Genomic DNA, 288358 nt, shown 5'->3' on the forward strand with positions numbered 1-288358 from the left:
TTACAAAAGATAATCTTATTGAACTCATTTTTGCTTAATGCACAATAAGATGGCATATCGCTAAAGTATTGCATTGTATTAATCTATGATCATTTTCATCCCATTCACCTTTTAATTTAGGAATTTTATTCCCTTCAATAACTTTGGTTGGGATATGACCACTATTTTCAACAACTTTCCATAAATCAATATCAATACTTTTTAAGAAGGCCCTCATTCTAATTTTCTAATAAATATAATCATTTCCATCAAAACAAGGAGGTTTATCAATGGGATAACCTTCTAAGTGTGTGATACTACTATTATTGGCCATGATCGTACTCTATTAACGGTTAAGTCCTTTAATAGAGTTTAGGCTCTGATACCAATTGTTACCCAAGAATTGACTCTTGAGGGGGGGGGGGTGAATAGAGTCAATGGCTAATTTTCACAAATTATAGAAATACAATTTCTAATCAACAGTATAACCAATTATGCAATAAATAAGATATGAAAGTAATCAATTTAGCACAATTATAAAAGAGATAAGGGAAAAGAGATTGCAAACAATAACACAACGATTTTTGCGAGGTTCGGAAACTCCTACTCCTCGGCTCAAGATCCCTCTTGAGACTTCCCAAATTCCTTAGAGCTTCTCCTTAATGGTGGAGAGCAAACCTTTAATTAAAGCAAGACCTTGCTTCTCTTTCTTGGTAGGAGAACACCTTTCTCCTAGGCTTCCTTTTGGGTCACGCCAACCCTTTACAGTATCCTTGCTAAGAGACCACCTCTCTTAGTTTTACATAGGCCACACTAGCCCTTACAATTTCTTTGCTAAGAGAAACTCTTCCTTTTAGGCTTACAGCAGATTTGTAGATAGAATTTGTAGTTCAAGAAATCCTCTCAAGAACTGATACAAATCAAACCTCACAATAGAGTATATATGAAATCAAGTGAAGCTCAAACTCTGAGTATGAAATGTATGAGAGATGATGAGGAAAATGCAGAACAAAAGGTTTGATGAAATACTAGAATAAAAGTTCGGCAAAGGCTCACGAAATGCTCTCTGAAGTTCACTCTGATTCAACTATGGAAGCTTGTATATGAGATAAAGATCGATGTTTGAACAGAGGCTCTATGAGTGAGTATAACCAGAACAAAAACTCTGTATAATGGTAGAGCCAAAAGCTCTCTTTGATGCAATATAATGTCTCTAAAAAATGGTCAACTAATTCAGCAGACAACCCCTCTGTATTTATAAAATTTCATAGCTCAATATAGCTGTTAGAAGTGGTTAGAGGAAATAAATGCAGAAAAAATTGCCGTTGTAATTCAAAACCCTCAAAGGAGCCGGCTCTTTGCAAAAGTGGAGGTGGCTCAATTTCAAATGGAGGCGGCTCCATTAAAAAAGGGGAGCAGGCTCTTTTTCTAAAATGGAGACGGCTCAATAGAAAAATGGAGCCTTCTCTAGTTTTGTAGAGCCTTCTCCACTTTCTTGAACCTTCTCTAAAAAAGTGGAGCAGGCTCTTTTTCTAAAATGGAGACGGCTCAATAGAAAAATGGAGCCTTCTCTAGTTTTGTAGAGCCTTCTCTACTTTCCTGAGCCTTCTCTAATTTTGTAGAGCCTTCTCTAGTTTTTCATCTAGTGATCAACTTCATTCAGTCCAACATTTTTATTCAATTTGGTACACCCCGGGCAATCATTAGTGACGGTGGAACTCATTTCTGAAATTGTTATCTTAAATCTGTCCTCTCCAAGTACTCCGTCCTTCACAAGGTTGCCACACCTTACCATCCTCAAATGAGTGGTCAAGTGGAAGTACCCAATCGGGAGATTAAGTACATCTTGGAAAAACGGTTCGACCGGACCGCAAAGATTGGTCATTAAGACTAAACGATGCGCTTTGGGCTTACCGAACGGCTTACAAGACACCCATTGGCATGTCGCCATATAGGCTTGTCTTTGGAAAAGCTTGTCATCTCCTAGTTGAACTAGAGCACCGTGCTTATTGGGCCATAAAAAGGCTCAACTATGATCTCAAATAAGTCGGCTCTATTCGTAAATTGCAACTCAATGAACTTGAGGAACTTCAAAATGATGCGTATCAAAGCGTCAAAATCTATAAGGCAAAGACTAAAGCTTTTCATGACAAGCACATTGTCAAAAAGTCTTTTGCCCCTGGACAAAAAGTTTGGCTTTTCAATTCTAGATTGAGACTCTTTCTCGGTAAACTCCGTTCACGGTGGATGGTCCATATGTCATCACAGCCGTCTTTCCTCATAGTGCAGTCGAACTCCAAGATCCTACCAATGGATCTCTCGTCAAAGTTAATGGCTAATGGCTTAAGCCTTACATTGATGGCATAATCCCTGTTCAAAAAGTTGAGAAAGTCCTATTGACGGACCCAATCTACGAGGATTAGTGCGCCATACAATGCCTGGTTCGTCTAGCTATCGACAATAAATTTAGCATTCATGGGAAGCAATTCTTCCAATTTCCAAGCTTCCCTCCTTCAAGTTGCCTTGGCTAAGAATTTTTCAGAAATTCGCTCAGTATAGCCAAAATGTGACCTCTCACAAAATTGCCTCGAATTGTATTCCAATAGTCACGTGCGGTTTTCTTAGTCATTTTAGGGTCTTGGTGCCATTTTCAGAATTTTTCAAGGTCATTCCGGCAATTCTCTCGACAAATCCAAAAATTACGGGAAGTTCGGACCTTAAACATATCGCTTTTGCTAAATGAGCTCCGATTCTCGTTCTAAAGGTTCTATAAGGTGTCTAGGGTCTATTGGAGTTTAACTTTCAAATTCAGTTGCTTTTGACCCCGGCCTGGCCTTGCAAGGCCATTTAAAGCTGCATAAGGCAGCTGTAGAGAGGTCCTGCGGGCGCCCGCAGCGCCACAGCGGGCGGCCCCCAAATGAGGCAGTACGCAAATCAGGCCCCGCGGCCGCACGCCGCGCTCCCGCGAGCCCCTGCCAAGCCCCCGCGGGCACCCGCCGCCTTCGCAGATAGGGTTTTAAAATGGGCTTTCAAGCCCATTTTTCCCTCTTTTATTCTCTCTTTAACCCTTTTCCCTCTCTTTTCTCACCTCCATCCCTCTCAAACCCTCAAACCATCCTCCAATCTTTCTCTAACCTCCTCCCTCAATCACCTAACCCACCATCTTCTAATCTTCATTATCTTGCATCATCATCAAGCATAAGCAACTTTGTTCTTCCACATCGGGTATGTCTCTCTTCTTGTTTTGTTTCTTTACTTTTATGATCAAGGGAGGATGGGATTGATGTGGTGAAGGTTGTAGAATTTGTTGGGGTTGTGCATGGTTGATTCTAGATACAAATTTTTGGAATTTTCACCTTTCTAACCTCATTTTGCTCTCTTCTAATTTCTGCTGCATACCAGGTGTTTGACAAAAGTCCTGAACCAATTTTCTTTATTCCAATGGCTCCTAGGGTTATTTCCAAGCATGCTAGGTCATCCGAGGGCCCTTCTAATGCTCCTCCGACCCCAAATTAGGCTGAATGGCCAATTGAAACCGAAGCTCGTTTTGACATTACACCTACTTTCAAGACCGATATGGAGACTGCATGGTCCGTCCACGAATTGAGGGCTTATGGCTTTGCCTCTCTTTTCAAACTGTGCGCTCATTCTTACTTCTCACATGTGGTTCATCTGTTCTATGCCAACTTGGTCCACTCATGTGAGGAACCGGACAAAATCAAAACCACCATTGATGGCTATGATTATGAATTCGACCTCGATGACCTTGCTATGGCTATGGATTGCCCCTTGGTTTTGCCAGTGGATGAGGCGGGCCTCCCCTTTTATGTTGAAGGTCCCGATCAGCCTACCTTAGCGGACATTGTGGGAGAAATTTGTCATGGCCAATTCATCAGAAACAGAACCACAAGCACCAATAAATCTTTCTTACCATGCCGGCTATGGTTTCTCGATTCGGTCCTGGCCAAGAATGTCCTACCCGTGCCAGGCCATTCCAAGTGAAAGGGGGAATTTCTGAAAACCCTCTACTATGCTGAAAAGGAATGTTGGTTTTGTGTCCCACAACTTGTCTGGGACCAATTGCTAAAAATCTATAAGGAATTAATCTTGGTTCGGTCGCGCACCACCACAACCTGGGCATTCCCATTTCCATACCTTATTACGCTGCTTAAAATATGGGGTTCTGAGCTCCCCGTGGTGAACAGAAAGAGAAAGATGTGTTGAACTTCAACCTTGGGGTCTAGAAGTCCAGCATAGCTCAGCTTCAGACGTCCCGTCAGGCCCACATTGGTGACGAGTTAGATTGGGGTGCTCCGGCCCCCCCTGTGGCTCCTACTCCTCCTTCTCCTGATGCCCCCGCTTCTCCAGCTGCCCCTTTTGTCCCACCGCCAGATGTCATGACTCGCGCCGACTATCTCGCCTTGGATGCTAGTCTTGATGCTTTTTCCTTGTGCTTTGATGCTATAGAGGGTGCCATCCAGAAAACTCAGGAGAATCAAGAGATTTTGCAGGCTATATTCCAATCCTTGATTGATCGTGCACCTGGCCCACCTGGTGCCTCCTTCTCTACTCCAATGGTGGAGTGATTTCATTCTTCTTATTTCCCATTTCAGTAGTACTTTTTAGACTTATTTTGGGTCGCGTTTGGTATTTGCTTTTCAGTTTTTCTTTGGTATTTATAACTACATCACTTTTGCCATTTTGCATGGCTTATCGTTTTTAGTCAAATAAATTGCAGTTATTTTCATTGAATTTGGATCATATGATTTTTTCCTTATATAGATATCTTTTGACAGGTTTTTGAAACCGAGTTTGGGGGCATGCTCCGGGAATTTGTGAGCTGGCCTGTATTTGCACCGCCACTCCAATCCTATCAACTTGGTACTATTGTTCCTTTCCCCCTTTTGTTCATTCTCTTTGCTTGTCAGTTGTCTTCTCACATTGGGGACAATGTGACATTCAAGTTTGGGGGTGCATGTGCATGCTATTACATTTTTGGTGCATGAGCATGTTATTGCAATTTTGACCATTTTTGATGCTTATAAGTTAATAAAATCATTTTGTTTAAAGGAAACTTTTTGAAGGATGAAGCATATGCTTAATACTTTGAGTATAGAAGCCAAGAAATTTTTTTTTTGAAAATAAAGAAAATTTTGAATTAAACATGTTGATTCATAGTCGGTTTGTATAAAAACTTCAATTAAATTTTCGTTGGATTTCATACTCTGTTATGCTTCACATTGCACATTTGCACACCAGAAACCTAATTGTGAGGTATGCAACCCAAATTGACCCTGATTAGGACTCAATGATCTGAATTAATGACCCTAATAAATGGTTATCCTTGGCAAAAAAAAAATAAATAAATAAAAAAGAAAATTTCAAACGATGACCAGTCGAAGTTCGTAGCCTTTGCAACTCAAGTTATTAATCCCTAGGAATGTTTCTACATTTAGCACCCTAAAGCCATCTGGCTTGGGAGTTGTTAGCCCAACACTTGTTACATGGGTTGGTTAGAAAGCTTAAAGAACTTAGACATTGCACGGTTGTTTAAAAATTAATAAAGATGGTTTGTCGAAATTCGTAACCTTTTTTATTCGAGTTATTAAGCCCTAGGAGTGTCTTTACACTTAGCGCCCTAAAGCCATCTGGCTTGGGAGTTGTTGGCCCAACACTTGCTACATGGGTTGGTTAGAAAGCTTAAGGGACTTCGGCATTGCACGACCATAATATATATTTAAAAAAAATAAGCAACAAAAGTTGTTCAGCTAATAAAGTTGTGCCTTGGAGACCTCATTTAGAAGGAGATTTAAGGATGTGAAAATGTGTTCTTGAGATTGGAAAAAGAGGGTAAAAGCCACATATTAGGAGGCTTACTTTCACTGAAGCTAGAGTTCATGTTATTCAAGAGATGACAATTGAAGTGTTTATATTGACCTTGATGATTGATGCATTTAAGTTGAACTAGTTTTGCCATTTTGTGTTAAGGCTTCATATATGCAAGGTAGTCTGTCTAATATCTATCTTCAAAATTTTCTGCGCTCCAAATCATAGTTGAGCTTCATCGATATTTTTGTCTCATGATTGAAGCATGTGTTAGCATTTCATTGGTCGTCATTTGCATTAAGCTCTTTGTCTTGTTTTGCTAATGGACTAGCAAAATGTAAGTTTGAGGTGTGATAAGCGCCGAATATTACATATTCAAGCGCCCTTTCTTGCATTAGTTAAGTCCATTATTAGAGGATAATGTACAATTTTAATTCAGTTGTGTATTTCTTTCTGATTTCAGGTTTTTTTTCCCAAGAATGATCAAAGAAGCGGTTTTGACAACTTTTCGTTGATTTACGTGTGCCGTGTTGGAGAGTCTAATTTGTTTCCCAAGTTAACCACATACTAGCATGTTAATAGGGTAGGTCGTGGATTCACTTTCCTAGTCCTCTTTACATTTATTTTTATCTCTTTAGTTTCCTTTAAATTATTGTTTTTTGCACTTTTCAATTCATAATCTTAGTGACAATCCAAAAAATCATCTATAACCTCCTTTATCATTCTAAAAATGACTCTAGACACTTAAATTGCCATAAACTAGCAGTCCCATTCGACTTGCCCGACTAATAGCCCTATTTTAAAAATGATTTGTGCTATTGCAAAATGGGTTGATTTATAATTGTAATCGATCCGTCGATCACTAATACCTACATAGGTAACTTTAAGTTTATCCTAAATTTCTTTAGCCATTTCACAATTCGAAACTTTATTGAATTCATCTTTGCTTAAAGCACAATAGAGATTGGTGATAGCCTTGACATTGCATTGTACAAGCCTACGGTTATTGAGGGTCCATTTAATATCAGTTGTTAGAACTTTTTCACCATCAACAATTTTGGTTGGAACATGGTCCCCTTATTCGGTGGCTTTCCAAACATCTATATCTAGGCTTCTTAGGAATGCTCTTATTTTGATTCTCCAATAGTTATAGTTATTTCCGTTAAACCAAGGAGGTCCATTGTTAGATTGACCTTCTTGATGAAAATTTGTTGTAATGACCCTATCATTTTCCTTCTTTTCTTTTTTCCTATTTTTATGGATAATTTTTTTTTTTTCGTTGATGTTTTCCTTTCTTAGTCCGAGATTTGACCCTTCGGATCATCATGAGTGCTCAAGAACAGTTCTCGACACTTATTCTTTTGGGAGATTGGTATCTTCCTTGTGAAGACCATGCCGTCTCCTTTTTCTTTTTTGGACATTTTCATTTTTCGTCTTTTTCCCCATTTGTCACTTCTTTCGCGTAACCTTACTTTTTGTGCTCGGATTTGATTTCTGACTTCACGTACCTTCATTCCATTTGGTTTCCGTGAAATACGTATCTTTACTTTTGTAGAAAAGTACACTGGTTGTTCACTGTGTCCGTTGGGGCATGGATGCAAAGTTTCTTCGGAAACATTCTTCTTTCTAGGGGTGTTTTTCATAAATATCTTTTGAAGATATTTTATTTTGGGGGTTTTTAAGAAAGTATCATTTGAAAAATATTTTCATTTTGGGTCATTCGTGTAGTTATCCTTTTATGGAGGGGCCATTGTGCAATTAACGAAAGTTATTGCAAAATGCCTCATTTTGGGCCTAGATCCTCGTATGGGATTCATTTTCACTTTTCATCGAATCGCATGCTCTTAGAATTGTCTCCCGGTCATTTTCCATAGTTTTAGGGTTTTTGACCCCAATTGCCGCTGATCTTGTTCGGGGCATATCTTTTTGCTCTAGACTCGGTTTTCAATGCCATTTCTTCCATTATTCATTTTTTTTCATTTTGGTTCTTTTTCATTCATGGTGTTTTTCCGTTTGAGCACATTTGGATATATTTCACTTTTCGGGGCCGCGCGGGACCCATTCAGGGCACTTTTAGGGTTTTCTATAAATAGGAGGGAGGAGAGAGGAAAAGTCAGATTTTTCCTCTTTCAATCCCATGGCTGCCTGCCATTTCTAGCCCTTGGGGGGTGCCTCCCTCTTTTCTCCTTTAAACCTCCTTCCACCTTGATTATTCCCTCGACGATGAAGGCTTTATCATCAGCCTTTACGAGGCCTTCATTTCCCTTCTTTTAGAATCCAGTTTCGACCATTTTTAAGTTCGGGTTTGAATTTTGGTGTTACCGCAAGAGAAATTCTTGCTCCCCTTGTTGTCCCTGTCATAACCCCGAAGTATCATTGGATTTAAAGAGGTTTCATTTTGGTGTCATTTGAGATTTTCATCTCAAATTGAGGTAGGAGATGTTATAGGTTTACAATTTTGGTGTCTTAAGTGTTTTTTAAGGTTTATACAATTGTATGCATGTCTTTGTATATAATCTAGAATTTAATTTAATTATTTTCTTTGTATGAAATTTAATTCACATAGTTGTATCTAGTGTGGAATTAACTTAAGACATGATATTAAATTAGGCCTTGACTTGTTCTTTGATGACAAGGTTGCTTGCATATGACAAAATATGAGTGTGGTTTAAGAAAACCTTTTTGGTCAAATTTAAATTTATAGAAACCACTACTACTAACGTAGCAAGAGTGAGTAGGGATCGTCCCAAGGGATTTGCAAGGTACTACAGAATTAATATTGGATTAGTAGGTCGAATGATCAAAGAGAGGTTTGGTTGGTTGGATTAAGCTAATGTTTCAATTAAAAACATGAAAATTAAGAACAATATAGAGATTAAGGTATAGAGAATGAGAGAGAAGTCTTGGGGTATAGAGTTCACCACTAAGCTTCACTTCACTGAACATTTAGCATTTGTCAATTTAGGGGGATTCCATATTGTAAAACAAGTGTGTGTGCCATTAATTGAAATGCTATGCATGGATAACAAATTAAGGATAAATTGTCTAATTAATCTAGTGAGTAGGACAACCTATCAAACTAAGCCATTAACCATTCAATAAACTCACAATTAATACACACACAAAATTCTAGAGAAATGTACTACTTGCCCTCATAAGAATGGATCATCAAACAACAAGAATGGATTGTTTACCTATCTAGGAATTTAAAGCAACTACAGTACAACTAGACTAATGACAAGGAAATAAACTAATTAAGCTAAGCAGGTAGCACAATCCATCAAGAAATAAGCATAATCCATCAAATAAACCACAAGAGTAATCAATTAAGTACCATGTCTTGACCATCACTAGATTTATAATTCCAACACATATAGACATGCATTAAACTCATAAAATCTAGTGTAAGCACAAGACCATTTGTTCTAACATATGTAGACATATGAATAGAAATAAAAGATCAATTGGAAGAATTAATCCATACAAATCAGGTAGAAACTCAAGATCTATATATATTCATGGTCAAAACATTATTTACAACATAAATCCTCGAAAACTACAAAATACTAAGTTTGGAAGTAAGCCTCAGGGCTATCTCTAGCCCCAAGAGAAGGATTTAGCCACTCATGGTTGTTGTCATCAAACCCTTAAGAGCTATCGTCAATGTAGGCATTATCTTCTTCCTCTTTGCTTTGCTCCCAAAAACTCTAATTCTAGAGAGAGAAAATATCTAATAGCTATATCTAATCTTGTAACTACCAATGGAACATTATACATATTGGTTCATTTCATTTGAATACAAGCCTCTTTGAGTAGGCAACAAGTTCGAAAATAGGACTTTGATTGGTGCAAACTTACAGCTACAAAAGTTGGTGGAGTTCGGGAGCGCTCGGGAATTAAAACAGCTCACCGCCAGCACGGTCTTCGATCAATCCAAGTTGGCTTTGATCGATTGAAGCTTACTTCGATAGATCGAAGATGACGTGGCAAAGATATTTTTGACAATTGGCAACCTTATCCACTGAGCTGGCACCCCCTTAATTTCGTTTGATTGTAGCTATCTTCGATCGATCGAATGTTGACCAGTGCAATTTTTCTGACTTTTTCTGAATTTTCTTCTTGACTCCAAAAAGGAGCTAAAAGGCTCTTTTTAGCCTGTTTGAATCTTATTAACCTGAAATAGATAAAAACACAAATTAGAACTAAAATAGGAACGTAAGATAGATGAATGGACTAAAATACCCTAGCTTAGGTGCTAAAATGCATCACATTTGAGCACTTATCACACCCCCAAACTTAGATAGTGCTAGTCCCTAGTAATGAATTACAAAGAAAAAAAAGAAATAACCAACTATACTACTATAAACTAGAAAACAATAAAAGGATAATGCCACTTTTGTAGGGAACACGATTGCATTTAACATATGTAACAAGACTTTTAAACCCCTAGGTTATCCCTAGTGGACGAGTGAAGTCTCGTGAGAGTTTCCAGAAATGATACCCAAAAACATTAAGCTCTTTCTCACTAAAGAGGCACCAACATACAAAACAACCATTGGGAGAAAACTAACTCAAGTATGCAATTTTTCAACCATTTCCAAGCAACTCTCCAAAATTTCAACAACAAACAAGCAAGGATGGTCCTCCACACATCAAGAGAATGATCATGCAAATCAAAACAACTCTAGAATCCTTTTTAAGTGAACTGGCATCAAATATATTGATATCTTAGCCAACTAATGAGATGGTCACAACTGGCCTTAAACTAGCATACAAATCTAGTACCGATCATCAAGACAAGGAGTGAAACTTTTATTAAAGTTTTATTCAAATAGGTGCACTTATTCTTTTAACTCATTTTTTTTTTTATTTTTTATTTTTATTTTTTTTAAGGATCAAAGATGGAAGCATGGTGCAATGTAGTGATCTCTTAAGCTTTCTAGAAGATTCATGAGACGAGCGTTAGGTCAATGACTCCCAAACCAGAGGGCTTTAGGGCATTAGGTATAGAGACACCCCCAAGGACTTACAAGCTTAAATTAACTAGGCTACAAATCAAAACAACCTCCATCTAATCATTTTATACTCCTCACATTTGGTAAAAGTCCTCACTTTATTTGCTTTTGCAAATTTTTATTTATTTATTTATTTTAAACCTAGAGTTTGGGTCCTCCACCTTTCGGCATGAGAAATTCAATGCTTGATGAGGCTAAAATCCCGGCTACTTAGTGAAAAGGGTTTGTTATCCACCTTTGTCAAGAATAAAAGCTTTCAAAGCACTACTAGCTTAATTGGGATATAACCAAATCAATAATCAACAAAGCATGTACCCCACAAATGAATGCTAGTGTGCACCTGTGCTAGTGTAGAATCTTAGAGTGAATCTCAAAATAATCACAAGATCAAGATAATGTGGACCATAAATGTAAGCAAGATGTCAATCTTTCAAAAAATTTACTCCTAAATGGCATCCACAAGGCATACAAGGAGTATTAAACTCTCAAGTCAAGTAATTTTTAAATTCTAAGTATCATGGTCCTCAAAAGATCAAAATCATAGCTACGCTCTCAAATCATACCACATGCATAGAAATTAAGTGCGACATGTAAAATATATTAACACAGCCCCAAACTTAATTTGTGTATTGTCCTCAATGTACAAAGAAACAATAGATAATGGAAAGAGTATACCAAATGGGTGTAGTAAATAGGACCTGGCAACGGAAGTTTAGCATTGGAAGACGTACCCTCAAACTTAGATTCTGAAAACCTGTTTGAAAATGGTCACACTAGAAACTGTCAAAGCATATACATCAATGATATAAATGAGAGATGGAATGGAGAACTGGGTAAAAATCCATGGCATATGGCAATATAAAGCTTAGAATATCCAAAACCAAAATCAATAATGTCAAAAATCCAAAAATCTATGTATATTAAGTAAATCCAAAACCAATATCCAAAAACCATGTACATCAAGTGTAGTGCAAAATAATATCCAGAAATATCAATGTAAATATCTTAAAACAGTGCAAAATATCCCAGATATAGCAGTATATCAAAATGTAGCAGGGCAAGGAGTGAGTAATAGAGATAGATAGAATGGTGGAATCATGGTGCAGCATTTGGTGCAAGCATGTCAGCAATGATCTAGAGCATATCTGACATCTCTCGGCTATGTCGAGTGACAGACGTCTGAATGTCTGTTCTCAAATCTAAAATGTCTCTCCTTGCATCCGCTACAGCTCTAGTCAGATCGCCTGGCTAAGTCGTCATATCGCCCCACCAAATTGTCGTGTCGCCTCATTATGTCATCATGTCACTTCGTCAAGTCAGCTCTGAAAGAAGTAAAATCTGAATGAAGTCGAGTCAGGACAACTTTATGGCTAGAATCTGAATTGGCATGATGGGAGCGAGTGTTGGCCTGGGGCATCGGCTCTGTAGGAGGGACATGTGAAGGGCTGGCCTGCTGAGATGGATGAGGAGGTAAAGGTGGACCTGGGTGTGACGTGGATGTGGAAGTAGTACTACACTGCCTCTGTCTAGGTTTAAAGGAAGATGGTGATCCTTGAGATCCCTCGGCTGCCTCCTTCTTTGCTCTCTGCTGAGCTCGCTGCCTTTTCTGCTCTTTATTATTTATGTTCTTTATGTAAGCATTGAAAGTCTTGGTGCACTGCTTCTTGTCATACACCCTTGTGTCTCTACTCTGTAGGCTCTGTAATCTCAGCTAGGTCGAATGAATAGCCCTGGTCAATCAATAGCTATATGATCAGATGATCGAATGGTAAAGGTCAAGCATCAACTTTAGAATTCTGCTTGAAGATCATATTTTCCCAGTACTTGTGGATAATCTCCCAAATGAGAGTAGGAATAGAAATCCAGCAGCCCTCGCTCAAATAGTATAGAGCCTGTAGAACCCCCTCTCGCCTCTGTGTACCATGGCCTAAAGAAAAGGCATTGAGATGCTGCACAGAATCTAAGAACCAGTAACGGGGATTAATATCAACTTGGTCTACAAAAATATTGCCTTCGAAGGTAGCATGTGGAGAAAATGTAGCAACCATAGTCATCTCAGTAGGGTAAGTTGGAATGATGGGATAAAGTGGATCCTCAGAGTCAGCGACCAATGGTGAGAGATGGGGGCATCGGCAGGTAGCAACAATGGCAGGGATAGAAATATTAATGTCTTGACCATTTATAGTCGTATGCATCAACTGACGGTCATCCTCATCCATCCAGAGGTGCTGAAAAAACAAAGCAACCAACCGGGGATATATAGTAGTGTCTGCCGGAGTCATAATAACATCGATGCCCCTACGGGTAAGCTCTGCAAATGACCACTGTGTCTGCTCTAACCCGGCAAATAGCTCTCGGTCAAATCTGAATTCTGGCTCCAATTTCCTGCCAGAGAAAGAGAGAATAGGCACTAACTTGACAATGGGACCCTGACCCTCTATGAAAGATGGCTCTGAAGATGCAGATACAGATGCAGTACCTCAGACGATGAAAATGACTCAACCGCTGGAGATGGAGGAGGTTGTGTAGCTCTGGCTACTCTCTTTCGGGCAAGAGTCTTCTGCCCACGCTGCATCTGCAAAAGTAATAAATATAGAAATCAGTGCACAGGTATAAAATTAGGTAAGCATCTAATAAGAAAACACAAAGCATGTCTAAATCAAGTAGAAACAGAAAATACACATATAGGATCATGCTTGTGCAAGAATTGATCAAGAAAGCTTCAAGAATATCATTCAACATGCTTCAATAAGACAAGAATAGATCATGGCACAATAAGCAGTCTCAGATACGTAAAATAGTGCAATGATGGCATAGAGGGCAGAAAAGTCACTTTTGGAAACATTTGAGCAAAGAATGAGATCAAAAGGACAAGTATAGGACGTGATGTGCATAAAGTATGCAACGTGCATTCACAAAGCTAAAACTCAAGAAGATTCTGCAATTTTATGGCAAGTAGACCCTAAGATGATATCGTATCAATTCCAAAGCAAGAATGTCTACAAATTCAACATTTAAGACCAATGGAGTAAGCAGGATAACATGGAGAATATAATCATGGCAACTGTCTACCTAGAACTCAAGAAGCATGTATATTATGAAATAAAGACTAAGTGAATTGCACGGTTACAAAACACTTCAATCCTACGCATGTTATGACACACAAGTTCAAAAATGAATCCTAGACATGGTATGTAACTATATGGCATGTATCTGAATGATGCACAAATAACAAAGTCAAACTCCAGTCACAGAAATATCCAGTACTCCATTTGAACAAAATTAAAATCCTATGATCACTCATGGCTTGTGACCCCCCCTAAGCAATATATAATTAGAAAATTGATCGTTTATGGCTCGTGACCCCCATTAAAGCTTAAATGAAGGAAAGAATAGTCAAAGACTGAAAATAGCAAGAAACTTAACCCTTTTCTGAATCAAAATCATGACCGGCAAAGAACCTCAGTCTTAAGCCCTTACTAACTTTTCAGAAATGGATCACAAGTATATAGCATCAAGCAAATGGCATTTTGCAAACAACTTTTCAAGTGAAAGTAAACATACCCCCAAAGTTATCTCAAAAGGCAATTTAAAATTCAAATGAAGCTCACAAGTGATTATTAAGGCTAAAGAACAACAATGACATCCCAAACATGCATTTTGAACTCTAAACATTTTTTTTCCCCCAAACTTAGTCAAATATCAATGCCAAAAAGATTTATTCCAAAGATGCACAAAAACTTTAAAAACCATCAATGTGATAAAAGTGTGTGCAAAATCCGTATATACAATCAACAGTTGGAATTTATTCCAAAATGCACATAATTATTCAAAGAAGATCACATTGGATAAGTTTCAAGTTTATAAAGCAACATTTGAACATTTGATTTCAAATTTTTTTGATTAAAAGGGCAATTTCAACACATTTTTCAAGAAAGTTCAAAATGACGACAATTTGGGGTCAAAAGATATCAAACTTATACCCTAGCATGGCAAGAATCAAGAATTAAGAATTGAGAACAAACAAGTTCAATAGCACGTAGCACATGCATTTGGATGGAAAGAAAACAAATGGAACAAGTTTCAACTTATTTAAGGGCATTTTGGTCAACTTTGGAAAATTTCAACACTTTTGGGTCAAATTTGGAATTTTTGAAAACTTTGAGGTCTAAACATTCACATGCATTGTAGATGAGCATCATAACAAGAATCATGCATTGAATATTCAACAAAGGAAGGAATTAAGCAACTCGACTTCTCATTTTCAAAACAAAGTTCAAAAATTCATTTTTACATTTTGGAAACTAACAAGTGTGATTACAAAGACATTTTAAGCATTCAAGAATCAATTTTCCAAACAATGCACCTTAACCATGAGCAAGAGTCAATTGAAGATCAAAAATTTTCAACAGGTTCCATTTGAAATCACATTTATGCATTTTATCATGACTTTGCATTTTCAAGTTTCAACCCAAGTCATGCTGTCACGCAGTTGAAACAACTTAGAAATAAACAACATCCATGCATTTCATACTCAATACAAATAAATTAAACAAGTTGGGAATCATGCTCACAAGTATTCAAATTCAATGCCATTTTGCAACTTCAAGATTTTTAAGGAATTTTCAAGTTCAAAAAGTTTCCATTTTCAATTCAATTCTTTCAAAATCAAAATCATTTTGATAATTAAGCTTCTATTTCAAAGGACTAACCAATTGGGTCACATGGATAACTTAGATAGGAGCTTAAATGGGTAGGATTATGACCCATGTGCATTGGTTTTGTCACGCCCTGAATTTTCTAAATAAATTCCTTGTTTTATTCAAATCAAAATACATCAGTATTACACTCAGGATCTCAAAAAGAAAAATTATTTTATTGATACAGAATCAATTTCCTCAAATAAATACACTGCATCTCTAAAATAAATTAAATAATTCCTTAACACTAACTCTTCCACCTAAGCCCGCAACTAGCAATCCAAGATCATCTTTGGTACCTGAAACTGGAAGGGGGTGAGACGGGGGAAGTCCCAGTAGGAAAAACCATAACAAGAATCTCAAAGAAGTTTCATAAAAATTAGTTCACAAAATATAAATATACTTTTGAACAAAAATATGTATATGCAATTTAACAAAAGAGCAGTCACAAAATATTTGAGATAAAATCATCTACGTAATTCAAGGTATAAAGAACCTTACACCGTAAAAAGAAATATCATCACTGGATCAGAAACATCACCAAACTTTTGGCCCTCACTGAAATCTCGAACCTCACTGTCTTTCCTCTAATTTCTATCTCTGTTCTCAAATTCATCTCTTCTGTAATTTATCGCTTAGTGCCACACAACACTTAATATATAGGCAATATCACCGACACATAATATCAATACATCTCACGCCTTCACATTCAGATGAATCATTTCATTGCTTTTCATTTTCTATCATCACTTTAACAAACACAATATCAACCATGCATAACTAGCTAAGCCAAAGACTTTTTGGCAAAAAAAATCATTATAGGCCCACCAAAATATCACCATTTTCCAATTCTCTCATCAATTCGGCAGATAAGATACACACACATATATATATATATATATATATATATATATATATCATATACATACTAAAGTAATAAAAACCAAATCAACCATTTCAACTTTAATGGGCCCCACGAAAAAAAATATCACTATTTCCATTTACTACCTTTCTTTCTTCATCACTTCGGCACTTGCTTTCCTTCTTTCTCATTTCTCCATCACAACAACATTATATATATATATATATATATATATATATATATATATTGTTTACCCACTAATGAGATATTTAGATGGGATTTGGGTTGTTGGTTGCATTGTATATGATGGGATTTGGGTTGTTGGTTGCATTGTATATAATATATATATATATATATATATATATATATATACAATTACATAATAACCAAATCGATTAAACTCTCTCCAATTGAAACAAATCAATCTTTACTTGATTAGCCTTTAATCATAATTAAATTATGACAACTAAAAATATAATGAAATAGATTAAATCTTAAAAATTCGGGTTGTCACATTCTCCACCACTTAAAAAGAATTTTGTCCCGAAATTCAGATCCAACAATTTTCGTATACTAGAAAACATCCAAGAAATGGCAAAACATGAAAGAAATCCTTACCCCAGGCTATGCGAGATACTGTGACATGTAAAAACGTTATGGTAGCTGATAGTGCTAGTCACCCGCCCACACACTCTACAACCGTTGTGGTAGCTAGACGATGCCGTCACCCGCCCATAAAATAAAACAGATAGCGATTTAGGAACACCTGCCCCTAATCACTGATAGTAATCATCCTAGTAGCTGCCAGTGAACGACATCCCCCACACCCACACCTACACCCGGTTTAGAGTGGTAGCTAGTCAGTACTAAACACTCGCCCACTCACACCCGTCAATAACATCATCACTACACTCACACTTCCGGTTGGGTACAGGCTATGATACCACCTGTGACGGCCCTGGTTTTTCAAGTCAGTGCGTCCTGTGATGACCCGTAAGATAACCCAAAACAGATCCAGAATATGGAAGAGAAATAGAAACAAGGTCTCTAGGAATATATGACATCCCCAAGACACCAAGGTGACCTTCCATGAAGTCACGGAACTCAAAAGAATCAAATGCGGAAGCTAAGATTATAAAATGGGAAGGGTACTTGACCAAGGGTAAAATGGTCTTTTTAGACAAAACTGGATGCAACAGAGCATACTGTTAGATAGACAAGGAAAAATTAATAAATCTAGACTTAAGAATCACTTGATTCGGAGTCTGGATGAAGAAGATATGAAATGTCAAAGTTGCAAAAAAATCAACTTTTGGGTTTAAAATCAGTGTAGCAAGGATACTTGACAAGTGGGTAAAATGGTTTTTTTAGATAAAACTAGATACAATTAAGCATATCACTAGATAGACAAGGAAAAATTAATAAATCTAGACTCAAGAATCACTTGATTCGGAGTCCGGATAAAGAAGATATGACGTCAAAGTTTCAAAAAAACCAACTTTTGGGTTTCAAATCAGTGCGGCAAGGGTACTTGATAAGGGGTAAAATGGTCTTTTTAGATAGAATTGGATGCAACCATGCACTCCGTTGGATAGACAAGCAAAAATTAATAAACTTAGACTAAAAAATCACTTGATTTGGAGTCGGGACAAAGAAGATATGAAACGTCAAAGTTTCAAAAAAATAAATTTTCTGGGCTTTAAATCTGTGTAGGACCTGCACAGATTTTTGGATTTCAAATATGGTTTTGAGGGCTTAAACGACATTTTTTGGCAAAACGTTGTGAAAAAACCCCACCAAAATCATGTTTTCTACATGACCATGTTAAGAGAAGTTTTTATTTTTCAAGTGAAATACCCGAAATGCCCCTTAGATCAGAACTTTTTTCAGAAAAACCTGAAATGCACCAGATTTTCCAGATCTGTGAGTTGTTTTCGGCATCAAAACGACTTTTTTTTTTTTTTTTTTGTTGTAAAAACACAAAGAAGAAATCCCCCCTAAAATCATATTTTCTACTCGGTATCGTGGAAGAAAACGAAAAAAATACACTATGAAATACCCAGAATGCCCCTAGATCAGAAAAGGGTAAGAGGGTAAAAAAGCTGCTACAACAAAAAACTGAACTTTGCACGGGATTTTTGGCACCAAGACAACATTTTCTGGAAAAACACGAAGAAGAAACCCCCCCCCCCCCCCCCCCCCCCCGCGCGTAAAATAACATTTTCTAAGTGACTATGTCAAGGCCGGAGTTTATTTGCCGAAGGAAAACCCTAAAATGCCCTAAAACCGGATTATGTAAAAAAAATGTAAAATGAGTCCATAGGAGGCTCAAATCACAAAGAAAATGTTTTTTTTTTTCTTCTTGAAAATGATCGTGCACGCAGACGTAACTTACTTATTAGGATGCGCTACAATGATCCACGGCTTAAAAATACTGCCGATGCAAAATATGATCCCCCGACGGCCAAAAATGGCTAAAATGAACTAGAAATGGAACATTTGAAAACCAAAATTAACAAAAGATCTCAAATTACCGTTTGGCCCTTGGCCACACTTCATACATGATTAATGAGACCCTATGAAAGAATAAAAATGGAATTCCCACACCCGATGCAAACATGGTGAAGCAATGACTTGTCATTTTTCTATTTTTTCATAATATTTCATGAAGTCAAAAGTTACATAGGATACAAAATAATTGTCATTGACCTTCGACCTCATCTCATACACGTCGACCTCATTTCATACATGTCAAATACATTCCAAAAGGTGTGCTTATGGACACGTTACATGTTTAAAATCAAATATACAAGTTTTGACATATAAGCTATAAAAAACATTTCATGCTAACATTTGCATGAATCATGAATAAGAATATATTTAAAAGAACTTTAATCCAACGAAACGACCTAGGGATATTGTGCATCCCGAAAGAAGGTTTCCGTACTTGAAAATAACCCGATAATTTTGGAGTGAGTAAACAAGTTACTCGTAGGAGATGAGCATGCATAGACCTAACATTTTACTGTTCATTAAATTGATATAAATCAATATATAAGGTCCATGCCACCTATCGTCTATGTCCAAAGTAAGACTCAAGGAGCATCCTAAGCTACCTTAAAACATTTCTAGCATAAACTACATCATTCATGCAGTTTAGGCAACATAGAAGCATGTGGTACACGCAACAAGATATTCAATATACAAGTAAACGTACACAAGTATACAATCAATATTGAAATGCACTTAAGACAAGTATACAAGACACAAGTATACTAGGTTATCTAGAAAGTAAATCATCAATATACAAGTGTACATACCAAGTGCGCTAAGCAATACTGAAATAGAACACAACATATATATTCAAGTATACATTTCTAAATGTACTAAGCATTGTTGACATACATGGCATACAAATATACAAATCCAAGTATACAAAGCATTTTTGATATATACAAGGCGTACAAGTATACAAACACAAGTATACTAAGCAAGAAATGAAGTACCATGCGTCTAAACACAAGTTAAAAGTAATCCACAATTACAACTAGGAATTGAATGCAAAATCAACCAATGACGGAAATACTAAGGATATATGGTCTCAATGACCAAACAAGTGATCTCGGGTTACTAGCCCACAAAGAACTACCTAGTAGGCACTATATGTTATAGAGGGAACTCTCATCCCCCGTACTAGAGACACTCTAGCCTTAACATATTACAATGTCCATACAAGTTTTCAAAAAATCATCAAGTTGTGCAACAAGTATATCACATATACACAATGCACATTCTCAATTACCATGCACAACCAAGCCATGAAATACACACAAAATATGCTCTAGGCCTTCAAGCTACAATGGCATATTAAATGTTATATAAGTATAATGTGTATACAACAAGTTAAATCATAACTTCTACTCATGGAATACCATCTTGTAATCATACACCAAGTTGCAAATTATAAATTAAGCAAGAATATAACATCAATACTTAATTACCTCAATGAAAGCATAAAAATGGAACTTAATTAAATTAAATAATTAAATTCTTAAGATTTCAAAGGAACTCAAAAAATTATAAATATAATATATGTCAAAGGTCATAGCAAGGCCTAATTTAATTTCAAGTTACAAGCCAATTCTACCTTAGTTACAACAAGATAAATTAAGATCAATGCCAAGAAAATAATTAAATAAATTTCTCAAATCTCATTCAAATATTCTCTATTTAATATATGTTAAAGAACATGTCAAGACATTATTTAAAATCAAGTTACAAGTTAATTCTACACTAGGTATAACTAGGTGAATTAAATTTCATTGAAGAAAATAATTAAATAAAATTTTCTAAACTCATTCAAATATTCTCAATTTAATATATGTTAAAGAACATACCATACTCATTACATATATAAAGTCAAATGTCAATTTAAATGAATGTAACACTTGAATAGAAATTAATTAAACTAACTAATTAATTTCTCTAGAATTTAAATCAATTTCAAATGACTCCAAATAATTATATGCCAATGGTACTATCATGGTAATCACATATATTAACTCAAAAACTTAATTAAGTAAGTGGAACAATTAAATAGAAATTAATTAACTTTAAATAATTAAATCTCTAGATTCTAAAACAACTCTAAACGACTTTATACTAATACAAGTTATACATCAAGTCATGGCCTTCAAGAATATCATGTCCTAGCTTAATTTCATGCAAGGTACTACAACCTATTAATTTAAAAATTAACTATAAGACATGTAACCAATTTATTGTAAGTTATAAAAACAATTAAAACACTTTTAAAAACCTAAATCACCTCCTACCTCACAAGAGGATTGTTCCTCTTGAATCCAAAGCAAGCAAATGAATTTTACAATTTCTTTCAAGGGTTGTATAAAGGAAGGTGAGGCAAGTGTTTTGTGTTCCAAGCTTTTAGGTCTGAGGTGAGTGGAATGAGATTAAAACCAAGGTTTTAAGCCTAAGTTAATGGTTACCTTCAATGGTGGCTAGGGTTCTAAGTTAGGAAGAAGAAGTTTAATGTGTAAAATGAAATAATTAAAACACTTTAGTGTATTCCTCCACTCACTTGGTCAATGGAAGTCAAACACACCTAGTCTTGCACCATCCCCTCACACACACAAAAGCTAGACTTTAATTAGAAGCCTACACTTGTCATTAATCCAATGGTTCATTCTAGGCTTAATCTAAAGCCTACACTTGTCAACAATCCAAGCCAACAAGTGCACAAATGCTAGGCCAACAAGTGGGTGAATCTCCACCCTCTACATGTCATCATCCAAGACTTCCAAGTTTGAACCAATGAGATGCTTACAAATGGACTAATGAGAATGCGACACTTGTCACACTTTTTTGGTAATTATAAAGAGGTCATTTTTGAAAATATCTACCAAAATAAATTACAAAAAGGTCCCTAAGAAATAAAATAATTACTTTATATAATTACGAAAAAACCCCAAAAACAAATAATGTTTCCGAAGAAACTATGTATCCAGGCCCTTTTACATAAAAGTAAACAACTAGCATACTTTTCTAGAAAAGTAAAAATACATAAAACATGTAATTTAAATATCATGGATGCATGCAAAATCGGAACCAAATCCGAGCACAAAAAGTGAGGTTACGAGAAGAAAATCATTCTCGGGAAAAAGACAAAAAGTGAATAGTGTCAAAAAAATAAAAATGTAGAAATGACTCGGTCCTAAAGGAAGTTGTCAATCCAAAGGAAATAATCTCAAAAATCATTTTCGAGCACTTAAGACGACACTAAGTGATGAGTAATCGAACTCAGAAAAGAAAATTCAACGAAAAAAATTTATCCGTAAAATTTCAGGAAAAGTTAAGGAAGGAAAATGATCTGGTCATTGCAACCTACCCTCCTTAAGGAAATTTTGTCCCCAAAATTAGGAACATCTCGAAGAAAACCAAATAAGGACCGAACACAAGGTCACATTGAGGAAAGGATCTTAAAGAACTAAAGAACAATTCTAGAAGCCTCAAGATCCAATTGAAGGAACACGAAACCATAAACCGAAAACAACTTCTCAAACGAATCGGCATGTCAACTCAATGTCAACCACCGAGAGAATCCTAAGACAATGAAATGTCAAAACAAGACAAAAGAAAAGAGCGACATAGTAGTACGAACAATGACTAGAACCCGCCCACGATGTACTCAAATGTGTGGTAGCAATGACAGTGACTAGTGCCCGCTCACACTTACTCGTCAGTAAGGTAGCATCGATGGCAACTAGCACTCGCCCACAACACAAAACTTTATACGGTAGTATGACAGTAGAAGGCACTAGTTCATAACCTGCCCCAACCAAGTCAACCTGAAAAAATTTATCGATACGAATGACATCAATGTTGGAAAAGATCATTACCAAAAGTGCTACAGGAACCAGGTATCTTGTGAGAGTTGGGGTAGTTAATCCCAAAACTCTGACAACAATATCATAGGCATCGTTACGCTTAAGGCCTTAAATCCTCAGTACAAATAGAGTCAGTAACTCCTACAATGCAAAACACCCTTATCAACAACCTCCAGTCACGAATCCAAAGCCTGACAAGTTTATGCCCTCAAACCAATGGATCGGACTCCACAAAACCGAAAGACACCATCCCAAGCAGACTTATCCTAAGGTCACAAACGGAAACAAAATACTGGATCAAAATCCCTATCATCGACAACTAAGTCCTCAAAACAGAAGTCTAGCACGTAGCTCACTTATGACAATCCCGACAACCAAGGTCACAAAACCCCAACATAAGTGCAGGAAAATGAAACAGTACGACTAACTACTCACATAGCACATACTCGCAAAATTAAATTGCATAAATTAAATAATACCTTAGTACTAAGCACTGGTGTGGTGTCGCGGGTACAACCAAATTTGTGTAAAATAGTGTGGCCAAGTTTTAAATTTATAAAAGCCACTACTACCTCTAACTAAAAATATAGCTAGGGTGAGTAGGGATCGTCCCAAGGGATTTTAAGGCGTGCTTGTAATGGAAACAATGTATAGGGTTAGTAGGTTAAGTGATCAAAAGATGGTTTGTTTGGTTGATTACACTACAATACAATTGAAATTAGAGTAAACAAAGCACAATGATTTATAAGGTAGAGAAAAAGATATATAGAGGAGAGGACTTGGGGTACTAGAGCTCATCATTAAGCTTGACTTCACTAGACACTAGCAATTGTATATCAATGGGGAAATTGAATTGTAACTTATGTGTGTTTGTCATTAATTGAAACTAGGCATGGAAGGCAAATAAGTATAGATTGTCTAGCCAATTAATATGGAAAGTACAACCTAGACCAAAATCCATTCAATGAAACCACAATTTATGCACACACAACTATCTAGAAACATACACCTTTGCATTCATAAGTATAGAACATCAAGAAATAAGAATAGATTGTCCACCTATCTATGAATCTAGAGCAATTACACTACAACTAAGTTAAGGGCATGAAAATTAAACTAAAGAAACTAAGGGTGTGGCACAATCCATCAAGAAACAAGAGTGAACCATTAGATAAATTACAAATATGTTCAATCAAGCACTATGTTTTGACCATTTCTAAATTAACTTCATCCATACACATAGACATGCATAAACTCCACTAAATTTAGAGAAAAGCACATGAATCATCCATTCTAGCATACATAGACATATGGTTAGAAGTAAATAATCAATTGAAAGCATTAATCCATACACATCAAGTAGAAACCACAAGATATATATATAAATCCAAGATCAAAACATTTGTTACAAATGAATCCCTAAAAATATATAAAGCACTAAGTCTAAGAAGCAAACTTAGGGGCTACTTTAGCCCCAATTAGATGTTTAGCCACTCATTGAAGTAGTCATCCAACCCTCAAGGGCTATCTCCATGGTAAGAATGACCTCCTTCTTGATAGAAACCCTAGAAGAATGGAAGAACTCCTAAAGGTGTGTGAAAAGCTCTCTAGTCTCTAGCCTCCTCTCCAAGATATGAGATATAATGAATGATCTATTATATTTTTTTTATGAATAATTGGCTCCAAATCCTTATATAGGTAGGTCAAGTGTCACACCCAATGATCTAGGCTTGTACACCAAGGTCCCTCCAATGATTGCACTATGAGCCAACTTTTAATGAGCTGGAATCTATTTTTTTTCGGGACTTGAGGAGGTTCGATCGATCGAACTGTAGTGAGATCGATTGAACTATGCTGAGATCCATCGAATACTACAGAGATTGATCGTCTTTGGCGGCACCTTTTTGAATAAAGACAAATCTCTGAGATATTTTGGGAAAGAGACAAAAGTGGTAGGTGGGGTGTTAGGTGTGGATAAGATTAAATATTTTCGATCGATTGAATAGAAGTTGGATCGATCGAACTTGGTGGATTCTTTTGGATAAGAACAAGGGCTTGTATTCATCTTGATGTGTCCAAATCGATGGTTCTTCGATCGATCGAAGTGATGTTGAGATCGATCGAACTTGTTGAATTCCACACTTTGCTTCATTCTGCTTCAACTTTGCTCATTTCTTCCATCCAGCTTGAGTTAGCTTCTTTAATACTCTTATTTGGCTGAATTAACTTATTTTAGGGATAAGTGCCTGAAAAGGGCAATAACATGAAATTAGTCTAAAACAGGAAAGTAAGATAGATAAAGGTTCTAGAATACCTAAACTTAAGGGGTTTAATTGCGCACATTTCAACGCTCATCACACCGCCAAACTTAAATATTGCTAGTCCCTAGCAATAAACTACAAAGTAAATGAATGAAATGAACAACTATATAAGTATGAACTAAAAAGTGATAAATAGATAACGCCACTTTCGTAGGGAACACGATTGCATTTAGCATATGCAACAAGCCTTTTAAATTCCTAGGTTACCCCTAGTGGACGAGTGAAGTCTCGTAAGGGTTTCCAGAAATGATACCCACAAACATTAAGCTCATTATCTCTAAAGAGACACCAATATTGCAAACAAGCATTGGGAGAAAACTACCTCAAGTATGCAATTTTTCAAACATTTCCAAGCAATCTCCCAAAATCTCAACATCAAGCAAGCAAGTACGGTCCTCCACATATATAGAAAATGATCATGCAAATTAAAACAATTCTAGAATTCTTTTACGTGGACCGGCATCAAATATGTTATTATCTTAGCCAATTAAAGAAATGATCACATCCTTACGTCAAACTAGCACACATATCTAGTACTGATCATCAAGATAAAGAGTGGACCTTTTATTAAAGCTTTATTGTTATAGGTGCGCTTATTCATTTCACTCGATTTTTTTTTTTTCCTAATCCTAAGGATCAAAGATGGAAGCATGGTGCAATGTGTTGATCTATTAAGCTTTCTAGCGATCCATGAGGTCGAGCGTTAGGTTCATGACTCCCAAACCAGATGGCTTTAGGGCACTAGGTGTTCATATACCCCCAAGGACTTACAAGGTCAAATCAACTAGGCTACAAATCAAAACAACTTCCATCTAATCATTTCCCACTTCTCACCTTTTGGGAGAAGTCCTCACTTTTTTTTTTTTTATTGCTTTTCAACTTTTTTTTTTTTTTTTTGGTTAGTTCAATTATTAACCTAGAGTTTGGGTCCTCTACCTTTCGGCGCGAGAAATTCAGTGCTTGATGAGGCTAGAATCTCGGCTACTTAATGAAAATGGTTTGTTATCCACCTTAATCAAGAATGAAAGTTTTCAATGCACTGCTAGCTCAATTAGGGTATAACCAAATTAATAATCAACAAAGCATGTACCCCACAAATGAATGCTAGTGTGCGCCTGTGCTAGTATAGAATCATAGTGTGAATCTCAAAACAATCACAAAATCAAGATGATGTGGACCACAAGTGCAAGCAAGATATCAATCTGTCGAAAAATTTACTCCTAAATGGCATCCATAAGGCATACAAGGAGTATTGGACTCTCAAGTCAAGCAATTTTTAAATTCTAAGCAATATAGTCCTTAAAAGATCAAAATCATAGCTAGTTATGGGCCAATCATAGAAAATCCCTCAAATACACAAGTCATGCTCAAAATTTTAAATTGAAAGCAAATACTGTAAACAATACCCATTACCCCCAAACTTAAACCGCATATTGTCTTCAAAGTGCAAAGAGAACAAATGAAAGAATATACGAGTGCAGCTAAGACAAAGAATGGCCGGGACGCAAATATCCAAAGTGGGTGGTATAACCCCCCCCAAACTTGGGATTAACTGTGTCCTGAAAAGATGGCACTGGGATAAAAGTTGATTAGATAACAAAGGGGATAATAACAGTGCACAGTAGACATGCAAGTGTAAATAGGACAATAAATGAAATAAGGAGAGAGGAAAAGGGTGGTCCTGAAAAATTTGGGCAACACTCTCTCACTGAAGTCACTGGGATGCACCTGATAATGGAGTCAATAGCAAATAGATGGATCAATATAACAATCTAACATCTAAAATATCATGCATAAAATAAGAAAACAAAGCAGTATATAGTACATTACAGTAGCAGGGCCGATAGACTGGCAGTAAAAATATAAGATCAGTATCAAAATAGCAGTAATGTATCACAGATATATAAAATAATGAAAGAGAGGAATAAAGATCAGGCAGATGATGTAGGGCGAGTGGGGCGTGATCCCCGGATATCTCTAGATATGCCTTGCAGCGCAGCTAAGACAACGGAGCAGAGAGTAGTCATGTCCGTGCTGAGAGATGCTACATCTGACTGAAGAGAGACAACGACATCCTCCAAGGTCTGTATACGCTCTCCAAGGCTGGGTGTCTGTGCTATAGCGTCAGGGATGACTGGATCATGAAACTGAGGTATGTCCTAAGCCTGCTCCTGAAAATGAAGTGGCGACCCTGTCGGAGAGTGATGTGGTATCTCTTCTGCTAGAGGCTCTCGCTCTAAGTCTATGTCCATATGTGCTGCAGCCGCCGGTGCGACTGCTAGATCGTCTGCTGCTGCTGTTGCTATTGCTGCCATCTCCTCCTCCTCAGCCTCCTTAGCTGCTAGAATGGCATCCTGCTCGAGGCTCTTTATAAGAGCATTATAGCTTTTATTCCAATCCTTCTTACCATAGTGGTAAGCCCTTGTCTCTGGACGCTCATCAGGATGGAAAGGATAGCGCTAATTTCTGAGGATCTGAGTAATAAGATGGCCAAATGGGAGAAAAATGGCCCACCTAGGATTGGCCTTGCTAAAATAGGTCGCATATAATCTCATTATGACACTCCAATAGAGTGCCGGCATAGATACCTAGTGGCCTATATAGAATTCGTATAGAGCAGCTAAAAAGTCTGAGCACCTCTGGATCTTATGGCCAGCGATAAATACGTTTTGGAATAATACCGAATCAATAAACCAAAGATCATTGGGCAGATAAGTCCTGGTGGCAAAAGTCTCACCATCTGCGTAATGGCCACTAAGGGTAACGGCTATGTCTGCGGTAGAAGGCCTCCTCTCCAAGATAGGATAATGAACATCGGGAGGGTAGACATGAGGGCATCGAGAAGATCTGGCTAATATATCAACTGTGATCCAAATGGGGTGGCCATTAATAGTAGTGTGCAGCTCTGATAGGTTACTCGGGGCCGGCCGAAGGTTCTGGTAGAACAACCGAACAAGCCGCGGGTAAACTGGATAAGTGACTGGGGCTAAAATAGCTGAAATGCCCCTCTGGTCAATATCATCACAAGCTGGTTAGGTTAGAAGATACCGGGAGAAGAAAGTAATATCAAACACTGACTCATGCACCACCTAAAGGCGTGAGTATCTCCTGATAGGTCTGTCGCGGACCTGGCTTGGCTGTGCTGGTGGTGGAGAAGGAGAAGATATATACTCAGTCTCAGCTAAAGAAGATGATGCAGAAGTTGAAAACTGTAGTCTAGAGTCGGCTGATGGGGACTGAGCTGGATTTGCCTCTGGATACTCCTCTAACTACTCAGCCTCATTAACCTGCTCTGGAGCTGGCTCTGGAACTAGGTCCTGAATATGAGAAGGTCCTACTTGTTTCGCTAATCTCTGCCTCACTCGGCGTGTATAATGCTTACGGGAAACAGTCTTTACCCTAGCCATGGCCTGCAAAACAGACGGAAAACACTTACAGAATAAGTTAGTACCACATAAAGAATTGAAGCACAGTATATATAGAAACATGCATGTCAAATAAGATAGACAACTCAGAATAATAATCATGAATCTATGCAAGTGATGTCGCAACCAAAGAAACAGTGACTAAGTGAAACATGCTAAACATGATAAGTATGGAATGCATCCAATGTGAAAAACACAGGCATTGGGCATAAATAAGATAACATGAAACACAAAAGATAGTGTGTGAAGTGTAAATGCAAATCTGTGATGTTCGATCGATCAGGAAAATATGAAATCGATCCAAGTTAGATCGACTTGGACTTGAGTGAGATTGATGTTTCTCAGATCGATCTGAGAAAAACTGAGATCGATTGAACTCTACAAATAATGTGTACAGTCACAGATCTGTGACGTGGATGGCATGGGGGGCACCCAAACAAGTTTGTGGGTCCCACAACTCCTCAACAACACAAGAATGGTTACTTGGCTTGGCACGTGACCCCCAAAATCGAATTCGGAATGAAATATATACAAAGATATATATATATACATATATAGACACATGCTCAAAGCTTCAAAAATGGAAAGAATTTAAACATGGAAACTCAGATCTATCATGGGAAGTTCAAGTACATAAAGATTGAAACTCAAAAATGGGAAATCAAAACCAAAACTTACCTAATCTAAGGAGAGAAGTGGAAAACGAAGGAGAGATGAGATCTTAGATGAGAGATGATGATTCGAAGCTTTGGAAGCTCGCCGGTGGTTCGCCGGAGGTTGGGAAGATGGTATTCAGTGACGGGAGAGAGATGGGGGTCTAAGATTGATGTGTAAATCGATCAAAATGACCTTAGGGTTTTATTTTAAAAACTGGACCCGATGAGTTCGATCGATCTGGAAAAATCTCAGATCGATCGAATATAAATCGATCTTGAAGGAACATAGATCGATCTATGCTTCAAAATGACAAAGTATTTTTGAAATTTTTGGATTTTTGAAAAGTAAAAATATTATATAAAATAAAATGGAATTAAAAAGAAAATATTTTTGGATTTTTGGATAATAACATAAAAGAAAAAATTAGTAAAAATCTTTTGGAATTTTTGAAAGTATATTTAAAAAAAAAAATACAAAAAAAAAACACAATAAAAATATTTTTATTTTTTTATTTGAAATTTTTTTTTGAGAATAAAATAAAAATAAAAATAAAAATTCAAAATATTTTTGGATTTTTGCTAATTTAAAATTAAAACTCAAAAGAGTAGTCAAATCAAAGTCAACAAAGGGGTACAGATTGATCAATCCAAGATTGATCTGGAAGATAATTCGATCGATCGAATATGTGAAAACCTGCAGACAAGTTCGAATGATGCACAGAGAGGCCTTTTTCATGGATTTCAAAATTTTTTCTAAGTGTGGAGTGAAGATCGATCCAAGAAAAAGTTGGATCGATCTAGGAACTTTCAGATCGATCCAAGGAAATTTTCGATCAATACACAGAGAGCTGATTTATGTAGGAAAATCTCGCATGATGGAACAGAGAGATGATTGGATGTAGAGATTGGTGTTCGATCGATTGAACCTCTTTTTAAGATCGATCGAATAGGAACAAAATGCCTATTTTCAGAATGAAAGTGCATGCATTCTTAATCATAGTTCCTATCAATATGTATAAACCCCAAAATATATCTAGATGACGCAAGAAATGAAAGGCAAAATAGAAATGAGGGAGGAATAAGGTTGTAAACCCTACGAAACATTTACTAGTCTTTAACGTCTCTAGCAAGATGCTGGGCTCTTTTAGTCCAGATCAAATATCTTGTTATGCATCCTTTCCTTGATGAGGTGAATGGGTTTTTGAATCCCACCCAACAAATGTTTCCCTAAAGAACTCATTGGATTTGATTCAAATGACATTGATGGTCCTTCGTCTAAACAACTCTTGGGCTTCCAAGCCCTTGGAACACTTGGTTTCAATGTAACTTTCTTTGAATTCTCTTTGGTAGACAAACTCTTAGAACTTCCACTTTCAAGCAAAGACTCAAATCTATCAATGGGGAAGAAGAACTTATCAATCCTAATCAAAACATCCTTAATGATACCCCGAGGCTTTTTGATGGATGGGTCGGCAAGTTGCAAAACTACCGACGTCGGTTTTAAGTCTCCTAAGCCCAATTTGACATACACTGAATAGGGAAGAAGGTTGACACCTGCTCCTAAGTCTAGAAAAGCCCGATTAATGACATGGTCACCAATGATGCAGGAAGTAGTAGGTGAACCAGGGTCTTTAAACTTTGGGAGAGTGTTATGTTGTAAAATGGAGCTCACTTGCTCGGTCAAGACCACTTTTCTTGGTGCTTGGCTTTTGTTCATCCTCTTTTGGGTGCAAAGATCTTTCAAAAATTTGGCATAAGCTGAAATTTACTTAATTGTATCCAAAAGTGGGAGATTAATCTTCACTTGCCTAAACACATCAATGATTTCATTAGTCTTGGTCTTTTGTTTGTCAAGAGAAATAGATCATTTCAAGGCATCCGAAAATGGAGCTTTAGGCTCAAAAACTTTTTCAAAATCTTTCTTTGAAGAATTTTCAACACAAGAATTTTTCAAACTATCACAAGAATTTTTCAAATCATCTTTCAAAACTTCGTTCAAATCATTTTCCATTACTTTTTCAACAAAGGGGTTATGCATATGCAATGAAGGAGGAATATGATGTGAAACGGGAAGGGTGTCAACTTTTGGTTGCACCGGTTCACTCTCTTCATTGGACATACTCACTTGGTTGTCCATAATTCTCCCTCTTCTCAAGGTTGTTACCGTATTGACATGTTCGATTGTGTGACCTTCTGATGAGGAATGAGTCTCCACAACACATTATTGCTTTGGTGGTGCATTCAAAGACATCTTCCTTTTTTCTCTCGCATTCAAAGTACTAGCTATTTGCCCTATTTGGGTTTCTAGCTTAGTGTAATACCCCTATATTTTAAAGAATTATTTAATTAAATTAATTGCCTTTAAATCAATTTAATGAATTTATTTGTTTTAAATTAATTATTTGTTTACTTATTTATTTGATTTATTGGTATGATGATGTGCTTGATTGTTGATTGATTTATTTGCGTGTTAATTTTTATTTGTATGGTATGACTTGGTTGTTAATTCTTATTAGATTATGTGCTACATGTATTTAGTTGTTTTAATATTAAGTATTTATTTATTTGTTTAAATTTAATAGATTGGGCATTGATTATTTGGACCAAATGATTTAGGTATTGGGTTGGAGAAGGAAGCCTTAAAGGATTTGGAATGATTTAAAGGCCTATAGATTTATGCATGAGTATATATATATATAATTATATAGAGAATTATATATTTATAGTAAGTATATATGTATAGGACTTTATGCATATATATGGTAAATATAGTTAAAAATGATTTATAAATATATATATATATATATATGTCATGTATATATATGTCATGTATATTAATATAACTAGAGTCCTACATAGAGGAGGATTTGATTTGACAATATATATTATTTATTTTTATTGTGTGAGGAATATATATATAATATAATATATGTGTATATATATTTTATTTAAAAGTATTATTAGTTTTTTGGGTAATCATACTAGGAATAGGATTAGGGTATTAATGTGTATAAATATACACATAAGGTTATATTGTTAAATGGTTTTTCACGTTAGAAAAAAAAAAAGAGAAACAGAGAAAAAGAAGAAGAGAAGACTGACAAAGAAAAGGCCGGATCAGAGAAAGAGAATGTCGGATTTGGAAGAGACAAACAAGGTTGAAGCATCGGTTTCGTTTCGAAACCTTCAGGCAAGTTCTTTTCCAACTCTCTTCTTAGAACTCATAAGTTTATCAGCTTGGGTATCAAAATCTATAGATTAAATTGGCATGTTAATCACCTAGACATAGGATAAATGCATGTGAATAAATTGATTAGTAGAAAAGGAAGAATCCTTCTTCAACCAGGAAACTTTCTCCAATTCCCATTTTATTATTCTGTCTGTATCTCTTTGGTCGACTACCAAAAAGTCTTAAATCTCACTAAGTTGAATGGAAATTCGATTATCTACAATTTTGTATTTCACAAAAATTTCGTGAAACGGATGTTTACCTTGTCAAAACTAGGTTAGAAGATAGTACAAATTTTGTGTATACATATATATCTTATCCCATAATTGTTTTAACCAATTTGGATAATTTGTATGGTTGGGTGTTGACTAATTAATTCTTAATATTTATATTTAACGTGTAACATGTTATTTGGACATTGCTAAATTGTGTAACCTACGTATATATACGCCTACGTGTTATACTGCCACATATAAATAAATAAATATAGCCTAATCAATTAATAAGTTGTTCATAGATATTTATCATGTTTATATATGTGATGGTGATGTTGATGAAATCATAATAGGTTGTTTATTTAAATTAATTATATACTTATAACTTGCATGGAGTGCCTATGTGTGATTTATTTCATAATTAATCGTAAAGTTTGGTATATGGTTAAATTGGAAGCATGGATAAGTTGGTAAAGGCATAAATAAATTGTCTTATTAATTATATGAATAAAATACATACATGGGAAGCATGGATGAATTGCTAATTAATAGTATGGATAAAAACATACGTTTGGAGGCATGGATGAGTTGCCAAGACATAAACATATTATCATTTAATAGGCATGGTTGATTTGCCAAAGTATAAATATATTACTCGTAGAGGCATGGTTGAGTTGCTATCGTATAAATAAATATACTTCTAAAGGCATGGTTGATTTGTCAAAACATAAATAAATATTTGTGGAGGCATGGATGATTTGCCAAATTATATAAAATAGCAAAGTAAGTTAGATGATTAAATATACATATATGGATATTGTGTTTATAAGTTGGAGGTGATAAATATTTTTATTAGAATAAACTAATGTTTAAAGGATAATATATTATTTTATAGTATTAATAAAATAATACTAGTGTAGGCATGGATGAGTTGCTAAAGTATAGATATTTGCTATGTGATCTTTATAAATAAAATCATACATTGGTGGAAATTGGGATTTGGATTGAAGGAAAGTATTTCTTGGATTATTATTTATTATGTAAATGGTTAAGTAACTGTTTAAATATGGAATTTAGGTTTAAAGGAGTTTTTTCTTAAAAGTGGAATGTACTTGATGGTTAATTTAAATATGGAGGTAGTCTTATCATTGTTTATGGTCTTAGATTTCAAGGAATATATTAATGAACATATTCTTTATATACTTATATATATAATATATATATATCATCTTATATTAAAGGTTAAAACTTTAATTAGGATGATTTTGGTTAGAGATGTTTTATTTATTGGTTTTCAGAGGCTTGGTAGATGGAATTTGCTCGTGGGTCTAACCCACGATTTATTTTTCAAGTTATTAGAAGTTCCAGTCTCGAGGTTGAGGATCCGCAGTTGGGAGACTGTCATTCATCTACTCATCTGGTTTATTTTTTAGTATTGTTATTTATTGTTAGATGTCTGGTAAATTAATAGTTTATGGTTTAGGAGTCCTTGACTTATAGGATTTTCGAGTTGTATTTTAGAATTTTAAATTCATGGAATTTATTTTTGTCAAGGAGGTTTTATTTTATTAATAGAATTTCGTTCAGCGATTTATTCATTCTTTTTATTCCTATTGTATTCTATGTTCGTTTAAATACTAAATTGTTTTGATATTCCCGTGTTTTCGGGTGTGGGCCTGGCCAACCTACACGTGAAAATTCGGGGGTATCACAGTTGGTATCAGAGCACTCCAGGTTCAAGTTTCCTTAGGGTGTATTTCGTTATGTGAATTCCGCATTGCATCTCTTGATACTTAGAGCCCATAATAGGATTCGTTGTATTCTATATACGGTCTGTTAGAACGAGTTGATGTCAATTAAATTCTATAATTATAGAATGGTTGACACTAGGAAAAAGAAGATGTTTGAGGAAGTAAGTGAATATGTATTCGATTCATATTCGAGTTGTATTCGATTTCTCTATTAAGGAAGAATTTAGAATTTCAAATTAGAGATCAAAGATTCTAATAAAGGAGATTGCGTAGTATGCAAAAAAAAAAAAAAAAAAAAAAAAAAAAAAAAAAAAAAAAAAAAAAAAAAAATTACCGAGTCTCAAAGATGAGTGCTCATGTGAAAGAGATATTATTTGCTAGAAGAATAACAAATGATATTAAAAGGATGAGAGCTTTTTGACTTACATATAGTTAGCTTTATGTATATCTCAAAAAGAGATGTGTGTGGAGCATTCTTCGAGAGTTTGGGGATTTGATGAAGTTCTTATTAGAATAAATCATTAGATTAGATATATATTTTTCGTACCCATGAGAGCATTGGTATCATAGCGTGATTGGCTTTATAAAGTTATGTAGGATATTTTACCATAAGGGTAGAAGAACGATAAAGGTCAAGCTCTTGGTATTCGGGTAAGCAGACATAAGTTGCCTTTATTTATGTTTAAGGGTTATGATTCAAGATTGGATAATTTCTTGCTAATCTAAGAAAGAAAATATGAATCAATTTTATAAGATTGATTTTAGAGGAATTTTTTTTTAAGTGAATGCTACCTTAGAATCGGGTAGACTTGAGAGTATCAAGGTGGTGTTGGAAGTTTATTTCCATTTGGGGTCATCACTGGTAAATTGACAAAGTGGTTTACTCGTTATAACATTTACATGCGGTAAAAAGGAGTTCTAAATAATATGGACAATTGAGAATAGTAGTTAATATTTACAGAGTTTATCTATACCAATAATAGGAAACAATTTAAGGATTTGTATGGTGATTGTGTAATTAGAGGGATAATATTTATTGTTGGGTCCTACATATATTAAAGGATACAATCAAAGGGATTACTTTTGTTCGAGATTTTATGTGTATTATCGGAGTAGGCAGAATAATTGTATTAATAGTAAACTCGCATATTAGAGTTTGGAAGTTTAAAAGTAAGTCTTTACCCAAATTGTCTCCCATAGAGGGAGTAATGTTGATTGGAAAGGAAATGAGGTTATCACCTCACTATGTAAATATTTATGTTTTATTTCTAGGCAATAGGCTATAGTTGGCAAGGATATAAATATGTATTTTGCGCCATGTGTAAAAAAAAAAAAAAAAAGTTTTCATATATTTTGCTACAAGAAAATACATCAATGGGGATAATTACCAACGCACATAAATTGGTGAGATTAGGTTCCAAAGAAATGCAACAAGTATGGATTAGCTTAACATATTCTTAATAAATTGTGAGATATATCTGCTAATTATGGGTAAGTGTGGATGGGTTATTTTCCACACGGAAAAAAGGAAAAATGGAAAGTGGAATAAATAATCAAAGTTTTCATTTTATGAATTCGTGAATTCCGAGGACGGAATTCCTTTTGTTAGGGGGGAATAATGTAATACCCCTATATTTTAAAGAATTATTTAATTAAATTAATTACCTTTAAATGAATTTAATGAATTTATTTATTTTAAATTAATTATTTGTTTACTTATTTATTTGATTTATTGGTATGATGATGTGCTTGATTGTTGATTGATTTGTTTGCGTGTTAATTTTTATTTGTATGGTATGACTTGGTTGTTAATTCTTATTAGATTATGTGCTACATGTATTTAGTTGTTTTAATATTAAGTATTTATTTATTTGTTTAAATTTAATGGATTGGGCTTCGATTATTTGGACCAAAGGATTTAGGTCTTGGGTTGGAGAAAGAAGCCTTAAAGGATTTGGGATGATTTAAAGGCCCATGGATTTATGCATGAGTATATATATATATATATATAATTATATAGAGAATTATATATTTATAGTAAGTATGTATGTATAGGACTTTATGCATATATATGGTAAATGTAGTTAAAAATGATTTTTATATATATATATATATATATATATATATATATATGTCATGTATATTAATATAACTAGAGTCCTACATAGAGGAGGATTTGATTTGACAATATATATTATTTATTTTTATTGTGTGAGGAATATATATATAATATAATATATGTGTATATATATTTTATTTAAAAGTATTATTAATTTTTTGGGTAATCATACTAGGAATAGGATTAGGGTATTAATGTGTATAAATATACACATAAGGTTATATTGTTAAATGGTTTTTCACGTTAGAAAAAAAAACAGAGAAACAAAGAAAAAGAAGAAGAGAAGACTGACAAAGAAAAGGCCGGATCAGAGAAAGAGAACGTCGGATTTGGAAGAGACAACCAAGGTTGAAGCGTCGGTTTCGTTTCGAAACCTTCAGGCAAGTTCTTTTCTAACTCTCCTCTTAGAACTCATAAGTTTATCACCTTCGGTATCAAAATCTATAGATTAAATTGGCATGTTAATCACCTAGACATAGGATAAATGCATGTGAAGAAATTGATTAGTAGAAAAGGAAGAATCCTTCTTCAACCAGGAAACTTTCTCCAATTCCCGTTTTATTATTCTGTCTGTATCTCTTTGGTCGACTGCCAAAATGGCTTAGTCTCGCGTGGTTGAATGGAAATTCGATTATCTAAAATTTTGTATTTCACGAAAATTTCGTGAAACGGATGTTTACCTTGTCAAAGCTGGGTTAGAAGACAGTACGAATTTTGTATATATATATATATCTTATTCCATAATTGTTTTAACCAATTTGGATAATTTGTATGGTTGGGTGTTGACTAATTAATTCTTAATATTTATATTTAACGTGTAACATGTTATTTGGACATTGCTAAATTGTGTAACCTACGTGTATATACGCCTACGTGTTATACTGCCACATATAAATAAATAAATATAGCCTAATCAATTAATAAGTTGTTCATTGATATTTATCATGTTTATATATGTGATGGTGGTGTTGATGAAATCATAATAGATTGTTTATTTAAATTAATTATATGTTTATAACATGCATGGAGTGCCTATGTGTGATTTATTTCATAATTAATTGTAAAGTTTGGTACATGGTTAAATTGGAGGCATGGATAAGTTGCTAAAGGCATAAATAAATTGTCTTATTAATTATATGAATAAAATACATACATGGGAAGTATGGATAAATTGCTAATTAATAGTATGGATAAAAACATACGTTTGGAGGTATGGATGAGTTGCCAAGATATAAACAGATTGTTATTTAATAGGCATGGTTGATTTGCCAAAGTATAAATGTATTACTGGTAGAGGCATGATTGAGTTGCTATCGTATAAATAAACATACTTCTAAAGGCATGGTTGATTTACCAAAATATAAATAAATATTTGTGGAAGCATGGATGATTTGCCAAATTATAAAAAATAGCAAAGTAAGTTAGATGATTAAATATACATCTATGGATATTGTGTTTATAAGTTGGAGGTGATAAATATTTTTATTAGAATAAACTAATGTTTAAAGGATAATATATTATTTTATAGTATTAATAAAATAATACTAGTGTAGGCATGGATGAGTTGCTAAAGTATAGATATTTGCTATGTGATCTTTATAAATAAAATCATACATTGGTGGAAATTGGGATTTGGATTGAAGGAAAATATTTCTTGGATTATTATTTATTATGTAAATGGTTAAGTAACTGTTTAAATATGGAATTTAGGTTTAAAGGAGTTTTTTCTTAAAAGTGGAATGTACTTGATGGTTAATTTAAATATGGAGGTAGTCTTATCATTGTTTATGGTCTTAGATTTCAAGGAATATATTATTGAACATATTCTTTATATATTTATATATATAATATATATGTATCATCTTATATTAAAGGTTAAAACTTTAATTAGGATGATTTTGGTTAGAGATGTTTTATTTATTGGTTTTCAGAGGCTTGGTAGAGGGAACTTGCTCGTGGGTCTAACCCACGATTTATTTTTTAAGTTATTAAAAGTTCCAGTCTCGAGGTTGAGGATCCGCAGTTGAGAGACTGTCATTCATCTACTCATCTTGTTTACTTTTTAGTATTGTTATTTATTGTTAGATGTCTGATAAATTAATAGTTTATGGTTTAGGAGTCCTTGACTTATAGGATTTTCGAGTTGTATTTTAGAATTTTAAATGCATGGAATTTATTTTTGTAAAGGTGGTTTTATTTTATTAATAGAATTTCGTTCAGCGATTTATTCATTCTTTTTATTCTTATTGGATTCTATGTTTTTTTAGATACTAAATTGTTTTGATATTTCCGTGTTTTCGGGTGTGGGCGTGGCCAACCTACACTTGAAAATTCGGGGGTATCACACTTAACAATGGATTGGGAATAGAAATGAAGCGATTGATTGTTCGCCTCTTGAGTACCTAGAGCGGTTAACATTTTTTCCTTAAAAGCGAGACTCCTAGAATTTCCTTGAGAATATGACGATTGGTTAGAAAAATGAGAATTAGAGAATGGATTACCATACGATTGAAATGATGATGATCTAAAACCTTGGGAGCTTGGCCTTGCATTGGAGGTGGAACATACTTGTTTTGAAAACCACTTTGGGGAGGGTTTGAGCCTTTCTTTTGGCTTTTCCAAGAGAAGTTTGGATGGTTCCTCCAACTTGAATTGTAATGAGTGTCATAGGGACTATTTCCTTGGTTGACAAATGTTGCATTGACTTGCTCATGGTTTTCACTTGGCACATGTCTATGGGTACAATTAGAAGTAGAATATAAAACACTTGAACAAGTTATACATGATTCATTGTATGCATGATGATGAACATGATTAGGGGAGGAAGATACTTGATTCGCCGAAGTTTGGTTAATAAAAAATTGATCAAACCTTTGAGATATGGATTTCATCTCAGCAGCTATGTCATTGGAGGTGTCAACTTGATATAAGCCAACATTCTTCCTTCCACCTAGATTTCTACCATTTTTAGAAGATAAGGATCTATGCATTGAATTTTCACTCATGCTTTCATACAATTACCACATATCATCCTCATGCTTATCAGGATAAGAACCACCCATAGATGCATCAACCATACCCTTGTGATTATCCGGCAAACTTTCAAAGAAATATTAAACTAATTGCCACTTAGGTATGTCATGATGTGGGCATTTCCTAAGCAAATCATGAAACATTTCCCATGCCTCATGAAACATTTCCCCATCCCCTTGAGAAAATTCTCTAATGGAAGTCCTCATGGCATTGGTCTTAGAAACCGGATAGTACTTCTTCAAGAACTCTTGTTGCATTTCTGCCCAAGAAGTTATTGAAAAAGGCCTAAGATTGTTGAACCAATATTTTGCCTTGTCTTAATGAGTGAAAGGAAAAAGTTTAAGTCTTAAAACCTCTTCCGGCATGTCCATGTATTTCACGGTGGAACACACTTCAAGAAACTCATCCAAATGCTTGTAAGGTTCTTCACTTGGAAGTCCATGATAATTGGGAAGCATTTGAATGGTTTGCGGTTTAATCTCATAGTGATGTGCTCTAAATGGGGGAAATTGAATGCAAGTGGGTGCATTATATTCATTAGGCATATAATGGTCTCTTAAAGCAATGGGAGGATTCACAACCGGCGGTGCTAAACGAACACCTTGATTAGCTTGAACCATGGGAGGTTGTGGAGACAAAATTGGCCGAGGCATTCCCAATGGAACTTGGCCTTGTTGTTGTGGGTGAATGAAGGGTCTAGGCATGCCCAACGGTACTTAAATGTTTTCATGATGTATATTAGGGTGGAGGATGCCTTGTTGGTCTATGTGACCAAGGTCCTCCATATGGTCGTCATTCAATTCATCCATTGGTAAATTGGAGTGATGAGAACTACCTCTTCCCTAGGATTATGAACGAATGATTCAAGATGCAAATTAGGAGGGATAAGAGTAGGATTTAATGACCATGCATACACTAGCTAAACAAATAACAAGCAAATAACAATCACCTTGCCCCCACAACAAATCAATCAACAAACATTCTCCACATACATTGATCCTATACTCCCATGCTTGAACAACATGCAAAGAAAAGTAAATTGCCTCCACGCGGGCTCACGATTTATCTAAGAATTTAAAAACTTGACACCGTGAGGGCCGATGATTTAACTAGAGATTGAGTTAGAAAGATCTTACAAAGGGTCCTTAAGCAACTTCAATATATTTTTAAGTTTCAAGCCTTGCTATGCTTTACAAATTTTTAGATTTTAGCTCCTTTTTGTTTTTTGCTTAGCTTCACTTGGCTTCTTTGCTTTCAATTCTCCTTTGCTCAACTTCCTTTGCTCAATTCACCTAGCCAAATATGAATAAACACAATAAGTAACAAAGGTAAAATAAAGTAAAGACACGATCAAAAGAGTACTAATTCCTATTTGTTTCCAAAACACGGCGTTGCCAATTTGAATCCCTGGCAACGGCGCCAAAAACTTGGTGTGGTGTCGTGGGTACAATCAAATTTATGTAAAATAGTGTGGCCAAGTTTCAAATTTATAAAAGCCACTACTACCTCTAACTAAAAATATAGCTAGGGTGAGTAGGGATCGTCCTAAGGGATTTTAAGGTGTGCTTGTAATGGAAACAATGTATAGGGTTAGTAGGTCAAGTGATCAAAAGATGGTTTGTTTGGTTGATTACACTACAATGCAATTGAAATTAGAGTAAACAAAACACAATGACTTATAAGGTAGAGAAAAAGATATATAGAGCAGATGACTTGGGGTACTAGAGCTCACCACTAAGCTTGACTTCACTAGACACTAGCAATTGTATATCAATGGGGAAATTGAATTGTAACTTGTGTGTGTGTGTTATTAATTGAAACTAGGTATGGAAGGCAAATAAGTATAGATTGTCTAGCCAATTAATATAGAAAGCACAACCTATCAAATGAGACCAAAATTCATTTAATGAAACCACAATTTATGCATACACAACTATCTAGAAACATATACCCTTTGCATTCATAAGTATGGAACACCAAGAAACAAGAATAGATTGTCCACCTATCTATGAATCTAGAGCAACTACACTACAACTAAGTTAAGGGCATGAAAATTAAACTAAAGAAACTAAGGGTGTGGCACAATCCATCTAGAAACAAGAGTGAACCATCAAATAAATTACAAATATGTTCAATCAAGCACTATGTTTTGACCATCTCTAAATTAACTTCATCCATACACAGACATGCATAAACTCCACTAAATCTAGAGAAAAGTACACGAATCATCCATTCTAGCATACTTGTCTATGGTTAAAAGTAGATAATCAGTTGAAAGCATTAATCCATACACATCAAGTAGAAACCACAAGAGATATATATAAATCCAAGATCAAAACATTTGTTACAAATGAATCTCTAAATATATACAAAGCACTAAGTCTAGGAAGCAAACTTAAGGGCTACTCTAGCCCCAAGTAGATGTCTAGCCACTCATTGAAGTAGTCATCCAACCCTCAAGGGCTATCTCCATGGTAGGAATGACCTCCTTCTTGATAGAAACCCTAGAAGAATGGAAGAACTCCTAAAGGTGTGTGGAAAGCTCTCTAGTCTTTAGCCTCCTCTCTAAGATATGAGATACGATGAATGATCTATTATATTTTTTTATGAATAATTGGCTCCAAATCCTTATATAGGTAGGTCAAGTGTCACACTCAATGGTCTGGGCTCGTACGCCAAGGTCCCTTCAATGATTGCACCATGAGCCAACTTTTAATGAGTTGGAATCTATTTTTTTTCGGACTTGAGGTGGTTCGATTGATCGAACTGTGCTGAGATCCATCGAATACTGCAGAGATTGATTATCCTTGGTGGCGCCTTTTTGAATAAAGACAAATCTCTGAGATATTTTGGGATAATTTGGGATATTTTGGGAAAGAGACAAAAGTGGTAGGTGGGGTGGTAGGTGGACAAGATTGAATATTTTTGATCGATCGAATAGAAGTTGGATCGATCGAACTTGGTGGATTCTTTTCGATAAGAACAAGGGTTTGGATCTATCTTGATGTGTCCAGATCGATTTTTCTTCGATCGATCGAAGTGATGTTGAGATCGATCGAACTTGTTGATTTCCACACTTTGCTTCATTCTGCTTCCACTTTGCTCCTTTCTTCCATCCAGCTTGAGTTAGCTTCTTTAATACTCTTATTTGGCTGAATTAACTTACTTTTGGGATAAGTGCCTGAAAAGGGCAATAACATGAAATTAGTCTAAAATGGGAAAGTAAGATAGATAAATGTCTTAGAATACCTAAGCTTAAGGGGTTTAATTGTGCACTTTTCAGGGCTCATCAAGCACACAGTACACATAAGGTAAATGAAACATACCACCTATCACATATGGGTTAAATAAATGACAACACGCTATACACCATTAATGGTACTAGCATGCTAAACGGATACCGTAAATGAAAATACACCATCTACGTCCACATACAACTACCATATAGTCATATATCCTAAACATGTTTCTAAGGTATGCCCTAAAACAATGGCTCATAAACATGTAAAAAGGGATCATATAAATGGCAAGTTCGTAAAATCAAAAGAAATGAATGGAATGCCTCTCAAAAGACACCACGTAGAAAACGTACAACCGAACCTGGATGAGGCTAATCTCTCACTACGAGGAAAGGAACCATCCTCCAAACGACCACTAAGGTTTCCGAAACAAGGAGTCTACAAGTCCTTCCCAAGACTAGCCCCTACCCAAGGTGGAATCCTAATGCCACACAAAATGAAACAACGACGTAATGGATAGTTCCAACACTAGCCATTACTAGACATCAATAGAGAACTCAATTCAAGATGCTAATAAGTTCGATGAGAACTGGATAGGATCCTAACGGAACCCTAAAATGACAAGGGAGATTAATTAATTGCACCAATGCAATTAATTACACGAAACCGCCCACATCCCAATCGTAGCTTGTAAGAGTTGTCCGAGGCAACATCAGAAGGATCCTAAGTCAACACACCTATCCAAATCCCAAAACCATCGCCCTAAGAAGGCAAGACACGAGAACCTCTCCCTAAGGCTCACAAGGCAACTTCCCAACTCCCAAGGAAGGATTTGAGTCAATCCTGACTCGTCATCCCATGATGCTAGAAATAAGACCCCAATGACGTCATCACATCGAGGTCACCACGAAACCTCAAGAGACGAAACCAACACCTCCGATGCTCTCCGACCATGTCGTGAAGCCATGAAGGAAAAAGGAAATGAAACGGTGCTTCCCTGGCCCGCGTCTCATTCCACCAAACAAAAACTGCGGTCTCGAAACAACCAAACCGACAAAAAGGACAAGAAGGTTCCCGTTGTGGGTTCGTTACAGAATGAATTTCTCCTATCCAAGGAAGAAACTCTGCAAAACAAGAATATATCTAAGGGATACGACAGACCCCAAGAGACAATGCCCTGGCATCAATCTCTACCAACTAAGCTGGGAGAACATGTAATGTCAAAATAAGACATAAAAAGTAAACAGCTAACAAACAACATAGCAACAGGTTACCTACTCACACAAGTAGTAAAAATCACATAAGGCTTGTCAGTGTATACAGGAGAAGGACGTAAAATATGATGATATGCTGCATAAAATTATGCTAAGATGAACAAGCATATATAACATGTTAAAGCAAACAAGCATAAATAACATGGTAACTCAGACAAGCGCGTACAATGTACTAAGGCTGACAAGCATATACAGTATGCTAAGGTAGAAAAGTACATACAACATGCTATGATAAACAAACATATACCATATGCTAAGATAAATAAGCATAAATTGTATGCTAAAGTGGTTAAGGTAAGCTTCTAAGCAAGTTGCCACATAAGCAAACAGACATGTTATCAATTCAAAACATGTTATCAAGAAGCAATTAAACACATAGAGCATGGTAACACAAGCATGATATGCACCTAAAACCCTTCATCCAAGGTATTCGAGAGCTCTAATACCACGGCATCGTCTAGCTACTACAACGGTTGCGGAGTGTGTGGGCGGGTGACTAGCACTGTCAGCTACCACAATGTTTTTACATGTCACAGTATCTCGCATCGCCTTGGGTAAGGATTTCTTTTGTGTTTTGCCACTTCTTGGATGTTTTCTGGTATGCGAAAATCGTTGGATCTGAATTTCGGGACAAAATTCTTTTTAAGTGGTGGAAAATGTGACAACCCGGATTTTTAAGATTTAATCTATTTCATTATATTTTTAGTTGTCACGATTTAATTATGATTAGAGCTAATCAAGTAGAGATTGATTTGTTTCAATTGGAGAGAGTTTAATTGATTTGGTTATTATGCAAGTATATTATATATATATATATATATATATATATATATATATATATATATTATATCGGTTGACGATGCTGTCTGCCAAAATGGAATTTTTTTTTTTCATTTTACCCACTAATGAGATATTTAGATGGGATTTGGGTTGTTGGTTGCATTGTATATTATATATATATATGTAATGTTCTTGTTATGGAGAAATGAGAAGGAAGGCAAGCAGGTGCCGAAGTGATGAAGAAAGAAAGGTGGTAAATGGAAATGGTGATGGTTTTTTTTCGTGGGGCCCATTAGAGTTGAAATGGTTGATTTGGTTTTTGTTACTTTAGTATGTATATGATTGATATATATATATATATATATATATATATATGTATCTTGTTTGCCAAATTGATGAGAGAATTGGAAAATGGTGATATTTTGGCGGGCCTACTATGATTTTTTTTTTTGCCAAAAAGTCTTTAGCTTAGCTAGTTATGCACGGTTGATATTGTGTTTGTTAAAGTGATGATAGAAAATGAAAAGTAATGAAATGATTCATTTGAATGTGGAGTCATGAGTTGTATTGATATTATGTTGTGTGGCACTAAGTGATGAATTACAGAAGAGATGAATTTGAGAACAAAAATAGAAATTAGAGGAAAGACAGTGAGGTTCGAGATTTCAGTGAGGGCCGAAAGTTTGGTGATGTTTCTGATCCAGTATGATATTTCTTTTTACAGTGTAGGGTTCTTTATACCTTGAATTGCCTGGATGATTTTATCTCAAATATTTTGTGACTGCTCTTTTATAACATTGCATATACATATTTTTGTTCAAAAGTATATTTATATTTGTGAACTAATTTTCATGAAACTTCTTTGAGATTCTTATTATGGTTTTTTCTACTGAGACTTTCCCCGTCTCACCCCCTTCCAGTTTCAGGTACCAAAGATGTCTTGAATTGCTAGTTGCGGGCTTAGGTGGAAGAATTGGTGTTGAGGAATTATTTAATTTATTTTAGAGATGCTGTGTATTTATTTAAGGAAATTGATTTTGTATCAATTTCATGATTTTCCTTTTGAGATCCTGGATGTAATACTGATGTATTTTGATTTGAATAAATCGAGGAATTTATTTAGAAAATTCGGAGCATGGCAGGTTTTATATATATATATATATATATATATATATTAGTGTGTATATATGTATATGGATATTATTATTAGTATAATTATTATTTGTATTAATAATAATGGATGGAGTAGTTATATATATATAGTAATGGGTATATATATGTATGTATATACATGTATTACTATGGTATGTATTATTAATATTAATTATTATTAATAATACATGGAAGTTTTATTAGATATGTATATATATATATTATTAATAGTAATTAAATATCATGGAGGAGTGATATATATATAAATATATATATTTATGTGTGTATATATATATATATATATATATTTTACGTATCAGATGAAGTATATATTTAGTATTATTATTTTTAATTATTTTAAATTCCTTTTTCGTGTCTATTAAGCCAGAACGTGAATTATATTATAACTAGGATTAGTTCAGGGTTAGTTGTATTAGCCTATATATATACAATTATAGGTTCTGTATAGTGGGCTGGGATATTATGTGAATTACATAAAGAGAGAGAGAGACGTGAGATACAAAGGAGAGAAAGAAAGAGCCTAGAGAGAGAAGAAAAGGTGTGGCCAAGGGAGCTTGAGGCTGAACCCAGGGAGAAAGGAAAGGAGGTTGCTTGTGGGTCTAGGATTGAGCAGCAGAGAGGTACGACAGCAACCAAGGTCACTGAAAAATCAGAGAAGAAGGAGTTTGAGGTTTTTGATCCAAAAACCTTAAGAGGCAAGTTCTTCTCTTACTCTCTCCCTTTGATTTGTGTTCTATACATGCCTAGGAGACTGCAAGATACTTAAACAATATAATTGAATAATTATGCGTGCATAAATTAGAGAGAGAGACGTGAGATACAAAGGAGAGAAAGAAAGAGCCTAGAGAGAGAAGAAAAGGTGTGGCCAAGGGAGCTTGAGGCTGAACCCAGGGAGAAAGGAAAGGAGGTTGCTTGTGGGTCTAGGATTGAGCAGTAGAGAGGTACGACAGCAACCAAGGTCACTGAAAAATCAGAGAAGAAGGAGTTTGAGGTTTTTGATCCGAAAACCTTAAGAGGCAAGTTCTTCTCTTACTCTCTCCCTTTGATTTGTGTTCTATACATGCCTAGGAGACTGCAAGATACTTAAACAATATAATTGAATAATTATGCGTGCATAAATTAGATTAGAATAGAGGATTTCATATTTTTATTCACATGTTCTTGAATTGTATATTCTTGAATTATTGATGCATGATTGGGTGTTTAATTTGGGCCTTTACAAGTTAGAACCTATAAAATAAATTAATATGGACTTATGGGATTTAAGTTGAAGCTTAGAGGCCTTAATAATGGAGTTTTAGGGTTTACAGAGGCTGAACCGACGAAGAATACGACCTTCAACATCAACCGAGTAGACTCAGTTGGAACTGAGCTGACCCGATTGGTAACCGAGCTGACTCAGTTAGAACTGAGCCTGCTCATTTGGACTGCGACTTGGGTTTTTGGTTTTAATTGCCCAGAATTGTTTTAAATTTGTTTTAATTCATTTAAATGGGTTTAATGGACTTGGGGGAGTTCCAGAATGCATAGTAGACTTATATATACTAAGATATGGATGAGTTGGGATGTTAAATAACCTATAGGTTGTTTAATTGGATGTAAGGATTAATTTAATTTTTTTAACAATTGAAATTAATGTTTAAATGGTTTTAAATAATGATTATGAAACTTTATTTAATTTATCTGAGATGTAGGTTAATTACTTGGAATGTAAGTTAATTATATGCTATTTAAATTATTGTATTTGCCTAAATAAATACAAAAGATTATCTTTGGATTTTTATTATGCTTATTTCTAGATTTATTTGATGTGATATTATAACTGTGCATCATTTATGGATAGTATGCATTATATGCACTAGTATGATATTCATGTGCAGTGGAATGGATTAACAAAAATGTTAAATCCTACATATGTTCATGTCAGGTCAACTGAATCAGTTGGATGACATACTGGATATTTATTTTATGTTTTGGATACGATGGACTTTATATATATATCTAGTTATACCATGATATGAGCTTGAGTCTTAGGATCATTAGATAGGATGTGTATATTGCATGGGGTGGTTAGCTAGCTATAGTGGATTATGGTGTGCCCTAGTAGGTCTAGGTACTCATGCCCACTATCGGTGCATTTTGCATGTTTCTTACTATTTAGGTTGAGGCCGCCTTATAATCCAGTGGGAGCCCTTTTAGTGTGTATCTATATATATATACGGACTACGAGTTATTATTGGATTGACTAGGATGTATATGTGTATCGGATCTCTGCTTGGATTGTAGTAGAGTAGAACTTGTTTGTGGGCCTGACCCACCATTATTTTTCAGGTGTTTGTCAGGAGTTGAGGTTGTTCGTGCTGAGCAGGGATCAGTTTACTTCATTCTTCCGATTTTACTTAGGAGATTCGTTTATGTTTTAGTTTTTAGATGTAGACATTATTTTAGTTACTTTTTCAGTTTGGATTTTTTAGGGGTTCACATAGTATGGATTCCCGAGTTGTATTATTTTGGAGGATTAATTATATCAGAAGGATATATTAATCAATGAAAATTTATTCTAAGGTTTTCATTATTGAATTATTGTTTTAGTTTTCTTTCAGCAATTTATTTATTCTTATTTATTCTTTTATACTCTGTATTCGTTTATTGTCGATTTGTTTTTGATATCCCCAGTCATTCGGGCGTGGGCCTGGCTAACCCGCATTCGGAAATCTGGGGGTATCACAAATTACAAAGCAAGCATTCCCATTTTTATGACAATTAAATTCCAAGTTCCATCCACAAGTTAGAAGTTCAAAACAATATCCAAGAAAATGTTTTATTTATTTTTCAGTTCAACTCCAACATTTCACTTTAAAGCTCTTTTCCAATTCTCACTTCAATTTAATTTCATAAAAATTAACCAAGTGCCATTTAAAGAATTTTGTTGTTGGTTTCCTTGATGGAGTCGCCACAACCAACAAAGCTTGAAGAGTTGTGAACCTAGGAGGTGACCAAGTTTTACATTTATAGAAAGCCACTACTACCTTTCTCTATATAAAATATAGATAGGGCGAGTAGGGATCGTCCCAAGGGATTTGATGGTGTATCGAATTGTGAAACTATGGTAATTAGGGTTAGTAGGTCGAGTGATCACACATTTGATTGGTTGGTTGATTATATTAAATGAGCTAAACTATAATAAAGCAATGCAATAAGATAAAGAGTAAGTAAGAAGGAAAGGTCTTGGGGTGTAGAGATCACCACCAAACAATACTATTCCAAACCATAATCAAGTGACTAATGAGGGAAATGCATGTGTTGCAACAATGTTGTGTGTGTAAAAGACATTCAATTGGTAAGGGTGACTCAACAAGTGCAAATTGTCTCAATCAACATGTGTGAGGCCACAATACATCTATTGGTAGAGGAATATATTGTCTAAACATCATGTGAAGATAACAAAATAACAATTCAAGTCATTGAACCTTTCATTAAGCTCATAGTCCAAACAATCCATAAGGATGACTTAGTTAAACATGCATTATCTAAACATCATGTGAGAGGTACAAAATATCTATTGGGAGAGGAATAAATTGTCTAAACACATGTGAAAGATACAACATATCATAACTAGTCATTAATCCTTCATTAAGCTTAAAATTCCATTACACCACAATATTAGAGCATATGCTTCTTGCATTTAAAAGCATGGAACATCAAAGAACAAGCATGAATTGTTTCCCCAACTACACTACACTACTTAAAAGAGAAGCACAATCCATCAAGGAATAAGTATGGACCATCTAGAGACATAACAAGAGCATTACATTAAGAACTTCATATTTTGACAATCTCAAGATTAAAGGCATTAATACACATAGACATGCATCAATAACATTAAATCTAGAGGTGAGCATATACTCTAGCATACATAGACATATAGATAGAGAAAATGATCAATTAGAAGCATTAATCCATAGAACTCAATGAATAATCAAGATCTTCATAAGTTTAAGAGTCAAAATATGCATTACAACACAAATCCCTCAAAATTACATAAGATTAGGTAAAGAAAGCATGTTTGGGGCTAACTCTAGCCCCAAGAGGATGTCTAGCCACTCATGATGATGAAGCTTCAACCCTCAAGGGCTAAATCCATGGTGAAAATCTGCTCCTTGATGATGAAGGTCTCCTCCAAAGGTTGCTCTAGCTTCCTCCCTTCTTCCTCTCCAAGAATAGCCTCCAAGATGATTTTCGATGTGTGACAAGAGACTCTCTCAAAAAGTGTATCATATTCCTTATATAGGTAGGTCAAATACACCCCATGATGAGCTGTGGTCGTGCAAGGCATATTCTCCAATGATTGGATGAAGGACGGAATAAATGAGCTGGGCTTTAACTTTTTCTCGCTGGAGGAAGTTCGATCGATCGAACCTTAACTTGGATCGATCGAAAATGGGTTTGATCGATCGAACTGCATCTTGGATCGATTGAAGTGATCTGACTCCTCCGGATAATGACAAGGCTGGGATATTTTCAAGATATTTATGGGGAAAAAGACAAAAGTGGTTGGTAGGCGTACAGCTGTAGATAAGATCAATCATTTGAATAGGACAAAATAAGGTTCGATCGATCGAAGGTGATGTTTGATTGATCCAAGTTGGAATTTCAGCAAAGGCCAAGGTTGTATTTATCGAGAAGTACTGTGATCGATCATAGATGTTCGATCGATCGAACTCTAAGTTGGATCGATCGAACTTTTCAGCTGCACAACTTGATTCCTTTTTACTCATTTCTTTCTCCACTTTGCTCCCTCCTTTGGTTTATCTCAGGATTGCTTCAATTAAGCTCTTATTTGGCTGAGTTAGCTCAATTTTGGGATTAGTGCCTGAAAATATAAATAACACGTAATAAGTCTAAAACGGCAAAGTAAGATAGATAAAGGTACTAGAATGCTTAAGCTTAACGGGTTTAAATGCGCACTTTTCAGTGCTCATCACATCCCCAAACTTAAATATTGCTAGTCCCTAACAATGAACTAAGAAGTAAAGGAATGAAAGAAACAACTATACAAGTATAAACTGGAAAGCAAGTAAAATGATAACACCATTTTCGTAGGGAACACGGTTGCATTTAGCATATGCAACAAGCCTTTTAAACCCCTAGGTTACCCCTAGTGGACGAGTAAAGTCTCGTGAGGGTTTCCAGAAATGGTACCCACAAACATTAAGCTCATTCTTTCAAAAGAGGCACCAATATTGCAAACAAGCATTGGGAGAAAACTACCTCAAGTATGCAATTTTTCTACCGTTTCTAAGCAATCTCCCAAAATTTCAATATCAAGCAAGCAAGTATGGTCCTCCACATATCAAGAAAATGATCATGAAAATCGAAACAAGTCTAGAATCCATGTGAGAGGTCCGGCATCAAGTGTGTTGCTATCTTAGCCAACTAGAGAAGTAATCACATCCTTACCCTCAAACTAGCACACAAATCTTGTACCGATCATCAAGATAAGAGAGTGGACCTTTTATTAAAGCTTTATTGTTCTAGGTGCGCTTATTCTTTTCACTCTTTTTCTTCTTTTTATTTATTTATTTATTTATTTATTGAGGATCAAAGATGGAAATATTGTGCAATGTATTGATCTCTTAAGCTTTCTAGAAGATTCATGTAGTGAGCTTTAGGTCAATGACTCCCAAACCAGATGGCTTTAGGGCATTAGGTGTTAAGACACCCCAACGGACTTACAAACTCAAATCAACTAGGCTACAAATCAAGACAACAACCATCTAATCATTTCCCACTTCTCTCCTTTTGGGAGAAGTCCTCACTTTTATTGCTTTTGCAACTTCTTTTCTTCTTCTTCTTCCTTTTTTTTTATTTTTTTTATTTTTTTTTAAATCAATTATTAACCTAGAGTTTGGGCCCTCCACCTTTCGGCGCGAGAAGTTCACTGCTTAATGAGGCAAGAATCCCGGCTACTCAATGAAAAGGGGTTGTTATCCACCTTTATCGAAAATGAAAGTTTTCAATGCACTATTAGCCCAATTGGGATATAACCAATTCAATAATCAACAAAGCATGGACCCCACAATTGAATGCTAGCGTGCGCCGGTGCTAGTGTAGAATCCTAGAATGAATCTCAAAACAATCACAGAATCAAGATGATGTGGACCACAAATGCAAGCAAGATATCAATCTTTTGAAAAATTTACTCCTAAATGGCATCCTCAAGGCATACAAGGAGTATTGGACTCTCAAGTCAAGCAATTTTTAAATTTTAAGCAATATAGTCCTCAAAAGATCAAAATCATAGCTAAAAAATGGACCAAGTATAGAAATATCCCTCAAATACACAAGACATGCTCAAAATTTGAATTTTAAAGCAACACTGAAACATACACCAATACCCCCAAACTTAAACTGCACATTGTCCTCAATGTGTGAAGAGAACAAAGGAAAGAGTATACTAGTGCTTTAGACATGAATGATCGGGATAGAAGTATCCAAAGTGGGTGGCATGGCCCCCCCAAACTTGGGATAAACTATGGTCCTGAAAAGTTTGCACTCGGATAAACTCATTAGATAACAAAGTAGGATAATCAGTGCACAGTGGACATGCAAGTGTAAATGGGATGAAAGATAGAGAATAAAGAGAGGTGTAAGGTGGTCCTGAAAAATCGGGTGGTACTCTCTCACTGAAGCGATTGGGATGCACCTGATGGATCAAACATACAAATATGAGATACTAAGAGACATCCATAATCAAAAAGCAATATATAGAGAATATAAAGTGCAAGTACATCAATAAAATAATAAAGCCGACAAACCGGCCGCAAAGTATAATACAGTAACAGTGACAGTATAATACAGATCCAGAATAAAAGAAATGAAAGCATAGAACAACTGGAAGTAGAGTCTCAGGAGGCCTGATCGTGAAGATCTGCAATGGCTGGAGGTACAGGTGCGGGTGCATGTGCAGGGAGTCGGCTAGAGAGATCGGCAAAGCAAGCCATGACATCCGCCCTGAAAGAGGTGAACTCAGCTCGGTGGGCAGTGATGTCGGCTCGCGGTTTTATTTTAAAAACACGATATGCAGAGTTCGATCGATCGAACATTAAGTTTGATTGGATCGCGGTTTTTTTTTTTTTTTTTTTTTTTTGAATTTTGAAAAATCAAAGGGAATTAAATTAATGAGATGCAAATTTCGATCGATTGAAGAAAGATTTCGATTGATCGAAGAGGATAAAGAATGTACAAGTTTAAGGGCTCAAGAGTTGACACGTGTTGGAACCTTGGATCGATCGAACTTGGAATTCGATCGATCGAACATGAAAAATTTTGAAAAGTCCCGAGAGCATACATTTTGGAATTTGGATGCAGGTCCAAAATTTTTTTAAGTGTTGGGACTTATGATCGATCGAACCACATGTTGGATCAATCGAAAGGTAGTTCGATCGATCGAAATGGTTTATGATCGATCGAACTTTTGAAAATTTGGAGATCCCGAGAGCATGCATTTTGGAATTTGGATGCAGGTCCAAAATTTTTCTAAGTGTTGGGTGCAAAATGAGAGCTGGATCGATCGAGTCCATAGTTGGATCGATCGAACCAATGTTCGATCGATCGAACCAAAACTTGGATCGATCGAAATTATGCCTAAATGCTCAAAATGACTTGAATGCTCATGCAATCCCTTACTTAGTTCCTTCCAATGTATATGAACCACAAAAACAGTATCTAGACTTCGTAAGAATCAAAATGCAAGATAGAAATGAGGGAGGAATAGGGTTTTGACATCCTACGAGTTTCGGTGCTAGTCTTTAACGTCTCTAGCAAGACCTAGGGTTCTTTTAACCCGGATCAAAGATTTTGTGATGCATCCCCTCCTTTTTGGGTTGAGAAATGTTTTGAGTTCCACCCAACAAATGGTTCTTGGAAGAACTTGTTGGATTTAACTCAAAAGATGTTTTTAAGTTCTTATCAAAATCTTCATCAATATGTTCATACACCGGGTCAATAAGATTTGCAGCCTCTAAATGTCTTTGAAAGACTTGACCCTCTATGTATGGTTTCAATCTTTGCCTATTCACCTTGAAGATGTTCCCCTTCTTCAAGTCTTGTATCTCTACCGCTCCATGCGGTGCAACCGAGATAATTTCATAGGGACCTTCCCACTTGGTTCTCAATTTGTCGGGAAAGAGTTTTAACCTAGAGTTGAAAAGCTAAGCTTTTTGACCGGGTTCTAAGGACTTCTTCACAATATGCTTATCATGGAAGGCTTTGGTTCTTTCTTTGTAGAGCTTGGCATTATCATAAGCATTGTGCCTTAGCTCTTCCAATTCACTCAATTGAAGTAGCCTATTCTCTCCGGCTTTGGCTAGGTCAAAATTGAGCTTTTTAACTACCCAAAAGGCTTTGTGTTCTAGCTCAACCGGAAGATGGCAAGGCTTCCCACAAACAATTCTATAAGGGGACATGCCAATGGGAGTCTTATATGCCGTCCGGTAAGCCCACAAAGCATCATTTAGCTTTCTTGACCAATCTTTCCGGGTGGTGTTAACCGTTTTCTCAAGGATATGCTTAATTTCCCAGTTAGACACTTCAACTTGTCCACTTGTTTGAGGATGGTAGGGAGTGGCTACTTTGTGAGTGACAGAGTACTTAAGAAATAATTGCCTCAAGAATTGATTACAAAAATGCTTTCCTCCATCACTTATCATAGCCCTTGGCATACCAAAACGAGCAAAGATAATGGATTTAATGAATTGAATGACCACGGAGTGATCATTTGTTTTGGTAGCACAAGCCTCAACCCACTTAGAAACATAATCAACGGCAAGAAGAATGTATTGATAACCATATGACATAGGAAATGGACCCATGAAATCAATGCCCCAAATATCAAAAATTTCAACAACCAATATATTGGTTAATGGCATCATATCTCTTTTATACATTGTTCCCATCTTTTGACACCTCTCACACGACTTGCAAAAGTTATAGGTATCTTTATGAATAGTGGGCCAAAAGAGCCCACTTTGAAGAATATTTAGGGCGGTCTTCTTTGCACTAAAATGCCTACCACATGCAAGTGTGTGGCAAAACACTAGGACACTTGGGATTTCACTCTCCGGAATGCATCTTCTCACAATTTGATCGGGAAAATAGTGGTATAAAACAGGGTCTTCCCAATAGTAATTCTGGATGTTGGCAAAGAAACGATTTTTGTCGTTCTTTGACCAAGAGGTTGGAAGCTTGCCTATTGCCAAATAATTCACAATATCAGCAAACCAAGGCATTATTCCATTTGAGACTTGAAAAAGTTGTTCATCCGGGAAGGAATCATGAATTGGAGGACTAGGGAAAGGCTCTATTTGTAATCTAGAAAGATGATCAGCAACCACATTTTCGGTGCCCTTTTTGTCCTTGATTTCAAAATCGAATTCCTGGAGGAGTAAAATCCATCTAATCAATCTAGGTTTTGTTTCCCTCTTTGTTAAAAGATGTCTCAATGTAGCATGATCAGAGTAAACAACAACCTTAGATCCTAGGAAATAAGAGCGGAACTTATCAAGAGCATATACTACAGCAAGTAATTCCTTCTCGGTAGTGGAGTAATTCAATTGAGCTCCTGAGAAGGTTTTGCTTGCATTGTATATGGCACAAGGGAGCTTACCTACTCGTTTGCCCAAAACTGCCCCCATGGCATAGTCAGAAGCATCACACATAATTTCAAAGGGCAAAGACCAATTAGGAGGTTGCATGATAGGAGTAGATAACAATGAAGTGCGCAATTTTTGAAAGGCATCTAAGCATGCTTGATCAAAGACGAAAGGAGTATCCTTGGCAAGAAGATTGCACAAAGGTCTAGCGATTTTGCTAAAGTCCTTGATGAAGCGGCGATAGAAACCGACATGACCTAGAAAAGAGCGAACTTCCCTCACCGTTGAAGGTGGGGGTAGTTCAGAGATGAGTTCAACTTTTGCCTTATCTACCTCAATTCCTCTTCTAGATATGACGTGACCCAAAACAATTCCCTCTTGAACCATGAAATGGCTCTTTTCCCAACTAAGAACAAGGTTTGTTTTACGGCATCTTTTAAGCACTAAGTCCAAAATTTTGAGGCAAGCATCAAAGGAAGACCCAAAAACAGAAAAATCATCCATGAAGACCTCAAGATACTCTTCCACCATATCCGAAAAGATAGACATCATACACTTTTGGAATGTAGCAGGAGCATTGCACAAACCAAAAGGCATCTGTCTATAAGCAAATATGCCAAATGGACATGTAAAAGTGGTTTTCTCTTGGTCTAAAGGGTCAAGGGCCACTTGGTTGTAACCGGAATATCCATCTAGGGAGCAATAGTATTGTTGCCCCGCCAATCTCTTTAAGATTTGATCAATGAAGGGCAAAGGGAAATGATCCTTTCTAGTGGCGGCATTCAATTTTCGGTAATCAATGCACACACGCCATGAGTTGGCGGTGCGCTTAGAGATTTCCTCACCTTTAGCATTTTCAACCACGGTAATTCCCGACTTCTTGGGAACTACTTGTGTAGGACTCACCCATTTACTATCGGAGATTGGGTAGATGATTCCGGCATCCAAAAGCTTCACTACTTCTTTCTTAACTACCTCTTTCATGTTAGGATTCAATCTCCTTTGGGCATCCCTAAAGGGTTTTGTATCCTCTTCCATGAGTATACGATGCATACAAATGGAAGGATCAATTCCCTTAAGGTCCGCCACACTCCACCCTATAGCTTCTTTGTTTTCTTTAAGTACATTAAGAAGAGCATTTTCTTGGTCCTCATCTAGGCTTGAAGAGATGATAACCGGAAGAGTGTCGTGAGGACCTAGAAATGCATACTTAAGATTAGAAGGCAAAGTTTTTAGCTCAAGAGTTGGTGGAGATACCAAAGATGGAACCGGAGGAGTACTAGAAAGTGAAGGAAGAGGCTCAATTGGAGTTTTCCATGGTGGACAATTCAAACTTGCTACGGATTCCATTATATTGCTTACTTTATTGATTGAATTTTCATTATCAAACCCACAACTCTCATACATTTCAAGAAGACATGAGGCAAGAGGATCATCGGATAAAAGAGATGAGAGATCATCCTCAAGCGGTTGTTTCATGATCATTGTGGGAATTGATTCCTCAATAACCTCATCTAACACATCAATAACATAACACTCATCTTCATCTATGGGATGTCGACTTGCATTGAAAACATTGAGTTTGACCAACATATTGCCAAAAGAAAGATCCATGATTCCGGACCTACAATTGATAGTGGCATTGGCGGTGGCAAGGAATGGTCTTCCCAAGATGATTGGGATTTGGGTAGTGGGATTAGCAACCGGTTCGGTGTCTAACACTACAAAATCAACCGGAAAGTAGAATTTATCTACTTTGATAAGGATGTCCTCAACCATACCCCTAGGTGTTTTGACGGATCTATTGGCCATTTGAAGCACCACCGAGGTTGGCTTTAACTCATTTAACCCTAATTGGACATACACAGAATAAGGAATCAAGTTAACACTTGAACCTAAGTCAAGAAGAGCTCTACGGATCTCGTGATTTCCAATTACACATGAAATGGTTGGAGCACCGGGGTCTTTGCATTTGAGTGGAGTATTTTGTTGAAGAATGGAGCTCACTTGCTCCGTGATGAACACTTTCTTAGGACCTTGTCCTTTGTTCTTCCTCTTTTGTGTGCAAAGATCTTTCAAGAATTTGGCATAAGGCGGCATTTGCCTAATTGCATCTAAGAGGGGAAGATTTATGTTCACTTGCTTGAAAACATCCATCATGTCAAGTATTTTCCCATCTTGCCTCTCTTGAGGCGAGGTTTCTCTCAAAGCATAAGGGAAAGGAGCTTTTGGCTCATGACATTTTGGCATATGAGAAGATGATGAAGATTGAGTATTCTGATTTGGAACATTCTCATCCAAAGAGATAGGTATGGAATTGGAATTTTGATGAGTGACAACATTTGGTTGCGCCGATTCACTATCCTCCTTTGGCAACTCAACCTTATTGTCAACTTGCTTACCACTTCTCAAAGTAGTGATTGCTTGTGTTTGAACTTGTGAGGCATTCTCTGATGTAGAGTTTGCCTCCACACAAAATTGAGCTTTTGGGTTCCTCTCGGGTTGACTAGGTAACTTACCCACTTCCCTTGCATTCAATGCATTAGCTATGATCCCGATTTGGGACTCTAGCTTTGATATAGATTGAGAGTGTGAATGCAACAAATTTGTGTTCTTCTCTAGGCTATCCAAAGCCATTAAAACCTTATCTTCAAATGTAGAATTATTATGAAGTGCATGAGGAGGATGATACTCCGTTTGGAATTCATACATTTGAGGATGTGAAGAATTATTCATTCTTTGATGATATGAAGGAGTGAACCCTTGAAAACTTTCATTTCTCTTGTGAGGTGGAATGTACTTGTTTTGAAAATTCTGAGCTTGAAAAGAATTTGGATGTTCATTCCACCTTGGAACATAAGCATTGGAATAGGGATGAGCAAATGTAGCATTGACTTGTTCATAGTGTTCATTATAAGCATGTCCGTGGGGACAATCAAAAGTAGTGTGCAAAACACTTGAACATGTCATACAAGGCTCATACATTTGAGAGGTATGATGATGAGGATATGAATTGTTAGCCGGTTTTTGATTTAACAAGATTTGGTCAAACTTTTAAAAAAGAGTTTTAATCTTGGCTACAATTCCCATTGAACTCTCTATTTGACAAACTTGAGAATTTTTCTTCTTCTCTTTTCTTTCATGGTCAATTTGAGAAGTATAAAATTTTTGTAAAGAGTTTTCGCTCATCTTCTCAAAGAGTTGCCAAATGTCATCCTCATGTTTCCCAAAATATGATCCTCCACATGATGTATCAACAATGTCTTTATGAATGTCGGATAGGCTCTCATAGAAGTATTGAACCACTTGCCATTTTGGAATACCATGATGTGGGCATTTCCCTAGCAAGTCATTCAATCTTTCCCAAGCCTCATGTAATAACTCCCCTTCTTTTTGAGAAAAAGTTCTAATTGAAGTACGCATAGCATTGGTCAAACTCATGGGATAAAACTTTTTTAAAAATTCATTTTGCATTTGCATCCAAGAAGTTATAGAATTTGCTTCCAAAGTATTGAACCAATGCTTTGCCTTGCTTTTGAGTGTGAAAGGGAAAAGGAGTAGTCTAATCACTTCCTCCGGAACATTCATGTATCTAATGGTGGAACATATTTCAAAGAATTCATTTAGATGCTTATAAGGCTCCTCATCATTTAGACCATAGAAAAGTGGACACAATTGAATAGTTTTGGGCTTGATTTCATATTGATTTGTCTCGAAATTAGGCAACATGTTACAAGAAGGTGCATGGTATCATAATAGTCACGAAGTACCATTGGAGGGATTGGAGCTTGAGCTCCGAGATCGTATGGATCGAGAGGGAGGTTTTGCGTGAAATGCGGGTCTAGGTAGCCAAGATTACCCTCTAGGTTTTCCATGTGAATGCCTAGAGTGAATGATCAAGTAAAGACTACAAATCACAACAAAGCAATCAAACAAACACTTCTCCTCCACAACAAGTCAAATATCAACAACTTCCTCCATATACAATAATTCCCATACTCCCATGCTTTCAATGATATGCAATGCCACCACGTGGGCCCCCGATTTAGCTAAGGAGATTGAGTAAGAAGGTCTCACAATGGTCCTTTAGCACTTCAACTCCAAATTTAAAAGCTTAGCTTAGCAAATTTTTTTTAGCAACTCTTTATTTTTAGCATTTTTTTCCTTTTTGCTTGCTTTGCTCCTTAGCTTTGAAGTTCTTTGCTAGCTCTTTGCTCAATGCACCTTGTTAATGAAGAACAAACTTAATAAGTAATAAAAAAAAACAGGAAATAAAAAGAAAGTAAAGACACGATCAAAAGAGTACTAATCCTAATTGAATTTCACAATTCGACGTTGCCAATTTAAAATCCCCGGCAACGGCGCCAAAAACTTATTGTTGGTTTCCTTAATGGAGTCGCCACAACCAACAAAGCTTGAAGAGTTGTGAACTTAGGAGGTGGCCAAGTTTTACATTTATAGAAAGCCACTACTACCTTTCTCTATATAAAATATAGATAGGGTGAGTAGGGATCGTCCTAAGGGATTTGATGGTGTATCGAATTGTGAAACTATGGTAATTAGGGTTAATAGGTCGAGTGATCACACATTTGATTGGTTGGTTGATTATATTAAATGAGCTAAACTATAATAAAGCAATGCAATAAGATAAAGAGTAAGTAAGAAGGAAAGGTCTTGGGGTGTAGAGATCACCACCAAACAATATTATTCCAAACCATAATCAAGTGACTAATGAGGGAAATGAATGTGTTGCAACAATGTTGTGTGTGTAAAAGACATTCAATTGGTAAGGGTGACTCAACAAGTGCAAATTGTCTCAATCAACATGTGTGAGGCCACAATACATCTATTGGTAGAGGAATATATTGTCTAAACATCGTGTGAAGATAACAAAATAACAATTCAAGTCATTGAACCTTTCATTAAGCTCATAGTCCAAGCAATCCATAAGGATGACTTAGTTAAACATGCATTATCTAAACATCATGTGAGAGGTACAAAATATCTATTGGGAGAGGAATAAATTGTCTAAACACATGTGAAAGATACAACATATCATAACTAGTCATTAATCTTTCATTAAGCTCAAAATTCCATTACACCACAATATTAGAACATATGCTTCTTGCATTTAAAAGCATGGAACATCAAAGAACAAGCATGAATTGTTTCCCCAACTACACTACACTACTTAAAAGAGAAGCACAATCCATCAAGGAATAAGTATGGACCATCTAGAGACATAACAAGAGCATTAAATTAAAAACTTCATATTTTGACAATCTCAAGATTAAAGGCATTAATACACATAGACATGCATCAATAACATTAAATCTAGAGGTGAGCATCTACTCTAGCATACATAGACATATAGATAGAGAAAATGATCAATTAGAAGCATTAATCCATAGAACTCAATGAATAATCAAGATCTTCATAAGTTCAAGAGTCAAAATATGCATTACAACACAAATCCCTCAAAATTACGCAAGATTAGGTAAAGAAAGCATGTTTGGGGCTAACTCTAGCCCCAAGAGGATGTCTAGCCACTCATGATGATGAAGCTCCAACCCTCAAGGGCTAAATCCATGGTGAAAATATGCTCCTTGATGATGAAGGTCTCCTCCAAAGGTTGCTCTAGCTTCCTCCCTTCTTCCTCTCCAAGAATAGCCTCCAAGATGATTTTCAATGTGTGACAAGAGACTCTCTCAAAAAGTGTATCATATTCCATATATAGGTAGGTCAAATACACCCCATGATGAGCTGTGGTCGTGCAAGGCATATTCTCCAATGATTGGATGAAGGACGGAATAAATGAGCTGGGCTTTAACTTTTTCTCACTGGAGGAAGTTCGATCGATCGAACCTTAACTTGGATTGATCGAAAATGGGTTCGATCGATCGAACTGCATCTTGGATCGATCGAAGTGGTCTGACTCCTCCGGATAATGACAAGGCTGGGATATTTTCAAGATATTTATGGGGAAAAAGACAAAAGTGGTTGGTAGGCGTACAGCTGTGGATAAGATCAATCATTTGAATAGGACAAAATAGGGTTCGATCAATCAAAGGTGATGTTCGATCGATCCAAGTTGGAATTTCAGCAAAGGCCAAGGTTGGATCTATCGAGAAGTACTGTGATCGATCATAGATGTTCGATCAATCGAACTCTAAGTTGGATCAATCGAACTTTTCAGCTGCACAACTTGATTCCTTTTTACTCCTTTCTTTCTCCACTTTGCTCCCTCCTTTGGTTTATCTCAGGATTGCTTCAATTAAGCTCTTATTTGTCTGAGTTAGCTCAATTTTGGGATTAGTGCCTAAAAATATAAATAACACGTAATAAGTCTAAAATGGCAAAGTAAGATAGATAAAGGTACTAGAATGCTTAAGCTTAACGGGTTTAAATGCACACTTTTCAGTGCTCATCAAATTTAAAACCAAAATCAAAGTTTAAGTTTGTAAAATTTTAGCATTAGTTCCTCTTAAATATGCATGCTACAAATTTTTTCAACAAAGGCACAATAGCATGCATATATACAGAATCAAAATCAAACTTCAAACTTTCATAAATCAACCAATTTAAAGTCTCAAACTCTATTCAACAAGGAAAAAGGGACACAGCTCACAACAGAATTCATATTCAAGTTTGCATATTCTCATTGTACACAATAATTTATACCCATACTCCACAATAATCTATAAACTTGAAACATTCAATGTTGTCCCAATTCTCCGTTTACAAAGTATTGCTCATCCTCCTCAACATAAAGGCCACAGCCCATTCACACTGCAAGTTGATAAGTGCTTAAATGTGATGCATTTTAGCATCTAACCTTGGGTATTTTAGTCCATTCATTTATCTTACTTTCCCATTTTAGTACTAATTTGTGTTTTTATCTATTTCAGGTCAATAAGGTTTGTTGACCTTAAGGTTTTCATCCAATAACAATCTAGATATTTTGATGATAACAAACCATTAATGGTGTTTAAGGACTAATGTTTGCATTGAGTGTTATATAGATTATTCACATTCAAAGAATGGCCTCAATGAAGCTATAAAGATCATTCCAAGTATTCCATTACTCAAGATCACATCTATGGAAAACAAAGAAGTCAAAGGACCTTGAAGTTGCAAGGAACCAAATGCAAAGTCCATCCAAAGATAGCTTGGACGTCAATGATCAAGAAAGCAACTCAAAGAAAGAAAGAAAGCAATGAAGCAAGAATACTCGAAGAATATATGATCATGGACAAAGCATGAAAAAAGGGGTAGATAAAATGGTGAGTGTTTATGATTCAATGTCAAGGTATTTATGAATCCATTTTAAGCTCATCTCTATAGGATCATGCATATCATCATTATCATTCATATGTTCTTATATTCATTAGCAATAGACTATGCACTTGATATATATATATATATATATATATATATATATTTTCACATGAAGTCATTGCTAAAGAATGAGTTAGTTCAAGCATGCTTAAGCCTTAAAAGAACTCATCACTTGTGTTAGAAATGCTAAGACCATAAACATCAATCACATGATTCATATTGGTCAACGATTAAGGCATATAAAGCCTTTATTACCATGAGTTGGTAATAGACATTAGGACCCCAGAATGTGCGTCATGAAAAACTGTGTTTTTGGTTAAGGACCTGTTTAGCAAGTGTTTTGTTTTGTTTTAGGCCTGCTACAGTAGCCCCTTTTAAGCCCAAAATATGTTTGGCTAGGCTTGTTGTGTTTAAAATAGTTGCAAAACACTTTCAAATTTGGGCCCAAAATATGAAACACCATTTTGGTGTTTTTTGTTGTTTCGATTTTATTTAGGATAAAAATCACTGTAGTGGAAGAAGTGAAGGGCTTCTTTTACTGTACCAGAAGAAGCAAAAGAAGGACGCATAAAAGGAAAAAGTTGCAACAATCCTAGGGTTCGCGTTTGCTGCATTTGCTCTGGCGATTCATGGCAGACAACTGAAGGATGTATAAATCCACGGTTCCATTACTGTTTTCGGTCGATACCTTCAACAATCTGCTTTCCTTTCTTGTTATCTTCGACGATCTCGACAGGTTTGGACTTTGTTTGAATATCTGAGGTTTTTTTTTTTTTTCCCTGAGAGTTTTGCACTAATTACAGAAGTATTTTTTTCAGTTCTCAAATTTGTCTCGGAAGTGTTGTGCACAGAGCATGTATTATTCTGATATTATTTGATTTACTTTGGCTAATGAGAAAGTTTCAACCACCTCAAATTTTGCCAATTCCGAGCCCAAATATAAATTTTCAAATCCCCTTTCATCCATATTACTCCAGTGGGCATATTTAAAGGCTAAGAATTTTTAAAAAATTTTATTCTGCGTAAATTTACGTTGTAACTTATACTTGAACAAAGAAAAGTTGTGACATCATGAAGTGTTGCAATTTTGTTCTTTATTTGTTAGGAGATAAATATGGAATCAAAATCTAATGAGAACTAGACTCCTACATATACATATATATATATATACATATATATATATATATATATATATATATATATATATATATATAATCAATGTCTGCAATGGAGAAAGTTATCTCTGGTGAACTATATCAGAAACTTGTTGTATATGATCAAATCAAACATTCAACACCTAATCTTTTGATGACTTTCAATGAATTGTCCTTTGTTAATACTTTTTTTTTTTTTAAACTCATTCTGTGCTGAAACTAATTTCCTTCCATGCTTTGTTTAATTGGAGATAAATGGCCATATAATTATATTGTTCAAAAATAATTTCCTTCTATGCTTCTATTTTAATTTTTTTTTATTAATCTCATTCTGATTGCTTGCTCCTTCTTAGATTTTTTGTTACTAACTTTCTCAGCTCAATTGCTTGCTCTTTTCAAAATGATTCAATTCCTCATTGTCAATATAAAGAATTATTTGTTTCGACTTTAATTATTTCATACATTTTGTGTGGCTTCTAACAATTTTAGATGATTTGGTTCACCATTTGGTTTAGTCAGTTTCTTTTAATTGAAGTGTCTCATTCCTGGACTCAAGTGGTTCATTAAATCATTCAAAATAGAATAAGAAAATAGTAAGAAATCATTCATTGAATAATGGATGAAGTTATAGGGCTTTGAATCTGTATTGAAACTGCACTAGGAGGACTTAATTTGTTTGAGCTGCAGAGAGTCCGATGGGTTGACTCTAATTAAAGACCTCTAGAAGCCAACACTATGGTCAAAACCGCCCCTTGTTTAAAAAAATTTCTGACTCCACCACTGGATGTAACAAAATTTTCAACTTTAATTATCGCAATAATGATAAGGTTTGAACAAGAAACATTTAATTTTGATATCATGTTAATTTTTTTTTCTTTCTAAACTATTAGATTTTTTAGAAAAATCATTGTTTTTTTGAGTGTTTCTGTTGATTATTTGAATATTGATCTAGCTATGAATGTGATAATGTTGCTGCCCAAGTCTTCAAACAGGGGTTTTAGTTAATTAAATAGGTTTTACAAATAGTTGATTGGACTTATATCAGGACTCTTCTTTAATTTGCGATTGATTGATTAGGACACTTAAATTTTGTGGAAGAGTTCAGGGAGGGTGGTTTGAATTCTCAGACCCATACATCCAATTCATAGTGGATTAGTTGGGGTCAATATCAACCCCAAGCTAGGTCATAATCACCCACTAGGCTGCAATTTGCAAGGTTGAGAAAGCTTTACTAAAGACATATATGAAAAGGAATGGTGTAGCAGGTTGGTCACGCAAGTCCGAAGTTTTTAAGGTATAAAAAATATTTCTTTGAAATTTTCTTTTTAACATTGTGATTGCAAAGTTATCTGTTATTTTTTGTTCATTCTTGATCAAGAATTTCTCAAGTCCTCAAAATACATTGCATAGGAGATGGTAAATCTGTGACGGCCCAAGTTTTGTAAACTCGGTGTGTCAGTGATGACCAAAAGATGACCCGATAACGGATCCGAAATGCGAAATGTGAAAGCGAAAGGTGAAACAACGGTCTCTAGAGATACAATGCATCTCTAAGACACCAATGTGACCCTCAATGAGGTCATGAAACCCAAAGGAAAACAAATGCGGAAGTGTCGTTTCAAAAACAGACAGAAAGGAACCTAGGGGCAAAATGGTCATTTTACAAAAAAAATGGATTCAAGTGCTATCGAGCACACCACTGGGAAGACAATGAAAAACTAATCATGATGGACTCAAGAATTTCATTATTCGGATTCCGGACGAAGGAGAAATGACAAAACAAAGAAAAACGAGCAATAAAGCTAAAAGGGTAAATTGGTAATTATCTAGAAATATCTGGATGTAACCGAGTACACCGTTGGATAGACAATGAAAAATTAATCACTTTTAAAAAAAAAATTCACCTGATTTGGAGTTCGGATGAGGGAGAAAGGTCAAAAACAAAATCGACGTCGCGGCGGCCCGATGAAGGTCGTGACATCTACAGTGCCGTTAACCCACTACTGCTACAACTGAGAGTAAAAACGGGCATCTAAGCGAACTTTTCTGGAAAAACTCAAAGAAGAAACCCCCCCTAAAATCAAGTTTCCTACCCCGATCATGAACGGAAACAAAAAAAATACATTGTAAAATGTCCAAAATACCCTCAAGAAAATTAGGTCTAGAGGTCAAAAATCGTTCCAAGCTATTGCCCAAAGAAAGGAAATGGGGCTTTGGAAGGTTTTTAAATTGCCTAAATTAAAAATGCAATCTTAAAATACACCTAAAAGACCCCCGGAAGTTTCGGATCAGTCGTCACACTTTTCAAAAAAAAGTCAATGAATAGTACTAAGTACATTTGCACTAAAGTCGGCAAAAACCTGGCAGCAATGATTTTTTGGAAAAAAATAGATTTTTGAGGGCCAAGATGGCATTTTCTGGAAAAACACAAAGAATAAACACCCCTCAAAATTGAGTTTCTATGTGACTTAGAAGAAAAAATGAAAAAAACGCATTTTAAGATACCCGAAATGCCCCTAGAATAGAATAGGGTAAAACTCCCTAAAAATGCTACTTAGAGTTTTTGTTTCATCAAGGATGGTGTTGTTTGCCAAAGTGAGCATGCAAGCATATGTAATGTGATAAAATAGATGTGTTGCAATGGCCTATGGCCTCATGGAATTTCATATGCAAAATAGAACCCTTCAATGCATTAATCCACATATCTTCCATAGGCAACAATGAAGTTCAAAGTTAGCATACATTTCACATAAGTGTCTTTGGCCCTTGGCCTCATTACAACCACATTCTAAGAGTGTCAAAAGGTGCACTTAAGTGCACATTACATAACTTAGACAATAAGTACAAGTTTTATCAAAGTAAGCAAAAGTAGGACAAGATATGCTAACATATGCATATTCTATGTCATCAAAATACTTCAAGAACTCTAATAAGTCTAAGAATGCTGTGCATCCCACACTAAGGCTTCTTTACCTGCAAAACACCCATTAACTTAGGGGTGAGTAAACAAGTTTACTCGTAGGGAATGCATGGGTTTATCTTTGTACCAAGTTACAATCCAATACCATTTAATTTATGCTATCAAGTGACAATAGAACTTTCAACATAACACAATGAGATGTAATTTCACAAAGTTAACAACTTAGAATTTAAATGCGAATCAAACCAAAGTGGTTACTTAGATGTCACGCCGGATTAAACCAACTATGTGGTTACTTTAGGGTTACTAGCCCATGGGTAACCTCCCTATGTGCGCACTAGACTATATAGAGGGACAATCCCCCGTACTAGAACCAAGTCCTAGCCGTAGCCAAACAACGGCATCCCCAAGTTTCTAAAATCAACAAATTGTGCAACAACGTATATATATTAACATGTATATACAAGATATCAACTATTTACCAAGCACAATCCAAATTTGGAAACTTATGCAATACATGCTTAAAGTCTACAACTACTATGGCATGAAAGATGTCAAATACAAAGTGTGCAATTCCTAGCAACAATATATTCAATAAGGAAAAACATATTCTCATGAATATAAAAGTAACAACTATGTTTTCCAATATTCAAAAGTAATCAAGTGAACATATACCAAATCCAAATCCATGATTTAAATATAAAAACAACTTCCAAAATGCAATTAAATCCATGGAGTAATAAAATAGAATTTAATTAAACATAAATAGTTAAATTCTCTAAATTCCAAGTTAACCCTAAATAACCTCAATTTAATATATATTGAAGGACATGTCATGGTCATCACATATATAACATCAAATGAGAAGTTAAGTGATTAAAACACTTAAAACAAAATTAATCAAACTAATTAATTAACTCCCTCTAGATTTTTAAACAATTCCAAATGCCCTCAATTTAATCTATGTTAGAGAACATGCCAAGGCCTATCCAAATATCACATTACATCATGATTTCATGCTTGCTATCACCATGTGAATTAAACTTTCACAAAAGATAAATATTAAATAAATTTTGTAATTCTTATCCAAATGCCCCAAATTTAATATATGTTGTAGTACATGTCATGGTTATTATATAAATCACTTCAAAACTTGATTTAAGTCATAGGAGCATATAAATAAAAATTAATTAAATTAATTCATTAATCCCTTTAGATTTTAAAACAACTCTAAATGACCTCAAATTAACATAAGTTATGAATCAAGCCGTGGTCATGTTATTTATGAAGTTTAAAGTGAATTACATACAAGTTACAATTAATTATTTATTTCTCATTTTAATACATGACAAACATATAACTTAGATAACACTATAGGAACAAATAAAATCACTTGGAAGATAAATGATAACACCCCCTACCTCACAAGAGTATTGTTCCTCTTGAATCCAAGGGAAGCAAGCTTAAAAATGGAAAACCAAACAAGGGTTTTGTAGAAGAAGAGGAGAGGAACAAAAAGTATTCCAAGGTCAATGATCTAAAGTGAGTGGAAGGGCCTCAAAATTTAAAGTCAAAGCTTAAGTTTTTAAGCTTTCTTCAATGGAGTCTAGGGTTCTTATGTGTAGGATAATATGAAAATGAAAAAGATGAAATGTGAGTGGAGGATTTAGAGTTCCTCCACTCACTAGGTGAACCTACACCATGGTCAACACACACACAAAATGCAAGACTAATTGTGAGCCCTACGCTTGTCATCATCTTAAGGTTCCCTTCTAGAATTAATCCTAAGCCTACACTTGCCAACCATCCAAGCCAACTAGAGGTCCAATTCTAGGTCAACAAGTGGATAAATCTCCACCCTCCTTGTGCCATTAGATTAAGCCTCTAAGTGGTTCCACCACAAAATCAACAAGTGGCACCATAGGAATGTGACACTTGTCACATTTTTCAGAAATTGGAAAAAGGTCATTTTTGAAAATATCTTCCAAATTAATTTGCAAAATGGTCCCTAAGACGAAAAATAATTACTTTACTTAATTACCCAAAAACCCCTCAAGTTATGGATAATTACAAAAAGTCTTGTTTTCATTACTTTAACAAAGAAAGTAAGCATTTAATATGCATTTCTACAAAAGTAAAAATATAGATGTCATGGAATTTAAATATCATGGACATATGCAAAACCGGAATCAAATCCGAGCACAAAAAAATGAGGTTATGCAAGTAAAAGTGAAAAACGAGAAGAGGACGAAATAAGGAAAAGACGAAAAAATGAATAGTGTCAAAAAAAAAATGTGGAAATGACTCGGTCCTCAAAGGAAGTTGTCAATCCAAAGGAAAGAGTCTCAGAAACCATTTTCGAGCACTCGAGATGACACTAAGAGGTGGGAAATTGAACCCGAAAAGGAAAAGACAATGAAAAAAAATTATCCGCAAAATTTGAAGAAAGGGAAAGAAATGAAAATGACCGGGTCATTACAAAATCCAATTTAGTTATAAAACACAATTATTTAGGTTGGTTTTTGTGAATCAAGTGCCCTGGAAGAGACCATAGATATCGTTCTCATGCTAGCTCAAACTTAAGCTATTACTTGTAATTGAAAATGAATCAACTGAATATTCTTTTTGTTTCTCGTAAGACATAGTTTGACACATACGGACTTCATGGTTCCTTATTATCTTTTGTGTTGTCTTGAGTTATTGAAGTAATATATATTATTTTTTTTGTTATTAATTATAGTGTTGTTATTAATCTGTTAGATGGATATGAATGTTGAGAATGTGGAACAATGTGGTGATTATCTCACAATTGAAGAAGAAGGGGTGGCCGAAGTTGTGAAAGATGGAAAATTGTTATGGGATGACTCACTCACTGAAAAATTCTGTAATATTATGGAGGAACAAGTTAGGGTTGGTAATCGTACTAACACAACATTTAATCCAAATGGTTGGACTAATATGGTAAAAGAAATGAAGGTTCAAACAGGGAGAAAACTTAACAAAACCTAACTTCGGAATAAGTTTAACTAATTGAGGAAAATTTATGTCGAGTTTAAGAAATTGTTATCAGAGACTGGCGTGGGATATAAGCATGATAAGGGCATGGTTATAGTTTAGGATGAGGGATGGGATAGTTTGAGCAAGGTTAGTAATTTAATTATTAGTCCTAAATAAATAATAAAATGTCGTATATTCTTTATTATGAGGTTAATATTGTAACAAAATTTGTAGGTTATTACGGGTGCAAATAAGTTTCGTAGACATAGATATAAACATTTTGACAATATGTCGACTATATTTGGGGACACGTATGCAACAGGGATGTATGCCCACCCCTCCACTACAGCACCCTCTGCAATCATTTTGCCCACTCCCAATGATGACGATGATGAGGAAGAGGGTTGTCACGTCAGTCCCCCACCTCTATGTAAAGGTAAAAAAGCCAAAAGAGATAGTTTATCTCCCAGTATGGCTGCACTCTTGTCAAACATAGATGAGAATTCTGCGAGGAGAACTGAGAGAATGGAAGGTGCAATAGAGAAAGCAATTAAAGTATCTTCTACTTCTACTCGTGTATCTTCATGTGAGAAAGGAGATGATGAAGTTATCTCTCCCTCTAAAAAAGATATAGATGATGAAATGTTTGACACCTGTATACTCCTTTTACAAAAAATACCTGAAATTGAGATGGCCCAATTCGCTAAGGTATCGAAGTTGTTACACGATTCTAAGAAGTGGCAGAAATTTTTTCTTTCGCTACCTGAGGAGATGAGAATTGGTTGGGCACTGAATATTTGAGTCTTTCTTTATGGATGATTGTGTTTTATTGTTTGTTTAACTTATTACTATCTCACATTTGGATGACTATAATAACTAAATACTTTTATTTCTTGGATGACTGTACTGCTATTATCTAAATGTTTTCTTATTAAGTTAGATGTTTTACTTATTAACTTAAATATTTTGTTTATTACTTAAATGTTAAGCTTATTAACTCAAATGTTTTGTTTATTATTTAAATGTTTTATTTATTATTTAATTATTTTGCTTATTAACTTAAATGCTTTGCTTGTATTAAATTTTTAAATAAGGCAATGGATATCTAGAACCATATAAGAAGAATAATTCAATTTTATGACGATGAGGAGGACAATGAGAGTGTCTTAATATTTGCTGCTCTTTTAGAAGATCAAAACTTCTATCAAAAGAGGCGTTGTAGGGATTCCATTTTACAAGGGGAAACGTGTGATATCCCTCGATTCTAGAACCACGGGTGATCAAGCCCAAGCACAGATCCGAGGGATATCAGACAATTAATATGTAAACAAGCAGAAATAAAAAAAGAATTAAGAATAAAATAATAAAGGCTGAAAGAATTCTAAATATTAAATCCTCAAAAGTTATAAAACTAATATTATCCAAACTTCCCAAAATCTCCAATATACGTACAACTCGGGAATCCATCTAGTGGACCCTTAATAAAATCCCAATTGAAAGTAGCGTACGGAAACAAAATCCAAAACTAAAACATGAAAAGTAATCCTACGTAGTCGGAGGAGTGAGTGACTGTGTCTACTGAGCACGATCAAGTTCTAAGCCTGGAACTGACAAACACCTGAAAAAAATAAGAGTAGGTCAGGCCCACTAGCAAGTTCTACTCTACTATAATCCATATAGTGACCCAATACGCAGATACATCCTAGATAACTCAGCAATAACTAAAGTAGTCCATATAGGTATAAATACACAATATAGGATACTCACTAGCCCACAGGTCTGTCTCAGCCTAAGTAGAAGATAATATGCAAATCGCACATAACGTGGGCATGTATACCTCGACCTACCAGGGAACAACAACTATGTCCAGTTATCCATCGTAGGCGATATACGCTCCCTAACCATGATCCTGAGACTTAAGCTCATATTACGGTACCATAAGTATATATATATATATATATATATATATATATATATATATATATAAATCATTCACCCAAACAAGGTAGGTCATTCAATTGTTTATTGACCTGACCTATATATAAGCAGGACTTAACTTTTATAGTTAATCCAACATATTTTAGAATAGGTAGGACTTAGTGTTTTGAACTAATCCATCTCCAGAATAGGTAGGATTTAGTGTTTTGAACTAATCCATCCCTAATATGCCACCGTCCAATACCGGTGCATATAAACTACCAAACAGTCCAAATAATTGATGCGGCAATTAATAAAGTAAAACATCAATTAACCCAAACTAAGCATAGTAATAATTAGTTAATTAACTACACTTAATACACTGCTGAAACATGATTAACACTATTTAATCATGTAAAGAAACAAAATTGCTAAATATCAGTAAGCAATTAAATCAACTATTAAATACACAACATGTGGTTTTACTGTTAAACTTCATGTTGTTTCATTCCTTCACATATTAATGTAATCATGCTTTCTAAGTATTTTTATATATCCATAACAGTTATTTAAATCACTTAGAACAACTTAAACAACTTAAAAATACTTCCAATGGCCAAACAGAACTTAAAAACACAATTTCTGCACGTTCCGGCGCGAGAGCAAGCTCCCGGACTTTGACAGCCAGCTTTACTCTCTTGGGAGCCAGCTCCTTACATGTGGGAGCTGGTTTTATGGTGCTGGGAGCTGGCTCCCTCCATATGGGAGCCAGCTCTGTCCATGAGGGAGTTGGCTCCCTCCTTTAGAGAGCCAGCTCTCTTTCTCTGAGAGCCGTAACTTCAATTCTGTTCATCTTTTTTACCTCCGGTGAAGTTTAGAGCCTTGTATTGTTTTTATTAATATTCCTAGGGTTCAATCTATATCCCAAATTACTTATAAGAATTTATCATGTATCAACGACATGAATTAAACACAAGTTTATAATCAACGAAAACCAGATTTAATTAAGAACAACCATCAACCATAAAACAGTTTAATTCAACGCAGTAAAATTCAATTCAAACATGCTTAAAATATATATTTTAACATCAATTTAAACCCTGGAGACTACCTAGGCATGCATAGAACACAGGTCTAAGGGAAGGAATTAGAATAGGAACTTCCTTTCGGTTTCAGTTTTGAAACCTTAAACCATCTTCTCTAGTAATTCCAGTGACCTTAATTGTTTTCACCGATCTGTATTGCTTCTGGTTCAACGCACGAGCAAGCTTCAATTACCTCTCCTTGGTTCAGCCCTTGTCCCTAGCCAAACCCTAACTTTCCTCTCTATGTTTTTCTCTCAAAACTCTCTGTTCTTTCTCTCTGCTTCCATTGTTCGTGAATAGGGTTCTAAAACCCTTGCAGACACATAACTCATATATATATAGGCTTTTATGAAAACTTAATTCTAATACCAAACTAATTATGTCAGCTAACCTAACCCACATGCTTACATACAAACAATATAAAACCCTAAACCCATAGTTATACACACAAAAACTAATGATACGGATTTAAAACATTTAATCACAACAACAATTACATGAATTTCCACATAAGCATATAATAATAAAAATAAATAAAGAAATTAAATAATTAAACAAATAAAACAAATACGCAAATAATTCAATTAATCAAATAAATTGTAATAAAACCATTAATTAAAATACCGAGACTATCCTTTTAAAATTAGGGGTATTACATTCTTCCTCCCTAACAAAAGGAATTTCATCCTCGGAATTTGCTCTTACATTCATTTATGATTTCAGGAAACTGTGAGCGAATGACATCCTTCCGTTACCAAGTAGACTCAGTCTCATTATGGTGACTCCACTGGACACACACTAAAGGGTAAATCTTATTGCGAAGAAATTGATCCCGATGGTCAACAATATGACACGATGGTTCCAAATATATTACATTCGGCTGCAACTCAATCTCACCAACATCGATATATTGATACCGATCCTCATTTCGCAGAAATTTCCGCAACATGGACACATGAAACACATTGTGCATATGATCCAAATGATCCGAAAGTGCCAACCGATAAGCTATAGCTCCAACTCGATCTGTAATTATGAATGGACCGATAAACCATGGTGACAACTTCCCGTTCTTCTCAAAGTGCATTACTCCTTTCATAGGAGACACTTTGAGTAGAACTTGATCTCCAACCCAAAACTCCAAGGCACAAGTACGATGATCGACATAACTCTTCTGCCTATTCTGGACAGTATGCATGTAATCCTGAATAAGAGCAATCTTCTTAAAAGTATTCTTAATGAACTTAGGACCCAAAAATCTGCCCTCACCAACCTCCAGCCAACAAACCGGAGATCGACATGGTCAAGCATACAATACTTTAAATGGTGTCATACCAATAGTCTGCTGGAAACTAGTGTTATATGCAAACTCTACAAGTGGCAAATAATCCTCCCAATGGCCCTTGAAATCAAGAACACACGAACGAAGCATATCCTCCATGATCTTATTAACCCTCTTAGTCTGACCATCTGTCTGAGGATGACAAACAGTGCTAAGATGTAATTCTGTACCCAAAGCCTGCTGAAAACTCTTCCAAAATCCTGACATAAAGCTCGAATCCTTGTCCGATATAATAGATAACGGAATGCCATGCAGTTTTATAATCTCTGTAATGTAAAGTCTCGCCAACTGCTCTGAAGTGAAGTCAGTGCGAATAGGTAAGAAATGAGCGGATTTAGTCAACCTATCAACTATGACCCAAATAGAATTGTGATCCTTAAATGAATTTGGAAATCCTTTCACAAAATCCATAGAAATGCTCTCCCATTTCTACTCTAGCATAGATAGTGGCTGTAGAGCTCCTGGCGGCCTCTGATGATCAATCTTAACCATTTGACAAGTACTACACTGAGAGACAGATATAGCAATGTCTTTCTTCATACCTGCCTACCAAAATTGCCGCTTCATATCTTGATACATTTTGCCCCCTCCTGGATGAACAGAAAACTCAGAATGATGAGTCTCAGTTATCACATCCTTCCTTAAATCGTCAGCAGAAGGTACCACTAAACATCCCTTGTACTGCAAGCCTCCATCAGTCCCAACATAGTAAAATGGAACCTCCTCAGAAGTTATCTCTGTAAGTTTGTCAATGCACTGCTGATCCGTGAGTTGTGCCTTCAAGACCTTGTGAATGATAGAAGGTGTAACTACTATACAAGCCATAAAAGCATTAAACAACTCATCTACTGACTTCAAAGCATTCCACTCAGTGGCGAATAAAACAGAAAGACTCATATAGGGTCGACGACTGAGTGCATTTGCCACCATATTTGCTTTCCCTGGATGGTACTGTATAGAGAAATGATAATCTTTCACAAACTCTAACCATCGGCATTGTCTCATATTCAGCTCCCGCTGAGTGAATAACTACAATAGACTCTTGTGATCATTAAACAATCTGAAGGATTCTCCCAACAGATAATACCTCCATATACGTAAGACAAAGACCACAGTTGCCAACTCCAAAACATGTGTTGGATAATTAAGCTCATGAGGTTTAAGTTTACGAGATCTATACGAAATTGATCATTCCTCCTGTATCAAAACACACCCAAGACCTTACAAAGAGGCATCTGTGTAGACTAGATACTCTATCCCGTTCTATAGAGTAGATAGAACTGGTGCAGAAGTCAACTTACTTTTGAGCTCATCAAAAGCTTTCTTACAGTGTTCATCTCATACGAACTATACACTTTTCTTAGTCAAATGAGCGAGTGGTCCCGTTATCTTCGAGAACCCCTTAATGAACCTACGATAATATCTTGCCAATTCGAGGAAACTCTGAATCTCGGTAGGTGAAATAGGCTATCCCCACTCGACCACTGCTGAAACCTTGGCTGGATCTACCGTTATTCCCCTTTCTGACACTATGTGATCTAGAAACTTCACTTCCCACTGCCAAAATTCACATTTCTCGAACCTGACATATAATTGGTGTCCACGAAGTGTCTACAACACTATGTGAAGATGTCTAGCATGATCGTCCTCCGACTTAGAATAAATCAAAATATCATCTATGAAGATGATGACAAATTGATCTAAGTAAGCCTTGAAGACTCTATTCATTAAATCTATAAAGAGTACTGGTGAATTAGTCAATCCAAAAGGCATGACACGAAACTCATAAGAACCATATCTAGTGAAAAATGCTGTCTTAGGAACATCCTGCTCCCTAACCCAAAGTTGATGATATCCAGAATGCAGATCAATCTTAGAGAAGTATGTAGCTCCCTTCAACTGATCAAAAAGGTCATTAATCCTGGGCAAAGGGTACTTATTACGTATAGTTCCCTTGTTCAACTCCTTGTAATCTATACACAGGTGAAGTGAACCATCCTTCTTCTTCACAAACAGAACTGGTGCTCCCCAAGGTGAAGTACTCCTACGAATAAAACCCGGCTGAGTAATTATTGAATCTGTTCCCTCAGCTCACGTATCTCCACTGGTGCTATCTTGTATGGTGCTCTAGCAATAGGCGTAGTGCCTGGAGCTAAGTCAATCACAAAGTCTATCTCTCGACTAGGTGGCAGCCCTGGAATCACCTGAAAAATATACAAAAATTTCTTGTACAATTGGTATGCGATCCAATGACATAGTAATCCTAATCTCTATTTCCTCCTCCACATGGAACAAAGAAGTGCTAGTGACCCTATTAGAACGTGGCTGTAATGACTTGAGTTTTATTCAACTCGGTGCGTCAACGGTGACCCGAATGTAAATCCAATAGTGAAACAGAATGCGGATGCAAAAGGTAAAATAATGGTCTCTAGAGATACTACATGTCTATAAGACACCAATGTAACCCTCAACGAGGTCACAGAACCCAAAGAAAACAATTACGGAAGCGACATTTCAAAAACGGACAAGAATGAGCCTAGGGGCAAAATGGTCTTTTCTAAAATAGAAGTGGGTGCTGCTAAGCACAACATTGGAAATACAATGAAAAATTAATGAATTTAGACTTAAGAATCACCTGATTCGGAGTCTGAATGGAAAAGATATGAATTTAGAACCAAATGGCCTTTTCCGTTTTGGAGTTACCACGACCTTATCTCACTAAAACTGCAATAACTCTCACTACGGTTGGAGTTTTAATGCATGGTTGGTACCATTGGAAATCTAACTTCAAGATCTTGAGTTTAGACTCAAGAACGTCCTGATTTGGATTAGAAATGAAGAATTTATGTCTTTCTAAAGTTGCTACAATAATGTTGTCCAAGAAAAATCAAAAGAGGAAGGTTCCAAGGAGGATCAGCCAGCTGAACCCCCATCATTAGCTGACCAAACCCCCATCATCAACCGACTGAATCCCAATCATCAACTGGTTGAAATGCCAAAAATCCCAAAAAGGCTATTGGAATTGGTCTCGAACAGTCATCAGTCGGCTGATAATTGCTATTAGCATACCGATGGACCTAGCAGCAGCAGAAAAAGCAGCTGTAATTCATGGGGAAGGTGGTTGGCATAGTTCTAAGGCTATGCATGCTTCCCATTTGATCCAAACAAGTTCCAAAACATCCCCTAGCCTCATGCAAGCATAAAAAAACATGCTAAATCATAATGAAGCTTTGAATCATATCTCAATGCATAGATTTTGCTTAAATTTTCATAAATCTTCCAAAAATAGTTCAAAAGTTGGAATCCATGTATTCCTTGAGATGTAATCATGCTTCCATGTGTATAATGATGAATTAGATGCGTTAGAATGGCCTACGGCCTCATGGCATGTCATATGCAAAATATGACCCTTCTATGCATGAAATCCTATATATTCCATAAACAAACTATGAAGTTAAACTAGTATACATGTCATATAAGTGTGTTTGGCCCTTAGCCTCATTACATATACATACAAGGAGTATCAAAAGGTGCACTTAAGTGCACATTACATAGTTTGAACATTAAATACATGTTTTGTCAAAATAAACCAAAATGGAGCATGATATGCTAACAAGTGCATCTTCCAACATAACAAAAATACTCCAAGTAGTCAAACAATCCTAAGAGTGTTGTGCATCCCACAATAATGCCTCTTTACCTGAAAAACACCTAGTAACTTCAGGGTGAGTAAACAAGTTTACTCGTAGGGAATGAGCATGCATAAGTTTAACTTATTATAAGATTTGCAATTCAATAGAATTTAGTCCATGCTATTAAAATTACATTGGGACTTTAAGCATAGCACAATAAAATGCAAATATCACAAGGTTATCAAGTTGGAAATTAAAGTGCGAAATCAACTAAAGTGGATACTTGGACATCACGTCGGATCAAACCGACACCATAGTTACTTTAGGGTTACTAGCCCATGGGTAACCTCCCTATATGCGCACTAGACTTGTAGAGGGACAATCCCCCGTACTAGAACCATACCCTAGCCTTAGTCATAACAACGACATCCCAAGTTTCCAAAATTGACAATTTGTGCAACAACATATATGTATTAGCATAATATATATATATATATATATATATATATATATATATATATATATATAATGTAAAGCCATCTACCATGCACTAACCAATTTTGGAAACGCAATACATGCCCTAAGTTCTCTACTACAATGGCATGAAGTATATTGAATAATCATTATACAATTTGTTACTCTTTATAACAATATCATTGAACAATAAGAACATAGTCTCACAAGTATGATATAAGTTTAAAAATCATAGTTTAAACATGCAATCAACATAGGATACATACTCATTCACTAACACAACAAGGGTAGAAATTAATTTAATAAAATAACTAATTTCTCTAGATTTCATTTCTTATCCAAACATGCTCAATTTAATATATGTTGTAGTACCTATCATGGTCATTACATAAATCACTTCAAAACTTGATTTAAATCATAAGAACCTAATAATGAAAATTAATTAAATTAATTAACTAATTTCTCTAGATTTCAAAACAACCTTAAATGACTTCAAATTAACATAAGTTATGAATCAAGTCATGTCCTTTCCAAAAATCATGTCTTAGCTTAATTTCATGCAAGGTATCATTGACTATCAATTTAAAGATTTAGATTAAAGACATGTAGTTCATTTGTACAAAGTTATAAAACATATAAAACGTCAAAATCATAGTTTAGAACACCCCCTACCTCACAAGAGGATTGTTCCTCTTGAATGAAAGGAAAGTAAACGAATTTCAAGTTTTCCTTCTAGGGTAATGAAGAGGAAGATGAGGCAAGGTTTTTGTATTCCAAGCTCAATAATTGAAGGTGAGTGGAAGGAGGTAAAAAATGAAGTCAAGGCCTTAAACCAAGCTTATTTTCAATGGTGGCTAGGTTAGGGTTCTTGAGAGGAAAGAGATGAATGGATAAAATGTAATGAAAACCCTAAGTTAAATGTGGTGGATGTAATGACCCGGTTATTTTCATTCCTTTCCTTTTCTCGGATTTTCACGGATATTTTTTTTCTGTTGATCTTTTCCTTTTTGAATTCAGTTTCTCGTCACTTAGTGTCATTTCGGGAATGGTTTTTGAGACTCTTTTCCGTGAATTGACGACTTCCTTTGAGGACCGAGTCATTTTCACATTTTCACTTTCTGACACTATTCACATTTTGTCTTTTTCTCGGTTGTCACTTTTTAGCATAACCTCACTTTTCGTGTTCTGATTTGATTCCGGTTTTGCATGCATCCATGATATTTAAATTCCATGACATCTACATTTTTACTTTTGTAGAAATGCATATTAAATGCTTACTTTCTTTGTAAAAGCCATGAAAATAAGACTTTTTGTAATTATCCATAACTTGAGGGGTTTTAGGGTAATTAAGTAAAGTAATTATTTTTCGTCTTAGGGACCATTTTGAAAATTAATTTGGAAGATATTTTCAAAAAGGACCTTTTTGCAATTTCTGGAAAATGTGACAAGTGTCACATTTCTGTGGTGTCACTTGTTGATTTTGTGGTGGAACCACTTGGAGGCTTAATCTCATGACACATGGAGGGTGGAGATTCACCCACTTGTTGTCCTAGGATTGGTGTACTTGTTGGCATAGATGGTTGACAAGTGTAGGGGTAATATTTAATCTTGGAAGCTTACTTGGATTCATGACAATGTAGGACTCACCTTTAGTCTTGCATTAGTGTGTGTGTGAGAGGTAGTGCAAGAGCACCTAATGAGTGGAGAAGCCCACCAATTTAGCTTAGGGTTTACACATTCTAATTCATTCATCACTTTCCTCTCAAGAACCCTAAGGAAGCCACCATTGGAGAAAAGCTTGACTAGTAGCTTTGACTTTATTTTTGGCGCCTTTTCACTCACCTTGGAACTTTGAACTTGGAATACTTTAGGTTCCTCCCACTCCCCTCTACAAAACCCTTGTTTGGTTTTTCATTTTTAAGCTCGATTGCCTTGGATTCAAGAGGAACAATCCTCTTGTGAGGTAGGGGGTGTTATTATTTATCTTCCAAGTAATTTAATTGTTCTTATAGTGATATCCAAGTTATATAAATGTCTTGTATTGAAATAAGAAATAAATGACTAATGGTAACTTGTATGAAATTCACTTTAGACTTGATAAATGGCATGACCATGACTTGATCCTTGTTGTGTATTAATTTAGCTTGATTTAAATGAGCTTTTAAATCTAGAGGATTAATTGATTTATGTTGATTTAAATTCAAATTAATCATACCATGCTTGTAATTCATTTGTGACTTGATATAAAGCATGACCATGAATTACTCCATGTTATATATTAAATTGGAATCATTTGGACAATTCTTGAAATCTAGAGAAATTACCTAGTTGGTCTACTTAATTTCTACCATGTTAAACTAATGATTTAGTCATGTAATCCATGGAACTCATTGTGTTTTATCACATGTCATGACTTGCTGCTCTACTTGTTGATTTTGGAAACTTGGGATATTATCAAGAACATGACTAGGCTATTGGTGTCCCTCTACAACTATAATGCGCACTAGGGGAAGGTACCCATAGGTTAATAGCCCTAAAGTGATCTCAAGAGTACGGTTTTAATCCGGGCAATATCTAAGTATCCACTTTGGCTTGATTTCACATTTAAATTCCAAGTTGTTAAATTTGTGACTTCAAATCACATTGTGCTATGTTGAAAGTTCTAATGTCATTTTGATAGCATGAATTAAATTGTATTGAATTGCAAACTTGGTACAAAGATAAACCCATGCATTCCCTACGAGTAAACTTGTTTATTCACCCCTTTACTGGGTGTTTTTCAAGTAAAGAAGCCATAATGTGGGATGCACAACAATCTTAGACTTGCTAGATTACTGGGAGTATTTTTTTTGCTATGTTAGAATATGCACATGTTAGCATATCTTGTTCCATTTTGCTTACTATGTCAAACACTTGTGTTTATTGTTCAAGTCATGTAATGTGCACTTAAGTGCACCTTTTGGTACTTATTTTGAATGTGTAATATGTGGCCAAGAGCCAATTTATATTTAGATTCACCTTTATGCATTATTCATGGAAAACTGCTTTCAATGGGGGACAATAAAGAAACCTAAGGTTTTTAGGTATCATTTTTGCATTGGGAGGTATTTTTAGGTTATGATTTTTCATTTGAGGTCTATTTACTTTATTCGAGGTGTGGCCAAGGGCCAAACACCTTATCAAATTTTGCATATGCTCTTAGTCTCCATATTTTATCTTTTTAGACAAATTCTTGTGAAATGGAGGATTGGAGGGTCACTTTTTGCATTGAGTGTTTATGGAGGCCGTGAACCATTGGCGCATATCTAAATAGATATAATACGTTTGCGTGCATATTCGTTTAGCCTAGAAGTGCATTTGGGGTTAAATGTATGTTTGGTGCAAATTCACATTTTTGCCGTTTTGAGACTAAACTGAGCATAAGGGCATTTTGGGGTTTTTACTTGAAATTTAAAGTTTTCTTTTGGCATGGTTGGTTAGAAAACATGATTTTGAGGGTAGTTTCTTCTTTGTGTTTGTTTCAAAAAGGCCTTGAGAGTTCTCAAAATCACATTTCAAACTCAAATTTCTGCTAAGCTTTTAGCCGTTCAAGCACTCTAAAGGGGGTTCGAGCGCTCTAACTTTGGGCAGAACTCTCGGGGCAATTTTTGTAACGACCCGGTCATTTGCCTTCCTTTCCCTTTTCTTGAAATTTTACGAATGAATTTTTTTTCGTTTAATTTTTTTTTCTGAGCTTTGTTTCGTGTCGCTTAGTGTCATCTCAAGTGCTCGGAATTGGTTTCTGAGACTCTTTCATGTGAATTGACAACTTCCTTTGAGGACCGAGTCATTTTCTCATTTTTCGTTTTTCGACACTATTCACTTTTCGTCATTTTCCCTATTTCGTCCTTTTTCCTATTTTGTCTTTTCCCCGTTTGACACTTTGTTGGTGTAACCACACTTCTTGTGTTCGGAGTTGGTTTTTGACTTCATGTATCTCCGTCTTGAGTGGTTTCCACGAAATACGTATCTTTACTTTTACAAGAAAGTACTCTGGTTGCTCTCGGTGTCCATAGGGGCATGGATGCAAAGTTCTTTGAAATTATTTTCTTTTCTTGGGGTGTTTTTCGTAAATATCTTTTGAAGATATTTTATTTCAGGGATTTTTAAGAAAATATTTTTGGAAGATATTTTTATTCTGGGCCATAAGTGTAGTTTTCACTTTTTGGAGGGGCCATTGTGCAATTAATGAAAGTTATTGCAAAATGTCTTGTTTTGAGCCTGGATCCTTGTATGGGATTCATTTTCATATTTCGTTGAATTGTGTACTCTTGGAATTTCCTCCTGGTCGATGTTTTCCAGTTTCAGGGTTTTTGGCCTCGATTTGTGCCAAACTTGTTTTGGGCATAACTTTCTGTTCAAGACTCAGTTTTTGAAGCCGTTTCTTCCATTGTTCATATTTTATCATTTTGAATCTTTTTCGTTTACAAAGTTTTGCCATTTGAGCACGTCTGCTCAAATTTTACTTTTTCAGACCCGACGGGGCCCGTTCGGGGCACTTTTTGAGATTTCTATAAAAGGGGGGTGAGATATTTCATTTTTCATCTCCTCCCCTCTTTATGCATGACCTGGAGCTCCCATGGCAGCCCAAGGGGTGCTGCCATCTTCTCTCTCCTCTTTTGGTTCACTTTTCCTTGATGGAAAGTCTCTGGCCTTAACGTTTGTTGTTCCCCTCGCCGTGCTCTACCTTTCCCCCTTATTAGAATTCAGTTTTGACCATTTCTTGAGTTTGGTTTTGAGGTCAAGTTATGATTTTGATGGGGCTTTCATGGGGGTTATGTTCTTGGCATTGTCCCCGACAAAACCTAGTAGTTTCGTCGGATTCGGAGCCGTTCCATTTTGATGGCATTTGAGATTTTCATCTCAAATTGAGGTAGGAGATGTTTTAGGTTTAAATTATTGTTATATAGCATGCTTGTGATGCTTATAATACTTGTTTGCATGATTAAATATAAAATCTAGAGATTTTATTATTTATTTTTCTTGTACGGGATCTAATTTTCCCGGTTGCTCATGACTTGGTTTAAACATGTAGCATGATTTTATATTGCCCCTTCATATGCTCATTGTCGTGTATTAAAATTGGAACATTTGAATAAGTATTAAAGATTTTATTTAATATTTATCTTAGGTGAAAGATTAATTCACATGGCCTTAACTAGCTTAAAATCAATATGTGTTAGCATATTAAATTAGGCCTTAGCATGCTCTCCAACATAGTTGAATTTGAAAGTGATTGGAGGTGTTTTGAAGATTAGTAATTATTAATTAATTTGATTAATTAATTTGCCCCGAGTGCACTATTCACTCTATTTAAATTCCAACTTGATATTCTTGATTTACATGCCATATAGCTTCACATATATTTGATTTAGAATATTCAGTTAGGTTTTAAAACCTTTTATTTAATTAAATTCCATGTTTAAGATTTAATCCTCATGGTGATATACAACTTGGAATTGTATTGAAGCATGCTAGAAAATTAAGTTTTGGTATGGTTGTTCACATGTATTAAATTGGGATTTATTGCATGAGAATTGCAACTTTTGTTTTATATTTTAACTTTAGTGAAAGTTTAATTCATATGGTCTTACATTGAATGAAATAAGCTTGTAATGTGATATTACATTAGTCCTTGGCATGTTTTATAAGATATGTTAAATTGAGAGCATTTGCTTAAGTTTGAAAATCTAGAGATTTTAATTAAAAGAATAAATTAAAATCTATTTTGTGGTCCCATTAGCTTAATTAAGATTTTAACTTGATATTTGTATTGGCCATGACTTGTTTACTAGTATATATTAATTGTGGACCATTTGAAGTTGCTTTAGAACCTTGGTAATTAAATTAGCATGATTTAATTAAAGTTCTACTTTGTTGTTCCAACAACCTAATTGAGGTTTAGAATGGATATAAGTGATGACCATGCCATGTCCTTTAACATGTATTAAATTGAGATTATTTGGAATTGAATCGGAATCTAGATAATTTAATTGTGTTTATCTATTTAAATTCTATCAATTTGTTCCATGATCTAGTTGTGTTTTAGAAGTGGTTTCTATATTCAAATCATGGACTTGGACTTGTTATATATTCATTTTGTTATGTTTTGAACATTGGATAACATAGTTGCTATGTTTGTATTTATGGGAATATGTTTTCCTTATTGAATATATTGTTGCTTTGTGTAATGATTTGCACACTTCGTGTTTAACATCTTTCATGCATAGCGTGTAACGAATCGTACACTGAAGATTCGACATTCATCATATCATATTAGTTGTGGATTTAGAGCTTGTATTGTATAGGTTTCCAAATTTGGTTGTGCTTAGTAGATAGTTGATTATCTTGCATATTCCTGTTGATATATGCGTTGTTGCACAACTTGTTAATTTTGGAAACTTGGGGATGTCGTTGTTTGACTATGGCTAGGACGTGGTTCTAGTATGGGGGATAGTCCCTCTATATATAGTCTAGTGCGCATATAGGGAGGTTACCCATGGGCTAGTAACCCTAAAGTAACTATATTATCGATCTGATCCGGCGTGACGTCTGAGTATCCACTTTGTTTGATTTCGCATTTCATTTTCAAGTTGATAACTAGATGATGTTGTAACTTGTTGTTTTTATTTGTCATTCCATTTTAAGTTACAGGATGTTAACTTTGCAAAATTGTGCTTTATGCGTTGTATTGGAAGTTCTAATGTTGGTTAAATTGCATCGATATTGAAAATCGTGTTTTGAAGTTCTAATAAAGCTTAGGATTGATCCTATTGATTCATTTATAACATAGACGTTAGGTGGCATGAACCACTACTGTTATTTTGTGCTTTAGATTCTAAGTTAATGACTTTGAGAACTTAAACCTTGTTGCATTGTATAACATGCTCTTTTGTTGTTGAATTGCATGGATAATGTGATTCTTGTTAACTTGTATTCAAATATGCTTTTGTTATGTTGTATGGATTACTCTAGACCTAGTTCAATTGTATTGAAAATGCAATTCATATTAATTTATGCTCAAGCATTCTTCTTGTCGTGTTCTTTGGATTATCCCAACCATGATTCGTTTCATACACGTATGTATATCATGATTCTTGTTGCTTAGACTCTAAGGTAGCTTAGGATGCTCCCCGAGTCTCACTTGGACATAGACGTTAGGTGGCATGAGCCCCTTTAACATGTTTCACCTTAAGGTGATAAATTTGTAAAATGCTAGATCGATGCATGCTCATCTCGTACGAGTAGCTTTATGTTACTCACCCCTACGATACTGGGGCATATTTCAGGTACGAAGACTTGGTTCGTGATGCCTAGCATTCCTTGGATGTCGTGTAGCTTTCAAGTTTCCATTTCATGCAAATGTTAGCATGAAATGTCATTTTGTAGACTTATATGTCAAAATATATATATTTGATTCCATGTATGTATTGTGTACATAAGTGCACTCCTTTCAATGTATTTGACATGTATGAGATGAGACCGGAGGCCAATGACATGTGTATTATATTCTATACAACTTTTTAACTTCATGAAATATTATGAAAATCTTGAAAAATCGCAAGTCATTGCTTCACCATGGTTGCATCAGGTGTGGGAATTCCATTTTCATTCTTTCATAGGGTCTTATTAATCTTGTATGAAGTGTGGCCAAGGGCCAAACGGTCATCTGATCCCGTTTTGTATTTTTGGATTCCTAGTTTTCATTCCAAGTTCCATTTTTGCCTTTTTGCTCGTTGGGGGGTCGGATTTTGTATTGGTGGTATATTTAAGTCGTGGACCATTGTAGCATGTCCAAATAGGTAAGTTACGTTTGTGTGCATGGTCGTTTCCGGGCAAAACCTTATCGTTTGTGTTTTGAGCCTCTTGTGAATTCATTTCGCATTTTTTTTTGCATATTCTGATCTAGGAGCATTATGGACCTTTCACGGTGGTTTTATTTTCTTCTTTCAACATGGTTGAATAGAAAACATGATTTTAGGGGGGGGGGGGGGGGTTTCTTTTTTGTGTTTTTCCAGAAAATGTCGTCTGGATATCGAAAATCGCTTACGAAGTTCAGCTCTCAGTTTTCCAACTTAGCAGCTTTTTGGACTTCCATGACCAGATTTCATGGAGGGGTATTTTGGGCATTCTACATTGCATTTTTTTTTAATTCTCTTGCTATTCAGGTAGAAAATTCAATTTTGAGGGGGGTTTCTTCTTTGTGTTTTTCCAGAAAAATTTATCTTCTAGCCCGTTTTTGCTCTCAGTTGCAGACAGTCACTGTAGCAACTTTTAACCTTCTTGTTCAGTTCTGATCTAGGGGCATTTTGGGGATTTCATAGTGAGTTTTTTTCGATTCAGTCCACGATGTCGAGTAGTAAACTCGATTTAGGGGGGGTTTCTTCTTTGTGTTTTTCCAGAAAAACTCGTCTTGACCTCCGTTTCAAGCCTCAGTTCTGGGCAGATCAAAAAAAAAATGTAGCAGTAGCCAAAGGCTACCACCAGCCATGTCTTTGGGTGCCGGCATGCGTGCCGGTGGGCTTGCGTGTGGGTACCATGTGTGCCATGGCCTTCGTCGGGCCGCCACGACGTCTCAACTTCAAACACTCGTTTCTCCCTCGTCCGGACTCCAAATCGAGTGAACTTTTTTTTGAACTTGACTAATTTTTCGCGGTCTTTCCAACGGTGTGCTCGATTGCACCCGATTCTTCCTGGATAATTACCAGTTTACCCTTTTTGCTTTAAGTGCTCGTTTTTCTTTGTCATGCCATTTCTGCTTCGTCCAGACTCCGAATCATGCGATTCTTGAGTCCATCTTGATTAGTTTTTCGTTGTCCTTCCAGTGGTGTGCTCAGTGGCACCCAAATCTATAGTTTTTAGAAATGACTATTTTGCCCCTGGGGGCTTATTTGTCATAATTTCGATCTTTTGCTTCCGCATCAGTTCTTGTTGAGTTCCACGACCTCATGGAAGGTCACTTTGACTTCTTAGAGTCTTGTTTTTTGTTTTCGCTTCCGCATTCGGATCCGTTATCGGATCATCCTTACGGTTCATCATAAGATACGCTGGCCTAAAAACCAGGGTCATCACAATTTTTGAGCACTCGAAGCCCTTGCTCGAGTGCTCAAGGTACTGTTCACGGGTGTATGTGTGTCTTGGTTCAGCACTGCACCTCCGACTTCAAATCATCATATCTTCTTCGTTTTAACTCTGAATTGGTCCGTTCTTGAGTCTAAATTGATCATGTCGAAATAAGCTTTCCAATGGTACCAATTTTAGATTCAGATTATTCTTGTAACTCAAGATATTCAAGTTTTAGTAAGGTAGTGTCTATTTTTGGTTCGAACCGGGATAGGGTTTCCCTTCCTTCGACTTCAGAACTTGATATCTTTGCCGTCCGGACTCCGAATCAAGTGATTCTTGAGTCTATATTTATTAATTTTTCGTTGTCTTTCCAATGGTGTGCCCGGTGGCACCCATTTTAGTGTGGAATGACCATTTTGCCCTAGGTTCATTCTTATCCATTTTTGAAATGTTGCTTCCGCATTTTCTTCCTTTGGATTTCGTGACCTCGTTGAGGGTCACATTGGTGTCTTAAAGGAGTGTTGTATCTCTAGAGACCATTTTTTTATCTTTTGCTTCCGCATTTTGGATCCGTTTTGGGTCGTTACAGGACACACTGGGTTGAAAAATCCAAGGTCGTCACAGTGGGATTCTCCACTCACTAGGTGCTCTTGCACAACCTCTCACACACATACTTGCAAGACTAAAGGTGAGTCCTACACTTGTCATGAATCTAAGCAAACTTCCAAGATTTAAAATCAAGCCTACACTTGTCAACCATGCATGCCAACAAGTACTCCTATCCTAGGCCAACAAATGGGTGAATCTCCACCCTCCATGTGTCAAGGAATTAAGCTTCCAAGTTACTCCACCCTAATGCCAACAAGTGGCACCATGAGAGTGTGACATTTGTCACACTTTTTTAAAATTGCAAAAAGGGTCCTTTTTGAAAATATCTTCCAAATTAAATTACAAAATGGTCCATAAGATGAAAAATAATTACTTTCCATAATTACACTAAAACCCCAAAGGTTTAAGAAAATTACCAAAAGTTATGCATCCATGCCCTTTACACGAAAAGTAAACATTTAATATGCTTTTCTACAAAAGTAAAAACGTAGATATTATAGAAATTAAATATTATGGATGCATGCAAAGCTGGAATCAAATTTGAGTACAAAAAGTGAGGTTATGCAAGGAAAAATGATAAACGAGAAAAAGACGAAGTAGGGAAAAAGACGAAAAAAGAAATTACCGAAAAAAAGAAAGGAAGGAAAATGACCGGGTCATTACAGCGGCATAGCGATAACGTACATATCTTGACCAGGTATGGTAAAAACAACAGATCTATTATAATACTTAACTTAGGCATGGTAGTGAGATAACCAATTCATCCCAAGTAACATCATAAGTGTGCATGTCCAGGACCATTAAATTGGCTAGAAATCTGAGTCTACCAATATCTAGTGTCACAGGCACATTATTTTCAAGTAAAATGGTAGTATCGCCTAAAGGTGTAAAAATACCATGAGGTCTATTGCATACTCGTGCCACCAATTAAACTATAAAAACCCCAAAATTTCTGAATACTCCGTAGATCAAAACACATAAGGTATACACAATACTCTGAAATCTACTCATATTTAGACTATTGCTCTATCATGGGCATTCTTCCTTTAAAATCAAACTTACTGTATTGATTTACACAAGTTCTGTAATGACCCGATCATTTTATTCTTTTCCTTTTTCCTTAAATTTTGCGGATAAATTTTTTTCATTGTCTTTTCTATTCTGTGTTTGGTTTTTCATCACTTAGTTTCATCTCGAGTGCTCGAAAATGGTTTTTGAGACTCTTTCCTTTAGATTGACAACTTCCTTTAAGGACTGAGTCATTTCCACATTTTTCATTTTTCTATACTATTCACTTTTCGTCCTTTTCCCTATTTTATCTTTTCCCCATTTGTCGCTTTTTGGCACAACCTAACTTTTTATGCTCGGAGTTGGTTTTTGACTTCACGTATCTTCATTTTAAGTGGTTTCCACGAAATACGTATCTTTACTTTTGCAGTAAAGTACTCTGGTTGCTCCTAGTATTCATAGGGGGCATGGATGTATAGTTTTTCAGAATTTTTTTCTTTTCTTGTGGTGTTTTTTGTAAATATCTTTTGAAGATATTTTATTTCAAGGGTTTTTAAGAAAATATTTTTGGAAGATTTTTTTCATTATGAGTCATTAGTGCAGTTTTTACTTTTTGGAGGGGCCATTGTGCAATTAATGAAAGTTATTGCAAAAATGCCTCGTTTTGAGCCTGGATCCTCGTATGGGATTCATTTTCACTTTTCGTCAAGTCTTGTACTCTTAGAATTGTTTTCTGGTCATTTTTCCCCAGTTTTAGGGTTTCTGGCCCCGGTTGCTGCCGAACTTGTTCAGGGTATATCTCTCTGTTCGGGACTTAGTTTTTGACGCCATTTCTTTTGTTGTTCATATTTTCTCATTTTGGTTCTTTTTTGCTTATAGAGTTTTGCCATTTGAGTGTGTTTGCACAAATTTTACTTTTCTTGACCTGGCAGGGCCCTTTCGAGACACTTTTAGGGTTTTCCTATAAATAGGAGGTTATAAAATTTAAAAGTTGTAATACCCCTAATTTCAAAAGGATAAAAACGGTATTTACTTTATTGTTTAAATTGCATTTTTAAATTGCTAAAGTGCTTATGTGTTAATTTAATTGATTTAATTGTTATTTTAATTGACTTTTGTTTTGCTTAATTGATTATTTGATTAATTGTTTTCTTAGTTGCTTTAATTATGGATTTAATTGTATTCATTAATTGATTGTATTAATTATTAGTTTAATTATATTAGGTACAAACTTGTTTAAGTGAATTTAGTTATATTAAATTTAATTAGTTCTAATTTAAATTAGTTTCTATCTTAACGTGACTGTAGGGAAGGTTGCACACAGATAGTTATGCATTAGGGTTATAGTTCACAGCCGACATTGAATTTAACGTAGTTTTCTCTATGGGCCGAGTAAATCCAATTAGGGTATAAGAGAGTCTGGGATTAGTGTGGCCTATAAATATTCACCTAGGATGTCTGCCTGGGGTTTTAGAGATATATTACGACATAGTGAGGCTGAGAGAAGTTTTGGAGACGGCTGGGAAAGAACAGAGAGCAAACAGAGGATTCGCCGGAAATTTGAGACAAACATCGGTGTAAGGCAAATTCTATCCTTACTCTCTCCGTTAGGCTTCATGTTCTTTGTATTCTTAAACAGATCTAGGATTAATTGAATTAATTATAAATTTTCTCTGTTCGTGCTTAAACTGAAACATATCAGTAAGTGTTGCATGCTTGAAAAACCTGTTAAAACATGTTATTTGCTTGCTTAATTCTCTGTTTAAACTTATGTATGGAATGTGTTAATGACCTAAACATGGACTGGGAACCTACTGGGATTGAGTTACAACTTCTAGAAACCATAGCGTAGGCCAGAGAAGTTGCAGAAGACGTCTGAAGAAAAGGGAAGGCGAAGAAACGAAGCAGAGAGGGAGAGAGCCGGCTCTCCCTTAGAGAGAGCCGGCTCTCCCTTAGAGAGAGCCGGCTCCTTTTGAGTTAGAGGTAGCTCCCAAGTGTGGGACCCGGCTCCAAGGCCCAAAGGAGGCAGCTCCACAATTTGGAGACGTCTCCTTGATGCATTTTTTTTTTTCTTCGTTTCCAGTTAGTTTTTCATGCAGTGGATGGTTTTAGAATTTTTTAGAGGAGTTTAGGACTGAATGTGGAAGGTTTAGAAGAGGCTCATGTCTGGGTTAAGGTTCCAGAAGGAGTGTTAATTAATCTATCCACTTGGAATAGCTTGGATAGTAAAGGACTTGATCAGATAATTACACTGCATTTAGAGTTGAAAGATTTGCAGTGTTTAGTTCCCTGCATTAGCATTTTTCTGAGATAAACCATTGAATTAGAACATGTTTCACCATATACCATGACCATGTATCTAAATTATACATGTGTAGGATGTGTTAGTGTTGAACAATATTAAGTTTTAAATTTAACATTAATTGGATTTTGTGAAACAACCAAAACTAAGAATGTATATATAAATACTGTAATTCTGTCTTGATGCTTGCACTATTACTATTAGTATCAACTATTGAAGGAATGGACTTGTTGATGTTTATTCTAAATGTCTGTAATATCAACTGCTGAGTGTTGGATGATAATTTGAAATAATCCTATCACTATATCAGATTTTATGAAACAACCTAAACTGAGTAGGTTTATATATATACTGTGACTATGTTTCTTGATGCTTACATTATGACTGTTAGTATCAGTGATGGATATAAAATTGAACATGTTTATGTATATAGCTGATGTTGTTTATTGATGCTTACACTATGCCTGTTAGTATCAGTGATGGAGATGTGGATTTAGTTGATGCTTACTTTAATTGTTGATATTATCAACTGCTGGATGATTGGATAGTATACACCAGTATGGGACGGTGGTATACTAGGGACGGTTTGGTTTCAAAACACCAAAACCTACCTACTCTGGATTAAGAATTGGATTAACTAAAAGTTAAGTCCTATTGATTGCAGTGTCATGGCAACGACTAATTGAGCGGCACTACTAGGATACAGGATGGATTTTAAATATATTGTTATGGTACCTCGATATGAGCTTGAGTCTCAGGATCGACGGTTAAGAAGAGTATATGCATTGGGATGCATAGCTGGATACGATGGTTGGAGGTGTACCCTGTTTAGGTTTAGGTACACATGCCCACTTCGTGTGCATTTTAGCATGTTACCTCTATTCAGGTTGAGACCGGCCTGTAGTCCAGTGAGAGTCCTTTAGTGTGACTATATATATATTTACGAACTATTAGCTATTATTGAATTGTTTAGGGTATACATGCATATCGGGCCTCTGTTTGGATTGTAGTAGTATAGAACTTACGCGTGGGCCTGACCCACTTCTATTTTTCAGGTACACGACAGTTCCAGACTTAGACGTGTTCGTGCTAAGCAGAAGTTTCTACTCACTCTACCGACGATGTAGGATTTCTCTCCATAGCTTATATCAGGATGTTCTTTCAGTTATTTTAATTTAGTTTGGATTTTTATTAGGGGTCCACTAGAGATGGATTCCCGAGTTGTAATCATGGAGGTTTTGGCAGTTAGATTTTATTAAGTTTTATTATATGAGGATTTTATATTAGTATTCTTTTCAACTTTTAATATTTATTCTTATTTCAATTTTGTAATCTGTGTTCATTATAGCATATTAATTGTTTGATATTTCCCTCGGGTTTGGGCCTGGGCCTGATCAACCCGTGTCTCGGATCAGAGGGGTATCACAGTTGGTATCAGAGCACTTCAGGTTTAAGTGTCTCTAGGATGTTTCGTATTAAGACTTCCGCGTAGCGTTTTCTCTTGATTAGAGCTTAAGTTTAGGATTCATTGTATTCCTTACGGTTCATTTAGAAATGGTACTGATGTCTATTTTTTCGTGTTAACAGATGGTTAATGCTAGAAACGGACAGAACATGCAAGGAACTAGGAAGGAAAGGAGAGCGGCTCGTAGGCAATAATATCTCCTACGGCGCCAGCAAATGGAAGAAGAGTAGCAAAGGCTTGGGTTTCAGGATGGTGATGGTCAGGTTCAGGAGGCATTTCAACAAACTTGAGATCAAGGAGGAGATCCAGAGTATCCTCCTCACATCAATGACCTTATTGCTCGGGCTATAGAAGATGGAGTAACAGCTGCACTTTGGAATCAGCCTCAGGTATAGCAGGCACCACTACCAGCACCAGTTATTCAGACTGATACTTGGGAGAAGGCCAGGAGTTCTTTCACAAAGGGGAGCCCATCGGAGTTCACAGGCTCCACCGATGCGAGAGCAGCTCACCAGTGGAAACCGGACATCGAGCGACATCTTCGCTTGGTTCAGTGCACGGAGGTTCAGAAGCAGATGTTTGCTACGTTCAAACTAGTTGGGAATGCACTACAGTGGTGGGAGTCAGTTACCACCACAGAGGAGAGGATGGCATTGACATATGATGAGTTCAGTGCACGCTTTGAAGAAAAGTACTTCCCTTATGCAGTCAGGGCAGCCATGAAGACTGAGTTTCTCAATCTGCAGTAGGGAAACATGACAATGGCAGAGTATGAGCAGTAGTTCACACGCTTGTCTCTCTTTGCACCGGAGGAAGTGGATATAGAGGAGAAGAAGCGTAACAGTTTCATCAAGGGACTGATGTGGTCTATCAAGAGAGCTATTACGGGTAGTCCAGCCTATACTACCTACGCTCAGGTGGTAGACGCCGCTCTACAGCAGTATCAGTTGACCGTGGATATCAGATAGGCCAAGGGTGAGAAGCGGGGTGATAGAGACTTTGTTAATTTGTCAGCTGAGAAAGGGAATGGGAACGATCATTGATAGAATGACAAGGGCAGGTTCCAGGGACAACAACCTTGGAAGTAGCACAAGGGTGGATCAGATGCTCCCAGGGATATGGCACCTGTTTAGTGACAGCAGAATGGGGGACCACAGGCAGGACAGGGTCAACCACAGGCTAACCGACAGAGGAGGCGATTTGGTACTTTCTAGGGTAGTTGCTATACTTGTGGAGAGTATGGCCACACTTCCAGGCAGTGTCCTACAGCAAGGCAGGGCCAGAGACAGGGACAGGGACAGCATATGCAGTAGGGGCAGAGGGCACCAGTGCCTTTACCAGCTCCACAGATTCCATGAATTCAGGGACAGACTTATCCAGCATTACCGGCACCACCGCAGCCTCAGGGACAAGCACCATAATAGGGTGTACAACCCTAAGCCACAGGATATGCAGGCACCTTAGGCTGTTGAGGGTAAGTTTCTATTCATGGTTTGTATGGACGTGTTTTATTTGATACGGGTGCTACACACTCATTTGTAGCTAGTACTTTTGTTATTTTATCAGGGATGAGGATGAGGGTATGCACTAGACCTCAGGGTATTTCTACACCATTGGGCAATATAGCCATTTTACATGAGAGTGATGGGCCTATGGCACTAGATATTGGCAGACTCAGATTTCTAGCCAATCTATTGGTCCTGGGCATTCACACTTATGATGTGATACTTGGGATAGATTGGTTATCACACTACCATGCCCAAGTTAATTGCTTTGATAGGTCTATTGTGTTTACCATACCTGGTCAGGACATGTATGTCGTCGCTATGCCACATTCTAGAGGGGTTATTAGCACCTATTTGTTCCATGTAGATGAGGAAATGGAGGAGGGGACTACTGTATCATTGGATAATATACCAATTGTACAGGATTTCCCGGATGTATTTCAGGAGATTCCAAGGTTGCCACTTAGTCGCGAGATCGATTTTGTGATAGACTTAGCTCAAGGCACTACGCCTATTACTAGGGCACCCTATAGGATGGCACCAGTGGAGATGCGCAAGCTGAGGGATCAGATTCAGCAGCTACTCAGCCAGGGTTTCATTCGCAGGAGTACTTCACCCTGGGGAACGCCAGTGTTATTTGTGAAGAAGAAGGATGGTTCGCTCCGCCTGTGTATAGATTATAGGGAGTTGAACAAGGTTATGATTCGTAACAAGTATCCTTTGCCCAGGATTGATGACTTATTTGATCAGTTGAAGGGAGCTACTTATTTCTCTAAGATTGATCTGCGGTCTAGATATCACCAACTTCGGGTTCAGGAGCAGGATGTTCTAAGGACAACGTTTCTCACTAGATATGGATCTTATGAGTTTCGTGTGATGCCGTTCGGGTTGACTAATTCACCAGCAGTTTTCATGGATTTGATGAACAGAGTCTTCAGAGCTTACTTGGATCAATTTGTCATTGTCTTCATAGATGACATTTTGATTTACTCGAGGTCAGAGGATGATCATGCTAGACATCTATGGATTGTGTTGCAGACACTTTGTGAGCACCAGTTGTATGCCAAGTTTGAGAAGTGTGAATTTTGGCAGCGGGAGGTGAAGTTTCTAGGTCACGTGGTGTCAAAAAGGGGAATAGCAGTGGATCCAGCCAAGGTTTCAGTAGTGGTTGAGGGGGGACAGCCTACATCACCTACCGAGATTCGGAGTTTCCTCGGTTTGGCAGGATATTACAGGAGGTTCATCCAGGGATTCTCAAAGATAGCAGGACCACTCACTTATCTAACTAAAAAGGGTGTACGGTTCATGTGGGATGAACATTGTCAGAGAGCTTTTGATGAACTGAAGAGTAAGTTGACTTCTGCATCAATTTTGTCTACCTCACAGAGCGGGATAGAGTATCTAGTTTACACGAATGCTTCGCTGCAGGGTCTTGGATGTGTTTTGATGCAGGAGGAGCGACCGATTTTGTATGGATCTCGCAAGCTTAAGCCTCATGAGCTTAATTATCCAACGCATGATTTGGAGTTGGCAGCTGTGGTTTTTGCCTTACGTATTTGGAGGCATTATCTGTTGGGTGAATCCTTCAGGTTATTTAGTAATCATAAGAGTTTGTAGTACTTGTTCACTCAGCGGGAGCTGAATATGAGACAGCGCAGGTGGTTGGAATTTGTGAAAGACTATCGCTTTTCTATACAGTACCATCCAAGGAAAGCGAATGTGGTGGCGGATGCACTCAGTCGCCGACCTATTGGTAGTCTTTCCGCTCTATTCACTACTGAGTGGAATGCGTTGAAGAAGGTGGATGAATTATCAGATGCATTCATGGCTTGCATGGTAGTTACACCTTCTATCATTCACAAAGTTTTGAAGGCACAACTCACAGATCAGCAGTGCATTGACAAAGTTGCAGAGATAGCTTCCGGAGAGGTTCTATTATACTATGTTGGGGCTGATGGAGGTTTGAGGTACAAGGGATGGTTAGTGGTACCTTCTGCTGATGATTTAAGGAAGGATGTGATGACTAAGACTCACCATTCTGAGTTTTCTGTTCATCTAGGAGGCGACAAGATGTATCAGAATATGAAGCGGCAGCTTTGGTGGGCAGGTATGAAGATGGACATTGCTCTTTTTGTCTTACGCTGTAGCACTTGTCAGATGGTCAAGATTGATCATCAGAGGCTGCCAGGAGCTCTACAGCCACTACCGACACCGGAGTGGAAATAAGAGAGCATTTCTATGGATTTTGTAGAAGGGTTGCCAAATTTCTTCAAGGATCACAATTCTATTTGGGTCATCGTGGATAGACTGACGAAATCAGCTCACTTTTTGCCTATTCGTACTACTTCACTTCGGAGCAGTTGGTGAGACTTTACATTGCCGAGATTGTGAAGTTGCACGACATTCCATTGTCTATTATATCGGATAGGGATTCGAGCTTTGTGTCAGGGTTTTGGAAGAGTTTTCAGCAAGCTTTGGGTACAGAATTACACCTTAGTACTGCTTATCATCCTGAGACTGATGGATAGACTGAGAGGGTGAATCAGATTATGGAGGATATGCTCCGGTCGTGTGTTCTTGATTTCAAAGGCCACTGGGAGGATTACTTACCGCTTGTGGAGTTTGCTTATAATAATAGTTTTCAGAAGACTATTGGGATGGCACCATTTGAGGTGTTATACGGCCGACTGTGTCGATTGCCTGTTTGTTGGATGGAGGTTGACGAGAGAAGATTCTTGGGTCCTCAGTTCATCAAGGATACTTCTAAGAAGATAGCTCTTATTAAGGATCGCATGCGTATTGCTCAGAGTAGGCAGAAGAGTTATGTTGATCATCGCACTCGCGCTTTGGAGTTTCAGGTTGGGGATCAGGTTCTACTCAAAGTGTCTCCTATGAAAGAAGTTATGTGCTTTGGGAAGAAAGGGAAGTTGTCACCGTGATTTGTCGATCCGTTCATGATTACGGATCGAGTTGGAGCTGTTGCTTATCGGTTGGTACTTTCGGATAATTTGGATCACGTGCATAATGTGTTCCATGTTTCCATGTTGCGGAAATTTCTATGAGATGAGGATCAGTATCAGCATATCGATGTTGGGGAGATTGAGTTACAGCCCAATACAACTTATTTGGAGCCACCTTGTCGCCTTGTCGACCGTTGGGTTCAAATCCTTCGTAACAAGGTTATCCCTTTAGTTCATATCCAGTGGAGTCATCACAATGAGGCTGAGTCTACTCGGGAGTGGGAGGATGTTATTCACTCACAGTTTCCTAAAATTTTGGAAGAAGGTAAGAGCGAATTCCGAGGACGGAATTCCTTTTGTTAGGGGGGAAGAAACTGTGATACCCCTCGGATCCGAGACACGGGTTGATCAGGCCCAGGCCCGAACCCGAGGGAAATATCAAACAATTAATATGCTATAACGAACACAGATTATAAAAACGAAACAAGAATAAATATTAAAAGCTGAAAAGAATAGTAATATAAAGTCCTCATCTGAGAAAACTTAATAAAATCCAACTGCCAAAACCTCCATGATTACAACTCGGGAATCCATCTCTAGTGGACCCCTAATAAAAATCCAAACTGAATTAAAACAACTGAAAGAACATCCTGATATAAGCTATGGAGAGAAATCCTACATCGTCGGTAGAGTGAGTAAAACCTCTGCTCAGCACGAACACGTCTAAGTCTAGAACTGTCGTGTACCTGAAAAATAGAAGTGGGTCAGGCCTACGCGCAAGTTCTATACTATTACAATCCAAACAGAGGTCCGATACGCATATGCACCCTAAACAATTCAACAATAGCTAATAGTCCGTAAATATACATATAGTCACACTAAAAGACTCTCACTGGACTACAGGCCGGTCTCAACCTGAATAGAGGTAACATGCTAAAACGCAAACGAAGTGGGCATGTGTACCTAAACCTAAACAGGGTACACCTCCAACCATTGTATCCAACTATGCATCCCAATGCATATACGCTCCCTAACCGTCGATCCTGAGACTCAAGTTTATATCGAGATACCATAACAATATATTTAAAATCCATCCTGTATCCTAGTAGTGCCGCTCAACTAGTCGTTGCCATGACACTACAATTAATAGGACTTAACTTTTAGTTAATCCAATTCTTAATCCAGAGTAGGTAGGTTTTGGTATTTTGAAACCAAACCATCCCTAGTATACCACCGTCCCATACCGGTGTATACTATCCAATCATCCAGCAGTTGATAATATCAACAATTAAAGTAAACATCAACTAAATCCACATCTCCATCACTGATACTAACAGGCATAGTGTAAGCATCAATAAACAACATCAGTTTTATATCCATCAGTGATATACATAAACATGTTCAGTTTTATATCCATCATTGATACTAACAGTCATAATGTAAGCATCAAGAAACATAGTCACAGTATATATATAAACCTACTCAGTTTAGGTTGTTTCATAAAATCTGATATAGTGATAGGATTATTTCAAATTGTCATCCAACACCCAGTAGTTGATATTACAGACATTTAGAATAAACATTAACAAGTCCATTCCTCCAACAGTAGATACAAACAGTAATAGTGCAAGCATCAAGACAGAATTACAGTATGTATATATACATGCTTAGTTTTGGTTGTTTCACAAAATCCAATTAATGTTAAATTTAAAACTTAATATTGTTCAACACTAACATATCCTACACATGTATAATTCGGATACATGATCATGGTATATGGTGAAATGTGTTCTAATTCAACGGTTCATCTCAGAAAAATGCTAATGCAGGGAACTAAACACTGCAAATCTTTCAACTCTAAATATAGTGTAATTATCTGATCAAGTCCTCTACTGTCCAAGCTATTTCAAGTGGATAGATTAATTAACACTCCTTCTAGAACCTTAACCCAGACATGATCCTCTTTTAAACCTTCCACATTCAGTCCTAAACTCCTCTGAAAAATTCCAAAACCATCAACTGCATGAAAAACTGACTGGAAACGAAGAAAAAAAAAATAAAAATGCATCAAGGAGATCTCTCCAAATTATGGAGCCACCTCCTTTGGGCCTTGGAGCCAACTCCCACACTTGGGAGCCGCCTCTAACTCAAAAGGAACAGGCTCTCTCCCTCTCTACTTCGTCTCTTTGCCTTCCCTCTTCTTTAGACGTCTTTTACAACTTCTCTGGCCTACGCTATGGTTTCTAGAACTTGTCATTCAATCCCAGTAGGTTCCCTGTCCATGTTTAGGTCATTAACACATTCCATAGATAGGTTTAAACAAAGATTTAAGCAAGTAAATAACATATTTTAACAGGTTTTTCAAGCATGCAACACTTACTGATATATTTCAGTTTAAGCATGAACAAAGAAAATTTATAATTGATTCAATTAATCCTAGAACTGTTTCAGAATGCAAAGAACACAAAGCCTAAGGGAGAGAGTAAGGATAGAACTTGCCTTACATCGACGTTCGTCTCAAATTTCCGGCAAATCCTCTGTTTGCTCTCTGTTCTTTCCCAGCCGTCGCCAAAACTTCTCTCAGCCTCACTATGTCGTAGTATATCTCTAAAACCCTAGCCAGACATCCTAGGTGAATATTTATAGGGCACACTAATCCTAGGCTCTTTTAAACCCTATTTGGATTTACTCGGCCTGTAGAGAAAACTAGGTTAAATTCAATGTCGGCTGTGAACTATAACCCTAATGTATAACTATCTGTGTGCAACCTTCCCTATAGTCACGTTAAGATAGAAACTAATTTAAATTTGAACTAATTAAATTTAATATAACTAAATTCACTTAAACAAGTTTGTACCTAATATAATTAAACTAATAATTAAAACAATCAATTAATGAATACAATTAAATCCATAATTAAAGCAACTAAGGAAACAATTAATCAAATAATCAATTAAGCAAAACAAAAGTCAATTAAAATAACAATTAAATAAATTAAATTAACACATAAGCGCTTCAATAATTTAAAAATGCAATTTAAAAAATAAAGTAAATACCGTTACTATCCTTTTAAAATTAGGGGTATTACAAAAGTGATCTTCCCTTCTCTTCATGCATGACCAGAAGCTGCCATGGCAGCCCAAGGGGGGCTGCCACCCTTCTTCTCTCAATTAAACCTCCTTCCTTTTGTTAAAAAGTCATAGTGCCTCGTGTTTTATGCTTGTCTTGACTACACGCATCTTTCCCCCTTATTAGAATCCATTTTTGGCTATTTTTTGAGTTCGGATTTGAGGTCAAGTTTGGTTTTTGGTATGTTCTCTTTGGAGTTTAATGTTCACCGTGTTGTCCCCGACATAACCTAGAAGTATCGTCAGATTCGGAGCACTTTTCTTTCGTTGGGGATTTAAGATTTTCATCTCAAATAGAGGTAGGGGGTGTTATAGTCTCATATTTTTGTTGTCTTGCATGCTAATGATGCTTATACAACTTGTATGCATGCTTTTGTTCATAATCTAGAATTTAATTTAATTATTTTCTTTGTGTAAGATTTAATTCTTATGATGATATTCAACTTAGAATTAAATTGTGGCATGCTAGAAATTTAGGCATTGGTATGGTGGTTGATATATATTAAATTGGGATTATTTGAATAAGAATTGCAACTTTTATTTAATATTTATCTTTTATGAAAGTTTAATTCACATAGTTGTATCAAGCATGAAATAAACTTGTAATGTGATATTAAAGTAGGCCTTGGTGAGTTCTTGAACATATATTAATTTGAAAGCATTTGGAGCTGTTTAAAAATCTTGAGGAAATTAATTAATTAGCTTAATTAATTTTATTTTAAGTGTTTTAATCACTTAATTAGTTATTTGATGTGATGCATGTGATGACTATGATATGTCCTTCAACATATATAAATTTGAGGTTATTTGAAATTAATTTGGAATTTAGAGAATTTAATTATTTTTATTTAATTAAACTCTATCAAATTGCTCCATGGATTTAATTGTGTTTTGGAAGTTGTTTCTATCTTTAAATCATGGATTTGGACTTGTTGTATATTCACTTGGTTACATTTTGAGCATTGGATAACATAGTTGTTATATTTATATTCACGAAAATATGTTTTCCTTATTGAATATATCATTGTCTTGTATAATGAGTTGTACATTTTATGGACTTAGAGCATGTATTGTATATGTTTCCAATTTTGGTTGTGCATGGTAGATATTGATTATCTTGTATACACATGTTGAGATATACGTTATTGCACAACTTGTTGACTTTGGAAACTTGGGGATGTCATTGTTAGACTAAGGCTAGGACATGGTTCTAGTACGGGGGATTGTCCCTCTACAAGTCTAGTGCGCATATAGGGAGGTTACCCGTGGGCTAGTAATCCTAAAGTAACTATGGTGTCGGTATGATCCGGCGTAACATCCAAGTATCCAACTGGTTTGATTTCGCATTTCATTTCAAGTTGATAACTAGATAATATCGTAACTTGTTGTTCCTTATTTGATTTTCCATTTTGAGTTTCAAGATGTTAACTTGAGAAATCATGCTTTATACGTGGTATGGGAAGTTCCAATGTTGGTTAAATTATATCGATATCGTGACTTGTGTTTTATTATTCTAATGTAGCTTAGGATGATTCTTTAGACTCATTTGGAACATAGACGCTAGGTGGCATGACCCACTTTAATTGTTTTCGTATATTAGATTGCAAATTGATATTATTGAGAACCTATATCTTGTCGCATTGTATAGTATACTTCTATATGGTTAAATTGCATGAATGATGTGATTTATGCTAGAAATGATCTAAGGTAGCTTAGGATGCTCCCTGAGTCTCATTTTGACATAGACGTTAGGTGGCATGAGCCCCTTTACATGTTTCATGTCATGCCCCGAATTTTCTAAATTAAATCCTCAATTTATTCAAATCCAACGTACTTCAATATACACCCCGGATCTCAAAAATAATAAAATATCCTTTGTTGATACAAATCAATTTCCTCAATATAAAAAATTCAATATCTTTAAAAATAAATAAAATAATTCCTCAACACCAACTCTTCCATCTAAGTCCGTAACTAGCAATCCTCGGTACTTGAATCTGGAAGGGAGTGAGACGGGGGAAGTCCCAGTAGGAAAAACCATAACAAGGATTTCAAGAATTTTTATGCAAAATTAGTTTCACAAAAATATACATATACATTTAAACAAAAATACGTATATACAATTTAAACAAAATAGCAATCATAAAATATTTGAAACAAATCATCCAAGCCATTCAAGGTATAAAATAAATAATCACTAAATTAACAAATCTCCAAGAACATCTCTGTGAACCCTCGGTTTTGTCTGCCCAGGATTTACATTATAAAACACTCTTATTTATAATGTAAATCCACTGACACAAAAACAAAATATCAAGGAAGCAACACCAACACGCTTCCACAATTTGTTGTCAGACAATACAATCTCTTTCTAAACTTATCAGACCAAATCCCACGTGAAAGACTAAAATCTAACAACTTTTGGCAATAAATTCCTTGTGGGACCCGCACCTAAAATCCCTTTTCAATTTTCCTTCTTTCTTAACTCATCATTTCCGTTACCTGCTGCCACCTTTTTCTATTTCTTTCTTTTATCTTTCCACTCCTGCTTATCTCATCTTCAATCTTTCCATCATTACATACATTCAGGGACGGACCCAGCAGGGGACTAGGGGGGGCAGATGCCCCCCTGAATTTTTAATATTTTCATTTTATACCCTAATGTTTTTAAAATTTATGAAAATGCCCCCCCTAAAATTACAATTCGCCCCCACTGGATTCTTTTTTTTTTTAGCATTTTATACTTCAAATTTTGATAATTTATGAAGATGCCCCACTATAATTATAATTTGCCCCACTGATTTTTTTTTTTTCATTTTATACTTAAATTTTTTTAAAATTTATGAAAAAAACCCTACTAAAATTACAAAATTAAACCCATAATATAATTTTGTACCCACAAATTAAAAATTCGCCCCCCCTCACCAAATTTTCTGGGTCCGTCACTGCATACATTATCACCTAAATAACACAATACCAACTTACAACCTCAACCATGTACATAAGCCAAAGTCAAAGACTTTTGCCAAAAAAAATCACTTCGTGGGTCCTACCCACTTACCTTTCTTTTCCTCTTTTTCTTTTTCCCTTTTTCTTTTCTTTCTTCTCCTTTTCATTTCGGCAACCACTTTTCCTTCAGCAGACACTGACAATATATATATACATATAATGTATACAATCTATCAAAACCAAAAGCAACCCATTAATACCATTTAATGGGACCCGCCAAAAAACCATTAAAATTCCTATTTTTCTTTCCCTTTCCCACTTCGGCAGATGCAACCCTTTAGGAAATTAATACACCATTTATATATATGCGCGCGCACACACACACACACATATATAGCATATAACAAAAACTAAAAATAAGTCCATTAATATCATCATCTTATGGGTCCCGCCAAAAACCAACTTTTCATTTAAAATATCCAATTTAAAATCACACAATCAATCTTAATAACTAAAAATCATCAGATAAAATATAATTTTAACAGTTAAAAATTTGGGTTGTCACATTTCACCTTAAGGTGATAATTTTGTAAAATGCTAGGTCGATGCATGCTCATTTCCTATGAGTAGCTTTATGTTACTCACCCCGAAGTTACTGGGGATTTGTTTCACGTATGAAGGCTTGGTTTGTGATGCTCATCATTCCTTAGATGACTTGTAGCTTTTAAGCTTCCATTTCATGCAAATGTTAGCATGAAATGTCATTTTGTAGCCTTATATGTTAAAACTTGTATCCTTGATTCCAAATATGTAATGTGTACCTAAGTACACTTTTTGGATGTTTATTTTGTATGTATGACATGAGGCCAATGGCCATTAATTCTAAAGTTTACAAATATGTTTTTTTTAAAACTTGAGATTTTAGTACTTGGTACTATTCATCGACTTTTTTTTGAAAAATGTGTCGACCAATCCGAAACTTCCGGGAGTTTTGTGGGTGTATTTTAAAATTGCATGTTCAATTTAGACGATTTGAAAACCTCCCGAAGCCCCATTTCCTTTCCTTTGGCAGCAACTCGGAAAGATTTTAAACTTCTTGAACTGATTTTATTGGGGGTATTCTAGGCATTTTACAGTGCATTTTCTTTGTTTCCGTCTGCGCTGTCGGGTAGAAAACTTGATTTTGGGGGGGTTTCTTCTTCATGTTTTTTCAGAAAAATTCGTTTGATGGCCCGTTTTTGCTTTCAGTCGCAGATAGATCCTGTAGCAGCTTTTTGACCCTCTTGACCTCTTCTGATCTAAGGACAATTTGGGTATTTCACAGTAAGTTTTTTTGTGTTTTCCTTCGCACTATTGGTTAGAAAAGTTGATTTTGGGGGTGGTTTCTTCTTCGTTGTTTTCCAGAAAAATTCATTTTGGACCTCGTTTCGGCTCTCAGTTTTGGCTGAAACTTTTATTCCCCTAGCATGTCATGGTGCTTATCAGGGTGCTCGTCTCGACGTTGTGACACCGACTTTTGTTTTTGCTAGTTCTCATTCGTCCGGACTCCAAAGGGATTGAACTTTTTTTTAAACTTGATTAATTTTTCACTGTCTTTCCAATGGTGTGCTCGATTGCATTCGGATCTTCCTGGATAATTACCAGTTTACCCTTTTAACCTCAAGGGCTCATTTTTCTTTGTTATGCCGTTTCTCCTTCGTTCGGACTCCGAATCGTGTGATTCTTGAGTCCATCTTGATTAGTTTTTCATTGTTTTTCCAGCGGTGTGCTCGGTGGCACCCGAATCCATATTTTTAGAAATAACTATTTTGCCCCTGGGGGCTAAATTGTTACTTTTCTGATCTTTTGTTTCCACATCAATTCTCATTGAGTTCCAGACTTCATGGAAGGTCATCAAAGTGTCTTAGAGGCATGTTGTGCCTTTGGAGACTATTGTCTTGTTTCTTGCTTCTGCATCTGAATCCGCTATCGGGTCAATCTCCGGTTCATCACAGAACGCACTGGCTTGAAGAACCAGGGTCGTCACAAGTGGTATCAGAGCTCCTAGGTTTGAATACCTTGGACGATGGGTTTTAGGTGCATATCACGTTTTTTGTTGCTTTGTGTTACGTGTTTATATGCTTCATGATAACATGTTTTGGTTTGATAACATGCTTATGTGCTTACGTGCTACATGTGGTATGCCGTTTATTTAGTATGATTGTATTCCATTATAAAGAGCATGACATATGATGTATGCTAGGTTAGATTTGTATATGCATAACTGTTTTGCATATTTGGCACGACACGGGATTGGTCATTGAGGTACGAGTTGAGATTGATGGTGATTGTAGTCACAGTTTCATTGTAGTTTAGGTTGTTATTGATCTAGCATTGGTTTTGAGGTAGGTGGAGAGACACCTTTTGTTTAGTCTCTCATGAGTTGAGTCATTAAGCGTAGCCGTAGGGCTAGATTTGTTAGTTTTGGGCTATGATGAAGTTATAGACCTCTTAGGATCCTTAGTTGTTTTGGAAGGTTCTCTGAGATTACAATTTTCATGGGTGGGTACGTTTGTGGGCAGGTGCATGGCATTGTTATGCTACCGTACAGGCTAGGTACGAGCGCAGTTCAGATGGAATTAGCGTTGGTTTTGTCCTGATAGGCATAGTCCTTTTGATCGATGATGATGATGGTTATTTTGTGGATCAGTCGTAGTGATTGATTTGGTTGTTGTTGGTATGGCTAGAGTAGCCATTTCGTTTGAGTTCTCCTAGCGTGATGACGCTTTTGTGGTCGAGTCGATTGATTGATGTTTCGGGTTAGTGAGACTATTGCATTGTTAGTGTCACTTGTAGTGTCACCTTTAGATTTGGAAATGGATTGTAGGAGTCTTACCATTATGGTGAGGGCTCACGTTTGTTTTGAGACAGGTTGTTGTCACATTGGTTTTTGGAGACAGATTATAGCTAGGACTTGTTTTCCTTTTACCTAAACACTTTAGGACACGACGTCCATAAGGTTCATTGTTGCATCATTTTATCTTCTGCAATTTCGTTTACTATTATGTTAGTAGTATGATTTATGTTATTGCGATGCATGAGTAGGTGGAGGTCTATCCACATTTGTTTTCTTGTTGTGTGACATTAGCATGCCTTATTTACATGCTTAGAGATGTCGTGTTGTTGCTGTGCTTTAATGACATGCTTTTGTGTTTACATGGAGACGTGCCGCATGTACTCTTGACTTTATCTATGTGAGTAGATTTACTTATTTGGTAGTAGCCTTCCTTGTTATATGCATGACTTCCATGTTTGGTTTTCCTATTTGTTTCCCTCGGCCGCGCGTAGTTTGTATACCGGTTTCTGTAATGGTGTTATTGTGAGATTCCATGTAGAGGAGTTTTCACATTTGTTTTGTTATGAGCTGTTTACTTCCCTCAGGTGGGAAGAATGCTCCATTTTCGTATTCGATGTGTTGCCAGTTGTGGGAGAATAGGGTTTCTCCTCTTTTTCTTGGTTCATGTTTGGGACTTCACAAGGAGTGAATCTCTTTTTTTTGTCGCCTTGTGCACGGTTTTGGGGTTGGTTGGTCCGTGAGGATCGCCGTTGTTGTCTTGAGTCCTTGGTGAGGATTTGATGGATTTTGGTCAACTTACTCCTATGTAGGGGGCAAAGTGTTTGACCTTGTTGTCTATTATTTAAGAGGTAGAGTCATGGTGTTGTCTTTCTTAGGACTGGTGGTTCCTTTCCTTCGTGTCTTCCCTTGGGGAGTTTTTGCTTTGGTTGTTGACGAAGTTGTGGTTCTCAGAGTGAGTTGATTTATGTGAGATCATTTTATGGGGACTTGTGTCCATATCATTGAGGATTTGTTTGCTTCATAAGGTGAGCTTGATACTCTTTTGAGGATGTTTTTTGGAGACTTGCTTTGGTTTTTGGAGACCTGGATGTGGTTGACTCTTAGGAGAAGTTTTGGGGGATTGTTGTTAGATATGGCTTGTTTGTGGAGTTTTCTCGTCCTAGTTATGACTAGACATAGTTTTGAGGAATCGTAGTTTCAGTGACTGTTTATGGACTGAAATTAAGGAATTTTGATTTAGCTTGGTGATGCCAAGCACGGTTTTGAGAGACTTGTTTTGTGACCTTGGTTGTCAGGATTTTGATTTGTGTGCCATGTGGTGGACTTGTTTTTCGAGGATTTAGTTATCTGTGATAGGGATTTTGATCCGATGTTTGATTCTGGTGTGGTTTTGTAGTTGATATGTTTCAGGGAGATATGTGGGACTTTCGATGAAATGTCTTGTAGTGAGGTTCGTTTTGATCCCTGGTGGAGTTCATTTGTTTGTCAGGCTTTGGATTCTTGATCGATGTTGTTAATAGGAGTATTTTGAGGTGTTAGAGTTATTGGTTTTGTTGTATTGAAGATTGAGACCTTAAGCCAGAAGGTACCTATAGCATAGTCGTTAGGGTTTTGAGAGTTGCCGAGATGTCTATGTCTTTAGACCATGTCTTAACTTTTACGGAATGCCGAGTTATAGGATTACTTTTGGTAATGATGATTTAAGACATTGATGTCATTTGTATCGAGAGGTTTTATGGATAGACCTAGTGGGGGCAAGTTATGAACTAGTGCATTATACTGTCATTTTACCGTACAAGTTGTATGTTGTGGGTGGGTGCTAGTTGCTGTCGATGCTACCTTACTGACTAATAAGTGTGGGCGGGCAATAGGTACTGTCATTGCTACCACTCATTTGAGTACGCCGTGGGCGGGTTCTGGTCGTTATTCGTACTACCACATTATCTTTGTTCTGTACCTTGATTTGATACATTGTTATCTTGGAGTTCTTTTGGTGGTTGTTTTTGGATTGGTATGATAGTGCATCAGGAGGAATGCTTACGGTTGTTACTTTTCATTTATTTGTCTGACCTTGCGTTCTGTATGTGACCTTTGACTTGTCATGTGGTCGTGTGGTCACTTTTCTTTTGAGGGGTTGTCCTGTCGTAAGCATGTGGGTGCGAATGACATTGGTTTGTGCGTTATCTTTCAGTTTTGGGATTGCTTTCGTAGCATGTTATGCGGGATACTCGGAGATGTACTCCGTAGTTGTCCTGTTTCGCCTTTTGTTTGTTGAGGCTGGATTTCGGGGACAAAATCCCTTTAAGGTTGGAAGGTTGTAATGACCCAGTCATTTTCTTCCTTTCCTTTTTCCTCAAATTTTGCGGATAAATTTTTTCTGTTGTCTTTTCTATTCTGTGTTTAATTTTTCATCACTTAGTGTTATCTCGAGTGCTCGGAAATGGTTTCTGAGACTCTTTCCTTTAGATTGACAACTTCCTTTAAGGGCCGAGTCATTTCCACATTTTTCATTTTTTGATACTTTTTACTTTTCGTCCTTTTCCTTATTTTTTTGTTTCCCCGTTTGTCACCTTTTGGCACAACCTCACTTTTCGTGTTCGGAGTTGGTTTTTGACTTCACGTATCTTCATTCTAAATGGTTTCCACGAAATACGTATCTTTACTTTTGCAGTAAAGTACTCTGGTTGCTCCCGGTGTCCATGGGGGCATGGATGTATAGTTTTTCAGAATCTTATTCTTTTCTTGGGGTGTTTTTCATAAATATCTTTTGAAGATATTTTTGGAAGATAATTTCATTTTAGGTCATTAGTGCAGTTTTCATTTTTTGGAGGGGCCATTGTGCAATTAGTGAAAGTTATTACAAAAATACCTCATTTTGAGCCTAAATCTTCGTATGCGATTCATTTTCACTTTTCATTGAGTTGTGTACGCTTAGAATTGTCTTCTGGTCATTTTTCTCCAGTTTCAGGGTTTCTTGCTCCGGTTATCGCCGAACTTGTTCGGGACATATCTCTCTGCTCGGGACTCGATTTTTGACGTCGTTTCTTCCATTGTTCATATTTTCTCATTTTAATTCTTTTTTGTTCATGGAGTTTTGCCGTTTGAGCGCGTCTGGTCAAATTTCACTTTTCTGGACCTGGCGGGGCCATTTCGAGGCACTTTTAGGGTTTTCCTATAAATAGGGGGTTATAAAATTAAAAATTGATCTTCCTCTCTCTTCATGCATGACCAAAAGCTACCATGGTAGCCCAAGGGGGGCTGCCACCCTTCTTCTCTCAATTAAACCTCCTTCCCTTTGTTAAAAAGTCATAGTGCCTTCGTGTTTTATGCTTGTCTTGACTACGCGCATCTTTCCCCCTTATTAGAATTCGTTTTTGGCCATTTTTTGAGTTCGGATTTGAGGACAAGTTTGGATTTTGGTATGTCCTCTTTGGAGTTTAATGTTCACCGTGTTGTCCTCGACATAACCTAGGAGTATCGTCGGATTTGGAGCACTTTTCTTTCGGTGGGGATTTAAGATTTTCATCTCAAATGGAGGTAAGGGGTGTTATAGTTTCATATTTTTGTTGTCTTGCATGTTAATGATGCTTATATAACTTGTATGCATGCTTTTGTTCATAATCTAGAATTTTATTTAATTATTTTCTTTGTGTAAGATTTAATTCTTATGATGATATTCAACTTAGAATTATGTGGCATGCTAGAAATTTAGGCTTTAGTATGGTGGTTGATATATATTAAATTTGGATTATTTGAATAAGAATTGTAACTTTTAATTAATATTTATCTTTTGTGAAAGTTTAGTTCACATAGTTGTATCAAGTATGAAATAAACTTGTAATGTGATATTAAAGTAAAACTTGGTGAGTTCTTGAACATATGTTAATTTGAGAGCATTTGGAGTTGTTTAAAAATCTAGAGGAAATTAATTAATTAGCTTAATTAATTTTATTTTAAGTGTTTTAATCACTTAATTAGTTATTTGATGTTATGTATGTGATGACCATGATATGTCATTCAACATATATAAATTTGAGGTTATTTAGAATTAATTTGGAATCTAGAGAATTTAATTATTTTTAATTTAATTTAATTCTATCTAATTGTTCCATGGATTTAATTGTGTTTTGGAAGTTGTTTCTATCTTTAAATCATAGAATTGGACTTGTTGTATATTCACTTGGTTACATTTTGAGCATTGGATAACATAGTTGTTATATTTATATTCATGCAAATATGTTTTTCTTATTGAATACATTGTCTTGTGTAATGAGCTGCACATTGTGTATTTGACATCTTTCATGCCATAGTAGTTATGAACGTAGAGCATGTATTGTACGTGTTTCCAATTTTAGTTGTGCATGGTAGATAGTTGATTATCTTGTATATACATGTTGATATATATATTATTGCACAACTTATTAATTTTGGAAACTTGGGGACGTCGTTGTTTGACTAAGGCTAGGACATGGTTCTAGTACGGGGGATTGTCCCTTTACAAGTCTAGTGCACACATAGGGAGATTACCCATGGGCTAGTAACCCTAAAGTAACTATGGTGTAGGTCTGATCCGGTGTGACGTCCAAGTATCCACCTGGTTTGATTTCGCATTTCATTTTCAAGTTGATAACTAAATGATATCGTAACTTGTTGTTCCTTATTCGATTTTCCATTTTTGAGTTTCAAGATGTTAACTTGAGAAATCATGCTTTATGCGTGGTATTGGAAGTTCCAATGTTGGTTCAATTGCATCGATATTGTGACTTGTGTTTTATTGTTCTAGTGTAACTTAGGATGATTCCTTAGACTTATTTGGAACATAGACACTAGATGGCATGACCCACTTTAATTGTTTTCGTATCTTAGATTTCAAATTGATACTATTGAGAACCTATATCTTGTCGCGTTGTATAGTATGCTTCTTTATGGTTAAATTGCATACATGATGTGATCTATGCTAGAAATGATCTAAGGTAGCTTAGGATGCTCCCTGAGTCTCATTTTAACATAGACGTTAGGTAGCATGAGCCCCTTGACATGTTTCACCTTAAGGTGATAATTTTGTAAAATGCTAGGTCATTGCATGCTCATTTCCTACGAGTAGCTTTATGTTACTCGTCCCGAAGGTACTTGGGATTTATTTCAGGTACGAAGGCTTGGTTCATGATGCTCATCATTTGTTGGATAACTTGTAGCTTTTAAGTTTCCATTTAATGCAAATGTTAGCATGAAATGTCATTTTGTAGCCTTATATGTTAAAACTTGTATCCTTGATTCCAAATATATAATGTGTACCTAAGTACACTTTTTGGATGCTTATTTTGTATGTATGATATGAGGCCGAGGGCCATTAATTCTTAAGTTTACAAATATATTTTTTTTAAAACTTGATATTTTAGTACTTGGTACTATTCATGGACTTTTTTTTGAAAAATGTGTCGACCAATCCGAAACTTCCGGGGGTCTTGTGGGTGTATTTTAAGATTGTATTTTCAATTTAGATGATTTAAAAACCTCTCGAAGCCCCATTTCCTTTCCTTTGGCAACAACTCAGTAAGATTTTAAACTTCTTGACTTGATTTTCTTAGGGGTATTCTGGGCATTTTACAGTACATTTTCTTTGTTTCTGTTCATGTTGTCGGGTAGAAAACTTCATTTGGGGGGGGGGGGGGTTTCTTCTTCGTGTTTTTCCAGAAAAATTCGTTTGATGGCCCGTTTTTGCTCTCAGTCGCAGACAAATCATGTAGCAGCTTTTTGACCCTCTTGACCTCTTCTATCTAGGGGCTATTTGGGTATTTCACAGTTAGTTTTTTTGTGTTTTCCTCCGCATTGTCGAGTAGAAAACTTTTTTTTTTTTTTTTTTTTTTTTTTTTTTTCCAGAAAAATTCGTTTTGGACCTCGTTTCGGTTCTCAGTTCTGGCTCGAACTTTTCTTCCCCTAGCATGTCATGGTGCTTGTCGAGGTGCTCGTGGGGTGCTCGTTTCGACGTCGTGACGTCGACTTTTGTTTTCGCTCGTTCTCCTTCGTCCGGACTCCAAATCGAGTGAACTTTTTTTTGAACTTGATTAATTTTTCATTTTATTTCCAATGGTGTGCTCGGTTGCACTCAAATCTTCCTGGATAATTTCTAGTTTACCCTTTTAGCCTTAAGAGCTCGTTTTTCTTTGTTATGCCGTTGCTCCTTCGTTTGGACTCCAAATCATGTGATTCTTGAGTCCATCTTGATTAGTTTTTTGTTGTCTTTCCAGCGGTGTGCTCGGTGGCACCCGAATCCATATTTTCAGAAATAACTATTTTGCCCCTGGGGGCTAAATTATTACCTTTCCGATCTTTTGTTTCCGCGTCAGTTCTCATTGAGTTCCAGACTCATGGAAGGTCATCAAAGTGTCTTAAAGGCATGTTGTGCCTTGGGAGACCATTGTCTTGTTTTTGCATGGTGTCGTTTGAGAGGCATTCCATTAATTTCTGTTGATTTTACGAACTAGCCATTTGTATGATCCCTTTTACATGTTTGTGAGCCCCATTGTTTTAGGGCATGCCTTAGAAACATGTTTAGGATATATGACTATGTGGTAGTTGTATGAGGATGTATATGATACATTCACTTATACAGTATCTGCTTACCATGTTTGTGCCGTTGGTAGTGTATAACGCGTCGCTATTTGGTTAACCCTTATGTGATAGGTGGTTTATTTGGTTTACCTTATGTGTACTGTGTACTTAGTACTAAGGTATTATTTGATTATGTCATTTAATTTTGTGAGTACCTTCTATGTGAGTATTTGGTTTATACTGTTTTATCTTTCCTGCACTTATGTTGCGGTTTGTGACCTTGGTTGTCAGGATTGTTATGAGTGAGCTACGTGGTAGACTTGCATTTTGAGTTTTAGTTGTCCACTGTAGGGATTTTGACCCAGTATTTTGTCTTCTGTATGTAACCTTACGATAGGTCTACTTTAGATCCGTGCTTAAGTTTTCAGTTTTGTGGGTCCAATCCATTAGCTTGAGGGCACAGACTTGTAGGGCTATAGATTTAGGACTGGTGTTGTTGTTGTCACTTTTTTAGATGTGGGATTCGTTGTTACGCCAGCGTTTGGGATTTAAGGCCTTAAGCGTAACGGTGCCAATGACATTGTTGTTAGAGTTTTGGGATTAGCTACCCCAGCTCTCACAGATGCCTGGTTCCCGAAGTGCTTTCGGCAATGATCATTTTTGACATTGATGTCATTTGTATCAAAAAGTTTCTTTCTGAGTTGATCTATTGAAGGCTTGTTATGAACTAATGTCTTACACTGTCATACTACCTTACTAATGAGTAAGCGTGGGCAGGTTCTGGTCTTTGTTTATACTGCCATGTCATTTTTAGCCATCTATCTTGATTCAACTTGTTACTGTCTTGGGATTCTCTCGGTGATTGACATTGAGTTAATATGCCGATTCGTTTAGGGAGTGTCACTCAGTTCTTGGTTTTGTGTTCTTTCGGATGTTCTTCAGGCTTTTGAAGTTGTCCTTTAGCACCTTATGATCTATCCTTTGGTTTGACCTTACTTTGATCTTGTTCGGTTCTCTTTTGTCTATTCTGGATTTCGGGGACGAAATCCCTTTAAGGAGGGTAGGTTGTAATGACCCGATCATTTTATTTCCTTTCCTTTTCTCAGAATTTCAAGGATATATATATATATATATATATATATATATATATATATATATATTTTCCGTTGATCTTTTATTTTCTGAGTTCAGTTTCTAGTCACTTAGTGTCATCTCGAGTGCTCTGGAATGGTTTTCGAGACTCTTTCCTTTAGATTGACAACTTCCTTAAAGGACCGCATTATTTCCACATTTTTATTTTTTCTACACTAATCACTTTTCATCCTTTTCCCTATTTTGTCTTTTCCCTGTTTGTCACTTTTTGACACAACCTCACTTTTTGTGCTCGGAGTTGTTTTTGACTTCATGTACCTTCATTCTATGTGGTTTCCATGAAATACGTATCTTTTCTTTTGTTGTAACGACCGGGTCATTTGCCTCCCTTTCCTTTTTCCTGAAATTTTACGAATGTATTTTTTTCGTTTAATTTTCTTTTCTGAGCTCTGTTTTGTGTCACTTAGTGTCATCTCGAGTGCTCGAAATTGGTTTCTGAGACTCTTTCATGTGCATTGACAACTTCCTTTGAGGACCGAATCATTTTCGCATTTTCACTTTTCGAACACTATGCGCCTTTCGTCCTTTTCCCTATTCTGTCTTTTCCCCATTTGTCACATTGTTGGCACAACCTCACTTCTCATGCTTGGAGTTGGTTTTTGACTTCACGTGCCTTCATCTTAAGTGGTTTCCTCGAAAAACGTATCTTTACTTTTGCAAGAAAGTACTCTGGTTGCTCCCGGTGCCCATAGAGGTATGGATGTACAATTCTTCAGAATCTTTTTTATTTCTTGGGGTATTTTTCATAAATATCTTTTGAAGATATTTTATTTCAGGGGCATCTAAGAAAATATCTTTTGGAAGATATTTTCATTGTGGGGCAGTTTCGCAGTTAACCCTTTTTGTAGGGTTGTGCAATTAACGAAAGTTATTGCAAAATGCTTCGTCTGGAGCGTGGATCCTCGTACTTTTCACATTTCATTGAGTCATGGACTCTTAGAAATTCCTTCTAGTCATTTTTCTCCAGTTTCAGAATTTCTGGACCCGGTTGCCGTCGATCTTGTTTGGGGCATAACTTTCTGCTCGGGACTCAGTTTTTGACACTGTTTCTTCTATTGTTCATATTCTCTCATTTTGAATCTTTTTTGTTCATGAAGTTTTGCCATTTGAGCGCGTTTGCTCAAATTCCACTTTTTCGGATCCAGCGAGGCCCGTTCGGGGAACTTTTTGAGATTTCTTTAAAGGGGGGTGAAATATTTTATTTTTTATCTTCCCCACTCTCCTTGCACGACCTGAAGCAGCCATGGATGCCCATGGAGCTACCACCTTCTCTCTCCTCCTTTGATTTACTTTTCCTAAGTGAAAAGTCTTCGGCCTTCACGGTTTTTGTTCCCCTCGACGTGTTCTATCATTCCCCTTTATTAGAATTCATTTCTGACCACTTCTTGAGTTTGGGTTTGAAGTCAAGTTATGATTTTCATGGGGCTTCCTTCGGATTCATGTAGATCGTGTTGTCCCCGTCAAAACCCTTCGATTTCGGCTGATTCGGAACACTTTTCTTCCGGTGGGAATTTGGGGTTTTCATCTCAAATTGAGGTAGGGGGTGTTATAATTTACTTTCTTGCTATATTACATACTTGTGATGCTTATACAACTTGATTACATGCTTGAATCACAAAATCTAGAGATTTTATTATTTATTTTTCTTGTGAAGGATTTAATTTTCCCGGTTGTCCATAACTTTGTTTAATCATGTGGCATGATAGAATATTACCCCTTGATATGTAGATTGACATATATTAAATCTAGATTATTTGGACAAGTAATGAAGTTTTTATTTAATATTTATCTTGAATAAAATATTAAATCATGTGGCTTTATCTAGCTTTAAATCAACATGTGATAGCATATTATATTAGGCTCTAGCATGCTCTTCAACATAGATTAATTTGAGAGTAATCGGAGAAGTTTTGAAATCTAGTAATATTTAATTAATTAGATTAATTAAATTGCTCCAAGTGTACTATTCATCCCATTGGATTTTCGACTTGAAATTCTTGATATGCATGTTATATAGTTTCACATATATTAAATCTAGAATATTTGATTAGGTTTTGAAACCTTTCAATTATTATTTTTCTAGTATTAAAGTTTAATACTCATGGCCGTACCTTGCATGAAATGTACTTGTACCGTGTTCTTAAATCAAGTTATGACATGTTGTATAGCATATATTAAATTGAGGTCATTTGGATGACTTTCAAAATCTAGAGATTTTAATTAAATGAAATAATTAAAATCCATTTAACGGTTCTATGCATTTGATTAAGTTTCTAACCTTATATTCATGATTTTCTTGATAAGTTCCTTCACGTGTATTACTTTGAGCATAATCGGATAAGTTTTGAAACTTACATTTATTTATTTTTCTTGTATGGAACTTGACTCACATGGTTGTGTCGTGTATGAAATGAACTTAAAACTTGACATTGAACTTGGCATTGACATGATTCTTGACATAACCTGTTCGTAGAACATTTGGACTTGCCATGTAACCTTGATAATTTAATCCCTTAAGTAGATTAAATTTCATTTTATGTCTCCCTCGAGTTAATCATGCCTTGATATCATGTATCTAGACTTCTTGTATCTTGGTTTCATTAATGTGCTTAATGAACATGCTCATTTGTTTCGGAATGGTTTATTCACACATGTGTTGTTTAATATACAATTGAATCATATATCTTATACTTATGGTATATTTGCTTCAATGGATTCCACGTGCTATTTATCTTGGTTATGGTTTATATAAATGCACACATTGATTTCTTGACATTTCACATGCCATCATAGTTAAGAACTTAGGGCATGACTTGTGTGTTCCAAAATCTTGGTTGTGTATGATATATGATTAATGCATTTCTTGTATTTTGATATAATCTGGACTTACACAACTTGTTGATTTTGGAACTTAGGATATCAATCAAGAATTGACATGGCTAGGACTTGGTTCTAGTACGGGGGATTGTCCCTCTAAACTATAGTGCGCACTAGGGGAAAGGTACCCATAGGTTAGTAGCCCTAAAGTGATCTCAAGAGTACGGTTTTAATCCGAGCGATATCCGAGTTTCCACATTGGTTTATTTCACTCTTTAAATTTCAAGTTGCTATTCCTTGAAGATTTAAGCCTGTCGTGTATGTGAAATGCTCCAAACTTGTCTCATTGCATAGATTTTATGCTTCATTCGTGATTTAACTCCTTAAATTTCAAGTGTTGCATTCCTTGAAGATTTAAGACTCTTTTCGTGTTGTATGGAAGATTCTATCCTTGTTTAAATGCATAGATATTATGCCTTGCTCTTGATATAACTCTTTTCGTGTTTCATGAAATGTTCCATCCTTGTTTAGTTGCATAGATACTATGCCTTGTCATTGATTTCTTGTATTACTTTTATCGTATTAATTCGAATGCTCTAATCTTGTTAATTGCATAGATATTATGCCTTGTTCTTGATTTCATGTATCACTCCCAATCATGTTAATTGCATTTGATAATGTGATCCTTATACTCTAGCATCCTTCTTATCGTGTTCTTGGATGCACAGTTCTTCAGAAACATTTTCTTTTCTTGAGGTATTTTTAATAAATATTTTTTGAAGATATTTTATTTTAGGGGTTTTTAAGAAAATAGTTTTGGAAGACATTTTCATTCTGGGTCATTAGTGCAGTTAACCCTTTTTGCAGGGGCCATTGTGCAATAAATGAAAGTTATTACAAAAATGCCTCGTTTTGAGAATGGATCCTCATCCGGGATTTATTTTCACTTTTCGTGGAGTTATGTGCTCTTAGAATTTCCTTCTGATCGTTTTTCCCCAGTTTCAGGGTTTTTGACCCCTATTGCCGTTGAACTTGTTCGGGACATATCTTTCTGGTCGGGACTCAGTTTTTGACCCCGTTTTTTCCGTTGTTCATCTTTTCTCATTTTAGATCTTTTTTATTCACGGATTTTTACTGTTTGAGCGCGTCTGCTTAAATTCCACTTTTTCGGACCCGGCGGGGCCCTTTCGGGACACTTTTAGGGTTTTGCTATAAATAAAATGTTTTAAAGTGAAAAAACTTTTTCATCATCTTCCTCCCTCTCTTGGCTGGCCATCCATGGCAGCCTTGGGCTGTCACCCTTCTTTCTTTTTTTGCGGCCACTTCCCTCTTGAAAAACATTATAGAGCCTTAGCGTTTATCGAAGGCCTTGATGACGCGCATCTTTCCCCCTTATTAGAATCCATTTTTGACCATTTTTGAGTTCGGATTTTGAATTCGGGTTTGGATTTTGGTGGTACCTCCTTGGTGTTTAATGTTCACCTCGTTGTCCCCGACATAACCTAAGAGTATCGCCGGATTCAGAGCACTTTTCTTTCAGTGGGGATTTGAGATTTCATCTCAAATGGAGGTAGGGGATGTTATAGGTTTATATTTTTATTGTCTTGCATGCTATTGATGCTTATAAAACTTGTATGAATTCTTTTGTTCATAATTTAGAATTTAATTTAATTATTTTCTTTGTGTATGATTTAATTCACATGGTTATACATATGTGATAGAATTAAATTGTGGTATGCTAGTAAATTAGGCTTTGGTATGTTTGTTAACATATATTAAATTGGGATTAGTTGAATAAGAATTGCACTTTTTATTTAATAATTTCCTTTTGTGAAAGGTTAATTCTCATGGACGTACCTTGCATGAAATTAACTTGTGATATGCTTTTAAATTAAGCCTTGGCATATTCTTTAACATACTTAAATTTGAGAGTATTTAGATGAGTATGAAAATCTAGAGATTTTAATTAAAAGGATTAATTAAAATATATTTAATGGCTCCATTGCCTTAGTTAAGTTTTTAACTTGATAATTGTGATGAGTAGGACTTGTATACTACCATACATTAATTTGGGACCATTTGATGTTTTTTTAGAAATTAGGGATTTGATTATCATGATTTAATTAAATTCCATTTTATTATTCCAATGGCCTAATTAATTTTTTGAATTGATATATGTAATGATCAAGTTATGTTGCATAACATGTATTAATTAGGGATCATTTAATTGGGATTTGAAATCTAGAGAAATTAATTAGTTTATTTAATTAATTTTCATTTCTATTGCGTTAATGATTTAATCATGTGTTGACATTGCTAGTATGTTTCAAGCATGCTTTTAGACTTGTAATGAATTTATGAGTTTATGTTTTTAATATTAAATTATATTGTTATAGCGTGTAACGAATCACACATTAAAGATTCAACATGTGATATTATTGCGTGTAATGGATCACACTCTGAAGATTCGACATTTGTCATCCTATAATAGTTATGGATTTACAGCATGTGTTGTGTGGTTTTAACCTACTTGTGCATGGAAGGTAGATTCGTGCATTTTTTAAACCATGAGTTATGAACTTATTTACTTATTTTGGAGTCACTTGGGACATTGTTACAGAGACATGGCTAGAGTTTGGCTCTAGTACGGGAGGTATGAGTTCTCCCTATTTTATAGTGCACATTAGGGGGTATTCCTAGCGGGTTAGTGCCCAAAATAACCGTTTAGGTCTTGGCTTTACCAATATTTGATGTCCAAGTCTTCCACTATTTGTTGTCGCATTTAATTCCAAGTTGACAACCTTTAATTGTGACTTATGGTTTTCGTTATTTTCGATTTAATGTTGTTAAGTACATTTATGCATTATGATTTGTAAGGAATTATCGCATGTTTTTAATGTTGTTAAGTACATTTATGCATTATGATTTGTAAGGAAACATCGCATGCTTTTAAAGTCGTTAAGTACATTTATGCATTATGATTTGTAAGGAATCATCCCATGTTTTTAATGTTGTTAATTGTGACTTGTGGTTTTCGTTATTTTCGATTTAATGTTGTTAAGTACATTTATGCATTATGATTTGTAAGGAATTATCGCATGTTTTTAATGTTGTTAAGTACATTCAGACACTATGATTTTTTATAAATCATTGCAAACTTTGACGTTGTTGAGTACATTTATACTATATTGTTCAAATGTAACTTAAGAATGATCCTATAGATTCATTTGGAACATAGACGTTAGGTGGCATGACCCTTTTCAGTTGTTTTCGCATTTTAGATTTCAAGTTTATAACTTTGAGAATCTATATCTTGTTGCCGTGTATAACATGCCTCTACGTTATTTAAACTGCATGAATGGTGTGATTTATGCTAGAAATGATCTAAGGTATCTTAGGATGCTACCTGAGTCTCACATTCAACATAGACATTAGGTGGAATAAACCACAATGATTAAATTATGCAAACTTGTAAAACTTAGGTCCTTGCATGCTCATCTTCTAAGAGTACCTTTATGTTACTCACCCCACAGTTATCGGGGATATTTTTCAGGTACAGGAATCAAGGTTGAGATTCTCGTTATGCTTGGATGATTTGTGGACTTGAAGGTTCCATTCTTGTAAAGGTTGGCCTGAAATGCCACTTGTAGTCTTATATGTGAAAATGTGTATATTTGATTCTAAACTTGTAATGTGTGCCTAAGCACACTTTTTGATTCTCAGTTTATGTATATGATATGAGGCCAAGGGCCAAACTTCTTTTGGGATTTCATATATGTTATGGATGTTAAATTTGTTTTAATGAGAATATATGAAAAATCATACGTTTTAGTATGTTGTTTTGCACCGGAGTGTGCATTGTGTATGAAATTCATCATGTAGCACTCAATTGATATGTATAAGGTGTGGTTAAGGGCCAAACACCATTTCATTTTTATTTTTATGCCATGGTGTTGTATTTCACCTTTTTTAGGCAATTTTATGAAAAGTTGAGGTGTGAGAGGTTATATTTTGCATTGGGGGTATTTTGTGGCCATAGGCCATTATAGCGCATCTAAAATGTCATTTTTCATATGCATGTATGTCCACTTTTCACAAAACTCTTAAGTTTCAACTTTGGAACTATTTTTGGGTGGTTTTATGAATTTTTATGAAAAATTCATGCATTGGAGTATGATTTAAAGCTCTTCTTTGTTTTAACATGTTATGCATGCTTGTTTGAGTCTGTAGGAGGTTTTGAAACTTGTTTGGATCATATAGAATACTTGCATAGCCTTAGAGATGGACCGAACACCTTCCTCATGCATTGCAGCAGCTTTTTTTGCTGCTATCTACTGCATTGGTCGGTTGATGAGTACCATCTGTCGGCTGACACATTTCGAGAAATCCATTTTAGTAGCCTTTTTAGTGAAAAATGTCGTTTTGGCCGGCTGATGATTGGGGTTCGGCTGGCTGATGGTTGAATTTTGGTCGGCTGATCCTCCCTGGAGCCTTCAGTTTTTCTTGGATAACTTTGTTGCATCAACTTTAGAGGGCCATATCTTTTTCATTTCAAATCCAAATTGTGTCAGTTTTGAGTCTAATTCAAGAGCTTAAAGTTAGATTTCCAATGGTACCAACCACACATCAAAACTCTAACTATAGTGAGAGTTATTTTAGTTTAAGTGAGATACGTTCGTGGTATCTCCTAAACGGAGGATGCTACCTTGTTCCATTTTCGTATCTTTTCCGTCCGGACTCTGAATCAGGTGATTCTTGAGTCTAACTTTATTCATTTTTCATTGTCTTTCCAATTGTGTACACGATGCCACCCATTTTAGTTTAAAATAACCATTTTTCCCTTGGTTCATTTCTTTTCGGATTTAAAATTCGTGCTTTAGTACTTGACTCATATAAGTTTCATGGCTTTACGGGGAGCCATTATGGTACCTTAGGGATTATGTACATCTCTTGAGGCTATTTTTGTGACGACCTTGGATTTTTCAACCCAGTGTGTCCTGTGATAACCCAAAATGGATACAAAATGCGGAAGCAAAAGATAGAACAACAGTCTTTAGAGATAAAACACTCATCTAAGACACCAATGTGACCCTCAACAAGGTCACGAAACACAAAGGAAGGAAATGCGGAAGCGATGTTTCAAAAACGGGCAAGAATGAACCTAGGGATAAAATGGCCATTCCACACTGAAATGGGTGCCACTGTGCACACCATTGGAAAGACAATGAAAAATTAATGAATTTAGACTCAAGAATCACCTGATTCGGAGTCCAGACGACAAAGATATCAAGTTCTGAAGTCGAAGGAAGAGAAACCCTATCCCGGTTAAAACCAAAAACAGACACTACCTTACTAAAACTTGAATATCCAGAACTAAAAGAAGAATATGAAGCTCTAGTTGGTACCATTGGAAAGCTTATTTCGACACGGTCAATTTAGACTCAAGAACGGACCAATTTGGAGTTAAAACGAAGAAGATATGATAGTTTCAAGTTGGAGGTGCAGTGTTGAACCAAGACACAAACACACACACACATGAACAGTACCTCAAGTGCTCGTGCAAGGGCTTTGAGCGCTTGAACTGCACATGCCCAAGGGCCAAAACTCTCTACCCCAACTTCGAGCACTCGAGCGACATCTTCGGCGCTCGTTCTGCTAAAAGCTTAGCAGAAATCTGAGTTTGAAATGTGATTTTGAGGACTTTCTGGACCTTTTTGAAAAAAAAACACAAAGAAGAAACTACCCTCAAAATCATGTTTTCTAGCCAACCATGCCAAAATAAAACTTCATTTTTCATTTGAAAACCCCAAAATGCCCTTATGCTTAGTTTAGGCTCAAAACGGCAAAAATATAAGTTTGCAGCAAACATACATTTGACCCCAAATGCACTTTTAGGCTGAAATGAATATGCACGCAAGCGTAATAAGTGATTTTGAGCACGCGGGAATGTTCCGCGGCTCCCGGAAATGGTCGAGTCAAAATCCGACCCCCCCCCCCCCCCAACGGCCAAAAAGGTGAAAGTAAATTTGAAATGGAAATTTTGAAAATCAAAATTAACAAATGATTAGAAATTACCATTTGGCCCTTGGCCATACTTTATACATGATTAATGAATGATAATGGATGAATCTCATAAACAATGCACACCCCGGTGCAAAATAACATACTAAAATGTAAAATTTTCATATATTCTCATTAAAGGGAAAATTTAACATCCATGACGTATATGTTATTTCAAAAGAAGTTTGGCCCTTGGCCTCATGTCATATACATAAAATGAGAATCAAAAAGTGTGCTTAGGCACACATTACAAGTTTAGAATCAAATATACACATTTGACAAATAAGACTACAATTGGCATTTCGAGCCAACCTTCACAAAAATGGAAGTCTTCAAGTCCACAAGTCATCTAAGCATAATGGGAGCCTCAAATTTAATTCTTGTACCTGAAATATGCCCCAGTATTGTAGGGGTGAGTAACATAAAGCTACTCGTAGGAAATGAGCATGCATCGACCTACGTTTTACAAGTTTGCATGATTTAATTATTGTGGTTCATTCCACCTAACGTCTATGTTAAAGGTGAGACTCAAGGAGCATCCTAGATACCTAAGATCATTTCTAGCATCAATCACCTCATTCGTGCAATTTTAGCAACATAGGGTCATGCTTACACAAAGCAACAACATAGGAGCATGCTTACACAAAGTAACAACATATAGATTCTCAAGGTAATCAACTTGAAGTCTAAAATGCAACATCAACTAAGTATAACAATTTAGCATAATTAGAATATCTAATACCACACATCAAGACATAGGTTCTCTAGGTTATCAATTAGAAATCTAAAAGTGTGAAATTAACTAAATATATCAATTTAGTATGGATGTACTTAACAACATCAAAATGATTCATTAAAGTCACAATGTAGATGTACTTAACAACATCAAAATGATTTATTAAAATCATAAACATGGATGTACTTAATAACATCAAAATCGCCAATAACCAAAACCACAAGTTACAATGTAAACATGATTGTTAACTTGGAATTGAATGGGAAACCAAATAGTGGAAGACTTGGACATCTAAGCTCGGAATTCTGCCGAGACCTCAATGGTTATTCCGGGTACTAACTCGTAGGGAAGACCACCGTAAGTGCGCACTATCTCAATTGGGGAGAACTCATACCTCCCGCACTAGAGCCGAACTCTAGCCATGTCACTTATAGCAACAATGTCCCAAGATTCCAAAAATAAACCAAATAAGTTCACAACTTATACATAACTTATATAATGCATGAAAACACCTTCCATGCGCAAGTAGGTTAAAACCACATGATCCATGCCTTAGAGTTTAAATTCTAAAATGGCATATATAATGTCAATTACAAAGTGTGCAATTCATTACATAAGGCAACAATATATTCCATAAAGAAAACATGTTCTCATGAATATAAATATAACAATAAAGTTGTCCAATGCTCAAAACACAACAAAGTGAATACATAACAAGTTCAAGTCCATGATTTGAATATAGAAACAACTTCTAAAATACCAATAGATCCATGGAGCCATTAGATAGAATTTAATTAAACAAGATAATCAAATTCTCTAGATTTCAAATCAAATTCAAATAATATCAAATTAATATATGTTAAACAACATAGCATGCTCATTACATATATCAAATCAAAAGTATCAAATGAGCAAGATATCATCATATAGAATTTAATTAATTTAAATTAATCAAACTTCTAGATTTCAAAAGTTATTCAAATGATTCCAAATTAATATATATCAAGTACCAAATCATGGTCATACCATATCTCAAGTCTAAAATGGAATACAAGTAAAATATAATTTACTAGAATTTAAATAAAATTAATTCCATTTAATCTCTAGAATTGAAAACTCATCTAAATCGTGCCAAATTAATATATATCAAGGATCAACGCATGACCATGCCATTTACCAAGTCTAAAATGATTTATATGCAAGATATGATGAATCACTAATTTCTCAAATTGCAAAAGACATGCATACAACTTATATAAGCATCAACAGCATGCAAGAAACAAAAAAAATAACCCTATAACATCCCCTACCTCACTAGAGAAGAGTCTCTCTAGAATCCAAGGCAAATCAACACAAAATGGCAAACCCTTCTAGGGTTATGTAGAGGAGGATGAGGGGAACAAAAAGTATTCCCAAGTTCAAGCTTGGAAATCAATGGAAGGCTCTCAAAAATCAAGGTCAAAGCTTAAGGCTTTAGGCTCCATCCATGGAGGCTAGGGTTTTCTTTACAAGAGAGGGAGGAAATAGAAAATGATGATAATGAAATATGAGTGGAGGGGATAGAGATCCTCCACTCACTATGTGCTCTTACACTACCTCTCACACATACACTAATGCAAGATCAAATTGTGAGCCTACACTTGTCACTCATCTAAGCATCCATTGTAGGCTTAATCCTAAGCCTACCTTTATCAACCATCCAAACCAACAAGTGCACCAATCCTAGGCCAACAAGTGGGTGAATCTTCACCTTCCATGTGTCATCATCCAAGGCCTCAAAGTGTCTCCACATAAATGTCAACAAGTGGACTAATGAGAGTGTGACATTTGTCACACTTTTTGAAAATTGAAAAAAGGTCCTTTTCAAAAATATCTCCCAAATTAAATTGCAAAATGGTCCCTAAGACGAAAAATAATTACTTTATAGTAATTACACAAAAACCCCTAAAATTAGGAAAATTACAAAAAGGTTATGCGTTTATATCCTTTACAAGAAAAGTAAGCACTTAGCATGCTTTTCTACAAAAGTGAAAATACACATAGTATGGAATTTAAACATCGTGGATGCATGCAAAACCGGAATCAAATCCGAACACGAAAAGTGAGGTTATGCTAACAAAGTGACAATCGAGAAAAAGACAAAAAGTGAATAGTGTCACAAAAGTGAAAATGTGAAAATGACTCGGTCCTCAAAGGAAGTCATAAATCCATGGAAAAGAGTCTCAGAAACCATTCCCGAGTACTCAAGATGACACTAAGTGACGAGAAACCGAACTCAGAAAGGAAAAGATCAACGGAAAAAAAAAATCCGTGAAAATCTGAGAAAAGGAAAGGAAAGAAAATGACTGGGTCATTACAATTTTGCTTCTTTTGCTTCTGCATTTTAGATCTGTTATCGAGTCTTCTTTTGCTCCTAGATTTGAATACCTTGGATGATGGGATTTGGGTGCATATCATGTTTTTGTTGATGTACTTTGATATTTTCACATACCTTTGATAATATGTTTTGGCATTGTAACATATTTACGTGTTTCTTGATAACACGCTTATTATAACATGTCTCTATGCTTTATGCTTATGTGTTTAAAAGCATTATTGTTTGGCACGTATGTTTATTTGCTTAAGTGCTTAACTGTTTAAAGGACTTTCTTTGGTTGCTTTAGCATGACCGTATGTTGTATACATTGACGTGCTATTTATTTGACGCATTCAGTGAGTGAGTTGCATTCGGTCATAATAACCCATGTTATTATTGATATTGTTTCCTTTTCACGCATATAGTGTCATAGTCTTGACTCATGAAGAGTCTTCTCGTAAGGGCTCCGGTGAGCATAGAGTTGTAGTCTCCGTCTGGCGAAATGAAACGTAGGTCACGGAGGCACCATTTCATCTCATTTTCTTTTGTCATTTCGTGATGTAGACATGGCAGTGTCAGAGGTGTCGGTGTCATCTCTTAGGACTTTGTGGTGGTCTTGACATCATTGATGTCATTGAGTTCTTTATTTCTATCATCATGGGACGATAAGTCATTACTGACTTAAGTCCTTCCTTGGGGAGTTGGGAATTTGCTTTGTGAGCCTCTGGGCGAGGTTCTTGTGTCTTGCCTTCTTAAGGCGATGGTTTCAGGATTTGGATGGGTGTGTTGACTAAGAATCCTTCTTGTGTTACCTTGGACAGCTCTTACGAGCTACGGTTGGGATGTAAGTGGTTTCGTGTAATTAATTGCGTTGGTGCAATTAATTACTCTTCCTTGTCTTTGAAGACTTGGGGCATTGTGTTAAGGTTCTGGTAGAATCATGTAGAGTTCCTATCGAGCTCGTTGGCATCTTGGTTTGGGGGATGGTCCCTTTCCTCGTAATGAGAGATGGGACTTATCCAGGTTTGGTTGTACGTTTTCTGTGTGGTGTCTTTTGAAAGGCATTCCATTCATTTCTGTTGATTTTATGAACTAACCATTTGTATGATCACTTTTATATGTTTATGAGCCCCATTGTTTTAGGGCATGGCTTAGAAACATGTTTAGGATATATGACTATGTGGTAGTTATATGAGGATGTATATGATACATTCGCTTATACAGTATCTGTTTACCATGTTTATGCCGTTGGTGGTGTATAGCGCGTCACTATTTGTTTAACCCCTATGTGATAGGTGATTTATTTGGTTTACCTTATGTGTACTGTGTGCTTATTACTAAGGTTTTATTTGATTATGTCATTTAATTTTGTGAGTACCTTCTATGCAAGTATTTGGTTTATACTGTTTTATCTTTCCTGCACATATGTTGGGGTTTTGTGACCTTGGTTGTCGGGATTGTCATGAGTAGGCTATATGGTAGACTTGCATTTTGAGGTTTTAGTTGTCCACTATAGGGATTTTGACCCAGCATTTTGTCTTCTATATGTAGCCTTACAGTAGGTTTACTTCAGATCTGTGCTTAGGTTTTCAGTTTTGTGGGTCCAATCCATTGGCTAGAGGGCACAGACTTGTCAGGCAATGGATTTGGGACCGGTGTTATTGTTGTTGTGTTTTTAGATGTGGGAGTCGTTGTTACGCTAACATTTGAGATCTAAGGCCTTAAGCGTAACGGTGCCAATGACATTGTTGATAGAGTTTTGGGATTAGCTACCCCAGTTCTCATAGATGCCTGGTTCCCGTAGTTCTTTTGGCAATGATCATTTTCAACATTGATGTCATTTGTATCGAAAAGTTTCTTTCTGAGTTGATCTGTTGAGGGCATGTTATGAACTAATGCCTTATACTGTCATGCTACCTTACTGACGAATAAGTGTGGGTGGGTTCTGGTCATTATTCGTACTGCCATGTCATTCTTAGCCATCTGTCTCGATTCAACTTGTTGTTGTCTTGGGATTCACTCGGTGATTGACATTGGGTTAATATGCTAATTCATTTGGGGAGTGTCACTTAGTTCTTGGTTTTGCGTTCTTTCGGATGTTCTTCAGGCTTTTGGAGTTGTCCTTTAGCACCTTATGATCTGTCCTTTTGTGACGACCCAAATTTTTTTAACCCAGTGCATCAATTATGAACCAAAAGATAACTCGATAAGGGATCCGAAATGCGGAAGCGAAACCAAAAACAAATCAATAGAGATATAAATCAACCCTAAGACACCCAAATGACTTTCCATGAAGTCATGAAACTCAAAGAAATAACCGAAAGTGGAAACTAGAGTAAAAAGGTCAATTGGTACCCCATAGCACCAATGACAACCAAAGGAAACAAAACCTAGTTCAAACTAGACTACTTACACCATTAAATGGCTTGAGCAAAACCAAAAAAGTCAAATGGAAACAAGTGGAACAAGGTTAAACCGTCAAGGCAACAAACCAAGCAAAACTCACAAGGCAGCTACATTTCGGCCGACCGAAATGGAGCTTCGGTTTGCCGAAATGAGCCAGGAAGAGAAGAGGGAAGAGCCTTCAGTTCGGTCGACCGAAGTGACAAACTAGTCGACTGGTTTGAGGCTCGAGATAAAAGAATGAGTTTCGGTCGACCGATGTAGAAAACCGGTCGACCGAAATAAGCCTCGATAGTGAAAATGGCTATTGGAGTTGGAGTTTTTGTTGAACAATGAAATCCAAAAGTGGTTCGGTCACCTGAAACAAGCCATCGGTCGATTGAAACTGGTTAGAAACATGTAAAATGAACCTGTTATGCACCAAGGCCGAAATGAGTTCCTAAGCTTCATTTGAATCCTCCATGGCATGATCAAACTAAAATATATGCGAGTGTTTGATGATGTGAACATACATGCAAGTGTAAAATGGTATCTTAAACATGCTACAATGGCCTATGGCCGTATTACAATTCATTTACAACATTTGACATGTCAAACCTCCAAGTTAGAAAAAAAATACATTTCATAGCCAAAACTTAAACATGCTAACACTTACATGTGAACAAGAATGCTTCTAAAGAAACTTTCATTCTGCAATTCACCCAAAGCAAGTGCAAATCTCTAATCTTATATCCAGTACCTGAAATATGCCCCAGTAACTTTAGGGTGAGCAACATAGACCTACATTTTACAATTTTATCACCTTAAGGTGAAACCTGTTAAAGGGGCTCATGCCACCTAACGTCTTTGTCAAAATGATACTCAGGGAGCATCCTAAGCTACCTTAAACCATTTCTAGCCTAAATTACATCATTCATGCAATTCAATTAACATAGAAGCAAGCTATACAAAGTAACAATATATAGATTCTCAAAGTTATCAACTTGAAATCTAAAATACAAAAATGACAAAAGTGGGTAATGCCATATAACGTCTACGTTCTAAATGAATTTATAAGATCAATCCTAAGCTACATTTGAACAATAGAACATAATGTGCTTAGCAACATCAAGGTTTACATTGTTTCATAAAAAATAATAAAATATGAATGTACTTAACAACATTAAAAGCATGCTATGATTCATTCAAAACCATAATGCGTAAATGTACTTAACAACATTAAATCGCCAATAACAAAAACCACAAGTTACAATTAAACATTGGTTGTCAACTTGGAATTGAATGCGAAAACAAATAGTGGAAGACTTGGACATCACGTCTTGGACTAAACCAAGAACAAAATGGTTATTCCGGGCATTAACCTGCTGGAAAGACCACCCTAGTGCGTACTATCTCAACGGGGAGAACTCGCACTAGAGCCAAACTCTAGCCATATCACAGTAACAATGTCCCAAGATTCCAAAATAAATAAGTTAACAACTTATATACGAAATACATATATACAGCACGAAACTGTATTCCATGCACAAGTAGGTTGAAATCACACAATACATGCTCTAAATCCACAACTACTATAGGATGATAATGTCGAATCTTCAGAGCGCGATTCGTTACGCGCTATAATAACATCACATGTTGAATCTTCAGTGTGCGATTCGTTACATGCTAGAACAATATAATTCAATATTGAAACATAATCACATAAATCCATTACAAGTCTAAAATCATGTTTCAAACATAATATCAATGTTAAACACATGATTTAATCAATAATGCAATCGAAACGAAAATTAATTATATAACCTAATTAATTTCTTTAAATTTCATATCTCAATCAAATGAACCCTAATTAACACTTATTAACAACATAACTTATTCACTACATGAATCAAATCAAAAGCTTACTTAGGTCATTAGATCAATAGGATGGAATTTAATTAAGACATGATAATTAAATTCCTAAATTCTAAAACAACATCAAATGGTCCCAAATTAATGTATGCTAGTATGCAAGTCCTAGTCCTCACAACTACCAAGTCAAAAACTTAATTAAACCAATGGAACCTTTAAATAGATTTTAATTAATCATTTTAATTAAAATTTCTAGATTTTCATACTTATCCAAATACTCTCAAATTAAAGTATGTTATGGAACATGCCAAGACTTAATTTAAAAGTATATTACAAGTTCATTTCATGCAAGGTACGACCATGGGAATTAATCTTTCACAAAAGAAAATTATTAAATAAAAAGTGCAATTCTTATTCAAATAATCCTAATTTAATATATCTTAACAAACATATTAAAGCCTAATTTATCACCATGCCACAATCCAATTCTATGTTATATACACATTTGAAATTTAAATCTTATACAAAGAAATAATTATTACTAACTTTCTTGATTTGATACAAGGCATGTAGATAAGTTGTATAATTATGCAAGACACTCAATACTACACATACAAAATCTTTAAACATCCCCTACCTCGATTTGAGATGAAAATCTCAATTCCCCACTGAAAGAAAAGTGCTCCGAATCTAACGATACCGCGGGGTTTTGTCGGGGACAACACGATGAATAGGAATCCCCAAGAAGCCCCATGAAAATCACAACTTGACTTTAAACCCAAACTCTTCACTTTTCACTTAGGAAATGAGTTCTAATATGGGTGAAAGATAGAGCACGACGAGGGGAACAATAAATGTTAATGCCGAAAACTTTTCACTTAGGAAAAATGGATCAAAGGAGGAGAGAGAAAGTGGCAGCTCCATGCGCATCCATGGCTACCGGCTAAGAGAGGAAGAAGAAGAGAAAAATCTAATTTTTCTTCTTTAAGTCCCCTATTTATAGAAAATCTCAAAAAGTGCCCAAAAGGGTCCCGTAGGGTCTGGAAAAGTGGAATTTGAGCAAACGCACTCAAACGGAAAAACTCCATGAACAAAAAAGATTCAAAATGAGAAAACATGAACAACAGAAGAAACAGTGTCAAAAACTGAGTCCTGAGCAGAGAGATATGCCCCGAACAAGTTTGGCGCAAACCGGGTTCAGAAACTTTGAAACTGGAGAAAAATGACCAGAAGGAAATTCGAAGAGTGCATTACTTGACGAAATGTGAAAATAAATCCTGTACGAGGATCCAGGCTCCAGACGAGGTATTTTTGCAATAACTTTCATTAATTGCACAATGGCCCCTCCAAAAAGTGAAAACTGCACTAATGGCCCAGAATGAAAATATCTTCCAAAAATATTTTCTTAAAAACCCCTTAAATAAAATATCTTCAAAAGATATATACAAAAAACACCCCAAGAAAAGAAAAAGATTCTGAAAAACTATGCATCCATGCCTCTATGGACAACGAGAGCAACCAGAGTACTTTCTTACCAAAGTAAAGATACGTATTTCGTGAAAACCACTTAGAATGAAGATATGTGAAGTCAAAAACCAACTCTAAACACAACAAGTGAGGTTATGCCAACAAAGTGACAAATGGGGAAATGACAAAATAGGGAAAATGACGAAATAGGGAAAATGACGCAAAGTGTATAGTGTCGAAAAACGAAAAATGTGGAAATGACTCGATCCTTAAAGGAAATTGTCAATCCAAAGGAAAGAGTCTCAGAAATTATTCCAGAGCACTCGAGATGACACTAAGTGATGAGAAACTAAACTCAGAAAGGAAAAGACCGAAAAAAATAATCCGTAAATATCTGAGAAAAGAAAGGAAGGAAAAAGACTGGGTCATTACAACCTTCCCACCTTAAAGGGTTTTCGTCCTCGAAATCCTGCCCCAACAAAACAAAAGGCGAAACCAGGATAACTACGGAGTTCATCTCTGAGTATCCCACACAACACACTACATCAGCGACTTCAAAATTGAAAGGAAATCGACAAACCAGTGTCATTTGCACCTATGTGCTCATGACAAGACAACCTCTCAGAGGAAAAGTGACCACATGGCCGCACGACAAGTCAGAACTCACACACAGAACCCAAGGTTAGACAAAAGAATGGAAAACAATAATCGTAAGCATCCCTCCAGATGAACCATTATACTGATCCAAAAACAATCAGCAAAAGAACTTCAAGATAACCACGTATCAAATCAAGGTACCGAACAAAGACGACATGACAGTACGAATAGCAACCAGAACCCACCCACGACGTACTCAAATGTGTGGTAGCAATGACAGTACCTAGTGCCCGTCCACACTTACTGGTCAGTAAGGTAGCATCGACGGCAACTAGCACTCGCCCACATCACACTACTTTATATGGTAGCATGACAGTATAAGGCACTAATTCATAACCTGCCCCCCACCAAGTCTACCCATGAAACTCTCAATACAAATGACATCAATGTCATAAACGATCATAGCCAAATGCAATGTGGGAACCAAGCATCTGTGAGAGTTGGAATATGGTATAAGGACGTTCTAGACTATCCTAGCTAATCCCAAACTCTGACAACAATGTCATAAGCACCATTATGTTTAAGGCCTCAAATCCTTAATACAACAAAACCAACATCTCTAATGTCTCAAAATACTCCTATTAATAACATCAATCAAGAATCCAAAGCCTGATAAGCAAATCAACGCATACAAAAATTAAAACGAACCTCACAACAAGACATTTCATCGAAAGTCCTTCATTTCTCCCTAAAACAGATCAACTATAAGACTACACTGTAATTAGACATCGGATCCACATCTCTATCATGGATAGCTAAATTTTTCAAAATACAAGTCCATTACATGGCACACATATCAAAATCTCAACAATTAAAATCACCAAATGAGTTCCTCAAAACTATACTTGGCAACACCAAGTTAAATCAAAATTTCTTAATCCCCATCGATCCATAAATAATCACTGGAACTACGATTCCTCGAAACAATACCAAGTCATAACTAGGACGAGAAACTCCACAAATAAGTCATATCCAACAGTGATCCTCTAAAACTTCTCCTAAGAGTTAACCACATCTAGATCTCCAAAACCAAAGCAAGTCTCCAAAAGACATTCTCAAAAGAGCATCGAGCTCACTTCACGAATCAAACAATTCCTCAATAATATGGACACAAGTCCACAAAAAATGATCTCACACCAAACCATTCACTCTGAGCACCACAACTTCGTCAACAACCATGGCAAAACTCCCCAAGGGAAGACATGAAGGAAAAGAACCACCAATCCTAAGAAAGACAACACCATGACTTCATTTCTGAAATGAAAGACAACAAGGTCAAAAACTTCACCCCCTACATGGAAGTAAGTCGACCAAAATCCATCAAATCCTCACAAGGACTCAAGACAACGATAGTGATCCTCATAGACCAGCTAACCCCAAAGCTGTGCACAATGCAACGAAGAGAAGAGACTCACTCCTTGTGAGGTCCCTAACACGAACCAAGAAAAGAGGAGAAACCCTATTTCCCCCTATAAGTGTCAACACGAAAAACAAGAAAATGGAGCATTCTTCCCACCTTAGGGAAGTGGATAGCTCAAGACAAAAAAAATGTGACATCTCTTCTACGAGGAATTTCACAACGAAACCATCGTGGAACCCGCATGCACACTACGTGCGATCGAAGGAAAGAAAAGGGAAGACTGAACATGGAAGTCATGCATATGACAATGAATGCAACTACCAAGAAGGTAAATCTACTCATATAGATAAAATTAAGGGTACATGCAGCACGTCTCCACGTAAGCACAAAATCATGTCACTAAAACGCAATAACAACATGGCATCTCTAAGCATATAAAGAAGGCATGCTAATGCCACACAACAAGAAAGGCAAATGTGGATACACCTCCACCTACTCATGCATCACAATAACATAAATCATACTACTAACATGGTAGTAAATGAAACTGCATAAGACAAAGAAAAAAAAAATGATGTAACAATGAACCCTATGGACATCGTATCCTAGAGTGTCTAGGTAAAAGGAAAGACCAATCCTAGCCATAAATTGACTCCAAAAACTAATGTGACAACAACTTGTCTCAAAACAAATGTGAGCCCTTACCACAATGGTAAGACTCTAACAATCCATCTCTAAATCTAAAGGTGACACTACAAGTGACACTAACAGTGTAATGCTCTCTTTACCCAAAGCATCAATCAATCGAGTTGATTCCAAAAGCGTCATCGCGCAAAAGAACTCTAGGAAAATGGCAACTATAACCATATCAACAACAACCAAATCAATCACTACGACTGATCCTCAAAACAACCATCATCATCATCGATCAAAAGGACAACGCCTATCAAAACAAAACCAACATCGATTTCATTAGAACTACATTTGTAGTTTGCCAGTACGGTAGCATGACAATGCCATGCACCCTTCCACAACGTACCCGCCCACAAAAATTGCAATCCCAGAGGAATCATCCCAATCAACAAAGGATCCTAAGAGGTCCATAACCTCATCATGGTTCAAAACCAACAAATCTAGCACTACAGCAACGCCAAATGACTCACCTCACGAGAGCTGAAACAGAAGGTGTCTCACCATCTATCTCAAAACCAATGCTAGGTTGACAACAACCTACACTACCACAAAACCAAACTGAGAATCATTAACAACCCCAAGGAAGAATGCCTAAACAAAACCAAACACACCAACCATTGCACTAAGTGCAAACTCACCAAATGGCTCAACCTCAACTCAAACATCCAATGACTAATCCCAAGTCCTACCAAATATGCAAAATAATCATGCACATACAATTCTACTCTAGCATACATCACATGATGCTTAAACAAACGGCATATTACATATACCACATAAGCACATAAACATGTTATCAAACCGCAACATGTTATCATGAAGCATATAAACATATAGGGCATGGAAACACAAGCATGATATGCACCCAAAACCCGTCGTCCTAAGGTTTTCGAACCTAAGAGCTCTGATACCACTTGTGACGGCCCAACTTTTTCAACCCGGTGCGTCAGTGATGAACCAAAAGATGACCTGATAAGGGATCCAAAATGCGAAGCGAAACCGAAAACAAGATCAATAGGGACATCAATCATCCCTAAGACCCCCAAATGACTTTCCATGAAGTTATGAAACTCAAAGAAATAACCAGAAGTGGAAACTAGAGTAAAAAGGTCAATTGGTACCCCATGGCACCAATGACAACCAAAGGAAACAAAACCTAATTCAAACTAGACTACTTACACCATTAAACAGCTCGAACAAGACCAACAAGGTCAAATGGAAACAAGTGGAACAAGGTTATCCGTCAAGGCAACAAACAAAGCAAAACTCACAAGGCAGCTCCATTTCGGTCAACCGAAATGGAGCTTCGATCTGCCGAAATGAGCCAGGAAGAGCAAAGGGAAGAGCCTTCAGTTCGGTCGACCGAAGTGACAAACCGGTCGACCGGTTTGAGGCTCGAGATAAAAGAATGAGTTTCGGTCGACCGATGTAGAGAACCGGTCGACTGAAATAAGCCTCGATAGTGAAAATGGCTACTAGAGTTGGAGTTTTTGCTGAACAATGAAATCCAAAAGGGGTTCGGTCGACCGAAACAAGCCATCGGTCGACCGAAACTGGTCAGAAACGTGTAAACTGAACCTGTTATGCACCAAGGCCAAAATGGGTTCCTAAGTTTCATTTGAATCCCCCATAGCATGATCAAACTGAAATATATGCGAGTGTTTGATGATGTGAACATTCACGCAAGTGTAAAATGGTATCTTAAACATGCTGCAATGGCCTATGGCCTTATTACAATTCATTTACAACATTTGACATGTCAAACCTCCAAGTTAAAAAAAAAAAATACATTTCATAGCCAAAACTTAAACATGCTAGCACTTGCGTGTGAACAAGAATACTTCTAAAGAAACTTCCATTCTGTAATTCACCCAAAGCGAGTGCAAATCTCCAATCTTGTATCCTGTACCTGAAATATGCCTCAGTAACTTTGGAGTGAGCAACATAAAGCTACTCGTAGGTAATGAGCATGCATCGACCTACATTTTACAATTTTATCACCTTAAGGTGAAACCTATTAAAGGGGCTCATGCCACCTAACGTCTATGTCAAAATGAGACTCAGGGAGCATCCTAAGCTACCTTAAACCATTTCTAGCATAAATCACATCATTTATGCAATTCAAGTAACATAGAAGCATGCTATACAAAGCAACAATAAATAGATTCTCAAAGTTATCAACTTGAAATCTAAAATACAAAAATGACAAAAGTGGGTCATGCCACTTAACGTCTACGTTCCAAATGAATTTATAGGATCATTCTTAAGCTACATTTGAACAATACAACATAATATACTTAACAACATCAAGGTTTACATTGATTCATCAAAAATAATAAAACATGAATGTACTTAACAACATTAAAAGCATGCTATGATTCATTCAAAACCATAATGCGTAAATGTACTTAACAACATTAAATCGCCAATAACCAAAACCACAAGTCACAATTAAACATTGGTTGTCAACTTGGAATTGAATGCGAAAACAAATAGTAGAAGACTTGGACATCATGTCTCGGACTAAACCAAGAACAAAATGGTTATTTCGGGCATTAACCCGTTGGGAAGACCACCCTAATGCGCACTATCTCAATGGGGAGAACTCATACCTCCCGCACTAGAGCCAAACTCTAGCCATATACAGTAACAATGTCCCAAAACTCCAAAATAAATAAGTTAACAACTTATATACGAAATATATATGTACAGCACGAATTTGCATTCCATGCATAAGTAGGTTGAAACCACACAATACATGCTCTAAATCCACAACTACTATAGGATGACAATGTCGAATCTTTAGAGCGCGATTCGTTACGCGCTATAATAACATCACGTGTCGAATCTTCAACGTGCGATTCATTACACGCTATAACAATATAATTCAATATTGAAACATAATCACATAAATCCATTACAAGTCTAAAATCATGTATCAAACATAATATCAATGTTAAACACTTGATTTAATCAACAATGCAATAGAAACATAAATTAATTATATAACCTAATTAATTTCTCTAAGTTTCATATCTTAATCAAATGAACCCTAATTAACACATGTTAACAACATAACTTATTCATTACATGAATCAAATCAAAAGCTTACTTTTGTTATTGGATCAATAAGATGGAATTTAATTAAAATATGATAATTAAATCCCTAAATTCTAAAACAACATTAAATGGTCCCAAATTAATGTGTGCTAGTATATAAGTCCTAGTCCTCACAACTACCAAGTCAAAAACTTAATTAAACCAATGTAACCTTTAAATAGATTTTAATTAATCATTTTAATTAAAATCTATAGATTATCATATTTATCCAAATGCTCTCAAATTAAAGTATGTTAAGGAATATGCCAAGACTTAATTTAAAAGTATATTACAAGTTAATTTCATGCAAGGTATGACCATGGGAATTAATCTTTCAAAAAACAAAAATATTAAATAAAAAGTGCAATTCTAATTCAAATAATCCCAATTTAATATATGTTAACAAACATATTAAAGTCTAATTTATCACCATGCCACAATCCAATTCTAAGTTATATACATCTTTGAAATTTAAATCTTATACAAAGAAATAATAATTACTAACTTTCTAGATTTGGTACAAGGCATACAAATAAGTTGTATAATGATGCAAGACACTTAATACAACACATACAAAATCTTGAAACATCCCCTACCTCGATTTGAGATGAAAATCTTAATTCCCCACCGAAAGAAAAGTGCTCTGAATCCAACGATACAACGGGGTTTTGTCGGGGACAACGCGATGAACAAGAATCCCCAAGAAGCCCCATGAAAATCACAACTTGACTTCAAACCCAAACTTGAAAATGGTCAGAAATGAGTTCTAATAAGGGTGAAAGATAGAGCATGACGAGGGGAATAATAAATGTTAAGGCTGGAGACTTTTCACTTAGGAAAAGTGGATAAAAGGAGGAGAGAGAAAGTGGCAGCTCCATGGGCATCCATGGCTGCTGGCCAAGAGAGGAAGAAGAAAAGAAAAATCTATTTTTTCTTCTTTAAGTCCCTTATTTATAGAAAATCTCAAAAAGTACCCCGAAAGGGCCCCGCCAGGTCTGGAAAAGTGGAATTTAAATAGACGCTCTCAAACAGCAAAACTCTGTGAGTTAAAAAGATTTAAAATGAGAAAATATAACGGAAGAAACAGCGTCAAAAATTGAATCTCGAGCTGAGAGATATGCCCTGAACAAGTTTGGCGCAAACCGAGTTCAAAAACTCTAAAACTGGAGAAAAATGACCAGAAGGAAATTCTAAGAGAGCATGACTCGACAAAATGTGAAAATAAATCCAGTACGAGGATTCAGGCTCCAGACGAGGTATTTTTGCAATAACTTCCGTTAATTGCATAATGGCCCCTCCAAAAAGTGTAATGTCCCATAATGAAATTATCTTCCAAAAATATTTTCTTAAAAACCCCTGAAATAAAATATCTTCAAAAGCTATTTATGAAAAACACCCAAAGAAAAGAAAAAGATTCTGAAAAACTATGCATCCATGCCCCTATGGACACCAGGAGCAATTAGAGTACTTTCTTACAAAAGTAAAGATACGTATTTCGTGGAAACCACTTAGAATGAAGATATGTGAAGTCAAAAACCAACTCCGAACACAAGAAGTGAGATTATGCCAACAAAGTGACAAAGGGGGAAAAGACAAAATAGGGAAAATGACAAAATAGGGAAAGTGACGAAAAGTGAATAGTGTCGAAAAACGAAAAATGTGGAAATGACTCGGTACTCAAAGGAAGTTATCAATCCAAAGAAAAGAGTTTTGAAAATCATTCCAGAGCACTCGAGACGATAGTAAGCGACGAGAAACTGAGCTCAGAAAGGAAAAGACCAACGGAAAAAAATTATACGTAAAAATCTGAGAAAAGAAAGGAAGTAAAAAGATCGGGTCATTACACCTTTGGTTTGACCTTACTTCGATCTTGTTCAGTTCTCTTTTGTCTGATCTGGATTTCAGGGATGAAATCCCTTTAAAGAGGGTAGGTTGTAATGACCCGGTCATTTTCCTTCCTTTTCTTTTCTCAGATTTTTAGGGATATATATTTTTTTTTTCCGTTGATCTTTTCTTTTCTGAGTTCAGTTTCTCATCACTTAGTGTCATATCAAGTGCTCTGGAATGGTTTTCGAGACTCTTTCTTTTGGATTGACAACTTCCTTAAAGGATCGCGTCATTTCCACATTTTCATTTTTTTTACGCTATTCACTTTTTGTCTTTTTTCCTATTTTGTCTTTTCCCCATTTGTTACTTTTTGACACAACCTCACTTTTTGTACTCGGAGTTTGTTTTTGACTTCATGTACCTTCATTCTAAGTGGCTTCCACGAAATACGTATCTTTTCTTTTGTAGAAAGGTACTCTGGTTGCTCCTTGTGTCTATAGGGGCATGGATGCACTGTTCTTCAGAAACATTATCTTTTCTTGGGGTGTTTTTCATAAATATCTTTTAAAGATATTTTATTTTAGGGGTTTTTAAGAAAATATTTTTAGAAGATATTTTCATTTTGGGTCATTAGTGCAGTTAACCCTATTGTGCAATTAACGAGAGTTATTGCAAAAATGTCTCGTTTTGAGCCTAGATTCTCGTATGGGATTCATTTTCAATTTTCATCGAGTCTTGTACTCTTAGAATTTTCTTCTGGTCGTTTTTCCCCAGTTTCTGAGTTTTTGACTCTAGTTGCCGCCGAATTTGTTTAGGGCATATCTTTCTGCTCGGGCCTCGGTTTTTGATGCTGTTTCTTTCATTGTTCATATTTTCTCATTTTAGATCTTTTTTGTTCATGGAGTATTGCCTTTTGAGTGCGTCTGCTCAAATTCAACTTTTCTGGACTCGGCGGGGCCCTTTTGGGACACTTTTAGGGTTTTGCGATAAATAGAATGTCTTAAAGTGAAAAATCACTTTTTCATCATCTTCCTCCCTCTCTTAGTCGGCCATCCATGGCAGCCTTGGGCTGCCACCCTTCTCTCTTCCTCTCTGGCCACTTCCCTCTTGAAAAATGTTGTAGAGCCTTAGCGTTTATCGAAGGCCTTGACGACTCGCATCTCTCGCCTTTTTAGAATCCATTTTCGACCATTTTTGAGTTCAGGTTTTGTGTTCGGGTTTGGATTTTGGTGGTACCTCCTTGGTGTTTAATGTTCACCTCGTTGTCCCTGACATAACCTAAGAGTATCGTCGGATTCAGAGCACTTTTCTTTCGGTGTGGATTTGAGATTTCATCTCAAATGGAGGTACAAGATGTTATAGGTTTATATTTTTGTTGTCTTTTATGCTATTGATGCTTATACAACTTGTATGCATGGTTTTGTTCATAATCTAGAATTTAATTTAATTATTTTCTTTGTGTATGATTTAATTCACATGGTTATATATGTGATAGAATTAAATTGTGGCATGCTAGTAAATTAGGCTTTGGTATGTTTGTTAACATATATTAAATTGAGATTAATTGAATAAGAATTGCACTTTTTATTTAATAATTTGCTTTTGTGAAAGTTTAATTCTCATGGACGTACCTTGCACGAAATTATCTTGTGATATGCTTTTAAAGTCTTGGCATGTTCTTTAACATAGTTTAATTTGAGAGCATTTGGATGAGTATGAATATCTAGAGATTTTAATTAAAATGATTAATTAAAATATATTTAATGGCTACATTGGCTTAATTAACTTTTTAACTTGATAATTGTGATGACTATGACGTATATACTAGCATATATTAATTTGGGACCATTTGATATTGTTTTAGAAATTAAGGATTTGATTATCATGATTTAATTAAATTCCATTTTATTGTTACAATAGCCTAATTAAGTTTTTGAATTGATATATGTAATGATCAAGTTATGTTGCATAACATTTATTAATTAGGGATCATTTGATTGGGATTTGAAACCTAGAGAAATTAATTAGTTTATTTAATTAATTTTCATTTCTATTGCGTTAATGATTTAATTATGTGTTCACAATGGTAGTATGTTTAAAGCATAATTTTAGACTTGTAATGGATTTATGAGTTTATGTTTTCAATATTTAATTATATTGTTATAGCGTGTAACGAATCACACACTGAAGATTCGACATGTGATGTTATTATAGCGTGTAACGAATCGCACTCTGTAGATTCGACATTGGTCATCCTATAGTAGTTGTGGATTTAGAGCATGTGTTGTGTGGTTTCAACCTACTTGTGCATGGAAGGTAGTTTCATGCATTATTTAAACTATGTATAAGTTATAAACTTATTTACTTATTTTGAAGTCACTTGGGACATTGTTACAGAGACATGGCTAGAGTTTGGCTCTAGTACGAGAGGTATGAGTTATCCCTATTTTTGTGACGGCCTTAGTTTTTAGGCCAGTGCGTCAGTGATGAACCGAAAGGATGATCCGATAACGGATCCGAATGCAGAAGCGAAAATAGAAAACAAGACTCTAAAAAGTCAAAGTGACCTTCCATGAGGTCGTGAAACTCAATGAGAATTGATGCGGAAGCAGTAGTTCGAAAATATGACGAATAAGCCCCCAGGGGCAAAATAGTCATTTTTGAAAGTATGGATTCCAGTGCCACCGAGTACACCACTGGAAAGACAACAAAAAAACTAATCAAGATGGACTCAAGAATCACTTGATTCGGAGTCCGGATAGAAAAGAAAAGTTAAAACAAAGTTTTGACGTCGTCGCGGCCGTGAATAGTAACCTGGGGAAAATGCTGAAGTTCGTGTGCCGTTTTGAGGTACTAAACGATGTTTTCTAGAAAAATACAAAGAAGAAACCCCCCTTAAAATAATTTTTCCAAGCTGACTATGTTAAAAGAAAATTTTATTTTTGACGTAAAATCCCCAAAATGCCCCTACAACAGACTTGTTCAAATAGTGCAAACGCGCACAGGAAATCAGATTTTGGCGGGGTTTTCGGGTCTGAGATGACATTTTCTGGAAAAATGTGGTGAAGAAACCCTGCCTAAAATCACGTTTTCTATGTGACCATGTCAAGAACGGAATTTATTTTTTAAAGAAAATTCCCGAAATGCCCCTAGATCAGAACTGAACAAGAGGGTTAAAAGTTGCTACAGTGACTGTCTGCAACTGAGAGTAAAAAGGGGCTAGAAAATGACTTTTTCTGGAAAAACATAAAGAAGAAACCCCTCCCAAAATTGAGTTTTCTATGTGACTTGTGGGAGAATTCAAAAGAAACACAATGTAGAATGCCCAAAATGCCCTTCCATGAAACCTGGTCATGGAGGTCCAAAAAGCTGCTAAAAAAAAAACAGAAAGCTAAACTTTGTGATCGATTTCCGGCACCAAGACGACATTTTTTGGAAAAACGCGAAAAAAAAACCCTCCCTAAAATCATGTTTTCTAAGCGACCATGTAAAGAACAGAATTTATTTCCTGAAAAAAAACCACAGAATACCTAAAATTAGATTATGCAACAAAAGTGCAAAATGAATCCATAGGAGGCTCATTTCACCAAAGGAGAAGGTTTGCCCAGAAACAACCATGCATGCAAACGTGACTTACCTATTAGGACGTGCTATAATAGTCCACGGCTTAAAAATACCACCGATGCAAAATTTGACCCCCCAACGCCAAAAAGGCAAAAATGAACTAGAAATGGGAAATTTGAAAACTAAAATTAGGAAATGGTTTCAAATGACCATTTGACCCTTGGCCACACTTTATACAAGATAAATGAGACCTAGTGGATTTGCCGGAACACATTTTGCACCACCCGATTTGAAAATGAACCCTTTAAGGCTCAGATTCTACTATTTAGCCCAAAAATACAATATGTGAACTAAAATGCAAAAATGAAAACTAAATGGTGTTTGGCCCTTGGCCACACTTCACATATGGCAAATGAATGCTAAAGGATGAATTACATACACAATGCATGCACCGGTGCGAAAATGACATATCAAAACCCTAATTTTCATGTTTTTCTCATTAAAGGCAAAATTCTACATTTTTGAATATACAAGGATTACAAATGAAGTTTGGCCCTTGGCCACATATTATATACATAGAATGAATACCAAAAGTGTGCTTAAGCACATAATACAAGTTTTATACAAAGGGCTATAAAATGATATTCCATGCTAACATTTGCATGAAATAGAAACTGAAAAGCTAGAAACCATCCCAACGAACAGCAAGTATCACGAACCATGTCTTCATACCTGATCAAATCCTCCAGTAACTTTAGGGTGAGTAAACAAGTTTACTCGTAGAGAATGAGCATGCATCGACTCGATTTCTTTAGAGATTTTTAAGACTAACATGATATAATTCAAAAGGGATCATGCCACCTAACGTCTATGTCAAAGATTAAACTCAGGGATCATCCTAAGCTACCATGGAGTAATAGCAACAAGAATCATGATATATATACACACATGAAACAAGTCATAGTTGGGATAGTCCAAGATTATGACAAGAAGCAAGATTTAGAATGATTCCATACAATACGACAAAAAGATACTAGAATACAAGGATTTCATTATCAATACAATTAACATGGTTGGAGCATTCCAATTAACACGATAGGATTAATACACGAAATCAAGAACATGGCATAATATCTACGCATTTTAGCAAGGTATGAAATTTCAATTAACAAGACAAGAAAAGTACATAGAATCAAGGATAATACATAGTACCAATGAAATAAAACACGATTGGGGCATTCTAATTAACAAGGTAAGAATTATACATGAAACCAAGAACAAGGCATAACATATATGCAATTTAATAAAGATGGAACATTTCATGTAACACGAAGAGAGTCTTAAATCTTCAAGGAATACGACACTTGAAATTTAAGGAGTGAAGTCATGAATGAGGCATAAAATCTATGCTATGAAGCAAGATTGGAGCATTTCACATATACGACAAGTTTAAATCTTCAAGGAATAGCAACTTGAAATTTAAAGAGTAAAATCAACCAATGTGGAAACTCGGATATCGCCCGGATTAAAACCGTACTCTTGGGATCACTTTAGGGCTACTAACCCATAGGTACCTTCCCCTAGTGCGTACTATAGAAAACCGGAATCTTGGGATCACTTTAGGGTTGCTAACCCATGGGTATCTTCCCCAAGTACGCACTATAGTGTAGAGGGACATTCCCCCGTACTAGAACCAAGTCCTAGCCATGTCAATCTTGATTGATATCACCAAGTTTCCAAAATCAACAAGTTGTGCAAGTCAAGATAGCATTAAGACACAAGTAATGCATTAAACATGTTTCATGCACAATCAAGATTTTGGAAACATACAAGTCATGCTGTAACGACCCGGGTTTCTCAACCCGGTGCGTTAGTGATGAACCAGAAGTTGACCCGATAACGGACCCGAAATGCGGAAACGAAAGAAGCCAAATGACCTCAAGAGATGTACGTCATCCCTAAGGCCCCAAAATGACTCTCGATGAAGCCACGGAACTCAAATGAGCCAAGCAAATGAAGCAAGAATGCCTAACCTGAAAAGAGATGAACTAAGGGCAAAATGGTCATTTCTCACTGAAAAGGGTGCCACCGTGCACACCATTGGAAGGACAACGAAAAATGAACAAAATTAGACTCAAGAATCGTCTAATTTTGAGTCTGGGCAGAAAAGATATGAAATTCCAACACCCGATGCGAAAGTTATGAAGCAATGACTTAACATTTTCTAATATTTTCATAATAAACTTTGAAAACAAAAGTGCATAGAAAATGAGATACATGTCATTGGCCTCCGGCCTCATCTCATACATGTTAAATACATTGAAAGAGTGCACTTACGTACACTTTACATATACGAATCAACAAATACAAGTTTAAACAAATAGGGATACAAAGAGGCATCTTATGCTAACACTTGCATAAAATAGAAACTTAGAGACTGTAAGCCATCCAAGGAGCACTGGAATCTTCAAATCCTGAGTCCTGTACCTGAAATATGCCCTAGTATCGTAGGGGTGAGTAACATAAAGCTACTCGTAGGAGATGAGCATGCATCGACCTAGCATTTTATAATTTTATCACCTTATGGTGAAACATGTTAAAGGGGCTCATGCCACCTAACGTCTATGTCAAGATGAGACCCAGGAAGCATCCTAAGCTACCTAGATCATTTATATCATAATCAAATTGTTCATGCAATTCAAACAACATGGAAACATGTTATACAAGGCAACAAGATATAGATTCTCAAAGTCTTCAACTTGAAATCTAAAATACGAAAACAACAAGTGTGGGTCATGCCACCTAACGTCTATGTTCAAAATGAATCTATAAGGTCATTCCTAAACTACATTTGAACATCAAAACACAAATTATGATATCGATGCAATTTAACCAACAATGGAACTTCCAATACAACGCATGAAACATGCTTTCACAAAGCTACATCTTAAGCTCAAAATAGGAAATCAAATAAGGAACAACAAGTTACGATATCATCTAGCTATCAACTTGAAATGAAATACGAAATCAAACAAAGTGGATACTCAGACGTCACGCTGGATCAGACCGACAACATAGTTACTTTAGGGTTACTAGCCCATGGGTAACCAACCTATGTGCACACTAGACTGTATAGAGGGACAATCCCCTGTACTAGAACCAAGTCTTTGCCATAGCCAAATAACGACATCCCCAAGTTTCCAAAATCAACAAATTGTGCAACAACATATATATATCAACATGTATATACAAGATATCAACTATTTACCAAGCACAATCTAAATTTTGGAAACTTATACAATGCATGCTCAAAATTCACAACTACTATGGCATGTAAGATGTAAAATACAAAATGTGCAATTCCTTACACATAGCAACAATATATTCAATAAGGAAAAACATATTCTCATGAATATAAAAGTAGCAACTATGTTATCCAATGCTCAAAAGTAATCAAGTGAACATACATCAAATCCAAATCCATGATTTAAATATAGAAACAACTTCCAAAATGCAATTAAATCCATGGAGTAATAAAGTAGAATTTAATTAAACATAAATAGTTAAATTCTCTAAATTCCAAGCTAATCCAAATAGCCTCAATTTAATATATATTGAAAGACATGTCATGGTCATCATATATATATCATCAAATGACAAGTTAATTGATTAAAACACTTAAAACAAAATTAATCAAGCTAATTAATTAATTTCCTCTAGATTTTTAAATAATTCCAAATGCCCTCAATTTAATCTATGTTAAAGAACATGCCAAGGCCTATTTAAATACCACATTACAATTTGATTTAATGCTTGATACAACCATGTGAATTAAACTTTCACTAAAGATAAATATTAAATAAAAGTTGTAATTCTTAATCAAATGATCTAAATTTAATATATGTTAACCAACATATCAAAGCATAATTTCCTAGCATGTTACAATTCAAATCAAAGTTATACATCATCATAAATTTTAAATCTTATACAACGAAATAAAAATTACTAACTTTCTAAATTTGATACAAGGCATACATATATGTTGTATAATCATGGCAAACACACAATACAACACACAAATAATCCTAAAACATTCCCTACCTCAATTGGAATGAAAATCCCAATAACCATCGAAATGAAATCGCCCCAAATTTTTGGTCCGCAAAACAGATTTTTCAGCTTGCTACCTTCAACTTGTAAAATTCATAAAAAATTCAATTCTAATCCAAATTGAATGAATCCAAAGCCCAATGAAAGCTTAGACACTGTAATTTGATAATACAAATTTAGTTTAATAAAATATTTTCCCAATTGAAATAGTTTTGACCCACAACTTTGAAACAAATTCTGCCCAGAAAACACATTTTCAGCCTGTAGCTTCCAACTTTGAAAATTCATGAAAAATTCATTTGACATCCAAATTGGGCAAACCTAATTTATTTTAGAAGAAAACATATGAGAGTGTAAAACTGAAAATTTAAACCATGATCCAATGTCAAAAGGTTAGTGAAATAAATCATCTAAAAATATGTTTTCCAACTGCAATAAAAACATGGATAGCAGATAGTTTCGGATTTTAAAAAAAATTTAGAAATGCTCTAAAATTGTAAAAAAATTCTGAGTAGTGTAAAACCCATGGGGAAAGTTCCAGGAAAAATTTCAGGGCAATTGAAGCACCATAGCTCCATATAAAAATTTATTTCCTGACCGAAAAGGAAAAGCTTCAAATTTCCAACAACTAGCGTGCAATTTCAAAAATTCATAACTAATTCATTTTTAAATCCAAATTACATGAAACCAAAACTAAATGAAAGCTAATTGAGTATATTTTCATATTCTATATTTAATTTGATAAGATTAATTTTAAGTTAAAACTGTTAACCACTAATTGACTCTAGAGGGGGGGTGAATAGAGTCAATGGCCAATTTTCGCAATTTATGAAATTTGTTTTACAACAACTTTTATGCAATGATTAATTGAAAAATTCAAGCAATATAAAGCACAAGTATAAAAGAGATAGAGATAGGAAGATGCAAACAATGAACTCGGTGATTTAGCGAGGTTCGGAAACTCCCACTCCTCGGCTCAAGATCCCCCTTGAGACTTCCCAAATTCACTAGAGCTTCTCCTTAATGATGGAGAGCAAACCTTCAAATTTGAAGCAAGACCTTGCTTCTTTTCCTTGCTAGGAGAACACCCTTCTCCTAGGCTTCTTTTGGGTCACACCAACCCTTACAAGATTGTAGCAAAGTTTGTAAATGAAATACAAGAATCTCTCTCAATAGATATACAAGTGTAAGCTCACAACAGAGAATATCAGAATATTAATGAAGCTCAAGTTCTAGGATGAGAGAATGTAGTGATGGTTGAAAGTGAAAGCTCAGAGAAGAATTTAAAAGCCTTATTGAATGCTCTTGAATGCTCTCTTGAATGTATTATTCAGTGGTGTATCTACTTCAGTAAATGAGCCTTCCTTATATAGATAACCGTAGCTTAATATGTCTGTTAGAAGTAGTTGGAAGACTTAAATGCAGAAAAGTGCCGTTGTAGATTCAAATAACTTAGAAGAGCCGGCTCTACAAAAAATTGGAGGAGGCTCCAATAAATGGGAGACGGCTCCAATAACTGGGAGGCGGCTCCAATTCACAAAATGCATTCTATGACACACAATTTGGCTACTGGAGTGCAAAGAGCAGGCTCCTACATTTGGGAGGCGGCTCCAATCCTTGTGTAAGACTAAGAATGAAACACATCTTGTTCTGTGCACTTCCTATTATGAGAGTATGCATAAGTAAAGTTCATGGAAAGATTTTAGGCCTTCTAAAAACTGATTTTTAGAGAAAATATGCATGAACCTAAAAACTTGAGCTTCAGAAGATATTCAAACATGCTTTAACATTTAAATCTAAAGCTCTCACCATCCTATCTACCATTTTCTCCATTCCCTGACCATGATCTTTTGAGCTTGATGAAGACTTGCTTTCTTCCTTGAAATTGTTTGATTGATCTTTGAAGTTTGAGTCTTTCTTTGATTTCTTGCAATCTTTGAGGCTTCATTGAGTCCATAGCTTGAGTACTTGAATGCTTGAAATGGCTCATCTAGCTCATTATATAAGATATGAGCTATATATAACTCAATGAAAATATTAGTACATAAACATCATTAATGGTTTGTAATCATCAAAAATAAGCTTGACCTTTAGATAAAAATCCTTAGGCCAACAAAAACATTTTAAGGGCAAAATACAAGTCCTCTTCCATGCATGTAAAATACTCAATAATTACATAAAAATACTTCAAAAAAATAGATCAATACCTCACTAGAGAATTGAATCTCTAGATACCAAAGCAAAACTAGGAGATAGGCTAGATTCTTCAAGGGTTTTGAAGAGGAGGATGAGGGGAACAAAAAGTATTCCAAGCTTTATGGTCTAAAGTAAGTGGAAGGGCCTGAAAGATCAAGGTCAATGCCTAAGGCTTTAAGCTCCATCCATGGAGGCTAGGGTTTTCTTGTAAGGAAGAGAATGAAATAATGTGGTTAAGTGTGAGTGGAGGAAATAGAAATCCTCTACTCACTATGTGCTCTTACACCATGGTCAACATTCATATTCTTTGGTCAATTGCATAAAAACCCTCCTTTAAAACCATAATCCCAAAGTGGCCCAAAGATATTTGCAAGACTAAATTGTGAACCTACAGTTGTCACCAATCCGTGGCTCCTTCCTAGGCTTAATCCCACACCTACACTTGTCAACCATCCAAGCCAACAAGTGCACCAATCCTAGGCCAACAAGTGGGTGAATCCTCACCCTCCAAATGTCATCATCCAATGCATTAAAGTGTTTCCACACAAATGTCAACAAGTGGACCAATGAGAGTGTGACACTTGTCACACTTTTCAAAAATTACAAAAAGTCCTTTTTGAAAATATCTTCCAAACTTAATTGCAAAATGGTCCCCAAGATGAAAAATAATTACTTTATTTAATTATACTAAAACCCCACAAGTTAAGAATAATTACACTAAAGTATGCATTAATGCCCTTTTATGAAAGAAGTAAGTAATCAACATACTTTTCTAGAAAAGTAAAAATACCACTATCATGGAAATCAAATATCATGAATGCATGCAAAACAGGAATCAAATCCGAGAACAAAAAGTGTGGTTGTGCAAGGAAAAAGGATAAACGAGAAAAAGATAAAATGTGAATAGTGTTCGGAAAAAGAAAATATGGAAATGACACAATCCCCAAAGGAAGTTGTCAATCTAAGGAAAAAAGTCTCGAAAATTATTCTAGACCACTCGAGACGACATCAAGTGATGAAAAACCGAACCCAAAAAGGAAAAGACAACGGAAAAAAAATATCCGTTAAAATCTGAGAAAAAAAAAAGGAAGAAAAATGACCGGGTTATTACACATGCCCTAAGTTCTCAACTAACATGGCATGTGAAATATCAAGAAATCATAGTATGCATCTACATAGACCAAAAACTAGGATATATATCACATAAAATCCATCAATGCAAAAACACCACAAGTATAAGATTAATGATTTAATTATTTACTAAGCAATACATGGATAATTAAATCATTCCAAGACAATGATGCAAGTTCATTAAGTACATTAATGAAACCAAGATACACGGGGTCTAGTTACATGTGAAAGGCTAAAAGTTCAATGGAATACAAGTTACAACTAAGTGAACTAAGTTCCATACATGTAAAATAAGTAAGTGTAAGTCTCAAACTTATCCGATTATGCTCAATGTAATACACGTGAAGGAACTTATCAAGACAATCATGAATACAAGGTTAGAAACTAAATCAAGTGCATAGAACCATTAAATGAATTTTAATTATTTCATTTAATTAAAATCTCTAGATTTTGAAAGTCATCCAAATGACCTCAATTTAATATATGTTATACAACATGTCGTAACTTGATTTAAGAACACAATACAAGTACATTTCATGCAAGTTACGGCCTTGAGTATTAAACTTTAATACAAGAAAAATAATAAATGAAAGGTTTCAAAACCTAATCAAATATTCTAGATTTAATACATGTGAAATTATACGGCATGTACATCAAGAATTTCAAGTCGAATTTCCAATGGAGTGAATTGTACACTCGGAGCAATTTAATTAATCTACTTAATTAAATATTACTAGATTTCAAAACTTCTCCGATTTCTCCCAAATTAATCTATGTTGAAGAGCATGCTAAGGCCTAATATAATATGCTATCACATGTTGATTTAAAGCTAGATAAGGCCACGTGAATTTATATTTTATTCAAGATAAATATTAAATAAAATCTTCATTACTTGTCCAAATAATCTAGATTTAATATATGTCAATCTACATATCAAGAGGTAATATTCTATCATGCCATATGATTAAACAAAGCTATGGACAACCATGAAAATTAAATCCTTCACAAGAAAAATAAATAATAAAATCTCTAGATTTTACATCCAAGCATGCAATCAAGTTGTATAAGCATTACAAGCATGTAATATAGCAAGAAAGTAAATTATAACACCTCTACCTCAATTTGAGATGAAAACCCCAAATCCCCACTGGAAGAAAAGTGTTCCGAATCCGCCGAAATCGAAGTGTTTTGACGGGGACAACACGATCTACATGAATCCGAAGGAAGCCCCATGAAAATCACAACTTGACTTCAAACCCAAACTCAAGAAGTGGTCAGAAATGAATTCTAATAAGGGGAAATGGTAGAACACGTCGAGGGGAACAAAAACCATAAAGGCCGAAGATTTTTCACTTAGGAAAAGTAAATCAAAGGAGGAGAGAGAAGGTGGCTGCTCCATGGGCATCCATGGCTGCTTCAGGTCGTGCAAGGAGAGCAGGGAAGATGAAAAAAAAAATATTTCACCCCCTTTTTAAAGAAATCTCAAAAAGTGCCCCAAATAGGCCCCGCCGGGTCCGAAAAAGTGGAATTTGAGCAAACGCACTCAAATAGCAAAACTTCATGAACAAAAAAGATTCAAAATGAGAAAATATGAACAAAGAAAGAAATGGCATCAAAAACCGAGTCCTGAGCAAAAAAGTTATGCCCTGAATAAGTTCGGCGACAACAGAGTCCAGAAACTCTGAAACAGGAGAAATATGACCAGAAGGAAATTCCAAGAGTCCACAACTTGAAAAAATGTGAAATGAATCCTGTACAAGGATCCAGGCTCCAAACGATGCATTTTGCAATAACTTTCGTTAACTGCATAATGGCCATACAAAAAGGGTTAACTGCGAAACTGTCCCAGAATGAAAATATCTTCCAAAAGATATTTTCTTAGATACCCCTAAAATAAAATATCTTCAAAAGATATTTTTGAAAAACACCCCAAGAAATGAAAAAGATTCTGAAGAATTGTGCATCCATGCCCCTATAGACATCAGGAGTAAGCAGAGTACTTTCTTGCAAAAGTAAAGATACGTATTTCAAGGAAACCACTCAAGATGAAGGCACGTGAAGTCAAAAACCAACTCCGAGCATGAGAAGTTAGGTTGTGCCAACAATGTGACAAAAGGGGAAAAGACAGAATAGGGAAAAAGACAAAAGAGGGAAAAGGACGAAAGACGCATAGTGTCCGGAAAGTGAAAATGCGAAAATGACTCGGTCCTCAAAGGAAGTTGTCAATTCACATGAAAGAGTCTCAGAAACCAATTCCGAGCACTCGAGATGACTCTAAGCGACAAGAAACAGAGCTCAGAAAAGAAAATTAAACGAAAAAAATCCATTCATAAAATTTTAAGAAAAAAGAAAGGAAGGCAAATGACTGGGTCATTACAATTTTATAGTGCGCACTAGGGTGATATTCCTAGCGAGTTAGTGCTCGGAATAACCATTTCGGTCTTCGCTTTGTCCAAGATTTGATGTCCAAGTCTTCCACTATTTGTTTTCGCATTTAATTCCAAGTTGACAACCAATGCTTAATTGTGACTTGTGGTTTTGGTTGTTGGCGATTTAATGTTGTTAAGTACATTTATGCATTATCATTTATAAGGAATCATCTCATGTTTTTAATGTTATTAAGTACATTTATGCATTATGATTTGCAAGGAATCATCGCATGTTTTTAATGTTGTTAAGTACATTTATGCGTTATGATTTGTAAGGAATCATCGCATGTTTTTAATGTTGTTAAGTACATTTATGCGTTATGATTTGTAAGGAATCATCGTATGTTTTTAATATTGTTAAGTACATTTATGCATTATGATTTGTAAGGAATCATCGTATGTTTTTAATGTTGTTAAGTACATTCTGTCACTATGATTTTTAATGAATCATTACAAACTTTGACATTGTTAAGTACATTTATACTATATTATTCAAATGTAACTTTTGAATGATCCTATAGATTCATTTGGAACATAGACGTTAGGTGGCATGACCCTCTTTAGTTGTTTTCTCATTTTAGATTTCAAGTTTATAACTTTGAGAATCTATATCTTATTGCCTTGTATAACATGCCTGTACGTAAACTGCATGAATGATGTGATTTATGGTAGAAATGATCTAAGGTAGCATATAATGCTCCCTGAGTCTCACCTTCGACATAGACGTTAGGTGGAATGAACCACAATGATTAAATTATGGAAACTTGAAAAACTTAGGTCCTTGCATGCTCATTTTCTACAAGTAGCTTTATGTTACTCAACCCAAAGCTACCGGGGATATTTTTCAGGTACAGGAATCATGGTTGAGATTTTCGTTATGCTTGGATGATTTGTGGACTTGAAGGTTCCATTCTTGTAAAGGTTGGCTTAAAATGCCACTTGTAGTCTTATATGTAAAAATGTGTATATTTGATTCTAAACTTGGAATGTGTGCCTAAGCATAATTTTTGATTCTCAGTTTGTGTACATGATATGTGGCCAAGGGCCAAACTTCTTTTGGAATTTCATATATGTCATGGATGTTAAATTTGCTTTAATGAGAATATATGAAAAATCATGCGTTTTAGTACGTTGTTTTGCACCTGAGTGTGCATTTTGTATGAAGTTCATCCTGTAGCACTCAATTGATATGTATGAGGTGTGGCCAAGGGCCAAACACCATTTCATTTTCATTTTTATGCCATGGTGTTGTATTTCACCCTTTTTAGGCAATTTTATGAAAAATTGAGGTTTGAGAGGTCATATTTTGCATTGGGGGTATTTTTAGGCCTTAGGCATTGTAAGGCATCTAAAATATCATTTTTTGTATGTGTGCATGTCCACCTTTCACAAAATTCTTATGTTTCAACTTTGGAACTATTTTTGGGTGGTTTTATGAATTTTTATGAAAAATTCATGCATTAAAGTATGATTTAAAGTTCCTCTTTGTTTTGGTATGTTGTGTATGCTTGTTTGAGTCCGTAGGAGGTTTTGAAAATTGTTTGGATCATGTAGAATGCATGCACAACCTTAGAGACGGACCAAGCACCTTCCCCATGTGTTTCAGCAGCTTTTTTTGCTGCTATCTAGTACGTCGGTCGGCTGATGAGTACCATCAGTCGGCTGACACATTTCGAGAAATCCATTCTAGTAGCAGATTTAGTGAAAATTGTCATTTCAGCCGGCTAATGATTGGGGTTCGGCCGACTGATGGTTGAATTTCAATCGTCTGATCCTCCCTGGAGCCTTTCCATTTTAGTTTGTCTTGGACAGCTTTGTTGCATCAACTTCAGAGGGCCATATCTCTTTTATTTTAAATCCAAATTGTATCGTTCTTGAGTGTAAATTCAAGAGGTTGAAGTTAGCTTTCCAATGGTACTAACTACATATCAAAAATCCAACTTTAGTGAGAGTTATTTCAGTTTTAGTGAGATAGGTTTGCGGTATCTCTTAAATGGAGGATGCTACCTTGTTCCATTTTCATATCTTTTCCATCCAGACTACGAATTAAGTGATTCTTGAGTCTAACTTCATTTATTTTTCATTATATTTCCAATGGTGTGCACAGTGGCACCCATTTTAGTTTGAAATGACCATTTTGCCCTTGGTTCATTCATTTTTGGATATAAAATTCTTGTTCAGTACTTGACTCATATGAGTTTCGTGGCTTCATGGGGAGTCATTTTGGTGCCTTAAGGATGATGTACATCTCTTGAGGCTATTTTGCTTCTTTCACTTTCGCATTTCGGATCGTTATCGGGTCATTTTTTGGTCATCACTGACGCACCAGGTTTTACAAAACTTAGGCTGTCACAATAATTGCAAAATGGTCCCTAAGTAAAAATATGTCAAAAACTTAATTACACAAAGTACACCAAAAAATGAAAATGTTTTTGAAGAAACTATGCATCCATACTCTCAAAAAATAAAATTAAACCAACATGCTTTTCTATGAAATTAAATCATGTATTGACAGTAAAAGATAAAATAATGCAATGCGCTTGGTGCCGGAAATCGATTCTGGACACCAAACCGTACCTCGGGTTCAATAAAACCCTAAAGCAACCCAAAAAGTAAATGGACAATTAAATAAATAAAATTAAATAAAATAAAATGTCAGAAAATGAAGAAAGATGACACAGTCATCATAACCTACCTTCCTTAAAGAGATTTCATCCCCGAAATCTGACACATCCCATGGAGAACAAAGTAAAAAACAAGTGAGTGCACAAAAAGAGTTTTTAGACGAGGTGATATTGTTCTAAGTAGAAGGAGGAGGGGGTTCAAGGCCTTTTCGAAAGGCTTCAAAGTCTTCACTGATATGAGTGACAGTCATAAGCACTTCGTCAAGTTGTTGTTGTTGGTGTTCAAGAGTGGTTTGTTGTTCTTGAAGAGTGGCTTGATTTTGACAAGAAACATTTAGAAGTTCCAATAAAAGATCATGATTTGAGCGATGTGCAACTGGAACATCCTCATCTTCAGCACTGTCATGGCTTTCATGTTCTTCCTCATCCCCATCATCAACATCCTCAATCTCTTCTCCACGAGCTCTAGCCTCTTCGAATCTTCGTTGCCTAGGATAAAACCACATACCATCGGGATCCCTTTTTAGCCCCATTGTGTCTAGATTGGAAGCATCAAGGATATCTCTTGGGCCTAGTTTGGCTGATTCACTTTTGTCAAGTGGAATTTTGTTAGCCTTGAAAATGTGAGTGAGAACCATGGCATAGTGGAGTGGAGTGTTTTTCTTTTTCTTGCATGCCAACATGTGATGAAAGATAATGTAGGCCAAGTCAAAATCTTTTCCATTTAAGACACACCAAATCAGAAAGATTTCCATGCGAGAGACTTTTGAGCGACTGCCGGTTTTAGGAAGAATGGAGTATGCAATAATTTTGTGGATCAATCGAGCTTCCATAGTCAATTGTTTGGATTTGACTTCTTTGATATTGGTAGTGCGGGAATCATAGCTCATTTGGCGAATGGCTACTAGTTTGTCAAAATCTTTCCCAGTGAACCATTTTTGAGGAGAGTAGAATTGAATACCATCATCCATAAAATGAAAGATTTTGGAAATGCTTCTAACATCAAGATCGAATTCCACTCCAGCCATATAGCATTGTAACTTCTCTACACCAGGCACTTTCTCAAGGTGGGTGTAGAATAACTGAACAAGTCTTGGATAATACTTGTTTTTCATCCCAACAAATGACCCAAGGCCAATAGCATTAAAGAGTTTGTAGGTGTTGAGGTTGAGGTCATCACAAATTGTGTGTGACAGAACCTTTCTTTTGGCCACTTTCCTATGAAGAAATTCTTTCTCATATAGCCTCTTGTGAGTAGGAGTTCTATATAACTTTGTGGCAGAAATTTGAATTGGACTTGGAGGAGGAGTTTGTTCATTTGGGATAGAGTCATGAGATTGAGTGATCCTAGTTTTGCCACGAGAAGGATTCCTTCTATGGGAGGATGATGCCATGGAAACTCAGTAGGGACCTAAACAAGTCACAATTTTAAAACTAAACTTATATTAATTTTGAAAGATATGGAGGCATTTTCAAAAGACTTTGAACAAAAAATTTTCATATCTAGACAATTTGGAAAACAAAACAATAAAATAAACTATGTTTGAAAACCCAAAAAAAATTGTGAGCAACAATGTGATTATCGTTGGATTTTGAAAAATGAATTTTGAAATGTAGACTTAAAATGGAATTTTAATGGAATAAAATTAAAAAGAAATGAATTCACAAAGCAACCCCCAAAAAAAATTTGCTGAAAGTATTAATTTTCTAGGGTTTGATAGAAAATTAAGTCTTGAGAAATGTTGAATCAATTATGACAATTCATGTGGAATTGGTAAAATATTATGGAAATGTAAACCCAAGAGGGAAATTCAACATAATCCACAAGAAAATGCTTAGATTCATGAAGCAAGACCAAAATTTTGGATCAAAATATGACATTTCTAGGGTTTGAACATGTAATGTAAAGGAGATTAAACCAAAATTTTGTTCAAAATTGAAAGGAATTCATGCAACAAAATTCAATTTGAGATGAGTTTAAAGCAAGTCATGGAGTATTACATCAAAGCATGGATCAATACATATATATGAAAGACGAAATAATGAAGAAAGGAGAACAAATGAGGTTGAAGTTTTTACCTGAGATGAGGAAATTCTTGCACAACAATGAGAGGAGAATGAATTAGGATGCAGAATAAAGGCCACTTGATATTATATGATGGATGAAATCATTTTGAGACCTTAAAATTTGAAGCACTCATACTCATGGTGAAGGAGCTCTCACGGTTTATACTCTCTGGAATTGGTGAATATAATGCCTAAAATGCTACTGCCGAGAGGATTTAAGAGAGACATACCTGATTGGAGCCGGCTCATGGGAAATTGGAGCCGGCTCAAGAGCTTTTTGGAGCCGGCTCTTGATGAGTTTTGAGAGATCCCGAGAGTTTGGACATGGATGCAGGTTTTGGGGAGCCGGCTCATGAAATTTTGTGATCCGGCTCTAGAGATACCGAGAGTTAGAATTTGTGATTTTCTTGGATGCAGGTTGGAGAGGCGGCTCTTAAATGAGATGATCCGGCTCTTGTTTTCTATAGAGGCGGCTCTTATTTAGATTGGAGCCGGCTCTGCTGCTGCTACTTCACTGCATGACATTTTGCTCTATGATCATTCCAATTTCTCTTCTGAGTAGACAGAATCTCTCCTCTTGGAGTGGTTTTATGAAGATGTCAGCTAATTGCTTTTCAGTAGTCACAAAAATAAGATCAATATCACCCTTAGAAACATGATCCCTAAGAAAATGGTATCTAATTTCTATATGCTTTGTTCTTGAATGCTGAATAGGATTTTTAGAGATGCATATTGCACTTGTATTATCACACATAATAGGAATGTGATCAAAATAGAGTCCAAAGTCTTCTAGTTGTTGTTTAATGTAAAGTGTTTGAGCGCAACAACTACCGGCTGCAATATACTCGGCTTCCGCCGTTGATAGAGCTATGGAATTTTGTTTCTTGCAAGACCAAGATACTAATGATTGTCCAATGAAGTGACAAGTCCTGCTAGTACTTTTTCTATCAACTTTGCATCCACCAAAATCAGCGTCCGAGTAACCAACAAGGTCAAAAGATGTATGTCTAGGATACCAAAGTCCCAAGAATGTGGTATAGCTCAAATAGCGAAAGATTCGTGTAACGGCACATAAATGAGATTCTTTAGGACAGGATTGAAAACGAGCACATAAACATACACTAAACATGATATCCGGTCTACTTGCGGTTAGATATAAGAGACTACCAATCATACCTCTGTATTTTTTAATATCTACATTAGTGCCTTTTTCATCTTTATCAAGTTTCAAAGATGAGCTCATTGGAGTATGGGCATGTTTGACTTCCTCCAAGCCAAATTTCTTTAGCAAATCTTTAACATACTTAGATTGGCAAACAAAAATGCCATCAAGTGTTTGTTTGATTTGCAATCCTAGGAAAAAAGTAAGTTCACCCATTATGCTCATTTCGAATTCATTCTGCATACTAGAAGCAAACTTTTCACATATCACACTATTGGTTGATCCAAAGATAATATCATCAACGTAAATTTGAATGACCAATAAGTTGTTATCAATGGTTTTAGTAAAAAGAGTATTATCAATTTTACCTCTAATAAAACCATTAACAAGTAGAAAACCACTTAGTCTTTCATACCAAGCTCTTGGAGCTTGTTTCAAACCATACAAGGCTTTTGATAATTTGAAAACATGGTTTGGGTAATTATAGTTTTCAAAGCCCGGTGGTTGATCAACATATACTTCTTCTTCAATGATACCATTTAAGAAAGCACTTTTTACATCCATTTGATATAACTTGAAGTTCTTATGGGATGCAAAAGCAAGGAGCATTCTTATAGCTTCAAGGCTAGTTACGGGGGTAAAGGATTCCTCATAATCAATTCCTTCTTCTTGATTATATCCTTGAGCAACAAGCCTTGCCTTGTTTCTTACTATGATTCCCGATTCATCCTTTTTGTTCCTAAATACCCATTTTGTGCCAATGATAGTTTTGTCTTTAGGCCTTGGAACCAAAAGCCAAACTTTATTTCTTTCGAATTGGTGAAGTTCTTCTTGCATGGCCAAAAGCCAAGATTCATTATTTTCGGCTTCATGAATATTTTTTGGTTCAAGTTGGGAAACAAAAGCTACATAATTGCAAATATTACTCATTTGAGATCTAGTTCTTACACCTTTAGATGGATCACCGATAATTTGATTTATTGGATGATTAAGCACTTGCTTCCAAGCCTTAGGAGGAGTGTCTTCATGAGAGTGACTTTCTTTTGGAACATCTTTAGAGAGATCTTTATGAGAAGGACCATTTAAATCAAGATTTTCAACATTCTTTTCAATCTCAACCACATCTTCATTTTCATCCAATGAGCATCTAAGAGGGGATAATGGTGATTCATCAAATACAACATGTATTGATTCCACAACCACTCGTGTTCTTTTGTTAAACACTCTAAATGCTTTGCTACGAGAAGAGTATCCTAGGAAAATACCTTCATCTGATTTAGGTTCAAATTTTCCTAGATTATCTTTGTCATTTAACACGAAGCATTTACACCCAAAGACTTTAAAGTATCCAATATTTAGTTTCCTTTTGTTCCAAAGATCATAAGGAGTCTTATTAAGGAGTTTTCTAATGATGACTCTATTTATGACATAGCATGAGGTACTAACAGCTTCGGCCTATAGAGATCTAGGAGAATTATGTTCATTTAACATAGTCCTAGCCATTTCTTGGAGAGACCTATTTTTCCTTTCAACAACTCCATTTTGTTGAGGAGTTCTAGGAGCCGAAAGATTATGATTGTATCCATTTTCATCACAAAATCTTTCCACATCTTGGTTGTCGAACTCTCTACCTCTATCACTTCTAATGGACTTGATCTTACATTCTTTTTCATTTTCGACTCTCTTACAAAATTTAGTAAAGATTGTATGAACCTCATTTTTATGTGTAAGGAAAAATACCCAAGTGAATCTAGAGAAGTCATCCACAATGACAAATGCATAGAGTTTTCCACCAAGACTAGCAATTCTCTCCGGACCGAATAAGTCCATATGAATTAATTCTAGTGGTCTTGAAGTTGTTATATCCTTTTTCCTTTTAAATGATGACTTGATTTGCTTGCCTATTTGGCATGCGCTACAAGTTTTATCTTTAGAAAAATTAGTCTTTGGGAGGCCTTTGACCAATTCATTCTTAGATAGTTTTGAAATCAAATCCATACTAGCATGACCTAACCTTCTATGCCACAACCAACTATCCTCATTTGAGGATACAAGACACTTGACATCTTGATCGTGTAGTTCACATAAAAGCAAAGAATATGCATTACCATTTCTTAGAGCATGGAAAACTTCAACATTATCCTTTTTGACAATGCATTTGTCCGATTTAAACAAGACATCATATCCTTTATCACATAATTGGCTAATACTAAATAGGTTATGTTTTAAGCCATTAACAAGTAACACATCATCAATAGATAAGGAGGAGGAGATACCAATAGTTCCAATGCCAATGACCTTGCCTTTTGAGTTGTCACCGAATGTGACGCTTCCTCCTTTATGAGGTTTGATGGAGTGAAATTTTGATTGATCTCCCGTCATATGCCTTGAACATCCGCTATCAAGAAACCATTTGTCCTTGGATAAATATGGAGACTTCAAGCAAACCTACAAAAGGAATTTGAATAATCTTCTTTTGGTACCTACATTCTCTTGGGTCCATGAGAGTTAGGAAGAGGTGTATAAGTCCCTTTAATAACCCAAACATCTTTTGTCCTACATGGCCTAATAGGACAATGATTGATCTTATGTCCTATTTTTTTACAATAAATACATTGTGGACTAAAAGAGGAATTTTTAACAAAGTAATTGTTCAAAGGTTCTCTCTTTTTCAATAAACAAGAGTCTTTGTTGTGAGGATCAAATCCAAGTCCATCCTTGGCATAAACATTTCTTTGCTTTCCAAGTATGAGACCCAAATTTTCTCTACCTTTTGTGAATTTTGCTAAAGTCTCAATTTGATCTTCAATCATAATTTTTAATGATTTATTTTCAGAAATTAAATCTATTGAAACCGATTCTTTAGCTAATTCTTTTCCCTTTTTCAAAGCTTCATTTTCAAGTTGAAATTTTTCAAGGTTTTGAGAGATGATATTCTTTTCCCTTTTTAGAGTAGCACATTTTTGAACCATTTTGCCTACTTCATCATGCAATTCTCTAAAGGCATCTAGCAAGTAATTGTGTGCATCAACTAATTTATCATAAGTAGTTTCCAAATTAAATGAGTCATGATTAGAAATTACCTCATCGTCATCGGCCATGAGGCAAAGATTAGCCAATTCATTTAGTTCATCGTCACTTTCGGATCCATTTGAATCATCATCCTCCCATGTAGCTTGCATGGCCTTTCCTTTCTTTTTCTTTTCCTTTTCATTTTTATAGGCATAGCAATCGGATTTGAAATGCCCCGGTTTTCCACAATGGAAGCAAGTAGGTGCTTCTCTTTTTCCTTGCTCACTAGATGACCCATTTCTTTTGAAGTTGTTGCTCTTTTGGAACTTCTTCATTTGAAGGATTCTTCTCACGGTTTTGGTAATGAGAGCAACTTCTTCTTCATCATCATCATGAGGAGCCTTATCAATTGCAACTTCTTTGGTAGTAGCTTATAGAGCTATATCCTTCTTTTGAGTTTCTTCATCTCTATCATTCATTTCTAGCTCGTAAGCCATTAATGAACCAATGAGTTCGTCAATGGGAAGTGTGTTAAGATCTTTGGCTTCTTGGATGGCGGTCTTCTTTGCTTCCCAATTCTTTGGCAAAGATCTAAGGATTTTTCTTACATTGTCGGATGATGTATATTTTGTTTCAAGAGCTTTCAAAGGATTAACAATGTTAGTAAAACGAGAGTACATTTCACTAATAGTTTCTTTGTTATTCATGGTAAAAAGTTCATATTTATGGACAAGCATATTCATTTTGGATTCCTTAACATGACTAGTACCTATATAGGTAACTTCAAGTTTATCCCAAATTTCTTTAGCCGTTTTGCAATCCGAAATTCTATTGAATTCGTCTTTGCTTAAGGCACAATAGAGATTAGTGATAGCCTTGACATTACATTGTATAAGCCTACGGTCATTGAGGGTCCATTCAATATCAGGTGTTGAAACATTTTCACCCTCTACTATCTTGGTTGGAACATGGTCTCCTTTTTCTATGGCTTTCCAAACATCTACATCTATGCCTCTTAAGAATGCTCTCATTTTGATTTTCCAATAGTTGTAGTCACTTCCATCAAACCAAGGGGGTCTATGGTTAGATTGACCTTCTTGATGAAAATTTGTATTGGCCATGATCATTCTCTAAGATGATTAATCTTTTTCTAGAGATTAGGCTCTGATACCAATTGTTAACCACTAATTGACTCTAGAGGGGGGGTGAATAGAGTCAATGGCCAATTTTCGCAATTTATGAAATTTGTTTTACAACAACTTTTATGCAATGATTAATTGAAAAATTCAAGCAATATAAAGCACAAGTATAAAAGAGATAGAGATAGGAAGATGCAAACAATGAACTCGGTGATTTAGCGAGGTTCGGAAACTCCTACTCCTCGGCTCAAGATCCCCCTTGAGACTTCCCAAATTCACTAGAGCTTCTCCTCAATGGTGGAGAGCAAACCTTCAAATTTGAAGCAAGACCTTGCTTCTTTTCCTTGCTAGGAGAACACCCTTCTCCTAGGCTTCTTTTGGGTCACACCAACCCTTACAAGATTGTAGCAAAGTTTGTAAATGAAATACAAGAATCTCTCTCAATAGATATACAAGTGTAAGCTCACAACTAGAGAATATCAGAATATTAATGAAGCTCAAATTCTAGGATGAGAGAATGTAGTGATGGTTGAAAGTGAAAGCTCAGAGAAGAATTTAAATGGCTTATTGAATGCTCTTGAATGCTCTCTTGAATGTATTATTCAGTGGTGTATCTACTTCAGTAAATGAGCCTTCCTTATATAGATAACTGTAGCTTAATATGTCTGTTAGAAGTAGTTGGAAGACTTAAATGCAGAAAAGTGCCGTTGTAGATTCAAATAACTTAGAAGAGCCAGCCATAAAAAATTGGAGGAGGCTCCAATAAATGGGAGGCGGCTCCAATAACTGGGAGGCGGCTTCAATTCACAAAATGCATTCTACGACACACAATTTGGCTACTGGAGTGCAAAGAGCAGGCTCCTACATTTAGGAGGCGGCTCCAATCCTTGTGTAAGACTAAGAATGAAACACATCTTGTTCTGTGCACTTCCTATTATGAGAGCATGCATAAGTAAAGTTCATAGAAAGATTTTAGGCCTTCTAAAAATTGATTTTTAGAGAAAATATGCATGAACCTAAAAACTTGAGCTTCAGAAGATATTCAAATATGCTTTAACATTTAAATCTAAAGCTCTCACCATCCTATCTACCCTTTTCTCCATTCCCTGACCATGATCTTTTGAGCTTGATGAAGACTTGCTTTCTTCCTTGATATTGTTTGATTGATCTTTGAAGTTTGAGTCTTTCTTTGATTTCTTGCAATCTTTGAGGCTTCATTGAGTCCATAGCTTGAGTACTTGAATGCTTGAAATGGCTCATCTAGCTCATTATATAAGATATGAACTATATATAACTCAATGAAAATATTAGTACATAAACATCATTAATGGTTTGTAATCATCAAAAATAAGCTTGACCTTTAGATAAAAATCCTTAGGCCAACAAAAACATTTTAAGGGCAAAATACAAGTCCTCTTCCATGCATGTAAAACACTCAATAATGACATAAAAATACTTCAAAATAATAAATCAATACCTCACTAGAGAATTGAATCTCTAGATACCAAAGCAAAACTAGGAGATAGGCTAGATTCTTCAAGGGTTTTGAAGAGGAGGATGAGGGGAACAAAAAGTATTCCAAGCTTTATAGTCTAAAGTAAGTGGAAGGGCCTTAAAGATCAAGGTCAATGCCTAAGGCTTTAAGCTCCATCCATGGAGGCTAGGGTTTTCTTGTAAGGAAGAGAATGAAATAATGTGGTTAAGTGTGAGTGGAGGAAATAGAAATCCTCTACTCACTATGTGCTCTTACACCATGGTCAACATTCATATTCTTTGGTCAATTGCATAAAAACCCTCCTTTAAAACCATAATCCCAAAGTGGCCCAAAGATATTTGCAAGACTAAATTGTGAACCTACAGTTGTCACTAATCCGTGGCTCCTTCCTAGGCTTAATCCCACACCTACACTTGTCAACCATCCAAGCCAACAAGTGCACCAATCCTAGGCCAACAAGTGGGTGAATCCTCACCCTCCAAATGTCATCATCCAATGCATTAAAGTGTTTCCACACAAATGTCAACAAGTGGACCAATGAGAGTGTGACACTTGTCACACTTTTCAAAAATTACAAAAAGTCCTTTTTGAAAATATCTTCCAAACTTAATTGCAAAATGGTCCCCAAGATGAAAAATAATTACTTTATTTAATTATACTAAAACCCCACAAGTTAAGAATAATTACACTAAAGTATGCATTAATGCCCTTTTATGAAAGAAGTAAGTAATCAACATACTTTTCTAGAAAAGTAAAAATACCACTATCATGGAAATCAAATATCATGAATGCATGCAAAACAGGAATCAAATCCGAGAACAAAAAGTGTGGTTGTGCAAGGAAAAAGGATAAACGAGAAAAAGATAAAATGTGAATAGTGTTCGGAAAAATAAAATATGGAAATGACACAATCCCCAAAGGAAGTTGTCAATCTAAGGAAAAAAGTCTCGAAAATTATTCTAGAGCACTCGAGATGACATCAAGTGATGAAAAACCGAACCCAAAAAGGAAAAGACAACGGAAATCCGTTAAAATCTGAGAAAAAAAAAAGGAAGAAAAATGACCGGGTTATTACACATGCCCTAAGTTCTCAACTAACTTGGCATGTGAAATATCAAGAAATCATAGTATGCATCTACATAGACCACAAACTAGGATATATATCACATAAAATCCATCAATGCAAAAATACCACAAGTATAAGATTAATGATTTAATTATTTACTAAGCAATACATGGATAATTAAATCATTCCAGGACAATGATGCAAGTTCATTAAGTACATTAATGAAACCAAGATACACGGGGTCTAGTTACATGTGAAAGGCTAAAAGTTCAATGGAATACAAGTTACAACTAAGTGAACTAAGTTCCATACAAGTAAAATAAGTAAGTGTAAGTCTCAAACTTATCCGATTATGCTCAATGTAATACACGTGAAGGAACTTATCAAGACAATCATGAATACAAGGTTAGAAACTAAATCAAGTGCGAGAACCATTAAATGAATTTTAATTTTTTCATTTAATTAAAATCTCTAGATTTTGAAAGTCATCCAAATGACCTCAATTTAATATATGTTATACAACATGTCGTAACTTGATTTAAGAACACAATACAAGTATATTTCATGCAAGTTACGACCTTGAGTATTAAACTTTAATACAAGAAAAATAATAAATGAAAGGTTTCAAAACATAATCAAATATTCTAGATTTAATATATGTGAAATTATACGGCATGTACATCAAGAATTTCAAGTCGAATTTCCAATGGAGTGAATTGTACACTCGGAGCAATTTAATTAATCTAATTAATTAAATATTACTCGATTTCAAAACTTCTCCGATTTCTCCCAAATTAATCTATGTTGAAGAGCATGCTAAGGCCTAATATAATATGCTATCACATGTTGATTTAAAGCTAGATAAGGCCACGTGATTTTATATTTTATTCAAGATAAATATTAAATAAAATCTTCATTACTTGTCCAAATAATCTAGATTTAATATATGTCAATCTACATATCAAGAGGTAATATTCTATCATGCCACATGATTAAACAAAGCTATGGACAACCATGAAAATTAAATCCTTCACAAGAAAAATAAATAATAAAATATCTAGATTTTACATTCAAGCATGCAATCAAGTTGTATAAGCATTACAAGCATGTAATATAGCAAGAAAGTAAATTATAACAGCCCTACCTCAATTTGAGATGAAAACCCCAAATCCCCACTGGAAGAAAAGTGTTCCGGATCCGCCGAAATCGAAGGGTTTTGACGGGGACAACACGAACTACATGAATCCGAAGGAAGCCCCATGAAAATCATAACTTGACTTCAAACCCAAACTCAAGAAGTGGTCAGAAATGAATTCTAATAAGGGGAAATGGTAGAACACGTCGAGGGGAACAAAAACCGTAAAGGCCGAAGACTTTTCACTTAGGAAAAGTAAATCAAAGGAGGAGAGAGAAGGTGGCTGCTCCATGGGCATCCATGGCTGCTTCAGGTCGTGCAAGGAGAGCAGGGAAGATGAAAAATAAAATATTTCACCCCCCTTTTAAAGAAATCTCAAAAAGTGCCCCGAATAGGCCCCGCCGGGTCCGGAAAAGTGGAATTTGAGCAAACGCACTCAAATAGCAAAACTTCATGAACAAAAAAGATTCAAAATGAGAAAATATGAACAAAGAAAGAAATGGCATCAAAAACTGAGTCCTGAGCAAAAAGTTATGCCCTGAATAAGTTCGGTGACAACCGGGTCCAGAAACTCTGAAACTGGAGAAATATGACCAGAAGGAAATTCCAAGAGTCCACAACTTGAAAAAATGTGAAATGAATCCTGTACGAGGATCCAGGCTCCAAACGATGCATTTTGCAATAACTTTCATTAATTGCACAATGGCCATACAAAAAGGGTTAACTGCGAAACTGTCCCAGAATGAAAATATCTTCCAAAAGATATTTTCTTAGATATCCCTAAAATAAAATATCTTCAAAAGATATTTATGAAAAACACCCCAAGAAATGAAAAAGATTCTGAAGAATTGTGCATCCATGCCCCTATGGACATCAGGAGTAAGCAGAGTACTTTCTTGCAAAAGTAAAGATACGTATTTCAAGGAAACCACTCAAGATGAAGGCACGTGAAGTCAAAAACCAACTCCGAGCATGAGAAGTGGGTTGTGCCAACAATGTGACAAAAGTGGAAAAGACAGAATAGGGAAAAAGATGAAACAGGGAAAAGGACGAAAGACGCATAGTGTCCGGAAAGTGAAAATGCGAAAATGACTCGATCCTCAAAGGAAGTTGGCAATTCACATGAAAGAGTCTCAGAAACCAATTCCGAGCACTTGAGATGACACTAAGCGACAAGAAACAGAGCTCAGAAAAGAAAATTAAACGAAAAAAATCCATTCATAAAATTTTAAGAAAAAGGAAAGGAAGGCAAATGACTGGGTCATTACAATTTTATAGTGCGCACTAGGGTGATATTCCTAGCGAGTTAGTGCTCGGAATAACCATTTCGGTCTTCGCTTTGTCCAAGATTTGATGTTCAAGTCTTCCACTATTTGTTTTCGTATTCAATTCCAAGTTGACAACCAATGCTTAATTGTGACTTGTGGTTTTGGTTGTTGGCGATTTAATGTTGTTAAGTACATTTATGCATTATCATTTATAAGGAATCATCTCATGTTTTTAATGTTATTAAGTACATTTATGCATTATGATTTGCAAGGAATCATCGCATGTTTTTAATGTTGTTAAGTACATTTATGCATTATGATTTGTAAGGAATCATCGTATGTTTTTAATATTGTTAAGTACATTTATGCATTATGATTTGTAAGGAATCATCGTATGCTTTTAATGTTGTTAAGTACATTTTGTCACTATGATTTTTAATGAATCATTGCAAACTTTGACATTGTTAAGTACATTTATACTATATTATTCAAATGTAACTTTTGAATGATCCTATAGATTCATTTGGAACATAGACGTTAGGTGGCATGACCCTCTTTAGTTGTTTTCTCATTTTAGATTTCAAGTTTATAACTTTGAGAATCTATATCTTATTGCCTTGTATAACATGCCTGTACGTAAACTGCATGAATGATGTGATTTATGGTAGAAATGATCTAAGGTAGCATATAATGCTCCCTGAGTCTCACCTTCGACATAGACGTTAGGTGGAATGAACCACAATGATTAAATTATGGAAACTTGTAAAACTTAGGTCCTTGCATACTCATTTTCTACAAGTAGCTTTATGTTACTCAACCCAATGCTACCGGGGATATTTTTCAGGTACAGGAATCATGGTTGAGATTTTCGTTATGCTTGGATGATTTGTGGACTTGAAGGTTCCATTCTTGTAAAGGTTGGCTTAAAATGCCACTTGTAGTCTTATATGTAAAAATGTGTATATTTGATTCTAAACTTGGAATGTGTGCCTAAGCATAATTTTTGATTCTCAGTTTGTGTACATGATATGTGGCCAAGGGCCAAACTTCTTTTGGAATTTCATATATGTCATGGATGTTAAATTTGCTTTAATGAGAATATATGAAAAATCATGCGTTTTAGTACGTTGTTTTGCACCTGAGTGTGCATTTTGTATGAAATTCATCCTGTAGCACTCAATTGATATGTATGAGGTGTGACCAAGGGCCAAACACCATTTCATTTTCATTTTTATGCCATGGTGTTGTATTTCACCCTTTTTAGGCAATTTTATGAAAAATTGAGGTTTGAGAGGTCATATTTTGCATTGGGGGTATTTTTAGGCCTTAGGCATTGTAACGCATTTAAAATATCATTTTTTGTATGTGTGCATGTCCACCTTTCACAAAATTCTTATGTTTCAACTTTGGAACTATTTTTGGGCGGTTTTATGAATTTTTATGAAAAATTCATGCATTAAAGTATAATTTAAAGTTCCTCTTTGTTTTGGTATGTTGTGTATGCTTGTTTGAGTCCGTAGGAGGTTTTGAAAATTGTTCGGATCATGTAGAATGCATGCACAACCTTAGAGACGGACCAAGCACCTTCCTCATGTGTTTCAGCAGCTTTTTTTGCTGCTATCTACTACGTCGGTCGGCTGATGAGTACCATCAGTCGGCTGACACATTTCGAGAAATCCATTCTAGTAGCAGATTTAGTGAAAATTGTCATTTCAGCCGGCTAATGATTGGGGTTCGGCCGATTGATGGTTGAATTTCAATCGTCTGATCCTCCCTGGAGCCTTTCCATTTTAGTTTTTCTTGGACAGCTTTGTTGCATCAACTTCAGAGGGCCATATCTCTTTTATTTTAAATCCAAATTGTATCGTTCTTGAGTCTAAATTCAAGAGGTTGAAGTTAGCTTTCCAATGGTACTAACTACATATCAAAAATCCAACTATAGTGAGAGTTATTTCAGTTTTAGTGAGATAGGTTTGTGGTATCTCTTAAATGGAGGATGCCACCTTGTTCCATTTTCATATCTTTTCCATCCAGACTACGAATTAAGTGATTCTTGAGTCTAACTTCATTTATTTTTCATTATATTTCCAATGGTGTGCACAGTGGCACCCATTTTAGTTTGAAATGACCATTTTGCCCTTGGTTCATTTATTTTTGGATTTAAAATTCTTGTTCAGTACTTGACTCATATGAGTTTCGTGGCTTCATGGGGAGTCATTTTGGTGTCTTAAGGATGATGTACATCTCTTGAGGCTATTTTGCTTCTTTCGCTTTCGCATTTCGGATCCGTTATCGGGTCATTTTTTGGTCATCACTGACGCACCAGGTTTTACAAAACGTAGGCTGTCACAATAATTGCAAAATGGTCCCTAAGTAAAAATATGTCAAAAACTTAATTACACAAAGTACACCAAAAAATGAAAATGTTTTCGAAGAAACTATGCATCCATACTCTCAAAAAATAAAATTAAACCAACATGCTTTTCTATGAAATTAAATCATGCATTGATAGTAAAAGATAAAATCATGCAATGTGCTTGGTGCCGGAAATCGATTCTGGACACCAAACCGTACCTCGGGTTCAACAAAACCCTAAAGCAACCCGAAAAACAAATGGACAATTAAATAAATAAAATTAAATAAAATAAAATGTCAAAAAATGACGAAAGATGACACAGTCATCATAACCTACCCTCCTTAAAGAGATTTCGTCCCCGAAATCTGACACATCCCATGGAGAACAAAACAAGGACCGAACATAAGGTCACATTAAGAAACACATCATCAAGTACAAAAGGACAACTTGTGACTGCCCAAGTTTTTCAACTCGGGGCGTCAGTGATGAACCGAAAGTTGACTCGGTAATGAGTCCGAAATGCGGAAGCAAAAGATAACTCAAAGTATCTAGAGATATAAACCAACTCTAAGACACCAATGTGACCTTCCATGAAGTCACGGAGCTCAAAGTGAACGAAAGAGCAAACGAGAGTCAAAACGGGTAAAATCCGTGAATCAAAGGGCAAAATGGTCAATTCACAATAAAAATGAGAAAATTGACTCTAAACAAGTCAAACAAGGTGAATACAACGTAATCTAATCATTTCATAATATTCTAAGAGGTTCCATGAACATTGGACAAGAATCCCACAAAATGCCCTATCCCGATTGAAGTAAAAACTGACACTACTTCACTAAAATATTAATAACTCCCATTGTGATTGGAATCTATGAATGGAATTAGTACCATTGAAAATTTGACTCAAAATCCATGAATTTAGGCTCAAGAATCACCCCATTTGGATAAGAAATGAAGGAGTTATGATCGTTTGAAGTCAGAACATCAGTGTTGAACTGAACTGAAGAAGCTGGGTGAAAGGGGTCATTTCGGTCTACCGAAATAACCCATTGGACTACCAAAATGAACATGCTAAGAGCTAAAAACAAATTTTTAAGGCTTGGTAGTTTCGGTAGACCGAAATAACCCATCGGTCGACCGAAATAAGCTTGAACAGTACTTTTGGCTACTGGAAATGGTGTTTTTGAAGTTCAAACAATTACCAAAGGCCATCGGAAGATTGAAATGAAGCTTTGGACAACAGAAATGGCTCGAAAACATGCTAAATGGCCAGATATGAACCAAAAACATTAAGGCTTAACCCAAGCCTTGAACCCCAATATACATATGGATCAAAAACAAGATTTTAAGCTATATAAACATGCTCGCAAGTGTACTTTACATATTGAAATGTATTACAATGGCCTATGGCCTCATTATATGACATTTGCTCAAATTTATATGCCAACCTTAAAGTTGGAAAGTTTACATTTCAAAAGCAAAACTTGAAACTTGAATGCATACACTTATACCTTAAGGTTGGTGACCCTTAGCCACAAATCATACATATCAAATAGATCCCAATTAGTATATCCAAGTACACTTTACATGAAATAAGACAAAAATGGCATATTAAACCTATCTAAGTGTTACAACATCAAAAGTAAGACTTGAACATACAACACTTGCATGTGAACAAGAATGCTTTGAAAGAACTTCAAATCTCCCAACCATCAAAGATAAATGTCAATCTCCATATCTTGAATCCTATACCTAAAATATGCCCCAGTAATGTAGGGGTGAGCAATGTAAAGCTACTCGTAGGAAATGAACATGCGTCGACCTACGTTTTACAATCTCATTACCTTAAGGTGAAACATGCTAAAGGGCTCATGCCACCTAATGTCTATGTCAAGATGAGACTCAGGGAGCATCCTAAGCTACCCTAGATCATTTCTAGCATAAATCACATCATTCATGCAATTCAATAACATAAGAACATGTTATACAAGGCAACAAGACATAGATTCTCAAAGTTATCAACTTAAAATCTAAAATGCTAGAATAACCAAAGTGGATCATGGCACCTAATGTCTATGTTCCAAATGAATCTAAAGGATCATTCCTAAACCACATTTGAACATATAATGCATAATGTACTTAACAACATCAAGGTTCACAATAATTCACTAAAACCATAAAACATAGATGTACTTAACAACATCAAAATGATTCATTAAAATCATAAACATAGATGTACTTAACAACATCAAAATGATTCATTAAAATCAAAAACATAGATGTACTTAACAATATCAAAATCGCTAATAGCCAAAACCACAAGTCATAATATAAATATGATTATTAACTTGGAATTGAATACGAAAACAAATAGTGGAAGACTTGGACATCACGCTCGAAATTCTGCCGAGACCTCAAATGGTTATTCCGGGTACTAACCCGCTGGGAAGACCACCCTAGTGCGCACTATCTCAATTGGGGAAAACTCATACCTCCCGCACTAAAGCCGAACTTTAGCCATGTCACGTGTAACAACAATGTCTCAAGACTCCAAAATAAACCAAATAAGTTTACAACTTATACATAATTTATATAATGCACGAAATCACCTTCCATGCACAAGTAAGTTGAAACCACACAATCCATGTCTTAGGATTCAAATTCTAAAATGACATACATAATGTCAACACAAAATGTATAATTCATTACACAAGTCAACAATATATTCCATAAAGAAAACATGTTCTCATGAATATAAATATAAGAACAAAGTTATCCAATGTTCAAAACACAATCAAGTGAATATACAATAAGTCCAAATCCATGATCTTAATATAGAAGCAACTTCTAAAACATAATTAAATCCATGGTTCAATAAGATATAATTTAATTAAATACAATTAATTAAATTATCTAGATTTCAATTCACTTCCAAATGGCCTCAATTTAATATATGTTAAAAGACATATCACGATCATTACATATAGATTTTAATTAATTCTTTTAATTAAAGTCTCTAGATTTTCATACTTATACAAATGCTCTCAAATTAAAGTATGTTAAACAACATGCTAAGACTTAATTTAAAAGCATATTAAAACTTAATTTCATGCAAGGTACAACCATGATAATTAATCTTTCACAAAAGAAAAATAATAAATAAAAGTTGTAATTCTTTTCCAAATAATCCAAACTTAATATATGTTAACAAACATATTAAAACTAGACTTCCTAGCATGCCACAATTCAAATCAAAGTTATATATCATCATGAATTTTAAATCTTATACAAAGAAATAAAAATTACTAAGTTTCTAGATTTGATACAAGGCATACATATAAGTTGTATAATCATGAGAAACACTCAATACAACACATATAAAACCCTAAAACATTTCCTACCTCAATTTGAGATGAAATCTTAATTCCCCACCAAAATGGAACGGGTCCAAATCCGACGAAACTTCTAGGTTTTGTCGGGGACAACATCGTGAACATAACCCCCATGAAAGCCCCATCAAAATTACATCTTGACTTCAAACCTGAACTCAAAAAATGGTCAGAAATAGTTTCTAATAAGGGGGAAAGATAGAGCACGGCGAGGGGAACAATAAACACTAAGGCACTACACCTTTTCAACCAAGGGAAGTGACCGGAAAAGAAGAGAGAAGCATGGCAGCCATGGCTGCCATGAGATCCGGCTAAGAGAGAGGCGAGAGAGAGAAAAATTTGATATTCTCTTGTCTCACACCCTATTTATAGAAAAACCCTAAAAGTGCCCCGAACGGGCCCCACCGGGTCCAGAAAAGTCAAATTCATGCAAACGTGCTCAAACGGCAAAACTCCATGAACAAAAAAGATTCAAAATGAGAGAATAAGAACAATAGAAGAAACGGCGTCAAAAAGTGAGTCTCGAACAGAAAGTTATGCCCCAAACAAGTTTGGCGCTAACTGGGGCCAAAAACCCTGAAACTGGAGAAAACAACCAGAAGGAAATTTCAAGAGTGCACGACTCGACAAAAAGTGAAAATGAATCCCGTATGAGGATCCAGGCTCAAAACAAGACATTTAGGAATAACTTTCGTTAATTGCACAATGGCCCCTCCAAAAAGTGAAAACTGCACTTATGGCCCAGAATGAAAATATCTTCCAAAAATATTTTCTTAAAAACCCCTAAAATAAAATATCTTCAAAAGATATTTATGAAAAATACCCCAAAAAAAGAAAAGATTTCCAAGAACTTTGCATCCATGCCCCTATGGACACCGGAAACAACCAGAGTACTTTCTTACAAAAGTAAAGATACGTATTTCATGAAAACCACTCAATATAAAGATACGTGAAGTCAAAAACCAACTCTGAACACAAAAAGTGTGGTTATGTCAACAAAGTGACAAACGGGGAAAAGACAAAATAGGGAAAAAGACGAAATAGGGAAAAGGACAAAAGTGAATAGTGTCAAAAAATGAAAAATGTAGAAATGACTTGGTCCTCAAAGGAAGTTGTCAATCCACAGAAAAGAGTCTTGGAAATCACTCCAGAGCACTCGAGACGACACTAAGCGATGTGAAACTGAACTCCAAAAGGAAAAAATCAGCGGAAAAAAAATATCCATGAAAATCTAAGAAAAGGAAAGGAATGAAAATGACCGGGTCGTTACACAACTCCTAAAACCTTAAGATCAAACAAAAGAACAGGGAATCACTGAACAGTGAGACACATCACCAACTGAACCAATGTACGAATCCAAAGACAATCACAAAAAGAACTCCAAAACAACAACACATCGAATCAAGGTACCTAGCTAAAGGTAGGATGGCAGAATGAATAGCGACTAGAACTTGCCCATAACGTACTCAAATGTATGGTAGCATTGATAGTGTCTAAAGCACGCCCACACATACTCGTAAGTAAGGTAGCATCGTCGACAACTAGCACTCGCCCACATAATTTTGTACGGTAGCATGACAGTATATAGCCCTAGTTCATAACATACCCCCACTAAGTCTACCCGTGAAATCTCTTGATGTAACAACATCAATGCCCTAAAATAATTATTACCAAAAGCACTACAGTAACCAGGCATTCTGTAAAAGTTGGGGTGTGGTCTAAAGGCGTCTGGCCAGACCATCTCGGCTAATCCCAAAACTCTAACAACATTATCGTGAGCACCGTCACGCTTAAGGACTCCTCAAAACACGGATCCAAAGCTTGACAAGTTTGTGCCCTTAAGAGACAATGGATCAAACTCCACAAAATCATGAAAGCAACAATATCTCCCAAGTTACAATAATCCTTACCATACCAAAAATCCTACACATAAGGTCTCCGTAATACAACAAGTCTCCAAATCTAGTATTACATCTCAAACCTATCCTTTAAACAAAATTTCTCCATGAGAGAATCGAAGAGAGAAGTCACCACAAAATAGTCACCTATCGCCAATGTGACAAACCCCGAACGAATAGAAAGCCTAAGTGTCTAAAAGTCTCCCAAAATAGCTCAAAAGCCAAACTCTTAAAGAAGCCATCAATGATCACAAAACTGTGCAAAACACTATCCTGAAACAGATCCACCTAAAGGAAACACACCAAAATCACAACACTGGATCAAAAACCCTATCACGGACAACCAATCCTCAAAACATAAGTCCACCACGTAGCTCACTCATCACAATCCCGATAACAAAGGTCACAAATATAATGACCCGATCATTTTCCTTCCTTTCCTTTTTCCATTTTTACGGATTTTCTTTTTCCGTTGATTTTTTTTTTTTCCTTTCTTTTCCAAGTTCAGGTTTTTGTTCCTTTGGGTTGTGTCGAGTACTCAGGAATAGTTCCCGAGACGCTTTCTTTTGGATTGATACCATCCTTGTGAGGACCGTGTCATTTTTACATTTTCTTTTTTCGACACTTTCCTTTTCCGTCCTTTTCTCGTTTATCGATTTCCTTCGCGTAACCTCACTTTTTGTGCTAGGATTTGATCCCGACATTGCATGCATCCATAACATTTGATTTCTATGAAATGCATAGTTTTACTTTTTAGAAAAAACATGCTACTTATTTAGTTTTTCATAAAGGGCATGGATGCATAGTTTCTTCAAAAACATTCTTTCTTTTTGAGGTTTTTGTGTAATTAAATTTTGTAATTATTTTTTGTCTTAGGGACTATTTTGTAATTTAATTTGTAAGATATTTGGAGGAAGGACCTTTTTACAATTTTTGACAAGTGTCACACTTCCATTGGTACACTTGTCATTATTCCATTGGTAACCCTTGGAAGCCTTGGATGATGACATGTGGAGGGTGAGGATTCAACCACTTTTTGGCCTAGGATTGGTACACTTGTTGGCCTGGATTGTTGACAAGTGTAAAGCTTAGATTATGCCTTGGAAGGAAATTTTAGATGATGAAAAATGTAGGCACATGAAGTGATCTTGTGAGGAGGCTTGGTTGGTTAACAAGTGGAGGGTGTGGATGAGTTGTGTGTGTGTGAGAGGTAGTGCTAGTGCACATAGTGAGTGGAGAAATACATCATTTCTCCTTGTTAAAAGTTTGTGCGCAGCGGAATGGTTATGGAATATAATATGGATAGATAACCTAGAGGTGGTGAATAGATTTAACTTACTCTTTTATCCAATTTTTACTTATTTTAATTTTACCGAAATAAAACTAAAATCAAACCACAAAGCAAAAATAAAGTGCAAGTAAAGTAAATAGAGTTTGAGAGATGACATCAGGATTTTAGCAAGGAAACCCCAATTGGTAGAATAGACCAATTGTAACAAGAAAAGCCTCGTTAGACTGTGTAGTCTTGAGATAAACGATCCACTATGTTTGAAGCAACGTATTCCGAACTTTGACTCAGTCTTACACCCTATCGTTCTACTAAAAACTAAAATCAAACCACAAAGCAAAAATAAAACTAAAATAAAACTAAAATCAAATTTTATCCAATTTTTACTTATTTTAATCTTACCGAAATAAAACTAAAATCAAACCACAAAGCAAAAATAAAGTGCAAGTAAAGTAAATAGAGTTTGAGAGATGACACCAGGATTTTAGCGAGGAAACCCCAATTGGTAGAATAGACCAATTGCAACAGGAAAAACCTCATTGGACTATGCAATCTTGAGATAAACGATCACTATGTTTGAAGCAAAGTATTCCAAACTTTGACTCAGCCTTACACCCTATCGTTTTACTAAAAACCAATTGCTAACAATCCCTAGCTTTGCGACTCCCCCGTCCAACAGCTCTTGACCTCAGGCTTACTATCGATTTCTGTAGAAAAATTGCAGGTCAATCAGACAACACTCCATGAATGCTCTGACCCCTTCAAAGTGATCGCTTCACCCATTTTCTTCCAGATCTGAATTTGACGAAGAACGAATGAATTTTGCTTTTCGGAATCTCTAAATCTTCAATTATGCTTCAATTCTGATGAGATGGAAAACAACACTACTAAATCACTCTTGTGTTTATGTGTGTGCTCTCAAAAATAAAATCAAAAAAATCAAATTGATTTTCTGAATAAAAATATCTCTTAAAGATGGCTCTCTAATAGATCTGAATTTTGCATGCAAAAGCCGTGTATAAAAATATCTCTCTAAAGGCTTTCTCAAAATATAAAATTGATGTTTCTTAAAGCCATAAATAAACCTAGATGACTATTAGTGTTTATATATAGTTTAGAATGTCTTAATCTCTCTGAAAATATAGAAAATCTCGTGCATAGGACTTAGAAGGAAGTTTTGTCCAAAAAGGAATCAAAACGGATAATGAAACTGAAGCTCTATACTAATCAGGACTTCTTGAACCGCTACTAGAATTTGGTACCGGTTCAGGATGAATAGAACCTATTCCGATGTACTTTTAGGCTTTGGCTACCAGTACCAAGAAGTTCCTACCAGTTCCCAGTAGACAGAAGTGAATCCCTCATTTGGTTACCCGTACTTGATTTTGGCTACCCGTTCCAAATGGACAGAATGTAAATTTCTTACCAGTACTAGATTTTGGCTACCAGTACCAAAAGGATAGAATCTAAATTTCCTTAACACTTCAAACTTCTAAAACTTCCTAAGCGTTCTCACTCACTCACATACTTTTCTAAAACATTGTTCTCATCATTCCGGAGTGTAGCAAACCATGAACAGTTGAACTTCTTCAAATTCGCATCCGATCTTCAATCTTGAATTTTAGAATCGAAACATTACAACTCAATTGAACTTGTTTTGACAATGAAATTAGCCAATATACAATATATATATATATATATATATATATATATATATATTTCACAATCTCCCCAAAATATATATTTCACAATCTCCACCTTTGGCAATTTTGTGACAAAACCCTAAAAATAACATGTAATCTACCAAAGAAGAAAAAAAACAAATTACAAAGATTGTCAAAGAAATAAACTGTGGAATTTTTCTTAAACCACATGAAGCTTCAACACATATAGCAACCTGTAATCTGCACATAAGCTCAATAAAACTACCCATGAAGCTTAATCATGAAAGATAAACAATCAACATATATCAATATATGAATATCAAAGTATATGTTTATATATCACCCCCTTAATTCTAGAAACTCTCCCCTTCAAATATGCACACTTCTCCCCCTTTTTGTTATAAATTGACAAATAAAACTCAACAAAGAAGAAAAAGAAATAATGTGGGAGAACTAACAAGAAGAGAGATCCATGCTTAAGATATTTCAATAAGTACAAAAACGTGATGATATATAAAAATAACACATGTTCCATCCACAAGATAAATAGAATCAATCATGCTCAAAATCACACACATGATATCTCCATCCAATCAAAAATGAAAATTCCTAATAAAAACTAAAAAGAAAATCTTTTTGTTTGTTTTTTTTTTTTCAATATATATATATATATATATATATTTTCATTTTTTTGATATTTGAACAAAAATTATGAGATAGCAATTCCCATGAATTTCAAGCATACATTAGATCTAAAAATTTCTGAAGAATTTAAGAGAATTTAAAAACACGAAATTTTTAGACACCACAAATTATTCAATCAAATCAATTCTCAAGCATGCAATCACAACATAAAATTTAACTTGCAATTTAAAAAAAAAAATTAGAAATTTGCCTAACAAGTTCATATGTGTGTGTGTGTGTGCAATCCAACCTCATCAAATTTCAATCAAACCACATTGACCAACAGTCTTAGTCATATCAATCAAAAAGCATCAAGATAAAATTGTTTTGAGCACATTTTACTAAGTGATAAGTGCTCAAATGTGATGCATTTTAGCACCTAAACTAGGGTATTTTAGTCCATTCATCTATCTTACTTTCCCGTTTTAGTACTTATTTGTGTTTTTGCTTATTTCAAGTCAATAAGGTTCAAACAGACTAAGAAGAGACATTTAACTCAGTTTTGGAGTTAAGGAAAAAATTCAAAAAAAGTCAAAAAATCTGCAATGTTCAAGGTTCGATCGATTGAAGAAATCTACAATTGATCAAGATCAAGGCGTGCCAACTGTGAAAATAACTTTGCCACATCAGACTCGATCGATCGAAGTAAGTGTTGGATCGATCGAAGTCCGGTTTGATCGATCGAAGTGACTGCTGGGAGTGAGCTATTTTTATTCCCGAGCGCGCCCGAACCTCACCTACCATATCGGATGCGAGATTGGACCAATTAGATGCCTTATTTTTTATTTGTTGCCTACTCTAAGAGGCTTGTATTTTAATTAGATGAACCAATTTGTATAGGTTGTTCAAGAATTTTATTTTCCATAGATGGAAATAGCTTTAGATATATTCTCTCTCTAGAACTAGGGTTTTAGAAGAAAGCAAAAAGGAAGATGATGGTGCCTACACAAGAGTTAGCCCTTGAGGGTTGGATGCCACCTACCATGAATGGCTAGATCATTCTCTTGGGGCTAGAGATAGCCCCTAAGTTTGCTTCCTAAACCTTGGTTGATTGACCATGAATATATATTGATCTTGAATTTCTATATGATTTGAATGCATTAATTCTTCCAATTGACTCTTTATTTCTATCTATATGTCTATGTATGCTAGAATGAATAGTCATGTGCTTACACTAGGTTTTTATGAGATTTATACATGTCTATAAGTGTTGAAATTATAGATCTAGTGATAGTCAAGGCATGGTGCTTAATTGATTACTCTTGTGGATTATTTGATAGATTATGCTTATTTCTTGATGGATTGTACTACTTCATTAGTTTCATTAACTTAATTTTCATGTCATTAGTGTAGTTGCAGTGCAGTTGTTTTAATTTCATAGATAAGTAGACAATCCATTCTTGTTGTTGAATGATCCATGCTTATAAGTGCAAGTGGTACATTTCTCTAGATTTATTTGTGTGTGTTAATTGTGGTTTCATTGAATGGTTATTAGCTAGATTTGATAGCTTGTGCTACTCACTAGATTGATTAGACAATTTATGCTTATTTAAAATCCATGCCTAGTTTTCAATTGAACACACACACACACATTTGATTTACAACTTGATTTCCCCTTTAATTATTTTTGAAAAATGTGACAAGTGTCACACTCTCATTGGTCCACTTATTGACATTTGTGTGGAAACTCTTTAATGCATTGGATGATGACATTTGGAGGGTGAGGATTCACTCACTTGTTAGCCTAGGATTGGTGCACTTGTTGGCTTGGATGGTTGACATGTGTAGGTGTAGGATTAAGCCTAGGAAGGAGCCATGGATTGGTGACAAGTGTAAGTTCACAATTTAGTCTTGCAAATATCTTTGGGCCACTTTGGGATTATGGTTTTAAAGGAGGGTTTTTATGCAATTGACCATAGATGTGTGTGTTGACCATGGTGTAAGAGCACATAGTGAGTGGAGGATTTCTATTTCCTCCACTCACACTTAACCACATTATTTCATTCTCTTTCTTACAAGAAAACCCTAGCCTCTATGGATGGAGCTTGAAGCCTTAGGTATTGACCTTGATCTTTGAGGCCCTTCCACTTACTTTAGACCATAAAGCTTAGAATACTTTTTGTTCCCCTCATCCTCTTCTTCAAAACCCTTGAAGGATCTAGCCTAACTCCTAGTTTTGCTTTGGTATCTAGAGATTCAATTCTCTAGTGAGGTATTGATCTATTATTTTGAAGTATTTTTATGTCATTATTGAGTGTTTTACATGCATGGAAGTGAAGGACCTGTATTTTTTCCTTTAACTATTTTAACTTGAAATTAATCTTGTCAAATTAAATATAGAATATGAAAATATACTCAATTAGCTTTCATTTAGTTTTGGTTTCATGTAATTTGGATTTAAAATGAATTAGTTATGAATTTTTGAAGTTGCAAGCTAGTTGCTAGAAATTTGAAGCTTTTCCTTTTTGGTCCGGAAATGAATTTTTATATGGAGCTATGTTTCTTCAATTGCCTTGAAATTTTTATTGAAACTTTACCCATGGGTTCTACACTACTTAGAATTTTTTCACAATTTTAGAGCATTTCTAAATTTTTTTAAAAATCTAAAACTATCTGCTGTTCATGTTTTTATTGCAGTTGGAAAACATATTTTTAGATTATTTATTTCACTAACCTTTTGATATTGGATCATGGCTTAAATTTCTAGTTTTACACTATCATATGTGTACTTCCAAAATAAATTAGGTTTGCCCAATTTGGATGTCAAATGAATTTTTCATGAATTTTCAAAGTTGGAAGCTACAGGCTGAAAATGTGTTTTCTGGGCAGAATTTATTTCAAAGTTGTGGGTCAAAACTGTTTCAATTGGGAAAATACTTGGTTAAACTAAATTGATATTATCAAATTACAGTGTTTAAGCTTTCATTGGGCTTTGGATTCATTCAATTTGGGTTAGAATTAAATTTTTTATGAATTTTACAAGTTGAAGGTAGCAAGCTAAAAAATCTGTTTTGCGGACCAAAAATTTGGGGCGATTTCATTTCGGTGGTAATTGGGATTTTCATTCCAATTGAGGTAGGGAATGTTTTAGGATTATCTGTGTGTTGTATTGTGTGTTTGCCATAATTATACAATATATATGTATGTCTTGTATCAAATCTAGAAAGTTAGTAATTTTATTTCTTTGTATAAGAGTTAAATTTTTTGATGATATATAACTTTGATTTGAATTGTAACATGCTAGGAAATTATGCTTAGATATGTTAGTTAACATATATTAAATTTGGATCATTTGATTAAGAATTACAACTTTTATTTAATATTTATCTGTAGTGAAAGTTTAATTCACATGCTTATATCAAGCATTAAATCAAGTTGTAATGTGGTATTTAAATAGGCCTTGGCATGTTCTCTAACATAGATTAAATTGAGGGCATTTGGAATTGTTTAAAAATCTAGAGGAAATTAATTAATTAGCTTGATTAATTTTGTTTTAAGTGTTTTAATCACTTAACTTGTCATTTGATGTTATATATATGATGATCATGACATGTCTTTCAATATATATTAAATTGAGGTTATTTGGATTAACTTAGAATTTAGAGAATTTAACTATTTATGTTTAATTAAATTCTACTTTATTACTCCATGGATTTAATTGCATTTTGAAAGTTGTTTCTATATTTAAATCATGGATTTGGATTTGATGTATGTTCACTTGATTACTTTTGAGTATTGGATAACATAGTTGTTACTTTTATATTTATGAGAATATGTTTTTCCTTATTGAATATATTGTTGCTATGTGGAAAGAATTGCACACTTTGTATTTGACATCTTATATGCCATAGTAGTTGTGAATTTTGAGCATGTATTGTATAAGTTTCCAAAATTTGGATTGTGCTTGGTAAATACTTGATATCTTGTATATACATATTGATATATATACGTTGTTACACAATTTGTTGATTTTGGAAACTTGGGGATGTCGCTGTTTGGCTACGGCTAGGACTTGGTTCTAGTACGGGGAATTGTCTGTCTATATAGTCTAGTGCTCACATAGGGAGGTTACCCATGGGCTAGTAACCCTAAAGTAACTATGTTGTCGGTCTGATCCGGCGTGACGTCCGAGTATCCACTTTATTTGATTTCGTATTTTATTTCAAGTTGATAACTAGATGATATCGTAACTTGTTGTTCCTTATTTGATTTCCTATTTTGAGCTTAAGATGTAGCTTTGTGAAAGCATGCTTCATGTGTTGTATTGGAAGTTCCATTATTGGTTAAATTGCATCGATATCATAATTTGTGTTTTGATGTTCAAATGTAGTTTAGGAACGACCTTATAGATTCATTTTGAACATAGACGTTAGGTGGCATGACCTACACTTGTTGTTTTCGTATTTTGGATTTCAAGTTGAAGACTTTGAGAATCTATATCTTGTTGCCTTGTATAACATGTTTCCATATTGTTTGAATTGCATGAACAATATGATTATTATAGAAATGATTTAGGTAGCTTAGGATGCTTCCTGGGTCTCATTTTGACATAGACGTTAGGTGGCATGAGCCCCTTTAACATGTTTCACCATAAGGTCATAAAATTGTAAAATGCTAGGTCGATGCATGCTCATCGCCTATGAGTAGCTTTATGTTACTCACCCCTACGATACTGGGGCATATTTTTGGTACAGGACTCAGGATTTGAAGATTCCATTGCTCCTTGGATGGCTTACAGTTTCTAAGTTTCTATTTTATGCAAGTGTTAGTATAAGATGCCTCTTTGTAGCCCTATTTGTTTAAACTTGTATTCGTTGATTCATATATCTAAAATGTACGTAAGTGCACTCTTTTCAATGTATTTAACATGTATGAGATGAGGTCGGAGGCCAATGACATGTGTCTCATTTTCTATGCACTTTTGTTTTCAAAGTTTATTATGAAAATATTGGAAAATGTTAAGTCATTGTTTCATAACTTTCACATCGGGTGTTGGAATTTCATATCTTTTCTGCTCGGACTCGGAAGTAGATGATTCTTGAGTTTAATTTTGTTCATTTTTCGTTGTCCTTCTAATGGTGTGCACGGTGGCACCCTTTTCAGTGAGAAATGACCATTTTGCCCTTAGTTCATCTCTTTTCGGTTTAGGCATTTTTGCTTCATTTTCTTGGCTCATTTGAGTTCCGTGGCTTCATGGAGAGTCATTTTGGGGCCTTAGGGATGACATACATCTCTTGAGGTCATTTGGCTTCTTTTGCTTCCGCATTTCGGGTCCGTTATCGGGTCAACTTCCGGTTCATTACTAACGCACCAGGTTGAGAAATCCGGGTCGTTACACTAAAATCCTATTAAAAATCAGTTTTAAACTTTCATTTTTGAACCAATCCATGAGGCAAATTGAAGATTGGGTTGAACCGTAACACATTTAGCATATAGCATGTCTTAGCAGCTTTTCGAGGTGTTTTGGTCGACTGAAACACCAAATCGGTCGACCGATGGCTTTTGGGAATTCAATTGCACAGTAAATCATCCATTCCAGTAGCCTTTTTCACTGTTCAGGGTCATTTCTGTCGACCAAAACTCAATTTCGGTCTACCAAAACTTCCTTCTCTCAAAAACATATGTTTTCAGAAAATTTATGTCCAGTTCGGTCGACCAAAACTCCAGTTCGGTAGGCCGAAACAGCCCTCACACGCCAGTCTTCCAGATTATGTTTCAACACTGAAGTTCCAATTTTAAAAGGTCATAACTCCTACATTCTAAATCCAAATGGGGTGATTCTTGAGCTTAAACATGTATTTTGAGTCAGCTTTCCAATGGTACCAATGCCACTCTCAGATTCAAAATATAGTGGGAGTTATTTAGGTTTTAGTGAGGTTGTGTTAGTTTTCACTTGAATCGGGAAAGGGCATTATGTGGGAATTTTGTCTAAAGTTCTTAGAACCTCTTGGAATGTTTTGAAATGATTAGATTTGGTTTTATTCACCTTTTTTGACTTATTTAGAGTCAATTTTCTCCTTTTGATTGTGAATTAACCATTTTGCACCTTAGGGATAACTTCTATCTCTAGAGACTATAGTTTATCATTTGCTTCCACATTTAGGATCTGTTAGTAGGTTGACTTTCGGGTCATCACTGACGTACCGGGTTGAATAAAGCTCGAGTCACGATAAGTGGTATCAGAACTCCTAGGTTTGAAAACCTTAGGATGATGGGTTTTGGGTGCATATCATACTTTTGTTGGTGGACTTTGATTTATTCATATGCCTTGATAACATATTTTAGTATTATAACATGTTTACACGCTTAGTTTGATAACATGTCTATGTGCTTACGTGTTTAAGTACCTAGAAGTTTTCAGTATCCATTTTGTATGTTGTATATGCTTACCTGCTTTAGCATGACTGTACGTCACATACATTGACATGCTTCTTGTTTCGTGCATTCATAACGTGAGTTGCATTCGGTCATAATAACTTGTGTTATTGTTGACCTCTTTCTTTCCATGCATTTAGCATCATGGTCTTGACTCGTGGAGAGTCTACTAGTCATGACGGAGTGGATGAGCTGGTTGAGGACACCGAGCTCACATGGGGTCTAGGGAGGCCCAGGGTTAAACCTCGTGGTGTAGATCCTAATCCACCATGAGCGCCGACTTATGAGGAGCAGATTACACAGGGAGTGGCTTTGGGGATGTCAAAGTCCATTTAGCAGATGTTTCGTCAGCATATTGTAGGGATGCAGATCCCGATACCGATACCAGCACCGGCACCAGTTGCTAATGAGGCATTGAACTACTTCATGAAGTTACAGAGGGTTAAGATCGACCAGTTTGCAAAGAGTATGGATCCTCTTACTTTAGAGGCATGGTTTGATCTCATGGTACGCAAGCTCGATAGCATGATAGTGCCTATAGACCGATTGAGGATCTGCTTGATAGCCTCTACGTTCATAGGAGATGCATATATCTGGCGGAGGTCTATGACCAATATCCACGATATGGAGGTGATGACTTGGGAGGAGTTCATGACATTATTCTTTGAGCGCTTCTTTCCTAGGGCTATGAGGCGGGAGATGAGGATATAGTTCACAGGTCTTTATCAGGGCACTATGAGTGTCATTGAGTATGAGACACGATTTACTTCTCTCTCTCATTATACCGAGGATATGGTAGTGATAGATGAGGCCAGGGCAATGAAATTTCAGGATGGACTACATCTTAACATTAGGCTATGGGTCTCAATTCTTGATTTGAGGACTTACAAAGAGGTGGTCTAGAGGGAAATGCTAGCTGAGGCAGAAGAAAAGGATCAGTTATGGATCAGGGGTTCACATAAGCAGCCTTGCAGCGACACTCCGTCATCTTCTGGGAGTCAGTGGAAGAAGGCTAAGGCTGGGGATAGTTCACGCACTTAGGGACAGTTAGAGTAGGCTCGGTCTGTATCTGCAATTCTAATATCTTTGGGGTTAGGTCGAGGAGTGATTTTTCACCATTGTCAGTAGTCGGGGCATATCAAGCCTCGCTGCCTGCAGCTTCAGCCACAGACCAGTCAATCACAGGCTAGTAAGCCTACAGCTCGACAAAGGGGTTTCAGTGGACTTGCAACTATTGCAAGCAGCCCGGTCACATGAGGAAGGATTCCCCTCATCTACGAAGTAGAGCACAGGGTGGCACTAGTTTATAGGCCACACCAGCACAGTTTGCAATTGTTCAGTCAGGTTTCAGGGTGCCTCAGGCACCACAGCCAATGGCACCGCCAATAGAGGTTCTACACCTACTGCTTTCGGACATCAGTCAGCTCAGCAGGGTAGTTCATAGCAGTCAAGTGCTCAAGGATGAGCTTATGCATTGCCACAAGCCGATACCTCCGCTGGGACTTCTACAGTTCGAGGTATCTTTCCAGTTTTTAGTTCTTGGGCTAGAGTTCTTGTTGACACAGGTGCATCACATTCATTTATATCTGTTTCATTTGCACATTCTTTGGGTCTGGAGGTCACACAGCGAGATGGTTTCCTTTGTGTAGACACACTAGCTAGGGGTCCAGTGTTTTTGGATGATGATTGTCAGGGTTGTGCTATCAAGATAGCTGGGTAGATATTAGAGTTCGATTTCGTCATCTTTTATATGATGGGCTTTGATGTCATTCTCGGGATGGATTGGTTGTTCTTCTTTCGTGCCACAATCGATTGCTTCCACGGGCGAGTTTTTGTGTGCACTCCCATAGAAGATTGTTTTCACTTCGTAGGAGATCAGAGTGATTCCCACTTGACAATGATTTTCAGTATTGGTGACTGGAGTCCCCACAGATCCTACTTGGCTAGTTTGCTAGTCGATGAGGATAGTTGTTTGGGTCATGTTCTTTCGGCAGTTGTTGAGGATTTTGTTGATGTCTTTCTAGAGGAGCTGATAGAGTTACCTCTTTTAAGGGAAGTTATTTTTTGCCATTGATGTCATTCCTGGTATAACGCCCATCTCTATGGCACTATACCGTATGGCACCGATAAAGCTTGATGAGTTAAAGGCTCAATTGGATGATTTAAAAGCTAAGGGCTTTATTCGTCCTAATGCTTTACCCTGGGGAGCACCGGTTCTTTTTGCGAAGAAGAAGGATGGGTCTTTGAGACTTTGCATCGATTATCGCAAGCTGAATCATGTTATGATCAAGAACAGGTATCTTTTGCCTAGGATTGATGACTTGTTTAATCAGTTGAAAGGAGCCACTTGTTTTTTGAAGATTGATTTGAGATCAGGTTACTATTAGTTGAGGGTTAAGGATGAGGATGTATCCAAGATCGCTTTCCGCACACGGTATGGCCATTAAGAGTTTCTGGTGATGCCATTTGGTTTGACCAATGCTCCAGCAGCTTTTATGGACTTGATGAACCGTGTATTCAGTGACCATCTTGATCAGTTCGTTGTGGTTTTTGTTGATGACATTCTTATATACTCAGCTAGGGTAGAGGAACATGAGTATCATTTGAGGACAGTATTACAGATCCTTAGGGACAATTAGTTGTATGCCAAGTTCGAGAAATGTGAATTTTGGCTATCAGAAGTGAAGTTCCTTGGACATGTTGTGTCAAGGGGTGGTGTTACAATGGATCCGTTGAAGATTGAATTAGTAATGGATTGGGAATATCCAAAGATAGTGTTTGAGATTCGGAGTTTTCTTGGCCTAGCTGGCTACTACCGGAGATTTGTTCAGGATTTCTCTCATTTGGTGGCTCTTATGACTCGACTTACCCGTAAGGGGGTCAAGTTCGTATAGAGTGAGGCATGTGAGTTTGCTTTTCAGGAGTTAAAGGTCAGGTTGACATTGGCTCTAGTGTTGATCATTCCTGAACATGGTTTGGGTTATGTGATCTTTTGTGATGCTTTATGGGAAGGTTTGGGTTGTGTCTTGATGCAGATAGAGCGGGTGGTTGCTTATGGGTATCGATAGTTAAAGACTCACGAGTTAAACTATCCGACACATGATTTGGAGTTGGCAGCAATTATCTTTGCCCTAAAAGGGTGGAGACACTATTTGTACGGGGAGAAGTTTGAGGTTTTCTCCGATCACAAGAGTCTCAAGTATCTCTTCTCTCAAAAGGATTTGAACTTGAGACAGCGCAGATAGGTTGAGTTCATGGAAGACTATGACTTTGAGTTACAGTACCATCCGGGTAAGGCCAATATGGTGGCCGATGCTTTGAGTAAGAAGTCACGGAGGACTCTTGCTAGCATTTCCAGTCATAGATGGAAGATGTTAGAAAAGCTTGCAGATCTCGGTTCACAGTCTTATGAGGATGTTTTATCGGCTATTTTATTTAGCCTTGTGGCTCAACCGGCTCTTGTTAGTAGAGTTATTGAGGCACAGTTGGAGGATGGGGAAATGAAGGCCATCTATATTCTAATTTCAGGTTGTGAGGATGTAGAAGGTTGGACCTTACATTCAGACGGTGGTCTCTGGTACAAGGGGATGATGTTTGTTCCCTTATCTTGTAGTGAAGACATTCTTCGAGATTTTCACCACTTTCGACTCGCAGTTCATCTTGGTGGTACGAAGATGTATCACAATCTGCGACGACGGTTTTGGTGGTAGGGTATGAAACAGGATCTCTTACAGTTTGTGGCTCGATGCCTTACTTTTTAGCAAGTGAAGGCAGAGCATCAGCGACCGGCAAGATTGTTGTAACCATTACCAGTAGCTGAGCGGAAATAGGAGCATATCACTATGGATTTCGTAACGGGACTTTTGAGGCCTCTTGTAGGGAATGATGTCGTATGGGTCATAGTTAACAGGTTAACTAAGACAGCTCACTTCTTGCCCATGGCAGTGACAAACAGTGCAGAAAGACTGAGTGGACTATATATGAGGCAGATTGTCAAGCTTCATGGGGTTCCTGTATCCATTGTTTCGGATAGGGATCCGCGGTTTACGTCTCACTTTTGATAGAGTTTTTAGGAGGCTCTTGACACGGGGCTTTATTTTAGCACGGCATTCCATCCCCAGACTGATGGTCAGTCGGAGTGCACCATTCAGATATTGAAGGATATGTTACAGGCTTGTATCTTGGATTTCAGGGGTAGTTGGGAGGACTACTTACCTTCGGTTGAGTTTGCCTATAATAACAGTTACCAGGTTATTATTGGCATGGCACCTTTTGAGGCGTTGTATGGCAGACGTTACAGATCTCCAGTTTGTTGGACCGAGGTCGGTGATACCGTTGCTTTGGGTCCCGATATTGTCATTGAGATTACAGAAAAAATTAAGTTGATTCAGCGGCGGTTGGCTACCACGCAGAGCAGACAGAAGAGTTACGCTGACAAGAGGAGGTGATCCTTGTCTTTTAAGTTAGGGGACCATGTCTTTCTTAAGATTTATCCGCGCAAGGGACTTCTAAGATTTTGCCAGACTGGCAAGTTGTCTCCTAGATTCATAGGACCATTTAAGATATTGTAGCGCGTCGGTGAAGTTGCTTATCGTTTGGCATTGCCGCCAGACCTGGATAGGGTTCACGACCGCTTTCATATTTTTATGTTGAGGAAGTACAAGTCGGATCCATCATATGTTTTACGATGGACTGATGTGGTTGTTGATGAGGACGTGACCTACGAGGAAGGTCCAGTCCAGATTCTTGATTCACAGGAGTAGGTCTTACGGCCAAGACCATTTCATTGGTTAAGTTCTTATAGAGACACCACGGCGTTGAGGAGGCTAGCTTGGAGCTCGAATAGGAGGTTCGCTCTCGGTATCCCCATTTGTTCTCTCTTTCAGGGACGATTCGATTTCAGGGACGAAATCCTTTTAAGGAGGGTAGGTTGTAATGACCCGGTCATTTTCCTTCCTTTCTTTTTTCGGTAAATTTCTTTTTTTGTCTTTTTCGCTATTTTGTCCTTTAGTCGTTTTTCATTTTTCCTTGCATAACCTCACTTTTTGTGCTCAGATTTGATTCCGGCTTAGTATACATCCATGATATTATTTTTCCTTGATTTTAGTAGAAAAGCATATTAAATGTTTACTTTTCTTGTAAAGGGCATGGATGCATGACTTTTGGTAATTATTCATAACTTGAGGGGTTTTTGTGTAATTAAATAAAGTAATTATTTTTTCGTCTTAGGGACCATTTCACAATTTAATTTGGAAGATATTTTCAAAAAGGACCTTTTTGTAATTTTTGAAAAATATGACAAGTGTCACATTCCTAAGGTGCCACTTGTTGACATTGTGGAGGAACCACTTAGAGGCTTAATCTCATAACACATGGAGGGTGGACATTCACCCATTTGTTGGCCTAGGATAGTAGCACTAGTTGGCATAGAAGGTTAACAAGTGTAGGCTTGATATTTGATCTTGGAAGCTTACTTAGATTCATGACAAGTGTAGGACTCACCTTTAGTCTTACAAGTGTGTGTGTGTGTGAGGTAGTGCAAGAGTACCTAGTGAGTGGAGAATCCCACCATTTTAATTTGGGGTTTTCACATTTAATTCAATCATCTCTTTCCTCTCAAGAACCCTAACTTAGCCACCATTGGAGCAAAGCTTGACTTAGAGCTTTGACTTCATTTTCGTGTCCCTCCACTCACCCTAGATCATTAAGCTTGGAATACTTTAGCTTCCTCTCACTTTCCTCTACAAAAGTCTTGTTTGGCTTTTCATCTTTAAGCTTGGTTGCCTTGGATTATATAGATTCTATTCTCTATTGAGGTAGGGGGTGTTATAATTTATTTTCCAAGTGATTTAATTGTTCTTGTAATGATACACAAGTTGTATGCATGTCCTATGTTAATTTAAGAAATAAATGACTAATGGTAGCTTGCATATAATTCACTTTAGACTTGATATATGGCATGTCCATGAGTTACTCCTTGTTATATATTAAATTGGAATTATTTGGACAACTCTTGAAATCTAGAGAAATTACTTAATTAGTTTAATTAATTTCTATCTTATTGTTCTAATGATTTAGTCATTCAATTCATGCAACTTATTGTGTTTTATCACATATCATGACTTGTTGCTCAACTTGTTGATTTTGTAAACTTGGGATATTATCAAGAACTTTACTTGGCTAGGACTTGGTTCTAGTACGGGAAATAGAGAGCTCCCTACACTATAGTGCGCACTAGGGGAAGGTACCTATGGGTTAATAGCTCTAAAGTGATCCCAAGAGTACAATTTTAATCTGGGCAATATCCAAGTATCCACTTCCATTTGATTCTGCATTTAAATTCCAAGTTATTAACTTTGTGAATTTGCATCTCATTATGCTATGTTGAAAGTTTTAATGTCACTTTAATAGCATGGATTGAATTGTACTAAATTACAAACTTTGTAATAAGTTAAACTTACGCATGCTCATTCCATGCGAGTAAACTTGTTTACTCACCTCGAAGTTACCGGGTGTTTTTCAGGTAAAGAAGCATTATTGTGGGATGCACAACAATCTTAGGCTTGTTTGACTACTTAGCGTATTTTTGTTGAATTAGAATATGCACTTGTTAGCATATCACACTTCATTTTTGGTTATTATGTCAAAAACATGTAATTATTGTTCACACTATGTAATGTGCACTTATGTGCACCTTTTGATACTCTTTGGATGTATGTGTATTGAGGCAATGGGCTAAGTATGTTTAACAAAGCACTTGTATTCATTTGGCATCAAATTTCCCTTCAAAAATGTACTTTAACCAACGTTGGAAGTTTAGCCTATGAAATTCTAGTAATTAACATGTATGAAGCCATAAGCCATTGTTTTACATTCAATTATGCATATTAAGCTTGTTGACATGTTCACACACTCAAATCCTATTAAAAATCACTTTTAAACTTTCATTTTTGAACCAATCCATGAGGGAAATTGAAGAATAGGTTGAACCTTAACACATTTGGCATATAATAGGTCTTTTAGTAGCTTTTCGAGATGTTTTAGCTGACTAAAACACCAAATCAGTCGACCGATGGCTTTTAGGAATTCAATTGTACAGTAAATCATCCATTCCAGTAGCCTTTTTCACTTTTCAGGGTCATTTCAGTCGACCGAAACTCAATTTCGTTCTACCAAAATTTCCTCCTCTCAAAAGCACATGTTTTTAGCAATTTTATGTCCAGTTCGGTACACCAAAACTCCAGTTCGGTCGACCGAAACAGCCCTCACATGCCAGTCTTCCAGATTATGTTTCAACACTGTAGTTCTAACTTCAAAAGGTCATAACTCCTTCATTCCAAACCCAAATGGGGTGATTCTTGAGCCTAAACTCATGAATTTTGAGTCAAATTTCCAATGGTACCAATGTCACTCTCAGATTCAAAACGTAGTGGGAGTTATTCAGGTTTTAGTGAGGTAGTGTCAGTTTTCGCTTGAACCGGGAAAGCGCATTCTGTGGGATTTTTGTCTAAAGTTCTTAGAACCTCTTAGAATGTTATGAAATGATTAGATTAGGTTTTATTCACCTTGTTTGACTTGTTTAGAGTCAATTTTCTCCTTTTGATTGTGAATTGACCATTTTGCCCTTAATTAACGGTTTTTACTTATTTTGACTCTCGTTTGTTCATTTGCCTTTCCTTGAGTTCCGTGACTTCATGGAAGGTCACATTAGTGCCTTAGGGATGACTTCTATCTCTAGAGACTATAGTTTATCATTCACTTCCGCATTTAGGATCCGTTATTGGGTCGTCTTTCGAGTTATCACTGACTTACCGGGTTGAATAAAACTCGGGTCACGACATCAGTATCAAAAAGAACAGTCAAATATCACAGATATATATTAGATAAGAGAGAGATAAAAAGATCAGGCAGAGGAGGTAGGGTGAGCGGGTGTGATCCCCGGATATCTCTAGATATGTCACGCTGCGCAGCTAAGACATCTGTATAGAGTGTAGAAATGTCTGCTCTGAGAGAGACTACTACATTCTCCAATGCCTGGACACACTCTCCTAAGCCGGGTGTCAGAACTGGAGCCTCAGGAATAACTGGATCGTAAAATTGTGATATATCTTGAGTCTGCTCCTGGGAATGAAGTGGCGACCCAACTGGAGAGTGATGTGGTAGTTCCTCTGTTGGAGGCTGCTGCTCCAGGTCTATCTCCATATGTACTACAGCTACTGGTGAGTCTGTTAGATCGTCCGCTGCTGCCATCTCTGCTTCCTCAGCCTCTGCAGCCTCCTCTGCTGCTAAGATAGCATCTTCCTCCAAGTTCTTGATAAGAGCATTGTAGCTCTTGTTCCAGTCCTTCTTGCCGTAGTGGCAAGCCCTGGACTCAAAACGCTCATGTGGATGGAAAGGGTAGCGCTGGTCCCGCAGGATCTGAGTAATGAGATGAGCAAAGGGGAAATACTTAGCCCGCTTGGGCTTCGCCTTGTTGATATAATCTGTATAAAGCTTCATCATGACACTCTAGTAGAGTGCCAGAATGGAGAAATAGTGCCTGGTGTAAAATGCATAAAGGGCTGCTAGAAAATCAGAACGCCTCTAGATCTTATGCCTTGCCATAAATACATTTCGGTACAAGACCGAATCGAAAAACCATAGGTCATCTGGTAGATAATTCTGGGTGGCGAAAGTCTCGCCAGCTGTATAATGGCCAGTGAGGGCAACGGCCATGTCTACATCAAAAGGCCTCCTCAGAACAGGATACTCAAGCCTTAGAGGGCAGACATGTGGGCACCGAGAAGAAGTGGCCAAAGTGTCGATGGTGATGATGATAGGGTGGCCATCAATGGTACTCTGCAGCTCTGACAGATTACCAGGGGTCAGCCGAAGGTTCTGGAAGAGCATCCGAACAAGCTGCGGGAAAACTGGATAAGTAACTGGCGCCAGAATGTCCGCGCCACTCACTGTCATCGAATACTGCCCTGGTCAAGACTGACTGGGAGAAGAAAGCTATGTCAAATACTGACTCATGGGACACAGAAAGGCGTCTGAACTTCCAGACAGGTCGGTCTCGGACCTGGCCAAGCTGTGTTAGTGGTGGAGAAGGAGAAGATATATGCTCATCCTCATCGGAATGGGATGAAAATGCAGAAGCGGTAGAGGAAGAACGGTCAAATTGAGCTGGACCTGGCTCCTCATACTCGTGTAATTGCTCATGCTGCTCAGCCTGCTCTGGATCCTAGGCATGAGAAGGCTCACGGGCTCCTCTACACGCTGTCGTACCCTTCTCGGATACTGCCGACGGGCAACTGTCTTAACCTGTGCCATGGCCTGCAAAACAGAAAAGAAACACTTGCAAAATAAGTCAGTAACAGATAATGGGGAATTGAAACACAGTATATAGAAACATGTATGTCAAGTAAGATAGACAACTCAGAATAATTGACATGAATCTATGCAAGTGATGACGCAACCAAGTAAACAGTGACTAAGTGAAGCATGTTAAACAGTGTAAGTATGGAATGCATCCAATGTGGAAAACACAGGCATTAGGCATTAAGAAACTAGCATAAACACTATGGATGGTGTGTGAAGTGTACATATGCAAATCTGTGGAGTTCGATCGATTAGGATAATATGAGATCTATCTCTCTCAAATTGATCAGGACTAAGTTCGATCGATCTTTCGCTGATCGATCTAAGAAATCTTCGATCGATCGAACTGCTGTGAGAAATTCAAAAAGTCACAGATCTGTGATGTGGATGACACGGGGGGTACCCAAGCAAGCTTGTGGGTCCCCCTACACCTCAACAACATAAAAAAGGTCACTTGAATAGGCACGTGACCCCCAAAATCAAATCAAAATAAAAAATATGCAAAAATATATGTACACATATATATACATATATATACACATGCTTCAAAGATCAAAAATGGCAACAAATCTATCATGGAAGCTCAGATCTAGCATGGAAAGCACAAAAACATAAAGATTAAAACTCAAAAATGGATATAAAATCCAAACTTACCAAAACTCAACGAGAGAAGTGGAAACTGAGAGAATGAGATGAGATCGAGGTCGAGAGAGAGTTAGGAAGCTTATAGAAACTCGCCGGAGGCTTCACTGGGGGTTGGGAAGATGGGTTGCAACGGTGGGAGGCGATGAGGGTCGATATCGATGTGTAAATCAATCAAATGACCCTAGGGTTTCTATTTTAAAAAACTGATCCCAATATGTTCGATTGATCATGAAAAATCTCAGATCGATCGGACATAAATTGATTTCAAAAGAACTAAAATCGATCTAACTTTGCAAAACATATATTTTTTTTAAATTTTGAATATTTAAAAATTCAAAATTCAAAATATTTTTGGATTTTTGGAAAAATAAAAATCAAATAAAATAAAAATCTTTTTGGAATTTTTTAAAATATTTGTAAATAAAAATAAAGAAAATATTATTATTATTTATTTATTTTTATTATTATTATTTTTTTAAATGGATTTTGAAAATTTTAACATGAAAATAAAATTAAAGATTAAAATAAAATAAAATAAAAAAATCTTTGTGAGGTTTTTGAAAATAAAACAAATTTTAAAAATCAGAATGTAGTCAAAGTTAAAGTCAACGTCAACAAAGGAACACAGATCAATTATTGCAACATCGATCTGGAAGACACTTCGATCGATTGAACAGGTGAAAACCTGCAAACAAGTTCGATCGATACACAGAGAGGCCTTTTTTATGGGTTTCAAAAAAAATTTGAAGTATAGAATGAAGATCGATATGAGGAAACTTTCGATCAATCTTGAAGTACTCAGATCGATCTGAACTGAAGTTCGCTCGATACTCAGATAGCTGAAATATGCAGGAAATTCTCGATCGATGGGACTGAGAGATGATTAGATGTAGGATTGGATGTTCGATCGATCGAACCTCTTTTGAGATCGATCGAATAAGTGCAAAATGCCTATTTTCAGAATGGAAGTGCATGCATTCTCAATCACAGTTCCTAGCCATGTGTATAAACCCATAATATATATCTAGATGACGCAAGAAATGAAAGGTAAAATAGAAATGAGGGAGGAACAGGGTTGTAAACCCTACGAAGCATTGCTAGTCTTTAACGTCTCTAGCAAGACGTTGGGCTCTTTTAGCTCAGATCAAATATCTTGTTATACATCCCCTCCTTAACGGGGTGAATATATTTTTGAATCCCACCCAACAAATGGTTCTCTAGAGAACTTGTTGGATTTGATTCAAAAGACATTGATGGTCTTTGGTCTATGCAACTTTTGGGCTTCCATGCCCTTGGAACACTTGGTTTCATAACAATTCTTGAATTCAAATTTGAAGATGAACTCTTAGAACTTCCACTTCCTAGCAAAGATTCAATTTTATCAAGTTCATTATCAATGCACTTTTCTAAAACAGACACTTCTTAATGCTTGTCTTTTGAATTCGAGGTTGGATTAAAGATGTTCAACTTCACCTTCATATGGCCAAATGAGATTTTCATTACCTCCGTCCTATAAGCAAGACATAACTACTTGGAAAGGGTTACATTAAATCCCTAGGAAGGGAGTTAGCCTCTCATGTGCAAGGTTTAAGCCTCCATTGATGATGAAGACTCCATCTCCATGAGCACAGAATTCTGCCCTTTCTTCTTCCTCACCCTTTCTCAATATTTCTCTCTCTATCTTTCACCCCTATTCAAACTTAGCGATAGATAATGATGGGTGGTTGATATATAAACTAAAAATGCCCTCTAAAGAGATTATATTTTGTAGCCTTTCAAATTCTAAAAGAGTTAGAGACATCCCTAAAATCAAGGAAACAAACTTTGACTAAATCAAAGTGTGACAGCTCAGTATGTTGGCAAAATTAACATATTATTCTTCTATATTTCGACCTATCAATTGTCTAAATTAGACTTTTATATAAACATAAAAAATATATTTCTATGAACTAGCTTTCCAAATCATTAAACCAATTAGTAATTGGATTTATAACCCGAGAGATATGGTTAAAATACCATTGGAGTGCAAAGTTGAATTCTGCCACCTGGCAACATGTTGGTGTCCTCTTGCTCTCTGTTTTTGACATCTGAAACGTTGGAATTAGACTATCATTAAAACATACCAAACATAGAGATCTAATTTATATTTCCATAGAATTAAACAATTCATCATTTGGAGTTTGGAGCAGAGAGTTATGGTCTTTTTACCAAAGGTGCGCAAAGGTGACGATAACTCGCGTCGGGACACAAAGTGCTGATGCTTGGCATCCAAATGCGAGGTCCTGCATCCGGATGCTAGGTACCGATGCTTGACTTCTTCTTTTCTTCTGCAATGCTAATTGTATCTATTGCCTATTTGGCCATTTCTTCTTGAAAATCACTTGATGTTTAGGCGCGATATGTCTTGTGCTCGAAAAGCCCTTAAAACCTTATTTTTATTCCTTTTTCGCAATTAGACCTGCAAAAACATAAAAACGGAGGTAATCTATATACAAAGATCAAATAATGGGCTTAACTCATGCAATTAAGGGCACTTAAATATGCAATATTTGACATTTATCAAACCCCCAAACTTACATTTTGCTAGTCCCTTAGCAAAACAAAATTGAAACACAAATTTCTCATCTTTCGTTGGAGTGACGATTGCATTTAGCATATGCAACAAGCCTTTTAAACCCCTAGGTATCCCTAGAGGATGAGTGAAGTCTTGTAAGGGTTTACCAAAAATGATACCCACAAACAATAAGCAACAAGGCTCATTCTAGTATAAATTGAAACATATGACTTTGGGGAAAGACAATGTTATGAAGATTACAACAAGTATACATACAATGACATCTCAAAACAATATTCAATTCCGAGCATTCATGCATCAACAAACTAGTCGACATATATGATCTTCAACATCTCATTTATAATAAGATTTCATCTCAAGTTCCTTAGAAGTGAACAGAAATTTCATTTTCTTTTAAAATGCACTTTTAACCCTTTTTGGCTCATTTAATGTCTTCTACATCCTTAATCTATCTTTTGAAATCATAATCCAAGGCATGTATTTATTTGAAGACATTTTGTGATTTTATTTTTATTTTTTTGTATGACCATGTGCAATGTCCAAGTTCCTTAAACTCTCTAATAACTCCATGTAACAAGTGCTGAGCTAACGACTCCCAAACCAGATGGTCTTAGGGCGTTAAGTGTAAAGACACTGCTAAGGGCGTAATGACTCGTTATGGTTAGGCTACGAACTTAAACTAATCATACATCTGAAATTCTTTCCTTGTCTTCCTTTTTAATCAGTTAACATGTTAAAAGAATGCAGTTTTATTCAATATTTTTTATTTTTTATTTTTTTAATGCCAAGATTATTTCATTAATCCAACTTACTAATTCAGGGAGCCAATTAAGTAAAACCACAAGGAAGGGAATGCAATTTTCGGTGTGCTTAATGTACATTGTGAAGTTACTTGGGATGAAAAACTCCAAAATAAAACATTTAAATCATGCAATGGACCTTTTTTATTTGAACAATCATGCTAGCGACTTTCAATTATTCGTTGATATCCTGTATAAGCATACAAGTTGTATTAATCGCATAGACCCTCCCCCAAACTTAGTTCCAATAACACTAAAAATCATTTGCCTAAACATACAATTTTTTTTTTTTTTTAATGTAAATAACAATGTAAATAATAGAAACACGTCTGACGATGACAATATGTAAATGAATAGTTAACTCTCAACACCCCTAAACTTAAATGATACATTGTCCTCAATGTATGAAAAAAAGTATAGAAACTAAGCATGCATAGAAGTGTAAAAAGAGATAAACTACCGAGTGCAAAACAGTAACCCATTGCATCCAGTCGTATTCAAAATGCTGAAGTTCTTTCCCCAAACTTGTACCTAATAATCTGTCCACATAAAATAGGTACCAAGCATAAAAACATGGACATAGATAAGGATATAAATCTGAAATACCATGTCATGCTTTATTAAAGCTGGGAAGGAAACCAAAATCTGTGCATATAAAAAAATACCCCACAATGTCATGCCAAACATGGCCCAAAACATAGAATTATTCAAGAGGGTGCAAAAGGCTGACGGAAATCTACTTTAAAATATATATATATATATATATATATATATATATATATATATATATTAGTTATTTTTTATTTTGAATTTATGAATGCATAAATGTACAAAAGGAAAAGAAAATAAAAAAAGGAATTTTTTTTTAATTTTTTTATTCACAACATTGCGTTGGTACTGCACTTGGGGACTAATGCTCGGCGTATGAAGATGGTGTCCAGAAGCGGTAAGTGGCATCCTGATGCGGGAGTGCCCAACTTTTGGCATCCAGACACGAAGTTGGCGTCATGACGCGGAGTGGATTGGTGCGTGCACTGTATATGGACATACGCGCAATTGTGGGCAATGGTGGACATGGCATCCGGACACAAGAGTTGGCATTTAGATGCAAAATATAACAAGTGGTGGCGTCCGGATGTCGGATGTAATGACCATGTCATTTCCTTCCTTTTATTTTTCCTCAGAATTTCATGGATAAATTTTTTTCGTTCAAATTTCCTTTCTAAGTTCAGTTTCTTGTCACTTAGTGTCATCTCGAGTACTCAGAATTGGTTTCTGAGACTCTTTCATGTGAATTCACAACTTCCTTTGAGGACCGAGTCATTTTCGCATTTTCACTTTTCGGACACTATGCGCCTTTCGTCCTTTTTCCTGTTTTGTCCTTTTCCCTATTCTGTCTTTTCCCCGTTTACGAGTTTTTGACACAACCTCACTTTTCATGCACAGAGTTGGTTTTTGACTTCACGCGTCTTCATCTTCAGTGGTTTCCTCAAAATGCGTATCTTTACTTTTGCAAGAAAGTACTCTAGTTGCTCCCGGTGTCCATAGGGGCATGGATGCGCAATTCTTTGGAATTATTTTCTTTTCTTGCGGTGTTTTTCGTAATTGTATTTTGTAGATATTTTATTTTAGGGGTATCTAAGAAAATATCTTTTGGAAGATATTTTCATTCTGGGGCAGTTTTGCAGTTAACCTTTTTTGTAGGGCCCTTGTGCAATTAACCAAAGTTATTGCAAAATATCTCGTCTGGAGCATGGATTCTCGTACGGGATTCATTTTCACTTTTTGTTGACTCGTAAATTCATAGAATTTCCTTCTGGTCGTTTTTCTCCAGTTTCAGAGTTTTTGGACCCGGTTGCCACTGAACTTGTTCGGGGCGTAACTCTCTGCTCAGAACTCAGTTTTTGATACCGTTTCTTCCGTTGTTCATATTTTCTCATTTTAAATCTTTTTCATTCACAGAGTTTCACCGTTTGAGTAAGTCTACTCAAATTTTACTTTTTCGGACCCTACGGGACCCGTTCGGGCACTTTTTGAGATTTTCTATAAATAGGGAGACTTAAAATTAAAAAGTCATCTTCTCCCCTCTCCATGCACGACCAGAACCTACTATGGTAGCCCCCTTAGGTTGCCACCCTTCTTCTTTCATTTGAACCTTCTTCCCTTTGTTAAAAAGTCGAAGTACTTTCGCGTTTTGTGTTTGTCTTGACTACGCGCATCTTTCCCCCTTATTAGAACCCATTTTTGGCCAAATTTTAAGTTCGGGTTTGAAGTCAAGTTGTGATTTTGATGGGGCTTCTTGTGGGTTCATGTAGATCGTGTTGTCCCCAAAAAAACCCTTCGGTATCATCGGATTCGGAGCACTTTTTTTCGGTGGGCTTTTGAGATTTTCATCTCAAATTGAGGTAGGGGACGTTTTAGGGTTATATTAATGTTGTATTGATTGTTATATGAGCATATAAAACTTGTCAGCATGCCTTGTTCAAGTTATAGAATTTAATTTAATTATTTTCCTTGTTTAAGATTTAATTCTCATGATGCTAGGCAACTTAGAATTAAATTGTGGCATGCTAGAAATTTAGGCCTTGGTATGGTGGTTTATATATATTAAATTGGGATTATTTGAATAGAATTGCAAATTTTATTTAATATTTATCTTTTGTGAAAGTTTAATTCACCTAGTTGTATCAAGCATGGAATCAACTTGTAATGTGATATTAAAGTAGGCCTTGGTGAGTTCTTTAACATATATTAAATTGAGGACATTTAGATATGTTTGAAAATCTAGAGAAAATTAATTAATTAGCTTAATTAATTTTATTTTTAAGTGTTGTAGTCACTTAAATTGATTTTGGGTATAATATATGTGAAGACTATGCTATGTCCTTTAACATATATTAATTTGAGTTTATTTAGGGTTAATATGAAATCTAGAGACTTTTCATGTTAGGTTGAAAATCCCCTTTAATGTAGTGAAATTAATTACCTTGTGAGCATATAACTAATTGGATGTAGAATTAGTACTTGGGGCCTCATAAAATGGTAATTGGACTTAGCATGATATAGAATATCATTGACTTGTAAAGCTTATTTAAATATATCTTGTGTAGGTATATAGCTTGTTAGAATATTAAAATTATTTACCTTGAAAGCTTGTTACTAAATTGAAGTTTATTTAGTACTTAAGGCTTAGGATGGTAATGTGATTCAATTGTTGTAAAATATTCTTGCTTTGTGTATAATTGCATATTGGAAACTTGACATGTCATATGCTATTTAGACTTAAGTCCTAGGACATGGTTTGTGTGGATTCAACCTTATTTGTGCGTGAAAGATGATTTTATGTATTATTGATTTTGATATAAGTTTGGTCTAACTTATTGATTTTGGTATAAGTTTTGAACCTATTGATTTTGGGAAGCTTGTAAGGACATATTTCACGTGATGGTTAGGGTTTGGCTCTAGTACGGAGATAAGAGTCTTCTAAGTCATAAGTGCGCACTAGGTAGTACCTTGTGGGTCGTAATTGCCCAGAATAACTTATGCATGTGCACACTAGGTAGTGCCTTATGGGTCGTAATTCCCCGGAAACACTTGCTTGGTCTAGCGACCGCATGTCCTAATCTTTCTACTATTTGATTTCGCATTTAATTTCAAGTTGTTAATCATGGATTACTTGTAGCTTAAGAATTAATGCTTGCTTTGGATATTTGAATCTTATTTAGTATACTTGAAACTGTATACTTGTTTTGTGCATTTAGATCTCATATAGTGTACTTGAACTTATATGCTTGCTCTGTGAGTTTAGATTTCATTTAGTATGCTTGTGCCGTGTATACTTGTCTTAGGCGTATCTCTCTTAGCTTAGTATACTTGATTTACAAGATTTTCATATAAAATGCATACCTGTGTAAATATGCTTAGACATTGCATGACTTGTCTTAATGTGGTTTAGTATACTTGGATGTTGTATAACGTGTTTAACATTGTTTAGTATACTTGAGCATGTATACTTGTATGCCATTGTTCACTTTAAATTGCATGAGTAGCTTAGGATGCTCCCTAAGTCTCACTTTGATATAGCCGTTAGGTGGCATGAGCCCTTTTGACATGTTTCACGTTAAGGTGATATAATTATAAAATGCTAGGTCGATGCATGCTCATCTCTTACGAGTAGCTTTATGTTACTCACCCACGTAGTAGGGACATTTTTCAGGTACCGGGATCAAGATTTGGGATTCACATTATGCTTGGATGATTTGTAGACTTGAAGTTCTCATTTCATGTAAATGTTGGCTTGAAATGCCATTTATAGCTTTATATGTCAAAATGAATAAATTTGATTCTATTTTTGTAATGTGTACATAAGTACACTCTTTACAATGTATTTGACATGTATGAGATGAGGCCATAGGCCAATGACACGTATTTTATATTCTATGCAACTTTAACTTCATGAAATATTATGAAAATATTGAAAAAATGTTACGTATTGCTTCATAACTTTTGTATCGGGTGTGGGAATTCCATTTTTATTCTTTCATAAGGTCTTATAAATCATGTTTGAAGTGTGGCCAAGGGCCAAATGCCAAATTGAAATCATTTGATAATTTTGGTTTTCAAATTTACCATTTCTTGTTCATTTTTACCTTTTTGCCAGTTGGGGGGTCGAATTTTGTAGCGGTGGTATTTTTAAGCCGTGGACTATTGTAGCGCGTCCAAATAGGTAAGTTATATTTGCGTGCATGGTTGTTTCTGGGCAAACCTTCTTCTTTGGTGAAATGAGCCTCCTATGGACTTATTTTGAAATTTTGTTGCATAACCTGATCTAGGGGCATTCTAGACCTTTCACATCAGTTTTAATCTAGGGGCATTCTAGAAATTTTGTTGCATAATTTGGTCGAATAGAAAATGTGATTTTAGTGGGGGTTTCTTCTTCGTGTTTTTCCAGAAAATGTCGTCTTGGTACTAGAAATCCCTCGTGAAGTTTCAACTTCCAGTTTGCATTTTAGCAGCTTTTTGCCTCTCTTGACCAGTTCTGTTCTAGGGTCATTTTGGGCATTTTACAGTAAGTTTTTTTTTAATTCTCTCCCAAGTCACATAGAAAACTCGATTTTAGGGGGGGTTTCTTCTTCGTGTTTTTCCAGAAAAACTCGTCTTGACCTCCGTTTCAAGCCTTAGTTATGGACACTCATTTTTTTTTTCTTTCTGTCAACATATGCATGCCATTGGACGCCGATATGGGCACCGACGTGGGCGCCGGGCGTGCATGGGGCAAGTCATGGCCTTTGTCAGGCCGCCGCGACGTCAAAACTTCAAACACTTGTTTCTCCCTCATCTGGACTCCAAGCATGATGTGAACTTTTTTTTGAACTTGATTAATTTTTCGCTGTCTTTCCAACGGTGTGCTTGGTTACACCAAGATCTTTCTGGATAATTACCAGTTTACCATTTTAGCCTTAAGTGCTTGTTTTTCTTCGTCATACCATTTCTCCTTCGTCCGGACTCCGAATCATGCGATTCTTAAGTCCATCTTGATTAGTTTTTCGTTGTCCTTCCAGCGGTGTGCTCGATGGCACCCGAGTCCATAGTTTTCAGAAATGACTATTTTGCCCCTGAGGGTTTATTTGTCATATTTTTGATCTTTTGCTTCAGTATCAGTTCTCATTGAGTTCCACGACCTCAAGGAAGGTCACTTTGACTTCTTAGAGTCATATTTTCCGTTTTCGCTTCTGCATTTCGAATCTGTTATCGGGTCAAATTACAGTTCATTACAGGACGCACTAGCTTGAAAAACCAGGGCGGTCACACCGGAAGTGGCGTCCGGATGTGGGAGCTCCAGGGGCTGGCCTCCGGACGCGAGTTCCTGCGTCCGGACGTGAGTTGCTTCAAGGATTGTCGTCCAAATGCGAATGTACCCAGTTTACCAAAACCTTTTTATGATTATAAAAACCCACGATGACCACTGGAACGGAAATCTAAATGATTCTTCTTATGTCTATATTTATACACATTAATTACCTTAATCCTATTCCTACGAGGATTACCAAAATAAAATAATAATAATAATTATCTTTTAAATAATATAATATATATAAACATATATTATATTACCTATATATATATATATCTTCCATAATTAACTATTGGTTACTTAAATCATATATCCTATATATATCCTTCTATAACATTAATTAATTAATTAAATATATAGTTATAATTATACAAAAAAATGATCATTTAAATAATCACAAAACCATGGGCTTTATTAATTAACCCAATAAAGCTTCATTCAAGCCCAAGACCATATCCTTTGGTCCAATTTCCTTTAAGCCCAGTCCAATTAATTTAAATAAATAAAATAATTAAATAAACACTTAAATTAAAATAACTAATTACATGAAGCATATAAACAAATAAGAATGTACAACTAAGTCACATCATACTAATAAAATCAACACGCCAACAATTCAATCTAAATTAAGTACACAAACAATCAATCATCATACATAATCATGAAATATAACTTAATTAAAATAAGACAATTAATCTAGCACTCAATTAAATAAAACAAATCATTTCAAAAAAAAAAAAAACAATAAAAGCAATTAAATCCAAATAAATCATTTAAAAAATAAAATAAAAGTAATTAATCCTAATTAATAAATCCTTTAAAATAACGGGGTATTACTTTCCTCCCCCCTAACAAAAGGAATTCCGTCCTCGGAATACACGAATCCATGAAATAAAACTTTGATTATTTAATTTTAATTTCAATCTTCCTTTTTCCGTGTGGAATTAATCCATCCACACCTACTCATAATTAGCAGATATATCTTGTAATTTATTCAGACTATGCTAAAACTAATCCATACTTGTTGCATGTATTTACAACATAACCTCACCAACTTATATGCGTTAGGAAATACCCCCATTGCTGTATTTTCTTGTAGCAAAAGTATAGGAAATCCATTTACACACACATGACGTGAAAAAATATAATAGCGCCAATAATTGACTATTGTCGAATCAAACAAAATATGAATAACCCACATAATGAGGTAATAACCTCTTCTCTATTGCTAAACCACAATATACCCTTCACGGAAAAATGATTTAAGTAATAACCCATTTCTCATTTTGCAAACTCTAATATACGAGTTTACGATATTCTAACTATTTCGCCCTTCCTAGCAGTGCACATAAGATCTCCAAAAGAGTAATTTCCATAAATATGTCCTTAATTAATGTAGGACTCATAAGTCAACACCTTTTAAACAACGATGCATGAATGAAAAATCTTAAAAGATCATCTAGAAAAATCCTTAAACAAAGCTATACCAATAAGCAACTTTGAAAGCTTTATTTTATGCTCTCAACTACTCTTAGTCAAACTATCAGTTATGACCCATATGGAAATAAAAATCACACACAATGTCGGTACTCCCATCCTTAATTCCATGAAAGTACCCTCTTATATCTACAACTTCGTTTATCCTCCCTGAACAATACTGAGTGTAAAAAGTAATCACTTCTCATAATTCAGTTATCTACTCTATCTCGCACCTGTGTTTATTACATGAACATAAACTATCGACCTTTGTAGTCTATGCTATTCAATCAGTTCCCACAATAGATATTGTCTCCTTACATACTGATTTAGCATACGATCCTGGCACCTACGTTCTTGCCTGCTCCAATACCTTCCAAATCAGTGTCCTACCATTTGCTGATAAGACTAAATGATTTAAGGTTAGGACGCACTAACAGATCGAATATAGAATACAATGAATCCTAAACTTAAGCTCTACGTAAAAGAGTACACAATGTGGAAGTCAAATAACGAAAGACACCCTAGGGACACTTGAACCTGGAGTGCTCTGATACCAACTGTGATACCCCCTAATTTCGGAACATGGGTTGATCAAGTCCGCACACAAAATCAAGGGATATTAAAAAAATTAAAGTATTTCAAATAAGCACAGAGTAAAAAAAAAATGAAATAAAAGAATAAATAATAAGGTGAAGAAAACTAATAAATAACATTTCCATTAATAACTCGCCAATGGTTACAACTCGAGAATCACTTAACTCAAGGACCCCATAACCAAAATCTACTATCCACTAATCCTTTAATACTTACGGAAGTAATAATATCCTACTTTGAAATAAAATAGAAAGAATAGATAAGTCCTCCAGCTGCGGATCCTCAACCTTGAGACTTGAACTTCTAATAACCTGAAAAATAAATCGTGGGTTAAACCCTACAAGCAAGTTCACTCTAACAGGCCTCTAAAAACCAATAAGTAGATCATCTCTGATCAAAACCAAACCTAATAAAGTTTTAAGTTTAATAAACAATGGTACGCATAGGTATAACTAATTATATACAATATAAACTTCCAAATCCATTAATAGTCTCATTAATTTTCAAAACTATTAAATCATGATTAAAATATAATCATACCTAAACCAATCCAAAATCTTCTTTTCATCTAAAGAGAAACCTTTTAACCTTAATTCCATTTTAAATAATTATTTAATCATTTAAATAATAAACCATAATCTAAGGAATAATTCTTTTAATTTAACACCCTATAACCACTAATAAATGATTTTATTTATTTACATTATAAAGCAAAAATTTATACTTTGGCAATTAATACAAACCTTCTCTAATATTATTTTATGAATATATATAAAATAATACACTAACTTGCAAACACCATATTATTCTCATTTAAGAATAACAAATCCTAACCCAACCTATACATCTAATAACCATAGATGAGATTTTAATCATCTAATACATAGCAACTTAATTATGCATTGGCAATTCAACCATGCCATTATAAATATATTCATTTATATATTGGCAACTCAACCATGCCTCCTTAAATATAATGATTTATACATTGGCAAATCAACCATGCCTCCTTAAGTATATATTTATTTATACTTTTAATTAGCAACTCATCTATGCCTATAATTCAACCATGTACCAAACCTTCAAAGTTAATTTATCAACCAAACAATTCCAACATGGGAAAATTAACTTACAAACAAAACAACTCATACCTAGGCATTCCTTGCATATCTTATGCATATAATTAATTTAATAAATAGCCTATCCATATATATCAAGTAAGACTAATAATTTAATCATCTTAAGTGATACACATACCAATATATTATATAATATATATATATATATATATGTATAATACCTTCCATATAATATATATATATATATATATATATATACATATATATATACACAAACACTTTCTTCCATACAAAACACACATTAATTAAACCATATATACAAATAAACTTTTGTTTCTATATATATATATACACACTCCTCCTTCCATAACAAAAGTACTAATTAATTATGTATACGCTAATTAAATGGTACTAGATACCGTAGTAGTACTCTATGGCTCTTAGAACACCAAGAACACCTCCTATAATGGTTGCTTTCAACCCTAACGGCTTAAATATCAACTCTGGGAATTCACCAAACCCTATAGGAGCTTTTCGAGACCTCACACACATTCCTACGGGCCTTCACGCGCCGCATCACGTTCTTACACTCTCTGCACGCGCTTCCACACGCTGCCATGCGCCCTCACGCGCCTGATCCACTCTCGGCGCGTGTTAGCTTGCTCCTATTGGCTGTCTTTGTGTGTTCTGGTGCACTTTGCAGCACCAGATTATTTTAATGTTGACTAGACCTCATCTATGGTCCAGATCAGCAATTGTACCGACTCCCTATGCACACGCACGCACCAGATCATCCGCACCATCCATCTACCCCATTCACAGCCCAGATTAACGTGCACACCAACATACTATACACTGCACTGCACTGGATTACTCGCCATTATTTAATGCGCCGATTCAAGAACCCCCAGCACATATATACAGTTATAAAATATATATATATATATATATGTGCCAGAAACATAGAAAAAAACAATTCTAAAAATATAACAGAAATTCTAAAATAATACCAAAACAATTCATAAAAATTATAGAAAATTCCTAACAATTCTATGAACCTTAAATAACCCTCTTGGGTCAAAGATCAAGCATAACAATCAATTTTTAAATACATACAACACATATATCTATCAATTTAAAAATTCAAGTTTAACAAAAATAAAAATAATGTAATTTATTCTTTTAATTAATCCCATCTAACCATGATTTAATTTAATAATGTAATTAAAGCCTTGATACTCAAGGTGAAATCCTTATGGGTTCTAAGAGGAAAGTTAGAGAGAACTTGCCTGAATGTTTCAAAACGAAATCGATGCTTCAAGACTTGATTGTCTATTCAAATTCCGACATCCTCTTTCTCAGATCCGGCCTACTCCTTGTCAGCTTTCCCTTCTTCTTCTCTCCCTATCTCTCTTATTTTTCCTAACGTGTAAAATTTTTAATAATAAAACCTTATGTCTATATTTATACACATTAATTACCTTAATCCTATTCCTACTAGGATTACTAAAATAAAATAATAATAATAATTATCCTTTAAATAATATAATATATATAAACATATATTATATTACCTATATATATATATATATATATCTTCCATAATTAACTATTAGTTAATTAAATCATATATCCTATATATATCCTTCTATAACACTAATTAATTAATTAAATATATAGTTATAATTATACAAAAAATGATCATTTAACTAATCACAAAATCATGGGCTTTATTAATTAACCCAATAAAGCTTCATTCAAGCCCAAGACCATATCCTTTGGCCCAATTTCCTTTAAGCCCAGTCCAATTTGTGATGACCCTGGTTTTTAGGCCAGCATGTCTTGAGATGAACCGAAGAATGACACGATAACGGATCCGATATGTAGAAGTAAAAATAGAAAATAAGACTCTAAGAAGTCAAAGTGACCTTCCATGAGGTCATGGAACTCAATGAGAACTGATGTGGAAGCAAAAGATAAAAAATATGACAAATAAGCCCCCAGGGGCAAAATAGTCATTTTTTAAAAATTTGGATTCTGGTGCCACTGAGCACACCACTAGAAAGATAACAAAAAAATAATCAAGATGGACTCAAGAATCGCATGATTCGGAGTCCGAAGAAGGAGAAACAGCCTGACAAAGAAAAACGAGCACTTAAGGCTAAAAGGGTAAACTGGTAATTATCCAAGAAGATCTGGGTGCAACCGAGCACACCGTTGGAAAGACAGCGAAAAATTCGTCAAGTTTAAAAAAAAGTTCACTCGATTTGGAGTTCGGACGAGGGAGAAACAAAGATTTGAAGTTGAGACGTCGCGGCGGCCCGACGAAGGCCATGGCGCACACGGCGCCCATGCACGAGCCCACCGGCGCCCATGCCGGCGCCCAATAGCATGCACAAGCTGACAGCAAGAAAAAAAAAGTGAGATTCTAGAACTAAGGCTTGAAATGGAGGCCAAGACGAGTTTTTCTGGAAAAATATGAAGAAGAAACCACCCAAAAATTGAGTTTTCTACCCAATTTCGTGGACGGAATCGAAAAAAACTCACTATGAAATCCCCAAAATGCCCCTAGATCAGAACTGGACAAGAGGGCAAAAAACTGCTACAGGATCTATCTACATTTGAGATAAAAAACGGGCAAGAAGATAAATTTTTCTGAAAAACACAAAGAAGAAACCCCCCTCAAAATTAAGTTTTCTACATGACTCTCAAGAGAATTCAAGAAAAATGCAATGTAGAATGCCCGAAATGCCCCTCCATGAAATCTGGTCATGGAGGTCCAAAAAGCTGCTAAAAAAAAAAAAAAACAGAAAGCTGAACTTTGCGATGGATTTCTGATACCAAGACGATGTTTTCTGGAAAAACACGAATAAGAAACCCCCCCCTAAAATCACGTTTTCTAAGTGACCATGTTGAAAGAAGAAAATAAAACTGATGTGAAAAGTCTATAATGCCCCTAGAACAGATTGTGCAACAAAATTGAAAAATGATTCCATAGGAGGCTCAAATCACAAAGGAAAGGGTTTTTCCCTGAAACGATCATGCACGCAGACGTAAATGGTTATTTTGAGCATGCGGGAATGGTCCGCGGCTCTCGGAAATGGCCGAGTCAAAATCTAACCCCCCAACGGCCCAAAAGGCGAAAATAAACTTGAAATGGAAAATATGGAAACCAAAATTAGGAAATGGTTTCAAATGACCATTTGGCCCTTAGCCACACTTCATACAAGATAAATGAGACCTAGTGGAGGTGCCAGAAGACACTTTGCACCACCCGATTTGAAAATGAATCCTTAAAGGCTCGAATTTTACTATTTAGCCCAAAATGCAATATGTGAACTAAAATGCAAAAATGAAAACTAAATAGTGTTTGGCCCTTGGCCACACCTCACATATGGCAAATGAATGCTAATGGATGAATTACATACACAATGCACGCACCGGTGCGAAAATGACATAATATCTCATGAATTTTCAATATTTCCATAATGAAATTTGTAAGTAAAAGTGCATAACATACATAATATATGATGTTGGCCTCCGGCCTCATTAAATACACATCAAAAGAGTGTCAAAAGGTGCACTTAAGTGCACATTACATGGCTTAGATAATAAATACAAGTTTTGTCAAAATAAACAAAAGTAAACATGATATGCTACCATGTGCATATTCAATGTCATCAAAAATACTTTAAGACTTCTAACATGTCTAAGAGTGTTGTGTATCCCACAACAAAACTTCTTTACCTGCAAAACACCTAGTAACTTCGGGGTGAATAAACAAGTCTAACACGTTTATTCGTAGGGGACGAGCATGCATGACTCGATTTCTTTAAGATTTTTAGAGGTCACTTAACGTCTATGTCAAAGATTACACTCAGGCATCATTCTAAGCTATCTTAGATCATTTCTAGCATAAATCACAACATCTATGCAATTCAAACAATATGGAAGCACGTTATACAAAGCAACAAGATAAAGGTTCTTAAAGGTATCAACTTGCAATCTAGAATACAGAAACAACTGAAGTGATCATGCCACCTAACATCTATGTTCTAAATAAGTCTAAGGAATCATCCTAGACCATGTTGAACAATCAAAACACAAATTACAATTTCAATGCCATCTAACCAACATTAGAACTTCTAATACAATGCGTAAAGCATGGTTTCTCAAGTAAACATCCTGAAACTTAAAACGAGAAAACAAGTAAGAAACAACAAGTCATAACATTATCTAGTTATCAACTTGAAATGAAATGAGAAATCAAATAAAGTGGATACTTGGATGTCACGCCGGATCAAACCGATAATGTGGTTACTTTAGGGTTACTAGCCTATGGGTAACCTCCCTATGTGTGCATTAGACTATATAGAGGGACTATCACCCGTACTAGAACCATGTCCTAGCCGTAGCCAAACAATGACATCCCTAAGTTTCCAAAATCAACAAGTTGTGCAACAACGTATATATCAGCATGTATATACAAGATAATCAACTATCTGTCGTGCACAACCAAATTTGGAAACCTATACAATACATGCTCTAAGTCCACAACTAATATGATATGATGAATGTCGAATCTTCAGTGTATGATTCGTTACACGCTATGCATGAAAGATTTTAAATACGAAATATGCAAATTATTATACAAGGCAACAATATATTCAATAAGGAAAACATATTCTCATGAGTATAAACATAACAACTATGTTATCCAATGCTCAAAACATAACCAAATGAATATACAACACGTTCATGTCCAGGATTTTGATATAGAAACGACTTTCAAACACAATTAAATCCATAACTCAATTACATAGAATTTAATTAAATAAAAATAATTAAATTCCCTAGATTCTAATTCAATTCCAATTAACCTCAAATTAATACATATTAAAGAACATAGCAAGGTCATCACCTATATACATTCTAAAACTCAATTAGGTTATTGGAACAACAAAGTAAAACTCTAATTAAATCATGCTAATTTAATTACCAAGGTTCTAAAGCAACTTCAAATGGTCCACAATTAATATAAACTAGTAAATAAGTCATGGCCAATACAAATATCAAGTTAAAATCTTAATTAAGCTAATGGGACCACAAAATAGATTTTAATTATTTTTTTTAATTGAAATCTCTAGATTTTCAAACTTAACCAAATGCTCTCAATTTAATATATCTTAGAGAACATGCCAAGGACTAATGTAATATCACATTACAAGTTTATTTCATGTAAGTTACACCTATGTAGATTAAACTTTCACTAAAGTTAAATATAAAATAAAGGTTGCAATTCTCATGCAATTAATCCCAATTTAATATATGTGAACAATCATACCAAATCTTAATTTTCTAACATGCCACAATTCAATTCCAAGTTGTATATCACCATGAGGATTAAATCTTAAACAAGGAAATTAATTAAATGAGAGGTTTCAAAACCTAATCGAATATTCTAAATCAAATATATGTGAAGCTATATGGCATGTAAATCAAGAATATTAAGTCAGAATTGAAATGGAGTGAATAGTGCACTCGGGGTAAATTAATTAATCAAATTAATTAAAAATTACTAATTTTCAAAACACCTCCAATTACTTTCAAATTAAACTATGTTAAAGAGCATGCTAAGGCCTAATATAATATGCTATCACACATTGATTTCAAGCTAGACAAGGCCACATGATTTAATATTTTATTCAAGATAAATATTAAATAAAATCTTCATTTCTTATCCAAATGCTCCAATTTTAATATATGTTAATCAACATATCAAGGTGTAATATAATGTCAAGCCACAAGTTTAAAACATGCAATAACTCACCGGAAAAATTAAATTTCATACTAGAAAATAAATAATCAAAAATTCTAGATTTAATATCCAAGCATTCAATTGAGTTGAATAAGCATCACAAGCATGTAATAGAGCAAGAAAGTAAATTATAATAGCCCCTACCTCAATTTGAGATGAAAACCTCAAAGGCCCACCGAAAAAAAAGTGTTCCGAATCCGCCGAAACCGAAGGGTTTTGTCAGGGACAACATGATCTACATGAATCCGAAGGAAGTCTCATGAAAATCACAACTTGAATTCAAACCCAAACTCAAGAAATGGTCAAAAATGAATTCTAATAAGGAGGAATGGTAGAACACGTCGAGGAAAACAAAAAACGTGAAAGCCGAAGACTTTTTCACTTAGGAAAAGTAAATCAAAGGAGGAGAGAGAAGGTGGTAGCTCCATGGGCATCCATGGCTACTTCAGGTCATACAAGGGGAGTGGGGAAGATGAAGAATGAAATATCTCATCCCCCTTTTATAGAAATCTCAAAAAGTGCCCCGAACGGGCCCCGCGGGGTCCGCAAAAGTGAATTTTAAGCAAACGCGCTCAAACAGAAAAACTCCATGAACAAAAAAGATTCAAAATGAGATAATATGAACAAAGGAAGAAGCGGTATCAAAAACTGAGTCCCGAGCAGAAAGTTATGCCCTGAACAAGTTTGGCGGCAACTAGGTCCAAAATCTCTGAAACTGGAGAAAAACGACCAGAAGGATATTCTATGAATTTACGAGTCAATGAAAAGTGAAAATGAATCCTGTACGAGGATCCAGGCTCCAGACGAGGTATTTTGCAATAACTTTCGTTAATTGCACAATGACCCCTACAAAAAGGGTTAATTGCGAAACTGCCCTAGAATAAAAATATCTTCCAAAAGATATTTTCTTAGATACCCCTGAAATAAAATATTTTCAAAAGATGTTTATGAAAAACACCCCAAGAAAGGAAAATAATTCCAAAGAATTGTGAATCCATGCCCTCTGGACACCGGGAGCAACCAGAGTACTTTCTTGCAAAAGTAAAGATACGTATTTCGAGGAAACCCCTCAAGATGAAGGCACGTGAAGTCAAAAACCAACTCCGAGCATGAGAAGTGAGGTTGTGCCAACAATGTGACAAACGGGTAAAAGACAGAATAGGGAAAAGGACGAAAGGCGTATAGTGTCCGAAAAGTGAAAATGACTCGGTCCTCAAAGGAAGTTGTCAATTCACATGAAAGAGTCTCATAAACCAATTCTGAGCACTCGAGATGACACTAAGTGACACGAAACAGAGCTCAGAAAAGAAAATTAAACGAAAAAAATTGATTCATAAAATTTCAGGAAAAAGGAAAGGAATACAAATGACCGGGTCGTTACAAATTAATTTAAATAAATAAAATAATTAAATAAGCACTTAAATTAAAATAACTAATTACATGAAGCATATAAACAAATAAGAATGTACAACTAAGTGACATCATACCAATAAAATCAACACACGCCAACAATTCAATCTAAATTAAGTACACAAACAATCAATCATCATAAAAAATCATGAAATATAACTTAATTAAAATAAGATAATTGATCTAGCACTCAATTAAATAAAACAAATCATTTCAAAAAAAATAACAATAAAAGCAATTAAATCCAAATAAATCATTTAAAAAATAAAATAAAAGTAATTAATCCTAATTAATAAATCCTTTAAAATATCGAGGTATTACATTCTTCCCCCCTAACAAAGGAATTCCGTCCTCGGAATTCACGAATCCATGAAACAAAAACTTTGATTATTTAATTTTAATTTCATTCTTCCTTTCCCCATGTGGAATTAATCCATCCACACCTATTCATAATTAGCAGTTATATTTTGTAATTTATTATGACTATGCTAAAACTAATCCATACTTGTTGCATATATTTGCAACATAACCTCACCAACTTATATGCGTTAGGAAATATCCCCATTGCTGTATTTTCTTATAGCAAAAGTATAGGAAATCCATTTACACACACATGACGTGAAAAATATAATAGCGCCAATAATTGACTATTGTCGAATCAAACAAAATATGAATAACCCACATAATGAGGTAATAACCTCTTCTTTATTGCTAAACCGCATTATACCTTTCACGGAAAAATGATTTAGGTAATAACCCGTTTCTCATTTTGCAAACTCTAATATACGAGTTTACGATATTCTAATTATTTTGCCCTTCCTGGCAGTGCACATAAGATCTCCAAAAGAGTAATTTCCATAAATATATCATTAATTAATGTAGGACTCATAAGTCAACTCTTTTTAAACAACGATGCACGAATGAAAAATCTTAAAAGATCGTCTAGACAAATCCTTAAGCAAAGCCATACCAATAAGCAACTCTGAAAGCTTTATTTTATGCTCTCAACTACTCCTAGTCAAACTATCATTTATGACCCATATGGAAATAAAAATCTCACACAACGTCAGTACTCCTATCCTTAATTTCATGAAAGTACCCTCTTATATCTAGAACTTCGTTCATCCTCCCTAAACAATACTGAGTGTAGAAAGTAATCACTTCTCACAATTCAGTTATCTACTCTATCTCACACCTGTGTTTATTATATGAACATAAACTATCGACCTTCGTAGTCTATGCTATCAATCAGTTCCCACAATAGATATTGTCTCCCTACATACTGATTTAGCATACGATCCTGGCACCTCTGTTCTTGCCTCCTCTAATACCTTCCAAATCGGTGTCCTACCATTTGCTGATAAGAAAAAATGATTTAAGGCTAGGACGCACTAACGGATTGAATATAGAATACAATGAATCCTAAACTTAAGCTCTACGTAAAAGAGTACACAATGCGGAAGTCAAATAACGAAAGACACCCTAGGGACACTTGAACCTGGAGTGCTCTGATACTAACTGTGATACCCCCTAATTTCGGAACACGGGTTGATCAAGTCCGCGCACAAAATCAAGGGATATTAAAACAATTAAAGTATTTGAAACAAGCACAGAGTAAAAAAAAAAAATGAAATAAAAGAATAAATAATAAGCTGAAGAAAACTAATAAATAACATTTCCATTAATAACTCGCCAATTGTTACAACTCGGGAATCACTTAACTCAAGGACCCCTTAACCAAAATCCATTATCCACTAATCCAATAATACTTACGGAAGTAATAATATCCTACTTTGAAATAAAACAGACAGAATAGATAAGTCCTCCAATTACGGATCCTCAACCTTGAGACTTGAACTTCTAATAACCTGAAAAATAAATCGTGGGTTAAACCCTACGAGCAAGTTCACTCTACCAGGCCTCTAAAATCAATAAGCAGATCATCTCTAATCAAAACCAAACCTAATAAAGTTTTAAGTTTAAAAACAATGGTATGTATAGGTATAACTAATTATATACAGTATAACCTTCTAAATCCATTAATAGTTTCATTAATTTTCAAAACCATTAAATCATGATTAAAATATAATCAAACCTAAACCAATCCAAAATCTTCTTTACATCTAAAGAGAAACCTTTTAACCTTAATTCCATTTTAAATAATTATTTAATCATTTAAATAATAAACCATAATCTAAGGAATAATTCTTTTAATTCAAGACCTTATAACCACTAATAAATGATTTTATTTACTTACATTATAAAGCAAAAATTTATGCTTTGGCAATTCATACAAACCTTCTCTAATATTATTTTATGAATATATATAAAATAATACACTAACTTGCAAATACTATATTATTCTAATTTAAGAATAAGAAATCCTAACCCAACCTATACATCCAATAACCATAGATAAGATTTTAATCATCTAACACATAGTAATTTAATTATGCATTGGCATTTTAACCATGCCATTATAAATATATTCATTTATATATTGGCAACTCAACCATGCCTCCTTAAATATAATAATTTATACATCGGCAAATCAACCATGCCTCCTTAAGTAGATATTTATTTATATTTTTAATTAGCAACTCATCCATACTTACCACATATGCATTTTCTTCATACAAATAATATATTTAAGTCTTTGGCAACTCATCCATGCCTATAATTCAATCATGTACCAAACCTTGAAAGTTAATTTATCAACTAAACAATTCCAACATGGGAAAATTAACTTACAAACAAAACAAGTCATACCTAGGCATTCCATGTATATCTTATGCATATAATTAATTTAATAAATAGTCTATCCATATATATCAAGTAAGACTAATAATTTAATCATCTTAAGTGATATATACACATACCAATATTGTAATGACCCGGTCATTTTCCTTCTTTTCCTTTTATCAGATTTTCACGGATATTTTTTTTCCGTTGATCTTTTCCTTTCTGAGTTTAGTTTGTCGTCACTTAGTGTCATCTTGAGTGCTCGGGGATGGTTTTCAAGACTCTTTTCCTTGGATTGATGACTTCCTTTGAGGACCGGGTCATTTTCATATTTTCACTTTTGTGACACTATTCACTTTCGTCTTTTTCTCGGTTATCACTTTGTTAACATAACCTCACTTTTCGTGTTCGGATTTGATTCCGGTTTTGCATGCATCCATGATATTTAAATTCCATACTATGTGTATTTTCACTTTTATAGAAAAGCATGGTAAGTGCTTACTTTTCTTGTAAAGGGTATAGACGCATAACTTTTTTGTAGTTTTCCTAACTTTTGGGGTTTTTGTGTAATTACTATAAAGTAATTATTTTTCGTCTTAGGGACCATTTTGTAATTTAATTTAGAAGATATTTTCAAAAAGAAATTTTTTGCAATTTTCGGAAAGTGTGACAAGTGTCACACTCTCATTGGTCCACTTGTTGACATGTGTGTGGAAACACTTTGAGGCCTTGGATGAGGACATGTGAAGGGTGGAGATTTAACCACTTGTTGGCCTAGGATTGGTGCACTTGTTGGCTTGGATGGTTGACAAGTGTAGGCTTGAGATTTAGCTTAGGATGGAGCCTTGGATTTGTGACAAGTGTAGGCTCACAATTTGATCTTGCATTAGTGTGTGTGTGAGAGGTAGTGTAAGAGCACATAGTGAGTGGAGGATCTCTATCCCCTCCACTCACATTTCATCTTCATTATTTTCCATTTCCTCCCTCTCTTGTAAAGAAAACCCTAGCCTCCATGGATGGAGCCTAAAGCCTTAAGCTTTGACCTTGATTTTTGAGAGCCTTCCATTGATTTCCAAACTTGAACTTGGGAATACATTTTATTCCCCTCATCTTCCTCTTCATAACCCTAGAAGGGTTTGCCATTTTGTGTTGATTTTGCCTTGGATTCTAGAGAGACACTTCTCTAGTGAGGTAGGATGTGTTATCATTTATCTTCCAAGTAATTTAATTGGTCTTTTAGTGATATCCAAGGTATATGCATATCTTGTATTGAAATAAGAAATAAATGACTAATGGTAACTTGTATGAAATTCACTTTAGACTTGATAAATGGCATGACCATGACATGATCCTTGTTGTGTATTAATTTAGCATGATTTAAATGAGCTTTTAAATCTAGAGGATTAATTGATTTATGTTGATTTAAATTCAAATTAATCATACCATGCTTGTAATTCATTTGTGACTTGATATAAAGCATGGCCATAAATTACTCCATGTCATATATTAAATTGGAATCATTTGGACAATTCTTGAAATCTAGAGAAATTACCTAGTTGGTTTACTTAATTTCTACCATGTTAAACTAATGATTTAGTCATGTAATTCATGGAACTCATTGTGTTTTATCACATGTCATGACTTGTTGCTCTACTTGTTGATTTTGGAAACTTAGGATATTATCAATAACATGACTAGGCTATTGGTTCTAGTACGGGGGATTGTCCCTCTACAACTATAGTGCGCACTAGGGGAAGGTACCCATGGGTTAATAGCCTTAAAGTGATCTCAAGAGTATGGTTTTAATCTGGGCAATATCCAAGTATCCACTTTGGCTTGATTTCACATTTAAATTTCAAGTTGTTAACTTTGTGACTTCAAATCACATTGTGCTATGTTGAAAGTTCTAATGTCACTTTGATAGCATGAATTAAATTGTATTGAATTGCAAACTTGGTACAAAGATAAACTTATGCATTCCCTACGAGTAAACTTGTTTACTCACCCCTAAGTTACTGGGTGTTTTTCAAGTAAAGAAGCCATAATGTGGGATGCACAACAATCTTAGACTTGCTAGACTACTTGGAGTATTTTTTTTGCTATGTTAGAATATGCACATGTTAGCATATCTTGTTCCATTTTGCTTACTATGTCAAACACTTGTGTTTATTGTTCAAGTCATGTAATGTGTACTTAAGTGCACCTTTTGGTACTTATTTTGAATTTGTAATATGTGGCCAAGAGCCAATTTATATTTAAATTCACCTTTATGCATTATTCATGTTAAATTGCTTTTAAAGGGGACAATAGAGAAACCTAAGGTTTTTAGGTGTCATTTTTGCATTGGGAGGTATTTTTAGGTTATGAGTTTTCATTTGAGGTCTATTTATTTTATTCGAGGTGTGGCCAAGGGCCAAACACCTTACCAAATTTTGCATATGCTTTTAGTCTCCATATTTTATATTTTTAGATTTGCCGTTTTGAGCCTAAACTGAGCATAAGGGCATTTTGGGGTTTTCACATGAAAAATAAAGTTTTATTTTGGCATGGTTGGCTAGAAAACATGATTTTGAGGGTAGTTTCTTCTTTGTGTTTTTTTCAAAAAGACCCAGAAAGTCCTCAAAATCACATTTCAAACTCAGATTTCTGCTAAGCTTTTAGCAGTTCGAGGGCTCTAAAGGGGGTTCGAGCGCTCTAACTTTGGGCAGAACTCTCGAGGCAATTTTTGAGCACTCGAAGCCCTTGCTCGAGTGCTCAAGGTACTATTCATGGGTGTATGTGTGTCTTGGTTCAGCACTGCACCTCCGACTTCAAATCATCATATCTTCTTCGTTTTAACTTTGAATCAGTTTGTTCTTGAGTCTAAATTGACCACGTTGAAGTAAGCTTTCCAATGGTACCAATTTCAGATTCAGATTATTCTTGTACCTCAAGATATTTAAGTTTTAGTAAGGTAGTGTCTGTTTTTGGTTCGAACCGGGATAGGGTTTCCCTTCTTTCGACTTCAGAACTTGATATCTTTGTCGTCCGGACTCTGAATAAGGTGATTCTTGAGTCTAAATTCATTAATTTTTCATTATCTTTCCAATGGCTTGAACGGTAATACCCATTTCAGTGTGGAATGACCATTTTTCCCTTAAGTTCATTCTTATTCATTTTTTAAACGTTGCTTCCGCATTTTCTTCCTTTGGGTTTCGTGACCTCGTTGTGGGTCACATTGGTGTCTTAGAGGAGTGTTGTATCTCTAGAGACCATTGTTCTATCTTTTGCTTCTGCATTTTGGATCCGTATTGGATTATCACAAGACACACTAGGTTGAAAAATCCAGGGTCGTCACAAATATATTATACAATATATATATATATATATATATATGTATAATACCTTCCATATAATATATATATATATATATATATATATATATATTGTTAATTATATATGTATATATGTGGGTTATTTTAACTTGTGATTAGTTAAAATAACCCACATATATACATATATAATTAACAATATATATATATATATATATATATACAAATACTTTCTTCCATACAAAACACACATTAATTAAACCATAAATACATATAAATTTTTATACATTCCTCATTCCATCACGAAAGTACTAATTAATTATGTATACACTAATTAAATGCTACTAGATACCGTAGTAGTACTCTATGGCTCTTAGAACACCAAGAACACCTCCTCTAATGGTTGCTTTCAACCCTAATGGCTTAAATATCAATTCTGGGAATTCACCAAACCCTACAGGAGCTTTCCAAGACCTCAGATGCCTTCCCACGTGCCCTCACGCGCCGCCACATGTTCTCACACTCTCTGCACGCGCTTCCACGCGCCATCACTCGCTTGTAGGCGCATCCACGCGCCCTCACATGCCTGATCCATTCTCAGCGCGTGTTGGCTTGCTCCTATTGGCTGTCTTTGTGTGTTCTGGTGCACTTGGCCGCACTAGATTATTTTAATGTTGACTGGACCTCATCTATGGTCCAGATTAGCGATTGTACCAGCTCCCTATACATATGCACGCACCAGATCATCCGCACCATCCATCTACCCCATTCACGGCCCAGATCAACGCGCATACCAACATACTCTACACCCGCTGCACTGGATTACTCACCATTGTTTAATGTGCCCATTCAAGAACCCCCAGCACATATATACAGTTATAAATATATATATATATATATATATATATATATATATATATATATGCCAGAAACATGGAAAAAATAATTCTAAAAATATAACAGAAATTCTAAAATAATACCAAAACAATTCATAAAAATTATAAAAAATTCCTAACAATTCTATGAACCTTAAATAACCCTCTTAGGTCAAAGACCAAGCATAACAATTAATTTTTAAATACATACAACACATATATCTATCAATTTAAAAATTTAAGTTTAACAAAAATAAAAATAATGTAATTTATTCTTTCAATTAATCTTATCTAACCATGATTTAATTTAATAATGTAATTAAAGCCTTGATACTCAAGGTGAAATCCTTATGGGTTCTAAGAGGAAAGTTAGAGAGAACTTTCCTGAAGGTTTCAAAACGAAACCGACACTTCAAGACTTGATTGTCTATTCAAATTTCGGCATCCTCTTTCTCAGATCCAGCCTACTCCTTGTCAGTTTTCCCTTCTTCTTCTTTCTCTATCTCTCTTATTTTTCCTAATGTGTAAAATTTTTAATAATAAAACCTTATGCCTATATTTATTGTAATGAACCGGTCATTTCCTTCCTTTCCTTTTTCCTCAGAATTTTACGGATGAATTTTTTTCGTTGAAATTTCTTTTCTGAGTTCAGTTTCTCGTCGCTTAGTGTCGTCTCGAGTGCTCAGAAATGGTTTCTGAGACTCTTTCCTTTGGATTGACAACTTTCTTTGAGGACCGAGTCATTTCCGCATTTTTTGTTTTTCGACACTATTCACTTTTCGTCCTTTTCCTTATTTTGTCTTTTCCCCGTTTGTCACTTTGTTGGCGTAACCTCACTCTTTGTGTTCGGAGTTAGTTTTTGACTTCACGTATCTTCATTCTAAGTGGTTTCCATGAAATACGTATCTTTACTTTTGCAGTAAAGTACTCTGGTTGCACTCGGATCTTCCTAAATAATTACCAGTTTACCCTTTTTGCTTTAAGTGCTCGTTTTTCTTCATCATGCTGTTTCTGCTTCGTCCGGACTCCGAATCATGCGATTCTTGAGTCCATCTTGGTTAGTTTTTTGTTGTCCTTCTAGTGGTGTGCTCGGTGGCACCCGAGTCCACAGTTTTTAGAAATGGCTATTTTGATCCTGGGGGCTTATTTGTCATATTTTCGATCTTTGCTTCCGCATTAGTTTTCATTAAGTTCCACGACCTCATGGAAGGTCACTTTAACTTCTTAGAGTCTTGTTTTCTATTTTCGCTTCCGCATTTCGGATCCGTTATCGGGTCAAACTTTGGTTCATCACAGGATACACTAGATTAAAAAATCCAGGGTCGTCACAGGTGGTATCAGAGCTCCTAGGTTTGAAAACCTTAGGACGACGGGTTTTGGGTGCATGTCATGCTTGTGTTGCCATGCTCTATGTGTTTAGTTGTTTCTTGATAACATGTTTATGTGCTTATGTGAACGTATGTTTAGAAGTTTACTTAACTGTCTCAACATGATACATGTGTTTGTTTGCCTTAGTACATTGTATATACTTATAAATTTTAGCTTGTTGTATGTACTTGTCTGCCTTAGCATACTGTATATGCTTGTCGGCTTCAGTACCTTCTCTATGCTTGTCTGTTTTAGTATTTCAATTTACGCTTGTCTACTTAGCATGTGGGTTATGCTTATTTGCCTTAGCGTATTGAATGTGCTTGTCATCCTTAGCCTGATTGTATGATGCATACGTTGACATGCCTTACATGACCTTACTACTTGTGTGAGTATGTAGTCTATTGCTATGTTACGTGTCAACTGCTTACTTTTATGTCTTGTTTAGGCATTGTGGGTTGTTCCAGCTTGGTTGGTTAAGATTGATGCTAGGGCATCATCACTTGGGGTTTCGTGGTAACCTTGATGTGGTGACGTCATTGGGGTCTTGTTTCTAACATCATGGGACGACGAATCGGATTGACTCAAGTCCTTCCTTGGGGATTAGAAGTTTTATCTTTGTAGGCCTTAACGGCGAGGTTCCCGTGCCCTTTCTTCTTAGAGTGGTGGTTTTATCTTGTGTGGCATTAGGATTCCACCTTGTGTTTGAGCCAGTCTTGGGAAAGACTTGTAGACTCTTTGTTTCGGGAACCTTAGTGTTCATTCTAGGAGATGATTCACTTTCTTGCTGTGAGGGATTGGACTCATCCGGGTTTTTGGGATTCACTTTAGTGAGTTCGTTCTTCTGAGAGGCATTTCATCCCTTCTTGCTTGTGATTTTGCGGGATTGTTATTTGTATAGTCATTCCTACATGTTTATATGCCTTGTTGTTTTGCGCATGCCTTAGAAATATACTAAGGGATGTGACTTTTTGGTAGTTATGTGATGATATAGGTGATGTGTCTTCATTTACTATATCTATTTGTCATGCTAGCGTCATAGGTGATGTGTAGCGTGTCTCTGATGCTTGACCCCTATGTGATAGGTAGCATATTTGATTGCCCTTGTACACTATGTGTTTAGTTGTATGGTGCGTTGACATTTATTTACATTTAGTATACTTGTACCTAGTGTGCTTGCATGTTGTTTATTTCATTTCATTTTGGTTTAGTATACTTAAGCCCGTATACTTGTCTACCAAGGATTTAGTACTGCTTAGTATACTTATGAGTGTATACTTGTACATATACATATATTGTGTTTCCATTTTGACATTTGTTAGTATACTTGTGAATATATACTTGCATATGTATATATGTTTCATAACTAATTGCTTTGTTAGTTTATTCTTTTTTATCATTCCGCACTGTGCTTAGGGTTGTATAACCTTGGTTGTCAGGATTGAGTGTGTGAACTTGATCCGATGTCTTGATTCCTAGGCGTAGCCTTATAGTAGGTTAGCTTTAGGATAACGTGGAAGATTTTGGGTGCATTGTTTTGTTGGGAGTCATTGTGACTAGGGCGATGATGATGTTGTTTGATTTGTAAACTCTAATCCATTGGCTTGAAGGTATAGACTTTTCAGGCTTTGGATTCATGATTGGTGTGGTTGACAATAGTGTTTTGAGACTTGTGGTTATCAGTTTTTCCAGTATTGAGGATTTAAGGCCTTAAGTGTAGCGGTGCCTATGACATTGTTGTCAGAGTTTTGGATTGGCCAGAATGGTTCGGCCGGATATTTTGGACCATATCGCAACTCTCACAGAATGCCTTGTTTCCATAGTGCTTTTGGTAATGTTCATTTTGACATTGATGTCATTTGTATCGATAGGTTTCACGGGTAAGCTTGTTGGGGGCAGGTGATTAATTAGGGCTTTATACTGTCATGCTACCATACAGGTTATGTGTGGGCGAGTGCTAGTTTCTGTTGATGCTACCTTGCATTACCTAGCTAGTAATATGAGTGTGGGTGGGTGATCGGTTGATCAACTATACATCAACCTTCGCAATAGCACGAATCATTGTAAAATAGGGCTATTGGTCGGGTAAGTCGAACCACTGGGACTGCGCTAATCTATGGCAACCTAAGTGTCTAGAGTCATTTTAGAGTGATAAGGGGTGTTCATAGAGGGTTTGTTTTGTTTGTCACTAAACTAGGAATTCAAATGTGCATAAAACAATAGTGCTAGTAAATGAGAGTTAGAGATAATAAAAGGGGAAACTAGAGAAGTGAATCCACCTACGCCCTAAATACATGCTAAATCAAGACTAAATTGGGGATAAACACTATATAAGCAATGATCAAGAATTATGTAGCAACACATAGTTGCTTCATAACCAATAAAAAGTTCATGAGATTAAAACAAGAATGGTCTATCAAAAGACAACACATTTGGACTACCTAGACTAGGGTGTAGTATCAAATACATTAACTTAAGCAAAAGACCATCAAGCATTCAATCAAATGATGAAGCACATGAAGGTAAGAATCAAGCATAATCCATCAAAGGAGGTACCTAAGCAATGGAATATCAAGTTTCAAAATCAGCATGCCTTGAAAACCATTCATAGTTAATATCTTCATTGTCACTATGAAAATAAAAGCAATAAGACTAATGTAAGAATCATCAAGACAAGCTAAATAACTCACATCAATCATTTAAACATGAATATTCATTACAAGAAGTAGTAAGCTCTTAAACTATGAAAAGACCAAAGTTTATACATTATAATCCCCAAAATAGAACCTAATCTAGAACATGAACAAAAGGGGAGGCTTCATCACCTCCCTAGATGAGGTTTAGTTACCCATGAGTGAGCTAGAAGAAGGAAGAAGCTTGCCCTTTTCTTCCATTTTCGAGCTCCCTTCCTTTTGCTCCAAGAACCCTCTTCTTGCTCCTCTTTCTCCCTCTTCTATCTTCTAAAAATGAAGCTTAATGTCAATCTGTGGCCTCCTTCCCTTTATTAGATATCTTATCCACTCCAAGAGGTCACCAACCAACATCTCCAACCACTTCATTAAAGAGAAAAACAAAATGAAGAAACCAAGGTGGAAGTGGGCTGAAATGAGCCATTTCCGAAGGGCATTCTGCCCAAAATTCGAGCACTCTAAGCAAGGCCTCGAGCACTCGAATTTAGTGTAAAAAGCTCCATGCTTCACTTGCTCCGCCCAGACCTACTTTGGTTAAACAGCCATAACTTTGCGCTCCGAACTCCGAATGATGAACTGTTTAAAGATTTAGAAAGCTAATTCAGAGCTATAAATATTTCATCTTTTTGTGGAGATCCAATTCTCAAGTATGGTTGGCTGAAAATGAAGATCAAGGCAGAATTTCATTGCTGCCAGGCAGTTCTGCGCACCTATGGTAACAAGGCCATAACTCTCTGCTCCGAGCTCCGAATGACAAACTGTTTGAAGATTTAGAAAGCTAATTCAGAGCTATAAATCTTTTATGTCATGAGGGAAGTCCAGTTCTCGAGTTTGGAAGGTCAAAATGGCGAGCAAAGTTCAGGTTCTACTGCTGCCAGAATTCAGCATTGGCACCTTTTGTTGCTCAAGATTCCACAAGGCCTAATTCTTGTTCCATTTTGGCCAATGAACCTAAAAATGCATAAAAACATAGAAATGAAGATAATCTACATAAATTAACATATAACGGACTTTACTATTGCAATTTAGGGCGCTTGAATATACAATATTCGGCGCTTATCACACCCCCAAACTTACATTTTGCTAGTCCCTTAGCAAAACTACAATGAAAAACTTAATGAAAAGACAACCATGGGCTTGCTACTACAAAAATATCATCCATGGTAAAATGAGATATATACATTGCTCAAAAATAACTTGAAATAGAAAAAGAGCTGGAGATGGGGTCATTGGGAAGACTACCTTGCATATATGAAGCTTTGATACAAAAATTGGCTAAATACATTTCCACATACATGCATCAACATCAAAGTCTATATAAATAACTCAATTATCATTTCTTGAATGGAAATCAACTCTAGCTTCAGTGAAAGTGAATTGGATTCTCAACATGCGGCTTTTACTTTCTTTTCCAATTCCAAAGCACAAGTTTTCAAATCATTGAATTCCCCTTTAAATGAGGTCCCTAAGGCATGATTTTATTTATAAGACAACTTTTGTTGCTTTTTGACAATTTATTGTAACTCATAAGCGAAACATAGAATGGTTGTGCAATGCTGAAGTCCCTTAAGCTTTCTAACCAACCTATGTAGCAAGCGTTAGGCCAACAACTCCCAAACCAGATGGCTTTAGGGTGTTAAGTGTAGAGACACTCCAAAGGGCTTAATAGCTCAAGTTGGAAAGGCTACGAACTCTAGCGAACCATGTTTATTACAATTTTTTTGACTGACCGTGCAATGTTAAAGTCCTTTAAGCTTTCCAACTAACCCTTGTAGCAAGCGTTAGGCCAACAACTCCCAAACCAGATGGCTTCAGGGTGTTAAGTGAAGAGACACTCCAAAGGGCTTAATAGCTCGAGTTGGAAAGGTTACGAACGTCAACTAGTCATTTTTTCTTTCTTTCTCAGTTTTTTTTTTTTTTTTTTTTAGACAACTTAAATCATGCCAAAGATATTCATCTATTAGGTTCATCAAATCAAATTAACTAGGCCAAGGTCAAGGTCGATCAAGTTGCATGCCTCACAGTTTAGTTTCCAATGTGCATATGTGCATTGTGAAGCTTAAAAGAGTGTCAACTCCAGCAAGAATCTAATTGAGTTATTTATATAGACTAATTTGAATCCACATGATCATTTCAACTCAAATTTTTCTTTATTTTCAAAAATGTCAATTGCTTCTATACACAAGGTATTAAACATATGCTTCATCTCCAACTAGTGTCAAGTTATACTATCATTGCTTAGCAAAAATGCAAAACCAAAAATGCATAAATGCACCCCCAAACTTGAATGTCACATTGTCCTCAATGTGAGAAGACAAGTAAATCAAAATAAGAGCAAAAAGGGGGGAAAGGAACAATAATACCAAGTGAAGTGACGACGACGTAGATGTTCAGCCATGTGAGTGCGCAACTGCATCCCCCAAACTTGGATATGAAGACCTATCAAAACACAACTAATGTACATAGGTAAAAGCATAGGTCTCGTAAGAAAAACCAAAACAGAAATTAAAACACTAACCTAAATTTTAGTGCAAGATAAAAAATCCAAACAAAAGATAAATGCTGACATTAGCCACAAGCGTAAAATGCAAAACAAAATAATGCCAAAAAATTTATTTATTTATTTAGTATTACTATTATTATTAGTACTATTAATTTCTGTAGGAAGACAAATGGTGGAAGATGTCGAGAGATGTGTGCATGCAGGAGGGGTGCCCGAGCATGGTGGTGTTGGGTTGTGGGTTTGGTTGGTTGATGGGGGTGGTGTGTGCATGGTGTTGAGGGGGTGGTTGTGCTGTGGAGAGAGAGAAATAAGATGAGGAAGGTTGGTTTGGTGTTTGATGCCGAGGGAGTGAAGGGAATGGAGAGAAGCCAAGAGGAAGGAGATGCATGAGGTTGGGAGGTTGGTTGTGAGGGCTCGGAATGTGAGGATGGTGTATTGTGCTTCACACTTCGAGCACTCGAAATGGGACTTCGAGTGCTCGAAGTCTTGGCAGTGAGTGAGGGAAAGGTTGAAGGGGTGTAGATTAGTGATGGGTTAGTTTGTGGAGGAGAGGGAAGATTAGTTGTTGTGAGGCTCGGTTTGTGTTGTTGGTTGATGTGTGGAGAGAGATGCCGAGGGGTTGGCATGGTTGGGTGGTTTGCTTGGGTTTGGTGGTAAGCCGAGAGAGAGGAGTTGGTTGTGAGGTGCATTGGTTTGCAGGTTGGATTGCAGCAGCGAGGTGATTCATGTATTGTAGTTGTAGGGCTGCAGGCAAGTTGCATGGAAGTGTGGATGCCGAGAAGGTGGAAAGATGGGTTGGTGTGCATGGATTGCAAGCATGGTTGCTTGCTTGCATGGTGAAGTGGAGAAATGCCGAGAGAAGGTTGCATGGTTATAGGAGCTTGCTGCAAGCATGGAGGTCTTGGGTTTGCTGAGTGGTGAGAGAGAGAGGTGGAGTGGTGAGTTTAAAAGAGAGTGAGAGGCTAACTTCGAGTGCTCGAAAATGAGCCTGCGAGCACTCGAAATGAAGGCAGTGTCTCAGGTGTTTGGTGCAAGCAATTTCGAGCAATCGAAATGGTATTGCGAGTGCTCGAGATTTTGGCAGAGAGTGAGGGTTGGTTGGTGCATGGAGTTCGAGCACTCAAACCAGAATTTAGAGTGCTCTAAAATGGCTCAGAAGGCTATGGAGGTTGGGCTGAAAATTTGGAGCAATCCAAATGGGAAGCTAGAGTGCTCTAAATGAAGGCAGTGAGCATAGGATTGATGGTTCACATTTAGAGCACTCCAAATGGGAGCTAGAGTGCTCTAAATGAAGGCAGTAGGCTCATGGAAGTTTGATTCACAATTGGAGCAATCCAAATGGAAGCTAGAGCACTCCAAACACAAGTAGTAGCCTCGGAATGATGGTGAGGAAGTTTGGAGCAATCCAAATGAGAGTTAGATTGCTCCAAATTTTGACAGTAGCATTCGAATTGATGGTGAAGACATTTTTTTTTTTGCAACTGCTGCACCTGATGCCAATCAATACATAGATGGATTTTCAGACCTTGCATGCATTATTCCAAACCAATGCATGGATGGAAATCAAGAACTTGGCAACTTCATGCAATGCATGGAAAATTTGGAAAATGCTTCAAACTGTGCAAATTTTTTTACAGCATGGAAAATTTTTGTAAATTTCAAATTCAGTCCATTCCAATGCATGGTTGGAATTTGGTCTCTTCAAATGCATGGATGAATGTAGGAAAAATTTTTAAACCTTGCAAATTCATTCCATTCCAAAGCATGGATGAAAAATTTTGAAAACTTTTCAACTTCGTTCTAATGCATGGACAATTTTCAAACTTTTGAACTTCAATCCATTCTAATGCAAGGAGGGAAAATTGTCAAACTCTACACTTCATTGCAATGCATGGAAAATTTAGAACATTTTTCAAATTGTGTAAAAATTTTTTTTTCAATGAGTGCATGGATGATTTCAAGAAGATTTCCCAACTTTTGCAACCTCACACAATGCATGGATGATTTTGAGAAAATTTTCAAACTTTGGAACATCTCTTCAATGCATGGATGAGATTAAGAACATTTCAACAATGCATTGAAGATGAGAGGTTATGCATGTGAGTGCCATGTCGAAAGTCCGAGAAAATTGCCTGATAGAGCCGGAAACTTCTGGGAATGAAAACAAGAGTTGAGAAGGTCTAAGAAGCCGGTCTAAAATTGTGGAACACAACTGAAGAGCATTCCAGGAAAATCAAATTTTTGGCTTTTCGAAACCATTTCCCAGAAAATTTCAAGGCTCAGGCAATTGAAATGAGGGAAGCTTGGAAATTGAAAGAATTGCTTCCCATGAGTGCTAAATTTAGCATCGATAGCTAGACGCACCGAGATCAGGTTAGTCCTCCTTACCCTATACCATGTCTCTCTAGAGATTCAAGCTTCCCTAAGTAAGAAAGTTCGTTTGGAAGCGGAAGAAAAAGAGCTTGAAGACAAAAGTTGGAAAGAGGTAATGGAAAGACCTCAATCCACTCTTCATCCTCAATGAAGTACTTTGGACTATGGGGATGATTTGGATTATAGGAAGATGGAGTAGGTGAGAGTGCACCTAGCAAAGGCTTTTGAAAGGTCATATTGAGCACGGGAATGCTCGACAACTTATCCTTCAAAATTTCAACATCCTTCTCACACTTATCCGGCGGTTCGGGCTCAACAACTTGAGACAACTCAAGTGAGGGAATGGGATGAGATGCAAGCTCCCAAGAAAGAGATACATTTGATGTTGACCAAGGAAGAGAATGAATAGGTGGATGAATATTAAGCAAAGAATTCACCTCCGAAATGGAATTGTCAACATTAAAATCCTCACAATTGAAATGAGCCAAACAAGCTTTTAGAGGATCCTCCATTGAAGGAGGTGCATCAAGCAAAGGATTATGTAGGGGCTGTTTTAGAGTAAGGTAGACAATCTCTACATCATTATTTTTCCCATTTTGAGCCACAATTGCTTCATTTTGATGTGGGGCAACAATTTGATCTTCCACCACCATTTCATCATTTTCACATGTAATAACCACTTGATCATTCTCATGATGAAAGTTACAAGGAATAATCTCATCATTCATAGAATTTTCTTTTAGATTTGCCATAAATTCAAATGAAAATGTTTCCTCTTCTTCATGATTTTTAGCATTAATCCTTTGTTGAATTTGAGATATTTGGTCATCTATCATTGCACTAACTTGGGACTGGTGATATGGTACCACTTGATTGATAGACTCTACTGTGGATTGCATGCTAGCAAGGGAAGCCAATAGTTGATTGTTGGAGTCCATCATTTGCGTGTGCATAGACTCCATCATTTGTTTGTTAGCAACAATTAGCTCATCCAATGGAGACGGTGGAAAAGGAGAAGAGGGCGGGAAAGGATGATCATTGGGTTGAAAAGGTTGCATATGAGATTGTGGGGTTGAATTTCCTATGTTATGCCACAAGAAGTTTTGTTGGTCTTCCCAACCTGAGTTATAACCATTGAAGTATGGATCACTACCCAGTTCAGAGAAATTTGCATTTGGTTGCTCTAGATAAAAATCCGAGAATTGTCTCATTGGAAAACAATCTCTTGTATGATGTGTATTACTAGAGCAAAAAGCACAAAATACATGTGGTGTGTAGAATTGAGTTGGGAGATAATTATTCTCCATCTAGGAGTAAGTCAACAATACACAAAGCAATCAACACAACACTTCATCACCATAACCTCCACATATGACATTCCCTTTCTCCTCAATTATCAAGACAAAAATTAAATTGGCCACGACAAGGACCGATGCTTGAACACGAAATTAAAACAGGATAAGTGCCTCAACAAGGGCTTCACAACTAAACTAAAACTAGATTTAACATATGCACAATATTCACAACTCGAAACTAGAAGTCACGAGACTTGCCTGGGGTCCTCTAGACTTACAATTTGCTAGCATTCCCACGGCGAGCTTCGAGTCTCTAGAATCTTACAACACTTAAAACACAAAGATAGTCAAAACACACAAGGAATATTCACAAGACACAATATTCACAATCAAACTAAAATTAACCCTAAACTTTGGTTGCTAAACCGTTTGCAGTCCCCGGCAACGGCGCCAAAAATTGATCGGTTGATCAACTATACATCAACCTTCGTAATAGCACGAATCATTGTAAAATAGGGCTATTGGTCGGGTAAGTCGAACCACTGGGACTGCGCTAATCTATGGCAACCTAAGTGTCTAAAGTCATTTTAGAGTGATAAGGGGTGTTCATAGAGGATTTGTTTTGTTTGTCACTAAACTAGGAATTCAAATGTGCATAAAACAATAGTGCTAGTAAATGAGAGTTAGAGATAATAAAAGGGGAAACTAGAGAAGTGAATCCACCTACGCCCTAAATACATGCTAAATCAAGACTAAATTGGGGATAAACACTATATAAGCAATGATCAAGAATTATGTAGCAACACATAGTTGCTTCATAACCAATAAAAAGTTCATGAGATTAAAACAAGAATGGTCTATCAAAAGACAACACATTTGGACTACCTAGACTAGGGTGTAGTATCAAATACATTAACTTAAGCAAAAGACCATCAAGCATTCAATCAAATGATGAAGCACATGAAGGTAAGAATCAAGCATAATCCATCAAAGGAGGTACCTAAGCAATGGAATATCAAGTTTCAAAATCAACATACCTTGAAAACCATTCATAGTTAATATCTTCATTGTCACTATGAAAATAAAAGCAATAAGACTAATGTAAGAATCATCAAGACAAGCTAAATAACTCACATCAATCATTTAAACATGAATATTCATTACAAGAAGTAGTAAGCTCTTAAACTATGAAAAGACCAAAGTTTATACATTATAATCCCCAAAATAGAACCTAATCTAGAACATGAACAAAAAGGGAGGCTTCATCACCTCCCTAGATGAGGTTTAGTTACCCATGAGTGAGTTAGAAGAAGGAAGAAGCTTGCCCTTTTCTTCCATTTTCGAGCTCCCTTCCTTTTGCTCCAAGAACCCTCTTCTTGCTCCTCTTTCTCCCTCTTCTATCTTCTAAAAATGAAGCTTAATGTCAATCTGTGGCCTCCTTCCCTTTATTAGATATCTTATCCACTCCAAGAGGCCACCAACCAACATCTCCAACCACTTCATTAAAGAGAAAAACAAAATGAAGAAACCAAGGTGGAAGTGGGCTGAAATGAGCCATTTCCGAAGGGCATTCTGCCCAAAATTCGAGCACTCTAAGCAAGGCCTCGAGCACTCGAATTTAGTGTAAAAAGCTCCATGCTTCACTTGCTCCGCCCAGACCTACTTTGGTTAAACAGCCATAACTTTGCGCTCCAAACTCCGAATGATGAACCGTTTGAAGATTTAGAAAGCTAATTCAGAGCTATAAATATTTCATGTTTTCGTGGAGATCCAATTCTCAAGGATGGTTGGTCGAAAATGAAGATCAAGGCAGAATTTCATTGCTGCCAGGCAGTTCTGCGCACCTATGGTAACAAGGCCATAACTCTCTGCTCCGTGCTCCAAATGACAAACCGTTTGAAGATTTAGAAACCTAATTCAGAGCTATAATTCTTTCAATGTATGAGGGAAGTCCATTTCTCGTGTTTGGAAGGTCAAAATGGCGAGCAAAGTCCAGGTTCTACTGCTGCCAGAATTCAGCATTGGCACCTTTTGTTGCTCAAGATTCCACAAGGCCTTATTCTTGTTCCATTTTGGCCAATGAACCTGAAAATGCATAAAAACATAGAAATGAAGATAATCTACATAAATTAACATATAACAGACTTTACTAATGCAATTTAGGGCGCTTGAATATATAATATTCGGCGCTTATCAGCGGGCACTTGACACTGTGGATGCTACCACACCTTGGGTACGTTGTGGGTGGATTCTAGTCAGTATTCGTGCTGCCATGTTGCTTCTGGTTGTGTTCCTTGTTTTGATGTGTAGTTGCCTTGATCTCCTTAGGGTGGTTGACATTGGCATAGTATGTCAATTTGTTGGAGAGGTGTTTTACGGTTCATGGTTTCGTGTCCTTTCATTGATCTTGAGACCTTTGGAGTTGTCCTTGGGCACTTTATGATCTATTCCTTGGTGTGACCATGTGTACGGTCCTTCTTCGGTTCTTCTGGGAATGTTCCTGATTTCGGGGATGAAATCTCTTTAAGGAGGGTAGGTTGTAATGACCCGGTCATTTCCTTCCTTTCCTTTTTCCTCAGAATTTTACGGATGAATTTTTTTTCGTTGAAATTTCTTTTTTGAGTTCAGTTTCTCGTCACTTAGTGTCATCTCGAGTGCTCAAAAATGGTTTATGAGACTCTTTCCTTTGGATTGACAACTTCCTTTGAGGACCGAGTCATTTTCGCATTTTTCATTTTTTGACACTATTCACTTTTCGTCTTTTTCCCCGTTTCTTTCTTTTCCCTATTTTGTCTTTTCCTCGTTTGTCACTTTGTTGGCGTAACCTCACTCTTTGTGTTCGGAATTGGTTTTTGACTTCACGTATCTTCATTCTAAGTGGTTTCCATGAAATACATATCTTTACTTTTGTAGTAAAGTACTCTGGTTGCTCCCGGATCTTCCTAGATAATTACCAGTTTACCCTTTTTGCTTTAAGTGCTCATTTTTCTTCGTCATGCCGTTTCTCCTTCGTCTGGACTCCTAATCATATGATTCTTGAGTCCATCTTGGTTAGTTTTTCGTTATCCTTCTAATGGTGTGCTCGGTGGCACCCGAGTCCACAATTTTCAGAAATGACTATTTTGCCCCTGGGGGCTTATTTGTCATACTTTCGATCTGTGCTTCCGCATCAGTTCTCATTAAGTTCCATGACCTCATAGAAGGTCACTTTGACTTCTTAGAGTTTTATTTTCTATTTTCGCTTCCGCATTTCGGATCCGTTATCGAGTCAAACTATGGTTCATCACAGGACACACTGGGTTGAAAAATTCAGGGTCGTCACTGGTGGTATCAAAGCTCCTAGGTTCGAAAACCTTAGGACTGTCGTGACCCGGATTTTTATTCAACCCGGTGGGTTAGCGATGAACCGAAGATTGACCCGATAACGGATCCAGATGTGGAAGCAGGAAACAAAACAATGGTCTCTCAAGGCATAACACACCTCTGGGACTCTAAGATGACCTTCCATGAGGTCATGGAATCCAAAGGAATAGAATGCAAAGGCAAGAGATTGGAAAAATGACAGTTAAGTCCCTAGGGGCAACGTAGTCATTTCTGAAGATATGGATACAAGTGCCACCAAGCACACCACTGGAAAGACAAAGAAAAACAAATCATGATGGACTCAAGAATCCTATGATTCGGAGTCCGAACAAAGGAGAAACGACGAGATGAAGGAAAACGAGCAAAACCCGTAAATCAAGGGCAAAATGGTCAATTCACAATGAAAAGGAGAAACTTGACTCAAAACAAGTCAAAAAAGATGAAAAAACCTAATCTAATCATTTTACAACATTCCAAGAGGTTCCAAGAACATTGGACAAGAATCCCACAAAACGCCCCTTCTAGGTTTATGCGAAAACTGACACCCTCTCACTAAAACATGGATAAATCTTACTGTGATTAGATTTTTAATGCATGATTGATCTCATTGGAAAGCTGACTTCAAGCTCATGAATTTAGGCTCAAGAATTACTCAATTTGGGTTAGAAACGAAGAAGTTATGGCCATTCAAAGTCGGAGCAGCAGTGCTGAAATTGAACTGAGGCTACTCTCGGGATCAGGCTATTTCGGTCAACCGAAATGACCCATCGGACAACTGAAATGGACAAATTTTGTGCTAAAATCATGTTTTCAAGGCTTGGTTGTATCGGTAGACCGAAATGAACCATCGGTCGACCGAAATAAGCCATCGGTCGACCGAAATGGCCTTGAACAGTGAAAATGGCTACTGGAAATGATGGTTTGATGAAATTCAAGAGCTTCGGTCGATCGAACTGGCATTTTGGTCAACCAAAATGGCTCGAGGAAGTGCAAATGAACCTGTTATGCACCTAAGGCTGAATGTCTATATGGAATCCCCCATGGCATGTTCAATTTGCATTATATGCAAGTATATGAAGGTATGAACATGCACGCAAGTGTAATATAGCATTTTAAACATGTTACAATGGCCCATGGCCTTATTACATTCCATTTACAAGATTTGACATGCCAAACCTCCAAAATTGATAAAAATGCATTTTTATACCAAATATGACACCAAATGAGTACAAGTGCAACTATAAACATGCTTGGCCCTTGGCTTCATGTCATACATGTCAAATACATTGAAAAGAGTGTACTTATGTACACTTTACATACATAGAGTCAAAGAATACAAGTTTTGTCATGAGAAGCTACAAATCATCCAAGGCAATGAAATCTTCAAGTCTTGAGTCCTGTACCTGAAATATGCCCCAGTAACATAGGGATGAGCAATACAAAGCTACTCGTAGGAGATGAGCATGCATCGACCTAGCGTTTTACAGTTTTATCACCTTAAGGTGATACATGTTAAGGGGGTTCATAACACCTAACGTCTATGTCACAATGAGACCCAGGGATCATCCTATGCTACCCTAGATTATAAGCAACAAGGATCATGATATATATATACATATATAAAGCGAGTCAAGATTGGGATAATCCAAAGAACACGTTAAGATGGATGCTTGAATACAAGTTAACAAGAATTACATTATCAATGTAATTAGGCAAGATTTGGAATAATCCAATTAGCACGACAAGTTTACAATTTACCATGAATCACATTATCTATGCAATTAAACACGGTTAGGAAGAATCCATACAACACGATAAGAAAACAATTGAATGCAAGGATCACATTATCAATGCAATTTACATGATTGGGACATATCAATTGACACGTCATGAAGTGATACACGAAATCATCGATAAGGCACAATTTCTATGCAAGTAAACAAGGACGGAACATTCCATATAACATGTAACGACCCGGTCATTTGCCTTCCTTTCCTTTTTTCCTGAAATTTTACGAATGAATTTTTTTCGTTTAATTTTCTTTTCTGAGCTCTATTTCGTGTCGCTTAGTGTCATCTCGAGTGCTCGAAATTGGTTCCTGAGACTCTTTTCCGTGGATTGACAACTTCCTTTGAGGGCCGAGTCATTTTCACATTTTTCGTTTTTCGACACTATACGCTATTTCGTCCTTTTCCCTATTCTGTCTTATCTCCGTTTGTCAGTTTTTGGCACAACCTCACTTCTCATGCTCGGAGTTGGTTTTTGACTTCACGTTCCTTTATCTTGAGTGGTTTCCACGAAATACGTATCTTTACTTTTGCAAGAAAGTACTCTGGTTGCTCCCGGTGTTCATAGGGGCATGAATGCAAAGTTGTTTGAAATTATTTTCTTTTCATGGGGTGTTTTTCGTAAATATCTTTTGAAGATATTTTATTTTAGGGGTTTTTAAGAAAATATTTTTGGAAGATATTTTCATTCTGGGTCATAAGTGCAGTTTTCACTTTTTGGGGGGGCCATTGTGCAATTAATGAAAGTTATTGTAAAATGTTTTGTTTTGAGCCTGAATCCTTGTACAAGATTCATTTTCACATTTCGTTGAGTTGTGTACACTTGGAATTTCCTCCTGGACAATGTTTTCCAGTTTTAGGGTTTCTGGCCCCGGTTTGTGCCAAACTTGATTTGGGCATAACTTTCTGCTCGGGATTCAGTTTTCAACGCTGTTTCTTCCGTTGTTCATATTTTATCAATTTGAATCTTTTTTGTTCATAAAATTTTACCATTTGAGCTCGTTTGCTCAAATTTTACTTTTTCGGATCTGGCGGGGCCAGTTCGGGGCACTTTTTCAGATTTCTATAAAAGGGGGGTGAGATATTTCATTTTTCATCTTCTTCCCTCTTCATGCATGACTTGGAGCTCCCATGGCAGCCCAAGGGGTGCTGCCATCTTCTCTCTCCTCTTTTGGTTCACTTTTCCTTGATGGAAAGTCTTCGGCCTTAACGTTTGTTGTTCCCCTCGCCGTGCTCTACCTTTCCCCCTTATTAGAATTCAGTTTTGACCATTTCTTGAGTTAGGTTTTGAGGTCAAGTTATAATTTTGATGGGGCTTTCGTGGGGGTTATGTTCATGGCGTTGTCCCCGACAAAACCTAATAGTTTCGTCGGATTCGGAGCCGTTCCATTTTGATGAAATTTGAGATTTTCATCTCAAATTGAGGTAGGAGATGTTTTAGGTTTAAATTCATGTTATATAACATGCTTGTGATGCTTATACTACTTGTTTGCACGATTAAATATAAAATCTAGAGATTTTATTATTTATTTTTCTTGTGCGGGATCTAATTTTCCCGGTTGCTCATGACTTGGTTTAAACATGTAGCACGATTTTATATTGCCCCTTGATATGCTCATTGTCGTGTATTAAAATTAGAACATTTGAATAAGTATTAAAGATTTTATTTAATATTTATCTTAGGTGAAAGATTAATTCACAAGGCCTTAACTAGCTTGAAATTAATATGTGTTAGCATATTATATTAGGCCTTAGCATGCTCTTCAACATAGTTGAATTTCAAAGTAATTGGAGGTGTTTTGAAAATTAGTAATTATTAATTAATTTGATTAATTAATTTGCCCCGAGTGCACTATTCACTCTATTTAAATTCCGACTTGATATTCTTGATTTACATGCCATATAGCTTCACATATATTTTATTTAGAATATTCGGTTAGGTTTTGAAACCTTTTATTTAATTAAATTCCATGTTTAAGATTTAATCCTCATGGTGATATATAACTTGGAATTGAATTGTGGCATGCTAGAAAATTAAGTTTAGGTATAGTTGTTCACATATATAAAATTGGGATTAATTGCATGAGAATTGCAACTTTTATTTTATATTTAACTTTAGTGAAAGTTTATTTCACATGGTCGTAAATTGAATGAAATAAACTTGTAATGTGATATTTCACTAGTCCTTGGCATGTTCTCTAAGATATGTTAAATTGAGAGCATTTGGTTAAGTTTGAAAATCTAGGGATTTTAATTAAAAGAATTAATTAAAATCTATTTAATGGTCCCCTTAGCTTAATTAAGCTTTTAACTTAATAATTGTATTGATCATGACTTGTTACTAGTATATATTAATTTGGGACTATTAGAAGTTGTTTTAGAACCTTGGGATTTAAATTAGCATGATTTAATTAAAGTTCTACTTTGTTCTTCCAATAACCTAATTGAGTTTTAGAATGGATATAGGTGATGACCATGCTATGTCCTTTAACATGTATTAAATTGAGGTTATTTGGAATTGAATCGGAATCTAGAGAATTTAATTGTGTTTTTGTATTTAAATTCTATCAATTTGCTCTATGATCTAGTTGTGTTTTAGAAGTGGTTTCTATATTCAAATCATGGACTTGAACTTGTTGTATATTCATTGGGTTATGTTTTGAACATTGGATAACATAGTTGCTATGTTTGTATTCATGAGAATATGTTTTCCTTATTAAATATATTGTTGCCTTGTGTAATGATTTGCACACTTCGTGTTTAACATCTTTCATGCATAGCATGTAACGAATCGCACATTGAAGATTTGACATTCATCATATCATATTAGTTGTGGATTTAGAGCATGTATTGTATAGGTTTCCAAATTTTGTTGTGCTTAGGAGATAGTTGATTATCTTGCATATTCCTGTTGATATATGCGTTGTTACACAACTTGTTGATTTTGGAAACTTGGGGATGTCGTTGTTTGACTATGGCTAGGACGTGGTTCTAGTACAGGAGATAGTCCCTCTATATATAGTCTAGTGGGCACATAGGGAGGTTTCCCGTGGGCTAGTAAACCTAAAGTAACTATGTTGTCAGTCTGATCCGGCGTGACGTCCGAGTATCCACTTTGTTTGATTTTGCATTTCATTTTCAAGTTGATAACTAGATGATGTTGTAACTTGTTGTTTCGTATTTGTCATTCCATTTTAAGTTACAGGATGTTAACTTTGCGAAATTGTGCTTTATGCGTTGTATTGGAAGTTCCAATGTTGGTTAAATTGCATCGATATTGAAAATCGTGTTTTGACGTTCTAATAAAGCTTAGGATTGATCCTATTGATTCATTTATAACATAGACGTTAGGTGGCATGAACCACTACTGTTATTTTGTGCATTAGATTCTAAGTTGATGGCTTTGAGAACTTAAACCTTGTTGCATTGTATAACATGCTTTTTTGTTGTTGAATTGCATGAATAATGTGATTCTTGTTAACTTGTATTCAAATATGCTTTTGTTATGTTGTATGGATTACTCTAGACCTAGTTCAATTGTATTGAAAATGCAATTCATGTTAATATATGCTCAAGCATTCTTCTTGTCGTGTTCTTTAGATTATCCCAACCATGATTCGTTTCATACACGTATGTATATCATTATTCTTGTTGCTTAGACTCTAAGGTAGCTTAGGATGCTCCCCGAGTCTCACTTGGGCATAGACGTTAGGTGGCATGAGCCCCTTTAACATGTTTCACCTTAAGGTGATAAATTTGTAAAATGCTAGGTCGATGCATGCTCATCTCTGACGAGTAGCTTTATGTTACTCACCCCTACGATACTGGGGCATATTTCAGGTACGAAGACTTGGTTCGTGAAGCCTAGCATTCCTTGGATATCGAGTAGCTTTCAAGTTTCCATTTCATACAAATGTTAGCATGAAATGTCATTTTGTAGACTTGTATGTCAAAATATGTATGTTTGATTCCATGTATGTAATGTGTACTTAAGTACACTCCTTTCAATGTATTTGATATGTATGAGATAAGGCCGGAGGCCAATGACATGTATATTGTGTTCTATGTACTTTTTAACTTCATGAAATATTGTAAAAATCTTAAAAAATCGCAAGTCATTGCTTCACCATGGTTGCATCGGATGTGGGAATTTCATTCTCATTCTTTCATAGGGTCTCATAAATCATGTTTGAAGTGTGGCCAATGGCCAAACGGTCATTTGATCCCGTTTTGTATTTTTGGATTCCGAGTTTTCATTCCAAGTTCCATTTTTGCCTTTTTGCCCGTTGGGGGGTCGGATTTTGTATCGGTGGTTTTTTTAAGTCGTGGACCATTGTAGCACATCCAAATAGGTAAGTTACGTTTGCGTGCATGGTCGTTTCCTGGCAAAACCTTATTGTTTGTGTTTTGAGCCTCTCGTGAATTCATTTCGCATTTTTTTTGCATATTTTGATCTAGGGGCATTATGGACCTTTCACATTAGTTTTATTTTCTTCTTTTGACATGGTTGAATAGAAAACATGATTTTAGAGGGGGTTTCTTCTTTGTGTTTTTCCAGAAAATATCGTCTTGGTACCGGAAATCCCTCGTGAAGTTTCAGCTTCCACTTTTCATTTAGCAGCTTTATGACCCTCTTGTTCAGTTTTGATCTAGGGGCATTTTAGGGATTTCAGAGTGAGTTTTTTTCAATTCCGTCCGTGACATCGGGTAGAAAACTCGATTTTAGGGGGGGTTTCTTCTTCGTATTTTTCCAGAAAAACTCGTCATGACCTCCGTTTCAAGCCTCAGTTCTGTGCAGATCAAAAAATAATGTAGCAGCAGCCAAGGGCTGCCACCAGCCATGTCTTTGGGCGCCGGCATGCACGCCGGTGGGCTCGCGCATGGGCGCCGTGTGCGCCATGGCCACTCGTCGGGCCGCCGCGACGTCTATTCTTCTTTTGGGCTTTTCTCCTTCGTCCGGACTCCGATTCAAGTGAATTTTTTTTTGAACTTGACTAATTTTTCGCTGTCTTTACAACGGTGTGCTCGGTTTCACCCGTTTCTTCCTGGATAATTACCAATTTACCCTTTTTGCTTTAAGTGCTCGTTTTTCTTCGTCATTCCGTTTCTCCTTCGTTCGGACTCCGAATCATGCAATTCTTGAGTCTATCTTGATTAGTTTTTCGTTGTTCTTCCAGCGGTGTGCTCGGTGGCACCCGAATCTATAGTTTTCAGAAATGACTATTTTGCCCCTAGGGGCTTATTTGTCATATTTTCGATCTTTTGCTTCCGCATCAGTTCTTGTTTAGTTCCACGACCTCATGGAAGGTCACTTTGACTTCTTAGAGTCTTGTTTTCTGTTTTCGCTTCCGCATTCGGATCCGTTATCGGATTATCCTTACTGTTCATCACAGGACACGCTGGCCTAAAAACCAGGGTCGTCACAGGTGGTATCAGAGCGTCCGGGTTCGAATACCTTGGACGACGGGTTTGGGTGCATATCATGCTCACATTGTTTTGCTTTGATGTGTCATTTATATCTTGATAACATGCTTTGTTTGATAACATGTCTTGTATGATAACATGTTCATATGCTTAGGTGTTTTGAGACATCTATTATTTGTTAAGCATACTTTATATGTATATTCTCCCTTGATAACATGTTTTGATTTGATAACATGTCTGTTTGCTTATGTGGCACCTTGAGTAGATAGTAAATTGCTATGATGCATGCTAACTGTTTACTTTTATGTCTGTTTTTGGCATCGTCTTGTAGGATCTGTCATATCCCTTGGATGCATTCTTATTTCCCAAGTTTCTTCCTCGGATAGGAGAAATTCATTCTGTAAGGACCCATATCGGGAATCTTCTTGTCTGTTCTGTCGGTTGATGTGAGTGAGGCTCATGTGAGCGTAGAATTGCAGTCATTTTCTGGTGGGGTGAGACGTGGGCCAGGGAGGTACCGTTTCATTCCCCTTCATCGTGGCTTCTAGATCTAAGGCCTTAAGTGTATGGTGCCAGTGTCATTGTTGTCAGAGTTTTGGGATTTGCTACCCCAACTCTCGCAGATGCCTGGTTCCCGTGGTGTTTTTCGTAATGATCATTTTCGATATTGATGTCATTGGTATCGAAAAGTTCCTTTCTAGGGCATGTTACGAACCAGTGCCTTATACTGTCATGTTACCTTACTGACGAGTCAGTGTGGGCGGGTTCTAGTCGCTATTCGTACTGCCTTGTCACTCTCTTCTTCTTTCATGTTTCAACGTTTCGTTGTCTTGGGATTCTCTCAGTAGTTGACGTTGAGTTAACGTGCCGATTCGTATGAGGTGTTGCCTCAGTTCTTGGTTTCACGTTCCTTCAGTTGATCTTTAGACTTCAGGATTTATCTTTCAGTGCGTTGTGAGCTGTCCTTTGATTTGACCTTTTGTTTGGTCATTATTCTGTTCTCTCTGGTGTGTTCCTAATTTCAGGGACGAAATTCCTTTAAGGAGGGTAGGTTGTAACGACCCGGTCATTTGCCTTCCTTTCCTTTTTTCCTGAAATTTTACGAATGAATTTTTTTCGTCTAATTTTCTTTTCTGAGCTCTGTTTCATGTCGCTTAGTGTCATCTCGAGTGCTCGAAATTGATTCCTGAGACTCTTTTCCATGGATTGACAACTTCCATTGCAGACCGAGTCATTTTCACATTTTTCGTTTTTCGACACTATGCACTATTTCGTCCTTTTCCCTATTCTGTCTTATCTCCGTTTGTCAGTTTTTGGCACAACCTCACTTCTCATGCTCGGAGTTGGTTTTTGACATCACGTGCCTTCATCTTGAGTGGTTTCCACAAAATACGTATCTTTACTTTTGCAAGAAAGTACTCTGGTTGCTCCCGGTGTCCATAGGGGCATGGATGCAAAGTTGTTTGAAATTATTTTCTTTTCATGGGGTGTTTTTCGTAAATATCTTTTGAAGATATTTTATTTTAGGGGTTTTTAAGAAAATATTTTTGGAAGATATTTTCATTCTGGGTCATAAGTGCAGTTTTCACTTTTTGGAGGGGCCATTGTGCAATTAATGAAAGTTATTGCAAAATGTCTTGTTTTGAGCCTGGATTCTTGTACAAGATTCATTTTCACATTTCGTCGAGTTGTGTACTCTTAGAATTTCCTCCTGGACGATGTTTTCCAGTTTTAGGGTTTTTGGCCCCAATTTGTGCCAAACTTTTTTTGGGCATAACTTTCTGCTCGGGACTCACTTTTCAATGCCATTTCTTCCGTTGTTCATATTTTATCATTTTGAATCTTTTTTGTTCACAAAGTTTTGCCATTTGAGCGCGTTTGCTCAAATTTTACTTTTTCGGACCCGGCGGGGCCCTTTTGGGGCACTTTTTGAGATTTCTATAAAAGGGGGGTGAGATATTTCATTTTTCATCTTCTCCCCTCTTCATGCACGACCTGGAGCTCCCATGGCAGCCCAAGGGGTGCTGCCATCTTCTCTCTCCTCTTTTGGTTCACTTTTCATTGATGGAAAGTCTTCGGCCTTAACGTTTGTTGTTCCCCTCGCCGTGCTCTACCTTTCCCCCTTATTAGAATTCAGTTTTGACCATTTCTTGAGTTTGGTTTTGAGGTCAAGTTATGATTTTGATGGGGCTTTCATGGGGGTTATGTTCACGGCGTTGTCTCCGATAAAACCTAGTAGTTTCGTCGGATTTGGAGCCGTTCCATTTTGATGGCATTTGAGATTTTATCTCAAATAGAGGTAGGAGATGTTTTAGGTTTAAATTCTTGTTATATAGCATGCTTATGATGCTTATACTACTTGTTTGCATGATTAAATATAAAATCTAGAGATTTTATTATTTATTTTTCTTGTGCGGGATCTAATTTTCTCGGTTGCTATTGACTTGGTTTAAGCATGTAGCATGATTTATATTACCCCTTGATATGGTCATTGTCGTGTATTAAAATTGGAACATTTGAATAAGTATTAAAGATTTTATTTAATATTTATCTTAGGTGAAAGATTAATTCACATGGCCTTAACTAGCTTGAAATTAATATGTGTTAGCATATTATATTAGGCCTTAGCATGCTCTTAAACATAGTTGAATTTGAAAGTAATTGGAGGTGTTTTGAAAATTAGTAATTATTAATTAATTTGATTAATTAATTTGCCCCGAGTGCACTATTCACTCTATTTAAATTCTGACTTGATATTCTTGATTTACATGCCATATAGCTTCACATATATTTTATTTAGAATATTCGGTTAGGTTTTGAAACCTTTTATTTAATTAAATTCCATGTTTAAGATTTAATCCTCATGGTGATATACAACTTGGAATTGAATTGTGGCATGCTAGAAAATTAAGTTTAGGTATAGTTGTTCACATATATAAAATTGGGATTAATTGCATGAGAATTGCAACTTTTACTTTATATTTAACTTTAGTGAAAGTTTATTTCACATGGTCGTAAATTGAATGAAATAAACTTGTAATGTGATATTTCACTAGTCCTTGGCATGTTCTCTAAGATATGTTAAATTGAGAGCATTTGGTTAAGTTTGAAAATCTAGGGATTTTAATTAAAAGAATTAATTAAAATCTATTTAATGGTCCCCTTAGCTTAATTAAGCTTTTAACTTAATAATTGTATTGATCATGACTTGTTACTAGTATATATTAATTTGGGACTATTAGAAGTTGTTTTAGAACCTTGGGATTTAAATTAGCATGATTTAATTAAAGTTCTACTTTGTTCTTCCAATAACCTAATTGAGTTTTAGAATGGATATAGGTGATGACCATGCTATGTCCTTTAACATGTATTAAATTGAGGTTATTTGGAATTGAATCGGAATCTAGAGAATTTAATTGTGTTTTTGTATTTAAATTCTATCAATTTGCTCTATGATCTAGTTGTGTTTTAGAAGTGGTTTCAATATTCAAATCATGGACTTGGACTTGTTGTATATTCATTGGGTTATGTTTTGAACATTGGATAACGTAGTTGCTATGTTTGTATTCATCAGAATATGTTTTCCTTATTAAATATATTGTTGCCTTGTGTAATGATTTGCACACTTCGTGTTTAACATCTTTCATGCATAGTGTGTAACGAATTGCACACTGAAGATTCGACATTCATCATATCATATTAGTTGTGGATTTAGAGCATGTATTGTATAGGTTTCCAAATTTGGATGTGCTTAGTAGATAGTTGATTATCTTGCATATTCCTGTTGATATATGCGTTGTTGCACAACTTGTTAATTTTGGAAACTTGGGGATGTCGTTGTTGGACTATAGCTAGGACGTGGTTCTAGTACGGGGGATAGTCCCTCTATATATAGTCTAGTGCGCACATAGGGAGGTTAACCATGGGCTAGTAACCCTAAAGTAACTATGTTGTCGGTCTGATCCGGTGTGACGTCCGAGTATCCACTTTGTTTGATTTCGCATTTCATTTTCAAGTTGATAACTAGATGATGTTGTAACTTGTTGTTTCTTATTTGTCGTTCCATTTTAAGTTACAGGATGTTAACTTTGTGAAATTGTGCTTTATGCATTGTATTGGAAGTTCCAATGTTGGTTAAATTGCATTGATATTGAAAATCATATTTTGACGTTCTAATAAAGCTTAGGATTGATCCTATTGATTCATTTATAACATAGACGTTAGGTGGCATGAACCACTACTGTTATTTTGTGCTTTAGATTCTAAGTTGATGGCTTTGAGAACTTAAACCTTGTTGCATTATATAACATGCTCTTTTGTTGTTGAATTGCATGGATAATGTGATTTTTGTTAACTTGTATTCAAATATGCTTTTGTTATGTTGTATGGATTACTCTTGACCTAGTTCAATTGTATTGAAAATGTAATTCATGTTAATATATGCTCAAGCATTCTTCTTGTCGTGTTCTTTAGATTATCCCAACCATGATTCGTTTCATACACGTATGTATATCATGATTCTTGTTGATTAGACTCTAAGGTAGCTTAGGATGCTCCCCGAGTCTCACTTGGGCATAGACGTTAGGTGGCATGAGCCCCTTTAACATGTTTCACCTTAAGGTGATAAATTTGTAAAATGCTAGGTCGATGCATGCTCATCTCCGACGAGTAGCTTTATGTTACTCACCCCTACGATACTGGGGCATATTTCAGGTACGAAGACTTGGTTCGTGAAGCCTAGCATTCCTTGGATGTCGAGTAGCTTTCAAGTTTCCATTTCATGCAAATGTTAGCATGAAATGTCATTTTGTAGACTTGTATGTCAAAATATGTATGTTTGATTCCATGTATGTAATGTGTGCTTAAATACACTCCTTTCAATGTATTTGATATGTATGAGATGAGGCCGGAGGCCAATGACATGTATATTGTGTTCTATGTACTTTTTAACTTCATGAAATATTGTGAAAATCTTGAAAAATCGCAAGTCATTGCTTCACCATGGTTGCATCGGGTGTGGGAATTCCATTCTCATTCTTTCATAGGGTCTTATAAATCATGTTTGAAGTGTGGCCAAGGGCTAAACGGTCATTTGATCCCGTTTTGTATTTTTGGATTTTGAGTTTTCATTCCAAGTTCCATTTTTGCCTTTTTGCCCGTTGGGGGGTCGGATTTTGTATCGATGGTATTTTTAAGTCGTGGACCATTGTAGCACATCCAAATAGGTAAGTTACGTTTGCGTGCAAGGTCGTTTCCGGGCAAAACCTTATCGTTTGTGTTTTGATCCTCTTGTGAATTCATTTCGCATTTTTTTTGCATATTCTGATCTAGGGGCATTATGGACCTTTCACATCAGTTTTATTTTCTTCTTTTGACATGGTTGAATAGAAAACATGATTTTAGAGCGGGTTTCTTCTTCGTGTTTTTCCAGAAAATGTCATCTTGGTACCGGAAATCCCTCGTGAAGTTTCAGCTTCCAGTTTTCATTTAGCAGCTTTATGACCCTCTTGTTTAGTTCTGATCTAGGGGCATTTTGGGGATTTCACAATGAGTTTTTTTCGATTCCGTCCATGAAGTCGGGTAGAAAACTCGATTTTAGGGGGGGTTTCTTCTTCATATTTTTCCAGAAAAACTCGTCTTGACCTCCGTTTCAAGCCTCAGTTCTGGGCAGATCAAAAAATAATGTAGCAGCAGCTAAGGGCTGCCACCAGCCATGTCTTTGTGCGCCGTGTGCGCACGGCCCCTCGTCGGGCCGCCGTGACGTCTATTCTTCTTTTGGGCTTTTCTCCTTCGTCCGGACTCCGATTCAAGTGAATTTTTTTTTGAACTTGACTAATTTTTCGCTGTCTTTCCAATGGTGTGCTCGGTTACACCCGGTTCTTCCTGGATAATTACCAGTTTACCCTTTTTGCTTTAAGTGCTCTTTTTTCTTCGTCATGCCGTTTCTCCTTCGTTCGGACTCCGAATCATGCGATTCTTGAGTCTATCTTGATTAGTTTTTCATTGTCCTTCCAATGGTATGCTCGGTGGCACCCGAATCTATAGTTTTTAGAAATGACTATTTTGCCCCTGGGGGCTTATTTGTCATACTTTCGATCTTTTGCTTCCGCATCAGTTCTTGTTGAGTTCCACGACCTCATGGAAGGTCACTTTGACTTCTTAAAGTCTTATTTTCTATTTTCGCTTCCACATTCGGATCCGTTATCGGATCATCCTTACGATTCATCACAAGACACGCTGGCCTAAAAACCAAGGTCGTCACATAACACGACAATAAGTATACTTGGATATAAATTAACAAGAATTACATTATCAATGTAATTAACAAGATAAGAAGTATACTTAAAATCACAAATGAGGCATAATATCTATGCAAATGACAAGATTGGAGCATTTCACATAATATAACAAGTTTTAAATCTTCTAGGAATAGCAACTTGAAATTTAAAGAGTGAAATCAACCAATGTGGAAACTCGGATATAACCCAAATTAAAACCGTACTCTTGAGATCACTTTAGGGCTACTAACCCATGGGTACCTTTCCCTTAGTGCGCACTATAGTTGTAGAAGGGCATTCCCCCGTACTAGAACCAAGTCCTAGCCATGTCAATTCTTGATTGATATCCCAAGTCCCAAAATCAACAAGTTGTGCAAACTAGTGATAGTATCAAAATACAAGAAATGCATTAATCACGTTTCATGCACAACCAAGATTTTGGAACATACAAGTCATGCCCTAAGTTCATCAACTATGATGGCATGTGAAATGTCAGGAAATCATAGTGTGCAACTATATAGACAACAACCAAGATATATAGCGCATGGAGTTCATTGAAGTAAATATACCACAAGTATAAGATACATGATTCAAGTAATTACGAAGCAACACATGAGTGATTAAATCATTCCAAGACAAAGGTGCATGTTCATTAAGTATATTAATGAAACCTAGATACAAGAGGTCACGATGTTTGATAAAAGATAATAGTTCATGAAATTCAAGTCAAGTTCACTAGTTTAATAAGAATTCATATCAAGGCATGATTAACTCAATGGAAGCATGCAAGGAAATTAATCTACTTAAGGGATTAAATTATCAAGATTACGAGGCAAGCCAAGTATCATGTCATGAATAAGTTTAATACCAAGTTACAAGTTCGTTTCATGCAAGACACAACGATGTGAGTTAAGTTCCATACAAAGGAAGCATATAAATATAAGTTTCAAAACTTATCCGTTTGTTCTCGAATTAATACACGTGAAAGAACTTATTAAGAAAATCTTGAATACCGAGTTAGAGACTTAAACATGCTCATGGAACCATTGAATAGATTTTAATTAATTCCATTAATTAAAATCTCTAGTTTTTGAAAGTCTCCCAAATGCTCACAATTTAATATATGTTATACAACACGTTAAAACTTGATTTAAAAGCACAATACAAATGGATTCTAAGAAAGATGTGGCCATGAGTATCTTTAATACTAGAAAAATAATAAATGAAAGGTTTCAAAACCTAATCAAATATTCTAGATTTAATATATGTGAATAAATATGGCATGCACATCATGAATATCAAGTCAGAATTTCAATGGAGTGAATAGTACACTCGGAATACATTAATTAATCAATTAATTAAATATTCTCTAGATTTTTAAACAACTTCGATTACTCCCAATTTAATCTATGTTGATGAGCATGCTAGGGCCTAATATAATATGCTAATACATATTAATTTCAAGCTAGTTAAGGCCATGTGAATTAATCTTTCACCTAAGATAAATATTAAATAAAAGCTTTAATACTTATTTAAATGTTCTAAATTTAATACACGACAATGAGCATATCATGGGGCAATATAATATCATACTACATGTTTAAACCAAGTTATGAGTAACCGGGAAAATCAGATCCCGTACAAGAAAAATAAATAATAAAATCCATAGATTTTATATTTAATCATGCAAACAAGTTGTATAAGCATCACAAGCATGCTATATAAGAAGAATTAAACCTAGAACATCCCCTACCTTAATTTAAGATGAAAACCTCAAAGGCCCACCGAAATAAGAGTGCTCTGAATCCGACGATACCGAAGGGTTTTGTCGGGGACAACACCGTGAACAAGAATCCGCAAGAAGCCCCATGAAAATCACAAGGTAGAACACGTCGAGGGGAACAATAAATGTTAAGGCCGAAGGATTTCTACCAAGGAAAAGTGGACCAAAAGAAGAGAGAGAAGGTGGCAGCCATGGCTGCCATGGATTCTGGCCAGAAGAGGGGAGAGAGAGAGAAAAGTCTGTCTTTTTCTCTTAAGGCCTCCTATTTATAGAAAATCTCAAAAAGCGCCCCGAAAGGGCTCTATCGGGTCTGGAAAAGTAGAATTTGAGCAAATGCACTCAAACAGCAAAACTCCATGAACCAAAAAGATTCAAAATGAGAAAATATGAACAACGGAAGAAATGGAGTCAAAAACTGAGTCCTGAGCAGGGAGACATGCCCCGAACAAGTTCGGCGGCAACTGGGGCCAGAAACTCTGAAACTGGAGAAAAATGACCAGAACGGAATTCTATGAGTACACAGCTTGACGAAATGTGAAAATGAATCCCGTACGAGGATCCAGGCTCCAGATAAGATATTTTGCAATAACTTTCGTTAATTACACAATGACCCCTGTAAAAAAGGTTAACTGCAAAACTGCCCCAGAATGAAAATATCTTCCAAAAGATATTTTCTTAGATACCCCTGAAATAAAATATCTCCAAAAGATATTTATGAAAAACACCCCAAGAAAAGAATAATTCCAAAGAATTGTGCATGCATGCCCCTATGGACACCGGGAGCAGCCATAGTACTTTCTTGCAAAAGTAAAGATACATATTTCGTGGAAACAACTCAAGATCAAGATATGTGGAGTTAAAAACTAACTCCGAACACAAAAAGTGAGGTTGTGCCAAAAACTGACAAACGGGGATAAGACATAATAGGGAAAAGGACGAAATAGTGCATAGTGTCCGTAAAGTGAAAATATGGAAATGACTCGGTCCTCAAAGGAAGTTGTCAATCCAAATAAAAGAGTCTCAGAAACCATTTCTGAGCACTCGAGATGACACTAAGTGACAAAAAACAGAGCTCAGAATAGAAAATTAAACGAAAAAAATTCATCCGTAAAATTTCAGGAAAAGGAAAGGAAGGAGAATTTCTGAGTCATAACAAGGATGACCGGTTTTGGGTGCATGTCATGCTTGTGTTTCCATGCTTTATGTGTTTAGTTGCTTCTTGATAACATGTTTACGTGCTTATGTGGACGAATGTTTAGAAGTTTACTTAACTGTCTCAACATGATACATGTGCTGGTTTACCTTAGTACATTGTATATACTTGTAAATTTTAGCTTGTTGTATGTACTTGTCTGCCTTAACATACTGTATATGCTTGTCGGCTTCAGTACCTTCTCTGTAATGACCCGGTTATTTTCATTCCTTTCCCTTTCTTAGATTTTTACGGATATATATATATATTTTTTTCGTTGATATTTTCCTTTCTGAGTTCAGTTCCTCGTCGCTTAGTTTCATCTCGAGTGCTATGGAGTGATTTCTGAGACTCTTTTCTTTGGAATGACAACTTCCTTTGAGGACCGAGTCATTTCCACATTTTTCGTTTTTCGACACTATTCACTTTTTGTCCTTTTCCCCATTTCTTCTTTTTCCCTATTTTGTCTTTTCCCCGTTTGTCACTTTGTTGGCATAACCACACTTCTTGCGTTTGAAGTTGGGTTTTGACTTCACGTATCTTCATTCTCAGTGGTTTCCATGAAATACGTATCTTTACTTTTGCAAGAAAGTACTCTAGTTGCTCCCGGTGTCCATAGGGGCATGGGTGCAAAGTTCTTTAGGAATCTTTTCTTTTCTTGGGGTGCTTTTTATAAATATCTTTTGAAGATATTTTATTTTAGGATATTTTAAGAAAATATTTTTGGAAGATATTTTCATTCTGGGCCATTAGTGTAGTTTTCACTTTTTGGAGGGGCCATTGTGTAATTAATGAAAGTTATTGTTAAATGTCTTGTTTTGAGCCTGGATCCTCGTACAGGATTCATTTTCACTTTTCATCGAGTCGTGTACTCTTGGAATTTCCTTCTGGTTGTTTTCTCCAGTTTCAGGGTTTTTGGCCCCAATTAGCGCCAAACTTGTTTGGGGAATAACTTTCTGCTCGGGACTCAATTTTTGATGATGTTTCTTCCATTGTTCTTATTTTCTCATTTTGAATCTTTTTCATTCACGCAGTTTTTCTGTTTGAGTGCATTTGCACGAATTTAACTTTTCCGGACCCGGCGGGGCTCCGTTCGGGGCCCTTTTAGGGTTTTTCTATAAATAGGAGCACTTAAGAGAAAATATCAGATTTTTCTCTCTCTCTCTCTCCTCTCCCTTGGCCGGCCATCCATGGCAGCCATGGCTTCCGGTCTTCTTCTTCATTTTCCGACCACTTCCCTTGGTTGAAAAGGTGTAGTACCTTTATGTTAATTATTCCCCTCGATGTGTTCTTCCATTCCCCCTTATTAGAATTCACTTTTGGCCATTTCTTGAGTTTGGATTTGAAGTCAAGATGTGAATTTGATAGGGCTTCCTTAGGGGTTATGTTCACGGTGTTGTCCCCGACAAAACCTAGAAGTTTCGTCGGATTTGGAGCACATTCATTTTGGTGGGGATTTGAGATTTCATCTCAAATGGAGGTAGGGAATGTGTTTAGGATTATTAGTGTGTTGTATTATGTGTTTCCCATGATTATACAACATATATGTATGCCTTGTATCAAATCTAGAAAGTTAGTAATATTTAATTCTTTGTATAAGATTAAATTTTTACGATGATGTATAACTTGGATTTGAATTGTGGCACGCTAGAAAGCTTAATTTTAATATGTTTGTTAACATATATTTAATTGGGATTATTTGAATAAAAGTTGCATCTTTTATTTAATATTTTTCTTTGTGAAAGATTAATTCCCATGGCCATACTTTACATGAAATGAACTTGTGTTGTGCTTTTAAATTAAGTCTTGGCATGTTCTTTAACATACTTTAAATTGAGAGCATTTGGTTGAGTTTAAAATTTTAGAGACTTTAATTAAATAAATTAATTAAAATCTATTTTGTGGTTTCATTGGCCTAATTAAGCTTTTGAATGCATATATGTAATGACCATGATTTGTCCTTCAACATATATTTGATTGAGGCCATTTGGAAATGAAGTGAAATCTAGAGAGTTTAATTATTTTGATTTAATTAAATTCTATCTTGTTTATCTATGAATTTAATTATGTTTTAGAAGTTGCTTCTATGTTGAGGTCGTGGATTTGGACTTGTTGAGTATTCACTTGATTATGTTTTAAGCATTGAAGAGCATTGTTGTTAAATTTATATTCATGAGAATTTGTTTCCAATATTGAATATATGATTGACTTGTGTAAGGAATTGTACACTTTGTGTTGATATTATGTATGTCATTTTAGAATTGAAACTTAAGGCATGGATTATGTGGTTTCAACCTACTTGTGCATGGAAGGTAGTTTTCGTGCATTATATAAATTATGTATAAGTTGTGAGCTTATTTGGATTATTTTGGATTCTCTTGGGACATTGTTGTTACATGTGACATGGCTAGAGTTTGGCTCTAGTGCGGGAGGTATGAGTTCTCCCCAATTGAGATAGTGCGCACTTAGGGTGGTTTTCCCTGCGGGTTAGTGCCCGGAATAACCATTGAGGTCTCAGCAGAATTCCAAGCGTGATGTCCAGGTCTTCCACTATTTGTTTTCGCATTTAATTCCAAGTTAACAATCATGTTTATATTATGACTTCTGGTTTTGGGTTATTGGCGATTTTGATGTTGTTAAGTACATCCATGTTTATGATTTTAATGAATCATTTTGATGTTGTTAAGTACATCTATGTTTTATGATTTTAGTGAATCATTTTGATGTTGTTAAGTACATCTATGTTTTATGGTTTTAGTGAATCATTTTGATGTTGTTAAGTACATTATGCCTTATATATTCAAATGTGGTTTAGGAATAATCCTATAGATTCATTTGGAACATAGACGTTAGGTGGCATAACCCACTTTGGTTATTCTAGCATTTTAGATTTCAAGTTGACAACTTTGAGAATCTACATCTGGTTGCTTTGTATAACATGTTCTTATGTTATTGAATTGCATGAATAATGTGATTTATGCTAGGAATGATCTAGGGTAGCTTAGGATACTCCCTGAGTCTCATCTTGACATAGACGCTAGGTGGCATGAACCCTTTAACATGTTTCACCTTAAGGTGATGAAATTGTAAAACGTAGGTTGATGCATTCTCATTTCCTACGAGTAGCTTTATGTTGCTCACCCCAAAGTTACTAGGGCATATTTCAGGTACAAGATTCAAGAAATGGAGATTAGCATTTACCTTTGGTGGTTTGGAAATTTGAAGTTTCTTTTAAGGCATTCTTGCTCACATGCAAGTGTTTGCAAGTTTAAGTTATACTTTTAGTGTTGTAACACTTAGATAGGTTCAGTATGCTATTTTTGTCTTATTTCATGTAAAGTGTACTTAGATACACTATTTGGAACCTATTTGATGTGTAGTATGATATGAGGCCAAGGGCCATAAACTCTAAGGATTTAAGTGTATGCATTTAAGTATCAAGTTTTGTTTTGAAATGTATTCTTTTCTAACCTTGAGGTTTGGCATGTCAAATTTTGTAAACATCATGTAATGAGGCCATGGACCATTGTAATACATTTCAATATGTAAAGTACCCTTGCGAGCATGCTTAGATAGCTTAAAAACATGTTTTTGGTTCATATTCATGTTAGGGTTTGAGACTTTGGTGAAGTCTCAACAATTCTTGATCATAGCAGGTCTTATAGCAGGTTTTTGTGGTTTTTCGGTCATCCAAAACTTCATTTCAGTCGACCGATGGCATTTGGAATCATCAAGGCACAATAAAAACTCATTTCCAGTAGCCATTTCTACTGTTCAGGGCCATTTTGGTCGACCGATGGCTTATTTCGGTCGACCGATGGTTCATTTCGGTCTACCGAAGTATCCACATCTCAAAAACATGTTACCAGCACAAATTTTGTTCATTTTGGTCGTCCGATGGCTCATTTCGGTCGACCGAAATAGGTAGATCCCGAGCATAGCTTCAGTTCAGTTTCAGCACTGTTCTTCCAACTTTGAATGGTCATAACTCATTCGTTTTAAATCCAAATGGGGTGATTTTTAAGCCTAAATTCATGGATTTTGAGTCAGATTTCCAATGGTACCAATTCCATTCTCAGATTCCAATCACAATGGGAGTTATTCATGTTTTAGTTAGAGGGTGTCAGTTTTTGCTTAAACTGGGAAAGGGCATTTTGTGGGATTCTTGTCCAATGTTCTTAGAACCTCTTGGAATGTTGTAAAATAAATAAATTAGGTTGTTTTCACCTTGTTTGACTTGTTTAGAGTTAAATTTCTCCTTTTAATTGTGAGTTGACCATTTTGCCCCTTCGTTCACGGTTTTTGGCTGTTTTGACCTTTGTTTTCACTTTTGTCCTCTTTGAGTTCCGTGACTTCATGGAAGGTCACAGTGGTGTCTTGGGGATGATCTATATCTCTATAGACCTTGGTTTATCTTTTGCTTTCGCATTTCGGACCCGTTACCGGGTCAACTTTCGGGTCATCACTAACGCACCGGGTTGAAAAACTTGGGCCGTCACATTCTCTATGCTTGTCTATTTTAGCATTTCAATTTACGTTTATTTACTTAGCATGTGGGTTATGCTTATTTGCCTTAGCATATTGCGTGTGCTTGTCATCCTCAGCCTGATTGTATGATGCATACGTTGACATGCCTTATATGACCTTACTACTTCTATGAGTATGTAGTCTATTGCTATGTTACGTGTCAACTGCTTACTTTTATGTCTTGTTTAGGCATTGTGGGTTGTTCCAGCTTGGTTGGTTGAGATTGATGCTAGGGCATTATCTCTTGGGGTTTTGTGGTAACCTTGATGTGGTGACGTCATTAGGGTCTTGTTTCGAACGTCATGGGATGACGAATCAGATTGACTCGAGTCCTTCCTTGGGGATTGGAAGTTTTGTCTTTGTTGGCCTTAACGGCGAGGTTCCCGTGCCCTTTCTTCTTAGAGTGGTGGTTTTATCTTATGTGGCGTTAGGATTCCACCTTGTGTTTGAGCCAGTTTTGGGAAAGACTTGTAGACTCTTTGTTTTGGGAACCTTAGTGTTCATTATAGGAGATGATTCACTTCCTTGCTGTGAGGGATTGGACTCATCCAGGTTTTTGGGATTCACTTTAGAGAGTTTGTTCTTCTAAGAGGCATTTCATCCCTTCTTGCTTGTGATTTTATGGGATTGTTATTTGCATAGTCATTCCTACATATTTATATGCCTTGTTGTTTTGCGCATGCCTTAGAAATATGTTAGGGGTTGTGACTATTTGGTAGTTATGTGATGATATAGGCGATGTGTTTTCATTTACTATATCTGCTTGTCATGCTAGCGTCATAGGTGATGTATAGCGTGTCTTTGATGCTTGACCCCTATGTGATAGGTAGCATATTTGATTGCCCTTGTACACTATGTGTTTAGTTGTATGGTGCATGGACGTTTATTTACATTTAGTATACTTGTACCTAGTATGCTTACATGTTGTTTATTTCATTTCATTTTGGTTTAGTATACTTGAGCTCGTATACTTGTCTACCATGGATTTAGTACTGCTTAGTATACTTATGAGTGTATACTTGTACATATACATATGTTGCGTTTCCGTTTTGACATTTCTTTGTATACTTGTGAATGTATACTTGCATATGTATATATGTTTCATAACTAATTGCTTTATTAGTTTATTCTTTTTTTATCATTCCGCACTATGCTCGGGGTTGTATGACCTTGGTTGTCGGGATTGTGAGTGTGAGCTTGATCCGATGTCTTGATTCCTAGGCGTAGCCTTATAGCTTTAGGATGACGTGGAAGATTTTGGGTGCATTATTTTGTTGGAAGTCATTGTGACTAGGGCGATGATGATGTTGTTTGATTTGTAAAGTCCAATCCATTGGCTCAAAGGCATAGACTTGTCAGGCTTTGGATTCGTGACTGGTGTGGTTGACAACAGTGTTTTGAGACTTGTGGTTGTCAGTTTTTCCCGTATTGAGGATTTAAGGCTTTAAGCGTAGCGGTGCCTATGACATTATTGTCAGAGTTTTGGATTAGCCAGAATAGTCCGGCCGAACATTTTAGACCATATCATAACTCTCACAGAATGCCTGGTTTTCTGTGGTGCTTTTGGTAATGATCATTTTAACATTGATGTCATTTGTATCAATAGGTTTCACAGGTAAGCTTGTTGGGGGTAGGTGATGAATTAGGGCTTTATATTGTCATGCTACCGTACAGGTTGTGTGTGGGCGAGTGCTAATTTCCGTTGATGCTACCTTGCATTACCTAGCTAGTAATGTGAGTGTGGGCGGGCACTTAACACTGTGGATGCTACCACACCTTGGGTACGTTGTGGGTGGGTTCTAGTCAGTATTCGTGCTGCCATGTTGCTTCTGGTTATGTTCCTTGTTTCGATGTGTAGTTGCCTTGATCTCCTTGGGGTGGTTGACATTGGGTTAGTATGTCAATTTGTTGGAGAGGTGCCGCACGGTTCGTGGTTTCGTGTCCTTTCATTGATCTTCAGACCTTTGGAGTTGTCCTTGTGTACTTTATGATCTATTCCTTGGTGTGACCTTGTGTACGGTCCTTCTTCGGTTCTTCTGGGAATGTTCCTGATTTCGGGGATGAAATCTCTTTAAGGAGGGTAGGTTGTAATGACCCGGTCATTTCTTTCCTTTCCTTTTTCCTCAGAATTTTACGGATGAATTTTTTTCGTTGAAATTTTTATTCTGAGTTCAGTTTCTCGTTGCTTAGTGTCGTCTCGTGTGCTCAAAAATGGTTTTTGAGACTCTTTTCTTTGGATTGACAACTTCCTTTGAGGACCGAGTCATTTCCACATTTTTCGTTTTTCGACATTATTCACTTTTCGTCCTTTTCCCTGTTTCGTCCTTTTCCCTGTTTCGTCCTTTTCCCTATTTTGTCTTTTCCCCGCTTGTCACTTTGTTGGGGTAACCTCACTCTTTATGTTCGGAGTTGGTTTTTGACTTCACGTATCTTCATTCTAAGTGGTTTTCACAAAATACGTATCTTTATTTTTGTGGTAAAGTACTCTGGTTGCACCCGGATCTTCTTGGATAATTATCAGTTTACCCTTTTTGCTTTAAGTGGTCGTTTTTCTTCGTCATGCCATTTCTCCTTCTTTCGGACTCTGAATTATGCGATTCTTGAGTCCATCTTGATTAGCTTTTCATTGTCCTTCTAGTGGTGTGCTCAGTGGCACCCGAGTCCATAGTTTTCAGAAATGACTATTTTGCCCCTGGGGGTATATTTGTCATATTTTTGATCTTTGCTTCCGCATTAGTTCTCATTAAGTTCCATGACCTTATGGAAGGTCACTTTGACTTCTTAGAGTCTTGTTTTATATTTTCGCTTCCGCATTTCAGATCTGTTATCGGGTCAAACTATGGTTCATTACAGGACACACTGGGTTGAAAAATCCAAGGTCGTCACATTTATACACATTAATTCCCCTATTCCTATTCCTATTAGGATTACCAAATAAAATAATAATAATTATCTTTTAAATAATATAATATATATAAACATATATTATATATATATATATATATATATATATATATATCATCCATAATTAATTATTAGTTAATTAAATCATATATCCTATATATATCCTTCTATAACACTAATTAATTAATTATATTTATAACACTAATTAATTAAATATATAGTTATAATTATACAAAAAATGATCATTTAAATAATCACAAAACCATGGGTTTTATTAATTAACCCAATAAAGCTTCATTTAAGCCCAAGACCATATCCTTTGGTCCAATTTCCTTTAAGCCCAGTCCAATTAATTTAAATAAATAAAATAATTAAATAAACACTTAAATTAAAATAACTAATTACATGAAGCATATAAACAAATAAGAATGTACAACTAAGTCACATCATACTAATAAAATCAACACACCAACAATTTAATCTAAATTAAGTACATAAACAATCAATCATCATACATAATCATGAAATATAACTTAATTAAAATAAGACAATTAATCTAGCACTCAATTAAATAAAACAAATCATTTTAAAAAAATAACAATAAAAGCAATTAAATCCAAATAAATCATTTAAAAAATAAAATAAAAGTAATTAATCCTAATTAATAAATCCTTTAAAATATCGGGGCATTACATCCTTAATCTCAATGTTGAACTCTTGGAGTAAGAGTATCCAATGAATGAGTCGAGGCTTGGTCTCTTTCTTTGCAAGTAGATGTCTTAACGCGGCATGATCCGTGAAGACAATGACCTTGGATCCAAGAAGATATGAACAGAATTTATCCAAGGCATAGACAACTGCTAGCAACTCTTTTTCAGTTGTTGTATAATTCATTTGAGCATGTAAGAGAGTCTTACTAGCGTAATAAATAGCATGAGGAGTTTTATCTACACGTTAGCCCAAAACAGCACCTAATGCATAATCAGATGCATCACACATGATCTCAAAGGAAAGAGACCAACTAGGTGGTTTCATGATTGGGGCAGAAAAGAGTAGTGAATGGAGCTTCTTAAAAGCTTCCAAATATGCTTCATCAAAATTGAAATTAATGTCCTTTTTAAGAAGGCACAAAGGCCGAGATATCTTGCTAAAATCCTTAATGAAGCGGCGATAAAAGACAGCATGGCGAAAAAAAGATTCAATTTGTCTCACCGAAGAGGGAGGATGAAGGCTTTGAATTAATTCAACGTTTGCCTTATCGACCTCAATCCCTCTTTTAGAGATAATGTGTCCCAAGACAATCCCTTCTTGTACCACGAAGTGATTTTTTTCCCAACTTAAGATCAGATTGGTATCTTTGCATCTTTGAAGCACGAGTGATAGATTATGGAGATAAGAGTCAAAAGAAGATCCAAAGATAGAAAAATCATCCATGAATACTTCAAGAAATTTTTCAACCATATCAGAAAATATGGACATCATGCATCTCTGAAAAGTGGCTGGTGCATTACATAACCCAAAGGGCATGTGACGATAAGTGAAAGTTCTAAAAGGACAAATGAAGGTGGTCTTCTCTTGATCTTGAGGATCTACAGCCACTTGGTCATAGCCAAAATAACCATTAAGAAAACAATAGTAACTTTGGCCAGCTAACCTTTTTAGGATTTGATCAATGAATGGGAGTGAAAAATGATCTTTCCTAGGTTCAGAGTTTAGTTTTCGATAATCTATGCACACACGGCATCCAGTGGTGGTGCGTTGTGGCATAAGTTCTCCCACTGAATTTTCAACAATGGTGAGGCTAGACTTCGTTGGAACAATTGAGTGGGGCTTGCCCACTTGCTGTCCGAGATGGGGTAGATGATCCCTGCATCTAATAGCTTGGTTACATCTTTCATGACATCCTCCTTCATGTTAGGATTCAACCGACGCTGCACCTCTCGGGAAGGTTTAGCTTCTTCCTCTAAAAGAATGTGGTGCATGCAAATGGAAGGGTTAATTCCTTTTAAATTAGCCACCGACCAACCAATAGCTTCTTTATGCTCTTGTAACACCGCTAAAAGGCTGTTTTCTTGGTTTTAGGAAAGATCCGATGCAATAATGACCAAAAAAGTTTTGTTTACACCAAGAAATATATACTTGAGATTTACTAGGAGTGGCTTTAACTCAAGTTGAGGTGGACATCTCAGTGAAGGGATAGGAGGAGTGCTGGAAAATAATTGAAGAGGTTCATTTGGCACTTTCCAAGAAGGAAAGTCTGAGATTACATTGGCTTCAACCAAAAAGTTGACTTCATGAATGGATTGATCAATATCAAAATTTCGAAGTCAAAATGAGCCAAGCAAGCTTCAATAAGATCTTGACTTAAAATAAATGGGAGAGATTCTTCAACCATTTCATCAATGATGTCAATAAAGTAACACTCATATTCCCCTTGAGGATGTTGAGAAGCACTAAAGATGTTCAGCTTCACTTTCATATTTCCAAAAGAAATATCCATGTGATGGCCCTGGTTTTTAGGCCAGTGCGTCCTATGATGAACAGAACGTAGATCTGATAACGAATCCAGAATGCGAAACCAAGAAGTAAAATAAAAGTCTCTAGAAATACTACACACCTCTAAAACTCTAATGTGACCCTCAATGAGGTCACGGAACCCAAGGAAAACAAATGCGAAAATGATACTTCAAAACAAATAAGTATGAGCCTAGGGGTAAAATGGTCAATTTATAGATAGAATGGATGCTACCAAGCATGCCATTGGAAGGACAATGAAAAATAAATGAAAATAGACTCAAGAATCGCTTGATTCGGAGCCCAGACGGAAAAGATATGATTTAAGATAAAACGGCATCCATCGATTTAGAGCTACCGCGACCCTATCTCACTAAAACTACAATAACTCTCTCTCGATTGGACTTTTGGTGTGTGGTTGGTACCATTGGAAAGCTAACTTCAAGCTCTTGAATTTAGACTCAAGAACGACCTGATTTAGATTTGAAACGACTGAGATATGCCCTTCTAAAGTTGCTGTGACAAAACTGTAAAAGGAAACAGAAAGTTGAAGGCTTGAGGGAGGATCAGCCGATTAACTATCAAGGACCAGCCGGCTGAAACCCTATCGTTAGCTGACTGAACCCCAATCGTCAGCCAACCAAAATGCCAAAAATCCCAAAAAGGCTATTAGAATGTAAACTCGATATGTGTCAGTCGGCTGATATCTGCTATCAGCCGGTCGATGCACCATGCTGCAGCAAAAAAAAGCTATTGCAGTGAATGGGGAAGGTGATCGGTCCATTTCTAAGGTCCTACATGCATTCTATTTGATTCGAATGAGCTTCAAAACATTCCTTCACCTCATGCAAGCATCCAAAACATGCTAATTCAAACAGAAACTTGAAAAATGCTCTCTTGCATGAAATTTGCATGAAAACTTCTTAAATGATCCCACAATAGTTCAAAAGTTGAAATCCATGTGTTTTGTTAGATGTGATCATGCTCGCATGTGTAAAATGATAAAGTAGACGTGCTATAATGGCCTACGGCCTCATGGTATACCTTATGCAAAATATGACCCTTCAATGCATGAATTCCCATGAGTTCATAAACAAACAATGAGTTTAAGCAAGCATACCTATCATAAAATTGTCCTTGGCCCTTGGCCTTATTACATATGCCTTCAAAGAGTATCAAAAGGTGCACTTAAGTGCACATTACATAGTTAGAACAATAATTACAAGTTTTAATACATTAAACAAAAAAAAGAACCATGATATGCTAACAAGTGCATATTCAATATCACCAAAAATATTCCAAGAAATCAAGCAATTCTAAGAGTGTTGTGCATCCCACAATAATGCTTCTTTACCTGAAAAACAACCTGGTAACTTTAGGGTGAGTAAATAAGTTTACTTGTAGGGAAGGAGCATGCATAAGTCTAACTTGTTACAAAGTTTGTAATTCAATATAATTTAATCCATGCTATTAAAATGACATTGGAACTTTCATATAGCACAATGAGAAGTAATTTCATAAGGTTATCAACTTAGAAATTAAAGAGTGAAATCAAACCAAAGTGGATATTTAGATATCGCTCGGATTAAAACCGTACTCTTGGATCACTTTAGGGCTATTAACCCATGGGTACCTTCCCCTAGTGCGCACTATAGTATAGGGAGCTCTTGATCTCCCGTACTAGAACTAAGTCGTAGTCATGTCAAGTTCTTGATTGTAGTGACCCGAGTTTTATTCAATCCAGTGGGTCAGTGATGAACCGAAGATTGACTCGATAATGGATCCAGATGAGAAAGCAAGAAACAAAACAACGGTCTCCTAAGGCATTGCACGCCTCTAAGACACTTTAATGACCTTCCATGAGGTCGTGGAACTTAATGAGAACTGATGTGGAGACAAAAGATCGGAATTATGACAAGTAAGCCCTCAGGGGCAAATTAGTCATTTCAGAAACTATGGGTTCAGGTACCACCTGGCATACCTCTAGAAAGGCAATGAAAAACTAATCAAGATGGGCTCAAGAATCGCATGATTCAGAGTCCAAACAAAGAAGAAATGATAAGATGAAGAGAAACAAGCAAAACCCGTTAATCAAGGGCAAAATGGTCAACTTAGAATTGAGAAGGGAGATTTGACTCTAAAAAATTCAAATGAGGTCCACACAACCTAAACTAATCATTTCACAGCATTCCAAGAGGTTCCAAGAACATTGGACAAGAATCCCACAAAACGCCCTTTCAGTTCAAACTGAATCCCGACACTACTTTACTAAAACTTGAATAACTCCCACTGTGATTTGAATCTAAAAATGGCATTCATACCATTGGAAATCTGACTCAAAATCCATGAATTTAGGCTCAAGAATCACCCCATTTGGGTTAGAAATGAAGGAGATATGGCCGTTCGAAGTCGAAACAGCAGTGCTGAAACAAAACTGAAGAGGCTGGTGAATGGAAGCTATTTAGGTCGACCAAAATAGCCATTTCGGTCAATTGAAATGACCAAAGAAACTCCAGAACTCCTGAAAGTGAAGAAAAATCATTTAAGTTGACCGAAATGATGAATTGGTTGACCGAAATGGGCCTGAACAAGGCAAAAGCTACTGGAAAATGACTTTTTACTGTACAATTGAAACCCAAAAGGCTTCGGTTGACCAAAATAGCATTTCGGTCGGCCAAAATGACTCGAGAAAGTGCAAAATTTCTTGTTATGCACTAGAAATGAAGAGAAGTCCCTATGCCTTATTTGAATCCCCCATGGTATGATCAAATTACATTAGCTAATGTGTGAAGGTGTGAACATGCACGCAAGTGTAATATAACATTTTAAACATGTTACAATGGCCTACGGCCTCATTATATTTCATTTACAAAATTTGACATATCAAACCTACAAGGTTGGAAAAATTACATTTCAAAGACTAAACTTGGAATTTAAATGCATACACTTGAACTTTAAAGCTTGTGGCCCTTGGCCTCATATCATACATATCAAATACATCCCAAATAGTGCATCTAAGTACACTTTACATGTCATCTGGCAAAAATGGCATATTGAACCTAACTAAGCATTACATCTTTAAAGGTAAAACTTAAACATGCTAACACTTGCATGTGAACCAGAAAGTATTAAAGAAACTCCATATCTGCAAATCGCCCAAGGCAAGTGCAAATCTCCAAATCTTGAATCCTGTACCTGAACAATACCCCCGGTAACTTCGGGGTGAGTAAACAAGTTTACTCATAGAGGATGAGCATGCATAGACTCGATTTCTTATAAATTTTTAGATTAACATGAAACAGTTTAAAATGGTCATGCCATCTAACGTCTATGTCAAAGGTGAGACTCAGGGATCATCTTAAGTTGCCTTAGAGTAATATCAACAAGAATCATGATATATATACATATATGAAACGAATCAAGGTTGGGATAATCCAAAGAACATGATAGGGAGGATACTTGAACATAGATTAACATGAATGACATTTTCTATACAATTAAGCAAGGTTTGGAATAATCCATACAACATGACAAGAGAATACTAGAATACAAGGATCACCTTATCAATGCAATTAACATGATCAAAACATTTCACATAACACGACAAGTTTAAATCTTCAATGAATAGCAACTTAAAATTTAAAGAGTGAAATCAACCAATGTGGAAACTCGGATATCGCCCGGATTAAAATCGTACTATTGGGATCACTTTAGGGCTACTAACCCATGGGTACCTTCCCTTAGTGCGCACTATAGTTGTAGAGGGATAATCCCCCGTACTAGAACCAAGTCCTAGCCATGTCAATTATGGATTGATATCCCAAGTCCCAAAATCAACAAGTTGTGCAAGTCAAGATTGTATCAAAATACAAGAAATGCATTAACCATATTTCATGCACAACCAATATTTTGGAACACACAAGTCATGCCCTAAGTTCTCAACTATAATGGCATGTGAAATGTCAGGGAATCATAGTGTGCATCTTATATAGACTAGAACCAAGGTATATATAGCACAAGAAATCTATTGAAGTAAATATACCACAAGTATAAGATACATGATTCAGTTACTTACTAAACAATACATGTGTAATTAAACCATTCGAAGACAAATATGCATGTTCATTAAGTACATTAATGAAACTAAGATGCAAGGGGTCATGATTAAATCGATGGAAGCATAAAAGGGAATTTAATCTACTTAAGAGATTAAATTTTCAATATTACAAGGCAAGTCCAAATATTCTACAAGCAAGGCATGTCAAGGATCACGTCAAGGACAAGTTTAATATCAAGTTACAAGTTCATTTTATACAAGACACAATAATGTGAATTAAATTCTATACAAAGGAAATAATTAAATATAAGTTTCAAAACTTATCCGATTATTCTCATATTGATACACGTGAAGGAACTTGTCATGGAAATTATGAATACAAGGTTAGAAACTTAATCAAGACCAAGGAGCCATTGAATGGATTTTAATTAATTCATTTAATTAAAATCTCTAAATTTTGAAATTCATCCAAATGATCTCAAATTAATATATATTATATAACATGTCAAAACTTGATTTAAAAGTATGCTACAAGAATTTTCTATGCAAGGTACGGCCATGAGTATTAAACTTTAATACGAGAAAATAATTAAATGAAAGGTTTCAAAACCTAATCAAATATTCTAGATTTAATATAAGTAAAAGTACATGGCATGCACATCAAGAATATCAAGTCAAAAATCCAATGGAGTGAATAGTGCACATGATATAATTTAATTAATCAAATTAATTAAATATTACTAGATTTCAAAACATCTCCGATTACTCTCAAATTCACCTATGTTGAAGAGCATGCTAGGGCCTAATATAATATGCTAACACATATTGATTTCAAGCTAGTTAAGGCCACATGAATTAAATATTTATCCAAGATAAATATTAAATAAAATATTTAATAGTTGTCCAAAAGCTCTCAATTTAATATATGTCAATGACCATACCAAGGTGTAATATTCTATCATGCCACATGTTTAAACCAAGCTACGAGCAACCGGGAAGATTAAATCTTACACAAAGAAATAATTAATTAAAGTTTCTAGATTTGATGCAAAGACATGTAAATGAGTTATATAAGCATCAATAGTATGCAATATAACAAGAAAATAAATTATAACACCCCCTACCTCAATTTGAGATGAAAATCTCAAATCCCCACTGAAAGAAAAGTGCTTCAAATCCGACGAACCTGTTGGGTTTTGTCGGGGACAACATGGTGAACAAGAATCCCTAAGAAGCCCCATGAAAATTACAACTTGACTTCAAACCTGAACTCAAAATTTGGTCAAAAACGGGTTTTAATAAGGGAGAAAGGTAGAGCACGATAAGGTGAACAATAACCGTTAAGGCCGAAGACTTTTCACCAAGGAAATCAAGTGGAGGAGAAGAAAGAATGAAGGTAGCCCCTAGGCTCCCATGGCTACCGGCCAAGAGGGGGAAGAAGATGAAAAAATCTAACTTTTCACTTAAGACTCCCCTATTTATAAAAAATTTCAAAAAGTGCCCTCAACGGGTCTCGTCGGGTCTGAAAAAGTGGATTTTGAGCAGACGCACTCAAACGGTGAAACTTCATGAATAAAAAAGATTCAAAATGAGAAAATATGAGCAACGAAAGAAACAACGTCAAAAACTGAGTCCTGAGCAGAGAGATATGCCCCAAACAAGTTTAGCGGCAACAGGTGTCAAAAATCCCTAAAACTGGGGAAAACGTCCGGGAAAAAATTCTAAGAGTCCATGACTCGACGAAAAGTGAAAACAAATCCCGTACGAGGATCCAGGCATAAAATAAGGTATTTTGCAATAACTTTCGTTAATTGCACAATGGCCCCTACAAAAAAGGTTAACTGCAAAACTGCCCCAAAATGAAAATATCTTCCAAAAGATATTTTATTAAATACCCCTAAAATAAAATATCTTCAAAAGATATTTATGAAAAATACCCCAAGAAAAGAAAAAGATTCTAAAGAACTGTGCATCCATGCCCTTATGGACACTAGGAGCAACCAGAGTACTTTTCTACAAAAGTAAAGATACATATTTCGTGGAAACCACTTAGAATGAAGATACGTAAAGTCAAAAACCAACTCCAAACACAAGAAGTGAGGTTGTGCCGAAAAGTGACAAACGGGGAAAAGACGAAATAGAGAAAATGATGAAATAGTGCATAGTGTCCGAAAGGTGAAAATGTGGAAATGACTCGGTCCTCAAAGGAAGTTGTCAATCCAAGTGAAAGAGTCTCAGAAACTATTTCTGAGCACTTGAGACGACACTGTGTGACAATAAATAGAACTCAAAAAAGAAAATTAAACGGAAAAAATTTTATCCGTAAAATTTCAGGAAAAAGAAAGGAATGAAAATGACCGGGTCATTAGAACCTACCCTCCTTAAAGGAATTTCATCCCCGAAATTTGAAACATACTAGAAAAGAACAAAACAGAGACCAAACAAAAGGTCAAACCAAGGACAGCTCATAAAGCACTGAAAGACAACTCCAGAAGTCTTAAGATCAACTGAAGGAACGCGAAACCACGAACTGAGACAATACCTTATACGAATCGGCATGTTAACTCAATGTCAACCACCGAGAGAATCCCAAGACAACGAATGGCTAAATCACGATAAAAGGAGAGAGTGACAAGGCAGTATGAATAATGACCAGAACCCGCCCACACTTACTCGTCAGTAAGGTAACATGACAGTATAAGGCATTAGTTGATAACATACCCCCAACCAGGTCAATTCAAAAAAACCTATTGATATGGATAACATTAATGTCAGAATGATCATTACCAAAAGCACTACAGAAACCAAGCATCTGCGAGAGTTGGGGTAGCTAATCCTAAAACTCTAACAACAATATCGTAGGCACCGCTATGCTTAAGGCCTTAGATCCATAGTGCAAGTAAAGCCAGTAGCTCCTACATTGCAAACTCCCTGACACTCCTCGATCATGTCGTGAAGTCAGGAAGGAAAAGGGAAATGAAACGGTGCCTCCTTGGCCCACATCTCACTCCTCCGAATAAGAACTGCGATTCTATGCTCACATGAGCCTTACTCGCATCAACCGATAGACTAAGGTTTCAAAATACCCAACCAACAAAATAGACAAGAAGGTTCCCGACATGGGTCCTTACAAAATGAATTTCTCCTATCCGAGGAAAAACTTCGTAGAATAAGAATGCATCCAAGGGATATGACAGACCCTGAGAAACAACGTCAAAACTAGACATAAGAGCAAACAACTAAAATGCAACATAGCAATGGACTATCTACTCATATGAGTAGTAAAAAGCACGTAAGACATGTCAGTGTATACAGGAGAAGAACGCAAAACACGATGATATGCTGCATATAATCGTGTCAAGATGAACAAGCATAAACCACATGCTAATGTAACAAGCAGGTACAATGTGTTAAGGTAAACAGGCATATATCATATGCTAAGATAGTCAAGTAAGCTTCTAAATGAGTTATCACATAAGCAAACATACATGTTATAAAATCAAAACATGTTATCAAAAAGCACGTAAGTATATGGTATGACAATACACGTGAATGAAAAGTGTAGGGTATGCCGACATACGGCGCACACGGTCATGCTAACATAAGCATACAGACAAAATATCACTCTAGGACATGATAGCTACGCATACATGGTCTGGGTCCCATGTTATCAAGAAGCATATATACACATAAAGCATACTTAACAAATAATAGATGACTCAAAACACCGGAGCATGTGAACATGTTATCATACAAGACATGTTATCGAATAAAACATGTTAACAAGATACAAATGGCATATCAAAGCAAAACAAAGTGAGCATGATATGCATCCAAAACCCATCGTCCAAGGTATTCGAACCCGGACACTCTGATACCACTTGTAGTGACCCGAGTTTTATTCAACCCGGTGGGTCAGTGATGAACCGAAGATTGACTTGATAACGGATCCAGATGCGGAAGCAAGAAACAAAACAATAGTCTCCCAAGGAACTACATGCCTCTAAGACACTTTAATGACCTTCCCAGAGGTCATGGAATTCAATGAGAACTGACGCGGAGACAAAAGATCAGAATTATGACAAGTAAGCCCCCAGGGGCAAATTAGTCATTTCAAAAACTATGGATTTAGGTACCACTGGGCACACCACTAGAAAGGCAACAAAAAACTAATCAAGATGGGCTTAAGAATCGCATGATTCGGAGTCCAAATGAAGAAGAAACAACCAAATGAAGAGAAACGAGCAAAACCCGTTAATCAAGGGCAAAATGGTCAATTTACAATTGAGAAGGGAGATTTGACTCTAAACAATTCAAATGAGGTCCACACAACTTAAACTAATCATTTTACAACATTCCAAGAGGTTCCAAGAACATTGGACAAGAATCCCACAAAATGCCCTTTACCGGTTCAAACTAAATCCCCACACTACTTCACTATAACTTGAAGAACTCCCACTGTGATTTGAATCTGAAAATGGCATTGGTACCATTGATGAAGGAGATATGGCCATTCAAAGTCAGAATAGCAGTGCTGAAACAAAACTGAAGAGGCTGGTGAATGGAAGCCATTTAGGTCAACCGAAATTGTAATGACCCAGTCATTTTCCTTCCTTTCCTTTCCTCTGATTTTTTTACGGATATTTTTTTTTTTCTTCATTGATCTTTCTTTTTTTGGGTTTGGCTTCTCATCACTTAGTGTCATCTTGAGTGCTCGGGAATGGTTTTCGATACTCTTTCCTTTGGTTTAACGACTTCCTTTGAGGACCGAGTCATTTTCACGTTTTCACTTTTGTGACACAATTCACTTTTCATCTTTTTCTCGATTGTCACTTTGTTGGAATAACCACATTTTTCATGTTTGGATTTGATTCCGGTTTTGCATGCATCCACGATATTTAGATTCCATGCTATGTGTATTTTTACTTTTGTAGAAAAGCATGCTAGTTGTGGTCTTTCTTCCTTAGGGGTGTGGATGCACACTTCTTTGTAATTTCTCTTTCTTTTGGGGTCAATTGTGTAATTACTGTAAAGTAATTATTTTTCATCTTAGGGACCATTTTGCAATTTAATTTGGAAGATATTTTCAAAAGGGACCTTTTTGTAATTTTCGAAAAGTGTGACAAGTGTCACACTCTCATTGGTCCACTTGTTGACATTTATGTAGAAACACTTTGAGGCCTTGGATGAGGACATGTGGAGGGTGGAGATTCAACCACTTGTTGATCTAAGTTAGGTGCACTTGTTGGCTTGGATGGTTGACAAGTGTAGGCTTAGGATGAAGCCTACAATGGATGCTTGGATGAGTGACAAGTGTATGCTCCAAATTAAGTCTTGCAATTGTTTTTGGGCTACTTTGGGATTATATTGTTAAAGAAGGGTTTTTGTGCAATTGACCATAGATGTGTGTGTTGACCATGGTGTAGGATCACATAGTGAGTGGAGGATTTCTATTTCCTCCACTCACACTTTTTTCACCTTATGTCATTTCTTTTTCACCACAAACCCTAGCTTCCATGGATGGAGCTTGAAACCTTAGGCTTTGACCTTGATTTTTTATGGCCTTCCACTCACCTTAGACCTTGAAGCTTGGAACACTTTTTATTCCCGTCATCCTCCTCAACATAACCCTAAAAGGGTTTGCCATTTTGTGTTGATTTTCCTTGGATTCTACAGAGACTCTTCTCTAGTGAGGTAGGGGTTGTCATAATTTATCTTTCCAAGTGATTTTACTTGCTTTTGTATGAAATACAAGTTGTATGTATGCCTCTTGTTAATTTTAGAGATTAATGATGTATCTTAGCTTGCATATAACTCATTTTAGACTTGATATATGGCATGGCCAAGACTTGATCTTTGTTGTATGTTAATTTGGGGTGATTTAAATGAGTTCTCAAATCTAGAGATTAAATGAATTTAATTTGATTTAAATTCTAGTAAATTGTGTTTTGCTTGTATTCCATTTTAAACTTGAGATATGGTATCACCATGATTTATTGCTTTCCATATATTAAATTGGGATCATTTGAACAACTTTTGAAAATCTAGAGATTTAATTGATTTAAATTAATTAAATTCTATTTGATGATATCTTGCTCATTTTACACTTTTGAGTTGATATATGTAATGAGTATGCTATGTTATTTAACATATATTATTTAGAGGTTATTTGAATTTGAGCTGAAATTTAGAGAATTTGATTATTTTGTTTAATTAAATTCTATTTAGTGGCTCCATGGATCTATTTGTGTTTTAGAAGTTGTTTCTATATTCAAATCATGGACTTGGACTTGTTGTGTATTCACTTGGTTATTTTTTTTGAGCAATTGATAACATTGTTATTATATCTATATTCATGAGAACATTTTTTCTTTATGGAATATATTGTTGCCTTGTGTAATGTATTGCACACTTTGTATTTGACATTATATATGCCATTTTAGAATTAAAACTCTAAGGCATGGATTGTGTGGTTTCAACCTACTTGTGCATGGAAGGTGATTTCGTGCATTATATAAATTATGTATAAGTTGTGAACTTATTTGGTTTATTTAGGAATCTTGGGACATTGTTACAAGTGATATGGCTAGAGTTTGGCTCTAGTGCGGGAGGTATGAGTCCTCCCCAATTGAGATAGTGCGCACTAGGGTGGTTTTCCCAGCGGGTTAATGCCCGAAATAACCGTATTGTTCTTGGTTCATTCTGAGATGTGATGTCCAAGTCTTCCACTATTTGATTTCACTTTCAATTCCAAGTTGACAATCATATTTGATTGTGACTTATGGTTTTGGTTATTGGCGAATTGATGTTGTTAAGTATATCCATGCTAAATTGTTATATTTAGTTGTTTTTCACACTTTTAGATTTCAAGTCGATGGCTTTGAGAATCTATGTCTTGATACGTTGTGTTAGAAATTCTAATTATGCTAAATTGTTATATTTAGTTGTTTTCGTATTTTAGATTTCAAGTTGATAACCTTGAGAATCTATATCTTGTTGCTTTGTATAACATATTCTTATGTTGTTTGGAATCACATGCATAATGTAATATATGTTAGAAATGTTCAAATGTAGCTTAGGAATGATCCTATAGATTCATTTGGAACGTAGACGTTAGGTGGTATGACCCACTTTTGTCGTTTTCGTATTTTAGATTTCAAGTTGATAACTTTAAAAATCTATATCTTGTTGCTTTGTATAGCATGTCTTTATGTTGTTTGGAATTGCTTGAAGGATGTGAATTATGCTAGAAATGAGCTAAGGTAGCTTAGGATGCTCCCTGAGTCTAACCTTTGACATAGACGTTAGGTGGCATAACCCTTTTGAATTGTTTCATGTTAGTCTAAAAATCTGTAAGAAATCGAGTCTATGCATGCTCATTCTCTACGGGTAAACTTATTTACTCACCCCAAAGTTACTGGGGGATTTTTTCAGGTACGAAGACTTGATTTGTGATGTTCATCATTGCTTGGATGATTGTGGACTTGAAGGCTTTAGTTCTTGTAAAGGTCGGCTTGAAATGCCACTTATAGCCTTATATGTTAAAATGTATATATTTGATTCCATATATGTAATGTGTACATGTGTACACTCTTTACGATGTATTTGACATGTATGAGATGAGGCCGGAGGCCAATGACATGTATTTTCCATCCTATATAATTTTTGACTTCTTGAAATACTATGAAAATATTGAAAATTGCTAAGTTATTGTTTCACCATGTTTGCATCAGGTGTGAGAATTCCATTTTCATTCTTTCATAGGGTCTTACTAATCATGTATGAAGTGTGGCCAAGGGCCAAGTGGTCATTTGAAGTCATTTGTTGATTTTGGTTTTCAAAGTTTCCATTTTAAGTTCATTTTCGCCTTTTTGGCCGTCTGGGGGTCGGATTTTGACTTGGCCAATTCTGGGAGCCACAGACCATTCCCACGCGCTAAAAATCACTATTTACATTTGCGTGCATGATCGTTTTCATGAAAAAGTCTTTCGTTTGTGGTTTGAGCCTCCTATGGACTCGTTTCACCCTTTTGTTGAAAAATTCAGCTTAAGGGCATTTTGGGAATTTTATTTGGGAAATAAATTCCGTTCTTGACTCCGTTACATAGAAAATGTGATTTCAGGGGGAGTTTCTTCACGACATTTTTCCTAAAAATGCCATCTTGGTCTTGGAAACCGTGTCCCAATCTCATTTTTCTGCTAAAACACTGTTTTTGCTGCATTTTGGGTGTTCTGTTCAATTTGAACCAGTTCAAGGTGTCATTTTGGTTCAGCTTGGGCATACTGCCAATGTTGAACCGGTTCAAGTCTTCTAGAGTTTTTAGTTTTGGACTTCTAACTTCAAACTGATGTAACTTCTTCGTTTTAACTCCTAATTGGTCCGTTCTTAAGTCTAAACTGACCGTGTCGAAATAAGCTTTCCAATGGTATGAATTTAAGTTTTAGATTATTTTCCTAGCTCATGATATTCTCGTTTTAGTGAGATGGTGTCAGATTTGGTTCGAACCGGGATAGGGTTCTTCTGGGATTTTATTTCCTTTGGCCTTGAGACTTCATGTGAAGTTACTAAAGGATGTTTTTGGATGTTTTTGATCTCATTTGACTAGTTAGGAATCAAATTCCTTCCTCTTAGGGTAAAATGATCATTTTACCCTTAGTCCTTCTTTTGGTAGGGTTTTGATACCCTTGTCTTCGTTTTGCTTCTGCTGAGTCTCAAAATTCCTTGAAGGGCCATTCTTGTGTCTTAGGGATGATGTACATCTCTAAGGACTTGGTTTTATTTTGCTTCCGCATTTTAGATCCGCTTCGGGTCATCACAGGACACATTGGGTTGAAAAATCCAGGGTCGTCATAGGTGGTATCAGAGCTCCTAGGTTTGAATACCTTGGAGGGCGGGTTTTGGGTGCATATCATGCTCATGTTTCCATGCTCTATGTGCTTATATGCTTCATGATAACATGTTTTAGTTTAATAACATATTTATGTGCTTATGTACAATATGTGGTATGCTATCTGTTTAGCATGTTTTTATTCTATTGCAAAGAGCATGACATATGATGCATGCTAGATTAGATTTGTATATGCATGATTGTTTTGCATATTTGACAGGACTTGGGATTAGTCATAGGATGTTTGACTTGAGGTTGAGTTGTTTGGTGAGTTTGCACTTAGTGTGATGGTTGGTGTGTTTGGTTTTGTTTAGGCACTATTCTTTGAGGTTGTTCATGATTGTCCACATGGTTTTACGGTAGTTTAGGTCGTTGTTGGCCTAGCGTTGGCTTTGGATAGGTGGAAGGTCACCTTTTGTTTGGGCTCTTGTGAGTTAAGTCATTAAGCGTAGCCTTAATTAGAGCTTTTGGATCGTTTGTGGATTTGTTGGTTTTGGGCCATGATGAGGTTATGGACCTTTTAGGATCCTTGGTTGTTCGGGGTGGTTCCTCTGAGATTGTAATTTTTGTGGGCGGGTACATTTGTGGGTGGGTGCATGGCATTGACATGTTACCGTGCTGGCTAGCTACGAGCACAGTTCTGATGGAATCAGCATTGGTTTTTGTTCCAATAGGCGTTGTCCTTTTGGGTTGGCAATGATGTGAGTTTTGTTTTGTGCATCTGGTGTTGAGACGGTGATTGATGGTCATTTTGGGGACGATTTTGGAGATTGATTTGATTGTTCTATTGTATAGCTAGAGTAGCCATTTCATTTGAGTTCTGCTTACGTGATGACGCTTTTGGGATCAAGTCGATTGATTGATGTTTTGGGTTAGAGAGAGCATTGCATTGTCAGTGTCATTTGTAGTGTCACCCTTAGATTCGGAGATAGATTGTTAGAGTCTTACCATTGTGGTAAGGGCTCACGATTATTTTGAGACAGGTTGTTGTCACATTAGTTTTTGAAGTCAGATTATGGCTAGGACTGGTCTTCCTTTTACCTAGACACTCTAGGATATGATGTCCATAGGGTTCATTGTTGCATCATTTTTATTTTCTGCAGTTTCGTTTACTACCATGTTAGTAGTATGATTTATGGTATTGTAATGTATGAGTAGGTGGAAGTGTGTCCACATTTGCTTTCTTATTGTGTGGCATTAGTATACTTTGTAATGACCCGGTCTTTTTCCTCCTTTTCAATTTTCAGCAATTTTCTTTTTTCGTCTTTTTCCTATTTTGTCTTTTCCTTTTTTCGTCTTTTACCAGCTTATCGTTTTTCCTTGCGTAACCTCACTTATTGTACTCGGATTTGATTACAGTTTTGCATGCATTCATGGTATTTGATTTCCATGACATTGGTGTTTTTACTTTTCGTGAAAAGCATGCTAGATTAGTATTTTTCTTGTAAAGGACATGAATGCATACTTTAGTGTAATTATTTATAACTTTTGGGATTTTAGTGTAATTATGTAAAATAATTATTTTTCATTTTAGGGACCTTTTTTCAATTTATTTTTGAAGATATTTTGAAAAACGACCATTTTGCAATTTTTGGAAAATGTGAAGAGTGTCACATTCTCATGGTGCCACTTGTTGGCAATTGGGTGGAGAGACTTGTTACCATAGTTTCTTAACAATTGGAAGGTGGAGAGTCATCCATGTGTTGGCCTAGGATTGGTGCACATGTAACCATTGATTGTTGACAAGTGTGGGTCTAGGATTAAGTCTTGGAAGAGGCATTGGATTGGTGACAAGTGTAAGCTCAAGATTTAGTCTTGCATGTGTGTGTGTGTGTGAGGTAGTGTAAGAGCACATAGTGAGTGGAGGTTCTCTAGACACTCCACTCACCATTTTCACCTTCTCCTTCATCTTTTACACTTGTTCTTTATAACCCTAGCAAAGACTCCATTAGAGAAAGCTTAATAAAGAGCTTTGACTTCACTTTTGGCATTCTTCCACTCACCCTAGACTTTTGAACTTAGGAGAGAAAAGATTCCTTTCACTCTCCTCTTCAAGAATCCTAACCTTGTTTTCCATTTTGTGCTTGGTAGCTTGGATTATAGAGATTCAATTCTCTATTGAGGTAGGGGTGGTAGTATGTCAATATTCTAAGTGTTTTATACTCCTTGAGGTTTAATATATATTGTGTACATACTTTTAATATGATAGTATTGCATATTATAGGAAACCCTCACTTCTTGACTTAGGGTTTATTGATTTAAGCAAGTATGATATGTGTAAACCATGTGTAGAAAGATTATATAATTTAGTAGATGCTAAATTCTAGTGAATTCACATGTGGTAGTAATATAGAACCCTAGTAGAATTATTAGTGTTATATGCAATTCCTATTAACTTGAATTGCTATATTTTTGCAATAATTCTATGTTTTTGTGAATTACAAATTGTGATATTCTATTGTGCATAATATTATGATGTGAATTTGTCATTTGGCATAGTATTCTAGATTTGGAACCCTAAGACATGGTTTGTGTGGTTTCAAAATACTTGTGCATAGAAGGTGGTTTGTATACCTTATTATATATATATATATAAGTTTTGAACTTGATATATATTTTGGAATCTCTTGGGACATTGTTACATGTGACATTGCTAAAGTTCGACTTTAGTGCTGGAGGTATGAGTTTTCCCCAATTGAGATAGTGCGCACTAGGGTGGCCTTCTCAGCGGGTTAATGCCCAGAATAACCGTATTGATCTTGGTTAAGTCCGAGACATGATGTCCAAGTCTTCCATTAGTTGTTTTCGCTTTAAAATTCAAGTTAACAACCAATGCTTAATTGTAGCTTGAAATTCTTGTTATTGGCAAATTAATATTGTTAAGTACATTGATATTGATTTGTATTGCTAAAGAATTATTCATGTTAGCTTAAGATGATCCCTTAGTACACCTTGAACATAGACGTTAAGTGGAATGCTCCCTTGTATTCGTCTATATTGATCTTGCAATGATATTGAAACCTTAGGGTATACGCATATGTTTCTCCTATGAGTAACTTGATTACTCACCCTAGTGGTTTGGGTTATTTTTCAGGTAAAGAGACTATGTTCATGGATGCTCATCATCCTTAGAAGCTTTTGAGCTTGTTGAAGCATTTTTGTATACTAACATGCAAGTGTTTAATATGCTTAACTTTTGAAGTTATATTTTGTATACCATGTATGTATGGTACTTTTAAAGATTATGTAATTTTCTTGATGTGTAAAGATGTTAGGTAATCACTTTTGACATTTTAAAGTATGTATGTAATGAGGCTATGGGCCAAGCATGTCTACTTTTGTATTTAGACACTTTTGGTAACAAAGTTTTGCTTCAAATGTCTTTTAATCAAATTTTGAGGTTTGAGAAGTCAAAATCTTGTAAATGAAGTTTATGAGGCCATGGGCCATTGTTTTATATTCATTTACTCATATCAATCATGTTGACATGTTTACATTCTCAAAACTCATGAAAAATCCATTTTACACATCCATTTTGAATTAAAGTATCATGGGATTCAAAGCTGAGGAAGTACCTTAACACCTTAGGTTCATAGTAGGTTTAGTAGCAAGTTTTTGAGGTGTTTTGATCTACCAAAACTCCATTTTGGTCGACTGATGTCAAATGGTTTTGTGTTTGCACAGTAACATCACATTCCAGTAGCCAAATACACTGTACAGGGGTCATTTCGGTCGACCGAACCTTTATTTCAGTTGACCGAAGCAATTGGAACCTTTTCTTCATGATTTCAAGTCTCAACATCTTCATTTTGGTTGTCCGAAACTTCATTTTGGTCGACCAAAATAGCTTGATCCCGTGTCTAGCTTCTGTTGAGTTTCAGCACTATTCTTCCAACTTCAAAGGGTCATAACTTCTTCATTTATTATCCAAATGGGATGATTCTTGAGCCTTAACACAAGAATTTTGAGTCATATTTCCAATGGTACCAATACCATTCTCAAATTCCAAACACAGTGGGAGTTATGTATGTTTTAGTGAAGCAGTGTCAGTTTTCACTTCAACCGGGACGGGGCATTTGTGGGATTCTTAGCCAAAGTCTATGGAACCTCTTGGAATGTTTCAAAATGATTAGATTAGGTTGTTTTAACCTTTTTTGACTTGTTTAGAGTCAAGTTTCTCCTTTTAACAGTGAATTGACCTTTTTGCCCTTTGGATAGCAAATTTTGTCCCTTTTGACCTTTGTTTCCGTTTTTGTCCTCTTTAAGTTCCGTGACCTCATGGAGGGTCACATTTGTGTCTTAGGAGTGACTCCTATCTCTAGAGACCTTAGTTTACCTTTAGCTTCCACATTTCGGATTCTTTATCGGATCACTTTTGGTTCATCACTAACGCACCGGGTTGAAAAACTTGGGCCGTCACAAGTGGTATCAGAGCACCTTTGTTTGAACACCTTAGGACGATGGGTTTTAGGTGCATATCTTGCTTTTGTTGATCTACCTTGATTTATGCGCATGCTTTTGATAACATGTTTTAGCTTTATAACATGTTTATGTGTTTCCTGATTACACGTTTGGTAGTATGACATGTCTTTATGCTTATATGCCTATGTGGTTAAGAGGACCTTTGTTTGACATGTATGCTTATCTGCTTAAGTGCTTAACTGTTTAAGAATTTTTCGTTAATTGTTTTAGCATGACAGTATGTTACATATCTTGTCTTGCTTTGTGTTTCATGCATTCGTAGTGTGAGTTGCACTTGGTCATAATAACTTGTGTTATTATTGACCACATTTCCTTCGTGCATTTAGCATTATGGTTGTCACACGTGGAGAGTCTTCACGTCAGGGCACTGAGGAGCAGGTAGCTGACGCCGAGTTCACGAGGGGTTCGGGAAGGCCCAGGATTCCAGTTCATGGTGTGGATGCTAATCCTCCACGGGCACTGACTTATAAGGAGCTAGTGGCTCAAGGAATCAATCAGGGGATTGCTGAATCCTTATAGGAGTTGATACGTAGGCAGGTGGCAGGTGGTAGGAGTGCAGATTCCAGCACCGGCACTAGCACCAATAGTCAATGAGGCACTGGAGTACTTCATGCGACTATAGAGGGTCAAGATTGATCCATTTACAGGGAGTTCAGATCCGCTAGTCTCGGAAGCTTGGTTGGACCTTATGGTTCACAAGTTATACAGTATGGCTATACCCACGGATAGGTTGAGGATTTCCTTGACTGCTTCTTTGTTCATGGGGGATGCAGATATTTGGTGGAGGTCTATGACCAATGTTCACAATGTTGAGTTGATGACTTGGAATGAGTTCAGGGGTTTGTTCTTTGAGCGTTTCTTTCCTAGGGCTATGAGGCAGGAGATGAGGACACAGTTCGCAAGTCTTTATCAGGGTACTATGAGTGTCATTAAGTATGAGACATGGTTTACTTCTCTCTCTCATTATGCCGAGGATATGGTAGTGACAGACGAGGCCAGGGCAATGAAGTTTCAGGATAAGCTACATCTTGACATTAGGCCACGGGTCTCCATTCTTGACTTGAGGACCTACAGGGAAGTGGTCCAGAGGGCTATGCTAGCTGAAGCAAAGGAACGGGATCAGTTACTGATCAGGGGTTCACATAAGCAGCCTCGCGAAGATAATCCATCATCTTTCGGGAGTTAGTGGAAGAAGGCTAAGGCAGGGAACAGTACTCACTCACAGAAGGCATCACAGTAGAATCGTTCTGCACCCATAGTTCCTGTATCTACGGGAGATCAGCTCAGGGAGTGGTTTGTTACCATTGTCAGCAGCCGGGGCCCATCAAGCCTCACTGCCCACAGCTTCATCCACAGGCCAGTCAGACATCAGTTTCTACAAAGACAGGGTAGGGAGCTTGCTTCTATTACAAGAAACTAGGTCATTTCAAGAAGGATTGTCCAAGATTATTGAATAAGCCACATAGTGGCACAGATTCACAGATGGTACCGGCACAGTCTACAGGGGTTCAGTCTGGTTTCAGAGTTCCTCAGGCACCACAGTCAGTGGCACCGGTTGGCACTTATCCAGCCAGGGGTTCTACACTTATTATTTCTACACATCAGTCAGGCTATCATGGCAGTTCGCAATAGGGCACAGGGACGAGCCTATGCTCTTCCACAGGCGGATGCTTCCACAGGCACCTCTTCAGTTCGAGGTATCTTTCTAGTTTTTAGTTCTTGGGCACGAGTTCTTGTTGACACGGGTGCATCACATTTTTTCATTTCTGTATCATTTGCACATTCATTGGGTTTGGAGGTCACACTTCGGGACAGTTTTCTCTGTGTTGACACACCAGTAGGGGGTCCAGTGTCTTTGGATCGTGTTTGTCGGGGTTGTGCTATTGAGATAGCTGGGCAGACCTTGGAGTTCGATTTTGTTGTTCTCGACATGACGGGTTTTGATGTCATTCTTGGGATGGATTGGTTGTCATTCTTTCGGGCTACGATTGATTGCTTCCACAGGAGGGTGACCGTTTGCACTCCCAAGGGAGATTGTTTTCATTTTATAGGAGATCGGAGTGATTCCCACCCGGCTATGGTTTTCAGCATTGGTGACTGGAGTCACCACAGATCCTACTTGGCTAGTTTGCTAGTTGATGAGGATAGCAGTTTGGGCCGTGTTTTTCCGACAGTTGTTGAGGATTTTGTTGATGTCTTTCCAGAGGAGCTAACAGAGTTACCTCCTTTAAGGGAAGTGGTTTTTGTCATTGATGTCATTCCCAACACGGCACCCATCTCTATGGCACCGTACCGTATGGCACCTGTAGAGCTTGATGAGTTGAAATGTCAGTTAGATGATTTGAAGGCCAAGGGCTTTATTTGTCCTAGTGCTTCACCATGGGGAGCACCAGTTCTTTTTGCGAAGAAGAAGGATGGGTCTTTGAGACTTTGCATCGATTATCACAAGTTGAATCAAGCTATGATCAAGAACAAGTATCCTTTGCCTATGATTGATAACTTGTTTGATCGGTTGAAGGGAGCGACATGCTTTTTGAAGATTGATTTGAGATCAGGTTACTAACAGTTGAGGGTTAAGGATGAGGATATATCCAAGGCCGCTTTTCGTATACGGTATGGCCATTATGAGTTTCTGGTGATGCCATTTGGTTTGACCAATGCTCTAGCAACTTTTATGGATTTGATGAACTGTGTATTCAGTGACTATCTTGACAAATTTGTGGTGGTGTTTGTTGATGACATTCTCATGTACACAGCTTTGAGAGAGGAGCATGAGTATCACCTGAGAGCAGTTTTACAGATCCTTAGGGATAACCAATTGTATGCCAAGTTCGAGAAATGCGAATTTTGGCTACCAGAGGTGAAGTTCCTTAGACACGTTGTGTCAGGGGGTCGTGTTGCAGTGGATCCATTAAAGATTGAGTCTATGATGGATTGGGAGCATCCGAAGACAGTGTTTGAGATTCGGAGCTTTCTTGGCCTAGCTGGCTATTACAGGAGAATTGTTCGGGATTTCTCTCGTCTAGCGGCACCTATGACCCGACTTACTCGCAAGGGAGTCAAGTTTATATGGAATGAGGCTTATGATTTTGCTTTTCAGGAGTTAAAGGTCAGGTTGACATTAGCTCCAGTTTTGATCATACCTGAACGTGGTTTAGGTTATGTGGTCTATTGTGATGCTTCGTGAGAAGGTTTGGGTTGTGTTCTGATGCAGACTGAACGGGTGATAGCTTATGGGTCTTGACAGTTGAAGACTCATGAGTTGAACTATCCGACACATGATTTGGAGTTGGCAACAGTTATCTTTGCCCTTAAGGGGTGGAGACACTATTTGTATGGGGAGAACTTTGAAGTTTTCTCCGATCACAAGAGTCTCAAATATCTCTTCTCTCAGAAGGATTTGAATTTGAGACAACGCAGATGGGTTGAGTTCATGGAGGACTATGACTTTGTGTTACAGTATCATCTGGGGAAAGCCAATGTGGTGGTAGATGCATTGAGTAGGAAGTCACGGGGTACTCTTGCTAGCATTTCCATTCACAGATGGAAGATGCTAGAAGAGCTTGCAGATCTTGGTTTGTAGTTGCATGAGGATATTTCACCGGCTATTTTATTTAGCCTTGTGGCTCAACCGGCTCTTGTTAGCAGAGTTATTAAGGCAAAGCAGGAGGATGGGGAGATGAAGTCCATCCACGATCAGATTTTAGGTGGCGGGAATGTAAAGGGTTGGACCTTGCATTCAGATAGTGGTCTCAGGTACAGAGGGAGGATGTTTGTTCCTTTGTCTTGTCGTGACGTTGTTCTTTAGGATTTTCACCATTCTCGACTCGCAGTTCATCCTGGTGGTACGATGATGTATCACAATTTCCAGAGGCAGTTTTGGTGGAAAGGCATGAAACGGGATGTTTCTCAGTTCATGGCTAAATGCCTTATTTGTTAACAAGTGAAGGCAGAGCATCAGAGACCGGCAGGTTTGTTGTAACCACTACCAGTGGCAAAGTGGAAATGGGAGTACATCACTATGGATTTCGTGACAAGACTCCGAGATCCAAGGCAAGGAATGATGCTGTTTGGGTCATTGTCGATAGATTGACTAAGATGGCTCACTTTTTGCCCATGGCAGTGACAGATGACGCAGAGAGGCTTAGTTGACTGTTCGTGGGCTAGATTGTTAGGCTTCACGGGGTTCCGGTATCCATTGTTTCAGATAGGGATCCCAGGTTCACGTCTTACTTTTGGCAGAGTTTTCAGGAGGCTCTTGACACGGGGCTTTATTTCAGCAAGGCATTCCATCCTCAAACTGATGGTCAGTCAGAGCGTACCATTCAGATATTGGAGGATATGCTACGGGCTTGCATTTTGGATTTTGGGTGTAGTTGGGAAGACTACTTACCCTTGGTTGAGTTTGCCTACAACAACAATTTCCAGACCAGTATTGGCATGGCACCTTTTAAGGTGTTGTATGGAAGACCTTACAGATCTCTAGTTTGTTGGACTGAGGTAGGTGATACAGTCGCCTTAGGTCCCGATATTGTCTTTGAGACTACAAAGAAGATCAAGTTGATTCGGCAGCAGTTGGCTACAGCTCAGAGCAGGCAGAAGAGTTACGCTGACAAGAGGAGGAGATCCTTGTTATTTGAGGTAGGGGACCACGTCTTTCTCAAGATTTCATCACGAAAGGGACTTTTGAGATTTAGATAGACAGGCAAGTTATCTCCTAAGTTCATTGGACCATTTCAGATTTTGGAACGCGTCGGTGAAGTTGCTTATCGTTTGGCATTGCCGCTAGACCTGGATAGGGTTCATGACGTTTTCTATGTATCTATGTTGAGAAAGTACGAGCCGGATCCATCGCATGTTTTACGATGGACAGATGTTGTTGTTGATAAGGACGTGACCTACAAGGAGGTTCCGGCCCAGATTCTTGATTCACGGAAGCAGGTTTTGCGGACCAAGACCATTCCATTGCTTAAGGTCTTATAGAGACATCACGGCATTGAGGAAGCTACCTGGGAGCTCGAACATGAGGTTCGCTCTCAGTATCCCCATTTATTTTCTCTTTCAGGTACGACTCAATTTCAGGGATGAAATCCTTTTACGGAGGGTAAGTTATAATGACCCGGTCTTTTTCCTCCTTTTCCATTTTCGGCGATTTTCTTTTTTCATCTTTTTCATATTTTGTCTTTTCCTTTTTTCATCTTTTACCCATTTATCATTTTTCCTTGCGTAACCTCACTTGTTGTGCTCGGATTTGATTCTGGTTTTGCATGCATTCATGGCATTTGATTTCCATGACATTGGTATTTTTACTTTTCTTGAAAAGCATACTAGATTAGTACTTTTCTTGTAAAGGGCATAAATGCATACTTTAGTGTAATTATTTATAACTTTTGGGGTTTTAGTGTAATTATGTAAAATAATTATTTTTCGCTTTTGTGATCTTTTTGTAATTTATTTTGGAAGATATTTTGAAAAAGGACCATCTTGTAATTTTTGGAAAATGTGACGAGTGGCATATTCTCATGGTGCCACTTGTTGGCAATTGGGTGGAGAGACTTGGTACCATAGTTTCTTGACAATTGGAAGGTGGAGAGTCATCCATGTGTTGGCCTAGGATTGGTGCACATGTAACCATTGATTGTTGACAAGTGTGGGCTAAGGCTTAAGTCTTGGAAGAGGCATTGGATTGGTGACAAGTGTTAGTCTTGCATGTGTATGTGTGAGAGGTAGTGTAAGAGCACATAGTGAGTGGAGGTTCTCTAGACACTCCACTCACCATTTTCACTTTTTCCTTTATCTTTTACACTTGTTCTTCATAACCCTAGCAAAGACTCCATTAGAGAAAGCTTAGTAAAGAGCTTTGACTTCACTTTTGGCACTCTTCCACTCACCCTAGACTTTTGACCTTAGGACAGAAAAGATTCCTTTCACTCTCCTCTTCAAGAATCCTAACCTTGTTTTCCATTTTGTGCTTGGTAGCTTGGATTATAGAGATTCAATTCTCTATTGAGTTAGGGGTGGTAGTATGTTTATATTCTAAGTGTTTTATAATCCTTGAGGTTTAATATATATTATGTACATGCTTTTAATGTGATAATATTGCATATTATAGGAAACCCTCACTTTTTGACTTAGGGTTTATTGATTTAAGCAAGTATAATATGTGTAAACCATGTGTAGAAGGATTATATAATTTAGTAGATGCTAAATTCTAGTGAATTCACATGTGGTAGTAATATAGAACTCTAGTAGAATTATCAGTGTTATATGCAATTCTTATTGACTTGAATTGCTATATTTTTCTGATAATAATTCTATGTTCTTGTGAATTACAAATTGTGATATTCTATTGTGCATAATATCATGATGTGAATTTGTCATTTGGGATGCCATTCTAGATTTGGAACCCTAAGACATGGTTTGTGTGGTTTCAAAATACTTGTGCATGGAAGGTGGTTTGTATGCCTTATTATATATATATATAAGTTTTGAACTTTATATATATTTTGAAATCTCTTGGGACATTGTTACATGTGACATGGCTAAAGTTTGGCTTTAGTGCGGGAGGTATGAGTTCTCCCCAATTGAGATAGTGCGCACTAGGGTGGCCTTCCCAATGGGTTAATGCCCAGAATAACTATATTGATCTTGGTTAAGTCCAAGACGTGATGTCCAAGTCTTATATTACTTGTTTTCGCTTTAAAATTCAAGTTATCAACCAATGCTCAATTGGAGCTTGAAATTCTTGTTATTGGCGAATTGATGTTGTTAATTACATTTATATTGATTTGTATTGCTAAAGAATCATTCAAGTTAGCTTAAGATGATCCCTTGACACACCTTGAACATAGACGTTAAGTGGAATGCTCCCTTGTATTCATCTATATTGATCTTGCAATGATATTGAAACCTTAGGGTATACGCATATGTTTCTCCTACGAGTAACTTGATTACTCACCCTAGTGGTTTGGGTTATTTTTTAGGTAAAGAGATCCGTAGAAGCTTTTGAGCTTGTTGAAGCATTTTTGTATATTAACATGCAAGTGTTTAGCATGCTTAACTTTTGAAGTTATATTTTGTATACCATGTATGTATAGTACTTTTAAAGATTATGTAATTTCCTTGATGTGTAAAGATGTTAGTTAATCACTTTTGACATTTTAAAGCATGTATGTAATGAGGCCAAGGGCCAAGCATGTCTACTTTTGTACTTAGACACTTTTGGTAACAAAGTTTTGCTTCAAATGTCTTTCAATCAAATGTTGAGGTTTGAGAAGTCAAAATCTTGTAAATGAAGTGTATGAGGCCATGGGCCATTGTTTTATATTTATTACTCATATCAATCATGTTGACATGTTTACATTCTCAAAACTTATGAAAAATCAGTTTTACATATCCATTTTCAATTAAAGTATCATGGGATTCAAAGTTGAGGTAGTACCTTAACACCTTAGGCTCGTAGCAGGTTCAGCGGCAGGTTTTTGAGGTGTTTCGATCGACCAAAACTCCATTTTGATTGACTGATGTCAAATGGTTTTGTGTTTGCACAGTAACACCACATTCCAGTAGCCAAATACACTGTTCAGGGGTCATTTCGGTCGACCAAACCTTTATTTCGGTCTACCGAAGCAATTGGAACCATTTCTTCATGATTTCAGGTCTCAGCATCTTCATTTTGGTTGTCTGAAACTTCATTTCGTTTGACCAAAATACCTTGATCCCGAGCCTAGCTTCTGTTGAGTTTTAGCACTATTCTTCCAACTTCAAAGGGTCATAACTTCTTCTTTTCTAATCCAAATGGGGTGATTCTTGAGCCTAAACTCTAGGATTTTGAGTCATATTTCCAATGGTACCAATCCCATTCTCAAATTCCAAACACAGTGGGAGTTATGTATGTTTTAGTGAAGCAGTGTCAGTTTTCACTTCAACCGGGACAGGGCATTTTGTGGGATTCTTAGCCAAAGTCTATGGAACCTCTTGGAATGTTTGAAAATAATTAGATTAGGTTGTTTTAACCTTGGTTGACTTATTTAGAGTCAAGTTTCTCCTTTTAATAGTGAATTGACCTTTTTACCCCTTAGATAGCAAATTTTGTCCTTTTTGACCTTTGTTTCCGTTTTTTTCCTCTTTAAGTTTTGTGTCCTCATGGAGGGTCACATTTGTGTCTTAGTGGTGACTCCTATCTCTAGAGACCTTAGTTTACCTTTAGCTTCCGCATTTCGGATCCGTTATCGGATCACTTTCGGTTCATCATTAACGCACTGGGTTGAAAAACTTGTGCCGTCACATGCCTTATCTATATGCTTAGAGACGCCATGTTGTTACTATGTTTTAATAACGTACTTTTGTGCTTACGTGGAAATGTGCTGCATGTACCCTTGATTTTATCTATGTGAGTAGATTTACCTTTTTGGTAGTTGCATTCCTTGTTATATGCATGCCTTCCGTATTTGGTTTTGCCTTTTTGCTCCCTTTTCATATGTGTCGTGTTGACATTTGTGGGAGAATAGGGTTCATTTTCTTTCTTGGTTCGAGTAAGGGATTTCACAAGGAGTGAGTCTCTTCTCTTCGTTGCATTGTGCACAGTTTTGGGGTTGGTTGGTCCGTAAGGATCACCATTGTTGTTTTGAGTTCTTGGTGAGGATTTGGTTGATTTTAGATGACTTACTTCCATGTAGGGGGTGAAGTCTTTAACCTTGTTATCTTTCATTTCAGAGATAGATTCGTAGTGTTGTTTTTCTTAGGATTGGTGGTTTCCTTTCTTTTGTGTCTTCCCTTGGGGAGTTTTTACCGTGGTTGTTGACGGAGTTACGGTGCTCAGAGTGAGTTGATTGGTGTGAGATCATTTTCAGGGACTTGTATCCATTTGATTGAGGATTTGGTTGACTAGTTGTGTGAGTTTGAGGATGTTTCGGGATGTCTTTTGG

Source organism: Cornus florida, unplaced genomic scaffold, assembly GCF_030987335.1.
Source record: "Cornus florida cultivar Cherokee Brave unplaced genomic scaffold, ASM3098733v1 CherokeeBrave_3.0.0_Hap2_Chr10, whole genome shotgun sequence".
NCBI classification, from domain to species: Eukaryota; Viridiplantae; Streptophyta; class Magnoliopsida; order Cornales; family Cornaceae; genus Cornus; species Cornus florida.